This window comes from Hemitrygon akajei, chromosome 30, assembly GCF_048418815.1.
Source record: "Hemitrygon akajei chromosome 30, sHemAka1.3, whole genome shotgun sequence".
Lineage (NCBI taxonomy): Eukaryota > Metazoa > Chordata > Chondrichthyes > Myliobatiformes > Dasyatidae > Hemitrygon > Hemitrygon akajei.
This window is the reverse complement of record NC_133153.1, coordinates 1,350,273-1,638,630: the sequence shown is the minus strand read 5'-3', so window position 1 is coordinate 1,638,630 and position 288,358 is coordinate 1,350,273. Positions and strand designations below refer to the sequence as shown.

The 288,358-nt window shown below is 42.8% G+C and overlaps 1 protein-coding gene across 1 annotated transcript; it reads left to right on the top strand.

The window, feature by feature from the left end:
• Positions 1-77,496: 77,496 nt before the first annotated feature.
• On the top strand, positions 77,497-219,664 carry LOC140718740 (protogenin-like). Its single transcript, XM_073032840.1, has 20 exons — positions 77,497-77,617; positions 80,840-81,142; positions 144,705-144,849; positions 145,134-145,267; positions 150,317-150,454; positions 150,757-150,915; positions 152,365-152,527; positions 154,310-154,557; positions 155,650-155,814; positions 156,816-157,121; positions 164,306-164,494; positions 207,081-207,176; positions 209,441-209,627; positions 211,164-211,291; positions 211,929-212,099; positions 215,239-215,430; positions 215,973-216,096; positions 216,431-216,596; positions 218,270-218,380; positions 219,001-219,664. The coding sequence occupies exons 1-20, from the start codon at positions 77,551-77,553 to the stop codon at positions 219,403-219,405; spliced, it is 3,597 nt and encodes a 1,198-aa protein (XP_072888941.1). The 5' UTR covers positions 77,497-77,550; the 3' UTR covers positions 219,406-219,664.
• Positions 219,665-288,358: the final 68,694 nt, after the last annotated feature.

Here is a 288,358-nt window from a genome sequence, read left to right as displayed (position 1 = left end):
TATGGAGTCTTCCAAATAGTAGCCAGGATGTGGGGTACAAATTATAACAGGAGGTAGAAAAGACATGTAAAAAGAGCAGTGTTATGATAGTAACAGGGGAATGCAATATTCAGGTAGATTGGGAAAATCAGGTTGGTGCTGGATCTCAAGGGAAGGAATTTGTAGAAAGCCTATGAGATGTTTTTTTGAGCAGCTTGTGGTTGAGTCCATAAGGGGAAAGGCACTTCTGGACTGGGTGTAATGAACCAAATTTAATCCGGGAGTTTATGGTAAAAGAATGTTAGAAGGCAGTGATCATAAAATGATATATTCACCATGCAGTTAGAGAGGGAGAAGATAAAGTTAGATGTATCAGTGTAACAGTGGAGTGAAGGGAATTACAAAGACACAAGAGAGGGGCTGGCCAAAGTTGATTGAAAGAGGACATTAGTGGGGCTGCCTTAGAACAGCAATGGCTGGAGCTTCTGGGGGTAATTCGGAAGGTACATCCCAAAAATGAAGAAGTATTCTAACGAGAGGATGAGGTAACCGTGGCTGACAACGGAAGTCAAAGACAGCACAAAACCAAACGAGAGAGCAAATAACAGCAAAAATTAGTGGGAAGCTAAAGGATCAGGAAGCTTTTAAAAACCAAAAGAAGGCAATTAAAAAGCCATAAGGAGATAAAAGTTTAAATATGAAGGTAAGCTAGCCAATAATTTAAAAGAGGATGCTAAAAAAAAATTTTTCAAATATTTAAAGAGTAAAGTAGAGGCAAGAGTGGATATCAAACCACTGGAAAATCATGCTATAGAAGTAGAATTGAGAGATAAAGAAATGGCAGATGAACTTAATAAGTATTTTCCATCAGTTTCAATTGGGAAGACACTAGCAGTATGTCAGAAATTCGAGAGTGTCAGAGGGCAGAATTAAGCGTAGTTCCTATTACTAAGGATAGAGTGCTTGGGAAGCTGAGAGGTCTGAAGTCACCTGGACCAAATGGTCTACACCTCAGGGTTCTGAAAGAGGTAGCCGAAGAGACTGTGAAGACATTAGTAATGATCTTTCAAGAATCACTAGATTCCAGAAAGGTTTCGGAGAACTAGAAAATTGCAAATGTCACTCCGCTCTTTAAGAAGGGTGGGGAGAGAAACAGAATAAGGGAGTAAGTTAGCTTGACTTCAGTGGTTGGAAAGATGTTGGAGTCCGTTATTAAGGTTGACGTTTCGAGGTACTCGGAGGTACGTGATAAGAAAGGCCAAAGTCAGCATGGTTTCCTTAAGGGAAAGTTGCCTGACAAATCTGTAGGAATTCTTTGAGGAAATATTAGGAAAGATAAACAAAGGAGAGTCAGTGGATGTCGTTTACTTGGAATTTCAGAAAGCTTTCGACAAGGTGCCGCACATGAGACTGCTTAACAATTTAAGAGGCAATAGTATTACAGGAGAGATACTAGCATGGATAGCAGATGGCTGACTGGCAGGAGGCAATGAGTGGGAATAAAGTAGTCCTTTTCTGGTTGGCTGCTGGTGACTGGTGATGTCTTGCAGGGAACCACATCTTTCCACGTTATAGATCAATGATTTGCATAATGGAATTAATAGCTTTGTGGCCAAGTTTGTGGGTGATATGAAGATAGGTGGAGGGGCAAGTAGATGGCAGAAAGACTTAGATTTGGAGAATGGGTGAAGAAGTGGCAGATGGAATATAGTGTAGGGAAGTGTATGGTCATGCATTTTGGTAGAAGGAGTAAAGTTGTAGAGTGTTTTCCAAATGGGGAGAAAATTCAAAAACCGGGCGTGCAAGGAGACTTGGGAGTCCTTGAACAGGATTCCCTAAGGGTTAATTTGCAGGTTGAACAGCTGGTGAGGAAAGCAAATGCAATGTTAGCATTCATTTTGAGACAACTAGAATATAAGAGCAAAGATGTAATGCAGAGGCTTTATAAGATATTGGTCAGACCGCACGGAGTACTATGAGCAGTTCTGAGTCCCTTATCTAAGAAAGGATGTTCTGGCATTGGAGAGGGTCCAGAGGAATTTCACAAGAATGATTCCAGGAATGAAAGAGTTAACATATGATGAGCGTTTGATGGCTCTAGGCGTGTACTCTCTGGAGTTTAGCAGAATGAGGGGGAATGTCTTTGAAACGTATCGAATACTGAAAGGTCTGGATAGAGTGAATGTGGGGAGGTTGGTCCCTATAGTGGATGAGTCTAGGACCAGAGGGCACAGAATAGAGGGACATACATTTAGAACAGAAATGAGGAGGAATTTCTTTAGACAGAAGGTAGTGACTCTGTGGACTTCATTGCCACAGGTGGCTGTAGAGGCCAAGTCATTGAGTATATTTAAAGCGGAGCTTGATAGGTCTTGGTTAGTCAGAGCATCAACATTTATGGGGAAAAGCCAGGACCATGGGGTTGAGAAGGATAATAAATCAGCTTTGATGGAATGGTGGAACAAGGTCAATGAGCCGAATGGCCTGAAGGCAGTGAGGAAGGAGGTATAGGGGCAGATGTACACTTAGCACAGTTGGAGTTCTGAGTGTCCGAAGGGGGATTGGTGGGGAGAGATGAGCAGATGAGGGAGTAGACCCTGCAGGAAGTGGAAGGGGGAGTGGAGGGAAAGATGTGCCTGGCGGTGGGATCCTGTTTTAGATGGTGGAAATTGAAGACAATAATATATTGCATGCGGAGATTTATAGTGTGAGGACAAGGGGAACCCTATCTCTGTTATGTTGGTGGGGAGGGGGATGAGTTAAAGGCACACATGTGGAAAATGGAGGAGATGCAGCTGAGGGCTGGGGATATTTTCTGAAAAATAAGGACATAGAGCCATAGAGTCTTAGATCACTACAGCTCCAAAATAGGCCCTTTGACCCACCTAGTCCATGCAGAAATGCTGTTCTACCTAGTCCCATCAACCTGCACCCCAACCATAGCCCTCCATCCATACTCATTCCCCACTCTCACTATTCTCTCATGTTCCTTTAAACATTTCACCTTTTACCCTAACCCATAACCTCTTGTTCCAGTCTCACCCAACCTCAATGGAAAAAACCTGCTTGCATTTACCTTATCTATACCCCTAATCTCGGATATCCTGGACTGGAGTGGAAAGTCCCATCTTGAGAAAAGATAAAACAGAGTATTATCCTTACAAGTGACAGGGTGGGACAAGGTGTAGTCAAGTTAGCTGTGGGAGTCAATGAGTTTGTAAAAGATGGTGGTGGATAATCTGTCTCTGGAGATGGAGACAGAGAGATTGAGTAGATAGATAGATAGATAGATAGATAGATACTTTATTCATCCCCATGGGGAAATTCAACTTTTTTTCCAATGTCCCATACACTTGTTGTAGCAAATCTAATTACATACAATACTTAACTCAGTAAAAAATATGATATGCATCTAAATCACTATCTCAAAAAGCATTAATAATAGCTTTTAAAAAGTTCTTAAGTCCTGGCGGTAGAGAGTACCACAGATGGTCCGAGTGAAGTTGAGGTCAGAATGGAAGTTGGAGGCAAAGTTGAGGAAATTAATGAGCTCAGCATGGGTGCAGGAAGCAGACCAATGCAGTTGTCAATGTATCAGAGAGAGGGTTGGGGAGTGTTACCTGTGCCTGTGGCTACACGCTTTGATTTGGAGTTTGGAGAAAGTGCGAGGAGCCAAACAGAAATTTTTGAGGTTGAGTCTGCCAGACGGAGGAGGCTGGTGTTAGAAAGGAACTGGTGGGGTCTGTTGTCAAGAAAGAAGCAGAAAGATTTAAGGCCTCTAAATATAGTTTGTAGATTTCTTTAGAAACTTAAGAAAGCTAGATATTAATTTTATTAATTTCATGAGCCTCTCCATTAAATCAGCACTGTTTGCACTTTGATTAAATGGTGTGGCTTCTGAACCTAAAGCATTTAATCAGCGTGGGAGCCCTTTTCCTGATGGACAAGCAGACACAGTTGGGGTAATTGTCAGAATTTGAGCACTGGCTTGAGTGAGTGCATACTTCAAATTTGCATTTTATGTTACCTATTGTTTTTCACATCAATATGTTAAATGCCTTTACTCAGTTATTCTTGTGTTGTATTTGTGAAAAGCCCTAGAGATATTCATCTGCAGCTGGTCGAAAAAGGGATCTGTCACCAACAAACAGACTTTTATTAAGAATGAATAGACTTTTAGTTTAAGTCCAAAAATAGAAGTGGCCAGCAGGAGCCACTCAAAACCAGAAGAAGCCAAGTGAAGTGGCAATCTATAAATAAAAACAAAGGCACTTCTATACTCCGTGAAAACCAGGAATCTATTCAGACCAGTGTACAAAAAGCTTTACATATTACATAGTTAAGGCAGGAGCAGGTTATTATAAATGAACAATAAAATTACACGAAGCATTCGTTGGTTTAAAGGGCATCTGCGTTAAAGTTAAACAGCAATACCATCCCATGTTGACACCTCATCAATCAATGTATATATTTAGGCTGAAGATTAAATCCATTCCTGTTTATGTTGGAAAAAAGGGACAACTTTTCCAAAACCTGTTTCTTATTGGAGTTCCAGTTTGTATAGAAGGCTCAATTGTTAATTGACTCAAAATTAGCAGCCAGAATGTGGGATCTGTCTAATTGCATGAAAGATGATAAAGCAGTCCATTGCCTGCTTTGAATTGTTTAAAACATACAAGGAGCCATACATTATTCAAAAATTCTATTGGATCACCGTGAATGAGAAAGAATGCCATTAAGAAGTATTTAATTACTAAGTGTCCCCGTGACTAAAAGGGCAAATATATCACTTAGTGTGAGATTAAGTTCTACACACCAGCAGATCACAGTCCCTGCAGTCAGTAGGACAGTGACAACTATCATTGAATCTTTCAGAGTAGGAAAAGGAAAAACCTTACAGGATTGCAGTTAAATAAGAATCAGGAATAGATCATAGGGTCCTCGAGTCAATTTTGGCATTCAGAAAGATCACGGACAGCCCTCTGCTTCAACTTTGAATATGCTCAGGGTTAGAGAATCCTTTGCATAAAGACGTTTCTCCTATTCTCAGTTGTAAATGACTGATCTTTATTCCTGGTAATATACCCCGTTGGTTTTAGAGGCTTGCCGTTTCCTGTGGAATTACCTATGCTTTGGCTTTTATCCCCTCACACTAGTGCGCTTGCACAGAAACTGTTTAATGACAAATCCAGGTCACTAAACTTCTGAAGTATGTTAGGGAAAAAGTTTTTTTTAAAGGATTCATTAGTGAAATGCAATCTATGTACCTGCAAAGAAAACAAAGTCTATATTTTCAAAATTGGTGTTATGAATAAGTAACACAGGAGCTATTTTGTAATCCAGATCATTGACATTAATTACATTTTGATTTTTACCTCCATGCCAACTCCTGCTTCCCCACAGTAATTTAATTTACGGACTGAAACATTATATTTTTTAAAAGTACCTTACAACTAAGCTATGGCTTTGGAGTCAAATCCAATTGTGTCCTCTCCTCAAGCACCAACTTTCAAATCCTGTCTAGGTATCTATTCAAATATTTTCATTCAGCTAACAAATGGTAATTTCAGACAAGGCTTTTTTGAGCACGAGGGATATTCAGATAACCCCATTTTACAAAGAAAGATTTGCAATTAGCAGAAGTTATTGTGCAATAATACCAAATTAAAATAAGTGTATAACCTGATAGTCCAGGTTTCTGTAACCCAGGTGTTACACCATGTGTTGTAGTAAAGTCCCACCCCGTCACTTTCCTATTTGCAGACCCTCAGATGCAAAATCTGTTCATATTCAAGCCATTGAAACTCTCCTGTTCTTAGGCAGACTGAATCAGTGTGCCTGTGTTGACACACATCAATCAGCAGTGGAACAAGAAGAGATAATTACAATTACAGTAGATTCTGGTTAATCGGGCCACATCAGGACCAGTAGACTTTTTGGTCTAATTAAACGGCTGCCCCAACTAGCCGGTTTTGTGGAAATAGTTAAAAAAGAATAAGAAAGATAAACTACAGGTTAACTGAGTAACAAATTATGTATTTAAATGAAATACTGAACAAATTAGAACATTACAATACAGTACTCTCAAACGGTGCATTAGTTCCTAATAGTTATTGACAGAGAAATTCATCCAGTGTATGTGTTCTTTTGATTAACTGTAAATGAGCAAAATCAGTGCAGACACCCAGTACAGATAATGGACTGCCTTCAAATAATGCTTTCAATGATTGCATCCTACAAATCTTCATTGTAACATTCAAGATGATTGTTGAAACCTACAAATTCTTCATAGTTTCTAAATTGTTGAGGTAGTAAAATCATTTCATCTTCACTCTCTGCCATTACTGGCATACCAGCTTTGAATGGTTGAAATCATAGTGATCAAAACGGTTCTGAATTGTCACACAGCTTATTTATCTCCAAATATCAGTGACAAAAATCATGGCGTTTTGCACACACTGATGTTATTTAAAAGCTGTTTGCTCTAAGCACAGTGTAGTGTCTAATGCCCACACAAGTGCATGCGATTGTCACTAGTTAGAAACTGGGCCCAGCCTCCTGTCCCAATTAGGCAGCACAGTGTCCCAAATAAATGAAGTGAATCGCAGCTATTTCCTTGATTAGTTTTTGTTTTCTTGTTCCCAAATAAGTGGCTGCCCTGATTAATCAATGGCCCAATTAAATTGGTATTCACTGCATTGTCCAATTATGTCAAGGCATAATTCTCACTTCATTTTGTTCTTTCTTTGTATATGAGCAACTTTGGCCGGTACATCTATCTGTCTATTTGGTCTATCCCTAACTGCCCCACTGGTGTTGAATGGTTGGAAACTCTGAGCCAGCAGGTTTGCCAGAGGAGGCTGTTTGAGGCAGGGCTGCAGGATAAGTTGCACAGAAGGGGTAGGTGGGCCAAGCTGAATCAGGGATTGTAAAGGACTAAGAAAAATCAGTCACCAGTGCTGTGATTTTGGGATCTTTCTGTATGTAAATTGGTTTTTGAATTTCCCAGATTAAGGTAATGATTATTCAAATTACTGAAGGGGGATAAAACTGCAGATGGTAGAATCTGAAGCGAAAACAGGAAAGGCTGGAGAAAGTTGGCCACTCAAGCAGTAGAAGCCTTTTGGATCAATGATGCCCCTCCTCAGCACTGGAGGAGGATCACTGCAGAAACGTTAACTGGTTTCCCTTCCTACACTTGCTGACTTTGTCCAACACCTCTGTTTTTCATTCAATGTTTCTTATTGGCTGTGAAGGACAGAGACGACATAAGGAACAACATAAACGCAATTTGTTTCTCAAAGTTAGGAATGAGTATGCTGCTACATAAAGAAATGGGTGATAATTGTATTCCATTTGTCTCCCATTCAAGAGATGTCACCCTTGGTTCTATGGTGATACCATTCCTCAGATGGGAATCAGTGGCCTACGCGTTCAAATCCAGTACACGATTGAGGTTGTCCTTTCAGTACAGAACTCGGAGAGCCCTCTACAGAGTGAGATGCTAAACCAATACAGCTTCTACCTTCTTGGAATCTGTCATACTACAAATGAGAGAGCAGTGAGTTCTTCCCAGTTTTTGGGCTGGTAATTATTACCGGACCATCTTCACTGAAGTTTGATTAGTTGGTCATTTTCTCATTAAAGACCACACCGTATATAAAATGGCATTTGTGTTCCTTTTTTTTGTAAATATGATCACATTCCAAAGTCCTACAATGATGGTAAATTGCTATAGAGCACTCTCAGCCATGAAATGTAAATAACTTTTTTCTTTACTAACGTTCAATGAGCTTAAGAAATATCCACCAGTGTGACTACATGTTAATTCATCGGCAAATGAAAACATCCATTCAGAAAGGACACAAGAAGAACAATTATCTTCATGTTTTACCAAGCAGCCTAAATGCAAATTTTCAAGAAATCATAGTCAAACATTGTCTTTGTAATGTCCACAGTAGTTTTCATCTGACTGCTGGAGGAAAGGTTTCAGAGACAAATTATTATTTTTTATTATTGCGAAGTTCACTTCGGCTTGTTCTTCTGAAAAGCTTTTTAGTTTCCTCGTACAACTGAATCTGTTGGCATGGCATTTGTGTAAATAGTTTCAGGCATTTCAGATGGATGGAGCTGGCAGGCATCCAGCTATGTGAGTCATTAGCTTCATTAACATTTGTAACTGAAGTTTCCTCAGCAACAATGTGCATTTATGTAATGCAGTTAACTGTATGATGACGCCACTGTTGTTAGCAGAATCTCAGATAGTGACGAGGAGCCGTACAGGAGCAAGATAAATCAGCAGGTTGAGTGGTATCATGGCAACAAACTTGCATTCAACATCAGCAAAAGCAAGGAATTGATTTCAGGGAGGAGGAACCAAGAGAACACACACCAGTCTTCATTGAGGGTTCAATTTGGAGACAACATCTCAAGGATCTATCCTGAGCCCAACATATCGATGCAGTTACAAAGCTTCTTGCAGCTTTATTTCTTTAGGAGCTTGAGGAGACTGTCACATGTCACAAAAGGCTCCAGAGAGTTTTGGGAGATGTACCATAGGGAGCATTCTGACCGGTCTCCTCGCCATCTGGCATGGAAGTGGCAATGCACAGGATCAGAACTGACTGAAACAGTTTGTAGACCCAGCCAGTTCCATCACAGGCACCATCAAGGAAATCTTCCAAAGGCAGTGTCCCAAGATGTGGCATGCATCATTAAGAACCCTCACCATTTGGGTTATGTCTGTTACTATCATCAGGGAAGCAGTGAGGGAGCTTGAAGATCCACACTCAATGTTTCAAGCATGGTTTCTTCCTCTCTATTATTGTCAGATTTCTGAACGGTCTATGAGCCCGTGAACACTAGCTCATTATTCCTCTTTCACTGTATTTACTTAATTAGTTATTTTTATTGTAACTTAAAGGAATCATTTACATCTTTACAAAACAGTAATTTTATTTGTCACATGTATGTCAAAACTATGCAGTGAAATGCGGGGCTTTGCATCAATGACCAACACAATCCGAGGATTCTGCTAGAGCAGCCCACAAGTGTCACTGTATCCCATGTGGTCACAGGGAGAATATACAGACAGAGACAACAATCAAACCCTGATCAATGATTGCTGGCTCTGTGAAGCAGCTGTGCTGAGCTCTACCCTACTGTGCCACCCTGAAAACAACAGATTTCAAATTTCACTACATATGTCAGTGATACTAAACCAGATTCTGAGTCTGGACAAGATATGGACAGCAGTGTTCTGAATAACTATTGTTACTGATTTGAGGTGGGCCATAAAAGTCTTGGCAGACAGGTTTGGAATGGGTGCACAGACGTAACAAACACGTTGATGAAGAAAGAATTCAATTTAAATGGGCTGGGCGGAGAAGAGGCAGGCAGTGTTATGAAGATGGAAATGGTCACTATTTGTACTGGTGAAAATATGGGCTGAAACCTCATTTTCATACTGTCCAAGAAACAGACCAAGCAAGGTATGTGATAGTGGGAAGGATATGGAGTTTATACGTCCCTGATGTTAGAATTAATACACCTAATTTTCAGGCATATGAAACTGCAGCTTAGACAAGACTAGGTGTCAGAGAACACACAAGCAATGGAGGACTGAAGTTCTAGCAGGGTACCACAACATACATGGAGCGGCTGAGCCCTCAGCTCAGGTTACTGGGGGGTGGGGAGGTAATTGATGGGAATGCAGGGAGAATCAGATGGGTTAGGATAGGATTAATGCAATGGATAGTTGATAATCGAAGAGGAATCGGGTTAAGGGCCTGTTTCTGTCCTGTATCTCTCCCTGATTCCATGATAAAGATCTCTAATTAAGTTCTGGCAGGAACATGAGAAATAAGACCAAAAAAAGACACAGGTTAATCTCACTTTCAGACTTCTAAGTCACTATGGGAGAAATCTTAAAAGTGAGTAAGTGAGATAGATAATGAAGCTTTCAATAACCAGTGAGGTTAATTCGGCCTGAATATCTTGTTTTGTGTATAATCTTGTGCAAATTCTTAATATTACCATTGCAACCAAAACCTCAGCCCAAAATGTTTTCAGCTTATTCCTCTCCATGGATACTGCCTGACCTGTTGAGTTCCTCCAGCATTTTGTGTGTATTGCTCTGGATTTCCAGAATTTCTTATGCTAATAAAAAGTGTCTGATGTAAACAGCTGGCCAAGTGTGACTAAAACATGACTTGCACCTATTGGTGGACTACTAAAGTTTGCACTGTAAGGTTTAAAATGTGTTTAGTGTAGCTGCCATATTAGAATCTGAAATTGAGACAACGGGCAGCTCGTGAGTGAGATACATGCCAGAAGTAAGGTCCCGCGTCCTTAGCAGGAGTGGAGGAAAAGCATGTGGAAGAGCACCAGGGGAACTGCCGGGACCTCCACAGGAAGTCTTGAAGGTGGATCTCGTCATCTCCTCCAGGAGGGAAGATCACAGCTCAGTATTGCAAGGAATGTGACTACCTTATAGATGCAGGAAACTAAATATAAATGTGTCTGCCTTGTACTGACACACTTAATTACCATCTCTGAGCATCACATCCTTGAGATGTAGTTTGGAGTCTGCAGTGCCCCTCACACCAGACAGACCTCCAGGTTCAAGCACTCCACAGCAGAGCGGTGGATGAAAATACTCATTTCGCACTGGCTGCAAAGGAGGATGAACACCTGGTTGTCCAGCTGTGCCCTACCAGCACATTCGCATTCATTCTCCAGCCTCAAATCACGTGGTTGGTGGTGCGCAGTGGCATCATACACCAACAAGACTCATGCACATGCATCCTCCACTTGGCCATGTCCTCCCTGAGAAAGTCCTCTGGAGATGCACAGGCCAGATGATGACTGGAGACCCTAGTCACACACCGAAACACAGATCGAGAGCTGAGAGCCTTACTCAACAAACTCTCTCAGTGTACCCTCTGCTCCTCCCACATGGAAGAGATTTATAAACCTGAAGATGCTGGAAATCTAAAATGACACCAGAAATTGCTGGGAGTACTCGGGAGGTCAGGCCCCTGCTTTACTCTCTTTCACCCACCACAAGTTTCTTTTTGTCTGCTTCCCAGTTCTGACAAAGGGTCTTCAACCTGAAACGCCACCTCTGGAACCGCTTGACTCTGGAACATCTGGTCAGTAAAGACACCTACATGAGACTATTATTTATCGATTACAGCTCTGCTTGAATACAGTACTATTCTTCCAAGCAAGCTCATTGCCAAGTCCCGAGAGCTGGAAGTCGCCGCTTCCCTCTGTAACTGGATCCTCAACTTTCTGACCACAGTCAGTGAGGACAAGCAGCAACGCCCCTGCCACTATCATTCTAAACACTGGTGCTCTACAAGTTTTCAACCTCAGCCCCTTACTCTACTTCCTAGACACTCATGACTGTGTGGTCAGACTCAGCTCTAATTCCTTCTAAAATATGCAGATGATGTATATGTATATATATACCCCTGGTCGAAATTTCTGTTACTGTGAATAACTAAGCGAGTAAAAGATGACCTGAATTCCAAAAGGCATAAAGTTAAAGATGACACATTTCTTTAATATCTTAAGCAAGATTACTTTTTTATTTCCATCTTTTACAGTTTCAAAATAACAAAAAAGGAAAAGGGCCAGAAGCTAAAGTTTGGACACCCTGCATGGTCAGTACTTCGTAACACCCCCTTTGGCAAGTATCACAGTTTGTAAACACTTTCTGTAGCCAGCTAAGAGTCTTTCAATTCTTGTTTGGGGGATTTTCGCCCATTCTTCCTTTCCAAATACTTCTAGTTCTGTGAGATTCTTGGGCCGTCTTGCATGCACTGCTCTTTTGAGGTCTATCCACAGATTTTCAATGATGTTCACGTCGGGGGTCTGTGAGGGCCATGGCAAAACCTTCAGCTTGTGCCTCTTGAGGTAGTCCATTGTGGATTTTGAGGTGTGTTTAGGATCATTATCCTGTTGTAGAAGCCATCCTCTTTTCATCTTCAGCTTTTTTACAGATGGTGTGTTGTTTGCTTCCAGAATTTTCTGGTATTTATTTGAATTCATTCTTCCTTCTACCAGTGAAATGTTCCCTGTGCCACTGGCTGCAACACAAGCCCAAAGCATGATCGATCCACCCCTATGCTTAACAGTTGGAGAGGTGTTCTTTTCATGAAATTCTGCACCCTTTTTTCTCCAAACATACCTTTTCTCATTGCGGCCAAAAAGTTCTATTTTAACCTCATCAGTCCACAGGACTTGTTTCCAAAATGTATCAGGCTTGTTTAGATGTTCCTTTGCAAACTTCTGATGCTGAATTTTGTGGTGAAGACGCAGGAAAGATTTTCTTCTGTTGACTCTTCCATGAAGGTCATATTTGTGCAGGTGTCACTGTACAGTAGAACAGTGCACCACCAGAGTAGAACAGAGTCTGCTAAATCTTCCTGAAGGTCTTCTGCAGTCAAACGGGGGTTTGATTTGCCTTTCTAGCAATCCTACGAACAGTTCTCTCAGAAAGTTTTCTTGGTCTTCAAGACTTCAACTTGACCTCCACCATTCCTGTTAACTGCCATTTCTTAATTACATTAAAAACTGAGGAAATGGCTACCTGAAAATGCTTTGCTACCTTCTTATAGCCTTCTCCTGCTTTGTGGGCATCATTTATTTTAATTGTCAGAGTGCCAGGCAGCTGCTTCGAGGAGCCCATGGCTGCTGATTGTTGGGACAAGGTTTGAGGAGTCAGGGTATTTATAAAGCTTTGAAATTAACCTCGTTTACGATTGAATTCCAGTTCTTACTCAGAGTGAGATGTTTGTCTTCATTAAAATTCCTTTCCTCTAGTTTTATTTCTTTTTTTTGTAATTTTTTTAATTGAAGTTCATCATCAAACAAACATTTCCATAAGATGTATTTCAGATATTGTACATATATATCATATAATCATATATATCACAAATCTCCACAAAGTATTTATCTGAGGTATATACTTACAGAAAAGAGTGGAAAGAAAAAACAAGCAAAAGGAAAGAACTATGTACAAGTAGGGAGTGATCTTTTTTTTATAACCATATAACCATATAACAATCACAGCACGGAAACAGGCCATTCCGGCCCTCCTAGTCCGTGCCAAACTCTTAATCTCACCTAGTCCCACCTACCCGCACTCAGCCCATAACCCTCCACTCCTTTCCTGTCCATATACCTATCCAATTTTACCTTAAATGACACAACTGAACTGGCCTCTACTACTTCTACAGGAAGCTCATTCCACACAGCTATCACTCTCTGAGTAAAGAAATACCCCCTCGTGTTTCCCTTAAACTTTTGCCCCCTAACTCTCAAATCATGTCCTCTCGTTTGAATCTCCCCTACTCTCAATGGAAATAGTCTATTCACGTCAACTCTATCTATCCCTCTCAACATTTTAAATACCTCGATCAAATCCCCCCTCAACCTTCTATGCTCCAATGAATAGAGACCTAACTTGTTCAACCTTTCTCTGTAACTTAAGTGCTGAAACCCAGGTAACATCCTAGTAAATCGTCTCTGCACTCTCTCTAATTTATTGATATCTTTCCTATAATTCGGTGACCAGAACTGTACACAATATTCCAAATTTGGCCTTACCAATGCCTTGTACAATTTTAACATTACATCCCAACTTCTGTACTCAATGCTCTGATTTATAAAGGCCAGCGTTCCAAAAGCCTTCTTCACCACCCTATCTACATGAGACTCCACCTTTAGGGAACTATGCACTGTTATTCCTAGATCTCTCTGTTCCACTGCATTCCTCAATGCCCTACCATTTACCCTGTATGTTCTATTTGGATTATTCCTGCCAAAATGTAGAACCTCACACTTCTCAGCATTAAACTCCATCTGCCAAAGTTCAGCCCATTCTTCTAACCGGCATAAATCTCCCTGCAAGCTTTGAAAACCCACCTCATTATCCACAACACCTCCTACCTTAGTATAATCAGCATACTTACTAATCCAATTTACCACCCCATCATCCAGATCATTTATGTATATTACAAACAACATTGGGCCCAAAACAGATCCCTGAGGCACCCCGCTAGTCACCGGCCTCCATCCCAATAAACAATTATCCACCACTACTCTCTGGCATCTGCCATCTAGCCACTGTTGAATCCATTTTATTACTCCAGCATTAATACCTAATGACTGAACCTTCTTAACTAACCTTCCATGTGGAACTTTGTCAAAGGCCTTGCTGAAGTCCATATAGACTACATCCACTGCCTTACCCACGTCAACATTCCTCGTAACTACTTCAAAAAATTCAATAAGGTTTGTCAAACATGACCTTCCACGCACAAATCCATGCTGGCTACTCCTAATCAGATCCTGTCTATCCAGATAATTATAAATACTATCTCTAAGAATACCTTCCATTAATTTACCCACCACTGATGTCAAACTGACAGGTCTATAATTGCCAGGCTTACTTCTAGAACCCTTTTTAAACAATGGAACTACATGAGCAATACGCCAATCCTCCGGCACAATCCCCGTTTCTAATGACATCTGAAAGATCTCCGTCAGAGCTCCTGCTATCTCTACACAAACTTCCCTCAAGGTCCTGGGGAATATCTGGTCAGGACCCGGAGATTTATCCACTTTTAAATTTCTTAAAAGCGCCAGTACTTCCACCTCTTTAATTGTCATAGGTTCCATAACTTCCTTACCTGTTTCCCACACCTTACACCATTCAATATCCTTCTCCTTAGTGAATACCGAAGAGAAGAAATCGTTCAAAATCTCTCCCATCTCCCTCGGCTCCACACATAGCTGACCACCCTGATTCTCTAAGGGACCAATTTTATCCCTCACTATCCTCTTGCTTTTAATATAACTGTAGAAGCCTTTCGGATTTACTTCCACCTTATTTGCCAAACCAAACTCATAACTTCTTTTAGCTTTTCTAATCTCTTTCTTAAGTTTCCTTTTACATTCTTTATATTCCTCGAGCAATTCCTTTACTCCATGCTGCCTATATCTATTGTAGACATCCCTCTTTTTTACAACAGATTCATTGATTTGTGAGAATAAAATCAGGCCTATGAGGCATTATGTAGTTAAACCATTTTTCCCAGTATGAATCAAATTATTCCAGCTTATGATTAACAGATGCTGTTATCTTCTCTAGTTTTATTTCAATGTCTTCCTTCACCAGACGGTCCCAAAAGCCATTGGCATGGCACAGTAGTTTTGTGCTGTTGAAATCTATCCTATGGCCAATGTTTTGCTACCACCGATTTCTCAATATTGGGAAAGTTAAAATTCCCCTCTGTTATAACCCTATTGCCCTGAAATCTTTCTGTGATTTGCTTATATATTTATTCTACTAGTTCCTGCTAACTGGTGGGAAGCTATTGTATAACCCCAGCAAAATGATCTTTTATTCCATATAGCTTCAATGGATGACCATCCAGAATATTTCCTTAAGTATTGCTATTATGTTCTCCCTAATCAGTAGCGTGACTCTCCTTCCTCTTTTGCATTTCTCTCTGTCATGTCTGAAACATCTATTCCCTGGAACATTAAGCTGATAGTCCACCCCTACCCTACGCTCAATATCATTGTGATTGAAATATAATCTGACATGCAAATCATGCTCTAAGCTCATCTCAAAGATTTAAAGCACAGTACAGTAATTATCAAACAATGTATAAATTATCCAATCTTGAGATTTGTTTGCTTACAGGTAGCCACAAAACAGGAAACCCACAAGAACCCAATTAAAGGAAAAATAATTAAAATAGAAGACCAACACCCAATTCGCAAGAGAAAGAAAAAAAACCCTACAAATCCTGCAAATAATTGAGCCATTTGTGTTTTTTCCCTTTCCTTGCACATCGGGTGTTAGTCTTTTATTTTTATTATTTTTTCACCTAACTGACCTGTGAGGTTCCTTGCATTTGAACCTACCAGCCTTCTCATTCAAGTTCCCTAAACTGCCTCTGGCTGTGCTCAATCTATCCACTTACCTTGTTCTCACCACTGCACCTCCCAAGCCCTCTGCCAAATATTGGATAATGAAATGGTGACTCATTGCTTTTGTCTCCTTCACTTAGGCAAAGACACCATTGAACAGGAAAAGCCCAACTGGATGGGAAGGGAGCTTCTTGAGTGTAATGTTCCACCAGGGTGGAGGAAAGGATACTCCTTCTCGGCTGAGGTGTCAAAGAGGCTAAGCTAGCACTTGAGTAGAGGATTAGCAATTTGTCAAGAACAACACACACAAAATGCTGGAGAACCTCAGCAGGTCAGGAAGCATCCAGGGGGAATCGGTATTTTGGGGTGAGACACTGCACCAAGGAAGGGGGAAGAAACCAGAATAGGAGGGAAAGGAGTGCAAGCTGGCAGGAGATTGATAGATGAAAACAGGTAAGGGTAAGGTATGTGGGTGGGGGATAGAGGGATCTACATTTGCCACCACCCCAGGCAGTGCTTTCCAAGCACCCACCACGCTCTGTGTAAAAAAAACTTACTCCTCGCATCTCCTTTCAACTTATCCCCTCTGACCTCAAATGCATGCCCTCTGGTATTATGTCACCTTTCACCCTTAACCCATAACTTGTAGTCATAGTCTCACCCAACCTCAGTGGAAAAAACCTGCTTGCATTTACTCTATCTATACCCTCATTATTTTGTAAATCTCTATCAAATCTCCTCTTAATCCTCTACATTCCAGTGAATAAAGTTCTAACTTATTCAGTCTTTCCTTATGACTTGGGTCCCCCAGTCCTGGCAACATCCTTGTCAATTTACTCAGTATTAGTTCAATCTTCTTTACACCTTTCCTGTAGATAAGCGACTAAAACTGCACATAATACTCCAAATCAGGCCTCATCAATGTCCTATACAACTTCAACATAACAGTTCAACTCCTGTACTCAGTACCTTGATTTTTTTAAGGCCAATGTGCTAAAAGCTTTCTTTACAACCCAATCAACCTGTGACACCACTTTCAATGAATTATGGATCTGTATTCCCAGATCCCTTTGTTCCACCACACTCTTCAGTGCCCTGTTGTTCACTGCGTAAAACCTACCCTGGTCGGTCCTCCCAAAGTGCAATACCTCACAGCTGGCTGCATTAAACTCAATCTGCCATTTTCCAGCCCAGTTTTCCAGCTGATCCAGATCCCTCTGCAAGCTTTGATAGTCTTCCTCACTGTCCATTACCCCCAATCTTGGTGTCATCTGCATATTTGTTGAACGAGTTAACCATATTATCATCCAGATCGTTGCTATAAATGATCTACAACATTGGACCCAGCACCGATCCCTGCGGCACACCACTAGTCACAAGCCTCCATTTATAGAGGCAACCATCTACTACCACTCTCTGCCTTCTCCCACAAAGCCATTGTCTAATCCAATTTGGACCCCTTACAATTCACCTACCGACACAACCGATCGACAGATGATGCAATAGCCACAGCTCTACACACTGTCCTTACACATCTGGAGAAGAGGGATGCTTCACTAATTTTTGTCACCCGCCCTGTTTCATTCCCTAATATTGCACAGATCAAGTATCGTACACTCTCTCATTGGGACTTCTATGTACTGATTAAGGAAACTTTCTTGAACACATCTGGCAAACTCTGTCCGATCTAGTCCTTTTACAATGTGGGAGTCCCAGTCAATATAAAATCAACTACTCTCACAGCTTCCCTCCCGATGGCAGCATGGCCTGGGTGTTACATCTGGGGTATTATTTGAATGAGTATGTAGCAATGATACAGACACACTTTCAATAATTTTTAGTCATTTCACAAAGAACTCTGTGAGATCTTCTACAGTCAAGAAATTGAGAATGCAGTTCTCTGGGTTGAAATGTGGAGTGTATGATTATTGATGTAATTGTGAATGTATCTGTGGTGAGAATAGCAACTGACATGCTAACTGGATGACAGTCCTGATAGTACCCGATTCCTTTTCATGGCTAATGTGATTTAATCCAGAGATGATAGTTTATGCAATTTCTTACAACTGATTTTTGGATCAAGCAGTGCTGAAGTCAAGTGTGTTCAGTGATCCAATTTCAATGCAGTGACCCTAACATGAGATACACATCTCACAAATTCATAAGCTATTGCTTGAGCTGACTCTCCATACAATTCCTTGCAACTATCTGACCAGTGTTTTAGTGGGCGTTGTGGATTTTGAGTTCTCCTCTGTTCTGAAGGTTATGGGTTCAAGTCCCTCTTCAGTCTTCACTAATGTCCTAATGTGAGACCCTAAAGTGATCAAAAAAAAGTGCAGTTGTAAAAACTTGGGGAGTGTCCCAGCCAACATCATCCCTCTATCAACATCATAAGATATATAACTGGGTTGTTATCACACTGCCGTTTGTGATCATTTCTATGTGCAAAATTGTTTTCTACAACAGTGATGGTAGTACTTTGATGCCTGTAAAATGATTTAGAAAGACATGTAAATACAAACCTTTTTTCATATTCATTTTTTATTCTTCACGGCTAGAATAGCAACGTACTTATGTAACGTACTAAAATGTGGTATTATAGTATCTGTGTCAAGTGAGGGGATTTGCCATAATTTTAGAACAGGGAACAGTACAGCATGTTGTGCTGACCTTTTGACCTGCTCTAAGATCAATCTAAACTTTCCCTCCTTTTTTTTGTCGTCCATGTGCCTATCTGAGAGTTACTTAAATGTCCCTAATGTATCTGCCTCTATCATCACCCCTGGCAGGGCATTCCACACACCCACCACTCTTTGAGTCAAAAAAAACTTACTTCTGCTATCCCCCTGTACTTTCCTCAATCACCTTAAAATTATGCTTTTAGCTGTTAGTTTTAATGATAAGATTCTGAGGAGAACAGCTTGGAGGTAGAGGGAATGGGGGGGAAAAAAATCACATTGTAAATCTCAAGCCCTAGACGGTTCCTGTAGAAACAGCATCACCACTCTAACACAAAGCACCTCGTGAAAAATATTTCATCTTGTAATTAAGTGGAAACTAGATATATTTTACAGAGTAAAGTAATGTTGCAAAATACGTGCTCTTCAATCTCTTCAACTGTAATAACCCTAAAATGGCTAAATCTAGTAGTAGTGGACAAAGCATTTAAATTACTCCACTTAAATATTTCCTGGGGCTCTTCAACCAACTGCGGCTTCTGTCACTATATCTTCTGCAGATGTCCAAGCTACTCAATCATATGTTGACACTAAAATTACTTTTGATTCAAGCTCCTTGCATCCGTTTTAAGACATGCAGAACTGAAGGGATATATTAATTGAAAGCTATAATTAATGATGTAAAATAATCCCAGTATTTAATACAGGTCATTCTATACTTCGAATTTGTAACTTTAAGAAGTTAGATATTCTATTTAAAGTAAGATGTTTGTTTTCAATCCACCCAAAATCTTATTAAAATATTGTGTAGTATTTAACATCAATGTATTTTGAATCTTTGAATTTTTTCACTGAATATGTATTTTAAATGAAATGTTACTTGGGGAAAGTAGTTGTTTATATTCATATGTTAAAGTTTCTTTCACTGAATGCAGCCTTGCTGCAGTGGACAGCTGTTTCCACTGACTTTTTCTCCGATTTAATTCAATAGCAAACTACATTCTACTCCACTTAAGTGCAAACAATAAATGTACAATTCTGAAGTGGAGGAGCTACCAGAACTTATTCAAAATAGAATAACATTTATTCTTATTCAGCCACCTGCCTCTTGAAGGCACCAGGAAACAACACTACATATGGTCACTTAAGGGGACACATCAGCTTTAAAGCCTGAATGGGTTCTCTTTTAAATGCTGTGGGTTATTGTGCAGCTGCTGCATGTTTTTATTGTTAATTATCAAATGTTAATTAAAAATCCTGAACTTGTGCAGAGTGTTTTCTAAAGTTTCCACTTTAATTGTCCAGTCAACTTTGAAGCCGCTATGCATGGTTGATTAAGTGGTGTGGCAGGCAGTGTAATTATAACCTGCGTCTGTGGAAACAGTTGCAATGGAATTTTTCTGTGGGCAGGCGTGAGGGCTTACTGATGAGGGAATTAGTTCTGGTCACCAGGACACCAAGACACTACTTAACTTGTGGAGTAACAAATTAAGTTAAAGAGCTTGATTTTGACCTAACTATTCCGTTATCTATTATAATCTTCAGTGTCACCAGAATTTATGCCAAAATGTACATCAGATCCAGAAGAAAATTATACAAAGTAGCGAAGAATTAATGAATGCTTGATGCAGTAAGTTAACACACAGGCCTTTCACCTCTGTGACCTATGAGCATATCCAGCCTAGACTGAAATTACTAAACCTCTCCCCTCTCTGCTGGCTGTTTAGCTGCTACGAGAAGCAAATCTAACTCGGAAGAACAAAACAAATCTCTGCTGTAGGAATGAAAACAATTTGCAGCAACATACCGAAGGAGATTTTTTCGAATTTTTGAATGAGGCTAATTTGTTGAATTCGAGAAGAGGGAGCTGACCTGGGATTAATCATAATGCTATTAAGAGCCAAAGATGGAAAAATCTCCATTCATAAGTCCTGACCCTCCTTGAGCTCAACAGTTCATACACCATGCATATATATTCAGAACAATTCTGTCTGATTATTCCCCTTTGAAGCACTTTGGAATGCTTTTAATTTTTAAGGATGCAATAGAAATACACCCTCCTTCATGGTGCTGCATGAGAGATGTTGGATAACACAAATTTTAAGATACCAGTGATGTCAATCCTTGCAACATGGAATGTAATATTTTAATCAAAAGCCCATTAAAAGGTCATGCATTTAAAACAATATGTAACCCAGTCCGTAAATCACATTAGGAAACTTTATAGTCCACAAATGTTATCCAATTTTGTGAAAATTTAAATAAATGATCTTGGGATTCTAGTATTATTGAACATGCGTTTAAACGTTTCCTTTGGGGCATATATTGAATGTTCACAATGAGCCTGTCCACAAGGCTGTTTGAAAAGGCAATCTAAGAAGATATTTTGTATCCGTCGGCTCACTGTTCCATTGTAGCAATGTGCTACACACAGCGTTGAAATAACAACACGCTGTAAGTCATTTCGAGACTAGATTATTCAAACTTCGCAGCACTGGCATTTAAATCCCTAGCGGCCGCCCTCTCCGGGCAGAAATGACGTCAGAGGTACATTACCAAAGTCTCTTCCTGTGCTCTGGCTATTTGTGAGCCGGTTCGCCTGTGCAGAAAGTGGGTCGCCACATAACCCCCCCCCCCCAGAAACGGCAATACACCCCCCAATGTCCACAGTCTGGATCAGCCTCTGTTTGAGAGGTCTGCCTCTGCGCTGCGGTGCCTGAACCTCGACCGGCTGCGCCAAGTCCACATGGGCTGGTTTGAGTTGGTCCACCGTGAACACCTCCTCTTTCCCCCCAATGTCCAGAACGTACGTGGACCCGTTGTTGTTGATCACCTTGAACGGCCCCTCGTACAGCCGCTGTAGCGGTGCCCGGTGTCTGCCCCTTCGTACAAACACAAACTTACAGTTCTGCAGGTCTTTGGGTACATGGGTCGGGGTCGGTCCGTGCTGTGAAGTCAGTATGGGGGCCAGGTTGCCGAGCCTTTCGCATAGTCTGTCCAGGACTGCTGTGGGTTCTTCCTCTTGTCCCCTTGGGGCTGGTATGAACTCTCCTGGGACGGCCAGGGGTGCGCTGTACACCAACTCGGCTGACGAGGCGTGCAGATCCTTTTTGGGCACTGTGTGAATTACAAGCAGGACCCAGGGAAGCTCGTCCACCCAGTTAGGTCCTCTCAGGCGGGCCATGAGAGCCAACTTCAAGTGACGGTGGAAGCGTTCCACTAGTCCGTTCGATTGTGGGTGGTAGGCAGTTGTGTGGTGTAGCTGCGTTCCCAACAGGCTGGCCACAGCCGACCACAGGCTGGAGGTGAACTGGGCGCCTCTGTAGGAAGTAATGTGGGCCGGTACCCCGAAGCGTGCTACCCAGGTTGCAATCAGTGCTCGGGCGCAGGAATCGGCAGATGTGTCGGTGAGCGGGACCGCCTCTGGCCACCTCGTGAACCGGTCTACCATAGTTAGGAGGTACCGCGCTCCTCGGGACACTGGTAGGGGGTCCACGATATCCACATGAATGTGGTTGAACCTCCGGTGGGTGGGTTCGAACTGCTGCAGCAGGGCTTTAGTGTGCCGCTGCACCTTGGTTGTTTGGCACTGCGCGCACATTCTGGCCCATTCACTGACCTGCTTGTGAAGTCCGTGCCACGTGAACTTGCTGGAGACCAGCCGGACAGTTGTCCTGATAGATGGGTGCACCAAACCGTGTATGGAGTCGAAAACTCGCCACCTCCTGGCTGCCGGGACGATGGGGTGAGGTTGGCCGGTAGCCACGTCGCACAAGAGGATCCTCTCACCTGGGCCTACGAGAAAGTCTTGCAGCTGCAAACCCGAGACTGCGGTCCTGTAGCTGGGCATCTCGTCGTCTGACTGCTGCACCTCTGCCAGTGCTGCATAGTCCACCCCCAGGAACAGGGCCTGGACAGCTGGTCTGGAGATTGCGTCCGCCACGACGTTGTCCTTTCCCGAGACATGCTGGATGTCCGTCGTGTACTCGGAGATGTAGGACAGATGTCGCTGCTGGCGAGCCGACCAGGGATCAGATACAATCGTGAATGCGAAGGTCAACGGTTTGTGGTCCGTGAACGCGGTGAACGGCCTGCCTTCTAAGAAGTACCCGAAATGCCGGATTGCCAGATCCAGTGCCAACAGCTCCTGGTCGAAAGCACTGTACTTGAGTTCGGGTGGTCGTAGGTGCTTGCTGAAGAATGCCAGGGGTTGCCAGCGCCCCTCGATGAGCTGCTCCAGCACCCCAGCGACTGCTGTGTCGGATGCGTCCACCGTGAGGGCGGTCGGAACGTCCGTTCTGGGGTGCACCAGCATCACGGCATCTGCCAAGGCTTCCTTGGCTTTAACGAAAGCAGCCACAGCCTCCTCGTCACAAGTAATGTCCTTGCCTTTACCCGACATCAGGGTGTACAAAGGGCGCATGATACGGGCTGCTGAGGGGAGGAAACAGTGGTAGAAGTTCACCATACCAACAAACTCCTGTAGGCCTTTGACCGTGTTGGGCCGGGCAAAGTGGCGGATCGCGTCTACCTTGGCGGGCAGAGGTGTTGCCCTGTCTTTGGTAATCCTGTGGCCCAGGAAGTCGATGGTATCGAGACTGAACTGGCATTTGGCCAGGTTGATCATGAGGCCAAAACCACTCAAGCGGGAGTAGAGCTGGCGGAGGTGGGACGGATGCTCCTGACGACTACTGCTGGCTATAAGAATGTCATCCAAATAGATGAACGAAAAGTCCAGGTCGCATCCCACCACGTCCATTAGCCGCTGGAACATCTGTGCAGCATTCTTCAGGCCGAACGGCATTCAGAGGAACTCGAACAGGCCGAACAGGGTGATGAGTGCTGTTTTGGGGATGTCTTCAGGGTGCACCGGGATTTGATGGTATCCCCGGATGAGGTCTACTTTGGAAAATATTCTTGCCCCGTGCAGGTTTGCTGCAAAGTCCTGTATGTGTGGCATGGTGTAGCGGTCTGGAGTTGTAGCCTCGTTCAGTCTGCGGTAGTCGCCGCATGGTCTCCAACCCCCGGCTGCTTTGGGCACCATGTGCAGGGGGGAGGCCCATGAGCTGTCGGACCTCCGTACGATCCCCAATTCCTCCATCCTCTTGAACTCCTCCTTCGTCAGCCGGAGCTTTTCCGGGGGGAGATTTCGTGCATGGGTGTGGAGGGGTGGTCCCTGGGTCAGAATGTGGTGCTGTACCTTGTGTCTGGGCATGGCTGCCATGAACTGCGGTGCCAGAACCGATGGGAAATCCGTCAGGATTCTGGTGAATTCGTTGTCCGACAGTGTGATGGAGTCCAGGTGTGGGGCCGGCAACTTGGCTTCACCCAGGGAGAACGTCTGGGAAGCTCTGGCATGTACCAGACTTTTCCCTTGCAAGTCGACCAGCAGGCTGTGAGCTCGCAAGAAGTCCGCCCCCAGGAGTGGTTGGGCCACGGCGGCCAGTATGAAGTCCCACGTGAACCGGCTGGCGCCGAACTGCAGCTGCACTGTGCGGGTGCCGTAGGTCCGTATCGTGCTGCCGTTTGCAGCCCTCAGGGTGGGTCCTGGCTTCCTGTTGCGGGTGTCGTACCCTGTCGGGGGCAAGACGCTGATCTCCGCTCCGGTGTTGACCAAGAAGCGGCGTCCCGACTGTTTGTCCCAGACGTACAAGAGGCTGTCCTGGTGGCCAGCCGCCATAGTCATTAGCGGCAGCTGGCCCTGGCCCTGGTCTTTGCAGGGCGGGCAACAACGGCGGGCTTCTGTGCCCCACTGCTGGTGGTAGAAACACCGCTGTTCACTGGCCTCCTCACTCCTGCCTCTGTGTTGTGTGCGCCACCCTGCCAGGCCTGGTCTGGTCTGTTGTTGGACGCGTGGCCTGGTAATCTGACCGACAGACGCCACGCTCTCCCTCTTGGCTTTCCACAGCACGTCTGCCCAAGCCGCCACCTTCCAGGGGTCGCTGAAATCTGCGTTGGCCAGCAGCAGATGTATGTCCTCGGGCAGTTGCTCTAGGAATGCTTGCTTGAACATGAGACAGGGCTTGTGTCCGTCAGCCAGGGACAGCATCTCGTTCATTAATGCTGACGGCAGTCTGTCTCCCAAACCGTCCAGGTGAAGCAGGCGGGCACCTCACTCACGCCGTGAGAGGCCAAAGGTCCCAATGAGCAGCGCTTTGAATGCTTCATATTTGCCTTCTTCCAGGGGCGACTGTATGAAATCCGCAACCTGGGCGGCCGTCTCCTGGTCAAGGGCGCTCACCACGTGGTAGTAACGCGTGGAATCAGAGGATATCTGCTGAATCTGGAACTGGGCTTCTGTTTGGCTAAACCACATGCGTGGTCGCAGCGTCCAGAAAGTTGGCAGTTTTAGCGAAACTGCATGAACAGATGAAGAGTCGGTCATCTTTGGTCCAAATCCCATTTGGACCGTCGGGGTCACCAATGTAGCGATGTGCTACACACAGCGCTGAAATAACGACACGCAGTCGGTAAGTCGTTTCGAGACTAGTTTATTCAAACTTCGCGGTGCTGGCATTTAATCCCTAGCGCCCACCCTCTCCGGGCGGAAATGACGTCAGAGGTACATTACCAAAGTCTCTCCCTGCGCGCTGGCTATTTGTGAGCCGGTTCGCCTGTGCAGAAACTGGGTCGCCACACCATCAATATAACCCAACTGGATGATGTGCCCCTGCAGTTTATCTTCACCTCTTGCACAGTGGGCACATTGGTGGGAAGTAATATCAACAATGGGTATCTGTGAGCCTGCCCTTGATAGCTTGCTCAATTGGTCCAAAACTAGAATTCATTTTAGAGAAGAAGGTGATATAATGAGGTTTTCTGGCATTTAGGTCAGATGTCAACAGTGACAGAGCTACAATGGTGCTAGAGAGCTCATCTGTGGAAACAGCTTAATTTCTACCTTTAATGTCTCTTTTTTTTCCTTTTCAAGGTGGATGGGTTCTGTCAGTGCCCTTAGAACATAGAAATCTACAGCACATTACAGGCTCTTCGGCCCGTAATGTTGTGCTGCCCATGTAACCTACTCTAGAAACTGCCTAGAATTTCCCTAGCGCATAGCCCTCTATTTTCTAAACTCCACATACCTGTCGAAGAGTCTGGTAAAAGACCCTATTCTATCTGCCTTGACCTGCAGTTGCACACAAACTGTGGTTCTTTATGGTGATGGTTCTTGTTCCCAGGGCTCACTGACTGCCTGTTTTTTGACATCCTGAGTGTGTGGCCTGGAAGACGTGTGCCTTTCCGAGGCTTTGTGGCTCTGTGGACAAGCGATTCCTGGCAGGTGACTGAAGAGTTGTGGGAGGAAACGGAATATCAGGAATGGATCAGCACCTGGAGATCTCAGTACTCAGTGAATCACTTTCTCTCTCTCCCTCTCTCTCTCTCTTTCTCTCATTGATGGGGGAGATTTTGCTGTTGATTCTCAAGTCATAGAACTCGTAAAAATGTGATGCGGCAGACTTTAACACCGTAATCAGTGAGTTGTTCTGCTTCTGTTGTTCTCCCCTGTCTGGGAAAGAGAGTCTGTGGCATGTCGAATCATTGGGTGAACAATTCGCTTTTGTTGGACTGCTGATCCTGGTCTCTGTTTGGGGGCTTTGGTGGGTGGTGGGTCCTGATGTTTTCTGCTGAAGTAAGTGGGGGGGGGGGGGGGGTGATGCCTCGCTGCTGCTTGTGCGTGGGAGGAGGGAGGAGTAGGGGGGTCTTTCGGGTTCTAACGTTTATACTGTCATTCACTCTTTGGAGCAATCTTCTGTTTTCATGGATGTGTATGAAGAGCAAGAATTTCAGGTTCTACGTTCTCTGATAGTAAGTGAAACTACTGAATTATTTCTGAATGAAGTCAGCAACCTAACTGGTGTCAGAAGATGGTCACAATATGACAGTCCAAACTCATTTCACTAGTCATCGTAATATACTTCAAAATACAGTACCTGATCAGCACAAAAAAATTTAAAATGTGACGGTACTATTCAGATTAGTTTATCTGCATGATCTGTCCATTAGGGTGCAATGAAATTCCTTGTTCACTCGAAGCTCAGAGTATACAGTGTGCTCGGTAACAATACATACAGCAGTCAGCATAAAACAATAGAATAGTGCAAAGACTGCTGAGCAAAAAGAAATGCTAAAGTGACAATAATAGAACCGTTTGAGAACATGACAATTTCCAGGAAGGGGATGTGAAAGAGGTACTTGGTCCACAAGTCAGGCCAAAAAAAGAAATATGTAAGGAAAATAGCTCAGCATTCAACACAATCATTCCTACAGTCCTGATTGAAAAGCTACAGAACCTGGGGCTCTCTACCTTCCTCTGCAATTAGATCCTTGACTTCCTACTAGAAGACCACGATCTGTGTGGATTGGTAGTAACATCTCCATCTCGCTGACAATCAACAATTCTGCACCTCAGGGATGTGTACTTAGCCCACTGCTCTACCCTCTCAATACCCATGACTGTGTGGCTTGGCTCAGCTCAAAAGCCATCTATAAATTTGCTGATGATACAACCATAGTCGGCAGGATCTCAGATGGTGAGGAAGAGGGTGTACAGGAGCAAGATATACCAATTAGTTGAGTGGTGTTGCAACAACAACCTTGCACTCAATGTCAGTAAGGCCAAAAAGTTGATTGTGGACTTCAAAAAGGGTAAGATGAGGGAACACACACCAGTCCTTAATAGAGGGAGCAGAAGTGGAAAGACTGAGCAATTTCAAGTTCCTGGGTGTCAATACCTCTGAACACCTAACCTGGTCCCAGCATATTGATGGAGCTATAAAGAAGGCAAGGCAGTGGCTAGATTTCATCAGGAGTTTGAGGAGATTTGGAATGCCACCAAAAACACATGAAAATTTCTACAGATATACCATGGAGAGCATTTTGACTGGCTGCATCACCATCCGGGATGGGGGTGGGGGGGGTGGGGAGGGCTCCTGCACAGGATCGAAGCAAGCTGCAGCGAGTAGTAGTCAGTCAGCTCAGTCATGGGTTCTTGCCTCCATGGTGTCCAAGACATTTTCAAGGAGTGATGCCTCAGAAAGGTGGAGTCCATCATTAAGGACCCCCACCAGCCAAGACATGCTGATTTATCATTGTTACCATCAGGAAGCAGGAACGGAAGTTGAAAGCAACCACTCAGTGATTCAGAAAGTTTCTTCCCAGTCATCTGATTTCTAAATGGACATTGAACCCATGAACACTGCCTCACTACGTTTTTATTCCTGCTTTTGAACTACTTATTTAATTTAACAATTTGATATTCATATCTATATAGTAATTTGCAGTTTTTCCCTTATATTATCATGTATTGCATTGTACTGCTGCTGCAAAATCAACAAACTTCATGACATATGCCAGTGATATTAAACTTGATTCTGATTCTGAAATCAATATTTTTCACTAGCATTGAATACAGAATTCTATTGTGTTCAAGCAATTTGTATAATAATTTAAATATTCCTGTGATAATATCCTATTTTTGATCATTTTTAAAGAAAGATAGAAGAATAAAATAAATAAATAAATTACAGTATACATATATTGAATAGATTAAGACTTATGCAAAAAACAGAAATAATATATATATAAAAAGTGAGGTAGTATTCACGGGTTCAATGTCCATTTAGGAATCGGATGGCAGAGGGGAAGAAGCTGTTCCTGAATCACTGAGTGTGTGCCTTCAGGCCCCTGTATCTCCTACCTGATGGTAACAGTGAGAAAAGGGCATGCCCTGGGTGCTGGCGGTCCTTAATAATAGACGCTGCCTTTCTGAGACACCACTCCCTGAAGATGTCCTGAGTACTTTGTAGGCTAGTACCCAAGATGGAGCTGACTAAATTTGCAGCACTCTGCATCTCCACACCAGACAGTGATGCAGCCTGTCAGAATGCTCTCTATGGTATATCAATAGAAGTTTTTGAGTGTATTTGTTGACATACCAAATCCTCTAAACTCCTAATGAAGTATAGTCCCTGTTTTGCCTTTATGACTGCATTGATATGTTGGGACCAGGTTAGGTCCTCAGAGATCTTGACACCCAGGAACTTGAACCTGCTCAGTCTCTCCACTTTTGATCTCTCTATGAGGATTGGTGTGTGTTCCTTCATCTTACCCTTCCTGAAGTCCACAATCAGTTCTTTCGTCTTACAGACGTTGAGTGCAAAGTTGTTGCAGTGACACCACTCCACTAGTTGGCATATCTCGCTCCTGTATGCCTTCTTGTCTCCAGCTGAGATTCTACCAACAATGGCAAATTTATAGATGGTATTTGAGCTATGCCTAGCCACACAGTTATGGGTGTAGAGAGAGTAAAGCAGTGGGCTAAGCACACACCCCTGAGGTGCACCAGTGCTGATTGTCAGCGAGGAGGAGATATAATCACCATTCCACACAGACTGTGGTCTTCTGGTTAGGAAGTCAAGGATCCAATTGCAGAGGGAGGTACAGAGGCCCAGGTTCTGCAACTTTTCAATCAGGACTGTGGGAATGATGGTATTAAATGCTGAGAAATAGTCGATGAACATCCTGACATAGGTTTTGTATTGTCCAGGGGGTCTAAGGCCATGCGAGAAGCCTTTGCAATTGCATCTACCGTTGTCTTGTGGCGAAAGGCAAACTGCAATGGGTCCAGGTCCCTGCAGAGGCTGAGGTCCCAGTAATAAATACAGAAAGTCAGAGGATCAATTAGAATAATGATAGATAATTGATCAGATAAAAACCCATTTGTTCCAATCTGTAAGTTTAAGATTTGGAGCCTAGTTTAAAAATTAAAACCAATCCACTCAATAATGAAATTATGAACATAGAACACAGAAGAGTATAGCATGGGAACAGGCCATTCGGCCCTCAATGTTGTGCCAAGCCAGCTAAAAAGCAAATCAAAAACACCCAAACAATAATCCCTCCTTCCCACACGAACAGGAGAAAATCTACAGAAGCTGGAAATCCAAGCAACACACACAAAATTCTGGAGGAACTCAGGAGGCCAGGGAGCATCTATGGAAAAGAGTACAGTCAACATTTCGGGCCAAGACTCCTGCCTACACTATGTCCATATCCCTCCATCTTGTTTACATCCATGTGCCATCCAAATGTCTCTTACACACCTCCAATGTATTTGCCTCTATCACCACACCAGACAGTGCATTCCAGTCATCCACACTCTCTAAGAAAAGAACTTACTCCTTGAAACTACCTCCTCTCACCTTCAATATATGCCACCTGGTATTAGTCATTTCAACCCTGGGAAACAGATACTCTCTGTCCACTCTATCTATGCCTCTCATAATTTTGTAAACCTCTATTAGATCTCCACTCAGCCTCTGACGCTCCAGAGAAAACAACCCAAGTTTATCCAGCCTTTCCTGATTGCACACGCCTTCTAAACCAGACAGCATCCTGGAAAACCTCTTCTGCGCCCTCTCTAAAGCCTCAACATCCTTCCTGTAGTGAGGCGACCAGAACTGTGTGAAGCACTGCTTCAGCCAAAAGCAGTTAGGAGTTTGGAACTCTATCACAAATGACAACTGATGTTAAACAAGCTGCTTAGTTCAAACATAAAATACCTATATTTTTGTTAAACAATGTTCCCACAACCAATGGTCTCACTTTAAGGACTCTATCTTGTTATTTCATATTTATTGAATTTTATTTATATTTGCATTTGCACAGTTTATTGTTAATTAATCCTGTTTACAGTTATTGTTCTATAGATTTGCTAAATATGCTCACGTTATATGTGGTGAACTTTGAACTTTGAAGAAATTGGGGAAAAGATAAAGATCGATTTAGGCCAGGGAGTCCCAACCTGGGGTACACAGACCCTTTGGTTAATGGTAGTGGTCCATGGCATAAAAAAGGTTGGGGGCCTTGATTTAGGCGGTAGATGAAAAATAAACCCACAAGTGGAAGAGGAGCTTGGTGAGGCTAAATGTTCTGTTCGTAAGAGCATGATTAAAGTGGATAGATTACTCATGAGGACATATCATAAGCATTGGTTCCAAATCCCTCCATTGGGAAGCTTGATTTGCTACAGTGGATCTACATAGAGACAAAGAAGTACTGTATATGTACAATATATATACAATAATCAATGGCATTAAGATACTAATGGAAATAAAAACACCCTGCCTATGGTTGTCATTTAAAGTAAAATTGGATAGGTATATGGACAGGAAAGGAATGGAGGGTTATGGGCCGAGTGTGGGCCAGTGGGACTAGGTGAGTGTAAGCATCGGCATGGACTAGAAGGGCCGAGATGGCCTGTTTCCGTGCTGTAATTGTTATATGGTTATATGGTTCACTGTCTGATTTCATAAAAGAAATGTGGCTTCAAAATTGGACCACTAGTATGTTTTTTTTTGGATCTAGACACATTTCTAGTGTGCTGGGCTAGTGGCTAAGTTGGATAGCACCATAGCATAGGAAGTGTGAAGAGTAAGCAGTTAGTATTACCAATCCTTGTGCAATAATGCAGCTAAGTTGTTGTGATGATCTGGATAACACACTATGTTAACCACACCTGGGAAGTTTGCGCAGGAAGGGGACCCAATTCCCAACCCTTATGTTCCACCTATTGCTGTTTAGTGGCATACCTAGTGAATTGTGGGACAGGTGGAGATTGATTAAAATGTTGCCATGTTTGTGAACAGTGTGATGTCTGAGTGCTTAAAGAAGCTGAGATCCTAAACTTATGGAAGCCCTTTGTAGAAGAAACAGGAGCATGTATGGCAATCTTTTTCATGCTTTTGCATGCTACTGAAGACCTAGCTACAACAACAGAATGCAAAAAGTAGGAGGACTCTGGTCAACGTTCTGTCATCCTGGAATATACAGGGAGCATAGATCCAATTTGAGGAGCATTAGATACACCGGCTAAAGTTCACCAATGGACCATAATTTATCTCCATCCTGCCATACTTCCCAGTCTGCAGTAAACCAGCAGAAGGGAAGGGACAAATGATCTTTACCCAAGGGAATTTCTTAGGGTAGAGGGCAGTAGGCAACTTGGGCATGTAATTTTACAACTATAACAGGCCAAATATATGATTCAAGGTATGACAGACCATGCATGTGTTTTTTTTAGGTTCCACACAAGAACTCAAAATGGTTTCACATTTTTAATTCTCTAATGATAGAAAAATATCCACAATCATTTACAAATTTGCTGATGATATAACTATTGTTGGTAGAATCTAAGGTGGTGATGAGAGGGCGTATAGGAGTGAGATATGCCAACTAATGGAGTCCTTAATAGAGGGAGCAGAAGTGGAGAGAGTGAGCAGCTTCAAGTTCCTGGGTGTCAAGATCTCTGAGGATCTAACCTGGTCCCAACATATTGATGTAGTCATAAAGAAGGCAAGACAGCGGCTATATTTTATTAGGAGTTTGAAGAGATTTGGCATGTCAACAAATACACTCAAAAACTTCTATAATTGTACTGTGGAGAGCATTCTGACAGGCTGCACCACTGTCTGGTATGGGGGTGAGGGGGCTACTGCACAGGACCGAAAGAAGCTGCAGAAGGTTGTAAATCTAATCAGCTCCATCTTGGGCACTAGCCTAAAAAGTACCCAGGACATCTTTAGGGAGTGGTGTCTCAGAAGGCGGCGTCCATTATTAAGGACCTCCAGCAGCCAAGGCATGTCCTTTTCTCACTGTTACCATCAGGTAGGAGATACAGAAGCCTGAGCGCGCACACTCAGCGATTCAGGAACAGCTTCTTCCCCTCTTCCATTCAATTCCTAAATGGACATTGAAGCTTTGGACACTACCTCACTTTTTTTAATATACAGTATTTCTGTTTTTGCACATTTAAAAAGATCTATTCAATATACGTAATTGATCTACTTGTTTATTTTTTATGATGTCTTATTTTATTTTTTTTTCTCTCTCTGCTAGATTATTTATTGCATTGAACTGCTGCTGCTAAGTTAACAAATTTCATGTCACATGCCGGTGATAATAAACCTGATTCTGATTCTGATGTCAAACACGATATGGCTGGGGAGCATGCAAGATTTTTTTAAAATAGAGTACAAGTATAACCCCCAGAGGTCTCATGGCAACATCTAGAATCAATCATTGAGAGCAAGGAAACTACTGCTAATATAGGGGAAATAATGACATCTTGACCAAGGATCTGTCACGGTCCCGAATGAACAGTGGCTGACATCCAAGTTTCCACTCTCCAATTCCCCGGAGTCTGGTTAGCTGCCACTGTCCCTTTAAGACTCAGACTGCCAATTATTGCCTGCCACGTTCCATCATGGAAAGTGTATACTTAGTGGCCTGGTGCTGAGCACTCTGCTCAACTGTAGGAGTTCTGTTCCCACTGCTGCTGTTCGTGGTTTTGCCTTGTTTATTTTGAGTTTGAGTGTGTTCTAGACCTTACTCTGCACTTGGGTTCACCACCATCCGTAACTCTCTTGTTACAGCATGATTGAACCATCTTGAACCCAGCAGAGTACGGATGTCTGGAAACTACATTGGCCTACAAAGGAACAACTCTAGGCAGACATGACAATATGCTTCAGGAGATCCTCAGCACTCTCCAGAAACTTTCTGTGTCTGGTAGACAGGATCTGAGTTTGGCCAGAGTGGCTGCCTGTTCTGGGTATGTTCAAGCTGTGGACTCTGTCAATACTTGTGAGGGATCACTGCACCTACTGGCTTCTGTTGCTATGAGAGTAACCACAAAGTATGCTGAGGATTCCTAGTACAAAGCTCCTTGGCCTCAGTTACAGCCATCTATGTTTCTTTCAGAATGCAGTAAGGTAGCCTTTATCATCTCACTCCTTACTGGAAGAGCCCTTACCTGGGCCACTGCACTCTGGGAGAACGATTCAACTGTTTTGCCAATATAGATCTTTTTTCAGACTTTGAGGGTGTTCTATCACCCTACTGGAGGACATGAATCTGTGATAAAGTTCCTCAGCTTGCACCATGAAGTACTACATCCACAGAGCTGTGGCCTCATCTCCTGCTGGGGCTGGGTTCTTCTTTGTTGTAAAGAGGTATGGTGGACTAAGGCCTTGCATGGACTATAGGGGGCTAAATAAGATCACTGTTTAAAAAGCCAATAACTGCTTCCTCTCGTAAACATGATCTTTGAGATCTTCCAGGGAACTACAATATTTACCAAATTGAACTTCTGTAGTGCCTACAACTTAATCTGCATTTATGAGGGAGATGATTGGAAAAGGCATTTAACATACCTATGTGCTCCTATGAATATGGGTCATCCCTTTTTCATTGGCAAATGCTCCAGTGGTATTTCAAGCCATCAATGGTGTGTTCTGGGAGATGTTATACCAGTTCATCTTTGTCTATTTAGATGATATAGTCATTTTCTCTTTGGCCACTCAACAACACATGCACCACATTCAGCAGGTCCTGCAACAGCTTCTCAAGAATCAACCATCTGTCAAGCTTGAAGAATGAATTCCACGTATCCATGGTCTCCTCCCTTGGGTGTGTTATATCTAATGGCACCCTACAAATGGACCCTGATAAGACCCAGACCATGCAGAATTGGTCATAACCCACCTCTGTGAAACAATTCCAGCAGTTTCTAGGTTTTTCCAACCTCTACATGCGGTTCATCCACAAATTCAGTTCAGTGCCGGTGCCACTCATCAATCTTACCAAGAAATCTAGATCATTAGACCATAAGATATCGGAGCAGAATTAGGCTATTTGGACCATCGAGGATGCTTCGCTATTCAATCATGGCTGATCTTTTTTCTTTCCCCCTTCCTTAGCCCCAGTTCCCGGCCTTCTCCCTGTAACCTTTGATGCCATGTCCAATCAAGAGCCTATCGATCTCTGCCTTAAATACACCCAGTGACCTGGCCTCCACAGCTGCCTGTGGTGACAAATTCCACAAATTCACCACCCTCTGGCTGAAGAAATACCTCCATATATTTGTTTTAAATCTACCAGGCCCTTCTGTGGGCACTGGAAGCTGAGGCGGCTTTTGTAAAAGTTTAAAACAAAGGTTCACGACTGCACCTATACTAGTTCCACCAGCAATGGACCTGGCTTTCATAGTGGAGGCTGATGTGTGGGAAATGTGAGTAGAGAATATTTTGTCCCAATGACCTGTCTCAGACCACAAACTGCATCCCTGAGCCTTCTACTCAAGATGTCATACTCCCGCAAAAGCAACCCATGACATCAGGAATTGTTCGTCATTAAATTGGCACTGGAGAAATGGAGACAGTGGTTGGAGGGGTCCAAACATCCGATTGTGGTATGGACTGATCCTGAAAACCTAGCCTACACCCAGGATGCAATGAGGCTGAATTCTAGGAAGGCATGTTGGGCCCTATTCTTTAATGGGTTCAGCTTCCTTGTGCCTTTCTGCCCAGGATCAAAGAGCCAAAAGCCAGACATGGGGCATATCTGGGTAATGATCCCCCCCCCACCCCCGGGCGTATCTTTATTCCTGAACCTGCTTGTTCAGAGGTTCTCAATTGGGGACCTGCTTCAAACCTGCCTGGGTATCTGGGGTGCTCACACCCTAGAGCTTATCATGAGATATTACTGGTGGCCAGGCAGGATGAAAGATGTCCGTGAATATGTCTTAGCACAGAATAAATGAACCTCGAGCAGAGCCTCGGTCTGCTTCAGCCTCTCCCCATTCCTACTCACCCTTGATCCCACATTTCTATGGATTTTTTCTCTAGTCTTTCAGCATTTCGGTGATTAATACAGTAATCCTGGTGATTGTAGACTGATTCTCCAAGGCCTGCCATGTCGTACCCATCTCCAAACTACTACTGGCTTCAGAGACTGTCAAGCTCATGTTACAGCATGTCTTCAGAATTCACTCTTTCCCCAGGATATCGGCTCAAATCGTGGCCCCCTGTTTGCCTCTAGGTTTTTGAAGACTTTTTGGGAGCTCATCTGTTGCAGACCAATAGGCAAATGGAGAAGGTCAACCAGAACCTTGAGAATACTCAGATGTCTAGCCTTGGGGAACCATATCACCTGGGGTGACAACCTGATCTGGGAAGATCTTGCATACAACACATTTCAACATTTGTCTATTGGAATGCCAATTTGGGTAACATCTTCTGCTGTTCCCAGAACAAGAAATGAAGGTGGGGGCTCTGTCAGCTGACTAACTGGTGCAGAGATGTCACCAGAAATCGGTTAAAGCGACAGAGAATTCGCAGAAACAAGACCAGGCCAACTGCTGGAGAAGACAGGGATCAACACTTTTTATTCCCCAGTCAGTGGGTCTGGCTCTCGACCAGAAATTTCCCCATGCAGGTTGAATCCAGAAAATTGGTCCCTTGTTACATCAGTCAATTCAAAATCCTGCAACGTGTCAACCCAGATACTTATCTTTTCCAACTCCCAAGCACCATGCGGATTCTCCCCACATTCCCTTGAGTGCCAACTGCTTGGCTCCAGTTCCCAAACCTCCTCCACCTCCCAGAATTGTTGAGGGAATTTTAGGATTCTGGTGACTTTTGGGCATCCGCATTGTCCGAGGTAAAAAGCAGTACCTCGCAGATTGAGAGATGATATGGCCCAGAAGGAAGAAGCTGGATTCTTTCACGAGACATCCTGTACTCTACCTTGAAAGAGGATTTTCACCTGCACCATTCTGATCACCCTCGGCTGTCAGGAGCCAGCTGCAAGGGGTGGGGAGGGGGTGTTCTGTCCTGGTCCCAACTGAACAGTGGCAGGCATCCAAATTTCAGCACTCTGTTCCCTGGAGTCTGGTTAACTACTGCTGACCCTTTAAGACTCAGTCAGCCAATTATTGCCTGCCACATTCCTTCATGGAAAGTTTGTATTTAAAGGCCTCGTGCTGAGCACTCTGTGTGCAATTGTAGGAGTTCCATTTGTTCCACCTTGTTTATTTTGAGTCTGAGTGTATTTTTGACCTTATTCTGCACTTGGGTTGATTGCCATCAATGGCTCTCTTGTTACAGCACGGACTCTGGGTGTGGAAGAGAATGATTGAGGCAGAAAGCAACAGTATGTGGCCCTCTCTAAATATACTGTAAAGGCTTGGATAGTTGTCCAATTACCTCTGAGGAACCTGAGTGACATTGACACAACTCAGGAAATGAGGCCATTCACAACTGTATATGACATAATCTGGATGATGGTCAGGTAATAGTCATAGAGTTGTACATTATGGAACCAGGCTTTCAACCAACTTGTCCATATTGACCAAGTTACCTTCCTGAGTTTATCCCATTTTCCTGTTTTTGACCCATAAATATCAAAATCTTTCCTATTTGTGTACCTGTTCAAATGTATTTCAACACTGCAACTGCAATTGGCTGATAGCACAATGATTGTTGGCAGAATCTTGGATGGTGATGAAAGGCTTACGGGAGTGAGATAGATTGGCTTGTTGAGTGGTGTTGCAACAACTGTACACTTTGTAAGGAATTGACTGTGGACTTTAGGAAGGGGAAGTCAAGGGAACACACACCAGTCCTCATCAAGGGGTCAGCAGTGGAAAAGGTGACCAGTTTCAAGTTTCTGGGTGTCAACATCTCTGAAGTTCTATCCTAGGCCCAACATATTAATGCAATTATGAAGAAGGCATGTGAACAGTTACATTTCATCAGGAGTTTGAGGAGATTTAGTATGTCACCAGGACTCTAGCAAATTTCTACAGATGTACCATGGAGACCGTTCTAACACTTACATCCTTGTCAGGTATGGAGGGGCGCTGCACAGGATTGGAAAAGCTGCAGGGGGCTACAAACTTTGCCAGCTCCATCACGGGCATAAGCCTCTTCAGCATCAAGGACATTTTCAAGAGGCAATGCCTTTATCGTCAGAGAGGAGGTTCAGGAGCCTGAAGATACACACTCAATGTTTTGGGAAAAGCTTTTTCCTCTTTGCCATCAGATTCCTGAATGGATAATGAACCCATGAATAGTACCTCAGTAATTTTGTTCTCATTTTGCACTATTTATTTAACTTTTTGTGTAACATTTCTTGTTATGATTTATAGTATATTTTATGTATTGCAGTTGCAAAACAACAAATCATAGGTCAGTGATAATAAATCTGGATCTGGTTCTGAACTGTATCTGTCTCTACCACTTCCTCTGGTAACTCATCCCATGTATCTCTTCCCCACCTTCTCTCCCTGCCCCCGCCCCCGCCATACCCTTACCCATTGTGAGGAAAAAGTTGCCCTTTAGTTCCTTTTTAAATCTTTCCCCTTTCACCCTAAACCTATGCCTTCCAGTTTTATATACCCTGCTCTGAGAAACGGGCCATTCACTTTATCTATGTCCCACATGATTTTATAAACCTCTATAAATTCACCTCTTAGCACCTTCCACTCCTGGGAAAGAATTCCAGCCTTTCCAGTCTCTCCTGATAACTCAAGTTCTTGAGTTACTGCAACTTCTGTGGAGCCTTTTCTGCACAGTCCTGAGCTTAATCACATCCTTCCTATAGTACGGCAACACAAGATTCCAGCTGTGCTCTCACCAATATCTTGTACTGACGCTTGAACTCTTGTGTCACCAGGTTGATAGCTGTCAACTGACATTTGCATTACACAAGTGCCAAGCAATATCCATTTGTAACAAATGGAAGTCTAATAATTTTCACAGTCAATGCTTAATGCTATAAACATCCTGGAGTTGGGGAGACGTCATCGTTGACTAGAAGCTTACTTGGATGAAATACTATCTACCCTACTGTAAGAAAAGAGTTAACTGATTCCTCCTTGGTACATGCCAAAATAAAATGGGTATCAAAAGGAACATTTTCTTTGTGCAGTGGGAGCATTTTGGTCTTAGGCTTGGTCACGTCCAGTATTAGCGCTCAGAAGTTAGGGACAAGTACATCAAGAGAGTTATAGTATGTCGAGTCAAAAAGAGACAGAGAAAACAGGCTGTGTGTAAGATTGTTGGATTTGTGGCTCTCCTCTGACATTATAGGGATTGGCTTGTTCAGTGGATGATACAGTGCCTGTAAAAAGTATTCACTCCCCTCCCCTTGGAAGTGTTTATGTTTCATTGTTTTACAACATTGAAATACAGTGGATTTAATTTGTGTCAAAGTGAAAACAGATCTCTACAAAGTGATCTAATTACAAATATAAAACACAAAATAATTGATTGCATAAGTATTCACCCCCTTTAATATGACACACCAAATCATCACTGGTGCAACCAATTGGTTTGAGAGGTCACATAATTAGTTAAATGGAGATCACCTGTGTGCTGTCAAGGTGTTTTAATTGACTGTCGTAAAAATACTCCTGCATCTGGAAGGTCCAACTGCTGGTGAGTCAGCATCCTGACAAAAACTATACCATGAAGACAAAAGAACACTTAAAACATAGAATAGTACAGCACAGTACAGGCCCTTTGGCCCTTCAAGCAACTCTGTGAAAATAGACAGTAGGTGCAGGAGTAGGCCATTCAGCCCTTCTAGCCAGCACTGCCATTCACTGTGATCATGGCTGATCATACACAATCAGTACCCCATTCCTGCCCTCTCCCCATATCCCTTGACCCGCTATCTATAAGAGCTCTATCTAACTCTCTCTTAAATGCATCCAGAGACTTGGCCTCCACTGCCTTCTGGGGCAGAGCATTCTACATATCCACCACTCTCTGGGTGAAAAAGTTTTTCCACATCTCTGTTCTAAATGGCCTACCCCTTATTCTTAAACTGTGGCCTCTAGTTCTGGACTCACCCATCAGCGGGAACATGCTTCCTGCCTCCAGTGTGTCCAATCCCTTAATAAACTTATATGTTTCAATCAGATCCCCTCTCATCCTTCTAAATTCCAGTGTATACAAGCCCAGTTGCTCCAATCTTTCAACATATGACAGTCCTGCCATTCCAGGAATTAACCTTGTGAACCTACGCTGCACTCCCTCAATAGCAAGAATGTCCTTCCTCAAATTTGGAGACCAAAACTGCACACAATACTCCAGGTGGGGTCTCACCAGGGCCCTGTACAGCTGCAGAAGGACCTCTTTACTCCTATACTCAATTCCTCTTGTTATAAAAGCCAGCATGCCATTAGCTTTCTTCACTGCCTGCTGTACCTGCATGCTTGCTTACATTGACTGATGTACAAGAACACCTAGATCTCGTTGTACTTCCCCTTTTCCTAACTTGACTCCATTTAGATAGTAATCTGCCTTCCTGTTCTTGCCACCAAAGTGGATAACCTCACATTTATCCACATTAAACTGCATCTGCCATACATTTGCCCACTCACCCAACCTGTCCAAGTCACCCTGCATTCTCATAACATCCTCCTGACATTTCACACTGCCACCCAGCTTTGTGTCATCAGCAAATTCACTAATGTTACTTTTAATCCCTTCATCTAAATCATTAATGTATATCGTAAACAGCTGCGGTCCCAGCACTGAACCTTGCGGTACCTCACTGGTCACAGCCTGCCATTCCGAAAGGGACCCGTTAATCGCTACTCTTTGTTTCCTGTCAGCCAGCCAATTTTCAATCCACGTCAGTACTCTGCCCCCAATACCATGTGCCCTAATTTTGCCCACTAATCTCCTATGTGGGACTTTATCAAAAGCTTTTTGAAAGTCCAGGTACATTACATCCACTGGCTCTCCCTTGTCCATTTTCATAGATACATCCTCAAAAAACTCCAGAAGATTAGTCAAGCATGATTTTCCCTTCATAAATCCATGCTGACTCGGACTGATTCTTCTACTGCTATCCAAATGTGTCGTAATTTCCTCTTTTATAATTGACTCCAGCATCTTTCCCACCACTGACGTCAGGCTAACCGGTCTATAATTCCCTGTTTTCTCTCTCCCTCCTTTCTTGAAAAGTGGGACAACATTAGCCACCCTCCAATCAGCAGGAACTGTTCCTGAATCTATAGAACATTGGAAAATGATTACCAATGCATCCACGATTTCTAGAGCCACCTCTTTAAGTACCCTGGGATGCAGACCATCAGATCCCGGGGACTTATCAGCCTTCAGACTCAACAGTCTATCCAACACCGTTTCTTGCTTAATATAAATTTCCTTCAGTTCATCCTTTACCCTAGTTCCTTTGGCCACTATTACATCTGGGAGATTGTTTGTGTCTTCCCTAGTGAAGACAGATCCAAAGTACCTGTTCAACTCATCTGCCATTTCATTGTTCCCCAAAATAAATACACCCGTTTCTGTCTTCAATGGCCCAATTTTGGTCTTAACTATTTTTTTTGCTATTCACATACCTAAAGAAGCTTTTACTATCCTCCTTTATATTCTTGGCTAGTTTACCTTCGTACCTCATTTTTTCTTGCCGTATTGCCTTTTTTGTTATCTTCTGTTGCTCTTTAAAAGCTTCCCAGTCCTCCGATTTCCCGCTCATCTTTGCTATGTTATACTTCTCTTTTATTTTTATACTGCCCTTTACTTCCCTCATCAGCCACGGCCGCCCCTTACTCCCTTAGGATCTTTCTTCCTTTTTGGAATGAACCGATCCTGCACCTTCTGCATTATTCCCAGAAATACCTGCCATTTTTGTTCCACTGTCTTCCCTGCTGGGGTATTGTTCCATTGAACTTTGGCCAGCTCCTCACTCATAGTTCCCTTTGTTCAACTGTAATTCTGACACATCCGATTTTCCCTTCTCCTTCTCAAATTGTAGGTTAAAACATATCATATTATGGTCACTACCTCCTAATGGTTCCTTTATCTCCAGGTCCCTGATCAAATCCGGTTCATTGCACAACACTAAATCTAGAATTGCCTTCTCCCTGGTAAGCTCCAGTACAAGCTGTTCTAAGAATCCATCTTGGAGGCACTCCACAAACTCCCTTTCTTGGGGTCCAGTACCATTCTGATTCTCCCAGTCTACCTGCATGTTGAAATCCCCCATGACAATTACCTTTGCGACATGCCAATTTTAACTCTTCATTCAATTTACACCCTACATCCAGACTGCTGTTTGGGGGCCTGTAGATAACTCCCATTAGGGTCTTTCTACCCTTAGAATTTCTCAGTTCTATCCATACTAACTCTACATCCCCAGATTCTATGTCCCCCCTCACAAGGGACTGAATATCATTCCTCACCAACAGAGCCACCCCTCTGCCAGTCAGTCTGTCCTTTCGATAATATGTATATCTTTGAATATTCATTTCCCAGGCCCTGTCCGCTTGAAGCCATGTCTCAGTTATTCCCACAACATCGTACTTGCCAATTTCCAACTGAGCCTCAAGCTCATCTACTTTATTCCTTATATTTTGTGCATTCATATATAATACTTTTAATTCAGTACTCCCCTCTCCTTTCATATCAATTCCTATTTCACTTGGCCATACTGTATGATCTCTTCTTGAGCTTTCTACTCCATTGATTCTGTTGTCCTTTTTAACTTTTCTTATTTTCACTTTCTCTTTAACTCCATCCTTATATTTCCAGTTCATCCCCTCCCCCCCACTACTTAGTTTAAACACATCCGTGTTGCAGTGGCAAACCTGTCTGCCAGAATACTGGTCCTCCGCCTATTAAGGTGCAACCCGTCCCTTTTGTACAATTCATCCCTACCCCAAAACAGAACCCAGTGGTCCAAGAATGTAAATCCTTGCTTCCTGCACCAGTTCCTCAGCCACACATTCAGATCCATTATCTCCCTGTTCCTGCCCTCTCCAGCACGAGGAACTGGAAGCAAACCAGAGATAACCACCCTGGAAGTCCTGCTTTTCAGCCTTCTTCCGAGTTCTCTGAAGTCCCGCTGCAGAATGTCCTTCCTCTTCTTCCCGATGTCATTTGTGCCGACATGCACTACCACTTCCGGCTGTTCATCTTCACCCTTGAGGATTCCCTGCAATCGGTCCGTGATGTCCTGGATCCTAGCACCAGGGAGGCAACACACCATCCTTAAATCTCACCTGTTGCCACAGAAACCCCTTTCCGTACCTCTTACTATGGAGTCCCCTACTACCATGGCTCTTCCTGATGTCTGACTCCTCGGCTCTGCTTCTACACCAATTTTCGGCTCGCAGACCTGTCCACCTCTCAGACTGGCAGTATCTTCTGTCCTGACAGCTTCCAAGAAGGTGAACCTGTTTACGAGAGGTACATCCCCTGGGGTCTCCTGTACTTCAAGCATCCTTTCCTTCCTCATCGTTGCCCCCTTTCTCTCTTCCGGTATCCTCAGTGTAACGACCTCACTGTAGGTCCTGTCCAGAAAACCCTCGTTTTCGCGGATAAACCTGAGGTCATCCAGTTCTTTCTTCAGAGCTGCATCATGCTCCTTCAGAAGCTGAATCTGGACACACTTTCCACAGCTGTAGCAGCCAGGGGAACCATCAGTGTCCCTGACCTCCCACATCATGCACGTAGCACACTGAGTCAGCTTAACAGTCATGTCTTCACCCTCTGCAATTGTGCCTGGCGTAGTCTCCTCGCCGAAGACTCTCGAGCCAAAGACTAGCACTTTTCACACCAGGCACTTCCCTCAACCAGGCCACTTCCCGACAGGCCTGTTAAAATGTTATTGAAAAACACGACCAAGCCACTTCCCGACAGGCCTGTTAAAATGTTATTGAAAAACACAAGTCAGGAAATGGATACAAGAAAATTTCCAAGTCACTTAATATCCCTTGGAGAACAGTTAAGTCAATCATCAAGAAATGGAAGGAATATGGAACAGCTGTAAATCTGCCTAGAGCAGGCTGTCCTCAAAAACTGAGTGACTATGGGGTCAAGTGAGTTAAGCCACCGAGACCTATGACAACTCTGGAGGAGTTACAAGCTTCAGTGGCTGAGATGTGAGAGGCTGCGCGTACAACAACTGTTGCCCAGGTGCTTCACCAGTCACAGCTTTATGGGAGAGTGGCAAAGAGAAAGCCACTGTTGAAAAAAACTCTCATGAAATCTAGCCGAGAGTTAGCCAGAAGGCATATGGGAGACTCTGAAGTCAGCTGGAAGAAGGTTCTATGGTCTGATGAAACCAAAACTGAGCTTTTATTTTTCTTTCTGTATTGCAATTGTGTTCCTTCCAATAAAGTGTTTTCTTGTGGACTTGAATGCACATGCAGGGTCTCCCTTGTTTGTGAATGAATACATGAATATCCTCAGCTGAATAAAAAAATACATAACAAATTTTAAGATCATTTTTGTTACACCTCTTATAATTATATATACCCCTACGAAGTCACCACTCAGCCTCCCGCTTTCTATGGAAAACAAGACCAGCCTATCTGCTTTGAACAATGGCATTCTTCTTGCTCTTCCTGTCATTCAGTTCTTACTATATTACAGCCACTAATGGTGAGTTCTGCCCCATCTAAGCACTGATACTCTAAGCCATAGCAGATCCGCCTTTCCATGGCTTATTGTCAGTCACTTGGGGAGCAGTGGAACAGACAAAGGTATGTGGAAAACAGGCACGAAGGGTAAACACAAACATTATTCATTGTTGTTAGTTTGGCTTGTGACCTGAATGTTCACATATATACGAGGGGTGATTGATAAGTTCGTGGCCCAGGGTAGAAGGAGTCAATTTTGGAAAACCTAGCACATTTATTTTTCAACATAGTCCCCTCCTACATTTACACACTTAGTCCAGTGGTCGTGGAGCATATGGATCTTGCACCTCCAGAAAGTGTCCACAGCATGGGTGATTGATAAGTTTGTGGCTTAAGGTAGAAGGAGATGAGTTATACAGCTCTCGTTACATGTACGTGCAGTTCAACTCTTTGAGTGATTATGCAGAAAGTTTGAAGTTAATAACTCATCTCCTTCTACCTTAGGCCACAAACTTATCGATCACCCAGATGAGTTATTGACTTCAAACTCTCTGCATAACACTCAAAGAGTTGAACTGCATGTGCATGTAATGAGCTGTATAATTCATCTCCTTTCACCTTAGGCCACGAACTTATCAATCACCCTTGTACATATGTCAGGTTGATCAAACCTGATTTAGTCAGGTGTTGCATTAAAGAATTGGAGTCAAGTGAAAACTTGGATGATTGGCCATAGAACCAAAGTAAGATGGGAATAATGGTGTTGGGGGAATTTTACAGCTTTTGGTATTTAGTCATGGAATGGGGTGCTGGTGGCAAGTTGGCACTTACTGGTCTTTCCGTAATTCACCTTAAAAACAGTCAGAGAGCTTCCTTCTTCATCTTTTCTAAAGCATCAGGCTTAGGTACTCTGTTTTGTTTGGTCAGGAACTGTAAGGTTTTGAAAGAGATAAGGGAGGCACAGAGATATCTTTCAATGGTGTATGCTTTGCCAGCAATGTTGATGTGTACCCATGCAGTTACTGCTATAGACATTGCAGGTTTGCTATGTGTTCAAAATGTCTTAGCCTACCTTCTTCTAGATCATCTACAACACCCAGGAGGCTGAGGGAGAGAGAGATGTTAATATTTGGTGGAAACAGTGGGCTGTGTTGTATTTGGTTTGTGTTGTATTTGTGTTTGGTTGCTGCAATTGTACTCCTCCAGGCCAGAGGGAAATATTCTGTCACACACCTGGTATGCCTTCAGGATCAAGATAAGGATTTAGGAATCAGGAACTGAGAGTCTTGCAACAAAATAATCTCTGATGTGCTTGAGCAGGTACGGAAGAGCCTGTTTCTGTGCTGTATGACTTTACCCAAGCCATTGAGCATAGTTTTGGTCTTCACACTTGGAGAAGCGTGTACTTGGATTGGAGGGAGAGGAGAGAGATTCCATTGGATTGATTCTTAGAATAAAGTGACATGTGTATGCAGAAAGAGTGAGCAGGATTGGTCTATACTCAATGGAGGACGGAAGAATGAGCGGCAATCATATTGAGGCATATAAGATCCCGAAGAGGATTGACAGGGTGAATGCTCAGAAGAGGTTTTCTGCAGTGAAGAAATTGAACAACAGGCATTATTTCAGAATAGGAAGTATGATATCTCATGGAAATGAAGGGAAATTTCTCTTCTAAGAACTTTTTAAGTTTTTAGATATGCGGTCACAGCAGAGACAGACAGACATTTAACGTACAAAGGATTTGAGGGCTGTTGGATTGGAATATATAATTGTTATTTTCCTTGAGAAACAGTTTCTTCCCTCAGGCCTTTAGGCTTCTGAACTCCCTGCCGCATCGCGTTCAAAGTGTCACCGGTTAATCTATACTTTACCCTACAATATTTAATATATGCACTTCACTTTGTTTAGTTTTGCGTAATTCATCTGTAGATTTTAACCTTAGTTTCACAAATTATTGTGTGTTATGTGCACAACTATGCTTTACACCCTGGTTCGGAGAAATGTTGCCCCATTTGACAGTGTACATGTTTAAATTACAATAAGCTTGATTTAACATGAATTGACTAATGCTTGTTTGTATTTTTATATAGTTATGGATGTAATTGTTCAGTAGAGTTTCTAGTGGTTACAGTTACTCTGTACTTTTCCCCTGGAAATGTCTTAGTTTTGGTGGTATCATCACATTACTTGAATTGGTTAACTGTGGAAATTCAATGGAATAAGCAAACTGGTGTGAGGGTCTCGCCCGAAATGTCAACTGTTTATTCATTTGCGTAGGTGCTGCCTGACTTGCTGAGTTCCTCCAGCATTTTGTGTGTATTGCTTTGGATTTCCAGCATCTGCAGACTTTCTCATGTTTTTAAGAAGAGCAGATCACATTGGATTGGTCTCTTTGTCTTTTCTCTTTGTTCCTTTCCCTGCTACTAAGGTTTTTATGTTCCCTGCTATCTGTCCTTTCCTCATTTCTTCTTTGTTCTTGTAATGCTTAATAAATGATTGTAAGTAACAAGTTTCATGCCTCAGTCTTGATTTCCAAAAAACCTTGAATCAAAAACATCAGGATCCAACAGGGCTCTAGGCACAGGGTAGGAAGGTGATACAGCCAAGATTGGATCACCCATGCTTTTACTAAATGAAACATGCTTGAGGGTCTAACTGACCTCATTGTTCTTATTCCTTAAATTCCTGTGTCCTTGTGAGGTGTTTTGAAAAGTTTTGCTAGATAAGAGATTCTACATAAAGAAAAGTTGTTGATGTTGTTGTTATCCAGTGATTCATTCTGGAAAATATGTATCTTAATTCTGGGTGAAGACAACACCTGGTTCATCTATCATGTTCCCTGTCAAGGTTGTGAATACATATTATCTACGGTAAATGGAATTTGAGGGGCAAGGTGTCAGTGGTCAACCCACATGCTCCATATACAGTATATTTTCACCTATCAGTAATAATTGATCTTTTATGTCGTTCTGTAAGCTGATAGGCTATGAGCAGTGTGCTCTTAATTGCTGAACAAGGAATAATCAGCTTATAAACTGATGAAAATAAAAAAACTGGAAATGTGGATTACCCAAAACAAAAACAAAAGTCACATGGTAGATCAATCAGTATTTGTTGAGAAAAGAGAAAAAGAAGCAATGAAAGGCTACATATCTGAAGCATGCTTTATTTGTTACTTTGACCCATGCTAATTGATTTGCTATGCATTTCCAGCATGTATTCTTTATCTTTAGTCTTAAAGAAACGAAAGACTGGTTGAAGACACAACATGATGACAGTTAAATACTGTAAAACTAAGAAAAGTATCAAAGTTGTTTATCTCAGTGATGTTAGAGCAAATTAACAAGTTTAACAAAATGAAAACATTCATCTGGAAAAACCTAAGATGTTTTTCTCTCTCTACATATACATAATATCAGTCACATTGTTACAAAATCAATGTGGCTTTCCTTGATTTGATTGGTCTTTTTTAAACAGAAAACAACCTTATCAGTCTCCAAGCATTGTTGTAGCTTCAGCAAAGGTGTGTGAATAGTTTTATCTCTTGTAAGCACATTTGGGCTGTTACTATACTATCAGTAACAGTTGGTTCATTAATTGTATATCTATGTCACTGGTTTTGTGCAGTTTGTCTGGGTTGTGCTACAGAAACGTTGATTTGAACAGCAGAGAAACTGAGGATGATTTGTACTAGCCTAAGAGATTCCATTTACTTTTTGTTTGAGGACAAGCTTCTGCAGAAATTGGTGTGAAAACAATCAAGCTAATTTTATATTGCTGTAATTTGAGTCTGACTCAAAGAATAGACAGAGTCCCTAGAACTCTGAATGCATTCTTCTACAGGACATTTGATCCACTTCAGATACTTTGAGCTATTAAACAACAGTTTAGTCTTGCTTGCTTTCGGAGGCTTCGTTGGTAATCAACACAAACCTCAGCAAAGTCAGGAAATATCATTAGTGGGTTTCTCAACAATTTTGCTAGCTCCAAATCCACATAAAATGGCGAGGCTACTTTGCTTTGGAAGATGCAAGTCACCAATTTCACAACCATATTTTCATTCTGATAGTGAATCAAAATGTTGACATTTTCACTAAAAACTTGCTTTTAATTTTCCTTGGTAGGTTATTAGTATTTTTTCTAACAGAGTATAAAAGAGTATTAAAGTGAAGCAAGAGGCTGAGAGTGAAGCACTAAAGACATCTCAGAGAGAAGCCATGTTTTAATTGATCGGGGAAAAGAGGCTAGACTGTGCAGGCACGTGATGTAGCACACCAAAGGTTTTAAAAAAGACCGCCGTATACAGCGGCCATCGTCGAGTGGACTGAGTCAAAGTGGGACAGCTTTGGCTCAACAGGCTTCAGCGTGAACAGGCAGAGGCGAGGGTAGGTTCTGGTAAGTTTTGTTTTGTTCGTTTAGAATAAAGAGAAGAGGATGTTGGAATGCTCCTCTTGCAGGATGTGGGAAGTCAGGGACACCAGAGGTGTCCCAGAGATGTCTTTAGTGCTTCACTCTCAGCCTCTTGCTTCGCTTTAATACTCTTTTATACTCTGTATACCAGAGGGACACCAGAGGTGTCCCTGACAACAACACCTGCAAAAAATGTATCCAGCTGCAGCTCCTAACAAACCGAGTTAGGGAACTGGAGCAGGAGCGGGATGACCTCCGGATCATTCGTGAGAATGAGAAGCTTACAGATAGTAGTTTCAGGGAGGTAGTTACGCCAAAGGAGCAGGGCACAGTTAATTGGGTTACTGTCAGGTGAGGAAAGGGTGAAGGGCAGGCAGAGCAGGGTTCCCCTGTGGCCATTACCCTCAACAACAAGTATACCGATTTAGATACTGTTGGGGGGATGACTTACCTGGGACAAGCTGTGGCAGCTGGATCTCTGGAACTGAATCTTGTTCTGCAGTGCAGAAGTGGGGGAGGGGGGAAGAAGAGGAGAGCGGTAGTGTTAGGGGACTCGATAGTTAGAGGTACAGACAGGAGGTTCTGTGGTCGTGACAGAGACTCCCGGATGGTTTGTTGCCTCTCGGGTGCCAGGGTCGGGGATGTCTCTGATCGCGTGCACAGCATTCTGAAATGGGAGGGTGAACAGCCAGATGTCATAGTACACATCGGTACAAATGACGTAGGAAGAAAGAGTGAGGAGGTCCTGAAGAGTGAGTACAGAGAGCTTGGTAGGAAGTTAAAAAGCAGGACCTCAAGGGTGGTAATCTCAGGATTGCTACCTGTGCCACGTGCCAGTGAGGGTAAGAATAGGATGCTCTGGAGGATGGAGAACTGGTGTAGGGGGCAGGGTTTCAGATTTCAGGATCATTGGGACCTCTTCTGGGGCAGGTGGGACCTGTACAAGAGAGACGGGTTACACCTGAACTACAGGGGGACCAATATCCTTGCAGGGAGGTTTGTTAGTGTTATTGACGGTGGGGGGGTGGGGGGGTGTTTAAACTAGATTTGCAGGGGGATGGAAACCAGAGTGCCAGAGTAGATAGTAGAGAGGGGATGAAAATAAATTATGTTAAAGGTTCACGCTAAGTCACAAATAGAAAGGTTGTGTGTGGTGGTAATAATCTTCTGAGGTGTGTCTATTTCAATGTGAGGAGTATTGTGGGGAAGGCTGACAAGCTGAGAGCGTGGATTGACACATGGAATTATGACATTATAGCCATTAGTGAAACTTGGCTACAGGAGGGGCAGGACTGGCAGCTTAATGTTCAGGGGTTCCGATGTTTCAGACGTGATAGAGGCAGAGGGATGAAGGCTGGGGGAGGTGGCATTGCTAGTCAGGGAAAATGTTACAGCAGTGCTCAGGCAGGACAGATTAAAGGGCTTGTCTACTGAGGCCACATGGGTGGAGCTGAGAAACAGGAAAGGTATGACCACATTAATGGGGTTGTATTATAGACCACCCAATAGTCAGTGAGAATTGGAGGAGTAAATCTGCAGAGAGATAGCAGACAACTGCAGGAAACATAAAGTTGTGATAGTAGGGGATTTTAATTTTGCACATATTGATTGGGACTCCCATACTGTTAAAGGTCTAGATGGGTTAGAGTTTGTAAAATGTGTTCAGGAAAGTTTTCTAAATCAATATATAGAGATACTGACTAGAGAGGATGCAATATTAGATCTCCTATTAGGAAACGAATTAGGACAGGTGACAGCAGTGTGTGTATGGGAACACTTCGGTTCCAGTGATCATAACACCACTAGATTCAACTTGATCATGGATAAAGATAGATCTGGTCCTCGGGTTGAGGTTCTAAACTGGAAAAGGGCCAAATTTGAAGAAATGAGAAAGGATCTAAAAAGTGTGGATTGGGACAGGTTGTTCTCTGGCAAGGATGTCATTGGTAAGTGGGAGGCCTTCAAAGGAGAAATTTTGAGAGTGCAGTGTTTGTATGTTCCTGTCAGAATTAAAGGCAAAGTGAATAAGAATAAGGAACAACACACACAAAATGCTGGTGGAACACAGCAGGCCAGGCAGCATCTATAGGGAGAAGCGCTAGCGACGTTTCAGGCCGAGACCCTTCGTCAGGACTAACCAAAAGGAAAGATAGTCAATAAGGAACCTTGGTTCTCTAGGGATATTAGAACTTTGATAAAGAAGAAGAGAGAGATGTATGACATGTATAGGAAACAGGGAGCAAATAAGGTACTTGAGGAATATAAAAAGTGCAAAAAAATACTTAAGAAAGAAATCAGGAGGGCTAAAAGAAGACATGAGGTAGCTTTGGCAGCCAAGGTGAAGGATAATCCAAAGAGCTTCTACAGGTATATTAAGAGCAAAAGGATAGTAAGGGATAAAATTGGTCCTCTTGAAGATCAGGGTGGTCGGCTATGTATGGAACCAAAAGAAATGGGGGTGATCTTAAATGGGTTTTTTGCATCTGTATTTACTAAGAAAACTGGCTTGGAGTCAATGGAAATAAGGCAAACAAGTAGTGAGGTCATGGAACCTATACAGATTGAAGAGGAGGAGGTGCTTGCTATTTTGAGGTAAATCAGAGTAGATAAATCCCCAGGACCTGACAGGGTATTCTCTCGGACCTTGAAGGAGACTAGTGTTGAAATTGCAGGGGCCCTGGCAGATATATTTAAAATGTTGGTATCTACAGGTGAGGTGCCAGAAGACTGGAGGATAGCTTATGTTGTTCCGTTGTTTAAAAAAGGTTCTAAAAGTAATCCAGGAAATTATAGGCTGGTAAGTTTGACGTTAGTAGTAGGTAAATTATTGGAAGGAATACTAAGAGATAGGATCTACAAGTATTTAGATAGATAGGGACATTAGGGAGAGTCAACATGGCTTTGTGCATGGTAGGTCATGTTTAACAAATCTATTAGAGTTTTTCGAGAAGGTTACAAGGAAAGTGGATGAAGGGAAGGCAGTGGATGTTGTCTACATGGACTTCAGTAAGGCCTTTGACAAGGTCCCATATGGGAGGTTAGTTAGGAAGATTCAGTCACTAGGTATACATGGTGAAGTAGTAAATTGGATTAGACATTGGCTCAATGGGAGAAGTCAGAGTGGTAGTGGAGGATTGCTTCTCTGAGTGGAGGCCTGTGATTAGTGGTGTGCCACAGGGATCAGTGCTGGGTCCATTATTATTTGTCATCTATGTCAATGATCTGGATGATAATGTGGTAAATTGGATACAAAGATTGGAGGTGTCGTGGACAGTGAGGAAGGTTTTCAAAGCTTGCAGAGGGATTTGGACCAGCTGGAAAAATGGGCTGAAAAATGGCAAATGGAGTTTAACACAGACAAGTGTGAGGTATTACACCTTGGAAGGAAAATCCAAGGTAGAACATACAAGGTAAATGGCAGGGCACTGAGGAGTGCAGCAGAACAGAGGGATCTAGGAATACAGATACAAAATTCCTTAAAAGTGGCGTCACAGATAGATAGGGTAGTAAAGAGAGCTTTTGGTACCTTGGCCTTTATAAATCAAAGTATTGAGTATAAGAGTTGGAGTGTTATGGTGAGGTTGTATAAGGCATTGGTGAGGCCGAATTTGGAGTATTGTGTGTAGTTTTGGTCACCGAATTACAGGAAGGATATTAATAAGGTTGAAAGAGTGCAGAGAAGGTTTACAAGGATGTTGCCGGGACTTGAGAAACTGAGTTACAGAGAAAGGTCGAATAGGTTAGGACTTTATTTCCTGGACCATAGAAGAATGAGGGGACATTTGATAGAGGTATATAAAATTATGATGGGTATAGATAGAGTGAATGCAAGCAGGCTTTTTCCACTGAGGTTAGGGGAGAAAAAAACAGAGGACATAGGTTAAGGGTGAAGGGGGAAAAGTTTAAAGGGAACATTAAGGGGGGCTACTTCATACAGAGGGTGGTGGGAGTGTGGAATGAGCTGCCAGATGAAGTGGTAAATGTGGGCTCACTTTTAACATTTAAGAAAAACTTGGACAGGTACATGGATGAGAGGGGTATGGAGGGATATGATCCAGGTGCAGGTCAGTGGGACTAGGTAGAAAAATGGTTCTGCACAGCCAGGAAGGGCCAAAAGGCCTGTTTCTGTGCTGTAATGTTCTATGGTAAGTATTGTAAGAATTTTAGTTCAAATCTTTTCCTACAGTAGCTTTGTTGTTAGAGGCAATGTATTTTGAGTGAAATTCCCAAAGTGGAAATTCCTTCGTGATTAACACAAAATATTATACACAATAATAGTTACTTCATGAGAAAGCTTTCATCTATTACCCCAAGCCTGAAAACCCTATGGATGATTTTTCTAACAGTAGCCCCTGTGCAATGTTTAGGTGCAATATCCTAGCACCATCACTGCCAATCGCAGGATTCCTGTTTGTCCTGCAATTCAAGTCTTACAGCCTTAATACTGAATTAATCAATTTCAGATATTCAGCTTTCCTAACCTTGTATCTCACATCCTTTGAGCGGCCATTATTTTGAGTGTGCCAGTCTTTAGAGTGGCTTTGGCTCATCAGGCTTGGGTGAGGTAGATTGTCTTGTAAGTTACTCTCTCTCTGTTCTTATTTGCTCATTCCTCATCTATTAGTGCCTAGTATAGTGAGAATGGCTCCAGGGGCAGTGTTCTGTAGGGTGTGTGGGATGTGGGAAGTCTGGTTGCTGAGGCTCCTGAGAGAATATATTAAGGAACTGGAGCTGCAGCTCGATGACCTTCGACTCATACAGAAGAAAGAGGAGACGATAGACTGGAGCTACTAGTAGTCACTTCTAGGTTCCAGGAGACAGGTAACCAGGTGACTGTTAGGAGAAGGAGGGGAAGTGCACAGCCTGTGCAGAGTACACCTGTGGCCATTTCCCTCAATAATAAGTACATAACTTTAGATACAATTGAAGGGGATTACCGACTGGGAGGAGCCACAGTGACCAGGTCTCTGGCTCTGAGTCTGGTGCTGTGGCTCAGAAGAGCAGAGAGGTGAGGAGGACTGCAGTGTTGATAGGAGATTCCTTAGTCAGAGGAACAGAGGCGAGGTTCTGTGGGCGCGATGGAGATACCCAGATGGTATGTTGCCTTCCTGGTGAGGATGAGGGATATCTTGGATCGTGTCCATGGCATTCTTAAGGGCAAGGGTGAGCAGAAGTTGTCTTGCTATATATTGGCACCAGTGACATTGACAAGGTGGGGCAGTCCTGAAAAGAGAGATTTTAGGGAGCTAGGTAGAAAGCGGAGAAACAGGACCTCTAGGGTAGTAATCTCAGGATTGCTGCCTGTGCCATGTGCCAGTGAGGGTAAGAATGGTATGATTTGGCAGGTGAATGCCTGGCTGAGTAACGGGTGCAGGAGGCAGGGGTTCAAGTTTATGTATCATTGGGATCTCTTCTGGGGAAGGTATGACCTGTACAAAAGGGATGGGTTACACCTGAGCCTGACATGGTCCAATATCCCTGTGGGCAAATTGGATAGAGTTGTTCAGGTGGGTTTTAACTAATTTGGCAGGGGGATGGGAACCAGAGTGACAGTAGTAAAGACGAAGTAGTTGGTTTACAAACAGAGGAACAGAGGCGATGTGTAGTGAGACTCCTAGCAAGGAGAGGCTGATGATGGGTCAAAATTTCAATCAACAGGATGATTTGCAATGTAAAAGGCAGACAAAATTGAAAAAGGACTAAAGGTGTTATATTTACACTGTGCGCAGTATATGGAATAAGGTTGATAAACTTGTAGCAGTTATAGACTGGCATGTATGATGTTGCAGGTGTCAATAAATCATGGCTGATGGAAAATTTTAGCTGGGAGCTTAACGCCCAAGGATACACATCGTAGTACAAACAAGAGAAAATCTGCAGGTGCTGGAAATCCAAGCAACACACACAAAATGCGGGAGGAGCTCAGCAGGATAGGCAGCATCTATGGAAAAAAGTGCAGTTGACGTTTTGGGCCAAGGCCCTTCGGCAGGACTGAAACATCAACTGTACTATTTTCCATAGATGCTACCTGACCTGCTGCATTCCTCCAGCATTTTGTATGTGTTGTTGCACATCATATTGAAAGCATAGGCAGGAAGGTAGAGGGGTTGGCATGGCTCATTAGAAAGAGGTGATGTAGGGTCAGAAGGTGTTGAATCATTGTGGATAGAGCTAAGGAACTGCAAGGGTAAAAAAACCCTGATTGGAGTTATATACAGATCTCCAAACAGTAGTAAGGATGTGATCTACAAGTTACAATGAGAGATATACTTGTAAATTGGGAAAATCAGGTTGGTGGGGGATTCCAAGAAGGGTATCTTTTAGAATGCCTACGAGATGGCTTTATAGAGCAGCTCGTGGTTGAGCCCACTAGGGGATCAGCTATTCTAGACTGGATGCTGTGAAATGAACTAGAATTGATTAGAGAGCTGAAGGTAAAAGAGCCCTTAGGGAAAAATAATTATAATATGATTGAATTTGCCCTGAAAGTAGAGCAGGAGAAGCTAAAGTCAGTTGTCTTTTACTTCTAGTAAGATGGCAGCACGTATACACGCAACGGCCACTCAAGGGCCAAACAAAAGTGCTTTTTTCCTTGTTAACTGAGTTTTTATAGATAGTAAGACTATTCTTTACTCCATTAACTACCTGTACAGTAGATCCATCACATCAGTAAGCTGTTCATTGTTTGGATAACTGGACGAGGTATCGTAAGAGCCAGCTGACAGTTCAGAGAAGGCGAGTTGGCCTGTTGGGCCAGGGACGTCCAATTGAGCTATCGGGCCATTGGGCTGTCGAGTGTGAGGGTGTTGAGCCGGGCGGTTAGGCTGGGGAATTCAAGCTGGGCTGTTGGGCTGCAGGAGAAGTCGGATTGGGTTCAGAAGAGTTAACCTGGTGCAGACCATGCTGCTGCCTGCTACTCAGTCGTTGCCTTCAAGATGGCACAAAGACGGTGTGTAGTGAAACCATGAGTGATTGTCTTGGATGTTTCTTTTGCAATCGCAAAACCCTGTTGGACATTGATTGCTGCAGTCCTACTTCCCTTGTTTGGTGGTGCAACAGCTGAAGCTAGGACCAGGCCTCAGTGTTCGGGCTTGCATTGTAGCATGGCGTCCGGGCTCAGTTAGAGGTGACCTCTCCCGTCAGTCCTGTCCTCCAGAGGTAGATTGGTATAATTACAGGCTGGACTGCTGAGAACAATCAATTTGTGGGACTCTGGAACTCTAAAAATCTGTTTGTCAGCATGGTTTCCTCAAGGGCAAATCTTGCCTAACAATCTGTTGGAATTCTTTGAAGAAACAACAGGCAGAATAGACAGGAGAATCACTTGATGTCGTGTACTTGGATTTTCAGAAGGCCTTTGACAAGTTGCCACACATAAGGCTGCTTAACAAGCTATGAGCCCATGGTATTACAGGAAAGATTCTGGCATGGATAAAGCAGTGGCTGATTGGCAGGAGGCAAACAGCACAAATAAAGGGAGCTTTTTCTGGTTGGTTGCCGCTGACCAGTAGTGTTCCACAGGGGTCTATGTTAGGCCTGATTCTTTCTACATTATATGTCTATGATTTGGATGATGGAACTGATGGCTTTGTTGCAAAGTTTTCAGATACTACAAAGATAGGTGGGGGAGGGGCAAGTAGTTTTGAGGAAATAGGGAGGATACAGAAGGGCTTAGATTAGGAGAATGGGTAAATAAGTGACAGATGGAATATAGTCAGGAAGTGTACTGTCATGCACTTTGGTAGAAGAAATGAAAGGTTTGACTGTTTACTAAATGGAAAGAAAATACAAAAACCGGAGACACAAAGGGATTTGGGAGTCCTTGTGCAGGATTCCCTAAAGGTTAACATGCAGGTCGAGTCTGTGGTGAAGAAGGCAAATATGATGTTAGCAATCATTTCAAGAGGACTACAATATATAAAAGCAAGGATATAATGTTGAAGCTTTATAAAGCACTGGTGAGACCTCACTTGGAGTACTGTCAGCAGTTTTGGGCTCCATCTCTTAGAAAACAAATGGTAAAACTGGAGAGGGTTAAAAGGAGGTTCATAAAAATGATTCCAAAATTGAATGGCTTGTCATATGAAGAGTGTTTGATGGCTGTACTTGCTGGAATTTAGAAGAATGAGGGGTGAGCTAATTGAAACCTACCAAATGGTGAAAGTCCTTGATGGAGTGGATGTGGAGAGGGTATTTCCTGTGGTGGGAGAGTCCAAGACCAGAGGACAGAATAGAGTGGCATCCTTTTAGAATGAGAAGAGGAGGAATTCCTTTAGCCAGAGAGAGTGGTGAATCTGTGGAATTCATTGCAACAGGCAGCTGTGGAGGCCAGGTTTTTATGTATATTTAAGGCAAAGGTTGATAGATTCTTGATTGGTCAGGGCATGAAGGGATACAGTGGGGGGGGGGGGTGTGGAAGACAGGAGATTGGGGCTGAGAGGAAAAATTGGATCAGCCATAATGAAATGGCAGAGTACACTCCATGGGCCAAATGACCTAATTCTGCTCTTATATCTTATTGTCTTATTGCCAACCTTGGGTTTTTTTCTCTACTGGTATTTTCAGATTTCTTAGTACACCATTTCCAGACAAATGCTTGCTCTTCATGAGCCTTTATTCCTCCTTCAGTAGGCACCACCACCTCTTGCAGGGTTCAATCTCTCCTGGCCCTCTTCCAGGTTAGTTCTTCCTGTTTGTTCCCTCCACCTCTTTATTGACCTGAAAAGTAATCCCCATTTCTCCCTCCACAGATGCAGAGTGATCTGCTGGGATCTTCCAGCATATTTGTTTTTCATTTGCCTTCGGTAATAGAGAACTACCAATCCTTTTAAATCTAGAGGTTCCAGGTCCCTCGCTGGTGTAGGTTAACTGCTCAGCCAAAGTACCAATGTGAATCCTACAAATCAAAAGTAAAATAGGGTAAACGATAATCCACTATCTGACTACTTAGAAATCCGTGTGGTTCAATATCTGGTTAATAAGGTGATATTCTCTGTACTCATCAGGGCATTAGTACAACACTCTCTTTAAAATGATCAGTGGTCTGTTTCCTTGCTCCCTGTAACACTGGAAAATAATTATAATATCATGTAAAATCTAATAAAACAATATAAAGATGTTGTGGCGACCCACTTTCTGCGCAGGCAAACCGGCTCACAAATAGCCAGCGCGTGGGGTGAGACTTTGGTAATGCACCGCTGACGTCATTTCCGCCTGGAGAGGGCGGGCGCTAGGGATTAAATGCCAGCGCCGCGAAGTTTGAATAAACTAATCTTGAAATGACTTACCGACTGTGTGTCGTTATTTCAGCGCTGTGTGTAGCACATCGCTACAATGTGTTCCTTCAGCATTTGCTGAGGTCCTCCAGTGTTTTGTACATGTTGCTAAAGATGTGTTGCAGTATTAATGGGAATAACATCCAGAAAATCTGATAGTCTGGCATCACTAAAGTCCTAAGTGTGCTGGATATGAAAGTTTTGCTTCTAAATCTGAAATTAAAGCAGAACAGGAGACAAATTCTACATTATTCCAAATAAAGAAATGACAAAAAAGCTGCAAATTTTGGAAATCTGAAATAAAAACAAAAAATCTTTGAAAAACTCACCAATGGGCAGTATCTGTGGGAAGAGAAACAGTTAATGTTTTGGGAGCCAAAGAAATACAGTGCAGAACTTCATGACACTTCGTCAAATAATTTTTTAAATTGTTAAAATGAACTCACGTATTCATGGTAGTTGAAGATAAACAATGTGTCAGGTGGTAGACCATAATAAGGCCTTAAGATATAGAAGTAGAATTAGTTCTTCTCCGTGGATTGTCACCTTGTTGTGGTGGAGAAGCTTGTGTGGTCCTGAGATACCGAGAACGATGCCGTCTGGAGCTACGCTCCTGGTAGGGTCACCATGGTGATAAGGTCGAAGGTGAGGTCCGTGACAAAGAACAATCCAACCAAGACCTCAACGGTGGAACAGGCGGATGAAGTTACTTTGAACTCAATGGCTCAAGGGTGGATGAAGGCTGCAACAAATCCATCAGCTCCAATCATTGTGGTTTCAGTTAGTTGATTTGTGAAGTATCATGGACTTCTTGGAATGCAACATCAAGTACACGTTAAACAAATACATGCATAGGCATCTTCGCTGTGTGGGCCACTTGGACTCATAAGCCACTTGAGAGCCCATAAATAGATCAACAGAACAAAGACCATCATCCTCGACCTCGAGGGATAGCCACGACGATGAGAGTTAGTTCATTAAAGAATTTAATAACTAATTCCCTAAAACAGAAATTACTTGATCAAGTGAATCTTAAAATATTATTTTGCTATTCTGCAACAACAAAGTTAACTTATGTTTTAAAATGTCTTCACTTGTCATAGAATGAAACAGGAAGAAGGCGGCTATTTAGCCTATCATGCCAATGCCAGTTCTTCAGTGAAGCAATCCAATTGATTGCAGTTCTTATAAACCTTATAAATCTTAAATCTTATAAACATCTGAGATCTCCCGTGAACCTCCACCATTCTAAAGAAAACAACCCAGGTTTGTCCAGAATCTCATAATAGCACATGCCCTCTAAACCAGGTAGCATCCTGATAAACCTCTTCTGCATCCTCTCCTTCCTATAGTGAGGCATCCAGAACTTCATGCACTATTCCAGATGTGGCCTGACCAGAGTTTTATAAAGTTGCAATATAACCTCTTGACTTTTGAACTCAATGCCTCAACTAATAAAAGTAAGCATCCTATAAGCCTTCTTAACCACCCTATCGACTTGTGTAACCACATTCATGGAGCCATGAACTTGGTTCCCAAGATTTGTCTGCTCCACAAAAGTATCTGCTTGCATTTGCCCTACCTAGGTGCAACACCTCACAATTATCTGAGTTAACCTCCATCTGCTATTTCTCTGCCCATATCTGCATTTATATCACATTGTATTATTTACCAGTCTTCTACACTGTCCACAACTCCAACAATGTTGGTATTATCTGCAAACTTACTGACCCACCCATCTACAGTATATTTTCATCCAGGTCATTTATATACATCACAAACAGCAGAGGTCCCAGCACAGATCCCTGCAGAACTCCACTAATTACGGACCTCCAGCTTGAATAAGTCCCTTTGACCACTACTCTCTGTCTTCCATGTGCAAGCCAGTTCTGAATCCAAACAGCCAATTTGTCACAGACCTCATGCATCTTAATCTTCTGGATTAGCCTCCCATGAGGGACTTTGTTAAACACCTTACTAAAATCCATGCAGACAACATCTACTGCCCTACCCTCATCAATCTCTCTTGTCACCTTGTCAAAAAACTCAATCAACTTGGTAGGACATGAGCTTACCCCCTCAAAGCGATGGATTTCCAAATAATCATATATCCTATCCCTAAGAATTTTCTCCAGCAATTTCCCTGCAACTGACATGAGACCCAGCTGTCTGTAGTTCCAAGGATTTTTCCTTGTACCCTTCTTAAGTAGAGGTGCAATGTTAGTCACTTGCCACTCCTCCGGGACCTTACCTGTGCCTAGAGAGGACATGAAGATACTAGTTAATGACCCAGCACTCATCTCTTGCCCTCTTCAATAAACCCCATCAAACCCTGGGGACTTATCGCCTTAATACTCATTAGGTGGCCCAAAAATTCCTCCTCCTTGGCCACTAAACACCCTAACATATTTATAAACTCAGCACTGATCTCTTGGTCCTCCATGTCCTTTTCCTTGGTAAATACTGAAGCAAAATACTCATTAAGTACCTCACTCACATTCTCTGTTCCAAGCAAATGTTTCTCCCACTTTATCCTTGAGTGGTTCCACCCTCTCACTAGTTACCCCTTACTCTTGATGTGTCTATAGATTGCCTTGGGATTCACCTTAATCCTACTTGCTCAGGACTTTTCAGGGCAGCTCCTGGCTTTCCTCATTCCATTCTTTAGCTTCTTTACTGGCCTCTTTACATTCCTCACATGCTACTTTTGATCCTAACTTTTGAAACTTTCCATACCTTCCTTTTCTTCTTGACTAAATTCATCATTCATCACCTTGCTGGACATCCAAGTTTCTCTAATCTTTCCATCCTTGTCCTTCCTTCTAACAGGAACATAACTTTCCTGTACTCTTTAAACATCTTCCACATGTCTGATGTTGAAGATGCTTGAAAAAAAAATGTTCTCAATTAACTTCTTAGCTGCTGCCTAATAACCTCGTAATTTGCCCTACTATAATTTAAAGCTGTCCTGCGAGGACCATACCTATCCTTATCCATAGCTACTCTGAATGTGAAGGAATTGTGGTCACTATTCTGTAACTGTTCAGCCACTGAAACCTGGCCAGGCTCATTACCCAACACCAGATCCACTACAGCCCTCCCTCTCATTGGACTGTCCACATATAATTTAATAAATCTTCCTGGATACACTTAACAAATTCTGCCCTATCTAAACCCCCTTTCATGAAGAAGGTCCCAGTTTATATTAGGGAAGTTGAAATCTCCCATGACAACAACCATATTATTTTTACACATTTTCTTAATCTGTTTACACATCTGTTCCTCAATGGGGGGATGGGGTTGTAGTACAATTCCATCAGAGGTTTTGCACCCTTCCTATTCCTGCTTTCCACTCAAATGGGCTCAGTGTCTGAAAGCTCCATCATGTCTCCTCTGAGTGCAGCTATGATATTGTCCCTGATTAGTAGTGCAACTCCGCCCCCCCCCGTTACTTCCTTTTCTTTTTTGTCTCAAACTTCGAAAACCATCCATTCCTGACCTCTCTCAACCAAGTTTCATTAATGGCACAACATCATAACTCCATGTACTGATTCATGCTCTAAGTTCATCACCCTTACCCGTAATACTCAGAGCGTTAAAATATACACACTTCAATCTATTCAACCCACCATACCTGTTATTTTAAGAACAAAGAACAATACAGCACAGTACAGGCCATTAGGTGCATAATGTTGTGCTGACCCTTAAACCCTGCCCCGCCATATAACCCTCCACCTTAAATTCCTCCATATACCTGTCAAGCAGTCTCTTAAATTTCACTAGTGTATCTGCCTCCACCACTGACTCAGGCACTGCATTCCATGCACCAACCACTCTCTGAGTAAAAAACCTTCCTCTAATATCCCCCTTAAATTTTCCGCCCCTTACCTTAAAGCCACGTCCTCTTGTATTGAGCAGTGGTGCCCTGGGGAAGAGGCGCTGGCTGTCCACTCTATCTATTCCTCTTAGTATCTTGTACACCTCTATCATGTCTCCTCTCATCCTCCTTCTCTCCAGACAGTAAAGCCCTAGCTCCCTTAATCTCTGATCATAATGCATACTCTCAAAACCAGGCAGCATCCTGGTGAATCTCCTCTGTACCCTTTCCAGTGCTTCCACATCCTTCCTATAGTGAGGCGACTAGAACTGGACACAATACTCCAAGTATGGCCTAACCAGAGTTTTATAGAGCGGCGTCATTACCCCGTGACTCTTAAACTCTATCCCTCAACTTATGAAAGCTAACACTCCATAAGCTTTCTTAACTACCCAATCTACCTGTGAGGCAACTTTCAGGGATCTGTGGACATGTACCCCCAGATCCCTCTGCTCCTCCACACTCCCAAGCATCTTGCCATTTACTTTGTACTCTGCCTTGGAGTTTGTCCTTCCAAAGTGTACCACCTCACAGTTCTCTGGGTTGAACTCCATCTGCCACTTCTCAGCCCACTTCTGCATCCTATCAATGTCTCTCTGCAATCTTCAACAATCCTCTACACTATCCACAACACCACCAACCTTTGTGTTGTCTGCAAACTTGCCAACCCACCCTTCTACTCCCACATCCAGGTCATTAATAAAAATCACGAAAAGTAGAGGTCCCAGAACCGATCCTTGTGGGACACCACTAGCCACAACCCTCCAATCCGAATGTACTCCCTCCACCACGACCCTCTGCTTTCTGCAGGCAAGCTAATTCTGAATCAACTTGGCCAAACTTCCCTGGATCTCATGCCTTCTGACTTTCTTAATAAGCCTGTCGTGTGGTACCTTGTCAAATGCCTGACTAAAGTCCATGTAGATCACATCCACTGCACTACCCTCATCTATCTGCCTGGTCACCTCCTCAAAGAACTCTATCAGGCTTGTTAGACATGATCTGCCCTTCACAAAGCCATGCTGACTGTCCCTGATCAGACCAGGATTCTCTAAATGCCCATAGATGCTTTCACTAAGAATCTTTTCCAACAGCTTTCCCACCACAGACGTAAGGCTCACTGGTCTATAATTACCCAGACTATTCCTACTACCTTTTTTGAACAAGGGGACAACATTCGCCTCCCTCCAATCCTCCGGTACCATTCCCGTGGACAACAAGGACATAAAGATCCTTGCCAGAAGCTCAGCAATCTCTTCCCTCGCCTCATGGAGCAGCCTGGGGAATATTCCGTCAGGCCCCGGGGACTTATATGTCCTAATGTATTTTAACAATTCCAACACCTCTTCTCCCTTAATATCAACATGCTCCAGAACATCAACCTCACTCATATTGTACTCATACAGTAAATAGAAGTATAATACAAATTCATGGGCAGCCTGATAATGTAGTGGTTAACATAACATTATTACAGTGCCATCAGCTCTAGTTCAAATCCCACTGCTCTCTGTAGTGAGTCAACAAAGAACAAAGAATTTTGATTTTGCCTTTCAATACTTTCCCTGATATCTATGTTCCTGTCCAATCCTTCACTTACTGACCTGGTGTTCTGGTTCCTAGCCCCCTGCAAAACTAGTTTAAACCCTTCCAAGTAGCATCAGCAAAGCTTCCGGCCAGGATAGAAACATAGCAACATAGAAAATAGGTGCAGGAGTGGGCCATTCGGCCCTTCAAGCCTGCACCGCCATTCAGTATGATCATGGCTGATCATCCAACTCAGAACCCTGTACTTGCTTTCTCTCCATACTCCCTGATCCCTTTAGCCACAAGGGCCATATCTAACTTCCTCTTAAATATAGCCAATGAACCGGCCTCAACTGTTTCCTGTGGCAGAGAATTCCACAGATATTGGTTCCCCTCCAGTTCAGGTGTAACCCATCCTTCTTGTATGAGTAACCCTTTCCCTAGAAAAGGTTCCAATGATCCAAGAACTTAAAACTCAGCCACTCATTCATCCATGCTATCATCCCATTCCTACATGCAATTGCCCCTGGCACAGGGAGTAATCCGGAGATTACTACCTTGGAGGTCCTTCTCTTCAGCCTCTTTCCTAACCCTACATACTCACTGTGTAAGACCTCTTCCCCTTTCTAGCCCATGTCATTGATACCAATATGCATCATGATCTCTGCCTGTTCCCCCTCTCCATTGAGAATATCCAGCAGGAAATTATAGACCAGTGAGCCACATATCAAAGGTTGGGAAGCTATTGGAGAGGATACTTAGGAATAGGATTTTCTCTCATTTGGAAGAAGATGATCTAATTAGGGACAGTCAGCTTTGTATGGGGCAAGTCATGTCTTACCAATTTGATTGAGTTTTTTGCGGAGATACAGACAGGGTAAGACAGTGGATGTTGTTTACATGGAATTTAGTAAAGTGTTTGACTAGGTCCCTTATGGAAGAATAAGATGCATGGGATCCATTGTGAATTGTTAGCTTAGATTCATAATTGGCTTGCCCACAGAAGACAGAGGGTAGTGGTGGAAGGGTGTAATTCTGGCCAGAGGCCTGTGAGCAGTGGTGTTCTGCAGGGATCAGTGCTGGAACCTCAGTTATTTGTGACATATGTAAATTACTTGGATGAAAATATAGCTGGTTTGCTTAGTAATTTGCAGGTGATACAAAAATAATGGAGTTGGACGTACTCAAGAAGGATACAGCCATTATAGCTGGAGTGGAGTGCTCAAGGACATCTTCAATCTCTTGTTGCTGCAGTCAGAGGTTCTCACCTGTTTCAAAAGTGCATCAATCATCCTAGTGCCCAGGAAGAGCTGGGTGAGCTACCACAATGGTTATCCACTAGATGTACTCATATCTACTGTGATGAATTGCTTTGAGAGTTTTGTCATAAGACCATATGGCATAGGAGCTGAATTAGGCATTGTGTCTGCTCCATCATGGCTGATTTAGGTCAAGGTCAATGTTTCATTACTCCAAAATACTTTCAATAGAAAAAAATATATTAAATAGCGTCAATTTTGCAGGTTTTATCCAAAGGGATTTAAGTTAAACAACTGATAAGCCCCTAGCTCAAACATAGACACTGCTATTATAGTGAAATGGTATAGAAGAACCTTCTGAAGTGATTCACCTAGATAACCCAATTGGAAATATTCACCATGTTTTATTGATACCTGATACAAATTCTTCTATTTTATTCATGGCTAGAATTAACTCCTGCCTAAGCAAGGACCTGAACCTGTTGCAATTTGTCTATCGCCACAATAAGTCTACAGCAGATTCAATCTCACCGGCTCTCGACTTGGCCTTCGATCAACTAGACAACACCAATACCTACGTGAGGTTACTGTTCATTGATGACAGTTCAGTATTCAACAACACATTACCCACAGTACTAATCAACATGCTTCAAAAACTGGGCCTCTGTACTTGGATCTTTGACTTCCTCATTGGGAGATCAGAGTCAGCGCAGATCAGAAATAGCATCTCTTCCTCACTGACAACACCGATGCATCTCAAGGATGCATGCTTACCCTACTGTTCTGCTCTCTCTATACCCATGACTGTATGGCTAGGCACAGCTCAAATGCCATCTACAAATTTGCTAATGACACAACTGTTGTTGGCAGAATCTCAAATGGTGAAGAGGAGGTGTACAGGAGTGAGTGCTGGTTGAGTAGAGTTGTAACAACAACCTTACTCTCAACATCAGTAAGACAATTGATTGAGGATCTCAGGAAGGGGAAGTGAAGGAAACATACACCAGTCCTCATCCAGGGGTCAGCAGTGGAATGGAGAAACACCCTGGGTGTCAACTTCTCTGAAGATTGATCCCAAGCCCAACATTTGATGTAATTACATCAGTGGCTAAATTCCATTAGGAATTTAAGAAGATTTGGTATGTCACCAAAGACGCTAACAAATTACTATAGATGTACGATGGAGACCGTTCTAACTGGTTGCATCTTCATCTGGTATGGAGGGGCCATTGCACAGGTTCAGAGAAAGGTACAGTACAGAGAGTTGCAAACTCATCCATTTCTATTGCCAGCACGAGCCTCCTCAGCATTGAGGACATCTTCAGAAGGCGATGCCTCAACAAGGCAGCATCTATAATTAAGGACCCCCATAATCCAGGTCATGCTCTCTTTTTACTACTACCATCAGAGAGCAGCTCCAGGAACTGGAAGACACACACTCAACATTTTCCCTCTGCCATCATATGTCTGAATAGAAAATGAGCCAATCCTTTAACACTGCCTCACTATTTTTGCTCTCTTTTTGCACGACAGTACTTAATTTAATTTTTTATATACAGTATATTTCTAATTGTGATTTATAGTATTTTCTACATATTGCACTGTAGTGCCATTACAAAACAACAAATTTCATGACATACTGATATTAAACCTGATTCTAATTAATAGCAGGACCCTCAACAACATAATGTACAGAGGGATCTTGGGGTCCCAGTCCATAGCTCCCTAAAATGCAAGTAGATAAAGAGGTAAGGAAGGCATATGGCATGCTTGCCTTTATTGCTAGGGGCATAAAATACTACAGCAAGGAAGTTATGTTGCAGTTATATGAAACTTTGGTTAGGCAGCACTTCTGTGCTGCTCTTGTTACCCCATTACAGGAAGGATGTTAAGGCTTTGGAGAAGTTCAGAAAAGGATTAGAGGTATTAGCTATAAGGGAAGGGTGGACTTGGATTGGTTCCTCTGTAGTGGTGGAGGCTGCACGGAGACCTGATAGAAATGTACAGTATAAAATTGTGAGAGGTTAGGATAGGGTGGAAATCCAGAATCTTCTTCCCATAGTAGAAAGGTCAGATCCCAGAGGGCATAGATTTAAGGTGAGAGGGGGAAAGTTTAAAACAGAGATGTTCAAGGCAAGTTATTTTCCCAGAGTGTGCTGCCACAGATGGTGGAGGAAGCAGGTACTATGATGGTGTTGAAAAGGCTTTGAGATAAGCACATTAAAATGCAGAAATGGAGGAATACCAATCAGAATGAGAATCAGGTTTAATATTACTGGCATATGTTCTGAAATTTGTTGTTATGAGGCAATACATAATGATAAAAACAGTAAATTACAGATAATATACTAGTTAAATATAATTAAGTAGTGCAAAAAGAGACAAGAAAGTAGTGAGTTATTGTTCATGGATTCAATGTCCATTCAGAAATCTGATGTAATCTATTGCTGAATCATTGAATGTGTGTCTTCAGGCTCTTGTACTTCCTTCCTGATTAGAGAAGAGAGCACGCCCTAAGTGATTGGGGTCCTTAATGATGAATGTGGCCTTTTTAAGCCATCGCTTCCTGAAGATGTCCTAGATGCTGGGGAGGCTAGTGCCCAAGATGGAGCTGACTGAGTTTACAACTTTCTGCAGCTAATTTCGATTCTGTGCAGTGCCACCTCCCCATACTAGATAGTGATGCAGCCGGTTAGAATGCCCTCCATGGTACATATGTAGAAATTTGCGAGAGTCTTTGGTAACATCCCAAATCTCCTCAAACTCCTAATGGTATAGCTGTAATCATGCCTTCCTTGTAACAGCATTGATATGCTGAGCTCAGAATAGACCCTCAGAGATGTTAACAATCAGCAACTTAAAATTTATCACCCTTTCCACTTCTATTCCCTTTATGAGGACTGGTGCATGTACCCTTTCTGAAGTCCATCATCAGTTCTTCGGTCTTACTGATGTTGAATGCAAGGTTGTTGCTGTTTTACCACTCAACTAGCTGATCTATCTCACTCCTGTATTCCTTCTCATCACCATCTGAAATTCTGCCAGCAATAGGTGTGTCATCAGAAAACTTATAGATGGAAATTGAGCTGTTAGCCACACAGTCATAGTGTGGTAAACTACGTATACCTGTCTGGACACGCCCCTCTGCTGACTGCTCCTGTGGCTCCTCCCACAGACCCCTGTATAAAGGCGATTGGGGCACTGCTCCTCCCTCAGTCTTTGACATGGGTGTGCTCCCTTTTCGCTATTAATAAAAGCCTATTGTTAACTTCCAGTCTCCTAGAGTTATTGATGGTGCATCAATTTTATTAACAGCGATTTTAAAACATGGAGAGCATTTTACGACCCGACAGATTGGATCTCGACCCTCAATCTCCAGAAGCCGGCAACGCTTTTGAACTCTGGCTAGCATGCTTTGAATTGTACCTGGAGGAGATTTAAGTGACCAAGCCTACCACAATGCACAGAGTTCTCCTCTCCAGGGTCAGTCCACGGGTCTACTCTATAATCAGGGACCAACCAAGCTACCAGGGTGCGATGGACGCCCTCAAAAGACAGTACCTGCGGCCGGTGAACACCGTCTATGCAAGACATCACTTTGCGACACGGCAGCAGCGGGCTGGGGAGTCGAGCGCTGAGTTTGTCTGGGCCCTACAGACACTCGTGCGGGCCTGCGACTGCAGGGGACCGACGGCGGAACAGCATGCAGAGCTCCTGGTACAAGACACCTTCGTCACGGGGATCAGGTCAGTGTACGTGCACCAGTGGCTGCTGGAACACGCCGATCTTACCTTATGTTCGGCAATTGAGCTGGCCGACATGCTGGAAGCCGCTCTGCTCAATGTTGACGCTCTCCAGGCGCGCGATCTCCTACCGGCCTCGTGGACGCCGCAGACCCTGCAACCCGCCGGCGAGTCGACCATAGCTGCTGCCACTCGCGAGTCGGCAAAGTGTTACTTCTGTGGACTCGAGAAGCACCCTCGAAAATGCTGCCCGGCCCGAGAAGCTACCTGCTCCAGCTGCAGAAAGAAGGGCCACTTCGCCAAGGCCTGTAAGTCCAAACCGCGAGCGGGGTTGAGCAGCGCCACGTGTGAGGCATGGGGGTCGCCATCTTGCCTGCCTGCCGCGTGCGAGGCATGGGGCGGCCATCTTGGTCGGCGCCACCTTGCACCACCTCCGACCCACGGGTGCTTACCGGGCACCCCACCACGCCGGACCAAGACGGTGATTCAACTCTGGCCTCTGTGACCCTCAACCAAAGTGCTCCATACCAGCTCGCAAGGTCAATGATGGACATCCTGGTGGAGGGGTGCAGGACTAGCTGCCTGTTTGACATGGGCAGTACAGAGGGTTTTATTCACTTGGACACGGTGCAACACTGCGGACTTGTGACACGGCCGGTAAGCCAGAGGGTCGCCATGGCTTCTGGGTCGCATGCAACAGACATCCGGAGGGGTTGTGTAGCGACACTAGTGGTGCAGGGCACAGAATATCGGGACTTTGTCTTACCGGTCATGCCTCAACTGTGTGCCCCTGTGCTATTGGGGCTCGACTTCCACAGCCACTTGAAAAGTGTGACAATGGAGTATGACGGGCCCTTCCCACCAATCACTGTCAGAAATCCCCAGTTCTGTGGGAATTTGTCACATACCCGCTACTGACCACACTCACACACCGACCCGCACATCCCACCCAGCACCATGCCAACAGCCGTACTACGCACACCACTTGCGGCCTCTCCACCCTCAAGACCCCTCCCCCACCGCTGTTCGCCAACCTGACCCCCGACTTTAAACCTGTGGCAACTAAAAGCAGGAGGTACAGCGCGGGGGACAGGGCCTTCATTAAGTCGGAGGTGCAGCGGCTGCTCAGGGAGGGGATCATTGAGCCAAGCACAAGCCCTTGGAGGGCCCAGGTGGTCGTTGTTCGGACCGGGCAGAAAAATAGGATGGTCGTAGACTATAGCCAGACCATCAATAGGTTCACGCAGCTTGATGCGTACCCCCTACCCTGCATTGCGGATATGGTCAATCAGATAGCTCAGTATAAGGTGTACTCGACCATAGACCTGAAATCCGCTTACCATCAGCTCCCCATCTACCCAGCGGACCGCCCCTATACTGCCTTCGAGGCGGGCGGCAGGCTCTATCACTTCCTGCGCGTCCCCTTCGGTGTCACGAATGGTGTCTCTGTCTTCCAGAGGGAAATGGACCAGATGGTGGACCAGTGCCAACTGAAGGCCATGTACCCATATCTGGATAACATCACCATCTGTGGTCACAACACCAAGCTCCAACAATTTTTCCAAGCGGCCAAAGCTTTTAACCTTACCTATAACAGGGACAAGTGTATGTTCGGAACCACCCGACTTGCTATCCTTGGGTACGTCCTGGAGAACGGAGTCATTGGCCCTGATCCCGACCGTATGCGCCCCCTGTTGGAACTCCCTCTTCCCAACACCCTCAGAGCCCTCAAAAGGTGCCTGGGCTTCTTCTCCTATTACGCCCAATGGGTCCCTCACTATGCAGACAAAGCCCGCCCCCCAGTCAAGTCCACCACATTTCCCCTCTCAGCCGAGGCCTGCACGGCCTTCAGCAACATTAAAGGGGACATTGCCAAAGCAGCAATGCATGCGGTGGATGAGACCATTCCCTTCCAAGTAGAGAGTGACACCTCTGACTTTGTGCAGGCTGCTACCCTCAATCAGGCATTAAGGCCAGTAGCATTCTTCTCTCGTACCCTTCAAGGCCCTGAAATTTGGCACTCTGCGGTGGAGAAAGAAGCCCAGGCCATAGTGGAAGCTATTAGGCACTGGAGGCACTATCTTGCCGGCAAAAAGTTCACCTTGCTGACTGACCAGCACTCAGTTGCATTCATGTTTAGCAACCAACAGCGGGGCAAAATCAAAATGATAAAATTTTGAGGTGGAGAACCGAACTCTCCACCTACAACTATGACATCCTGTACCAGCCTGGAAGGCTCAATGAGCCCCCTGATGCCCTATCCCGGGGAACATGTGCCAGCGTGCAGCTCGACTGGCTATACACCCTCCATGCAGATCTTTGCCACCCGGGGGTCACCTGGCTTTTCCATTTCGTGAAAGCCTGGAACCTGCCTTACTTCCTTGAGAAAATCAGGACGATGACCAGGGTCTGCCAAGTCTGCGCTGAGTGCAAACCGCACCTCCATCGTCCTGAAAAGGCACAACTTATCATGGCCACCCGCCCCTTTGAGCGACTGAGTGTCGACTTTAAGGGTCCCCTTTCCTTCACTGACCGCAATGTGTACTTTCTTAACATAATCGACGAGAACTCGCGGTTCCCCTTTGCCATCCCCTGCCCCGATACCACTGCCACGTCCGTCATAAAGGCCCTGCGCCAGCTCTTCACTCTGTTCAGATATCCCTGCTATATCCACAGTGATAGAGGGTCCTCGTTTATGAGTGACAATCTGCGCCAATACCTGCTGGCTAAGGGTATTGCCACTAGTAGGACCACGAGCTATAATCCCCGGGGGAATGGACAGGTGGAGAGGGAGAATGCCACGGTGTGGAAGGCCACACTCTTAGCCCTTAGGTCAAAGGGACTGCCGGTCTCACGCTGGCAGGAGGTCCTCCCCGAGGCACTCCACTCTATCCGCTCCCTGTTATGCACGCCCACCAATGCCACCCCTCATGAGCGACCCTTTTCTTTTCTTTTCTTTTCCCAGGAAGTCGGCCACCGGGACCACCCTACTGGCTTGGCTGCTCCAGAAACATGCGAGGAGCAATAAATACTCCCCGATGGTCGAGAGGGTTCACCTCCTTCATGCGAACCCCCAGTATGCCTACGTGGTCTTACCTGATGGGCGGGAGGACACGGTCTCCATCTGCGACCTGGCGCCCGCAGGAGCACCAGACCCCTACCCTGAACACTCCACGGTGACTATGAACCCCGTACCCACTGATGTATATACCCACGAGACACCGCGCATGCCAAGCCCTACACAGACTCCTCACGACACTCCCATACCGGGCGCCACGCACAAGCGTGAGGGGTTACTGATGCTTAACGGGCTGGCACCTCAAGTCAGGCTGGAGCCAGCACAACCACTGTCAGCGGTGCAATCACCACTGGTGCTACGTAGATCGCAGCGACGGACTCGGCTGCCTGATAGACTTGACCTGTAAACATACTTGTCAGAAACGTCGCCCTGTGGGGACTCTCTTTTAAAACAAAGGAGGGGTGAATGTGGTAAACTTTGTATACCTGTCTGGACACGCCCCTCTGCTGACTGCTCCTGTGGCTCCTCCCACTGACCCCTGTATAAAGGTGATTGAGGCACTGCTCCTTCCTCAGTCTTTGACATGGTCGTGCTCCCTTTTCGCTGTTAATAAAAGCTTATCGTTCACTTCCAGTCTCCTAGAGTTATTGATGGTGCATCACATAGGTATAGAAAGAATAGACCAGTGGACAAAACACGCCTCCTGGAGGTGCGCCAGTGTTGATCATCAGCAAGATGGGCATGTTATTTCCGATCTGCACAGACTATGGTCTTCTGGTGAAAATGTCAAGGATCCAGTTGCAGAGGGAGGTACAGGGGCCCAGGTTTTGGAGCTTTTTGTGTTAAATGCTGAGCTGTAGTTAATAAACAGCAGCTGAACGCAAGTATTAGTATTGTCCAGGTGATCCAAGGCTGTGTGAAGAGCCAATGAGATCGCCTCTGCTGTAGACCTATTATGGCAATAGGCAAATTAAGTGAGACCAGGTCCTTACTTAGGCAAGAGTTGATTCTAGCCATAACCACCCTCTCAAAGCATTTCACTGCCATAGATGCGAATGTTACTGAATGAGTCGTTAAGCAGCTTACCCTGCTCTTCTTGGGCACTGGTATGATCATTGCCCTTTTGAAGCAGGTTGGAAATTTTGATTGTAGCAACGAGAGATTGAAAATGTCTTTGAACAACCCCGCCAGTTGGCTGGCACAGGCTTTCAGATCCCTACCAGGTACATCATCAGGGCCTGTCGTCTTGTGAGAGTTCACCCTCTTGAAAGACATTCTGATGTCAGCCTCTAAGACAGAGATCAGAGGGTCACTGGATGCTGCAGGGATCCTCATAGCTGTAGTTTTATTCTCCCTTTCAAAGTGTGCAAAAAGGCGTGAGCTCACCTGGGATGACATAGCACAGTTATTCATGATGTCAGAGTTCGCTTTATAGAAAGCAATGGCCTGCAAACCCTGTCAGAGTTGTCATGTATCAGATTCTCACTCAAACCTCAAACAGAGTTGTGCTTTTGCTCTTGAGCTATCCCTCTGAAAGTCGTAAGAGGATGCTGTCCAAGTTGCATGCCATCTTGGACAATGTCTCCCACCCACTCAATAATGTACTGGTTAGGCACAGGGGTACGTTCAGCCAGAGAATCATTCCACCAAGATGCAACACTGAGCGTCATAGGAAGTCATTCCTGCCTGTGGCCATCAGACTTTACAACTCCTCCCTCAGAGTGTCAGACACCCTGAGCCAATAGGCTGGTCCTGGACTTATTTCCACTTGATATAATTTACTTATTATCATTTAATTATTTATGGTTTTATATTGCTATATTTCTACACTATTCTTGGTTGGTGCGACTGTAATGAAACCCAATTTCCTTCGGGATCAATAAAGTATGTCTATCTGTCTGTCTTGTATAGTTCTCAATCGTCAGACTTGAATGCCACAGATCTAGCCCTCAGCAAACTACAAATCTCCTGGTTCATGCACAGTTTTTGAGTATGTACGGTATACTCTTGTAGGCATACACTCATCCACATAGGCTTTAATGAAGTCAGTGACAACTGTGGCGTATTCATTCAGACTTGAAGATGAATCCCTGAATACTGTTGAGTCCTGTTAATTTGGCAAAATGCCCAGCCCGGATATTGTGGCCAAATGGACTTGCTATGCTGTTCTCTTCTATACTATATGAGGGTGTAGCGGGTACTAGAGAAGTGCCATAATTGTGTCCATCTTCAGGAAATGAGGCAAGTCCAACTGTGATAACTACACAGGGATTCCCTATGGTTTATCTGCCAGAATTAAAGTTATTGCCAGAGTTCTTTTCAGCAACCTCCTCCCAGTAGCTGAAAAGCTGCTCCCTATATTTTGGAGTTGTTGAGTAGTGAAGTTCAGATCCTTATAAAAATTTTCTGTAAATTTGCATTAGTTTTCATTTTTCCCCTCCTGTTGCCTTTGTATCTTTTGCCAGTTTTTTCCATCTATATCCCCATTTAAACATTATACTTATACATATTGCTTTCTGATGCAATAAATCTTGTAGTTTCATGACATTTTTTCACGTGGTAAGAAATATATATGTTCTATCTCCTTACTTGGTAATTCTTTTCCACTCCAAAGTTCTACAACTGTCATTTTTCATACCGGATTGAAGGTGTGGCCAGCATCAACTACTTATTATAGAGACTGTATGTATTATTATCTGACTACATGAACTCAATAAGTAAGCATCTCACCAATTATCTAGCAATACTCAACATTTAAATCCATTCTAAAAGTTACTAGCTTCTACTTCAGCATTAAAATTGCAACACGACACTTCAATCCAATTCATTTATTCTTTCTTTTTGATCAATGAAGTAACCAGGCTGCTGTACTTTTGCTCCTGGACAGCCTGGGTTTCTACCTATTGAACAGTAATAGGATGGAGCCTTCTATGTTTACTAAATCCTGGGCAAAACCAACCTGGTTCCTTTTGGGTGCAGACCCACACTACAAAATTGTTTGCAATTTGGCACAAATTGTCATCCTCAGGAAAAATCACAAGAATAACTATTGTAGAAAGTGTAAAAATTTACAGGTCTGAAGTAAGGAGTTCTTTCTGGGGTTAAGTCATACCACTGAGCTAAAGAATACTTCACTCGGGAAGATCTGGTCCTGTCACTGGATAGCTCAAAAGAGAACCACTTATTAGCACTGATAATCTTAATGATTGCAAATGTTCACAAATACATGAATTGAGCAATTGAATTCATGTTTTTTATTTGGTACTTTAATTTATTTTAGTATGCTATATTTGTGATCATTTGGCTGACTTTGTTCCTTTGCCACGAACTCTTCATCCTTTGTTTCCATTTCCCCACTAGTTTTGTATCTCTTCTCCTATGTTCAGATTCCCACACAGACAAATATCCAGTAAACAAAACAATAAAGATTAATTTGTCACATGTACACCGTAAAATGCGCCATCTGCGTTAACCGTGCTGGGCGGCCCGCAACTCATTAACCCTGACTGTACTCCCTGGTCTGTGGGAGGAAACCAGAGCACCTGGAGCAAACCCATGTGGTCACAGGGAGAACATACAAACTCCTTCCAGGCAGGAGCAAGAATGGAACCGCAACCAGTGATGACTGGCACTGCAATATTCAAAGGGATAATGGAAGCAATAGTGCATGGATGGCAATAAGAAAGAATTGAAGAATATTAGTGGGACTGCAATGGAGAGACCATTAACAAACAGAAGCATCACAATTTTGCCCAATCTTCTGCTAAACTGAGTTTTTGAAATGTTGTATTCTTTTTTAGTTGTCATCAGATGGAAGTCAGTGACAACATGGTCTGACTATATCCCCCACTGTTGGCAGAACAGACCCAGACCTAGATCAGCACATTGTAGAAATCCAATGTGTGTCTATTCTGAATTGGTTAAAAATGACGCAGAGTAGTCCTAGGGACCAGACAAAACCAGCAACTTTTAGAGCACCAACTAGAAATTAAATGTTCAATTAAAAGATGCAACTGGTCTGAACCCTGCAATGCATAATTGCTTGCAGAAAGTGGCAATGGATGCGATGTTCTAGATATCTCAATACAACTTTCAGATGAGATGTTAAACAAGCCCATCTGACAGCACAAAAGATTCAATGGCACTATCTTGGAAAGGGGAGGTCTTAACTATTTCCTGGGCCAAAGTGAATCCTTCAATCAAAATATCAAAACCATGTCACGTCACTGTTTGTTCAAAGTAAAATTTGTTATCAGAGTACATATATGCCACCACATACATCCCTGAGATTCCTTTTCCTGCGGGCACACTCAGCAAAGCTATAGAAATAGTAACTGTAAATAGGATCAATGAAAGAGCAAGGACATAGAAGAAAACAAACTGTTGAAATGCAACTATAAATAAATAGCAATAAATAACAAGGGCATGAAATAATGAGTTCTTAAAGTGAGATCACTGGTTGTGGGAACATCTCAATAGATGAGTGTAGTCATCCTCTTTTGTTCAAAAGCCTGATGGTTGAGGGGTAGTAACTGTTCTTGAACCTGGCGGTGTGAGTCCTGAGGCTCTTGTACCTTCTACCTGATGGCAGCAGTGGGAAAAGAGTATGGCCTGGGTGGTGAGGATCTTTGATGATGGATGTGCTCAAAGGTTGGGAGGGCTTTATGTGTTATATATTGGGCCAAATCCATTACTTTTGTAGGATTTTCCATTCAAATGCTCCTGTGTTGCCCTTAAGGCATTTATTTAGCTTTATTACATTTTCGCTTTAGTAATTTGTTTGTAACTATTTTCTAGTTAAAGTTAAGGTTGATAACTACATTGCAGTTGTTGAAGGTAAATTCATTATCTGTGATGTTTCGTGGCATGTGATGACATCACACCCGGTTTCGCCGCGTCTTGTGGGTAAATACCGGTTTGGAGAAAGGGGAAGGCAGTGTGCAGGATCAGCGCGAGAAAAGTTCAATTTCTACGCACTAAGAAACATCATAGAAGCAACGCCGTAAGTTCATATGACAGTCGATATGCTGAAGTAAGAATGTTAATGTTGATTCTGTTAAAAGAAATGACGGTTGATAAGGTTTATTTTCTTGTGCTATTGAAAGCGTTGCTGGAAAGTTTTGTTGAAGTGTATTTAAAGCTGTTGATGGCGTAGGTAGATTCTGACTGTATGTTGTACTTTAATGAGACTTTAATGTAATATAGTTTGTTGTAATTTTACTTTTACAAGTACTTATGATGCAAATGTGATGCCAAGAAGGAAACAGATACTGTATATATTTTGTATTGTTTTATCAAGTTTTCACCATATGTTAATGTGGAAGAGTGAACAGTAAACGGTTAATCTTACTGCGACTCTGTCTTCATTGGCTACAGTTTAACTTGGTGTTTAGTTCAGAGTTTCTACACCCTGCACGAGAATACTACACTCTGCAATTAGTTCTTTGGTTACAATGCCGACATTGACTGAGAGGTTGTTGTTATGACACCTCTTAACAAATTTTCAATCTCCCTCCTGTATGCTGATTCATCACCACCTTTGATATGGCGCACGTTGTGCTGACTTCTGTGACTGCATTTCAGACATAAGGGAATGTTGGTAGCATTCAAGAGGCCAGGCGACATCCATGGAAGATGGAATAACAATCAACATCTCAAGTGTAAATTTTGATGAAGGGTCTTTCACTTCGAACATTAAAACTATTTCTCCCCCACAGATGCTGCCTGACTAGTGAGCATTTTTCTGTTTTTCTTTCAGATGTCTAGCACCTGCAGTTGTTTAAGAAATACTTTGTTGGATGAAGCGAGTGTCAGGTGGGCCAAAAGGCATTTCCTCAGCTCTGTAACTAGTCTGGAGCACTGCAGGGCTCATTGCTGGACTCTGGCGACAACTGATTTGCCCATGACCACGAGAGACTGTAGTTATGGACACCGCTCAGCACATCACGGAACCTTGCCTGCCTTCCACGGTCTCTACTCTTGGTAAAGCAGCCAGTATAGTTAAAGACCTCAAACAATCTCTCCTCTTCCATCGGGCAGAAGCTGTGAACAGCTGAAAGTATCTACCACCAGGCTCAAGGGCATCTTCTACCCCCGTTATATGACTATTGAACAGTCCTGTAGTACAACATGGACCCTTGACTTCACCATCTATTTTGTTATGGCCTTCAACCACAGGTCTACTTGCCCTGCACTTTTCCTGCAATTATCACATTTTATAATGCCCTGATACTGTTTCACCACATTATCTCAATGCACTGGTGTAATGTATGGATGGAAGGCAAGTTTTTCACTGCATGTGGCAATAATGAGCCACTTTATAGCTGAAGCTGCCCCGTTTGGAAGCTCCCTCACCTGGAGCTCCCGCTCAACTCTCGGCCGGAAAGTAGAGCGCGCGCCGCTGCCGCTGCCGCTGCCGCGGAGTCCTGTGCTTCGGCTGGCCGGAGCACTGCTGCGCATGTGCGTGCTCCGCCAGAAACGAGTCCGCGCTGAGTGAGGGCAGAGGCATCTGGAGCTGCCGCAGATCAGAGACCAGAGTTTGTGTAGGGGCGGGTGGGGGAGCCTAGTATGAGTGAAGAAAGAGGATTAAATGGCGATTTTTAAACGGAGGACTTGTGCTGGGACAGTGCTGATAGTTTTGCTGCTCCATTTTTCAGGTGAGTGGGTATTTTCCCTTTTTTGTGGCTAACAAAAAGTAAGTGTTGGATAAAGAGCTTTGATGTCCGCAGTGTCATACCTGGCCCTAACCTCTCCAGCCATTGTGGCGGGGCTCAACTACTCCAAGGAAAACTCCAGATGTAGATCGTGGGGGTCGAAACCCGGTAAGGTGGGGGAGTTGCTTGTCGGTGCAAAAATGTGTTGGCGGTGTACTCAGAGAAGGGGGGGGGGGGGTTACTCATCTCTGCAGACACTTAATGGCCGGCAGTGTCCGCACAGACGAGCTTTTGTGTTGTCCGCCGCATTCATGCACACCTTAAGTTACATTGCTGCAAAAGTTGAGTCGAGTTGCTTGTTACAGTGTTTGTTACAAACGCATTGGCGCCGCGTCTGATCCACGTGTATTTATTTATTTCGCTTTTCCTTCTCCCATTCACTTAGTGAGATAAGAGCAAATGCCCCTCCCCACCCCCTCCGACACAGCGTGGGGTCTCTGGCCACGCCGACTCCTCTTCATCGGGTTGATTATTTTTCCACCATGGAGCAATACAGCATCTTGTTTTGGATATTTGCTCCCCTGAAATTATATGGTGAATTGATCCCAACTGCAGGAGTTAATGAGGTGTCTTATTGATGTGGAGCACACGCTTGGTATTAGTAAACATTGTTGAGGGTCGCTTTAAATACAAGCCAAACGTTAATGAGATAAATGTATTCCAAAGCGAAAAGTTATCTTTTTAGTTTTAAAAATGTTTGAGGTTCTTGGCAAACTTTCTTTTGAAGACGCGAGAAATTGTCTTGGGGAAAGAAGCGAGGTGTTTTTTTCCCTTTTCAACTGCTCTGTGTGATCTCCTGTCGCGTTATATTGTCTTTAACGGAAGGATTCATTTGCATCCAAGAACCTGAACTGATTAATTCAAGTCCGGGAGGGAGTATTGGAGAGAATTGATCAGTTGATGTGAGCTCTTCTCGATCACGTATGTTCAAATTCACTCGAGACCTCTAACCGATTTCCAACTGCTGTCACCTTAATGCTGACAAATACACGACAAATTAAAAATACATTATATATCAAAACATTTTTACCCCTCCTGAGGTCACTACCCCCCCCCCCTCCCCGACGTGTACATTGATCTCTGCGAAGTTAGGCTGACTGCAGCATAACTGCTAGATTTGCAAAACTGCGTTGTTAAAATAAACAACAAACAACAGAATTTTTTGAAAAACCGCTGTACTGAACTCTTTGGAGGAGCGTGTTTAATGGAAATAAATGGCAGGGCTTGATCGCATGCACGTAACCCAGTCAGTCAGCACCCTTGAGTTGATGGTCGGCTGAAGAACTGTTTGAAAGCCTTTCGAGTTGCATCGTCAGGCCGAAGTGGCGCTTCTGTAGATGACTGTCCTTGGATGTTTGTGCTTGAAGAGTTGTGCCCAAAGTAGAGGTACTCAGTTCTTTACACGTGGTTAGTCGAGATGAGCTTAAAAAGAGTGGGAAGCTTTTAAAAAAAATCAGGCGACGAGAGCTTATTGATACACACGGGCAGCCCGTTGCTAATGATTTCTCGTAAAATCAGACTTTTACGACTTCGCCTGTTCAAACTCCTTTTTGACAAGCTTGTAAAATTAGCAAACATCTTGTGCGAAGTCCTGCCTGTATGGCAACCGGTGGCGACTTCAGATTAGACCAAGTCTCTTCCACGGACCTGGTGTTTAGAATCAAAATAATAACACGATTTTACAAGTGTTGTCCTTTTTAAATTCTGATTTTAATTGAGTTTTCTACCCCCCCCCCATAAAAGCTCAATAAAAGGTTACCGCCATTGTGGAGCGCCCTGCAGTGATTTTCCATCGGTGCAGTGGCGGTGTGATTTTGTTTGTACTTTGCATTGCCCTTTTGTCGTCTGTGGAAGTTGTGGCTGTAGCGATTCGGCACTTGGTACCTTCAGCTTCCTAGTTTAAGGCGCTCCTGGTTGCTTGCAATACTGATTTCCCCATCACCCATTTGAAGATTTGTTATAAATGAGTGATCCTGGATCTTGGAAGAATTGAGGCTTCGCTTGGTTCGTACCTGTGTGTGCTGTGACACCAAAATAACTGAAAATGCTGGAAATACTGCGCAGGTTGGGCTGTATCTGTGGGAGGAGAAACAGCTAAAGTTTCATTTCAAAGAGCCTTCAGAGCCTTCCTCAGTACTGGGAAGTTCCTCGGGTTGCTGGGAGCGTGGGGGAGGGGATAGCTCAGATATTAAGTGGAGACTTTGTTAGTATAACAAAATTAAACACATTATTTGGTCTATTAAATTAATCACAGCAACAGAATTTTACAGCTCATGGTAGTGAGAAGGTGTAAGGGAAGAGAAGAATAAAAACTCCAAAGTATGTATCACTTGTTTAGTAATTGTAAAATAGGCAGATTTGGGGTTAGTGAATTATTGACATCATCACCAGATCGCCCCATACCAGATGGTAGCGTAGCACATGGTAACACAACACTTTACAGCACCAGCTACCTGGGTTCAATTCCTGCCATTGCCTGTAAGGAGTTTCAACATTTTCCTGGGTTTTCTCCAGCTTTCTCCCACAGTCCAAAGACGTATCGGCTGGTAGATTAGTTGCTCATTGTAAATTGTCCTGTGATTAGGCTTGGATTAAATCGGGGATTGCTGGGTGGCATGGCTAAAAGGGCCTGTTCCCCACTGCGTCTCAATAAGTAAATTTGTAGTCAGTAGCATTATTCAGCAAGAGATGAACAGACATGGGATTTCATTATTGCTCTGATGGAGATGGAATTGAGATAAAAGTGAGATGCTGGAGCTAATTAGGAGCTGATGGATTTTAATCTATTTAACTAGGACAAAGTTTCCAAACTGGAGGATCTAGGATGAGGAGAAATAGGAGAAATGTTGGATTTAGGGTGACAGTTGGATTCCAGATTCTTCATATTATTCATTTAAGGTGAAATTCCCAATATTTAGCAGCAATGGTTCCATTTAATATCAGAGAATGTATACAGTATACAACCTGAAATTCTTACTCTTTACAGACATCCATGAAACAGGAGAAAAATGTACAGAGTTTATCAAAACACTGTCAAACATTTTTGCCATGTTTCATTTTTCATTAGTGCACATGATCAGTGTGTTGCTGTAGGGAGGTTTTTTCTCTTGCCAAACACAATAAATATTAATACTTTTTTTGTTTTTGTGTTTTATTTCCCCCCAGGTATTTGGTGCTTCACTGAGCTTTTTTTCATGAGGGAACCACATGATGTTATTGCTCTGAGGAAAGACCCTGTGGTTCTTGATTGCCAGGCTCATGGAGAGCTTCCAATTACCATTGTGTGGCTAAAAAATGGGCAGAGGTTGGTGGATAGTGAGCGGACGTACATTTTATCAAATGGATCACTTTACATCACTGAGGTTGAACATCGTAGAGGAGAACGATCAGATGAAGGCTACTATGAATGTTTAGCCCAAAATAAATATGGAGCCATTCTGAGTCAGAAATCCCACCTCTCCGTGGCCAGTAAGTACATTCCTTGGATTTTGCTAATAAAAAACATCCTAATTGAGTTATTGTATACATTTGTCTCTCACACAGGCACATTTATAAACAATAAAACTGAGTAGAATGGAGTTGAGAGTGGTATATCAGATTGTTACTGGAATTGCATCTTCAATGGAACATGGATTAGAAAGATAATGTCACTTGTCAAACGTGTCATTCTATTTGAATTGAATGGAAATTGTTTAACCTTTGAAATATAAGGGGATTGTGATTTATTTGCTTTCACATTGAAGAAGTGGAGGTGATTTCCTCTGGTTAGCACTGGTTTATAAGGTGTGCAAACAAATTTGGAATTGGTGAAGTGATTTTTTTTTGTTTGTTTGCTTTACCCAACTAACAAAGTAAAGTATGTTAAATCTTTAAGTCCTGTTTCTTTTTAAATAGCATCTTTTACTGAGGGTAGTGTTAAAGTTTGCCTCTCGTTTCTCAAAGTTTGGAGCCTTTTATATGACACTCTAGTAGTCTTGTTTTAATCTATAAGATGTATGTTTTTTACTGGCATTAATATTCAGAGTGTGGTATATCTGGGCAAATTCAATGTACAAAGCCGGTAATTGCTTAAATACGAGAGGGGAAATGGAAATGTGGCCATGTAGATTTCTAAAGTTGTGGAACTGTCGTATTCAGATTAATGTCATAGTCATTTTGAACTTTATTCTGGAACACATTTACTAGAATGAGATAAGATGAGGATTTTAAAATGTTTGAACAAGTAGAATTCATCTCTGGTCCTTGTAACCCTGTTGAGTAATTTCTAGTTGATATGAATAACATGAATTTAATTGGCAATGATAACCATGTCACATGATTTTAAAGTACTTTTATAATTGTCCACTAAAGTTTAAGAAGTCTCTTCAATTTAAATGATCAATGATGTCATAGAGCAGGAAAGTTATGGATCTGATTGTTCTCACTGAATTTATCTCGGGCAGATTAAGGTATTTAGAAATTCTAGTGAGGGGGTAAAATTGGGATGGTTTTAATGAGTTTAATATCCTAGGTTTGTTCAGCTTTTACATGAAGATTGTCAGCTGTAGTTATTCACAGCTGTAAAACTTTTAACACAGCATCAACTTTGCCAAGTATTGAGGGCCAAGTTTGGCTGCTGTGTTTTTTATATGATATTGCTGTGATAACTCTTGTTATTCAGACTCAGATTGAAAAAAATCTGTTTAAAACAGTTCCTATCCTATTGTACTTTGCTTTCGGTTAACAAGGTAAAAAAAATCAATAAGGTGAGCACTAAGGTACACGTATAATAGTAAAATCTGTATTTCCAGCCTCCTGTGATAAGGATATGACCTTAATTATTAAATTGAGATTGCAGTCATGCAGAAACCATTTATGGCAAGCTGTGAAATCGCAAGTTTTTAATCTGGGAGGGAGAAAATGCATTCCAAGCAAAGTTGGCAGTGGGGTATATGAATAGCTTCTTAAAGCGTTGCAGGAAAGGTTATCCTTTATCACAGATGTATAATGTCTGGTAAAGCATTTAAAACTTTTAATTAGTTCACCCAAGAAGTGTTAGAACTGAACACACAGGAAGGTGTCACTTTTTCCAAAGTTTGAAGCTGTTATTTGCACCGTGGTTGAGAAATTGATTATTCATGTGCAAATTAAGAATTCTTTGGGTTAAAAGGTTATAGGCTATGCAGGATGAGGTTTAGCCCTGTGATAAAGAGCAGATGACCCTTATTCATTGTCCGTAGCTTTCATGTTGTTCCTCCACAAAGTTTGTGATTGCCAGGAATTGTTCTTAAGGAATGCAGCGAATGGTATGGCTTGCCTTTAGTGTTACTGTGGAGTCTTATCATATAAGGACATCACAGCAGGTCTTTAGGGACAGTTTCTAGCTCCAAAGCCCTTAAGGCTCTGCTTTCTGTTGTTCACCCATGCGTAGAAGAATTTAACTAATTTTTGCTTTCTAGATTTCCCTTGAAGGAATTTTGAGTACAGTATTTAGGAAACTATAAGAGATATGAAGAGACAATTGTTTACTTAATCGATTTTCTTCTTGTAGCTAGGAGACAATAGAAAGTTATTTTTCACTGCTGTTCTGTTCTTAGTGAGGCACCCAGCTGGGGAAAATGTCAACTGAACAATCGAGTTCCCAAATGGCTTGCTTCAGGTCTGAATAAGATTACAAGTGAACAGTCCTTTGCTATTGATAAGGAATATGTTTGCAGGGAAGGAGTGTTGTAAATAATCCTTGCTCTGATTTTTAGAGAATATTAGATTTTTTTTATAAATGACAGAAAATTAAAATAGCCAGTTCCAAACTTGCAGTGCAGATCATAAATGCCACCTTGTTCTTTTGCTGAAGGAGTTTATTGTTGTTCCCTTAACACTGCAAGTTTTGGAAAGATATATTATGAAGGTTTGATTTGTAAAAAGGACAGTCTTATTATTTTCTAAAACAATTATATTTAAGTATGTTTAAATTGACTTCTGTAGAGAGTATCTTTTTCATTAACCAAAGTTGATGGTGTCGAGTTCATTAGTTTACTGTTGCAGCTTTGTACACTCTAGTTTTGCTTTTCACTGGTAATGAAAACATTTTGTATGTTGCATGAACATTTTTGCAGACTGTGAGTATTGACATGTTATACTTCTAACTCTATACATGAAAGTGCACATGCAAAATCTTCTTTCCATTACCCGTGAATATTGAACTGGCTCATGTTAAACTCGAATTATAGCGCTTATCGTGCCTTGAAAAGTATTCAGCCCCCACTGCTTTGTTCACATAAATGAGGGTTACAACCAGGTAAAAGTGTCTCTAAAAGACTAAGTGTCTCTATTAAATTTTCAATTTAACAGAGAATTTTTATTTGTGAATCACATGCTCCTTTTTCTCATAGTGAAGTCCCCCCCCAAAAAAAAAATTTTGTAAAAGTATGAAAAACTAAAAATTCGAAAGCAAGTATCAGCAGTTCAAAAGTATTCATCCTCCTTTGCTCAGTGCTTAGCTGAACCACCTCTCACAGCCATTACAGCCAGTAGTCTTTTTGGATAAGTCTCTGTTAGCTTTGCACAACATGATGGAGTAAGATTTTCCCATTCCTTGCACAATTGCTCATGCTGTGCTGGGTTAGTTGGGGAGCATGGGGGAGAGCAATCTTGAGTTCTTACCAGAGATTGGGTTAAGGTCAAGACGCAGAGCCATTGAAGCACATCAATTTTCTCATTTGGAGCCACTCTGTGGTTGCTGTGGCAGTGTGCTTTGGGTCCTTGTCCTGTTGAAAGATGAACTTACTCCCCCGTTTCAGGTTTCTGGCAGAGACTAGTAGGTTTTTATCCAAGATCTCTGTATTCATCTTTCCATCAATCCTGACCAGTGTTTCAGTCCCTGAAAAAAAACATCCCCATGGCAGGAAGCTACCTCCACCACACTTTCTAGTAGGGATAGTGTTACCTGGCTGATGTGTAGCATTAGATTTATAACATATGTATCACTTGTTGAGGCCAAAAAGTTCCACTTTAGTCTCATCTGATCACAAGACCTTCTTCCAGATCTTTACAATATCTTCGAAGTGACACTTTGTAAAGACTTTACAAGCAGGAATATGCTTTTTTTTTTAGCCAGGGCTTCTTCTTTGCCACTCTTCCATAAATACCCTTTTTGTGCAAGGCCTTAGAGATTGTGGAGCCATGAACTTGTCTCCAATTGCAGTCACTGAGTTCTGCAGCTCACTCAAAAGTAACTGTTGGTGCCACTGTAGGCTCTCTCACAAGTGCCATTCTTCTCTGGTAACTAAGTTTCGAGGGGCAGCCTAACCTAGGCAGTGTGGCTGTGCTTTCATATTTTTACCACTTTTTCACCTGAGTGTCTTTGAGGTGTTCTTGTACCCTTCCCCAGATTTGTGCTTCCCTATTATTGTTTCAAAGAACAATACAACACAGTACAGGCCATTTGGCCCACAATGTTGTGCCGACCCTTAAACCCTGCCTCCCATATAACCCTCCACCATAAATTCCTTCATATACCTGTTTACTTGAGTCTTGAATGCTTTTGGCTTCATTTTGGTTTGGTCTGTTGAAAATCTGCCATACTGCTGGATCTTGGAGAGAGGAGGTATTTATTTTTACGGATTCATTGAAAATAGGTGATACTTCAATTTTCTACATCAACAAATTGGGTGAGTTGGTAAGGTAATATTCAATATTGCGCCTGAGGAAAGTTAGCAAAAGAGATGAATTCTTTTCCAGTCTCTCAATTTTGGTTTTTAATTTTTAGTAAGTTGATAGGTTTTGGAATTTTTATTTTGATTTGACATGAGGGACAACGTTTTGTAGAGTAGTTCAAACATCCTACTTCAATATATTTCAATTTTAGAAAATGTGACAGTAAATATGAATATAGTAGTGGGGGCTGAATGCTTTTCTAAGGCACTGTAGTTGCCACTCACTGCAATGTGGTCTTCACTGAATTCTTCAGCATGTACTTATACATATTATTGATAGTAGTTGGTTTGGTTTGGGAAATGCTTAATGTTCAACTTAATGGTGATCAACCTGTCTGTGTTTTACAGGCAGCTTTGCCTCTTCTGTCTAAAACCATTGAAATTTACAAGTACTTGAGAAATGCAGAGAGGGCAAAGTGTCTAATGTGTGTATCTTCCAGCTGTATTCCCACTGTTGCATGTGGCTCGATGTCCTGCCAAAAGTCGGTGTGTGACTAAGTGTCTAAATTGCCCTTCTTTAATTGTGAGGCAGCTTACTGAAGACTGCCGGTGGTTATGCTGCTGCAATTGTTTTGCACTCTAATACTCCAGCGGTCTAGAGAAAAGAATTTGTTCTGGCCCCTTTGTCTCTCTGATCATAATAAAAGCAATAGTTTGACTTTTGGTTGTGTTTGTGCAGGGGTTCTAAGAACTTGATAATTTAACAACTTGATCTATTGATTTTAAAGAGATACTTGGGAAATTTTATGGGAAGAATTGAGATAAAATGATTTAAATTATTTAGGAAATGCAGAGTTTGAAGAAAATCAGATTGAAATAAACTCAATGTAAAATGTAAATTTATGCACATGTAGGTTTTTCTGGCATGAATTTGGGTTCAAAAAGAAACAATTTCTATCTAAGTGGCTCAATCTCTTAATTATGTAATGAGGGAAAATGGATGCTTGGAGGAGAGACTAGATGCCTGGTGTCTAGTATACAAGGTAGACTTCAACAAGATTATCTACCCTCCTTGTTATCAGTATACTTGCTGCTATATACTGATAAGCTTTGTGCTAGTGTTTGGGGTACAGATCTTTGTGGGTTTCATTCAAAACCAGTGTTCACTCATTTGAAGAGTTTGGAAACAATCCAGTTTGGCAATGGGTTTGATCTTTAAGGTCTCCTGCTATTGAAGTGGCAAGAGTTGTAGGAGAATTATGTGAAATGAAATCCAAATTTGTTAGGTTTGAAATATAACACAACACACACTAGGTCTGTTTACATTGTGTTGTGTTTCAAAGGTTGTGTGAAATATACTTCTGCAAGTGGAACTCAGTCATTTGGAAATGGATGCAAAGCACAAAATTGTTCCAATTATGGGGAGTTTTATGGATAGAGGAAATTGTATAATGTGATGTAGTTCCAAGTATAGTTTTATCACAAGTGGAGGCCAAAGTAACCAGGATGTGACATCTAGACCACTCCTCTTGTGGTTACTTACCTTAATGGACACCTCATTTACAAAATACAACAGTGGATTGTATTTCTGACTGCATATTAAAGGTTAACTTTTAATGTTCCAATAAAGCATTGGCATTCGAAGACTGTGAAGGTTATCTAGTGTGGTCCACTATTGAAGTCAATCGACAGAGTTACTGAAGGACTGTTGAGATAGCAAGAAAATCTGACAAATGAGTGTTGGTTGGAAGAAATTACCAAATAGAGGTTGCATTTTCAAAAGCGTGCAGTTGCTGATATCTGGAGCAACACAAAAGAAGGCACTGGAGGAAGTTGGTGAGTCAGGCAGCATTTACAGAGGGAAATGGATAGCTGATATTTCAGGTTGAGACACTTCATCTGGACATCAGTAAACTTTGAGTTGCTCCAGTGTCCTTTGATTTGTCTTTTTTCATTGTTTTGCAATTTGATTTATTAAAGAAGTTGTACTTGTAAACTGCTGGGAGCAGTTGAGTTGAATGTTCTTGTTTATTTTGCTATAGTTAGTGCTGTCTTCCATTTGATCCTAATGAAGGTGCTGTGCTGTGAAATAGGACAGCAAAGTGACACTGATTTCGAATAGCTGAGTATTTTTTTAATCTTGCATTGGTTTAAAACTAGAAGCATAAGGTGCTGATTGATTTTCTTTTTGGACTGTTCTATTTACAGTGAGGCAACCATCGTCACTGTTTATGCAGTGCATTTTAATTTAAAACAGCTGTAATCTTGTACTGCAAACTGAATTAGTAACTGCCATATAGATTGAATTATTAGATTAAATGTGAAGATGAGTCAGAAGCACTTGCTTGTTGTAATAACAAATCTAATTTCCTCTTGGATGGTATGGTGCCTGTTGGGATTTAAAACTTTTGCCTCTTTTGTGGTGATTCACAGCAAAGCATGGTTACCAACCGCATTTCCCTTCTTGATTTTCATTTTTAAAAAAAAGATAAAGATTAGTTTTATTTGTCACATGCGCATAGCAGTGAAACGCGTTGTTCGTTTCAAATCAAATCAGATGCGGACAGCCTGCAAGTATTGCCGTGTTTCCGGTACCAACATAGCATACCCACGGTTCATTATCCCAATCGTATACCTTTGGAATGTGAGAGGAAACAATAGCATCCGGAGGGAGAAATCACACACTTCCATGGAGAAAACATGCAAACTGCTTACAGACGGCGGCAGGATTGAACCTCAGTTAGCGATCACTGGGGTTGTCAAGAGATTGCGCTAACCGCCATGTTACCATGCTGCTCTGAACAACTGGGCAGTGCTGCTGTTCCGGTTTCAGCACCATTTTCAAAGAACAGCCTTTACATTAAATAGACAGCAAAGATAGGCCCATCAGCTCAACCAGCGTACATTCTGCATTTGAACCTTTTTCTACCCTCATCTGCATAATCTCGGCAGTTTTACAATTCTCCACATCAACTAGGGATCGGATTGGAATGCTAGATATACTCAGTACACTATGTTCAATGATCTTGCATTACCTTTCTAATGAAAGGTAATAAAATGTTCCTCTTTACTGATGTAGCTCTTTCTGTTCAGAAGCTAGATTCCCAGCTTGGGCAGCTGTCTTCCTTTTGAGCAGTTCTAATCCAGGGCTGCGATCACTTCATTTTAGTCTCTGGAACCACCTGATAGTGGAGACCTTCACTGAACTCAGTTTAAACCCAAGAGATAAAAACCAAGGGAATATCTGCAATACAATCATACCTCTACCCCTGCCCCAGTCGTCAAATGTAGATAAATTAATTTGTTCAGCCACCATCTGTTATGGATTCGAAATAAAATGTTTCTTGGAGAACATGCCTCTGTTTCTGGATTAGTGGCCAGAGAAAGATAAAATGCAGAGAGTGTTTCAGATGGATAATAAACTACATTGATGTTAACTCTGCTAAATGAGAGATTCTCCATTTATTCATCTGGCCTTCTTTGCAATGCCTTGGGTTTTTAATAATCATTTGTGTGCTATTTCAAATACAATTAATTTTAAAAAAATCTGCACTTGCTTGGGATGAAAGCAAAGTCTGTTTGTGACCTTTTGTGTTAGTTTTGCCTACCTTTTTGGTAGGGTACAGAAATGTTTTTACAGTTGAGGAAAACATATTTTGAAGGGGGTTTACTGTTAATTATTCAACATGTTATCATTTACAAATGGCTTTTTGTTAATTTGCAAGATGTTTTAAGAGCTGGAGTGTCAGTGTTATCCACTCTTGGAAACTAATTTTAGCTAAATAATTATGGATGGTTTTAATCCTTTTAGTGAGACAGTGTTCAAAGACTGGTCGAAGTGATGTGTAATGTACTTGAAAGATGGATTATTCTGGTTTAATTGTATTAGATGTAACAGTATAATGCGGCATTAGTTAAAGAAATGGAGACGAGTATTGCCAGAGCTGTGGAATGATACCAAAAGTCTCATTCTGTTTGAAACCCTTCCATGAATTGTTGAATTCTGTCCCCGTTTACTCCACTGGTTTGGAAAATGAACTGTTGATTTGAATTAGAATTCTTATATTAGCTGACCCTTGCTCCTTAAAATACTGTCAACTGCACTCAATAATGTGGAACAGGAACAAGAAAAGTTCGTATCTCCTGCACCTTTCTTCCCCCAGTGAAATTTTGGGTGATAATTGTGAATCATAGAGGCACACAGAATAGAAAGTGGCTCTTTGTCTGTGTAGGTATGGATCTAAACTGTTACTTTATATGCCTCACCTAAAGGAGAGCTGTTTGTGAAAGGTACCTCAGCCTATCCCAGCTCAGTTCAGCAGCACAGAATATTGAAAGCTTGTTTGAAGAGTTGGTTTTACTTTGAAATCCGGCCTCTTTTTAAGAAAAACAGGGAAACAGCGTATGGGAAACCACCTCTCACTTATCTTTATAATTTATTTTATCAAAATAAACTTGTAATAAAAATTATTTATAATTATAATCTATACAATGCCTTTTCATTTTTACATCATAGACAATGCATTAAGTAGCATTCGATTAAATTTCTTTAAATGGCCGCTTGGGTTTGTACACCACTGTAATAATTGAGAGGCTTTGTCACCCTGTCCATAGTGGAAGAACCTTATACTGCAGTCCTTCCTTAATAAGCCCATGTGGTGGCTGCACCAACGCTTCAGTGTGTCCCTCAGTCCCTGCAGCTTGAGAAGTGCCAGTCGGCAGCATTCCTCTACGGTCATCTCGATTATGCTGACAGACCAACAATATTCGGCCAGACCAAAAGGCATCTTTCACTGAGCTGATGATCTTCCATCAGCACTTGATGTTTGTCTGTGTGTGTGTTCGACTCTGGGAACAGCCCATAGATCAGAGAGTCCACTGGTATGCAGCTGCTTGGGATGAACTGTGAAACAAGTCCTTGCATTTTTCTCCACACCCTCTTTGCAAACATAATCTGCAAAGAGGTGAGCGCTTGTCTCCCTGCTACAGTACAGACCTGGTGAGAGTGATGCTTCGGGTACGTGGGAAAGTTTGACTGGGAGAGTCCCTCTCACTGGCTGCCAGGCAAGGTCTAGATGTTTGTTGGTAGGTCTGGCAAAGAGGCACTCTGCCTGATAGTCTGGACAGTCTGCTCATGGAACCACCCCACTGTGTCCATTGAGTCCTTCTGCACGATGTTCTGTGACCGCTTCCTGATGGACTTGTGGTCAAAGGTATTTGTCCAGAAGAACTTCTCCATGAAGGATGGGTGATGTGGTAACATCCAGCTAACTGGAATGTTGTGTAACAACAGGGCTAGACCCATCGTTTGCAACTCTGGGTACAGATAGAACCTGGCACAGTGCCGTTTCCAAGACTAAGATAATGAAAGTTTCCTGACTAGTGGCTAAAAATGGTCAGTGAACTGAATCTCAGCACTGAACCCATATACTCTGGTGCACCTCCGAGTGTAACTGTCCAATTTCGGCTTGAGTGTGGCACCTAGGCCTCAATTTATGATTGAGGCCTAGGTGAATAGAATAGGAAATGGAAATTTTAAACTGATTTGGTAAATATGTCTAGTTAGATTGTTTTACCTGATCTGACCTGAGGGTGTTGTTACTGTAGGTAATCAGCTTGTTTTCAGAAAGGTTGAAAAAGAAATCATTATCACCAGTTGTGACAAAATTCATTGAGTGTTTAATTGGTTTTGGACCAGTGAGTATACTATCAACCTTGTAAGTTTTTGACAGCAAAAACAAAAATCATGATATTGATAACATGTCAATTCTCCTGTTTTCATTCAGTGCATAGATTCTAGCTAGGTTCTACTGGCAATGTTTGTTTGTCTGTTTGTGGGGGGGGGGGGGGGATTTTTTTTCATTTATTTCCAGCTGGGTAATTATCTCTTATTTAGTTTTATCTGCTCACCAAAGAGCTTCATAAGACTAGAACAGTCAGATGACAGGATACCTAGCTTGAATTTTTCATAGCCTTGGGCTATCAGGTTACTTTGAATTCTGAGCACTCATAGGGTCATTGACACTTAATCAGTGTAACCTTTTGCCCTCCCCAGGAAAAATGGCTTCCGTTTAGAATGCTGACACTTTTGCAAAAGTATGAGACATGTGAAGTTGAAGTTGGGTGTAAAAGCAAAGCATGGCACAGTGGTGTACTTCCTAACCAGCATCACGATCACTCTTGAGAGCTGCATAACATTGACTTAACACACATAATTTGAGTTACTGTACTCATTTTTAAATTGTTTTTTTCTTTGAAAACTCTCTCATCTTTGTTGGCTTAATAAGTGTAACATAGCCTGTAGGCTAAAACTTGTGTTATCGCTGCTTCGCCTCTATAGCAGTCATTGAGTTTATCCACACAATGACAGGCATTCATCAATTTATGTATAAAGCTTATGTATGTCATTCAGCCATGGGCAAAAACTGGAACCGTCAAGCTTTGTTAAATCATTCATCAGACCATCGAACTATGCTGTGGTAATATTCTCCCTGCATTTTGAAATCTGGATACAAATGAATTCAATGAAAAAGCATTAAGCTGTAACTCTGTCATTCACTGTAGACATGCAAACTATTAAAATGAAACCACTGATTTAAAGACAAAAACTGGTCTGACGTAAACATGGATGGTACAGCATTAATGAATGTTGTATAGCACCCTTTTCTGCTTTGTGCTGGAGTCCAATCTCAACCCATTACTTAAAGTAATGTCAACACACACAAAATGCTGGTGGAACACAGCAGGCCAGGCAGCATCTATAGGGAGAAGCGCTGTCGTTCCTGATGTGTTGTCTATAGCTAGTGCAGTCTTTGTATAAAATCTAAATTACTGTTACATTAACAATTAATATCAATTAGGCAGAAATAGGAATTGCATGGTGTGAATATTTTGAACAAGTACTTGACTCCAGAATGTTAAAAGTCTGTCTCTATTACCTTCCTTGTCACTGCTGAGGACAGACTCACTGGCACTGTACTTCAAAGGGTACATTAGTAGATGGCCTTTTTGAATAAATTTCTAAGCTAGGCAGCTGTGACATGTCCAAATCTACAGGACTTTATGCCAAGGTATACCTTTGTCCCTGTACAGCAGTCAACTTTCCATCTACCTTGACATGAATAGAATCAATGAACAGACACATGGAGACAGTGTGATTCTCTGGTTTACAGAGCAGAGTTCTAGAGGATACGTTGCATGTGCTGTATTTCATCTCTGTGATTTTGTATAACAAAGAATCATCTTTAAAAATGCACTAATTCTAGATAGGATGGTTTAGAGAATTTGTGGAAGGAGAAATACCAATTTCAGATCTGAGGCTCGTCATCAGAAAAGTTTTTTTTCCTTCCACGGGTACTGTCTGACCGGCATTTTGTGTTTTTTGTCACAAACAAGAGAAAAATCTGTAGATGCCGGAAATCCAAGTAGCACACAAAATGCTGGAGGAACTCAGAAGGCCAGGCAGCATCTATGGGGGGAGAAAGCAGCTGACATTTCGGTAGGACTGAATGTCTCAGCCCTAAGGCACTCGGCCCGAAACGTTGACTGTACTTTTTCCATAGATGCTGCCTGGTCTGTTGAGTTCCTCTAGCATTTTGTGTGTGTTGTTTTGTGTTTTAGTTTCAGATTTCCAGCCTCTGCAGTCTTGTTTGGTTTTGCTGTGGAGATCTGTTTTGTATGTAGCAGAAACCGTTGAAGGTACTGGTTATATGATAGTAAATTATCCTGAGAATAAATGTGTTTGACAGCTGGGAGAAGAGAGTTTTGTTTTGCTAAGATGTTTTTCTGGAAGCTGTTAAAGCTGACTGTGGCCTAAGATTTTATCACAACTTTACAGAAATGAAATTAAATAATGTAATAATTATTCTTCATAGCCAATTACTTCTACAATTTGATATAAATGAGGTGATAAGTTGTAGGACAGTAAAAGTGGGAAAATATGCACTGCTCAGCGTTAAATTAACAATTAGTTAATTTTAGCATCCTTTTGATAAAATGTGTGTCCCTGATGTGATTTCTACCAAGTTCTGGAAACCTTTTCTTCTGAACAAAAGAGCTGAGGGAAAGTCAGTGCCTTGTCTCTGTGGCAGAGCATTGACATTTTAAAATGATAGGATGGTCAACACAATAACTTGAAAATTTAGAAGCTGCCACAAAGCCTTTGTGGGGCTACCCCAGTGACCCTAGATTCTGGGGCCAGGCTATTCATTGGAGAATTGGCTTTGTTATCTTTTGGCAGTGGTCAGTGAACTCTAGCAGGCTTTAGCTGGCCACCTTAGCAACAAATGATCAGCTGCATCTTTCTTTGATTAAATTAGTTTATTCTATTAGCACAGTCATGAATTGGAGCACTTTATATGGGATCTGTTTTTGAGAAACATCCATGTTGAATAAAAATAGCTTGATTGAATGGTTTCTTTTCCTAGGAGTTGAAATTTTAAACTGTAATTAATTCTTTGCTAATCAGAAAGACCCATCGTTAAAGGGGCAAAAAAATGTCTTTCCTTGGGGTAGTTTATGTTTGCTCAGAGCGATTGTCGCTGTGTTGACGGTTCAGGTTAGATGGGATTTACTAAGTCACTAACCAGCCAAAAGACATCCTGCCTGCTTGTCATGTAGTATGTGTACTCTGTCTGCTTGGCACTCTCTATTTCCCTTGATCACAGCGTGTCGTAGGTTTATGGCAATTTGCATATGAAGTGATAAAATGATCCTTTTGAATCTGCTCTGATTTGTGGAGGAGCAGGCAGCATTCCACTGCAAAATGAACTCTGGTGGAGTCAGAAAAAGGCAGTAGCCTTAGCTTTTGCAGTGCTTGTGCTGAACTTTAGATTGTGGTGTTCATTAGGGAAGCAGGGTGCCAGGAGTCAGCTTTCTGGTCTTTGTCCACTGCGGAATTTTATCAGAGCCGTTCAAAAGTGTGAACCAAAGTACCGAACTGCTCGACTGCTCCTGGGGCAAGCTACTTTGTCGATTTGGGTGAATAGAATAAAAATGCTTAGGGATTTTAGGGATGATTAGGGGATCATTTGCAAAGAAAAGTAAGTTTTTCTGAATATTCTAACTTTGAAATAGCCTAACATTGGCATTATAACTAAAATTGATAAATAACATTTGAAAGCTAATGCTTTCTTCATGTGGGTTTAACACTGAATTTGTTTAAAATTGGATCATCATTATTTTTGTATTACTTTTACTAAATTGTAATTTTGGAAAATGAAAGGTCATCCAAAACACTACCTGTCTCACACTAAATCTTCTTGCCATCTACATTGGCTCATGGTTGAGCAGCATTTAAATTCTAAATTATCATTTCTATTTTAATCTCTTAAGTGCACGAAGAATCTGGGGAGTTGGTGAGGATAAAAATTTGGATTAATACACAGCTGGGTGATGGAAGGATCGGTTTCCTTTCGGTAACCCTGACTCCTCATTTCTCTCCAACATAAAACACAAACCAAAATGCTGCAAGTACTCAGCAAGTCAGGCAGCTTCTGTATAGAAGATTTAATGGTTCAGGTCAATGGCCCTTCATCAGACATTGAGGAAAGGACACAAACTGCTGTCAGTTTCTCTTTGCAAAGACACTGATTGTTTGAGAGCATTTTCTGGTTTTAGTTTTTTAAAGTTCAGATTTCCAGTATTTGCACCTTTTCTGATTTTCATTTGTTCTTCCCTATCTGCTCTTGGCAGAAAATCTGCTGAAGTATCTCCAGTAAGATCTGTGCTTCAGCAGGGAAGCACCCTAGTTCTGAACGTGCTGGTGGCGGTGTCATCAGCTGGAGCACTGGAGTTCGTTCCCTTGACCATGTCCCCTTTCTACCTGACCTTTCTCAGGAGGAAAAACTCCTTCTTAAGCACTGGAGTTCGTTCCCTTGACCATGTCCCCTTTCTACCTGACCTTTCTCAGGAGGAAAAACTCCTTAAGCACTGGAGTTCGTTCCCTTGACCATGTCCCCTTTCTACCTGACTTTTCTCAGGAGGAAAAACTCCTTCAAGTATGTCATTGTGTCTTGAGGCTTGCAATCAAGTTTTCATTGAAATTTGCAGTGCTTTTATTCAGTAAAGGTGCTATATAAATGTAAATTCTTGTATGGAGAAGGTACTCCTTGCATTTTGCAGAAATGTTTGTTTGTGACCTTTTTAAAAACCCCTTCAATAGCATTATTATCAAGTGTGCCACTGTATTTGGTTTACTTCAGGGTGGTACTAAGTGGCTCAAGATGAAACCCTTGGATTTTGCTTGCTTTGTTGATCTCAGCTGAGGACTTTACAAATGGCCTCAATCTTCCCAGTTATCTGGATATCAGAGTCTGAGGCAGCAACTTCTACACATCCTGTTCCTATTTAGTGATCTGCAGTAATTTAAAAAAAAACACAAAAACAATTGGTAGAAACCAGTGTTCATCCCTGGCAATGTTGTGTTGAACACTCGATGTAGAAAGATATATTTGTTGAAATCTGCTTCTGAAATGCAGTTCCATTGACTTAAGTGGAATGGATTTTTGGAAACTGATTACTGTGCATTTATGCCTTTTTATATTGTGAATTGAGGGCAGAATGCAGTGGCTTTCATCACAAAGTTGCTCACAGATACTCGCTTCATAAAAGAAGACATGACTACATTGGCAAATCACTGGAGGGCCACCCCTGCACAAAACATCATAGCTAGCTTGAGTTGCCACTTTTAGTGGTGAAGAAATATTATGACCAATGCCTGAGTTTCCATAAAAGCAGAATCATAGGTGGTGTAGTGGTTAGCAAAGCACTTTACAATAACACTGGAAGGGCCTACTCGGCATCGTATCTCAATAAATAAATAAAAGAAAGCAATCAATGAAATAGTCATAAAAATAGCCATCAAGGAAACAGTAAGTTTGATGTCCTTAATTATGATGTACATGATCACAGAATAAATAAAAATCTCTCAATTTTTTTTAAAAAAGCTAACCCACTCAATATAATTCAAGTGGGAAAAAAAATTATAATTTAATTTGAGTAAACCTTGTTAGGAAATCTTGTAAGTAAATCTTTCATTGGCAGCGAAATGATCTGTGATTAAAACCAAGTTATATTGTTCTTTCATGTAGATAGATGTGGGCTGTTTTTCCTCAGCAACTTGTGTTGAATGGTCACAAATGTGGTTTTGTATAAGCACTGAGAAAGCTGATGTTTTGCTTGGTGCCCAATCTAATGTTGATGTGTATTGATTTTCACAGATGGCAGATAAGCAACTAGCTTTTTCTTCCCCCTTTTTGTTAAGCCTGAATAAACGCCAATGGCACTATGTGCTACTTATTCACGGGTTAGAAATGGACAGTTGTCAATGATTAATTTCTCATTTAAGTGCTTTTTAATCTAAAGAGAAACTTTTAAAATTGAATAACACTTGCTGGGTAATTTTGAATGGAGTGGTTTTGAGCATGTGCAATTTATAAGACTTTGGAAAATATAAGTATTCACTGTCAGAGTAAATTGCTTATTTTGAGGATCCCATTTCCTGCCACTTGCTTATCCAATTGTTTTCCATTTTCCAGGGGGCCTGACATCACTGCTGAGAGCACTGGTTTTGGATTTAAGGAACAATCCATCAGCAGTGTCATTTGTCAGCTATGAAGTGCTATGACAGCAGATAGTCTCCTTCTCTCTGATGTAGGTTTCACTCAAGCAAAACTTATGAGCTGCTGAAGAAAGAGAAGCTGGGTTTTCCATCTAGTGGACTTAATGAGCATTAAAAGGCAGATCTAACCAGTTAACCTCCTGCGTTTCATTGAGTGAACATGACAGGCAACTCTGGATGAAATGTGATCTATGAGATGTTCTTTTGCTCCAACTTTGTATAAGCAATTACTTTATTTAAGACCATAAGATATAGGAGCAGAATTGGGCCTTTTGGCCAGTCGAGTCTGCTCCGCCATTTCATTATGGTTGATCCAACTTTGCTCTCTGCTCCAATCTCCTGCCCCCCCCCCGCACCCAATATCCCTTCATGTCCTGACCAATCAAGAACATATATATCAACCTCTGCCTAAATATACACAAAGGCTTTTCCTCCACAGCTGCCTGTAGGAAAGAATTCCACAGAATCACCGTTATCTGCCTATAGCAATTCCTCATCTGTTCTAAAAGGGCACCCCTCTATTCTGAGGCCACGTTCTCTGGTCTTGGACTCTCCCAGCATAGGAAACATCCTCTCCACATCCACTCTATCAAGGCCTTTCACCATTTAATAGGTTTCAATGAAGTCACTCCTCATTCTTCTAAGCCCCGGCAAGTACAGGCCCAGAGCTCTTCAAAGATAAGGGGTCCAAACCTACTCTCAACACTCCAAGTGAGGCCTTACCAGTGCTTTAGAAAGTCTCAGCATTACATCCTTGCTCTAATATTCTTGTCCTCTTGAAATGAATGTCAACATTGCATTTGCCGTCCTTAGCAATGACTCAACCTGCAAATTAACCTTTAGTGAATCCTGCACAAGGAATCCCAAGTCAGTTTGCATCTCAGTTTTGTTTGTATTTTCTCTACATTTGGAAAATAGTCTACGCTTTTATTCCTTCTACCAAAGTGCGTGACCATACACTTCCTGACACTGTATCCCACCAGCCCTACTTCGCCCATTCTCCTAATCAAAGTGCTTCTGTAGTCTCTACTTTGCCAAAACTACCTGCCCCTCATATTCTGTGTGCAAACTTTGCAACAAAACCATCAATTCTATCATCCAAATCATTGACATATAACGTAAGAAGTATTAGTCCCAACACAGACCCCTGTGGAACACCACTAGTCACTGGCAGCCAACCAGAAGGGTCTCCCTTTATTCCCACTCTTTGCCTCCTGCCAATCACCCACTGCTTTATTCATGCTTGAATCTTTCTTGTAATAAAAGACCTTCTGAAAATCCAAGTACACATCATCAAGGGATTCTCCTTTATCTATCCTGTTTGTTATTTCTTCAAAGAATTCCAACAGATTTATTTGTCAGGCAAGATTCTTCCTCGAGGAAACTATGCTGACTATGGCCTATTTTATCATGTGCCTCCAAGTACCCTGAGACCTCTTCCTTTATAATCGACTCCAACGTTGGACTAACTGGCCTATAGTTTCCTTTCTTCTGCTCCTTCCCTGCTTGGAGTGACATTTGCAATTTCCCAGTCTTCTGGAACTATTCCAGAATCTAGTGATTCTTGAAAGATCATTACTAATGCCTTCACAATCTCTTCAGCCACCTCTTTCAGAACTCTGGGGTATACACCATCTGGCCCAGGTGACTTATCTACCTTCAGACCCTTCGGTTTGTAATGGTAACTTCACACACTTCATTATCCCTGACATCTGGAATTTCCACCATGCTGCTAGTGTCTTCCACAGTGGAGACTGATGCAAAATACTTATTCAGATTGTCTACCATTTCCTTGCCCCACCCCATGGCTAACTCTTCACTAATCTCCAGCATGGTGTTCCAGTGATCTGATATCCACTCTCATCTCTTTTACACTTAATGTATTTGAAGAGACTGCTGGTGTTCTCTTTTCATATTATTGGCCAGCTTGCGTTCGTGTTCCACCTTTACCTTAATGACTTCTGTTGATATATTTGTTAAAAAGCTTCCTAATCCTCCAACTTCCCACTAGCTTTTGCTCCAATATACACCCTCTCTTTGGCTTTGACTTCTCTTGTTAGCCATGGATGTGTCCTTGGATTCCTTTAGAATACTTCTTCCTCTGGGATGTATATCCTTCCGAATTGCTTCCAGAAATTACAGCCATTGCTGCTCTGCCATCATCCCTGCCACTGTACTTCTCCAATCAATTCTGGCCAACGCCTCTCTCATGCCTCTGTAAATCCCTTTACTCCACTGCAAAACTAATACATTAGACTTTAGCTTCTCCTTCTCCAATTTCAGGGTGAATTTGATCATATTATCACTTCTTCCAGAAGGTTCTTTTACCTTAAGCATTCTAATTAATTCTGGTTCATTGCACAGCATCCAATCCAGAATCGCTGATCTCCTGGTGGGCTCAAGCACAAGCTGCTCTAAAAAGCCATCTCGAGGGCATTCTGGAAAATCCCGTTCATGATATCCCGCACCATCCTGATTTTCCCAATATACCTGCGTATTGAAATCCTCGACTACTGTAACACTGCCTTTTGGCATGCATTTTCTATCTCCCATTGTAATTTGTAGACTACATCTTTACTACTATTTGGGGGTCTGCATACAACACCCATCAGTGTATTCTTGCCCTTGCAGTTCCTTAGCTCTATCCACAATGATTCAACACCTTCCAACCCTATGTCATCTCTTTCTAATGATCTGATATTTTTTCTCTAACAGAGCAATGCCACCCCTTCTGCCTGTCCTTTCAATACAAATGTATCCTTGTACATTAAGCTCCCATTAATTTTCTTTCAGCCATGATTCAGTGATGCCTACATCATACCTGCCAATCTGCAATTGTGCTGCAAATTTATCTACCTTGTACTGCACACATTCAAATATAACACCTTCAGTCCTGTATTCACCTTTTTTGATTTTGTCTGCCTTTTATGTTGTAACTCATCCTGTTGACTGCAATTTTTCCCTATCAACAGCCTCTCCTCACTACACATTGCCTGTGTTTGTAAACCAGCTACCTCATCTTCAGCACTATTTTCCACCTTTCCTATGATTTTTCTTGCATTGAAGTATAGGCAGCTCAGGTCGTGTTGCACCATGCTCATCCTTTTGATTCCTAACTTTGTCTGGGGTCTTGCCAAAATCTGCCTGCACAATCTCTCCACCAGTTGTTCTGGTACTCTGGTTCCCATTTGGCTCACTTTAAAGTGTTCATCAATAATTGCTGCAGCTGATTAACAAAATTGCTTAAAACATTCAAGGGTCTTGTTACGGGGCAACTGTTGAGGGGAGGACATTAGGCTATCTTTTGGTTTAAGTTTGGTGGAATTCTGTGGCAAAACAAAATATAGCAATTTAGCATCGAGTAGGCCAGTGACCCCACAACCCGATTACCCCCACCCTAATCACGAGACAATTTGCAATGACCAATTAACCTACTCGGTTCTTTGGACTGTGGGAGGAAACTGGAGGACTCGGGTGGGGGGACCCCACGCATATTCCATGGGGAGCATGTACAGAGACTCCTTACAGAATGGCGCTGGAATTGAACTCGGAATTCTGGAATGTTCCGAGCTGTAATAGCATTGTGCTAACTGCTACACTACAGTGGGACCCAAGTTTACTTCCTTATTTTCTTGGGGTGTGGTTCTTTATTGGCCCTGGGGCAACGCCCAAAACTTCACCGCTGTGTAGTTCCAATTACCATGGCAGATACTGCATAAGATTGGGCTGGAATAAATGCAGGCTCGTTTTTCCATCTCCAGAATCCTTGCCCGGCTATTTATTAGGTAATAGCACAAGCAGGAGATTAAATGTTAATTTCTCTTCAATTTACTTTGCAGTTAGTTGGTTTTATGAGTAACTATGGCTAGTGAAAGTGAGGGGGAGGAAGAACTGAAGCCTTAATATGTTTTAATGTCGGCTAGCACTTGGAGTTGATTTTTAAAAATTGTTTACATGCAGTTTTTCAGTTACAAATGAAATTCCAACACATTTTCGAACCTTCTGCTAATTGTAGCATGTTGCCAAATGTTATTGCTTTTGATGGAGGATTGAATGAATGTTGCATTTTGTATATGAATGATGCAAACCTCCAGTTCATTGATTAAAGCATTTTGCCATTAGTTAGCACAGTATATCTTAGTACCTTAATTCAAGAGTCTTACTTTCATCCTTTGTGATTATGCGAATCAACTTGGTCTGTTTGAACAAGTTGAATCTCAAATAAAAATTCTGTACTATTGAATCAGAAATTATGGAATTGTTCAGCATGTCACTCAGCATCTTCTGAGAGTAAAAACATATAACTTTCATCAGAACTGGAAAAGGGATAAAACAGGCAAGTTTTATGTTGCAGTGTTGGGGAGGGGTAGAGAAGAGCTGTACAGGAAAGAGGACACAATTGTCCAGGTGCCATCCCTGAGTGCAAAGTACTTTATTGATCATAATGTTCATCTTGAAGACCAAGTTGTCATGTTTTTGGATGCAGTAAAGAGATTTTCCTTTTGGCTAATCCCATTTTATGTCCTTTCAGGATATGTTAAACACCTAACAGCCAATGAAGTTCCCTTAAACTATAATCAGTGTCATATTGTAGAAAACACATCAGCCTGTTTCACTCAGCAAGCTCCCAGGAAAAAAAGCTGTGCAGTAATTACCAGCTTTGCTGTCTTTGTGATGTTGATTGAGAAACACGAGGGAATAATTCCCCTTCTTCAAAGTAAAGGCACAGGATCTGTTCCATTTTCGGTGTAAGACCTCCTCTGAAAGGCAACATTCCTAACACTGCAGTAAGTCTGATAATCTGGCATGCTTGGGCTGGATTGGCACATTTTCCAAGCTATCGGATGGACCCCATCTTGTTCTTAAATCACCTTTAGATGCGACACACTTTTTTCTTTTTAAATCTTTTTATTGATTTTCAAATAAACATAAGAAAAACATCAAATACGGAGAGCTTGAGAGTACATAATAAGTAAGGCTAGAATACAAATACAAACAATTAATAATCCAAATATAATAACCTCCCAAACTTGTAGTATGTTACAAAAAATGAAAAAAGAAACCCCCCAAAAAAAGAAAAGCTAACCTAACCGACATGGGCTGTTGTATCATATCAAGTATACACAGTAGTGTCAATAATTCCGCACCTCTATCCAAATAACTAAAGATGATAAGAAAAAAGGTTCAGGAAAGGTCACTTTAACTCGTATGAAAATGTTGAATAAATGGTCTCCAGGTTTCTTCAAATTTGACTGAAGAGTCAAAAATGACACTTATAATTGTTTCTAAACTCAAACAAAAAATAGTTTGGGAAAACCATTGAAATGTAGTTGGGGGATTAATTTCTTTCCAGTTCAGTAGAACAGATCTTCTAGCCATTAGTGTAACAAATGCAATTATCCGCCGAGCTGAGTGGGATAAGCAACTGTTATCCACCATTGGTAAGCCAAAAATTGCAGTAATAGGATGAGGTTGCAAGTTAATACTCAAAACTGTTGAAATGATACCAAAAATATCTTTCCAGTATTTTTGCAAGCAAGGGCAAGACCAAAACATGTGAGTCAAAGAGGCTACTTCAGAATGGCATCTGTCACAGATTAGATTAACATGAGAATAAAATCGAGCAAGTTTGTCCTTGGACATATGAGCCCTATGTACCGCCTTGAATTGTATTAGGGCATGTTTGGCACAAATAGGAGTTAACTAACTGTAAGATTTTCTCCCATTGCTCGACACGACACACTTCTATGTAGAGTTTTCTAGTGTGTTGTGTAAGATTAAAGAGAACAGAAGAGCTGGGGCTTGAGTGAGTAAAACGGGAGTTGTGAGCCCCGTGCTGAAACATTAGAATGGTAGATTATTAGATTTTTACTCTGCTGCCTTCATACCATACTGATGTTCAATCTACATTTTGTGGAGTTTGACCCCAAAGCCTCCTGTTACAGGTAGGTGACTGTTCCCAGTGGAACATAACCAGCATTATTTACAAATCAGTTTACAAATTGTTTGGATTTGGAAGACTAGAAATCACTTGCCTTGCTATTTATTAATCAGAATTTTGTAAGGATCTCCAAGTAACTTTGAAAGTACACCTGAAGGAGTGAATTTGAAGGGCTGGGGAAGTAGGAATAATTGGGTAACTCCTCTAAATGATGTCTTGTTTCTGATTTTGTTTGGTTTCTGATTTAAAGCATGCTTTTTATATAAGAATGAACTATTTGTATTAGATTTTTGCTATAATCCATCCTCTCCTATTCAGAAATATAATACAACGCATTAATTGCAAATATAAAGGTGCTTTTCCCTTCCTCTTGTTTCTGAAGGCTCCATCTCCATGCTGATGTGCAATTTCATGGGTGCCAAATACACTCTCTGCTCTGGCCAGTGTCAACAGGCTATTTGAATTCAGCCGATGTAATGACTCAGGCAGATGTTGTCTTGCTCAGTGCCTATGCTTTTCTGATGTTTGCTGAACAACAAAGGAAGTTTGAGTTGCCAATTCCAAGCACTAAAAGCAGAATCAGAATCACTTTATTGCCAGTTGTATGTGAAACTTACCAGAATTGATTGTGGTTCAGTACCAGGCATAAAACACAGGACAATACCATAACAAACAACACAATAGCAACCGACAATTTACAAGAGAATAGTGCAAACGGCCATGAGCAATCAACAATTAGCAGAACAGTCACATGTAGAAATGTCGATAATCAAACTTAAATGTGAACATATGAACAGACTCAATAATTATCAACAGAAAAGGAGAGCAGGAAGGACCATTTGATGGATGCTGTGCAGGCATAGTTACAGTAGGACTTGCAGCGTCTCCTTGCTGGCTGTGTGGTGAATGGGTGCTGCTAACGTGGGGTGGAGTCAGCAGTAATTTTTTAAGCTCCCCTTTGCTCCAGTGATGAACAGGTCTTCTAATGTTGGTAGCTGACAACCAGTGGCCCTCTCCTCTGAGTGGACCTCACTGCAGCCTGGACTTCGAATGGGAAAAGGTGGTCTGAGTAAAAATTCACCAGGATTGACCCTGAGATGCTAAATTTCCTAAGCTGGCGTATACAATCTCTGCAGGGCTTTCCTAGTGATGACTGTAAAGAGCTTGTCCCACCTCACTGTATTGGTGATGGTAGTCGCTGGGAACTTAAATGATTCGATCACTGGCAGCCTAACCATTAATTTCCAAGGAGGCTGTCAGCAGAGGTTAATCCTCATTTCCACTGCCTTGATAGCATTAAGCTCCAAGATGCTGCGAGCACACCATGCTGCAAGACAGACTACCTCTCTTTACTAGCAGGTCACGTCATTATTAGAGATGAGAGCAGCTACAGTTGTGTCATCCGTGAACTTCAGGATTTGAATAGATCTGCCATTTGTATAAACTGAGGATGGTTGTAGTGTTTTTGTTGGGTGTACCCTGTTTCTGCAGCATCTGGGGTTGGAAAAATTGATGGTCTATTATGAAAGAGACCTGCTAAGGAAATATAGTTTTAAATATGGATGAGATTCTCCATAAAATGTTCCCTTCTCTCACATTACTTATTATCGGTGGCGTGTTTATATGCAATTGCTCAAGTAATGTAGTTCTCTATTAGCTGACCCACCTGGCCACTGCGTGAGCAGAGACACAACCATGGAAGTATTGCAACTGGTTTCTTTACCAGCAGATGTCACTGGTTAGTGATCAGGAGCAGGGAATCCACTGGTTTACCACTCTTGTCTACCTTTCTACCTTTTTGTCAGACTCATTAGGCTGTAACTGGGAGATAGGTAGGCGGCTGGTCCTGCTGTCTGTTTGATCAAGCAGAAGGCCCTCCTCGTATTCCATCACATTCCACTAAAGACTGTCAAGCAATGATTTTTTTTCATGTTTTCTTTAATACGTTTTTAAAAAACTCAGAATCAATAATAGAATATGTGAATTTTCCAGTTTCAGGTAACCCAACCCCCAGTGTTCTCTCACACATACACATCTGTCCATGTAGTTTTTTTTCCCCTCGTTTGTTGAACTTCCCCATTTCCTCTCCACATCTGGTCCTTCTCACAACTGGGTATACCCATCCTACTCGTACCGCTGTCTACTTCCCGCTTCTGGGTCTCCTGGAGGACTGACTCACACTTTTTGCCTCCACAAATGCTGCTTAACCTGCTGAGTTCTTCAAATGTCCTGTTTTGTTTCAGATTCTAGCATCTGCAGACTCCAAGAGAAATATTTAGTAAAAACTTGCGTATTACATTTTGAACCTGAGTATAATGGATGTGTATGCGATGTTTACTGCACCTATGCATGGTTTGTATGTGGAGGGATTCCCCACCCCAATTTACTCTGAATAGAATTTGCTCACTTTATGCTTTTGAAGATGTTCAAATGGGATTGGGATGAACTGTGGCATGGAGGCTGAGGGGAATTGCATTGCTGGGGGAGTCAGGGCAGTCTGAGACTGGTTGCCAGTGAAGAAGAATGGAGGTGGAAAGCCCGGTTAATTTGGGCAATGGGTTGCAGACAAAGGAGTAGGGAATAGGGTCTTTGCTAAGCTGATGGGCACTGAGGTGAATGGATTGAAGCACATGGAGAGACTAGGAGAGGTCCTGCCTCCCTTTCCTTCCCTTGCCCTCTCACGTACCAGAGTCCAGTGAGGGCACGTACACCTCCCAGTGTTTGACCATAGCGTTCAGGGAAGTCTGAAACTGATGTCTAAACAATGCACTCCAAGCTCCAATTCCTTCGCAATGGATCTCACGCTGAGACAGTCTACTGGAAATCGCCCTTGCCCACTGGTCATGCTCCTGGAGTAGTTGGGCCTATCAGAAGGATTAAAATCTGCCAGTGAGATCTTTCCCTACATCTTGAAGAGGGTAATGGATTAGATAAGCGACTTTTATTTTTTACATTTTGAAGAGCTGCTTGCAGATGTTACTCTTGTGCAGTTTGCAAATGATGCACGTGCAAGAGAATTTTATGCAAACAACAACAGTGTTGTGTTGAACGGCTTTTGAATGTCGGGGTGATTCTGTCCACAGGAAAGACCCGGGAAGTAATTTTTGCATTTGTACTATTACACAGCAAGTCCAATCTGATTTAAAATGTTTTAAAGTTGTGTGCAGCCTTCCCAAAACAGTTGTGCTATACAAAATTAATTACTGCAACAAACTTCACATTTATCACTGGGATGAGAGATCTTTCTAATCCTCAACATGCAGAGAATCTCGCCGGTTGTGCATTGTGGCGTTAACTTGGACAAAAATGTGTTGATGGCTAAGCATATTCTTATATTTATAAAAATACCGGCAGTCTTAATTATCCATTTTGAAATCTGTATGTTTGCCATCAAATGATTAAGCATGTTCGAGTCATAGCTAAACGAAAACAAATTTCTCAATGGATTTGGTTTCATTGTAGTATTGTGGGGATTCTGATGAAACCTTTATTAACATTGAATTATAGTTACAAACCCTTGTCACATGAGCAGCTCCAGCAATAGCTTAAAGGCCCTGCTAAACAGACCAGACTGAATAAAAGCATGTGCTTGTTCTTGAATGAGTGAACAGCAGCCACACAAGTAGACCTGCTTTGATGCAGCTTAATGTGGCTGATTGGGTGTCACCCTGGCTGCTTCCTGCTTTCACAGGGAAGCAAAGAGCCAAAGGAATTCTTGATTAGTGTGTTAGTTTTATTGGCATCCTAAGTGGCAAGATATGAATGTTTATTTGATGGGCAATAGTGAAGGAAAACAGTCAGAGAAGGTATCTAAACCTTTATGGTTGTCATTTGTATCAAACTGTAGAAAGATTTGTTTCTTGCTATGTGTGGGAATATTACATGTCAAACTTTCTTTGGCATTTGTAAACATCTTTTCCTTGTACAGCAACAGTGTAATCAGCTTGCAGTTTATACAATTTTGATGGCCATATCTAAATTTTCTTTAATGTAGGGGAAAAATGTCGGGAAAAGTTTTAGTTCTTTTATGATTAACCAGCAAGGATGAAAAGTGTTCCTTGTAGTTGTGTGCTACTTGGCCTTTTTGGGTTCAGTACCGAGTATTTTTCTTCAGGCAATACCTTTTGAGAGCTACTGAAGCAAAAACTTTCAAGAAATAGGCACGATGGCCAACCACCATTGAAAAAAGAATAATGAGATTGCATGTGACATATCTGAGGAAACCTTTGTTCGGTGCTGACCTGGTAACTGACCTCTTGTTTACTCTGTTGCTTTGCTTAGTATTACAGCTTCTCCGGTTACAGAACAATTCAGCAAATTAGCAGTAGAGTTTCAATGGTGGAAAAATAACTGTTTTCTGTGTGAAAGTCTTAAAACCTGCCTCTTGCCGTTTTCAAAGCATGCAACCAATCAAAAAATTATGTTCAGCTAAACGTAACCAATTTGGATAGTTTTGGCAAGACAACTTTTGACGATGCTTTTCTGTGGAGAAAAGGAAGGGAAACTTGTGATATGGACAGTGTGCTTAAGAATCCCAGTGGAGCTGGGGCCCTGCTTGTGACTGATTGGCAGATATTTGGAAGCAAGGAAGCCTGCAAAACAACTCTGCCTTTGGTTTACTAAGCATCGCTTTGGCTAGGATTTGTAGAGGGCAGAGGTGATAGGGCAGGAACACCGGAAGGGGCAGATGGTTAAACCCTCTTTCATTGCAGATGGAATTTGCTAAATGATTACCTCTGAAAGGTTTCTGTAAAATATTTCTCAAAACCATGTTCACTTTGACCTTCTGACTAATAGCTTAAAATTAAACAAAATGCAAAACCAAGTAGGTACTTTAAATTTTACTTATTTGAAATAAACCTAATCTTGGAGAGTTTTCCACCTTTCAGCCACTCCTTTATCTGGTGGAAAATGCTAGTTGCTGGAAGATTTTGAAGAAAATAGAATATGAAAACAGCTGAGTTGGTGGTTAACCATGGAGAGAAAACATTTATTTTTCAAAGGTGATCCCAGGACTTTAATTAGATTTCAAAATGTTTAAAACAAGTGTTTGATAATATAGCACACAAACATATCTAGCTCTTGCTCTGATATGTGTGGTTGTTTGGACTCCTATCTTTCATTAGTGTGAATCTTCATCCTGTCTTGTATCTGTGAAGTTGTTCTGTAATAACATCCTTCTGTTACCCTCAGGGTCTGTGCTGATTTGATACCTGCCTGGTGAGAATCTTTAGTTGTGCAGTAGCAAGGAATTTTCTTTGAAGTTGATTAAGGGTCTCTACCCGGTGCTTTACACAGAGGGATGGACTGTGGGGGGGGGGGGGGGTTTGGATAGTCTTCTGTATATACTCTCCACAGTTAAAATTTCAGGGTGCTGAGAGAAATGTAGGGCTTCAAAGATCACTGACAATTGGATGACGGATGACATTCAGAAAATCCAAAATGGCAGAAAAGTGACTTAATGCTTGACTGGCAGAGAACAGGCCATATGTCATCAATACAGCAGATACAGTGCCAGTCCAATTAGAGAGCATCTGTGAACTGGAACCAGAGCTTTCACCACAAAGTCACATCTTTATGTTTATCTTGCAATAGAAGTAGCATTTCTTTTTGGCTTTTGTTTAAGTAATGATATAGTAAACACAAATATGCTTTAATCATGTCATTGGACCTCCCAAACTCCAGCAAAGCTTTGCATAATACAGCATGGGAAGGAACAAAAGTGAGTAGGGATCCTCGTAGCTTGCAGTAGCATTGATTTGAAGTCGCCTTAGTTCAGTAGATATTGGTTCAAGTATGAGGAATATTATGTTTTATTCTGACACTTCGTTAAAGAGATTATCCCACAAGTACTTTAAACTGTAGAGTTGGTGAGTCTTTAATCTTCAGTGCCACGATTATGATTGCACCTCCATTCGGAGCTCAAACTTGTATCTTAACAAAGACTTGTTCAGGGTTGGCATTGAGCTGAGAGCTGTGCTTACTGGCAGTCCTTTATCACACTGGAGAATGTGATGCCTTTCTGTGAAACCATTGCATTCCTGAGTGAAAATGCTCCTAAACATAGGTGGGACAGGACTGTTCAGAATTCTGATTCAGTGAGACTAAAGGTATTGTGATAGTTTCCAAATCAGACAGTGACAGTACTGCCCCTTAATTTTCCAGGTGGTAAGGTTAGATGCCAGTGAAGCCTGGATGAACTGCTGTGCTCTAATTTTTTTCATTCCCATGGATCCCACAAAGATGCCCTACAAGTTGATAGGGTGTTCAAGAAGTTGTAGTTAGTTGGGCAATTGAGTTCAAGAGCCGTGAGATACTGTTGCAGCTCCATAAAACTGCACTTGGAATATTGTGTTCAGTTCTGGTCATCAAGCTTTAGTGAGGGTGCAGAGGAGATTTACCAATATGCTGCCAGGATTAGGGGGTGTGTCTTATGGGAAAAGGTTGAGTGAGCTGCTGCTTTTCGCTTTGGAGTGAAGGAGGATGGGAGGTGACGTAACAGGTGTATAAGATGGTAAGAGCCCTAAGGAAGTCCTACATTGAGTTCAACGTTGACTGGCAACTCCTGCAATTCTGCTGGTAACAAACTGTATTGGTCTCTGCCGTTCATCAGATGCGTGGAGAGGAGGAGCTTGCCCATGGGCAACAGCTGCTCTCCCTCTTGTACGACCTAGGCTTGCATATCGAGACAATTAGGACACAATATCCATGGTCAACTCTTGACGGAGGCCCTCGCTCACCAGTCAAGATGATAAGAGGCATAGCTTAATTGGGCAGCTAGAGACATTTTCCCAGGACAAAAATGGTTAATATGAGGGGTTATTATTTTAAACTGGTGGTAAAAATAGGGGGAATGTGTTGTACACAGAAGCTGGTGAGTGCTTGAAAAGCCCTGCTAGAGATGGTGGTAGAACTAGCTGCCTTTTTCCAGGCTGGAAGAGGCTAATATGAGAGGGGGTACTTTTAGGTTGACGACTGAAAGATAGTAGAAGGCAAATATCAGCGATTAATTTTTTTTTTAACATAGTGGTGTGTGCATGGAGCGTGCTGCTAAGGATGGTGATGGAGACAGATGCATTTAAGAGACTCTTAGACAGGCACATGATGTTCAGTGGGTTCAATAGGTACATTTAATGTCAGAAATGTATACAATATACATTCTGAAATTTTTTCTTTGCAAACATCCATGAAGACAGGAATGCCCCTCAAAGGATGAATTACAGTTAAACGCTGGAACCGGAAATCTCCCCCCCCCACCCCACCCCACACCCACGCACAAGCAGCAGCAAGACAGCGACCCCCCCCCACCCCACACCCACGCACAAGCAGCAGCAAGACAGCGACCCCCCCCACCCCACACCCACGCACAAGCAGCAGCAAGACAGCGACCCCCCCCACCCCACACCCACACACAAGCAGCAGCAAGACAGCGACCCCCCCCCACCCCACACCCACACACAAGCAGCAGCAAGACAGCGACCCCCCCCCACCCCACACCCACGCACAAGCAGCAGCAAGACAGCGACCCCCCCTTCCCCCAGTTTAAAAAAAAGCACTGGTGCTGCCCACCGACCACTCAAACGTGCAGCAAAGCATCATTAAAGACACAGACTTGCAGTACCCCAAAGACTACTCGTTCACCCGGTAATTCAACAATACCATAGGCGCTCTCGCTCCCTAATAAGTGAAAAGAGGTGTCCCCGTTTCAAGTGAGAGAGGAGACTTAGCAAAAACAACTCGCTGATTTATGGTGCTGGAAGTCTGTGGTGTCACTCTTTCTGAGCCTTGCACCCAGTGAATGGCTCAGGTCTCTGGACACACAACCGGCTGCTCCCGATGTTCCGTGTCCTCCCGCAGCTCCTCAGTCAGGGGCACTGGCCTTGAATCAGCCCATTTTTGGAGCCAGGAAAATCCGGCACCCTGTAGGTGCGCTGGTCTTCCGGGCCGCGTCCTTGGGATATTGAAAAGCGGCTGGTCGTGAGGCCCTGAGAGCAGGTCCCATTTCCACAAAGAACCAATGCCAGAGTGTAACTCCAGGCCAGGGTCTTCAAAAAGAACTTTGAAAAGGGAAAAAAAAAGTGATATCAAAGATAGAAATGGAGCTGTTTCCGAAGAAGCAAACAAAGGAGGTGACGTTTAGCGCCATCTTGACTCTGCTCTGCTCATCCTCAGGGTGTGAGGTGTTAGAAGGATTGTAGAGTGGTTAAAAGGTCGGCGTAACCCCATGGCCAGAGGTCCTGTACGCTAGTTGTACCCTAGCATGTTATTAGTGGGTGACTTCACAATGGTATTGTCATGAAAATTCAAGCAGATGTTAAGATTTCCTAGTTTTGGAGAATGTCAAAGTCGTCTTTGCCCTGAATGTTATTTTCCACTTTCCACTCCACGACTGAATGTTGTCTTATTGTATGTAGCCATGATGTATATCATTATCTGCAGAATAGGGAATAGAATTGAATGTGGTGCAATTATCTCACCTCTGATCTGTTGGAGGAAGGTTATTGATAAAATTGGCCCTAGAACATTTTGTTCAGGAACTCTTGCACTGATACAGGCAGGGGCAAGATGATTGACATGTTTCATTGTGCAATGTATAAAGAGCCAGCTGAGATTTTTAAAACTTTTACTCACCCAGCTCATTTGCTTGGTGATTTCAGTATCACCGAGACTCCTTGATACCACACAGTTAAATGTTTCTTCGCTGATTCTCACATCTGCTCTGGAATTTCAGCCTTGAAATACTGAAGAAAAGTGTTTGCAGCATGTACCTATGCTTTGTGTTGTGGAGTATAGTTTCCATTGTGACAGAATTTTAATTGAATTTCAGAGTAACATCAGCTATTAAGAGACAAAACCATATTCTCTTGGGAGAAAGAAGTGCTGATTTATATTAGAGGTTATAATTTTGGTTAGCAGGTAGGAATACAGGTGTCCCCCACTTTACGAATGTTCACTTTATGTCACTTCGCTTTTACAAAAGACCTACATTAGTAACCTGTTTTCGCATTACAAAGAGGATTTTCGCTTTTATGAAAAATTTTTCCCGTATAAATTAATGGTTCTTCGCTTTACACCATTTCGGCTTAAGAAAGGTTTCATAGGAACGATCTACATTTGTAAAGGGGAGGGGGGAGATACCTGTAATCAGTTAACACACACACACACAATGCTGGAGGAACTCAGCAGGCCAGGCAGCACCTATGAAAAAGAGTAAACAGTTGACGTTTTGAGCCGAGTCCGTTCGGCATCAGTTGTTTGTAGTTTGATAGCCTACAGATTTATGTACAAAGTGCATGTCCTGCACATTTTGAGTTCTCGGGGGAAGAGAGAGGCCAGACTGCGCAGGTCCGCCAGCTGAGCGTGAACAGTTTAAAAAGAAGGCAGCCATATCCAGCGGGCAGCAGAGTGAAAGGGCTTTGGCTCAATGGGCTTTGGCAGTAACGGGAAGAGGTGAGGCAGTTGTTGATTGCAAAAGGAGTTGGTATGTGTGTGAGGCCAGTTTTCTGTGGTCGGTGTCAGATGTGGGAGGTCCTGGAGTCTCCCGGCGTCCCGGACGGCCACATCTGCACCCGGTGCATCGAGATGCAACTCCTGAGGGACTGTGTTAGGGAACTGGAGCTGCAGCTCGATGACCTTCGTCTGGTCAGGGAGAGTGAGGAGGTGATGGAGAGGAGTTACAGACAGGTGGTCACTCCAGGGCCAGAGGGGACAGAGAAATGGGTCACAGTCAGGAGAGGGAAGGGGAAGAGTCAGGTACTAGAGAGTACCCATGTGGCTGTACCCCTTGACAATAAGTACTGTTGTGGGGGACAGCCTACCTGGGGGAAGCGACAGTGGCCGTGTGGCTCAGAAGGGTAGAGAAAGGAAGAGGAAAGCAGTAGTGATAAGGGGACATTATAGTCAGGGGTTCTGACAGGTGATTCTGTGGACACAGGAAAGAAACTCGGATGGTAGTTTGCCTCCCAGGTGCCAGGGTCCGGGATGTTTCTGATCGTGTCTAAGATATCCTGCGGTGGGAGGGAGAACAGCCAGAGGTCGTGGTACATATTGGTACGAGTGACATAGGTAGGAAAAGGGAAGAGGTCCTGAAAGAAGACTATAGGGAGTTAGGAAGGAAGTTGAAAAGCAGGACCTCAAAGGTAGTAATTTCGGGATTACTGCCTGTGCCACGCGACAGTGCGAATAGGAATAGAATGAGCTGGAGGATAAATGTGTGGCTGAGGTTTTGGAGCAGGGGGCAGGGATTCAGATTTCTGGATCATTGGAACCCCTTTTGGGGCGGCTGTGACCTGTACAAAAAGGACGGGTTGCACTTGAATCCCAGGGGGTCCAATATTCTGGCAGGCAGGTTTGATAGAGCTGTTGGGGAGGGTTTAAACTAGTTTGGCAGGGGGTTGGGAATCAGAATGTAAGTGCAGGGATTAAGGTAGAAGGACAAGGGCATGATGCTAAGAGTTCTGAGTTGATGAGGAAGGACAAGCAGGGGACAGAACATAATTGTAGCCAGTTAAAGGGGTTGAATTGTGTCTATTTCAATGCTAGAAGTATTAGGAACAAGGAGGATGAACTTAGAGCATGGAGTAGTACGTGGAACTACCATGTTGTGGCCATTACTGAAACTTGGTTGGAGGAAGGGCAGGATTGGATGATGCAGGTCCCGGGGTTCAGGTGTTTAAAAAGGATTAGGATGGGAGGTAGAAAAGGTGGGGAGTGCATTGCTGGTCAGGGATAGAATCACGGCTATAGAAAGGGAGGACGCTGCAGAAGGAGTGTCCACAGAGTCAGTCTGGGTGGAAGTCAGAAATAGGAAGGGATCAATCACTGTGCTGGAAGTAGTCTATAGGCCCCCAAATAGCCCTCAGGACACTGAGGAGCAGATAAGCAGGCAGATTTTAGAATGGTGCACAAAATACAGGGTAGTAGTTGTGGGTGATTTCAACTTCCCTCATATTGACTGGCACCTCCTGAGTGCAAGGGGGATAGATGGGGCTGAATTTGTCAGGTGTGTTCAAGAAGGATTCCTGACACAGTATGTGGACCGGCCAACGAGAGGTGAGGCTATACTGAACCTAGTTCTGGGTAATGAACCTGGTCAGGTGACAGACCTCTTGGTGGGGGAGCATTTTGGTGAGAGTGACCACAACTCCCTTAGCTTCAGCATAGTTATGGAAAGGGATAAAATCAGACGAAATGGTAAAGTGCTTAACTGGGGAAGGGCTAACTTTGAAGGGATGAGGCAGGAACTGGCGAGAGTAAATTGGAAACAGATGTTCAAAGGGGAAAGCATAGAAGTAATGTGGGAGAAGTTTAGGGACCACTTGACCTGGGTTCAGGATAGGTTTGTCCCACTGAGGCAAGGAAAAAAATGGTAGGAAAAGGGAACCATGGCTGACGAAACATGTGAGGCAACTCGTCAAGAGGAAAACGGAAGCATATGTTAGATACAAGAAGCAGGAAGTAGGAGGGGCTTATGAGAAATATAGGGTAGCCAGGAAGGAGCTAAAGAAAGGACTTAGGAGGGCTCAAAGGGGGCATGAGAAGGCCTTGGCATGTAGGATTAAGGAGAACCCCAAGGTGTTCTATGCGTATGTGAAGAATAGGAGGATGACGAGAACGAAGGTGGGACTGCTAAAGGATAAAGAGGGCAACATGTGCCTGGAAGCGGAGGAGGTTGGGGAGGTCCTAAATGAATACTTCGCTTCAGTATTCACAAGTAAAAAGGATCTTGATCAGGATGAGGTCGAAGTAGAGTGGGCCTATGTGCTGGACATTGTGGAGATTAGGAAAGAAGTAGTGCTGGATCTTCTTATAAACATTAAGATTGATAAATCCCCAGGGCCGGATATGATACACCCCAGGTTGTTGTGGGAATTGAGAGTAGAGATCACAGGAGCATTAGCTATGATCTTTGAATCCTGTTTGGCTGCAGGGGAAGTGCCGGATGACTGGAGAATAGCAAATGTAGTTCCCTTGTTTAAAAAAGGTAATGGGGAGAAACCTGAGAACTGTAGACCGGTGAGTCTTACGTCAGTGGTATGCAAACAACTGGAAAGGATTCTTAAGGATAGGATCTATGAGCATTTGGAGAAGTACAGTCTACTCATGGATAGTCAACATGGCTTTGTGAAGGGAAGATCGTGCCTCACGAGCCTGATTGAGTTTTTTGAAGAGGTGACAAAAGAGATTGATGAGGGTAGGGCAGTGGATGAGGTCTACATGGACTTTAGCAAAGCATTTGACAAGGTCTCTCATGAGAGACTCATCCAGAAAGTCATGAGGCATGGGATAAGTGGAACCTTGGCTGTTTGGATAAAAGATTGGCTTAAAGGAAGAAAGCAGAGGGTAGTTGTGGAAGGAAAGTATTCTGCCTGGAGGTCAGTGACTAGTGGAGTGCCACAGGGATCTGTGCTGGGACCCCTGCTATTTGTGATTTTTATAAATGATCTGGATGTAGAGGTGGAAGGATGGGTGAGTAAGTTTGCGGATGACACGAAGATTGGAGGAGTTGTGGATGGAGCTGTAGGTTGTCGAAGGTTACAAGAGGATATAGACAGGCTGTAGAGTTGGGCAGAAAAATGGCAGATGGAGTTCAATCCGGACAAGTGTGAGGTGATGCATTTTGGAAGGACAAACCAGAAGACTGAGTACAGGATTAATGGTCAGTTACTTAAGAACGTAGATGAACAAAGGGACCTTGGTTCAAATCCATACATCCCTCAAGGTCGCTGCACAGGTTGATAGGGTAGTGAAGGAGGCCTATGGGATGCTAGGCTTCATTAACAGGGGGATTGAGTTCAAGAGTAGAGAGGTCATGTTGCAACTCTACGAATCTCTGGTGAGACCGCACTTAGAGTATTGTGTTCAATTCTGGTCACCTCATTATAGGAAAGATGTGGAAGCTATGGAGAGGGTGCAGAGGAGATTTAGCAGGATATTGCCTGGTTTGGAAAACAAGTCTTATGAGGCAAGGTTAGCAGAGCTGGGACTTTTGTCTTTGGAGCATAGAAGAATGAGAGGGGACTTGATAGAGGTCTACAAGATTATGAGAGGCATAGATAGGGTGGATAGTCAGTACCTGTTTCCCAGGGCACCAATAGCAAACACCAGAGGGCATATGTACAAAATTAAGGGAGCGAAGTTTAGGGGAGACATCAGGGGTAAGTTTTTTTTTACACAGAGGGTTGTGAGTGCCTGGAATGACTTGCCAGGGAGGCTAAAACATTAGGGGTATTTAAGAGCCTCTTGGACAGGCACATGGATGAAAGAAAAATGGAGGGTTCTGGGGTAGTGTGGGTTTAGTATGTTTTTAAGAATTATATGGGTCAGCACAACATGGAGGGCTGAAGGGCCTGTACTGTGCTGTAGTGTTCTATGGTTCAGTCTCATCATTGGTCTCTCTGAAAAATGATGAAAGACTGTTGAAAACATTAGAATTATTTAAACCCATGTGGGGAGATTAACCCAGCTGACTCTTCCACATACCACCCATTCTTTTCTAGCTGAATGGAATTTGATTTGATGTACCAGCATCACCTTTAGTACATTAAACAGCAGGAACTTTAGCACAAAAGTTCAAAGTAAATATATGGCACTATATACCATCCTGTGATATCATTTTCTGTGGTTATTCACAGTATATGCAAAGAGGCACAATAAAATCAATGGAAAACTGCACACAAGATGGATAAACAACAAATGTGCAAAAGACTGTAAACACAAAAGGAAAAAATAAAAATAATAAATAAGCAATAAATATTGAGAACATGAGTGAAGAGTCCTTGAAAGTGAGTCTATAGGTTGTGGGAACATAGGGAGTGTAGGGGGCTATCTCCTCTGGTTCAGGAGCCTGATGGTCAAGAGGTAATAACTGTTCCTGAAGCTGGTGGTGTGGGAACTCGAGGTTCCTGTACCTTCTTCCTGATGGCAGCAGCAAGAGAGGAGCATGGCCTGGATGGTGGGGTTCCCTGATGTTGGATGCAGCTTTCTAGCAACAGATCTCTGTGCAGATGTGTTCAGTGGTGGAGTGGGCTTCACCCGTGATGGACTGGGCCTTATTGACTCCTTTTTCTAGGCATTTTCCATTCAAGGGCATTGGTGCTTCCGTACCAGGCCGAGATGCAACCAGTCCGTATGTTCTCCACAGTAGATCTATAGAACTTTATGATGATGTGCAAAATCCTTGCAAACATCAAAGAAAGAGAAGGAGCTGTCATCATTTTTGTAAAGCTGATCAGCTACTTAAGAAAAAAACTCCTATAAGTATTTCACGGATGTGCCTTTCCTTGATAATGGAGTGTGACCTGTATTGATCTACTAAACAATTCTTTGTTTTGTAGAATTGGTTTGCCTTTGAGTTTGTATGCTTTGTGGCCAAGACCTATCTTGAGACTAGAAAATACTGTTGATACTCACAACTTTCTGGATCATCACCAGGAGAGAGATGCTGGTTTTTCTCCTTTTTAAACTGGATTTTGGTGCTCCATATGCTCTGATTGGCTAAATAAGTACAAAATAGACCCTGAACAAAGAGCACCTTTCTTTGAGAACCCCGTCAAAACTAATCAAAAAGCTCCTTGACTTTGGCCTCAATACATCCTTGTGCAGTTGGATTTCCTCACTTGCAGACCTGAGTCAGTTCAGATTGGCAAAAAGACCACCTCCATGATCTCCATCAGGAAGGGTACATCACAGATCTGTGTGCTCAGACCCTGCTTTACTCGCTTTACACTTATGACTGTGTGACTAAGCACAGCTCCAGTCCCATATTAAAGTTTGCTGACAACACCACTGTTGTAGGCCGAATCTTAGGTGGTGGTGAATCAGCATATAAGCGGGAGATGGAAAACCCAGCTGAGTGGTGCCATAAAACCAACCTCTTACTCAGTATCAGCAACACCAAAGAGGTGATTATTGTCTTGAGAAGGAAACCAGAGGTCCGTGAGCCAGTCCTCATCAGAGGTGGAGAGCATCAACAATTTTAAATTCCTCAGTGTTACTATTTCGGAGGACCTGTCCTGGACTCAGCACATACTGAAAGTGCAATTACAAAGAAAGCATGGCAGCACCTCTGCTTCAGCATGACATCTAAAACTTTGACAAGCTTTTGTAGATGTGTGGTGGAGAGTACATAGACCTGCTGCATCACGGCCTGGTATAGAAAACCCAATGTTTTTGGATGGAAAATCCTATAAGTAGTTGTGAATATGGGCCAGCCCATCGTGGGTAAAGCCCCCTCTGCCATTGAGCACATCTGCACAAAATGATTTTGCTGGAAAGCAGCATCCATCATCAGGGACCCCCACCATCCAGGACATGCTCTTGCTGCTGTCATCAGGGAGAAGCTACAGGAGCCCAAGGTCTTGGCACCACCTCATTCAGGAGCAGTTACTACCCCTCAACCATCAGGCTCTTGAACCAAAGGGGATAAATTCACTCAACTTCACTTCTCCCATCATTGAAATGTTCTCACAACCGATGGACACACTTCCAAACACTCTTCACCTCATGTTCTTCATAATTATTTCTCTTTGTATTTCCAGTGTGTTGTCTTTGCACACTGGTGAAACACCCAGGTAGGTACAGTCTTTCATAGATTCTATTATGATTATTGTTTTATAGGTTTATTGAGTATGCCTGCAAGAAAATGAATCTCAGGATTGTGTATGGTGACATGTATGTACTTTGATAAAACATTTGCTTTGAATTTTGAACTTTGTACTTTGAACTGCTGCCTCGACCAAGTAAAATTGCAATTGTTACCAAGCATCAGAAAAGACTTTGATGGGAGATGTGGGGACCATGCTGTTTCACTTATATGTGCCTGTGTATCACTTTCACTTCCCAATGATCAACTGATAATGACACATGTTGCATCATACAGCAATGAACATAAGGCAGCATACTTTGGTACAAGTTACAGCAGTGTATGGTCTATGTGAACTGTCTGTAAGCCAATCGGTTCACAAGTCTGAGATATTGGCAGAATAGAGGTCTCAGGTGACAGAAGATGGCTGCAACTCCACAGCAGCATGGAAATCCATCCCACTGATCTCTCAGACTCTCCGAATGTATGAGATGTAGATAAGACAGGTGTTTGTAACTGGGGAGGGCCTGTATAGGTAAAGCAAATATGGTTTGATTGAATTAAGCTGTTACCTTGCTTGGTTGACTGAAGTGCGTGCTTGAGATAGTCAGCATCCCGGAAACCATTGAGTTCAGGAAAGGGAACAGTGACATGGAGCAAAATCAGCATTACAAATGAGGTGGTGTTGTCTTGACATACAGAACTGGGTAGGTCCATAGGGCCTAACCAGGTGCAGCCCAGGATGTTCTGGGGAATAAGAGGAGGAGGTTGCTGGGCATCTGGCAGAGATTTGTTTTATTGGATGGAAATGAGGTAGGTTTATAGATGACTGGAAGTGACTATCTTTCAGCCAGGGAATTGCAGGCCAGTGAGCTTTCCATCAGTGGAAGGGAAGTGGAATCTGAGAGGCTGGATTATTTGCATTTGGAAAGACAAGGTCTGCTTAAGGAAAGTTAGCATGGCTTTATGCAAGGGGTATCATATTTCAAGAATCTGATCATTTCTTAAAAAGGTGTTGAGAATTAAAGGCTTGGCAGTAGACATTATCTATATGGACCAGCAAGACTTTTGGTGAAGTCCCATATTGTTGGCGGGTCTAGAAGGTTGGAACATATTCAGGGTGAGCTAGTCGATTGGATGCAGAATTGGTTGAGTGGTTGTGAAGGGTTTTGCCTGATTGGAGGCCTGTGGCCAGATCTGCGTAACAGGGAATGGTGCTGGGTCCCCTGTTTGTCATTTATAGTAATGATTTGGATGAGAATGTCAGTTGCTGAATTAGTAAGATTGCAGGTGACATCAAAATTGGTGGACAGTGGCGATTACACCATGATCTAGATCAACGTGAGTAAGTGGGCAAGGGAACAGCTGATGGGATTTAACTCGGATAAGTATGGAAATCATGTAGTTTGGGAAGTTGAACCTGGTCAGGGTCCTGGGGAGTGTTGTTCAATAGAAAGGCCTTGCATACAAGAATGCACCTTCTTAAAAATGAGTACCTCCTTCAAGAAAGACTTCATGTTTGCCTTCATCAGCTAAGGCACTGAGTTTGAGTTGAGATGTTGTGTACAGTTGTACAAGACATTGAATAGATGGCACTCGTGCTACCGTGGGCAGTTCTAGACACCACACTATAGGCAGGCTGTGATTAAGCTGTGCTATTGTGGACACTTCTAGATACCATGCCTAAAGGGAGGATGTAATTGTTGGAGTGGCTGCAGAAAGGATTTTCAAGGATGTTTCCTGGATTGCAAAGCCGTAGTTAAATTGGATCAGCTTTTTTCCCTGGAGTGGAGATGGCTGAGGAATGACTGATAAAGATATATCACACTATGACAGGGGTAATTAGTCTTTATGGTAGAAATACCTGAAGCTACAAGGCATAGGTTTAAAGTGAGAGGAAAGAAGTTTAAAGAACATTTGTGGGTAAATTTTTCCAGAGTAGATGATATCAAGAATGAGCTGCCAAAGCTGGTGGTGGAAGCAGGAACAATTTAGTAGGCATCTGAACAAATGAATGATTTGTGTAGGGGTATGGAGCTAATGTGGGTAGATGGGGTTAGTGGATGTAGGCCCGGTGGGTTTGAGAGCCTGTTGCAATCTGTTCAGCTCTGACTCTATGAAGTATTATTACTCCGTAAGGCGCGGGAGCAGAATTGGGCCATTTGGCCCATTGGGTCTGCTCTGCCATTCCATCATGTGTGATTCTTCCCCCTCCTATGTCCCACTCCCTGGCCTCCCTATAACCTTTGATGCTGTGTCCAATCATGAACCTATCAAGCTCTGCCTTAAATATACCCAATGACCTGACCCCCACAGCTGCCTGTGGTAATAAATTCCACAAATTCACCACCCTCTGGCTGACGAAATTTCTCCACATCTCTGTTTTAAATGGACACCTCCCCCCCCCACCCCCCCCTCCCCCCATCCTGAGGCAGTAGACATTATCTATATGGACCAACAAGACTTTTGGTGAAGTCCCATATTGTTGGCTGGTCTAGAAGGTTGGAACATATTCAGGGTGAGCTAGTTGATTGGATGCAGAATTGGTTGAGTGGTTGTGAAGGGTTTTGCCTCATTGGAGGCCCCCCACCCTCTTGTCCTAGACTCCTTCACCATGGGAAATATCCTTTCCACATCAGCTCTGTATAGGCTTTTCAACATTCAAAATGTTTCAATAAGATCCCCCTTCATCCTTCTAAATTCCAGTGAGTGCAGACCCAGAGCTATGAAACATTCCTTGTATGATAATCCTTTCACTCCTGAAATCATCCTTGTGAATTTCCTCTGAACCCTCTCCAATGCCAGCATATCTTTTAGATAAGGAGCCCAAAACTGTTCACAGTACTCAAGGTGAGTCTTCACATGTGTCTATAAAGCTTTAGCGTTGCATTCCTGCTCTTACATTCTAGATCTCTTGAAATGAATGCTATCATTGCATTTTCCTTCCTCACCACTGACTACCTGTGAGTTAACGTTTGGGTTGTTCTGCACAAAGACTCCCAAGTCCCCTTGCATCTCAGATAAGCATCTGCTTATTCTGGTGGTGGATTTTGAGGACTTTGCAGGGACACTATTGGTGAAATCTATCCAGCACTTTGAGGTGCCTGTTGTAAGTCGTTCAATTTTTGGGAGAGCTCAGAAGAATGAGAATCATTGTTTCCCTTGTAGGCCATAAGTTTGTGCTGGCTTTGAGGTCTAGATCTTCAACCATTCTTTTCCTTGGATGATGGCACATTGAAGGCCCTGGAGAATTTCATCTGCTTGCTGGGAAGTAGCTTCTGAGATGTGGGATGTGGTTTGTGATTTCTGTAGAGACCAATATTGAATGGATATTGAGTGTAAGGCCTGTCCTCTTATGGGCTTAAGTGAGTGAGTTGTTTAAGTCTGAGAGTTTAACCACGGAATGCATGTACACAAAAACACCTACAAGCTGCAGCTGAGAATGGCCTGACCTCGGCTGTGGAGTGGGGCAATTGCACGCATAACATTTTCCCATTAGTTCTTATAAAGGAGTTCCATTCCAGTGTGAACTTTGTGGGTTGTGAGGTATAGACAGATAGATACTTCATTGATCCCAAAGGAAATTATATTGTCACCATTGCACAGATATAAATATTAGATGAGAAGTAGAAAGAATAAAACAATAAGTTGTCATAGACAGTCTAACAGGAGGGAGTCATCACTTTTCCGGCTACAGGTTGACTCATAGAGCCTAATGGCTCTCTGATGGTGGAAGAGTGTTAGTGTTAGTAACTTGGACTGGCAGTGTTCGCCTCTTGGGTTACATCACAGCTGTGTACCATTATTAAGCGAGGGAAGAGGGAAAACAATTACAGGCCTGCCTCCCAGGTTTGAAAGGATACTGCACAGTGGTGAATTCTTTGGTTTGGTGAGATTGGTAGTTATTGGTCTTGCTCTGTACAGTTCTGTGCAGAATTGTTTTTGCTGCACTTGTAAGAATGGTGTACTTGTCAGTACTTGCCACTATTATACCAAACATTGGAGTACATGTGTGCATTTAAATGCAGGATTTGTGAGGTTGCTATCCCTGGTCCCCTGCCTCTTGGGGAACTGTAAAACAGTCTTGTGCAGTAGAATCAAAAATCATGGAAACCCGTCATTCAATACAACTGGTCTTTGCTAAACAAGACACTATCTAAGGTAGCCTTACTTGCTCATGACTGTCCTATATCCCTCTAAACCTTTACTATCTCTATTTCTATTCAGAGGCCTTTCAAATGTTGTTAATGTACCCACCACTGTCTAGCAGCTGATATATGTACACCCAGGGTGCCTAAGACTTTTGCACAGTACTGTTTTATCGGATGTGTACATTAGGGTTGATAAATGTCCTGCCTGAAACCTTCTCACTGCTACTCATGAGATTAAAGGAGTTGGTTGAAATTCTACTACTTTTGACAAACGTCCTAGTCTGATGGAGGACTATACCTACAGGAATGATGATTTTGTAAGTGAACGGTTTAACTCGGGCTTCAACAGGAGCAGCAATTAGGCTATCTTTTGATTAGATTAAATATTTGCAGGACTCTGCCCTAAAATATTACATAATCTATATTTTAGCCCTGTGACTTCATCAGTCTGTACTTTCAACCTCTGATGTGAAACGGGCACTTTTGCTGCTCAGTTTTACTTCTGGTAGCAGTGCTGGTAGCATTTACCAAGTCTGGCCTGTAATTTTTAAGGTGCTTGGAAGTAGGTACACAGGAGATGTCAGCAGTAAGTTATTTTTACTCAGAGTGATGAGTTCGTGGAATGGGCTGCTGGTGACGTTTGTGGAGGCAGATACGATAGGGTCTCTTAAAAGACTCCTGGACAGGTACGTGGAGCTCAGAAAAATAGAGGGCTATGGGTAATCCTAGGTAATTTCTAAAGTAAGTATGTGTTCAGCACAGCATTGTAGGCTGAAGGGCCTGTATTGTGCTGTAGGTTTTCTGTTTTCTATGAAATTGTGGGAAGGGTGAGATGTGGGAAAATAAGATGTGTCAGACATACCTTACAGGAATGAAACTGATAACTGACCAGAGTATGGTTGGAAGATTGACACAAATCCTAAAGTCAAGCATGCAGTAGGTCTGGTATTAGACTGTTTTGTGGTGTTGACATTAACCAATTTCATTGTATTTCTTTTCTTAGACTAAGTATAGAGAAGGGACTAAAATCTAAAAATTCTAGATAGGATGAAATTATGTAGTTCATTTAAAAATGCAGTAAATCTTTCAATTCCTCTTCTGGAGCCAAGCTCCAGTACAAATGTGAATTAGAGATTTCAATAAACAAAAATGAAATAGGAAATGGGGAAGTGGAAAGGAAATTTATAAAAATATTAAATGGAAGAAAAAGCAGGGAGGAAATAAAGATTTTTTTCAAAATGGCAATTTAAATCAAAGTAAACATTCAAATATAGAACTATCAAAGCTGAGTTTGCTGATGGATTTCTGTAAAGGTTTCAGAAGGTATGTGTAATGTAAAGGCTTTTGCTATTCCTGCTTCCTTCAATTTTGGGATCCTTGTGTAATTGTCCTGTGGCAGGAAGTTCCTGCATTCCTAATTCCTAAGTGCTGCTTGGTCAGGACAGCTACAAAATGTTCTCAGATGCAGAAGGCTTTTCTTTTAATTGAGCTGCCACAGCTGAACAATCAGACCAGATAAAACAAAATTAGCTTACCTTTTCATGCATGTGAAACTCAGAAGCTCTTTAATCCTCCTCTTGTCTGGCTTATTTTTTCCCATTTGCTTCCTTCTATTTCACACGTGATGAACAGTTAGTTACCTTTGCACGGCTACAAAACGCGCCATTGAATGCTTTACATTTTTAGCACAGATTCCATATGTCTCAACTGAGCATAGAATAGAGAATATTTCTGATCAATTGAGCAGATAGTTTCTCCAAACTTTGTGCTTTTTCAATTGTTTTTTTTAATGCCTCTGAGCTGACTGCTTGCTAATCCGACTGGTGCCACTGGATAGCAGGAAACCACAGTAGAAAATTTCAAAGATATTGGTCCTGTTTGAGGATAAAAGATAAAGCTTCTAAAGATGGGCTGATCTGATGAACAATGAAAGAGTCACCAATCCGTGGGTAGCTCTTTGTGTTGCTGCCTCTCGTGATGAAGGGTATACATTTACTTGCTAATATCCATGGTAAAAGCCATTAATCTGCCATCTTGTTTTCCAAGAGCATTAGACTGCCTGTAGCAACAAGCCTGTATATGCAGTCATTTGAGAGAGAATTTGCTTGTCGCATTTGAACAGATGCAGGCTACCCTCTGCCCTCTATGTAAACTCTGTGATGTAATACTAAATGATACTTCTAAAAGGGGCTCCCTTTCTTCTATCCAACCAATTTGATGCTAAATTATTGACAACTTCCTAACAACAAAGTCTTGGTATCTATCAAGATAATCATTGTGGAAGTGGCATGCCACGGTAAAACTATAGAGTTTAATTATACTGTTTATACCTTCATGATCATCATGTGGGAATAAAAAGTAGGATCTGGAAAATATCCAACTCTAATAAATGCATATTCAAAATTGGGTGTTGTGGATAGAAAAGTAGTAGGCAGCTATTATGTGCTTTCAGTAGAAGGAAGATTGGAGCTGTATATGTAATGTTGAGGAGAATTCTACATGGATTGAGTCTTGAGTGAACTACAGCAGTGTCTGGTACAAGTCAGGAAGTTACAGTTAAATATCAGTCGTTAGGCTTGCTCACTTAGAACACAGAAATTATGCAATTTAAAGAAGTTAAGGAAAAAACACAAGAAGTTAGTAGCAATTTTGCTTTGAATTTGAACTGTCTTAACACTATTGTTCCCTTCCCTTGAGAACAAAGCAAAGTGTCCTTTTACATTCCAGCATTTTTGCTTTCGAACATTTGGTGTTTCCTATTTAAGGAGAATCTAGTTCGGAGAAGTAAATAGTGTTAATGTTAGAAATACAAAACATGACAACGCTAAATGCACAGGATTTATTGTTTTACAAAGTAGGTTTTCCGGCCATCATGAGAAATTTAAAACTGGATAGAAATATTTGCTTGCATGAGTGTACGCATTTTAGGGAAAATGCATTTTTTTTATCTTCAAGAAATCAAGACAACAGGTTTGCTTTATCAATTTTTAAATTGAAATGTATTTTTTCAAATCAGCCTTTTATAATAACGTAACGTTCCTGTTGCTGCTTCTGAGAGCAGGATGGTTTCATTTAAGAAATTGTCAGCTTCAATTATACAAATATCAAAAGCAACTATGTTACTACACCTTTTGAGTTTCACTTCCTTTTGTGAATGGTTTTCTGGAAATTTATGTCAATATTTGTAAAAGCGAAAGTGAAATTGAATCCCCTCTGTAGCGGTAATTTTGTCCCCTCTTCTGTGTAGGACAGAGAGAATCCTGAAAGAACTAACTAGCGCAGTAATGGATTTTGACAGCTGTAGGAAGTAACGACTGTGTTTTAACTGTTTTGATTTGTAAACCACAAAGTGGATTACTTTGTTGATTGAAGGGTTATGTCTTGGAAATGAAATCCATTATAGAGGTTTAACTAGAGGTTTGGGTCAGTGAAAATTCTGGCACCATTCCAAGCTGTCACTTGAACAATTGTGGTTTTGCCAATATGTTCAACTTCGGTTTTCTGGCTACTGGTTATTTAAATAATATTCTACCATGGACCCTGAATTAGCTGGAGCCAGGACAGTGCATAACTACAGCAAGAAATGTTTCAGGAATTGATGGTTGGTAATCAATTGTATAATTGCCACGATAGCAGTAGAATACTTAATCAATCAACTTGATTTGTATTAGGATGTTATGGTATTTGCCTTGTCTAAGGTCCCTGCCTAATAGGGATAGTGAACACGTACAGTACTGTGAATAGCTATGGTGCCTAAGACTTTTGCACAGTACTGTATTTGTCAACGTGGAGCAGAAAGCGAGTTTGTAAATCTGGCGGGAGCAAAGGATGTTGGAAATGGCAAGGGTGGAGCACAACAGGAGGGGTGTGGGACAGGTGGCAGAGAAGGTGTGCCGGGAGCAGAGAGTGGCGTGGGTACAGACACACCCTGCCCTGAAACTCCAAGCCAGGTCACTTGAATCCAAACAATTAGTTTATTGATCATTATAGAATGTCTCTCTGGTGCTTTCCACTTCCTCCCCTCTCTCTTCACCTTTTCCCAACCGTGATTTCCCCCTCCCTGTCCCTGTTCCACTCCCAGTACACAATGGAGACACAAATCAGAATCAGCTTTATCATCACTCGCATGTTCATGCCCTCAGACTCCAAGCAACTCCATGAAAAGGCAATTGAAAAGCACAAGCAGGAGTTGGATACAAGAACATTTCCAAGTCACTGAATATCCCTCGGAGTACAGTCAATCATCGAGAGATGGAAAGAATATGGCACAGCTGTAAATCTGCCTTGAGCAGGTTGTCCTCCAAATCTGAGTGACCGTGCAAGAAGGGGACTAGTGAGGGAGGCCACCAAGAGACCTGTGACAGCTCTGGAGAGTTGCAAGCTTCGATGGCTGAGATGGGAGAGACAACAACTGTTGCCCGGGTGCTTCACCAGGTGCAGCTTTAGGGGAGTTGTAAAGGGAAAGCCACAGTTGAAAAAAGCTCTCTTGAAATCTTGGCTAGAATTTGCCAGAAGGCCTGTGGGAGACTGTGAAGTTAGCTGGAAGAATGTTCCATGGTCTGATGAAAGCAAAATTGAGCTTTTTGGCCATCAGACACTGCACACCATCAAAAACACACCATCCTTACCATGAAGCATGGTGGTGGCTGCATCAGGCCCTGCTTCACTGCAGCAGGCCCTGGAAGGCTTGTAGAGGGTAAAATAAATGCAGCAAAATACAGGGAAATCCTGGAGGAAAACCTGATGCAGTCTACAAGAGAATTGCAGTCTGGGAGAAGATTTGCTTTCCAGCATAAAGCCAAAGACAAAATGGCTTAAAAACAAAGTTAAGTTCCTGGAGTGGCCAATTCAGATTCCAGACCTCAGTCTAATTGACAATTTGTGGCTGGACATAAAAAGTGCTGTTCACTCTATCCCCATGCAATCTAACTAAGTTTGAGCAGTTTTGTAAAGAAGAATATTAGAAAATTGTAGTGTCCAGATGTGCAAGACTGATAGAGACCCGTCCACACAGACTCGAGGCTGTAATTGCTGCCAAAGGTGCATCTACTAAATACTGACTTGAAGGGGATGAATACTTAAGCAATCAATTATTTTGTGTTTTATATTTGTAATTAACTGTGATCACTTTGTAGAGATATGTTTTCACTTTGACACAAAAGAGTCTGTTTCTGTTGATAAGTGTCAAAAAAGCCAAATTAAATCCACTATGATTCAAAGTTGTAAAACAATAAAACACGAAAACTTCCAATGGTGGTGGTGGTGGGAGGGAAGGCGGGGGGGGGGGGGTGGTGGTGGTGTGTGTGTGTGTGTGTGTGTGTGTGTGTGTGTGTAAAAGACTTTTGCTTAGTGCTGTAAGTTCGTGTTATCCAGGCATATAGTTTGTCTTAAAAATCCACTGTGTTGTGTGTATATTTTTTATTCTGTAATGTACTATAGTGCGTAAGGTATGGAAAATTTTGAGGTAGTATAGCAAGAGAAATCAGAAGGTGTCTTTAAAGTAATGTGAGAATACGTTGCAGGGAAACATGGAGTATGGGATCAATAAGGATCCCTCTGAAAGGTTTTTCCCCATGTCACAAGGAAATATAAGCTTCCATTTTCATTCAGTGGTGTCAGTTAAGTCACTTGTTGCATAATAAACTTGCTTTGATTTGCCTGTTTCTGGTGGTAATTGAACCACCCACTTAGACAAATTCTACATCGATCCTATTGGTTATTCTGCCCAGTATGCCCGTCAATTCCCTTTGATTCTGCTACTTTCTACTCACTAGGTGTAAGTTACAGTTGCTAATTAACTACCAGTCCTTGGAGTTCAGAAAGATTCTCATTGGCCAACAATCCTTGTCCAACGATCCAAAAATACATTAGTTTTATGAATGGTGATAATGCATCGATTGCCACATTAACTTATAAACATTCTACTTCAAAACTGGTCCAATTGTGAGGTGTTTTCCTTTGTTTTGGCTAGAAATGTAAAGACAAATAGTTTATCAGATTCTTAAACAAAATATTTCCTATGACGGAAGATGTTTCTTTTTCACTCTTGTCTTGTAGGAATGGTACTTGCCTCAGTTATATTTGAACTGAAAAAGCATCCAAGAATCACTCACCTGCAAAAGATGCCTTTCAGCCTCATGATTAGGAACACCTTTCTGTCCCCCCAGTTTGGTTAATTAAGAGGAATTTATAAAGTTCATCAATTCTAGCCAATGTGACAATTAGCAACAGGTCAATATTTTCCTGATTACCTGTTACATCCTCCTCATTGACCCCAGACTTTTCCCTATCAAATAGTTTTAAAATAGATCAATTAAATGCTTGCAGCCTTTAAAATAAAGTTTTTCTCACTCAACACACACAAAATTTTGGAGGAACTCAGCAGCCCAGGCAGCGTCTGTTGAAGAGTATAGTCAACGTTTTGGGCTGAGACTGCAGAAAGAAAGCTGAGGAATAGATTTTAAAGATGGGGGAGGGGAGAGAGAAACGCAAGGTGATAGGTAAAACCTTAAGGGGAATGGATGATGTGAAGAACTGGGAAGTTGATTAGTGAAAGAGATACAGGAGAAGGGGGAGACCGATAGAAGAGGACAGAAGGCCATGGAAGAAAGAAAAGGGGGATTGATGGACAAGGAGATAAGGTGAGAGAGGGTAAAGAGGATGGGGAATGGTGAAGGACGGTATTTTACTGGAAGTTTGAGAAATCGATGTTCATGCCATCAGGTTGGAGGCTACCCAGACGGAATACAAGATTTTGATCCTCCAACCTAAGTGTGGCCTCATCACAACAGTGGAGGAGGTGATAGATGGATAGACGCATTGGAATGAGAAGTGGAATTAAAATGGGTGGTCACTGGGAGATCCTGCCTTTCTGGTGGATGGAGCTAGATGCTCGGTGAAGCGGTCTCCCAATCTACGCCGGGTCTTACCGATATACAGGAAGCCACACTGGGAGCACTATGTAACTCCAACAGACTTGCAGCTAAAGTGTCGCTTCACCTGGAAGGACTGTTTGGGGCCCTGAATGGTTAAAATTCAGTTAGTTTTTGGTCATTTTTTAAGAGAATGCCTGCGTGGGGGAGTGTCCTTGCATCAACAATTCAAATTTAATGTTTTCAAGGGGAAAAAAATGCACAAACCTGCACATTTTTGATGGGTGGAACCTGTTGACGCTCGAGGTTTTCTGCTGAGTGCCTAATTATAGCTTAGTGTATGTATGCAGGAACACATCTGGCGTGGGTGGGCTTGAATGATTTGGTGAAGCGTTTTAAGACTGGATCTGGGTCTGAATGAAGGGTCTCGACCTGAGATGTTGGCGGTCCATTTCCCTCTATTGGTCCTACCTGACCTGTTAAGTTCCTCCATTCCTTTGGCTGTTAATCCAGATTCCAGCATCTGCAATCTCGTGTGTCCACAAACTTGCTTTCTGAAGGATAGCACACGATGTTTAGTGGGTCAAAATGTAAAACATTCCACAGAAAGGATTATATTTTGATATGGAAATAGGAATTGGACTTTATCAGCCAGCAGAAAGGTTTTATTATAACAAAGTGCATTTGTAAGGGAGGATGTGCTGTTGAGCAAGAAAACATATTTCTGTGAACTAGAAATCTGCACAAACTTTTTCCCGTACATTACTCCTATAAAATCTTAATGAGTCTACTAATCATTTAGCACAATGTTTATTCTTTCATTTTCCGTTCCATTTCCCCTTCTAACCCGAGAGAACTGTACTTGGCAAGCGTTTCAGTCAGGAGTGAAAAGGGGAATGCAGAACTTTCTTTGGATGGTTTTAAAATTCAGTTTATGCAGGCTGACAGGGAAGTACTTTCAAGGTTTTTTTTTTGCCTTTTTAACAAACAAGAGCCCAAAAGTCTTCCATAAGTCATGTAACCTGTATTTAAGTTTGTGGTGTTTGTCCTGTTTGGATAGCTTTGGAGACACTTATTCTTATCAACATCCTGCTTCAAACTACTTAGCTCTGTAAGCATTTAACTGTGCATAGCATCCATCAAACCGTGTGTACTAGTGGTAAATAGATACAACAATGCAGTATGAACACAGTAACTTTTGAAGTCTGCTGTTTTGTCTGTACTTCAACAGATTGAAAATTTTCATTGCTTTTATACTGGACATCGGGCTTAGTGGTAAAAGCTACATTTTCTTGAGGGCAGAACAGAGAATTGGAACTGTACATCCTTTATACCAGGGGTTCCCAACCTATTTCATGCCATGGAGTGTTACCATTAACCAAGGGGGTCCATGGACCCTCGCATTGGGAACCCCTGCTTTATACAACAACTGGAAATTGAAATGGTGGTGTGGACCAGCAGCCCAAGTGTCCAACACTGAAGTTTGTGACCTCGTGGCCCAGCACGTCCCACATTCCCATCGAGCTGCTCCTGTTCCATGGCGAGTGCAGCAGGACGTTCTCAGAGGGGCATCAAGTATCAAACCCCGCAATGTACAGAGTTCTTTTTGCAAGCCTGCAGCATAGCCCTATAAATGGCGAAATTAGCACTTAGTACGCAGATCCAAAGGAATTGCAGAAGCAATGGACCAGATCAAAATTCTGCTTTCCTGCCACATCTAATAGTGGATGGTGAAGGACAATTTAAAGACTGACAGTAGGGGAAGTAAGCTCCAAGAACATGCCCATCCTCAGTGATTTTGAGGTGCAGAGATGAGGCAGAAGATTTGTAACCACGTTCAGTTAATTTTTGACCATGAGCATCAAGAAGCGGTCAGAGTATTAGATACAACAAAAGGGTGAAATTGAGAGTGAAATCCAGAAACCTGATGGGCATCAAGAGGGAAGCTGTACAATAACTGGAATGATAAACATTTTCCTTCGTGCAGTGTTAGGCTGTTGGAGGTTATTTGCTCCTCCTTTGCATAACTTCAGGAGGTCGTCGAGGAGCCATCCTAAACTGAAATTACTTTAGCTACTTTGACAACCTTCCAACATAGCGTCAATAGAGGAACATTTGCTGATGATTGCACACTGTTTGAAATTCCTCTGAAAACGAAGCAGTCCAAGGCTTCATGCATCAAGACTTGACTCAATGTCCAGGCATGAACTGGTAAGTGATAGATAGCATGAACGCCAAATGTGTTAGGGAAAGACAATCCAACAAGAGTTCAACCACTTAACTTTGACTTTCGCTGGCATTATCAATGCCAGTGCTGGGTCCCTTGCTATTAACATTTCCAATAGCATTCTTGATCCAAAACTCAACTGGATCAGTCACAATAGTAGTGCGACTATGACAGAAAGTCAGGGATTGGCTGTCTATAATAGATGATTTGCTTCCTGGCTTTCCTTCTTCTACAAGGCCCAAGTCCAGAGAATGCTGGAATTCTTGCCACTTGCCTGGTGAAACACCTTCAATAACGTGAAGGAGATTAACACCCACCCTGATCAGTTGTAGTCTGATTGCTTGGCATTTTGTCCACCATCCTATAATTAAACATTCTGTCCATCTTCAGCACACCTTAGTCACTTGTGTCACTCCATTTATTTGTTAAAACTGTTGTGATGGAACCTTCCAAGGACAAAGGAAACACTTGTGTGGGACGGCAAGGAACAAGCTTGTCCCTTGTAATATGCCCAGTGGAGCACTGACTTCATAATTCCATCAAATTTAGTCTCAATGTGACATGTGACTAAAAGATGCTTCAATTGTGTGTTATTTAAAGATATAGTCCTCACTACCTTAAGCTTCTAGATTACCTTGAAATTCAGTGTGATTTCATTTACTTATACCATCTGTAACCTTTGATAGCTTTTTATTCTCTCATTTTGTATTGTAATATCAAAATGAAGGGAAAAATAGCTTGGACTCAATTTCTCAAAAAAAACTTTATTTTCTTGCTCTCACAAGATTTTGCTTCCCACGTTTATTGTTTAGAACACGTCATGATTGGGGGAAAATAAAATCACTTGTATGTCCTGACGAAGGGTCTCGGCCCGAAACGCCGACAGTGCTTCTCCTTATAGATGCTGCCTGGCCTGCTGTGTTCCTCCAGCATTTTGTGTGTGTTGTCACACATACGTATATATAATTGTGCATTGTTAAGTTATCTGTGTGTTTTTGGACTTCTGTAGAGTTTTTTTTAATGTTGATCATTCTGTTGCCTTTTGCATGTTTGAGCACGTATTGATGTGAGTGAACAGGAGAGAAGTACTATCTGCATTTGATTTTTTGGAATAGGGAACCTTGTGGTAGATCTGTTCCTTACACATCCTGTATTTACCAATAGCAAGAACCTTGTATTTTTGCTTTACAATAATTGGAATCTGATGTAATTTGCTTAAGGTGCATTAGTAAGTTTTGAAAATGTAATTAAATAATACACCTGTTTTGGAGTAACAGAAGAATTAATGTAATCATTTGTGGGAGCATCTTTTTAAAGTAAGGTCCTTCTGTAGGACCTTGATTGTCACTAGAGTGGACTAATCTTTTTGTACAAGGTCTTAATGAGTTCTTGTGTGGATGTGCATGAGCACGTGCTTGACTACAGAAGAGGAACAGATTCAGTGTGAAGGGCTTCTTACTGAGTTAGTTGCACCTATTTATAAACATCAAATAAAAAGGTCAAACTCAAAAAGGTTAAAAAGTTGAATAAGCTTTGACTGTAGAGCCTACTGAAGAGCGCTTGATGGCACCTTTATTTAAGAACCTGAGTTGCATGATTTTTTTTCTCTGAATGTATCTTGCATATCAGCGCAGAGAACATGGAAAAAAACCTTCTCCCCAGTTGACGATGGGTAGTGTAAGTTGCTTTGTATCAATCATGGTTAAACATGTTTCTTGTATTGAATACCCATACCTTGGAGAACTGGGCTCTCCTGTGAATTGGCAAGGTATTCGGGTTGTAATTAACAGACAATGGTAGCGTGTGTTGTTCAGAATAGGGGAGCAGATGTAAGGTATCAGAAATCAAATTCTGGTTTATGATTTCCTCTGTATATTGTGATGGTAATCACACAGTAATCTACTTTGCCACGATCAGAGCTTTTCAGAAATAATTCAATAGTCATTCTATTTTACTCTCCCATTATAAAGCTTTATTGTATTGGTTTCAGTTCTTCCTCTTTCTTTCTAAACTGATTGTCGACCTGAGGATTAGCCTTACATTAAGCTAATTCTCAGGTCCACAATCAGTAATTTGAGGAGCAATTTGCAACTTGCAGCATTTGTAATGTTACTCTGTTAGTTTGAGGTACATTACTTTCATGTATGTTCCTATCAGAGCAAGAATGTTTCCCTGTGCTGTCTAATTACAGTATCTTGTGTAGTATAAACTGTATCTTATGAAATTAATGTCTAAAATAAAAGGGGAAAAAAACTGGAGATGATCATCTGTGGAGAGGAGAAATAACAGCCAATGTATTAGATGAAAACCTTGCTTCGCATATTTTCAGCTTGAAGGATCAGTCAAATTTGTGGAATTTGAAGCCTTCACACAGTAAAGGATGCCTTGAATTAGACCATATGACTTAAGAACATAATTAGGAATACAAAGGAATACAAATACAAATTCTTTATTGTCACCAAATTATTGATACTAGAGCGTACAATAATCACAGTGATATTTGTTTCTGCGCTTCGTGCTCCCTGAAGTACAAATCGAAGTAAATATAATAAAAAATTAAATTATAAATCATAATTAGAAAATAGAAAACGGAAAGTACGGTAGTGCAAGTCAGGTCTGGATATTTGGAAGGTACGGCCCAGATCTGGGTCAGGATCTGTTCAGCAGTCTTATCACAGTTGGAAAGAAGCTGTTCCCAAATCTGGCCGTACGTATCTTCATGCTCCTGAACCTTCTCCCGGAGGGAAGAGGGACAAAAAGTGTGTTGGCTGGGTGGGACTTATCCTTGATTATCCTGGCAGCACTGCTCTGACAGAGTGTGGTGTAAAGTGAGCCCAAGGATGGAAGATTGGTTTGTGTGATGTGCTGAGCTAGGTTCACGATCTTCTGCAGCTTCTTCCGGTCTTGGACAGGACAACATCCATACCAGGTTGAGATGCACCCTAGAAGAATTAGGCCACTCAGTCCATTGAGTCTGCACTGCCATTCCGTCTTGGCTGATTCATTTTCCTTTTTGATGCCATTCTCCTGCCTTCTGACCCTAACCTTTAATGGATCTACTGAGAAATTTGTTTAAATTCAGTATGTCATCTAAAACTTTGACAAACTTCTACAGATCTATGTTGGAGACTATATTGACTGGTTGCATCATGGCCGGATATGGAAATATCAAATCCCTTGAATGGAAAATCCTACAAAAAGTAGTGGATACAGTCTAGTCTATCAAGGGTAAAACCTTCCCCACCATTGAGCATATCTGCATGGAGCGTTGTCCCAGGAAAGCAGCATACATCATCTGGGACCCACCACCACCCAATAGATGTTCTCCTCTTGCTCTTGGCATCAGGAGGGAGGTACAGGAGCTTCAGGATTCACACCACCAGATTCAGGAACAGTTATTACCCCTCAACTATCAGGCTCTTGAACCAGAGGGGATAACTTCATTCAACTTCACTTTCCCCATCATTGAAATGTTCACACAACCTATGGACTCACTTTCAAGGTCTCTTCATCTCATGTTCTCGATGTTTATTATTCTTATTTTATATTTGCAGTTTGTTGTCTTTTGCACACTGTTCATCTTGTTGGGGATAGTCTTTCATTAATTCTATTTTGTTTCATGTATTTACTGTGAATGCCTGCAAGAAAATGAATCTCAGGGTTGTATACGGTGACATGTATGTATTTTGATATTAAGTTTATTTACTAATCAAGAGCCTGTCAGCCTCTGCTTTGAATATACCCAATGACATGGCCTCCACATCCATATGTGGCAAAGAATTTCAAAGATTCACCACACACCCTGGCTAAAGAAATTCCTCCTTGTAACTCTTCTAAAGAGATGTCCTTCTATTGAGATTGTGCTCTCTATCCAGGCATTTCATATTCTGCAGGTTTCAATGAAATAACCCCCCCCCCCCCCCCCCATTCTTCTAAACTTCAGTTTGATGGGCCACAGCCATCAAACACTCCTTGTACATTAACCTTTTCATCCCCAGGGTCAATTGCGTGATCCTCCTCTGGGGCTCCCCAGCACATCCTTCCTTGGATACGGTGCCCAGAACTGCTCATAATACTGTAGATGTGATCTGACCAACAGCTTAAAGCCTCAGCATTACACCCTTCCTTTTATATTCTAGTCCTCTCAAAATAAGTGCTAACTATTCATTTCCTTACTACTGACTCAACTTGCAAGTTAACCTTTAGGGAATCCTGTACTTGGCCTCGGAAATCCATTTGCATCTCTGAATTCTGAAGTCGCTCCACGTTTACTCATTTATTTCTTCCACCAAAGTGCATGACCATGCACTTGCCTACACTATTCCATCTGCCACTTCTTTGCCCATTCTCCTAATCTACTCAAGCCCTTCTGCAAACTCTCTGCTTCCTCAACATTACTAGCCCCTTTGTTTATCTTTGTATCATCTGCAAACTTGGTCACGAAGGCGTGAATTCTACATCCAGATCATTAACATATCTGGCCTGCAAACTTCCTTGAACTAAACAATTTAATCAGCTTCTCTTTTGAAACAAACCAGATTAAATAACCCGTTATCTTGTACTATACTCCTGAAGAATAGTAAAACAGGTATTGTGAGGTGCATTCTACTTCCCACAGATACAGCATCTGTATATTACAGAACTTGTTTACAAAGCTGCTATATAGGCGGTATTTGTTTTAACTTCAAGCTGATTACTGCTTTTCATTTACATTTTTTTAAAACTAAAGATGAACTTGCATTTACAACCAGAAACTATGCAAAGTATATTAGTTGGAAGTTTGCAGCTGCTGTGCTTTTAAAAGTGAGCTTAGCAAAGAAGAGGCCTCTTGGCCCAGGAAGCAAATATCCATCACAATTTGAATCTCTGTTAATGAAATGGATGTTCTAAATTTGCACCTGACTTAAATCCTGTTAGTGTTGTAAACTGTGAAGAGAATGCTGATAGATTACAGCAAAATGCAGGCTAGGCTGATGAAATTTAATATAAAGAAATGTAACATGCCAGATATTGTCGTAAAGAATGAGGAGAGACAATAAAGAAGAAAGGAAGCTTCTTAACAAGGTGCAAGAGCAGAGGTACCTGAAGAATAGGTGCACAAATTGTTGAAAATGGCATGGTAGAACCTTTATAAAACATTGGAGTTTTGTTTTCACTTTTAGGTGCCACTTCTAGAAGGCTAAGGAGGCATTAGAGATGGTCTGTGAAAGTACCACAGGGTGATGAATCTGAAATTCATTGCCACAGACAGCTGTGGAGACCAAGTCATTGGGTATATATAAAGCAGAGGCTGGTAGGTTCTTGATTAGTCAGGGCATCAAAAGTTATGGGAAGAAGGCAGGAGAATGTATTTAAGAGGGAAAATATATCAACCATGATCGAATGGTGGAGCAGACTTTAATTCTTGTTTCTTTGTCTTATGGTGTACATCCTTATGGACTACTAAATTTACGGAGCTTTAATACTTGGAGCCCTCCATCATGTGGTGGTGCCACAGGGAGATTAGTTAAACACAACTTGTGTGTTTAGTACAGCAAGTTGTCATCCACTGGAAGGACTATCACTGCTAAACTCTCATGCACAAAAAATATGTACAAAAGAATCAGTTTGATTTTGCTCAAAATCTCCAGTTATCGCCATTCCTGTGGTAGTGTTGTTTATTGGGAAAACACTGCCCAATCAATCCCATCCTCATCAATCCACCCCATTCTTTAATTTGATAAAACCTCATGAATTTTCTGTACAACAGGATTACATGGATGAGTGATCTATTGTCAGAAACCTGCCCCTTTTTTCCTTTGACTTAAAGTTTCTGTCGGCGAATAGTGCATTTAAAAAAAATTTCTCAGCAAGCCATTCCATCTGCTTTACTGCATATTTTGAGGACTTTGTTTAAATCAGAAGTGCAAATATATTTGATTCATGGCAGTTTAAATGGCAAAAAAAGTTCATTTATAGTTGTAAGCATCATCCTGATTTCCCATTCTAAACTTTTGAGGCATTTGTTAGGCAACTATTTAGCGTGGTAAAGTTAAAGCATTTTGGCAAGTTGGTTTTGGAATGAAATGGCTCCACAAGACAGTTTTTAAACTGGTTATAAGAACGTAACAGCCTGATCTGGGTTAAGGCATTTGACATTAGAACTGAAGTCAACATTCAAAGTAAATTTATTATCTACGTATGATTTTTACTATATACTACTTTGAGATTCATTTTCTTGCAGGCATTTACAGTAAAAGTATAATACAAATTGATGGGCAGCGTGATAATGTAGTGGTTAGCATAACATTATTACAGTGCCATCAGCCCTAGTTCAAATCCCACTGCTCTCTGTAGTGAGTCTGGTACATTTTCTCTGGTGCTCATGCTTCCTCCCACATTCCAAAGACATGCGGGATCGTAGGTTAAATGGTCACATGGGTGCCTGTTGCCATGTTGTATCTCTAACAAATTTTTTAAAAAGTTAATAGAATTTATGAAAAACTACATAACTAAAGACTGACGAATAACCAATGTGCAAAAGAAAACAAACTGCTAAGAAAATAATGCTGAGAACATGAGTTGTAGAGAACAGTAGGTTGTAGAATCAGTTGAGAATAGTGATGGAAGTTTTTCCATGAGCTTGATGGTTTTAGGGTAATAACTGTTCCTGAACCTATTGGTGTGGGGCCTAAAGGTTTCAGTATCTCCTGCCAATGGTAATCGTGACAAGAGGGCATGACCTGGATGGTAGGTGTTTTTGATCGTGCTTTCTTGTGTCATCGCTCTAGGAAGATGTACTGCTGGGGAGGGCTTCACCTGTGATGGACTGGGCTGCATCTTTCACTTTGAATTTAATGTGAATATTCTAAATTTTATTACCAGTTTTAAATACTCTTAAGCAATATCAATGATTGGTAACATCAGCCATGCATTCATGAAGAAGTTCAATAGAAAATTGATTTTATCTTGTCTCTAAGAATTTTTGTTTGCTTTCATTGCATCTAAGGAATGATAATTGAGGGGTAAGATTTAAGATAACTGCCAAAACCACATGAGGAATAAAAGCATGTGATGTCTGTTTAAAATTTTGAATATTCTGTGTTATCTGATTGGATAGTAGAAGCAAATTGAATAATTACATTCAAAACTTTTAGTTGGGGGGGAAAATTAGGAGGGCTAGGAGTGAGGGTGATATGATTGGGCAGTGTATTGCCAATGGCCAGGCACATGGCTTTGTCACTCTGATCTCCATAGGAGTGTGTCTGGTTCCCATAAATTAGATCTAAATTATTTGTCCTAAATAGCATTTTAAAGCCATGTTTTGATGATCTTACTGTGTGGTGGAAAGAATTCCCCAGCTGTAAGTGTAGTTAAGCTGTAAGCTGTAATAATGTAGTTAATGCACAGGCTCAGTCTAGTTCAGAACTTTGATTCCATTGAAATCAACGAACTAGGTTTGGAAGAGGACTTTTCTGCATGCACATTACCACGTCGTACTCTTCTTCCACCCCGCCCCCACCCGTGATGTAACCTTCCTACCAGAAAGCTGGTAGTCCCCCAATCTTTGCTGCACCGTCTCCATCTGTTTCAGAACACTGTGTACATTTCACAGAGATCTGATTATCAACAAAGCCAAAAGATATGATCCAAATCACTCACTGTTTGCTTTGTGTTTTTTTTAAATCATGCATAGGACTTTTTAAAAAAAATTGCTCTTTTGCAGAAAGATAATTGATAGGTTTCAGTTGTTTTCCTTGAGATTTTAGTGTTTTCTTTAGCTTTATTCTCATTCAGTTGAAAATTGACACAGTACATCCAGAAGTAAGAGTCCTTGTATTGGGTTCTCAGCTCTACACTTTGTTGTCTTTTGTTGCCTTGTTTAGTAGACTATTCAATTTCTTCACCGCAGTGAAGACTATAGAAGCTAACTTAGTGATACAGTACATTAAATTAGCTTGAGTTTAAACATTGTATCATTATATTGAAACTTGCTGCCTTGAAGATTTTTAAAGCTCAATTTTTCTCATTGTTGTATCCAAAAGGGAAATTACAGGGCAAAAAAAAACTTTGTGTTCATGAGAGATGTTTAGTACTGTCTCTTGATCCACTGCAATTGAATTCCAATGTGTATCACTCTTACCTAATCTCCATGGGATGTATGGTGAACTTTTCCAGATGTTAGAAGGTACACTGGCCTATGCTGAACCTAACAATTCAGGAAATATCTTCACCTGCCCTGTTATAGTTTGCATCCATTTTGCAAAATTAATATGTGCCAACCAGTAATGCATTCATGGTTGATGCTTGTTTCTTGCACTGTGGTTTTCTAGTTTAAATGGTAACTGGCTAGGTCACGTTAGCTGTCGCACACACACTGCCTCCTGCCAAATTCCAGTGTGTTTCTCCTTCTGAATGAGGAAATTATTTGGAGAAACCAAGAAAAAAATATGGGAGGGAGGGCTTAGGTAGGGGAATGAAGGATAAGGGAGCCTGTCTAACATTGGTAACAAGGTAACATCTACTTTCAGATTTATCTTTCAGCAAGATGCATTCTTTTTGGCAAAGTCTTCCTTTCCTAAATATAGATGGGAACCTTCCATTCTGCACAGTTTGAGATGGTGTTGCCGAATTATTCATAGCTTGTTGAAGGCCCGGTCTTACTAGTTCCATTGCCTGTTCTATTCACCTTGTGTAGCTTTGTGTAGTTTCTGTTGGCTGTAGACAGACAAGTTCCTCATACGTAGATTTTGAAGTCTGTAGCTGTCCCAGCCTGAGAATGGAACCTCCAGGCGTGCAGAAGGTGTTTTAGTGGTGATCGCTTAACCAAGCTGTTTAATTTTCAAAAATATTATGGTGCAGGGTGGTTTTAGTTTACATGATTTTTCTTTCAGATTATTTTCATTTTACATTATTTTCTGTTATTGCAGTGTCTCCTTTTGCTTATGAACAGAGTTGTAATCTATCTCTGACCTTTTGAAATGCCAGCTCATAGTCAATTATACCTCTATGATGGCATTCTTTACTGAAATCCTACTTAGGGTCTCAGCTGAAACACTGTCAAAACATTACACCAAAATATATTTTACAATTTTCTGTTCTAAGTTTTCCTGATTTACTAAAATTTCTTTGCATTTGGTTCTGATAAAGACTTGATAAATTTTTGTCAGACTGCAGGAAAATTTCTTTCTTGCATTTGATGGTCCATTTAATAGATTATTGCTAAATTGAGGACAAAGAACTGTATCATATAATTTGTATGCACATTACAAATGCCTTGTGCCTCATACACAGCACCCTGGCCAAATTGAAGCATTTTCTTTCCTAAATGCAAAATAATTATAGCTAGAGCTGCTCAAATTACCTACTGCAATAATGACTATTACTAATATCTGTTAATGTCCCAATGCCATATATTAATGTCCTAATTTGGAATGTTTGTTGTAAAAGTGGAAAGAAGTACTCCATTCCTCACTGAAATCCTTGTATTGATTTCTGCGCTGTACATCTGTTTGTGCGTAAACCCTGTAATGGATAGAGCTATCTTAGCACGGACCTTTCACAGTGCTGCTACATATGGACAATGTTAACTGATTGTAAATCTGATTAGTATTGGCTAGTTCTTGGCTTTTATCTCACAGGAAGCTAATTGTGCTATATAAGGGAATCTGACAAGAGACTTGTTGTTTAAGCAATAGTGCTTCAATGGCATTGTGCTAAGACAAAAGCAGATTGCATTTTACATTCACAGTAAAATCGGGTGCATTAGCAACCCTGAAAGTGTGAAAACCCTTTAAATTTCCAACATAAATTATCTGTTAAAATATATATTTTTAAAAATTGAGCCTTAGTTTTCAACTTTGGTTCTGGCAAGTTACCTTTGAATAGGTTAGTGTGTTTCTGACACATTTATTTTGCACTGGTCTTCTTGTATTCAATAAACACAAAGTGGTTCCTGGGATTATTTAGTAGATGTGGGAATGATGTTTTGGTCAATGCTGTTTCATCTGTGTATCAATAACCAGTATTCCATACTTGGCATAAAAGTTTTTCAAAAGGTGTTCACCCTCCTGTACCTCAGCCAAAGAGTTTTTACGGATGTTTCTGCATCAGCATTTATTCTGTCACTATGGATCCAGGAAGATCACTGCATAGAAGCTGTGAATATGAATCCTGGCCTAACTTTTTCCTGTTTTAACACAGAAGTATTGAGTTCAATTATATTCTCTAATAATTGCCCCCCTCAAGTTTACCATGTACTGAGGACCTTTGAGTTTTTATTGGTGTGGGTCCTTGCAGGATGAACTCTCTTGTGCCGTTGAGAAAAATGCCACATGCAAGCTGCTCTGACTGTATTTGTGTTAAAATTGTGAATTTTTTGGAGTGCTGATTGAGGAGGGATTGGTATTTTCTTTCTCTGGTAAATTGTGTGCACCTTTTCACCCAGACCGATGATTGATCTCTGACATTTATTGCACCCCCTACGGGCTGGTTGATTATTAACTGGTCACAATCTGCATTTTTTACCCATTGATTAGATTTTGGTTTTCTTTAATCCTTAGAAGTTTGTATTAATCTATAAGCGTGCCTTTCTTCTTTATACTGGGCCTTAAAATTAATTCCTCTGCACATATTGATGAGTTACAAATTTTCCAGAGGTGTGAAATTTTTATGAGCCCTAATGTTCTCATTGTTAGCAACGCTTGTATTGGCTGCATAGTAAAGTCCAATGATCATTTATCCTCGGGGAAGTTTTGTCATTTGTAACTCTGCAATCCTGAAAGAGTCTGGAGTTCCTTTCAGGTCTTGGAGTGTGAGAAATGACTCTCCTCATCAGGATCCTTTCACTTGCTGCTGGCGAAAACATCTGTCAGATGGTAACTGCTTGTATTGGGAAAGCCAGTTTCACATGAGTGCAGTCCATCATGTCAACCAAATTAGTAACCTACTGCACGATTTATTTACATTTCACAGCAAGCTTATCTCAAAGTTCAAAGTAAACTTATTATCAAAATACATATGTGTCACCTTATACAATTCTGAGATTTGTTTTCTTGCAAGTGTACACTGTAGATCCAAGAAACACAATAGGATCAAGATCGCACTCAATAGGGCAGACAAGTAACCAATGTATAAACCACAACAAACTGCAAGTAACAAAGGAAAATAAATAAGCAATAAATATCAAGAACATGAGATGGCAGTTCCTTGCATAGGTTGTGGGAACGGTTCAGTAATGGGGTGAGGGAAGTTATCCCCACTGATTCAAGAGCCTGATGGTTGAAGGATAATAACTGTTCCTGAACCTGGTGGTGTGAGTCCTGAGGTTCCAGTACCACCTTCCTGATGGCAGCAGCGAGAAGCCAGCATGACCTGGGTGGTGGGGGTCCCTGATGATGGATGCTACCTTCCTGCGACAATGCTCCACGTAGATGTGCTCAGTGATGGGGAGGGCTTTACCCGTGATAGTCTGGGCTGAATCCAATACCTTTTGTAGGACTTTCTGTTCAAGGACGTTGGTGTTCCCATACCAGTCAATGTACTCCCCACCACTCATCCATTGAAGTTTGTCAGTTTTTGATGTTATGCCTAATCTTCACAAACGTCTAAGGAAGTAGAGGCACTGCCATGTTTTCACTTGCGTGCTGGGGTCAGGTCAGATCCACCGAAATGCTAACCTGTTGGTGGACTGGCTCACGGACCCCCCAGTTTCCTCCTCCTGAAGTCAATAATCGTCTCCTTGCTCTTGCTGACATTGAGTAGGAGCTTGCTGTTATGGCACCACTCGGACAGGTTTTCAGTTTCCCTCCTATATGTTGATTCATCTCTGCGTTTGATTGGCCTATGATAGTGGTTTTGTCTGTCAACTGAAATATGGCATTGGAGCTGTGCTTAGCCGCACAGTCATGGGTGTAAAGCGAGTAGAGCAGGAGGGTGAGCACAACCGGGATGATGGAGATTGTAGAGGAGATGTTGTTGCCAATCCAAACTGACTGGGCTCTTCAATTGAGGATCCAATTGCATAAGGAGGTATTGAGGCCAAGGTCTGGAGGCTTGCTGATTAGCTTTGAGGGGATGATGGTATTGAATACTGAGCTGCAGTCAATGAAGAGAATCCTGATGTATGCATCTTCGCTGCCGAGATATTGCAGGTTAGAGTGAAGACCCAAAGAAATGGCATCTGCTATGGACCTGTTGTGATGGTAGGCAAACTGGAGTGGATCCAAGTGGCTTCTGTAGCAGGTGTTAGTGTTTCATCACCAATGTCTCAAAGCACCTCCTCGGTGTTGCTGGATAATGGTCATTGAGGCAAATTGCCACGTTCTTGGGCACTGGTATAATTGAATCCTGCTTGAAGCAAATGGGTACCTCAGACTACCAAAGTGAATGGTTAAAGATGTAGGTGAACACACCAGCCAGCTGACCAGCAGCTCAGGTCTTTGGTACTCTGCCAGGTACCCCATCTGGGCCAGTTGCTTTCCGGGCTTCACCATCTCAAAGGATACTTTCACGTCGGCCTCAGGGTTATCGAGCTCTGTGGGAGTTCATGAAGTTTCCTTCGTGCTGTGACGGTCACAGTGAGCATTGTGAGCATCTGGGAGCAGAGCCTTGTAACTTGGTTTCAATCTGTAAGAGATGATGGCATTCAAGCCCTGCCACAGCTGTGAGCATCTCAGATGAACATACCTTACATCCATTTAGTTATAGTGGTGGATTATGTTACAGTAACTTCTCATCCAATATTTGGAGACATTCTTCTCTCAAGGGTTATTTCTAGTTGAGTCCTAATAACTAAGCAAAATTTCTAAACAACACACATAAAATGCTGAACAAAATCTACTCCTCAGCCCTTTTTCTCCAATCCTGCCAAAGGGTTTCAGCCCGAAACGTTGACTGTACCTTTTTCCATAGATGCTGCCTGGCCTGCTGAGTTCCCTCAGCATTTCATGTGTGTTGCTCAGGTTTACAGCATCTGCAGATCTTCTCTTGTTTATAAATCTAGTTTTGTTCCTTTCACTTCAGGTATGTCTCCATTTGAGGTCCAGCCAGTTCACACAGTGGTAAGGGAAGGGGAAGTAGCACGATTTATCTGCAAGATACATGCAAATCCTCCACCAATCATCACCTGGGAATTCAACCGGACAGCACTGCCCCTAGCTACCGACAGGTATTATATACAAGTGGGACACTTGTAAAAACAAAAATCTGCCTAGTTAGAATACTATTTTATTCTGTAAAATTGCAGTAATCTCATTACCTTATGATGTTGAGCTAACTAATTTTCTGGATGATTGAATGTTACTTGTATTAATGCTCCAATGGTTTTATTTCATTGATTTTTGTTTTTGAATTTGTTGTGATGCCCTGAAGGTTGCAATGTATCACGATGTTGTGTAAATCTGCAAATTCAGTCAGTTTTTTATTAGAAGACAAAATTCTTTTTCTCCTCAGGATAACTGCTCTACCGACAGGAATCCTTCAGATCTATGGTGTTGAGAGACAACATGCTGGACTGTATCGTTGCGTTGCCACCAACATTGCAAACAGGCGCAGGAGTGCAGAAGCCAGTTTAACTGTTGTTACAGGTAAGCAGTCTGTCTTCCTTGACAGTTTCCAGTGATTGGTTCAGTTTGGCTCCCATTAAACTTTAGAGCTGAAAATGCATCCAATCCGAAAGTCTGCCCATGCATTCTCTGCCAGGAATTGATTCGACAGATAGGTCCAAAGTCACAGAACACTGCAGCAGAGAAACAGGTCCTTCAGACCATTTAGTTCATGCTAAGCTATTGATCTGTCTTGCCCCATTGGCCTGCACCTGGACCAAAGCCCTCTGTACCCCTCCCATTCATCTACCAATCCAAATTTCTCAAGTGTTGATATCAAACCTGTATCTCCCACTTGTGCTGGCAGCTCATTCCACACACTCACCACCCCTCATGTCCCTTTTTAACATTTCATCTTTTGCCCTTAACCCATTATCTCTAGTTGTAGTCTCACCCAACCTCAGTGGAAAAAGCCTGCTTGCATTTACCCTATCTGTATCCCTCATAATTTTGTATACGTTTATCAAATCTCCTCTCAGCTGCTACGTTCTAGGGAATACAGTCTGAACCTATTCAACCTTTCCCTATAACTCATGTCCTCTAGTCCTGGCAACATCCTTGTAATTTTCTCTGCACTTTTTCAATCCTATTTGCATCTTTCTTGTAGGTAGGTAGGTATCCAAAGCAGTCTGCCTGTTGTTGAGGGGGAACGGCCATAGGGGTACTCTGCACTGGCTGCCTATCACCTTTCCCCCTTGTTGCCGGGTCCTGTACTTTGGGTATAACTATCTCCCTCTATCAACCTCTCAGCCTACTGAATAATCCAGAGTTCATTCATTTCCAGCTGCAGCTCAACACAGATTGTTAGAAGCTGCAGCTGGATACACTTCTTCCAGGTGTAGTCGTCTCCCTGCCTTCCCACATCCCATAAGAGGGGCATTCCACTTTCCTGCCTGGCATCCCCACTGCTCTAAATGTGCAAAAAAAATATAATGGGGGGGGGGGGGGAATCTGCCTACACCCCTCCTTGCTAAAATCTCGATCAGCCAAAGCCTCTACTTCTCACTCTAACGCTGGTCCACTCACACAATGGCCACTCCGGTTCAACATTCTTTTTGTTCGACCTTGTTATGCATGATCCAATGTCCCCTCAGGAACTGTGGTGTGAAAAATATGCCAACTGCCCCAGCTCACTTAAAATCTGTCTGTCTTCCTCTCCCTAAACCAGTGTCTCCTCAGGAGCTATGGTGTGCAAAACTGGCACCAAAACTGTGCCAACCACTAGTTTAACCACAAAAGTGTGCATGTAAGGTAGTTGGGCTTATCAGCATTTCTTTAACTTCCTGGTGCAAACGAAATTTAAGTTATTTTGATTAGGGCAGCATGGTAGCATAATAACCATATAACCATAGGAACAGGCCATCTCAGCCCTTCTAGTCCATGCGGAGCGCTTACTCTCACCTAGTCCCACTGACCCGCACTCAGCCCATAACCCTCCATTCCTTTCCTGTCCATATACATATCCAATTTTACTTTAAATGACAATACTGAACCTGCCTCTACCACTTCTACTGGAAGCTCCTTCCACACAGCTACCACTCTCTGAGTAAAGAAATTCCCCCTCATGTTACCCTTAAACTTTTGCCCCCTAACTCTCAACTTATGTCCTCTTATTTGAATCTCCCCTACTCTCAATGGAAAAAGCCTATCCACGTCAACTCTGTCTATCCCCCTCATAATTTTAAATACCTCTATCAAGTCCCCCCCAACCTTCTATGCTCCAAAGAATAAAGACCTAACTTGTTCAATCTTTCCCTGTAACTTAGGTGCTGAAACCCAGGTAACATTCTAGTAAATCTTCTCAGTACTCTCTCTATTTTGTTGACATCGTTCCTATAATTCGGTGACCAGAACTGTACACAATAAATGTGTACGCAATAACTGTACACAATAAATAATTAATGGTTAGCATTAAGCTGTTACTGGACTGGGACCCAGGACCCAGTGCGCTGTTACCCTGCCGGCAACCGGGGCCTGGGTTTGGCTTCAACTGCTGGCTGTAAAGAGTTTGCATGTTCTCCCCTTTACTGTGTGGGTTTCCTCTGGGTGCCCCTGTTACCTCTCACTTTCCAAAGAAGTATCAGTTAATGGGTCACATTGGTGTAATTGTGTGTTGGAGCATCTTTGGGCAGGAAGATGCCAGTGACCTAAAATACCGGTGTCATGTACTTTATAAAAACACTCCTAGGTGAGCATGACACCACAAAATCATTCAAAGTCTTCCTTAACCAGAGTCCTGGATAAGCCACGAGATCCACAACTGGCCCAAGACCAGAGTAGTGGTGTTCAGTTCTGGTGACTAAGAATCTGAGATGGCTCCGGAAAGCCATTTTGCATGTGAGGTGATAACTCCAGACCAAACTTGAATCACTGAAGGTTGTGGCAGGGCTCGAGTGTCACCACTTCCTACGAAGTGAAGCTAAACAGAGTGGGTGACAACAAGGCTTTGTTCCCAGGCGAGCTCAATGTCTTTTATGCTCACTTTGACTGCTGAAACACGGAGGCACTTTCACAAACTCCCCAATGACCTTTCAGGCTGATGTGAGGGCATCCTTCAGGAGGAAAACATCCAGCCCGGCTGAGCACTAAAGACCTGTTCTGATCAACCGGCCAGAGCGTTCACTGATCTCTTTAACCTCTCACTTCTGCAGTCCGAAGTACCCACCTGCTTCAAGCACACTTCAATTATACTGGTGGTAAGCTGCCTCAGTGGCTATCGTCCAGCTGCAATTGCGTCCACTGTGATGAAGTCTTTTGGCAGGTTGGCGCTGAAGCATGTCAACTCCAACTTGGATCTGCTCCAATTTGCCTACCATCACAACAGGTCCAGAGCAGGTGCCGTTTCATTGGCTCTTTACTCAACCCTGGAGCATCTGGACTGTAAAGATGCATACATCAGAATGCTCTTCATTGGTTACAGCTCAGCAGTCCATACTATCATGCCCCCCCCCCCCAAAATAATCAATAAGCTTCAAGTTCTTGTCCCCAATACCTCCTTGTGCAACTGGATCCTCTATTTCCTCTTGCAGATTCCAGTCAGTTCGGATTGGCAACGTCATCTGCACAATCTCCATCAGCTCAGAAGCTTACGACCCATTAGCATTTGGGGCAGCAATGAAGGCCCTCCATCTCTTTTCAGAGCTTCCTTCATCAGGCCGCTGGCTTCCTCTCGGTTTTCACCATCATCAATCGTGCAAGTCCTGGGTGGTGACTTGGGAACGCTGTTGCACTCAGATATAGAAGGATTCTTCATTGTTATTTCCGTTTTGGTTTACAAATCAGTTAGCCCTGAGCTGAACCCCCAAAGCTGCAAGATCGGTGGGCCACTCTCATTGGCCTCCACCCTTTGACCTGTGTGTGGTGTGGGTGACCTTACCAAGAGCCGGAGCATAGAGCTGTTACTCCAGTCAACATAGCTCTCTGGGTCATTGAGACACACAAGCCTCCAAACCACGACAAGGTTATGGTCCTCTGGGAGGATCGCTCAGGCGCACCACGAGGCTGTGCACTTAGCCCCTGGCGCATTTAGTTGAACAATGTCTACTCCCTTTATACTTAAACTGTGAGGCTAAACACAGCTTCAGTGATGGCACAGCTGCCATTGGCTGAATCAAAGGTGGTGAAAAATCAGCATAGGAGGGAGACTGAAAATATAGCTGAACTGTGTCACAACAATAACCTCACACAAGATCAGGAAGACCAAGGAGCTGAGTATTGACGTCAGGAGAAGGAAACTGGAGGTCTGGTGGAGGGGTCAGCAGCTTTAAATATCTCGGAGGACCTGTCTTGGGTCCACCACTTAAGTGCCAATGCAAAAAAAGCACGGCAATGCAACTACTTTCTTCGCTATTTGCTCGGCGTGACGTCTAAAACTTTGACAAATTGCTATAGATGTGTGGTGGAGAGTATATTGACTGGATGCATCACACAGCCTGGTATGGAAACACCAATGCCCTTGAACCGAAATGCCTACATAAAGTAGTGGATATAGCCAAGTCCATCATGGGTATAGTCCTCCACTCCATTGGGCGCATCTACATGGAGAGCGTCCATCCAGGCCATGGTCTCTTGCTGATGCCATCAGGAAGAAGGTACAGGAGCCCTCAGGACATAAGCCACCAGGTTCAGGAATAGTTATTACCCCTCAATCAGAGGGGATAACTTCATTCACCTGAACACTGAACTGTTCCCACAACCTATGGACTCCCTTTAAGGACTCTTCATCTCATGTCCTCAGTATTTATTGCCTATTATTTATTGTCTTTTTTCATTTCATCTTGCATAGTTTGTTGTAATTTTCGGACTGTTGTTTGTCCATCCTCAAAAATACAACTGCAATTGCTGTGGATCAAACAATACGTACACAACGCTGGAAGAACTCAGCAGGTCAGGCAGCATCCGTGAGAAAAGAGTAGCCAATGTTTCAGGCTGAGACCCTTCATCAGGAAAGGGTTTCTGTTTCCTGAATGAATGTTTGCATGAAAATGATATCAAGCTTGTATATGGTGACATTATTTGTACTTTGAAAATGAAGTTAACTTTGAACTATTATGCCAAAGTAGGCGGGATTTAATGATGAGGATGGAGTTGGCCCCCTTCTCGGGTTTGCAAGAGAATAACGGAGAGATTCTTCGCGGGGGTGTTCCTTACACCGCAGAAGTTGTAGGTTTTTCATAGCTAGAATCAGTTTGGCAACAGAGTGCACTAATTATTCTCAATCAAGTCAGTACTTGAAATGTGATGTTAACTGTTGCTAACTGCACATAGATACGTTTTTTGAACAGAATGGGGTTTCTTGGGTTGTCATTACATTAGCTTCATTTCAATATAATGTTTTTTCATTTTGCTGGGGATCTTCATGGAATTTACCACTTTCATGTAATATTGATGCTCCTATTTTTCTCTAACTGGAAGAATTACACTAATTTATTATGTTTGTTTGATGTTTCTGGCTGTTTACTTTTTTAAAGGATTCCCTATTGGAAGTCATTGCTATTTATTAATGATTTTTAAATGGTTTCTTACTGACAGCATGGGAACCAAAGACATTGCAAAAGCCAGTGATAATCGCAGGTCCCCAAAATATCACTGTGCCTGTGCATCAGACTGCTATGCTGGAGTGTGTTGCCATTGGTTCCCCTAAACCTCTTGTTTCCTGGAGTCGTTTAGGTGAGTTCCCATTTCCTCTCTTCCTCTATCAATACTTAGACAGTACACAGCAATGGTTAAACTAGTTTTAAATACTGTGACTTTTGGGAAAAGTCATGTAACTGCAAACCAGTATGTAGAACACAGTGATACTAAATGCTCAGCAAAGTACTTCTATTTGAAATGTGTTATTTTTCCTGCTTTTTTTTAATACTGATAAACCTAAATGTAGTTATTAATTATTGCATAACTGTTTCTGGAGTTTGCTTCTAAGTTCTAATTTTGATGGGTTGTTGATTTTAAAAACTTCTCTTCCCAAACAGATCACAGATCTATTGATGTTTTCAATACACGTGTTCTGGGGAATGGGAATCTGATGATATCTGATGTGAAGGTTCAACATGCTGGAATATACGTGTGTCGAGCCACCACACCAGGCACACGCAATTACACTGTTGCAAAAGCTATGCTTACAGTGTTGGGTAAGATAACACATATTTTAAGCTAAGATTTACACAAGTTCGTACATTTTGAAGGTATTTATAGTGTTCTCTGACGTTGGTAAGCTTATTTTTTTTTTTAAGTTTTACGATACAGTGTGGAGTAGGCCCATCCAGCCACATCACCTCAGCCACCCCACAACTCTGATTAACCCTAATGGGACAAGTTTGCAATGATGAATCAACCCACCCAGTACATCTTTGGACTGTGGAAGTAAGCTAGAACACCTGGGGGAAACCCACACAGTCCACAGGAAGCACATCCTTGGGGAACGGCGCCGGAATTGAACTCGGAACTCCCCAAGCTGTAGTAGCGTCACGCTAACTGCTACACTACTGTTGCGCCCAATTTATTAAAGTAAATAAAAAGCTTAGCACTTGGCCTTCTCTCAGAAATGTCTGTTTACACGTGATGAATTAGTTTGTCATGCAGTCACCATCTTATGGATAAATGCACTAAAATAACTCAGAACTTCATTAAAAATGACAAATTAATCTTGTGTTGGGATGATTGTTTGAGGGAGAAATATTGCCCTGGCAGAGCTTCCCTGTTCATTTCGGGTAGTGTTATGGGTTTACATCTGCTCCTTACGTGATGCATTAATGCTTTGGCCTAGATTATGGACTCAGATTCAGAAAGGATGACGGGGATGGTATTTTCTTTACTGTTATTTACAAAAGGGGCAAAGCTTTTAAAAGGTAATGAAATAGAACTGTGATTCTTGAAAGAATGTAGATGAACACAGTGGAGATTGTCTAAGTGACTAGTGAACAGTGGGATGATAACTTATCAGAAGCTACTGAATTACTTCTGGTTTTAGTGAAAAGGTTTTAGTGGATAATGGTGGGGGGGGGGAGAGAGAAAGGAGACTAAATCTGCATTAAAAAAAAACCTCTATCCTGTGTATTCACATTTTTGTACTTAGTTGAACTTTTAGCTGCTCACAGGTTCCATTTTGTTTTTGGGCCATTGATGTTTGATTTGGGTGTAAAATGGGAGTGATTAAGACACTTTAAACTTGTTTTGATTGTATTCTTTAGTTAAATAGAACAAAATGGCTGCTGATACTGAAAGATGAAACATTTCTCTATTTTGGGCACAAGATGATGGCATTAACATTCTGGAGTTGTTTAGCATACTAGGATGAACAGTAATAACCAGGTTACAGTATGTTTGTCCACAAGGGCAATTCTTGCTATTCAGAAGTCCTGTCCCATTTAGGAAATTTACTTCCTTGCATTGGTATTTTCACACATGTCAGTCCATTACTGAGTTTGTTATACTTCAAAGATTTATTCCACATTGATTCTCTCTCTCCCCCCCCCCCCCCCCCCCATTGTGTAGCTTTGATCGATAGAGTTAGATGTGTGGCACTTGTTCAGAACAAAATGAGGATGTGGTCCTAGAGATGTTTTCCATGTTGCTTTCAGCACCGCCGTCTTTTGTTGAGTGGCCTGAGAGTCTCACCCGTCCTCGTGCTGGTACGGCCAGGTTCATGTGTCAGGCTGAAGGTATTCCTACACCGAAGATTAGTTGGCTGAAGAATGGGCAAAGGATTCACTCCAATGGACGTATCAAAGTCCAGTATAGTAGGTAATGTTGACTTTTCAGTTTTACTTTGAAAACCTTGATTCCTGTCTGCTGGTAAAATTAAGAGAGAAATTATTGTTAAGTGCACTTTAATTCTGATATTTGCCCATGGTGTGACTGCTTTTGCAACAGTTTTGTTGTTTAAACTACGTGGTGAGCACCAGTTCAACTAGACAGTCAACTTTGCCTATTAGAATACTCCTGGGATGTAAAATTAAAACCCCTGACTCAAACTTGAGTGGTGGTAATATTTGCCAGACCCATATGACCACCACTATAAATATAATTGTCTGAGCCATGTTTTTTGGCTGTCTACATCATCATCCTATGGATAAAGCATGGGGTTGTTCCAATCAGCCCAAGCACAAAAGAGACACCAAGCCCAGACTGAATCTGATATACATAGATGGACCCGCATGGACTCTGCGTGGTAGTGATGTTGATACTCTTTTAAAAGAAATACAATGCAATGTTGTTATCTTCAGCTGGAATTTTTCAGGTTGGTTTGCAGTAATCATGTTCCACCTGAACAGCGCAATTTTTTTCAATAGACCCACAAATGAATAATTCAAAACCTTGTCTTTAGCCTTGTGAAAACTGCAAAGAAAACTAAATATAGTTGTGCTCACGGTATGGAATTCCAGCAAGTCATGAATATTTTACTTGGTAAACATCCTGTATGTTATTTTGTGGAGAGCCACAGCCATCGGAGGGAACTCAATGTCTGCTGATGGGGTGTAGTTGGCCGTATCTTTTGAGGTAGAATGAAAGGGTCGTCTGCACTTGCTCCTTTTGTGCTTTGAAAGTGTGATGACATTTAATGGTGGAAGCTTCAAAACCTGACTAGCATCATTGTGGGACTGGGGAAAGGGAGGCATGTGCTGAGCATTGCATACCAGTCCCTCACTTGGATCTTTATTTCCAGTTTAGAAAATGCAAGTTGATTGAAATGTGAAGTTCTCTTTTTAAAAGATTTTAATTGTCTGGAAAAAAGAAAGTTTGCACTGCCTGGCCATCACAGATACAAAATTGACACAGAATTAATAAGTTTTGAAGGTTCAGCTCATATTGACAGATTCTTGTGGCACTGACAAACCATAACCGAGTTTATGAGATCTTCCCGAGTGTGGATTTTAGAAGTTCTCTAGAAAGGTAGCAAATCTCAGAGTAATAACCAAAGAAATCTTCCTGGGTCTTGAGTTTTTAGTCCTAATTATGGTATCAAACTGCCACATTAAAGAGCTGTTTTATGGCTTTGTTAATCAGGCTTGCTGATGCAAACCTGACTCTGGTACAAAGCACATAATCAACGACAGTCTGTAGAACTTCAGATGGAGCCACTTATCTGCAGTGTACAGATAAACCATTCAGTAACCTGATCTAACACATTTTGTAACCTGTAGATCATTGTCACAAACTCACAAGTTACAGTATTATCGTTCTGGGCAGGAAAGCTGTCGCACTATGAGGCATCACAGTTGACTTGGTGAATTCCTGCGCTAAAAGACAGAAGTTTGAAAGGCCTCGATTTACAGCTGTTGCCTGAACTAAATTCAATCAGATTAGCAGTGAAATTGTTTGTGAATGAATGAAGTTCTCGTGGTTAGAAACCTTTTCTTTGGAACAGTAAATTAATCACATTCTTACCACTTGTGCACGTTTTGTAGATATTAATATCCAAAGTTCACAAAAATAAATTGTTGGAGACAGAACTTGTTTAGATTATGCACCAGCTTTCTTATCATGATAACTTTATTAATAAGACAACTTATTTTTATTTTTAAGCAAATTGGTGATAAACCAGATCATTCCTGAAGATGATGCCATTTACCAGTGTGTGGCTGAAAACGAACAAGGATCTGTTCTTTCAGTAGCCCGACTGATTGTTGTAATGTCTGAAGACAGACCGAGTGCACCTCGAAATATCCAGGCTGAAACTGTGTCAAGCTCAGGGATTCTTCTGTCTTGGCAAAGGCCCATGTATAATTCTGATAAAGTAATTGCATATTCTGTTCATTACATGAAAGCTGAAGGTGAGACTTTAATTTGAAGTTGACACTCAGATTTGTTTTCCTCCTTTAACCAGTAGAGTATAATGTTTTTAAATAATTATAAAATGTCGTGTGTTAAAATTTAATGCTGCAAACTGACGAGGTGCATCCTAACTAGAGTTTAAGAGGAAGCATTTGTTTGTACATAAATTGAAGTAGCTTGTTTTAAAGTTAATCCACAGTCATCAATTTTTTGGGTTGTTTGTGGTTGGACATGCCCTGTTCCTGATGTCTAATTGGAATGTGAGAGGATGACCATCTGTTGTTAATATTCTGTTGCTGAGCAAAGGTCACAAGAAGAGAATAGCAGTCTTTTCTGCACAAACAATGTGGTCTGTTGAGATGATTAAAATCGGGTGGAAGGTTTACCTTCTCAAGGGAAAGGTGTTTATTATGAGTTCATAGAACAGAGTATAGAAATGCAGAAGGTATAATTAAAGTGTATGGTGAAGTGTGTTCAGGCTGCACCATCAGTCTTGTGAAGGCATTAGAGTGTGGGCGACAGAGGGAAGCTTGCAGTCGAATGGTTGCTTTGTGTTCCATTATAGTTATTTCGTTAAGCCCCAGCATGAGTTCTGTTGGAGCATTCAGCGGGGTAACAAGACTCTTTAATTTTCCTTCAAGGATTTTGTTCTCTAGGTCAGAAATCAGGACTTTTCAAATTCATTATTAGCCAGTAATTACTACTTGTGTATAGGGCTCCTGGGTTTCACAAATTAAGTGGCTTTCAAGCTTATTCATGAATGTGGGAAAATGTAATTGGGAATAATTTTGCTTTTGGCTGTATTAAAATGCACTGCCTTGCTTTAAGAGCAGAGTAATGATGGAGTTGATTATGGGAAGATCAGCCTCTAATAAACATTGCATTATCATTGTGACAATGGGGAAAGTGTTATTTGCAGCAAAATTAGATCAAAGACTGAAAAATCTAACTAATTTTCAGATTATTTAGGCAGATCTGCATATTATTTTTCTTTCTTGTGCATCCCACTGAAGAAATTGTGGCACAATAGGTTGCCAAGATTAATTATTCCTGGCTCTCAAATTGACAGGGTTTTTTTGTTCTTTCTACAGGTTTAAATAATGAGGAATATCAAGTGGTTATTGGGAATGATACAACTCGTTATATTATTGATGATTTAGAGCCAGCCAGCAACTACACATTTTATATTGTTGCATACATGCCTATGGGAGCCAGTCGAATGTCGGAGCACGTGACCCAGCACACTTTGGAAGATGGTATATAAAGTTATTCCAAGATCCTGCTGTTAGATGCTGGCTTCTGTGCCAAACTTTATTTGAGACATAGTATATTTAACACGCATTCCAGAGTCATCCATTCCTGAAATGTGGATGACTCAAGTAAAGAATTGTTTTTAACTAATTCGTACTTTTATTATAATTGCAGTTTAATTTATCCATTCATAACTGAGATAACAGAATTGTAAAGATACTATTTTACAGTTATTCACTGTTGTTAAATGCATTTACTTTCCCCTCTTCAAATCACACTTTCACCAGGGATAATTAAAATAGTATATTTGAAATCAGCAGTTATGGCATGCATCAGTTGTCTAGTCATGACATAATGAGTAAATAACATTATTCTGAATCGCAATTTGTTCCTTCTGTTACTCTCACTGGCTTTTAAAAATTATCTCATCAGTTACATTCAACATGATGATACCTGAGTGACTTCTGTGTACAATATGAAAACAAAGTTCAAAGTAAATATACCACCCTGCGATTCATTTGTTTTTGTGGACATTCAGAGTAACTACAAAGAAACAACAGAATCAGTGAAAAACTGCACACAACAAAATGGACAAGCAAACAATGTGCAAAAGGCAACCAAATGCAAATACAAAAAAACCCAAAATAATAAATAAATAAGCAATAAATGTTGAGAGAAAAATCCTAGAGATAAAAAGTTAATTTTAAATGCTATGTTAAATTATCTTTATTCAGTGCACTGTGGTAAAGATGAATCCTGCTGCATGTTATAGAGCAGAATAATAAAGTATAACTGTTTCATTCTACATTTAAAGTTCAGTTCCAGTACCATGTGAAAATGGATTATAGTATGTCTGTGCTACTGGAGTTCGTAATTAGTGATTATCTGAGATGTGTCAATCGGTGATTGTAATTGAAGTAATTGTTTTCTCTTGCCTCTTAAGTTACTGAAAAATGTAGTCATCTGTTTAAAATATAATGTACTTTCTCAATTCTTCTTTATTCAGTCCCCCTGAGGGTGCCAGAGATCAGTTTGACGAGCCTTAGCCCAACCAACATCCTGATCTCATGGCTCCCTATTCCAGCAAAATTCAGGAGAGGTCGTATCATTGCATATCGCATTTACTATCGAAAAAGCACGGAGCGTGCTGTCCACTTGGTGGAGCTTCCAGGAACTAAATTGGAACACCTGCTAGAAGATGTAGAATCTGACAGTAGTTACCTTGTTCGGATCTCTGCAGCGACCAGAGTGGGGTGGGGAGAATCTTCAGTCTGGACATCCCACAGAACCCCAAAAGCTACCAGTGTCAAAGGTAATCCATTATCTTGGAGAAAGTGAAGTAAAATGTCAAACGTCCTAACTGATAAACATTTTATTAACAAACATTTGTAATCCAGAGGAATAGATGCTGATCAGGTGAAACTGGAATTATAACATTCAGGTCTATGAGGATTACACATTGCAGGAATCTGTAATCCTGTGTATCACAGCTGTGCAAATTTAGAATGGTCTTTCCTGTTCAGATCTGATTGTGAAAAAGATATTTGGACTAGAACTTCAAATTGGGTACAAATCAGGTGTGGACCGTTGCACCGATAGGTTTGTGTACAACAAATATAACTGCTCAGCAATGGAAAAAACATTAACTAATTCTGTATTTCTCAAACTTTTTGATTCTTTGTCTTCATTATGAATGTGACTTCAAGTACTGGCAACTTTCCTATCTTCTACTGTGAGATTTATGCATGATGGCTATCTTAAGCCCTAGTGTGTCGACTTTCAATAAATTAAATTGAATAATATGAAACTCTCTCTCTTCAGCTGAGATAATAGTTTGCTATTGTTGAAGCTGAACAATTTAGAAAACACATTTGCCATGGAGTGAACGCGGTCATTTCTTTTAAGTTCTAAATGCCATCCCCCAGGGCAGGAGCTGATCCAGAAGTTTAAGATGCATGAGCTCCACAGCAAAATGGGTTCAGAATTGGCTTGCTCGTTGAGACAGAGGACAGTGGGTGTGATGTTATTGTGGTTGAAGTTCCATGACCAGAGATCTGCCAAGATCCATATTAGGGTCTCTGTTTGTGATGTCATTATATGGCCTGAATGAAAATAATAGATTGGTGAGTTAGTAAGTTTGCAGCTGACACAATAATTGGTGGAGTTGTGGACAGTGTAGAAGCTGTCAGAGTATATCACAGTATTTAGATAAGAATGTGGATGGAGAAATGGCAGATGGAGTTAATCCTGACAAGTGTAAAGTGCTATGTTTTGGGAGCAGTAGTGTAAAGGGGTGACGTATACTGTTCATAGCAGGATCCTTAACATCGTTGATATACAGAGGGATCTTGGGGTCCAAGTCCATAGTTCAATGAAACTGGCCACACAAGTAGATAAAAGTTGTCAAAGAAGGTATATGGCATGCTTGCCTTCATTGGCCAGGGCATATAATTAGGAAATAGTGTTGCAGCTACATAGGCTACACTTGGAGTATTGTGTGTTGTTTGGGCTGTCCCATTCTGTGATGTGGAAGCTTTGGAAAGGGTGCAGGAGAGGGTTAATGGGGTTAACCTGGATTAGAAATTATGAGCTGCAAGGAGAGGTTGGACAAATTTGGGTTTTCTCTGGAGTTTCAGAGGTTAAGAGGCAACCTGATAGAAATTTATAAGATTCAGAGGCATGGATATGATAGATGGTCAGAAGCACAAGTTGTTGGAGGAACTCAGCAGGTCAGGCAGCTTCAACAGAGGTAAATGAGCAATGAACCTTGGGCCAAGACCCTTCATCAGGACTGGAAAGGAAGAGGGCAAAGGCCAGAATAAAAAGGTAGGGATGGAGCACAAGCTGGTAGGAAATGGGTGAGTCTAGGTGAAGGTAATGAAAGGGAATGAGGTAAGTAGCTAGGAGGTGATAGGTGGAAGAGGCAAGAGGCTGAAGAAAGAGAGGATTGTAAGCCATGGACTGAGAGAAGGTAGTGGGGAACCAGAAGGAAATGATTGAGAGAGAAGGGAAAATAAGTGACAGGGTGAGAAGAGATGCAGTGAAGGTAATTGTGAGAGTTGGTGGGTGTTTGATAACCTGTCTGTGAATATGGAGACAAATCAAGAAAGGAGGAAGAGGTGTCAGAAATTGAACAAATGAGTTTGCTAGGAGGATGAAAGTTGATGGCAAGGTTGATGAAATTGACGAGCTCAGCATGGGTGCAGGAAACAGCAGCAATGCAGCCGTCAGTGTAGTGGAGGGTTAGGGTTAGAGAGCGTAACCAGTGTAGGCTTGGACTGTTCCACATAGCCAGTTAAAAGGAGGTAAAACTGGAACCGATGGCAACACTGTTGGTTTGGAGAAAGTGAGAGGAGCCAAAAGAGAGCTAGTTAAGGGTGAAAACAAGTTTTGCTAGACAGAGGAGGGTGGTGCTGAAGGGGAACTTGTTAGGTCTTTTGTCAAGAAAGACCTGGAGAGTCTTAAGGAGTTGAGATGAATATGCAAATTCAGTGGGTCAGGAACAAGGGTTCAAAGGTCCAATTTAATGTCAGAGAAATGTATACGTACGTCCTGAAATGCCTTTTCTTTGCAACCGCCCACGAAAACGGAGGAGTGCCCCAAAGAATGAATGACAGTTAAATGTTAGAACCCCAAAGTCCACCCACCAAGCTCCCCTCCAGCGCATAAGCAGCAGCAAGCAACAATCCCCCTCCCCCCACCAGCAAAAAAAAGTATTGGCACCCACCACCGAGCACTCAAGCATACAGCAAAGCAACGGCAAAGGCACAGACTTGCAGTTACCCCAAAGACTTTACGTTTCGCCCGGTTTACAACATTCCACAGGCTCTCTCTCCCTCCCTAATAAGGGAGAATGAGGTGTCTGTTTTCCCAGCGGGTAGGGAGACATAACAAACAACTCGCTGATTTATGATGTTAGAAGTCCGTTACATTGCTTTTTTTGAGTTCTGTACACAACGCAGATATTCTGATTCCCTCAATGACACACGGGTCTCCTACCATGACACCGACCTTTGATCGGGGATCCCAGGCTTCCAAACCCGAGCCAGGCTCTTAGGCCGAGCTCTTGGCGTGCTGAACAACAGCCAGTTGTGAAACCATGGGAGTGGGTCCCATTCCCACAAAGAACCAAAGTCAGCATGTAACTCCGGGCCAGGGTCTTCAAAAGAACCTTGAAAAGGAAAAATAAAGATATTAAAGATGGAAATAGAGCTGCTTCCGAAGGTGCAAGCAAAGGAGTCGCCATTTAGCACCATTGTTACTCCGCTCCACCTCCAGAAGCAGAAACAACGAGCCTACTGGGGCAGTTGGATGGTCAGAATCATTTTCTCAGGAAAGAAATGTCAAGGAGTAGATGTACAAGGCAAATTGTTCTTTTGAGTAACAAGTGTCTGTCAGGATGGAGGTGGAGACATACAATAGTGATACATTAGATGGCACATGAACATAGCTCGAGCAGGAAGAGGAGAATTAATTTAATTAATTCACTATGTTTGGTGCAGACATTGTGGGCTGAAGAGCCTGTTCCTGTGCTGTACTGTTCTATTTTATTGGTAGGGTTAAGGGGGAATACATTATTTCACACTCAGTTCCATAAAGTATGCCATTTATAGAAAAAACATAAAGGTATAAATTCACTGGGTTCTGGAACCATGTTTGACCTTAATCCAGAAAGTAGGCAAAGTCAGGGTTTTTATCCCCACTTGACAACTCCAGCGACCTGTCTTCTAATATTGGCCACGTGGAGAGTCTGATACCTACGGAGGGGAGTGAGTTTTTTTAGCGTGTCGCACCAGGCAGTCAGCCATTCTTGTCTGGCGCGTGGTGTCCGGATTGGATTCCTTTCTGATATGCACGTTCCTGACTCGACCCTCTGTTTTTACAAGGCCGAGTGGCTAGCTCGGTGCTCAACCCTCAACCCAGCGCGGATGGAGAGCGTGTTCGGGGTGGGGGTTCCGACTTGGATTCAAACTCGGGACGGGAGCCTTCGCTCCGGAGTCCGGCGCTGATGCCGGTCGGGAGTGAGTAATAAACCCATGGCTAACCCGTGAACCCCAAATGGAAATGCAATTTTAGTCTCATCTCCATTTTAGTCTATTGTCTGTGTTTACTCATCTGTTTTCCAATCCCATTTGTAATTTTGATTCTACATATAATCAACTTTTAGGATAAATCTTGAATCTTTTTGGTCAGCTTTGTGGAAAGTTTCATAACCTGCCATACTCAAGAATCCTACTAATGCCTGAAGACATTCTCTAAAGGCTGAGCCACTGCTGGCAACATGATTTTTGAGGGGTACTCATCAGAAAATTGCAGGTTCCATTCACAGCATGTTCTATTGGCATTTGTGCCTTCTGGGCTAGCATGGGGAAAGAAAGGCCAGATTTCCCCAATTCTGGTTAATGGATTTGATGCAGATGCATTGCATACATTAAGAATTTTGACCTTGGCTAGAGTACCCTCAAGTACTTTAGGAGTGATTGCCACCTCACTATAGTTCAGATAAAGGGTCTCAACCCAAAATGCTGGCCTGTGGCGACCCACTTTCTGCGCAGGCGAACCGGCTCACAAATAGCCAGAATTTGGTAATGCACCTCTGACGTCATTTCCGCCCGGAGAGGGTGGGAACTAGGGATTAAATGCCAGCACCGCGAAGTTTGAATAAACTAGTCTCGAAACGACTTACAGACTGTGTGTCGTTATTTCAGCGCTGTGTGTAGCACATCGCTACAGGCCATTCATTTCCCTCCACAGGTGCTGCCTGACCTGTGGCATCTTTTTATATTATTCCAGATTATAGTATTTGTAGTTTCTTATGTCCCCAGTGACTCCCATTTGACTCCCCAATTCCCTCCTTTTCTTCCTCATCTGATCATTGTATTTGGGAAGAGAAGAGTAGAAACCAAAATTAGATTCTTATTACCAAATGTGGAGTTTGGGTTCCTCCTGAGAGATGTTGTTTTGCCTTCTGTAAGAACCTGGTAGAACACCATGTTTTGGGTTGAATGCCCTCTGAAGGAGCCCAAATGCCACTCCATTTAATTTGATTGTAAGTACATGGCTGTTTCTGGCGGTACACTAAATTATTACAGAATAATCCTGGATCTTTCTGTCTGTTTTGTTTTCCTCAGTGTAAATTCAATTAATCCAATTCTTAATTAATTTGATGTCTTTGGAAGATGCATATTAGTGAAGGAAAAATCTTATTGTGTTCCAAACCAAAACTCTTACCCTTCCCCTCAAAGTATAAGATACTTATTTTTCCTTTGTTAAATTAAGGAATGATCTCCTGATGCTTGTTTTGTAGTAAATTCTGATATTGTGCTTCATTCATCACTGCTCATTGCATCCCCCACAGCAGAGTGGGGACCATGCTAGGATCATAATTCTCTCCACAATCCATCAATGCCATTCTGTGATCACTGCACAAAGGAATTTCGGTTCTGTTGACTTAACTTATCTCTATGCAAATGTGTGCTGTGGAACTGTGAAGAAATCCTGCTACGACTTACTGAGAAATAAGAGCACTTTGAACTACATACATGAAACAGATACAATGTGTGCTGGGCCCTTCGGTCTGGGGGCATGGAGAGGAAGGGGGTTGCAGGTGGTTTGAGCTCTGACTCAGAACCTAGTTTATTTTTGATTTTTAATGACTAATTTTTTTGATAAAATGTAAAATGAATAATTGTATGCAGATGCATCCAGAAGTACTTCCATTGTGTTGAATATGTTTAAAGAGGAATCGGTCCTAAAAGGACATCTGGGGCACATTTCTCCTTTTCCTTTAAACCTAAGTCACAAGGTCATTCTCTGTTAAAATGGCCAGCGGTTCACACTCAAAGTGTGTCCAACCTTGGAGCATTGAAGTTGTTGGTACATAACTGACAACATGAACAGTTATTAGCACTTCAAATTTATTTCCCTGTAAGCAACTTAGATTAGGAATTATGAGTGCCTTTTTAATTGGAAAGGTGAGCCCTAAATATTAATTTCTTCCTGTAAAGCATTTGAGAATGATTGCGCAGAGTCCTTCAGGGGACTGTGGTAGAAAAGGGTTGTCTGTCAGTGGTGGACATAACTCGGCAACACTTCTTTTAAATGGTACAAGTAATGCAACTGTAGGATTCAGCATTTCAGCATAGAACATGTTCGCAGTTGGGTTGTGAAGTGCATGAGGAAGGAAGTAACTTGATTTGTCGCTAGTATTAGGGCTGCTAAGCGGAGTTATTTTAGCGCAGTGCCTGTTGTAACCAAGATGGCAAATGTTGCTGTTACGATTTTGTGGTGGAAAATGTAGAATCTCCAGTCCAAGACAACGCATCTGGTGATCTGCCTGTTGTTCATGAGAGACTGTCAGAATAATCTTGTTAAGATGTTGCTTCTGTTACCCTAGTGACCTTTGTCCTTATGCCAGTAACGTCAGGATTGCCCCCAAATCAATGGATCATCAGGGTTTGCAAAAGCTTGCTATCCCTCATTCTAAAGATGAGCTTGTGTTTCATGGGAAGCGTGATGACGGGAGGGAGAATATCTTGCTGTTTACTTTTGATTTTGGTAAATCGTAGCCATCCTAGGATAATTCAGTTTGGCCTCAAACAAAGAGGTGGTGTGTTTATGTTTGCTGATACAGCCAAATAAACAGTCAAAGCACCAGTATTTCACTCTGGTGCCTGCTATCTGAACCCATCAATCTTGGGGCTGTCAGGCAAGGAGCAGGACACGTCCCTGTGGGGCTCCAGCCCTGTTGTTTTCATCAGATTAGGGGAGGCAGCAGCAGGGTGGATGGCATTCCTTCCCTTAAAAGAAGAAAAGCGAGACTTGGGAAAAGTACATCCTGAGTTCTGCTTACACTTGTGTTTTTCCTCTTGCCTTTGTATAGCCTCCTGTCTGTCAACCCTGGCTTTTACATTATCACTCTTTCATCTCCTTTTCGAGCTTCTTCGCAGTGCAGAAACCACAACGTGTCCAGAAACTGAAGCAGAAAGCAATGATTTTAAAATAAATACATATTATAGATGGAAGTAGACAATTAAAAGATTTCCTGAAGCTTCAGATTTAGAACACAAGCTTGGCTCTTTGGAGTTTATAATGTACCATTTTAAGTTAATTGAAGAAATAATTTCATTTTAAAATCCAATTTTTACTGCAACTAAAATTTTAATATCAGTGAAGAAAACAAAAAATCGATATCAGATTTCCTTTATTATTGAATCCTGCGAAAAGTGTGCACTAAAACCCAGTTAAACTTATTTTTTATCCATGTCAGTAAACCTTTCTTGACAAAGTAATGATGCTCTGGTTTATCTGTAACATTCTAAAACAAAAGGAAATTGTGATGCATCATGAAACTTGAATTATTGAGATTTTTCTGTATCACATGGGTTGTTGAGAAGGAGAGGAGGGACTCTGGCATTGGTACTAAGTACCAATTAATGCATGAAGGGTAAAGGGATCCATAAAAACTTAAATGTTTATAATTTCCCATTTCTATAGTCCCCTTGGCCCCAGAGCTGCGTTTAGAGCCATTGAATTGCACAACGATTGTGGTAAGATGGAAACAAGCAGAGGAAAACGATGTGCAAATCCAGGGATACAGACTCTGCTACAGGGAGGAGAGCCAGCAGGAAACTGGTCCAATTGAACTCAGCATGCGGGATTCCCAGTATACCATCAGCGGGCTAGGTATGTAATGTTCAAATATTTCACTTGGGCTTGATGATAATTTGTGGAGTCTCTGTAAAAGTTTTAGGTTGGTGCTTTTGATTCCAAGTTTTCCCTTTTTGCTGTTAAGAGAAAGATTAAACCTGACTTTAAGGAATCAGTGTTTAAGGTTTTGCTTTACATACACTAGAGGTTCTCAATGCTTCATCTCTACAGCCTGTTACTCTGTTTATAGTATCTTTTCCTTCATTGTATACTTGTACTAGGCTTCATTTGTGCGGGAAATCCCCAAGGGTGGGGGGGAAGGGTGAAATTTAATTTTCCCCGTGGATCAGCTGCATGGTAAAGTTTATTAACACCAAACAAGTTGCCCGACACAGTACTCAAAATGTCCGAGAGGAAAAAAAATCTTGGTATTTTTGTTCTGGGAAACCTATCCAATGTTTATAGGAGGAAAATTTAATCTTTTAAGTTAATTGAAGAAGTTTACAAAAATTTTTATTGAAATGCCTCGCTTCCTACAAGTGAGCTGGAACTGAATGTAAATGTCATGTTTATATTCTGAAAGTACAAACATACTTTGAATGATTCACTTGCATAATATTGTACGGCTGGTGTACAATTATAAAAGCTAAAAGTTTCAATTTTTGCATACTTTTCAGAATAAGTAGTTTTGAATTTGCCTGGAACTTCTAATTCCTTTCCGTTAGATTGATTAAGAGTAACAGGATTTGAGTTGGGACATTGTGTCCATTCTTTTATGCGGTACAAGAATTTGCCACCTCGATAACAGGCATAGAGTTTACTTGCATTTAATAAAAATATCACAGTTGGGAATTTCTACTTTCCTCTGTGCCTTCATTCACCTTATTAAACATTGAAATTACAATGGGAAGTAAATCATTCTTTTTGAATTTAGCACCTCAAAAATATAGCTTATAAAAGAGACTCCTATATTTATTTAGAGAAGGAGGGTTTTTGATCTGTCGCCCAGCGACCCCCAAATTTACCCTTGTCTAATCATGGAACAATTTACAATGACCAATTAGCTTATTAGCCTGTACATCTTCGGACTGTGGGAGGAAACCAGGTCAGCCGGCAAAAACCCAGGCATTCCACGGGGAGGACATAGAAACTCCTTACAGAGGATGCCGGGATTGTTGTACTAGTTTTATGTTGGTCCTTTTGAAAAGAGTTTTCTTTCCATTGTGAATTACTGACACAACTTGCCTGTCAATGCAGTCCCTTAACCAGTAGTTTTACATTTTTGCCTCCAGACTACATGAAGTTATCTGAAATCTACTTTATGCGAGGCCCTATAACTCCCAACTTTCTATCAATTGTGCAACTAAAATGTGGTTCTGCACAAGAAGGGGCGGCACCAATTGGAGTGTACTAACCAATACTTTTATGTTATTGTAAATTATACTATTTCCAAAAAATGTTCAAGGATTTGGAAATGGAAAATATGCAAAAAAAATTAGGACTTAATATTTGGTGTATCAGGTAGATCTGCTTAACTGCTTTTACTCACAATTTACTTGGTAATGGGAGCTAGGATTAACTGAGTTCAGAAGCTTTTGCAGTTTGATAACTTCAGGAACTTTTGTTTCAGTGATAACATCTGATGTTTTTCAGTACGTTTCAATCTACGATGAATATTATTAGAGCTGCTTTTATTATGACTTTTTATCCTACATAGTAAGGACTTGTAAATGTTTTCCTTTAGCAAAAAGATAATGCCCAGATGTTACTATATTTGAAAGCCTTGGTGTAAGTCATTGCAGAATTATTAAGACTGACCTCGGTCACTGTTTGGCTGTGGTCCCTGACAGTTGCCTGGTGATGAGCTCAGATTCACGTATCACGTATCCCCGTCAACGGCCCCAATCCCCATGTGATGTGAGAACAACAACACATTCTTAACTACTAACTGGACAACTGACCATCTGTGGCCATTCCAGCCAGAGCAGGTGGCTGGCAGCTGACCATTTAACCAGGCGAGATACTGTCCAGGGTAATGAAAGGAGAATGTGGGACGAAACCTGCCTATTGATTAGCTTCTCTTTCTATTCAAGCATCCTTTGTTTTTTTTTCCCTGTTGATGTCGGTTTTGTAACAAGAGCAAAACAGCTACGTGTTTCATTTCACATTACAAGCTGTAATGAATGTAGACCTTATTTCATGTGCCACACTTTCACCTCATTTATGGTTAATGATCACATTGTTTCAAATCAAAATGAATTAAAGCAAAAAAACTTGTCAAAAAATGACTGCTAAATTCAAACTGTATTCCCTTAGGTGTTAACTTTGGAATTTGTCAAACTTCAAAATATGGAAGATAAAGGCTTTGCAATCTAAGTGGACTGGTTTCATGCTGGTGCTCTTGTGCATGTTATTACGCTGAAGCATAATTATGAAAACAAAAATTGGATAAGAATGTAAAAGCAGTGCAGGCGTATAATGATAGATTTCTTTTTACTTCCTTGCCTCCTTTTCTCATAACCACGGGTCAAAGTTGATGTTCATTTGGATTCTGCATTTGTTATTCAGACTGGTCACTGGAACTTGGTGCACCAGTACATTTTTAGTTAACTGGTTAAATCGTCTTTTGAATTTATTTGGACACCTTATTCTTATTGTTACTTAGATTGTGGTGCTTACTTTTATAAATTATGTTGAATGTTTTATTGAAATGCAGTATTCATTGTGGGAAAAATATAAGCTAGTTTGTTGTCTCGGTCTTTTCACAAAATTGCAATTTAGCTTAAATGGGAATAGTTTGCTTAAGGCACTTGCTCCAGTCACAGCCTTTTGACCTCCTGAACCCCAGGATTTTATCTCTTCTTGGTGGATGGTGATAAGTTCTCTCTCTGTTCTGACAGGCTATGCCCATTTATAAATTGAGCTGTTTTCAGCTCTGACCTATTTAATGTATAATTTTTAATCAGTCAGGTCATTTACAATAATAGCATTCATTGTAGCAAGTATAATTGCAGCCCTTTAGCAAAAAGGGTCCATCACAGATGTGCTATAGACTCAATGTCCAGCAGAGTGGACTACAGCCAGATTTGGATGTGAGGTTGTATTTGTATTCAATGGGACTTACAAAAATGTTGAAATAGTAACTGCTGTGGAATCGTATTGAAAATTGATATAAGGAAAATAAAATCAACGTGTTTTTGGGCAAGATTTGCACCTTTGAGGAAATTAGGTCTATTATTAAGAAGTGATTTTCGATGGTCTTGTTTCAACGCACTTGACCTGGTGACATTTACTGAAGAGCAAAGATGTTAGATGATGAAAGCCATGCTAACTAAAAACATTAATATGCTGCTACTTTGCTGCCAAGTTTTATATTATCAAAGTGGAAACCTCGCCCACAAATATCAAAATCCGATTTGTAATGTGCAGAAATGACCAGTCTACTGAAAGCGGAGAATATTTCAGTAGTTCAGACCCCATCTTTGGAGAGAAACACAAGCAGCTTTTTAGGTTCATGACTTTTCGATACCTGAAGCATTCTGTTTTTCTCTCACCATAGAAGCTGCCTGAACAGCAGAGCATTACTGGTATTTTCTGTTTTTGTTTCAGATGTGTTAACATCTGCTGTATTTTGCTTTCAGGAAATTAATCTTTTGTTGGTGTGACCTGTATAGATAAGTATAATGGGCCCAAGTTGAACTGGTTGACGGGTGGATGCAGATTGTTCCGTTAAACTAGCAGAATTCAGTTTTAGAGTTAATGTACCCATCATCTGGATTGTAGTTGAACTTCTTTAAGTGTATTGTTCGTTGTTAAGCAAGTAAAATATAAAGGTTTTTTTTGGAAAAAGTCATTATTCCACTACTCTTTATGATTCCTTCTGTACAAATTAACAGAGTTCATAAATTATAAGAGGTTATGCTTCAAAGTTCTATTTCAATAACAGTGTAAAGCACTTTCAAGATATACTGAAGTCATGAAAGATGCCATTACCCCAAACATTGTGTGGTCAAGTCGTATCAGCTGTACTTGGAGAAACTGATGCGAGGGTAGGCATCACTGCGCATTGTGGGGATTTGTAGAATCACAGCTCCTTTCTTTGAAAATGAAGCTACTAATTTATTATAAATCCAAGGGTGCAGGTGGTTAATAAAGGAAGATCTTCAAACTAATACTCCAAGACTTTATCACTTTTGTACTGAGTTCAAACAGGATTTACATTTGTAGGTCAATGACACTGGGTACTGACCACACGCGTGTGCGCTTGGTCACTGAGAGTGAAGATGACCCGTGATTGATCTCCTGTACTTGTTTGTCATACGTACATCGAAACAATGAAGCATGGGGTGAAATGCATCACTTACGTCAACAACCAACCCCATCTTAGGGTGTGCAGAGAGCATCCTGCAAGTGTTGCCAACCTAGCATGCCCATGATTTACTAACCCTAACCTGTACATCTCTGAAATGTGAGGGACTGAAGAGTGACATGAGCAGAGCCATAGTCAGGGGGAGAACATACAAACTCTTTACAGACAGGAGCAGGAATATTTAACGCGCCGCCTAAATTCGGGTTGTAAAGCTCCACCTTAGTATTTCCAACGCCAACTAGTGGAGTGGTGTCGCTGCAGCAACCTGGAACTCAATGTCAGTAAGACGAAAGAGCTGGTTGTGGACTTCAGGAAGGGTAAGACGAAGGAACACATACCAATCCTCATGAATCTGCTCACTCTCTCTACTTCTGATCGCTCTATGTTCTTGGGTGTCAAGATCTTTGAGGATCTAACCTGGTCCCAACATATCGATGCAGTTATAAAGAAGGCAAGGCAGCAACTATACAGTCGGCCCTCCTTATCCGCGAGTTCCGCATGCGCGAATTCAACCAACCGCGGATCGAGAAAACCTGGAAGTGCTCTACCAGCACTTGTTGTTCGAGCATGTACAGACTTTTTTTCTTGTCATTATTCCCTAAACAATGTAGTATAACAACTATTTTGCATAGCTTTTACATTGTATTCGGTATTGTAAGTAATCTAGAGATGATTTAAAGTATATGGGAGGATGTGTGTAGGTTATCGTGGATCGGGATCGAAAAAAAATCGGAAGTTCTCTTACTAAACAAGTCGGAACAGGTACATCCGGTATTATTTAGCGTCAGTTATTCAAAAGTTTGTCTTAGTATATAGTATATATTTTACCTTTCTGTGCATATAAAACACTTAAGAATGCATGTTTCAGCGCTGGGCTCGGGAACGGAAGTTTGCGATTTCGATCCAGTGACAGATCACCCCCGATTGCACGCTCCATCCGTGCCTAGTTGATGTGGAGGATCAAAAACCCAAAACCCAACAATTAAACCACTGCGTTGCTTAGTAATAATTGTAGCTTTCATTGGGGCAGGGCCTTTCTCACTTTAGCCTTTAAAATTGTTCCGATCATTGACCAACTATAGCCTAATGTTTTTCCAATGACCGATGGCGTTTCACCTCTTTCCGATCGCTTTATTATTTCCACTTTATTTTCAATCGTGATCATGATTATTTTTGTGAACAGAAACACTGCGGATTCAGAGCTCTACCGCTGGGTCCTAATGTCCACCACACTTAGACAGGTTGAATAAGGTCTGGAGTTACGCTGGGTCCTAAGGTCCACCACACTGAGACAGGTTGAATAAGGTCTGGAGTTACGCTGGGTCCTAATGTCCACCGCATTGAGACAGATTGAATAAGGTCTGGAGTTACGCTGGGTCCTAATGTCCACCGCATTGAGACAGGTTGAATAAGGTCTGGAGTTACGCTGGGTCCTAAGGTCCACCACACTGAGACAGGTTGAATAAGGTCTGGAGTTACGCTGGGTCCTAAGGTCCACCACACTGAGACAGGTTGAATAAGGTCTGGAGTTACGCTGGGTCCTAAGGTCCACCGCACTGAGACAGGTTGAATAAGGTCTGGAGTTACGCTGGGTCCTAAGGTCCACCGCACTGAGACAGGTTGAATAAGGTCTGGAGTTACGCTGGGTCCTAAGGTCCACCGCACTGAGACAGGTTGAATAAGGTCTGGAGTTACGCTGGGTCCTAAGGTCCACCACACTGAGACAGGTTGAATAAGGTCTGGAGTTACGCTGGGTCCTAAGGTCCACCACACTGAGACAGGTTGAATAAGGTCTGGAGTTACGCTGGGTCCTAAGGTCCACCGCATTGAGACAGATTGAATAAGGGACTTGAGCATCCGCGAATTTTGGTATCCGCGAGGGGTCCCGGAACCAATCCCTTGCGGATAAGAAGGGCCGACTGTACTTTACTAGGGGTTTGAAGAGATTTGGTATGTCAACAAATGCACTCAAAAACTTCTATTGATGTACTGTGGAGAGCCTTCTGACAGGCTGCATCTCAGTCTGGTATGGAAGGTGGGGGTACTACTGCACAGGACCGAAAGAAGCTGCAGTGGTTTGTAGATTTAGTCGTCTCCACCTTGGGTACTAGCCTACAAAGTACCCAGGCCATCTTCAGGGAGCGGTGTGTCAGAAAGGCAGCATCCATTATTAAGAACCTCAAGCGCCCAGGGCATGTCCTTTTCTCACTGTTACCTTCAGGTGGGCAGTACAGAAGCCCGAACGCGCATCCTCAGGGATTCAGGAACAGCTTCTTCCCCTCTGCCATCCGATTCCGAAATGAACATTGAACCCTTGAACACTCCCTCACTTTTCTAATATGCATTATTTCTGGGGGGTGGTATTTCTGCATGAGTTTTAATCTATTCAATATACGTATAATGTAATTGATTTATTAAACTTTCTTCTAGATTATGTTTTGCATTGAATTGCTGCTGCTAAGTTAACAAACTTTATGACATGTTGGAGATAATAAACCCGATTCTGATACATTGGGATCGATTACTTGGTTTGCTGTGTAGTGACCTCTGCTGGAAGAAGCATGCATGTGTTTTCCTTATTTGAAGATAGAATTTGGTGTTGGCTCTCAAACCCCCGGATTGAATAGGAAAACCATACTCAAACGAATAACATCACTTAACATTGAAACAGTTCTGGCCGTCCAGATGTGAGCTACTGCTAATGTGGACAGGATGGCCAAAGCAGAAAACAGCACTGAGAACTATGCTTTAACAGTTACCAGTTCAAGGCACTAAATTTTGGTTCGTATTTAGTTAGCTGGTGTAGAGTTAGTTTGTGCTCTTGTTTTCAGTGGGATGAAACAGGAGCTGAGTTCGAGTCGGGGTAAAGCTAATTTTTGTTTTAGTATTTTCTGCCTATGCAATGAAAGGCTATTTTAACGATGGTCTCCCACAGTGCAATAAAATTATACAGGCCAAAGTGGGCCTGAAAGACAACACAAATTGGACTAAGGACGATGATGCAGATTAGTAGGAAATGGAGAGTTTTACTAGCTGTTTGTGTTTAAGTAGTTGCTGTGTGTTAACAAGGTGTGAAAGCATAAATAAATTTTAAAACGCCTGTATAGAAGTGTGCCATCCTACAATGAGACACAAACACTCTGGTAGGTTTTGAAAAGCTAAGATTGAAAGATCTGTTGAGTATGTGGGTTCCATAGTGTGTTGTGGATATTTATTAGAGTGTGAGCTACACAATGCGTTCCACATTTTTTAAACTAATCGAACAAAAAGCTGCCAGTAAATATTTGTGTTCTTTTGGGTAGTTAGAGAAATGGTTGCACTATTGAAGTTACTGAAGTAATTAATCATTATTTTAGATATTAATCTTGAGCTGAAATAATTCATTGCTTCAGCAGTTTTCATTAATACCATGTTTATTGTATCTGTAAAAGTATTTGGGTTATTGTTAACATACTAATTCTCTGTGAAAGAGTATGCGTTGCACTATATATCTTAACATATTTCATCTGGATATTGGAGCAATAATTTCCTAAACCTAAATAAAGATAAAACTGAAATGCTTTTGGCTGGTCCCAAAGACAAAAGCATTTGTCTTTTCTTGATATACTTACGAATTTGGCTTCCCTTGTAAAATCAGAAGTAACAAGCCTGGGTGTGATCCTTGATTCATATTTGAATTTTAAATCCCACATAAAGAAAATGACCACAGCAGAATTTCTACACTTAATAAATTACAAAAGTACGTCTGTTTCTGTCACATAACGACACTGGAAAAATTAATTCATATTGAATATACTAGTTTACTGTAATGCTCTTTTTCCTGGCCTTTCAAAGTAATCTATTGACAAACTTCCAAACTTATTCAGATGTAGCTACAAGAGTTTGAACTAAAATCGTGATGAGGGAGCATATCACACCCGTCCTAGCTACTCTGTATTGACTTCCTTTATCTTTTAGAATTCTTTTTAGTATTCTCTTACTTGTTTTTAAAGCTCTCAATGGTCTGGGATTGGAACAGATCAGAGAATCAAATTTGCTTTATAATCCTGCTTGAGCTCTCGGGTCCTTTTCCGCTAGTGTCTTAAATTTAAACAATCTCCTTTAAAAGATAATTGGCAGGTCAGCTTTTTTGAACTACACTCCTAATCTGTGGAATTCAATATCTAAAACTATAAGGGATGCGGACCCAGTTGACACTTTTAAATGCCAGTTCAAAACCTAATTATTTAATATTGTTCCTAACTAACATCTTCTGTCTATTACTTTATCCAGTTGTAAAGCACTTTGAAGTAGATTATTTGTATGAAGAGTGCTCTATAAATAAGATAATATTTTAATATACACGAACTAGGCACGATGCTTAATCAGCAATGAGTGTGTGCTCAGTCATTGTTCTCACATTTCTTTCTGACGGATAGTCATGGCTGCTTTCTGTCCTCTCTCCTGGAGCAATCTTATTCTCCCACAAATTTTCCCTTTTACCTGTTCTTCACATTCTCACCAGATTTTCTCAGATTCTGCCATTCACTTCAGACCAGGGACAGTTACAGCAGCCACTTAACTTAGCAACCTGTATGTGGTTAGGGTTTGGCAGAGAGCTAGAGGATCAGGGTAAAGCCCATGCAGTCACACACAAGCAGCAGAGTCATTGAAGCCAAGTCGCTGGAGTTGCGAAGAAGTGGTTCTAAGAGGTGTAACTGTTTGTGTTTTGGATAAAAATAATATTGAGTTTCTGCACTTCTCAAAGTTTTAAACACAGGAACCTGCAGATGCTGGAAATTTAGAGCAACACACACAAAATGCTAGAGGAACTCAGCTGATCAGGCAGCATCTATAGGAAACGAATAAACAGTTAATGCCCTTCTTCAGGACTGGAAGGGAAGGGGGAAGACACCGGAATAAAAAGGTGGAGGAGGGGAAGGAGGTGAGCTGGAAGGTGACAGGTGAAGCCAGGTGTGTTGGAATGCTAAAGAGCATTAGAAGAAGGAATCTGATAGGAGAGGAGAGCAGACTACAGGAGAAGGAAGAGGAGGAGGGGGAAACGGGCGATGGTGGTAGGCAGGTGAGGAGGGGATAAGAGGCCAGAGTGGGGAATAAAAGAGAGAAGGGGGAGGGGGAAATTACCAGAAGGGGAAACTTATGTTCATGCCATTAGGTTGATTCCACCCAGACAGAATGTAAGGCATTTCTCCTCCATCCCGAGAGTGGCCTCATCATGGCATGGACTAGAGGAGGCCATGAACTAACCTGACAGAAGGGGAATGGGATTCAGAATTAAAATGGTTAGAAATTAGAAATTTCTAGTTAGAAATCCCACTTTTGGCATTATGGAGCAGAGGCACTCAACCAGGCGGTCCCCCAGTTTATGTTGGGCCTCATCAATGTAGAGGAGGCCGATTTGGGAGGACCAGATATGATAGGCGACTCCAACAGATTCGCAGGTGGAGTGTTGCCTCACCTGGAGGGCTGTTTCAGGTCCTGAATGGAGTTGAGGGAGGAGGTGAATGGGCAGGTGTAGCACTTTGGCTGTTTGCAGGGATAAATGCCGGGAGAGAGATGAGTGAGGCATTGAGGAACAAGAGATTCCTGCAGAAAGCAGAGAGTCAGTGGGGTTCGTAAAGATGTTTGGTAGATCTCATTGAAAATGGCAGAAGTTGCAGAGAATGATGTGTTGGCTGTGGAGGCTCGTGGGTGGTAGGTGAGGACAAGGGGAGTTAATCCTTGTTAAGCCGGCGGGAAGATAAGGCGATGCAGATGTCTGGGAGATGGAGGAGATGTGGCTGAGGGTAGCATCAAACAAGATCTTCGCTGCTTTTGGGTGTGGGAGGGGGGAGAACTGCCTTAAGTGTAGAGTGACATGGATCAAAGTTCTCTACTCTTTCGAACGAAGAATCAATGCATAGAAATGTAACCTCGGAGGGAGGGGGCAGGGGACATGAGCATGAATAACTGATTGAAGTAAAGTACATAGAGTTGTAAACTCAGCTGCAGCATCTGAACAGATGTACCTACCATGGCTAGCTGCCTCACTGGGGGAGTGGAGGGCAACTGCAGAGGATCAAAGTAAAGTACAGAAAGTTGTAAAAATCAGTCCGCTCCATCATGGGCACTAGCCTCTGTAGTATCTAGTACATCTTCAAGGAGCGGAGCCTCAGAAAGGCAGCGTCCACCATGAAGGACCCCTACCACCCAAGTCATGCCAACATCAGGAAGGAGGTACAGAATCACACTAAGTGATTCAGGAACAGCTTCTTCCCCTCTGTCATCCAATTTCTAAATGGGCATTGAATCCATGAACACTACCTTCTGTTTTTGCATTACTTATTAACTATTTGGTATGTGTGTGTATGTGTATATATATTTACTGTAATACAATTTTTCTATTTTATTATGTACTGCTGCTGCAGAGTTAACAAATTTCATGGCATATGCCGGTGATATTAAACCTGATTCTGATCATGTTTAACTGTTTTTGCAGTAGCAGTAGGACGCTTGTTTATGGGATTAACTGAACAATAGATGTCCAAGTTCACATTGCCTTGTTTACCGTATTAGGGCTTTGGTTTTTCTTTAATTGTTAAAAAGGCATATAGCATTCTTTTTATAGACAGAGTGCTTGCTATTTTAGAGTTAAAGAGAAAGCCATTAAAGAATCTTAGGGGAGCACTAAATTTTCATGGAATGACAACTCTTAAATGCAATCTGTTATCATAGGACCGTGAACTAAAAGGTTAAGGCTAAAGAGGAACAAATACAGGTTCAGTGATTTAAAGAAAGCTTTATCAGCAATGTTATATTTAAAATACTAGATATATAGATTATTGTTCTGTTAGTGATATCCTTTAAGATTCACCATTCAACCTCCAAGTAAGTGTCAGTCTTAGCAGAGTCAAGACTGCCTAAGTGTCAGTCTTAGTAGAGAGAAAGCACTTTCCATCAAAAGATTGTGTGTCCATTTGTCCAACTCCTAGTCCTGAAACTTGAGTTCACAGTCTAGGTTGCCATTGCAGTGTTGTGTCTGTTGGATGTAGACCCTTGAGGCATACAGGTTACACGGAGAAGAGGAATTTTCCCTATTCTCCAGATCAATATTTATTTCTCCTTTGGGCCAAGACCTTTCATCATGACGCATGAATCCTGACAGCCCAAAACGTCGACTGTTCACTCTTTTCCACAGATGCTGCCTGGCCTGCTGAGTTCCTCCAGCATCAGTTTTTTTTTCCTCCTTTTTTTTTGATGGGGGGGGGGTTTGGGAAATAACTCATTATTTTTATTTGTGGAATTCTGTTGTGAGCAAAATAACTGTAAATTACAAAATGAGTAATGCTACAAAAGTTCTACCTCGTAAGGCGTAAGGTAATTTTGGAGAGCCCCAAGTTTTGATTGCCATCAACAGAGTTTGTGTGGCAAAACGATAACAACTATACTTAAAAAAAAAGTACTGCTGGACCTGTAATCATTATCATTTGCAGAAGCAAATAACTGCAGCAGCAAAGCTCTTTTCTTCAAAAATCCAAAGAATGAGTTAAAGAAGAAGATCTATAAATGAACGCTCTTCAATACAAGGCTTTATCATAGTGGAGCAGGATCAAAAAAGGGCAATTTTTATCTGATTAATTATCAGTAAAATGTTCAATTCTGTTTGAATAAATGAAAGATAAGACCTGCAGATGAGCAAGTAATGAGATAAGTAAATATTAGAATGGCTTGTAAACATGGTTAATAGCTTGCCATATTTATCTTTTGTAAATCATTAGTTCACTGCACTTTTCTTTGGAGTGGTTTAAATGCCAATTGGCTAATGTATGTTAGAGCCCTTCAAGTGCTCGTGTTATTCTAAACCTTCAGTAATTGCCTGCATGTTCTGCATATTACTTTATGAATGAAAGTGAATAGTTAACCTCTGTGTAGAAATGCCGACATTATCAGAAAATTGCATCATAGTTTTGGCTAAGCTTTTTGTAGTGTTCAGGCACAGCTTTGCAAATCCCTTTAAGAATCTAGTGATGAGTGCTGTTTATAATGTATCAGTGCTAGGTAATCAGAAGAAATAAGTAGTTTCCAAGACAGAGTCAGATAATGAAAATGGTCATCTTCATTTTGGAGATTCATCTTTTCTGTTCTGTTCTTGCTTTATAAAGACAAAACACTGCAGGAAGAAAGCCCTGTTGCTGTGGATGTTTTGGGTAGAATTTCACCCTCTGTTATTGATGCTGAATGCATGATATAGTTGCAGCTGCTCTTTGAGTTTGCCCTCCGCAAATTATTTTCAATTGGATCCAAATTTCAGAAACAAAGTGCAGTTTGCAGCTGCTGTGCCTTTAGCATTGTGTAAGGAGCATGATTCTCCGTTTGATTGGAAATTCAGAAAGTTTGGTTGTTCCTTTATCTGGAACCTGTAAATATGTGCACTCAGATCTCAGGGCTAGCTACTGTTGAGTTTTTCAAATTAATTGTCTGTATAGAACTCGTCAAAAGCATTGAGAATGAAATTTTAAATAAAATTATTTCAATTGTACATAATGAAAGGTCAGGTAAATAAGAATCTTGAACTTCGTGGAATCAAATTGCAAAGGTAGATGCATCTTTTTGTTGATTATTTTCAGAAGAGAAGGACATCCTCAGCTTCAGAAAGCTGAAAAGCTGTATGAGTTTTTTTTTTCAAATGTATGAAGTTGTACAGCACAGAAACGGTCCACAATGTTCATGCTTCCTGTTGTATTGATTAACACAAATCCCATTTACCCATTCTACAGATGTAGGCTTCTACAAACGTTTATATATGTTAGTGATCGAAGAGCTGATCGAGTGTGAGAGGATCATCCTCTACTGCCTCTTCAGAAAGCACAACTCAGACTCCATGCACCCTCTATCTGAAAAATCTCTTCAGGGCCCCTTAAATTTGCCCTCTCTTGGGGGAGGGGGTGTATTTTTACCCTCTACCTATGACAATCTGTCTCATTATTTTGTATGCCATTTTATCATGTCTCTGATCAACCTTCCGTGCTCCAGGAAAACAAACAGTCTTTCCCATGCCTGAATATAACCAGTTGGCAATCTAGGCATCATCATAGCAAATCTTTTCTGCACACTCTCCTGAATTATCAAATCCATCCTCTTAATTTAAATGCATTTATAAAAGGGACATTAAAGCAACTTTATTCTTATAAATTTAGTAATAATTTGAAATTATATATTTTTATCCCCCTTAAAATGTCACCAATATTGCTACCAGAGAAATTTAGACTGATTGTAGCATGACTTTAATACACTCAAACAGCCTGTGGGATGTCAGAGCATACAACATTTAATGGCAATCATCAAGTTAAATGGAGCATGTCTTAAAAAAGATGAAAATCTTAATCGGTACCAAGGGGAGATGTTTGTCCTTGCCTTTTGTAAAATATTTAACCAGCCATGCTGCTCCCTCTGCTACTGAAAGGGGGTGTTCTGTTGTGACTGCAATCAATGTCACCAGAGAGACACTGAAGCTGGTGATGTAAAAGCATTATTTATCGATACAAACAGGAATTCTTCTGAACATCCTCCAGGTAGAGTCTCACAAACTTAAAAGTACATCATTTTGATACTCTTAAGATAAATAAGTGATCCAGTGCAATTTCAATAGTTACAATGACATTGTTTACTTCAGTGCTTTAGGTTGACAGTGCTTCCTTTGAATTGCATATCGACAGTGGGAGACACCTCTAAATGTTCAAATACCTTTGCTGGAACAAACTTGCTGATGTAATGTCAGTCTGGTCTGAAAACTTACTTTAATTCAAGTCACAATAGGGCAAATAACTTAAATCTAGAGTTGCCTGAATTGATGCAGGCCAATTAACACAACCCCATTGTCTTAGCGTTTGGCTAATGCATAGGCAAACATCTCATGTCACCATTTTACAAAACGCATCTCAGTTTGTGGGCCAGCCTGTGCTTTTAACAGCAATTTACAATAAGAACTGAATATTGGTTCTTGTTTGAATGAAATCTGTTATATCCATATTGTAGCGGCTTAGAGACTAAGCATGGGGTAGGAATTGATCCTGTATGACATGTCTTCCATTCCAATAACAAGTCGCCATAGTCAAAGAATGTATTCAATCCTTTATTAAGAAACTAGGAAAACAAACAATCTTGAAACAATTTAAAAACAAAAGAAACTGAAACTAGCGATATAACAAAATAAACAGTAATAGCACATTAAACGTGCTTGAGCTTTCTTCAACATAATTAAGCTGACTTAAGGTTGTTACCCTGGCTCGTTCCCTAGGTCTAACTGAACTTCAAAGACAAACACATGAATACTTAATTAAACTCAGCTTTTATCATGCCCTCACCTACATGACCAACTGCTGTAATAAACAGCAGCACAGAGGACAATACAGACAGCTAGAGATACATGGCTTCTACATCCCAGCCCCTTAATTATTAAACTATTAGAATTGCAACTACATGGAGTAAATGAGGTTCTCGAGGAATATAAAGAATGTAAAAAGAATCTTAAGAAATAAATTAGAAAAGCTAAAAAAATATATGAGGTTGCTTTGGCAAGAAAGGTGAAAATAAATCCAAAGGGTTTCTACAGTTATATTAATAGCAAAAGGATAGTGAGGGATAAAATTGGTCCCTTAGAGAATCAGAGTGGACAGCTTTGTGTGGAGCCAAAAGAGATGGGGGAGATTTTGAACAATTTCTTTTCTTCGGTGTTCACTAAAGAGAAGGATATTGAATTGTGTAAGGTAAGGGAAACAAGTAGGGAAATTATGGAAACTATGATGATTAAAGAGGATGAAGTACTGGTGCTTTTAAGGAATATAAAAGTGGATAAATCTCCAGGTCCTGACAGGATATTCCCTAGGACCTTGAGGGAAGTTAGTGTAGAAATAGCAGGGGCTCTGACAGAAATATTAGAAATGGGGATGGTGCTGGAGGATTGGCGTATTGCTCATGTGGTTCCATTGTTTAAAAATGGTTCTAAGAGTAAACCTGGCAATTATAGGCCTGCCAGTTTGACGTCAGTGGTGGATAAATTAATGGAAAGTATTCTTAGAGATGGCATATATAATTATCTGGATAGACAGAGTCTGATTAGGATCAGTCAACATGGATTTGTGCGTGGAAGGTCATGTTTGACAAATCTTATTGAATTTTTTGAAGAGATTACGAGGAAAGTGGACGAGGGTAAAACAGTGGATGTTGACTATATGGACTTCAGTAAGGCCTTTGACAAGGTTCTGCACGGAAGGTTAGTTAGGAAGGTTCAATTGTTAGGTATTAATATTGAAGTAGTAAAATGGATTCAACAGTGGCTGGATGGGAGATGCCAGAGAGTAGTGGTGGATAACTGTTTATCAGGTTGGAGGCCAGTGACTAGTGGTGTGTCTCGGGGATCTGTACTGGTCCAATGTTGTTTGTCATATACATTAATGATCTGGATGATGGGGTGGTAAATTGGATTAGTAAGTATGCAGATGATACCAAGATAGGTGGCGTTGTGGATAATGAAGTAGGTTTTCAAAGCTTGCAGAGAGACTTAGGCTAGTTAGAAGAGTGGGCTGAACGATGGCAGATGGAGTTTAATGCTGATAAGTGTGAGGTGCTACATTTTGGTAGGAATAATCCAAATAGGACATACATGGTAAATGGTAGGGCATTGAAGAATGCAGTAGAACAGAGTGATCTAGGAATTATGGTGCGTAGTTTCCTGAAGGTGGAATCTCATGTGGATAGGGTGGTGAAGAAAGCTTTTGATATGCTGGCCTTTATAAATCAGAGCATTGAGTATAGGAGTTGGGATGTAATGTTAAAATTGTACAAGGCCTTGGTGAGGCCAAATTTGGAGTATTGTGTATAGTTCTGGTCACCAAATTATAGGAAAGTTGTCACAAAATAGAGTACAGAGGAGATTTACTAGAATGTTACCTGGGTTTCAGCACCTAAGTTACAGAGAAAGGTTGAACAAGTTAGATCTTTATTCTTTGGAGTGTAGAAGGTCGAGGGGGGACTTGATAGAGGTATTTAAAATTATAAGGGGGATAGATAGAGTTGACATGGATAGGCTTTTTCCATTGAGAGTAGGGGAGATTCAAACAAGAGGACATGAGTTGAGAGTTAGGGGGCAAAAATTTAGTGGTAACACGAGGGGGAATTTCTTTACTCAGAATGGTAGCTGTGTGGAAGGAGCTTCCAGTAGAAGTGGTAGAGGCAGGTTCAGTATTGTCATTTTAAGTAAAATTGGATAGGTATATGGACAGGAAAGGAATGGAGTGTGGGTCAGTGGGACTAGGTGAGAGTAAGCGTTCAGCACGGATGAGAAGGGCCGAGTTGGCCTATTTGCGTGCTGTAATTGTTATATGGTTATATGAACAAGAAAACAGGACACCTGAAATCTTAACTTTCATACAAATGTCCTCTTTCTTCTTCCAGACAATTCATGTAGCAGTCATCTAGGCCAGAGGTAGAACTGAGAATCTTCCTTACTGACCTGCTCAATCTCTCCCATGTTCCTCCATGATGTGAGCCAGCGGGGGGTTAAAAATCCTCAATGCTTTTTTCTGAAAAAGGTGTCTTTGATCTGTAGATGATTCCTCTTCTTAGTAGCTTCTCTCAACTCATGCTCAGCTTCCACAAAGTTTGTTGCATTATCAGAGCGCAGTTCATGAACCTGTCCTTGTTTGCTATAAAGCGTTAAAGTGCATTAACAAAGGAATCTGTGTCTAAAGAGGATGCTACTTTAATGTGAACAGCTCGTATAACTAGACAAGTAAATACAACCCCAAATGTGTTCACTGTACTCCTATGCTCTTCACCTCAAAAGGTCCAAAGTAGTCCACTCCTACAAGATGTTCATCTGGAGAGACACTGTCTAGAGGTAAATCTGCCATGTACTGGCATCTTGGAGCTATGTGCATTTGTCGACAAACAACACACTTGTATAGGTTTCTTGTAGCTATACTGGCACTGGGAAAGTAGTAATTTTGACACGACCTAGATAACGTGGTTATGGCCACCATGTCCTACTACTTGATGTACTGTATGTGGCTCCGAATGAGGGTTGAGATATGAAGATCGTTTGCCAGTGTAACAGGATGTTTAGACTCTTCAGATATGGCCGCCCTACTAAGCCATCTACAAGCTCTTGGGACACATCTTCAAGTACTGGATTGAGCTTGAAAATGTGACTGTTCCTTTTCACACTTTTACCCCCCTTTGTAAACTTGAGAATTCATCTGGAAATCTTTTACTTTGACAAAAACCAACAATCTCCAATTCAGCCTCTCTGACCTCCTCCATTGAGAGACAACCTTGGCCAATCTGATCTTTGGCCTTCATCTCTTTTCCCAAAGAATACCCTTGTTCTTCATCCAAGTCAGACTTGAGAGTAAACAATATTCAGTTGTGTCCACTTCAGACTAAGAAATAAGAGCAGATTCTTAAATCTAAAAATCCAGGCCACTGTCTTCCTCAAACAGGTCGAAGACAACAATTTGATGGGCTATACATCCACCTTCTCGGCAATCAACATGTCACTCATTGTAAGTCAAATTTATTTATATAGCACATTTTAAAAACACTCCCCTTGACTTTTAGATCATCAAGCAGAAGTTCTCCAGAACAATTGGGGTTCATAGCCTTTTGCTTTCAGGCTGAAGAAGATACTGAGGTTCTGACATCCAAGTCCTTTTCTTCAGAAAAGCTTTCACTTTAACGCTCAGAAGGCTATATCTGCTGGGTTGCTCAATGTATTTACTACATACTTCCATTGAGATGCCTATGAGACAAGAATTTCTGAAATGAAGGTTCAGAACCTTGAAGTTTCATTCTTGATGTACTTCAGCACAGAAGTGCTATCAGTCCAAAAATCTGAGTCCTGAAGCTGCAAATGCCACTCTTTCCTCCACAATGTGTCCATACATAGCAGCGAGGGATGGAACCTGACTTTAATGGAGCTACCTCAGATTTCCCCATTATAAAAGCACTGTGCATCTGAGAACACACATTGTGCAACAAAAGGCGGGTCACTGCTCCATAGCTATCTTTGCTTGCTTCTGTAAAGTGGTGTAACTGTGCAGCAGTGGTTTCAAACATCTAAAAACCATGACATCTTCCAACTGGCAGTTCTTCCAGCCACCGTGTCCATTTGTGAAAGTATCGGACTGAATTCACCACTACACACACAGTACTGTCTCCACTGAAGGTATATGGTAATCCAAATCCTTCATGTCTTTTGCTCTTTGCTCTTCAGGTATTACATACCTGATGTCTCTATTGCTTATCCACTTTGAGAGTCGAAAGCTGCCTGCAGCAGAAATGGATACAAGGTCATGATAGAGAGAGACACCGTTCTTCCCCAGAGGACACTGCTACAAAGCAGTCTTCAGCATAGAAGCAATGCAAAATCTTATCCACCGTCTCATGGTTGAACTGTTCTTCATTGGCTTTTGAGCATTTCCTAAGAGTGAAATCGGCACAGCTTGGTGATGAAGTTGAACTATTCTAAAGTGCACCATATCTTGGCTAAGGTCATCATCAGGCCACCAGAGAAACCTCAGCCTCTGTTCTAATGGGTGCTGAGGAGTTATCAGATGCACAGGACCCTCTGCTAACAATAGAGCTCGCTCCGCACACATTTGATGCACTGTGTGCATCATCCTGTAAATCCTCAGCTTTATACATAGTTAAAGCATGCCTGGACTTTGAGAAATATTTTCACTTGTTTTGGCAACATGACCTTCATCATCACTTTTTTTCAGCCATTGTTCAGCCTCTGCTGTTACTGTATTAGAATCTCAATATTTGCAAAGCCTTCAATTTGTTTATCTTGATCTAAGATAGGAATTAAAGTCAACAACATGTTTATATTGCTTAGCAACAGCTTCATGGAGACTATTCCAGCCTTTAAAATTGCACTTGTAACCTTTTCATTTTAGTGTATTGATGATGTTATACCTTTAATCTTGCTCACAATATTCTTGTATTCCCTTAGAGAGGTTTCCATTCTACTCGATAAAGCTTTCTTAATAGGTTTAGTTTGTCTTTTAGTCACAATTATTATTCTATGGATTATTTAGCATGTGTGCCAGAACATGACTCTTAGGGTTGTCCATGGTGACATATATGTACTTGGATAATAAAAAGTTTGAAACTCAAAGTAAATTTATGCTGCATCGGATCCAGAGTAACAATAATTTTTTTCTCTGTACACAAATCACATACTGAAGAATGACAATAAACATTCTTGAATCTTAAGGACCCCAACATATCTGTATTAATAAAAAAAACACATCACATCCTGAACCATCTTCGTGCTCATTGCCAAATTCAACTTACCTTGTATAGTTTTGAAAAAAACACAACATGCTTCCCCCCCTCCCCCCCACACTTCTCCATGGTTCATATTTTGCCCTCCAGAACTGTTTAATGGCCAGTAGCCTGGTCAGTGTTTTAGATTTTTAAAAGAAACAACAACAACTTATTTATTTGGTAGACTTGGAAATTCACAAAGTAGCCTCAGTAGCTGCCCCGATAACTTTAGTGGCTACACTTAAGAAGAATTCTATTTTATGTGAAATGCCTTCCAGTGAATGTTAAAGGCACTAAAGATTTATTTCCCTCGTGTGTAATTAATAACTTTCGGAACCACAGCATGTAACCATAAAATCTGGACATGAATGTAACATCTCAATATCTACTTAAATTAACTTCATTTTAAACTTTGGGTTATTGACACAGATGCCCAAAACTAGCTTCTTTTAACTAATCTCATCTTGTTTGGGACTACGCTACCAATAATGATACTTTTTGGATTGCCTTTGTTTTTTTTTGTGAGGAAATTCCTTGTTTGCAGTTTGAAGTCTTCACACTATATCATGATTAGTGTTTGCTACAGAAATCTTGTGTTGAGACCATTACCCAAGTTCAAAAATTTGAGATGAAATTGTCATAAAATCTTCCATTTATTTCTCTAGGATTTCTTTTAAAATTGTAAATGTGAGATAAATGTATCCACCCCAATTAGAACTAAAGGGAATAATTTAACTCGTGGTCAAATTTGAAGGCATGACCTGTTTCTTCATGGATTTTAATTTTCTGCAAAATCCTACTAAATGTTGCTTTCAAAATGAAGTTTTGATATATGTCATATAATTGTCTTGACTACTGGATTACAGAGTAAATCATAAAATTTGCTAATGATGCCAGACTTGGAGGAGTGGTAAGCAATGAATAGTGTGAATCAATGTTCTGAATGAGCAAACAGTGGCAGATGTAGAGAGGTGTGAGGTGATGCATTTTGGGGGAGAGCTTATAGGCAGAGATTTTAATATCATGTCACTGAAGTATACATGACCATAGAGCCTGGAGATTTGGACTGAGTTCTTTCAAGGTGGAAAAGTATTCAGGTGTTTTCAAAATTCATGAGAGCTTGAGAGAGCATGAGAAGTTTGGAGTACAAAAGTAGAATAAGTATTCTCTAATTTTTTAAAGCTTTGGTTGTGCCAGCCAAAGCTGGAATTTTGTATCCAATGCTGATCACCTCATTTTAAGAGGAAGTGGAAGTCCTTAAAATGGCCTATAGGACATTTACTAGAAAGTTTTTTTTTTGGTGATGAAGCATTGTAACTGTGATTAGCTCGTTTGTCTTGGAGCAGTTGAAATAAAGAGATTTGAAAGGGGTAAGCAAAATTTGGACAGGTTTAGGTAAGGTCGACAAAGGGAAGTTTATCTCATAAGGAGGTGCCTGATTCTGTGCTGTATTACTGACTCTTAATTCTGTGGACACAGATTTAAGGCAAAAAATATTTATATGAGGTAGGATGGGAATGTGGGGAAGAAAGTTTTTATGTAATGAGTGATAATGCCCTAGAACATGCCCTAGAATTGGGGTGGTGTAAGTGGAGATAGTTTAATAATTTGAAATCAAAATTGGCAAACACTTCTGAAATAATAAACGTCCAGAGATGGTGATAGAACAGGACAATGGATCTGACAGGCAAACACGAGGAAATCTGCAGATGCTGGAAATTCAAACAACACGCACAAAATGCTGGTGGAACACAGCAGGCCAGGCAGCATCTATAGGAAGAAGCACTGTCGACGTTTTGGACCGAGACCCTTCGTCAGGACTAACTGAAAGGAGAGATACTAAAAGATTTGAAAGTAGTGGGGGAGGGGGAAATGCGAAATGATAGGAGAAGACCGGAGGGGGCGAGATGAAACTAAGAGCTGGAAAGGTGATTGGCGAAAGTGATACAGAGCTGGAGAAGGGAAAGGATCATGGGATGGGAGGCCTCGGGGAAAAAGAAAGGGGGGGGAGCACCAGAGGGAGATGGAGAACAGTCAGTGATGGGCAGAGAGAGAGGAAAAAAAAACAAATGCTCTTATTTACCCCTTGTTCATGACCCCACTAAGGAGCACCAGGCCGTTGTCTCCCATACCATCACCAACCTTATCAGCTCTGGGGATTTCCCATCCACTGCCACCAACCTCATAGTTCCCACACCCCGCACTTCCCATTTCTACCTCCTACCCAAGATCCACAAACCTGCCTGTCAAGGTAGACCTATTGTCTCAGCTTGCTCCTGCCCCACCGAACTCATTTCTGCATACCTTGACACTGTCTTATCCCCCCCTTGTTCAATCTCTTCCCACCTATGTTCGTGACTCTTCTCACGCTTTGAATTTTTTTCAATGATTTTAAGTTCCCTGGCCCCCACCGCCTTATTTTCACCATGGACGTCCAGTCCCTATATACCTCCATCCCCCACCTGGAAGGTCTCAAAGCTCTTCATTTCTTTTTGGATTCCAGACCTAACCAGTTCCCCTCTACCACCACTCTCCTCCGTCTAGCGGAATTAGTTCTTACTCTTAATAATTTCTCCTTTGGCTCCTCCCACTTCCTCCAAACCAAGGGTGTAGCCATGGGCACCCGCATGGGTCCCAGTGATGCCTGCCTTTTTGTTGGCTTTGTGGAACAGTCCATGTTCCAAGTCTATACGGGTATCCATCCCCCTCTTTTCCTTTGCTACATCGACGACTGCATTGGCGCTGCCTCCTGCACGCATGCTGAGCTTGTTGACTTCATTAACTTTGCCTCCAACTTTCACCCTGCCCTCAAATTTACCTGATCCATTTCCGACACCTCCCTCCCCTTTCTCGATTTTTCTGTCTCCATCTCTGGAGATGGCCTATCTACTGATATCTACGATAAGCTTACAGACTCTCACAGCTACCTGAACTATTCCTCTTCCCACCCTGTCTCTTGCAAAAATGCTATCCCCTTCTCACAATTCCTCCGTCTCCGCCGCATCTGCTCTCAGGATGAGGCTTTTCATTCCAGGATGAAGGAGATGTCTTCCTTTTTTAAACAAAGGGGCTTCCCTTCTTCCACCATCAACTCTGCTCTCAAACGGATCTCTCCCATTTCCCGCACATCTGCCACCCCACTCGGGATAGGGTTCCCCTTGTCCTCACCTACCACCCCACCAGCCTCCAGGTCCAACGTATAATTCTCCGTAACTTCTGCCACCTCCAACGGGATCCCACTACCAAGCACATCTTTCCTTCCCCCCCCCCCCCCCCTCTGCTTTCCGCAGGGATCGCTCCCTACGCGACTCCCTTGTCCACTCGTCCCCCCATCCCTTCCCACCGATCTCCCTCCTGGCACTTACCCTTGTAAGCGGAACAAGTGCTACACCTGCCCTTACACTTCCTCCCTCACCACCTTTCAGGGCCCCAGACAGTCCTTCCAGGTGAGGTGACACTTCACCTGTGAGTCGGCTGGTGTGGTATACTGCGTCCGGTGCTCCCGGTGTGGCCTTTTATATATTGGTGAGACCCGATGCAGACTGGGAGACCGTTTCGCTGAACACCTACGCTCTGTCTGCCAGAGAAAGCAGGATCTCCCAGTGGCCACACATTTTAATTTCACGTCCCATTCCCATTCTGATATGTCTATCCATGGCCTCCTCTACTGTCAAGATGAATCCACACTCAGGTTGGAGGAACAACACCTTCTATACCGACTGGGTAGCCTCCAACCTGATGGCATGAACATCGACTTCTCTAACTTCCATTAATGCCCCTCCTCCCCTTCTTACCCCATCTCTGACATATTTAGTTGTTTGTTTTTTCTCTCTCTCTCTGCCCATCACTCTGCCTGTTCTCCATCTCCCTCTGGTGCTCCCCCCCTCCCCCTTTCTTTCTCCCGAGGCCTCCCGTCCCATGATCCTTTCCCTTCTTCAGCTCTGTATCACTTTCGCCAATCACCTTTCCAGCTCTTAGCTTCATCCCACCCCCTCCCCCCCCACTACTTTCAAATCTCTTACTATCTTTCCTTTCAGTTAGTCCTGATGAAGGGTCTCAGCCCGAAACGTCGACAGTGCTTCTCCTTATAGATGCTGCCTGGCCTGCTGTGTTCAACCAGCATTCTGTGTGGGATCTGACAGGATTGCTTTCTAGTGAGAGGTAGGGAGTTGGTGGCCTCCTGATTATGATTAGCCAGTAACTTGCTGTATTGATTGGCTATATAGACACGAGATTCTGCTGGTGCTAGAAATCATGAGCAACGTACACAAAAGGATTTCAGCAGATCAGGCAGCACCTGTGGAGGGAAATGAACAGGCCATGCCCTGGGCCAGGACCCTTCATCCGGGCTGACACCAGGACAAGAATGTGGGGGTGCGGGGGGGGCGGTCAGTAATGAGTGCAGCAAGCTCACAGGTGATAGGTGAGACCATGTGTGGGGGAGGGTGGACGATGTAAGAAGCTCGGAAGTGATAGGTGGAAGAGGTAAAGAGCTGAAGAAGGAATATAAAAGGGGAGGATAGTGGACCATGGAACAAGAGGGAGGTCATGTGGGTGGTGGAGCAGAAGAGAAGGTGTGAGAAGATGACTAAAATGGGGTGGAAAAAGAGAGGAGAGGATGGAGATAAAGAGAGGAGAATGATTACTGAAAGCTGGAGAAGTTGGTGTTCATGCCATCAGGTTGAAGGTACCCAAACTGAATATGAGCAGATGTTCCTCCAACTTGAGTGTGGCCTCATTGTGGCAGTAGAGGAGGCCTTATAGTGCGTCAGTATAGGTATGGGAAGTGGAATTGAAATGGATGAACACTGGGAGATACTGGCTGTGCGCAAGGTGCTTGACATTGGTTAATCAACTGAAATTCAGAATGCAAATCTTTTGGGTTTAATTTTTTAAGATTCCTTGCCTTTGTTCTATATTTTAAAAGTTTAATTCAACAACTTGATTAATTTTGTAGAACATATTGTGGAGAACTGATTATTCTTTCAGAGTAACTTGTTTCCCCCCCCCCCCCCATCACTTGGTTTCATTATAAGGAATGTTTCAGCTACAGCCAGTAATCAGTCCATGTTTCCTCTCTTCCATCAAAATCCTATGTACAAGTGAAATGGAAAATGTCAAATAGTAGAGGGTGTAGCTATAAGGTGGGTTGGAGGAAGTTTAAAGGTATTTTCAAGTTTTAATTTTACACAAAGTGGTGAGTGCCCAGACTATTTTGCTAGAAGAAAGTAGGTGAAGCAGATGCACTAACAATGTTTAAGAGGCATTGGGCAGAGACTGTGTGAAAGCAAATGAGATTAATTCAAATTGCCATCAGTGTATGCTGAGGGATCTGTTAAAGAATATGTATAAATGAATGAAAGGTATTTCCCACCACAGTGCTCTGCCAAGCTACTCCTTTAAATCTATGTTCTTGTAGAGCGGAATCTCAATGAATGATAGACAATAGACCTTGTAAGCCTTGGAAATATGAACCACGCTTGGGTTGCTGGAACAGTTGGAGAATGTTACCACCCAGTCACCACTGCAGATGGGAGAGAGAAACACAAGGTGATAGTTGAAACCTGGAGGGGGAGGGATGAAGTAAAGAGCTGGGAAGTTAGAAAGGAGATGAGAAATGGGGAGGGGCTGGGGGGCATTACCAGAAGTTTGAGAAATCGATGTTCATGCCATCACGTTGGAGCCTACCCAGGTGGAATATAAGGTGTTTTTCCTCCAACTGAAGTGCAGCCTCCTCACGACAGTGGAGGAGGCTGTGGATGGACATATCAGAATGGGAAGTGAAATTAAAATGGGTGGCCATTGGGAGATCCCACTTGTTCTGGTGGACGGAGCATAGATGCTCGGCGAAGCAGTCTCCCAACTTACGTCAGGTCTCACAGATTTATACAGGAGGCCACACCGGGAGCACAAAGTGAAATCAATTACCCCAACAAACTCACAGGTGAAGTGTCACGTCACCTGGAAGAGCCGTTTAGAGCCCTGAATGGTAGTGAGGGAGGAGGTGCGGGAGCAGGTCTAGCACTTGTTCCGCTTTCAAGGATAAGTGCCAGGAGGGAGGTCGGTGGAGAGGGACGAATGGACAAGAGTAGTGTAGTGGGTGATCCCTGCAGAAAGCCAAAAGTGGGGAGGAGGGGAAGATGTGCTTTATGGTGAGATCCCATTTGGGGGTGCGGAAGTTTTGGAGAATTATGTGCTGGACACCTTGTATTCCATTTGGGTAACCTCCAACCTGATGGCATGAACATCCATTTTTCAAACTTCTGGTAATGTCGCCCCTCCCTTTCCCTCTCTCACCGATCAACTTCCCATCTCTTTACTTCATCCCTCCTCCTCCAGGTTTCACCCCTATCACCTGGTAGTTCTCTCACCTTTTAAATCTACTCTGCAGCCGTTTTTCTCCAATCCTGCTGAAGGGTTTCGGTCTGAAATATCGACTGTACTTTTTTCCATAGATGCTGCCTAGCCAGCTGAGTTCCTTCAGCATTTTGTGTGTGTGGCTCGGATTTCCAGCATCTGCAGATTTTCTCTTGTTTGTGACTTACTTGAACAGATCTTTCAGCAACCAAAGTTGGAGACAATTCTCAGGTTCAACAATTATCACGACAATTTTTCTCATGTTGTAGTTAACCTAATACCACGGTGAGAGCTGATATCTTTATTGAATCATGTCATTTAAAGGCAATATCGCAGAAGCAAAAGTTTGTAAGAATGTACAGTGTGTTTGAAGTCTGTCCACTTGTACCATTTCAAAGGTCACTTCTTGGTAAGCAGAACACATCATGAAAAGTTGATGGTTGAAACATGCTTGACAGATTCTGAAAACCAAAAATAAAAATTCTAACTGTTAAATCATGATCACGGAATTATTGAGTCTCAGTTACACAGAAGGGAGAGCATCCTTTGAAGAGCTGTTACAATTAATGAAGTTGTATTGTTGAGTCTGAATACTTGTGTCCTATAGTCCGTGTTCTTTGTATCAGATCAAAGTTGTTGTCTTAATTTATAAATGTAAGTTTTCATTCTATTACAAGGTCACAATGGTAGTTAACCCATGAAAAACTAATAGACCATGTTTATTCTAGAAGAATGTGTATTTTTAGGCCTGATGGCATGTTCTGCGTAAAGCACTTTCATTTAGAATGGTTTATGTTGCATTCTGAAGCTGATCAACCCTTTCCATACATTAAGTAACATTACTTATTTCCTTGTGAATTATTACATCATTCTTCGACCACCCTTAATGATTTTTAATGTTACAGTCTTGATTATCTTTTCTCTCCAGTAAAGAACCATTCTCAGTAGATAGGGAACCATTTCTTTCGGGAGATGGGGGTGGGGTGGGGGAGTGTTTGACCCGAAGGCCTTCTAAAGGGCAGAACAAAGGCTTGAGATAGGCAGGATTACACAAATAAATCATAAACATCAGGTTACCATGAAGAAGTAAAAGGATTTACAATAGAAGCTCCAATTAAGGTTTACACTATGATTGCAAATATCAGTTTGTTGATCCAGGATAAATGATGTAGCCAGGAGTTTGGTTTGCAGTTGAGACTTGCAGCATTAAGGAGTTTGCACATCGGGCACATCTGTTTCTTTTATCTTAAATGCAAATACAGTTTGTGTCAAAGCAATCATTACATATTGAGTGTAGGCAGTACTTAATGTGGACTGAATGTGAGTTTAAAATATAACCAGCTAGGAGTTTAAAGTTTTCGGCACCCTCGCAATATTAACACTGCTGCAAGACATGAGAAATGTTTGCTTCTTGATGTAAGTGATGTAAGGATTTGCTTTGCTTTGTGGTGGTCAGCTCCTAAATGGTTTCTCAAATGCAACAATATCAGTAATCTGGTTGTTATGAGTAGGAAAACTAACCTTTTCGAAGGTTTCTGTAACATCATACTGCCTGCTTTTGACTTTGTGTCACCACTCCCTTTACAGTCCCCCAGATCTCAGTCTCCCAATTGCTGGAAAAGCAGGGCAGATTCTAAGTGTGTCAAAGGGCATGGCCCAGATGTCACTATCTAGCATGGTTGGATTCTTTCCTGCATAATTGCTGCAGCTTTATTGTATTCTGAGAATGAGCTTGGGGCACTAATTCACTCCAACAGGCTAGCCACTACTGCTGCTGGATAATATACGGTGAGCTCACTTGAAATGGCACCACATAGAAGGCATTAACTTTTTGCTTTCAATCAAAACTTTATCCTGGATTACGGACTCTAATTTTGCATAGCTAACTAGGATAAGCCCCATCTTGTATGAAGTACTCAAACCTAAAGACAGTGGCAGTAAATTGTCTGTGTAGACACTGTTTTTGTCTTGTCTAGCCAGCTCTTATCTGTTGCTTGGTCCCAGAGGGGACCTTTTTAGAATTGAGAGGTCTGGTTTTTCAGAAAGTTTGCCTTTGTCTTTATCACCACTAAATGAAGGTTAGGACAAATGGAATGACCCTTCAGGAAAAAAAACATTTTCTCCATGGTTTTGACCCCGGATTCATCCCCCCTCCCCTCCTCGTGCCCTCACCGATGACCTGCCAGCTCAGTTCTTTTGAAGAACTTTTGAGATTTGCAAATATTTTTAGCAGGAGAGGGATTCGCCTTCCTTTTGAAGCAAAGCTATTTACAGCTTGTCAATGAAAATAAATGGTTAGCAAACATTGCCGGGAATGATGCATTTGGCAAGTAGCCAGCGTTACTGACATATTGGTGCAACTTTTAAATGACGAATTGTTCTTAGTTGTCCCCTACATGTTCCTGGGCAATGTCCAAAGTGAAATGTTGACTATACTGGCTTTTATATCACCACTTGGGACTCCCATTCACACCATTACAGTTTGTGAATGATTGGAGCGTTAAGGCGGAAGATTTGCTAATTAAAAAGAATAATCTTTAAATATCTGAATGAGATTGTGCTCATGGTGTTAAATTCTGATATCCTGTGGTTATTTGGCTTCAGTGTCTCTGGGCTAGGAACAAGAGAGGTCAGAACTCTGTTTTTGAGTATGTGTGGGTATTTTAGTTTCACTACTATGATGGAAATGCCAGCCATTCTCCAGTCCCTTGTCACATTTGGCAGAGGGTAGAGAAGCGTGAGGTCACAGAGTCAGACCTGCTCTCTGTCCAGCTTTAAAATATCCAAACTATCAAGCACAAGTCAGGGAGTGATGATCCATATTCGGTATTTACATGTGCTGTGTGTGATTGATGACTTACAATCCTTGCATCAGATGGGAACTGCTGAGTTTCAGGATCACAAGAAATCAGGCATAAACACGATATTAGAGTAAACACACGAGGACCATTAGTTGTGAAAACACAATTGCACACTCACATTCAACACTGCTGCTGTGCTTCACTTCGATATGTTTCACCTCCCTAAGTCCCATGGGTCTTGTTGACTTCAGTGGGTGCCAGTCATTCTCCAGTCCCCCACCAAATTAACTGTTCTTTATTTCTGAGATAGAGGATAGAGATGTGTGAGGTCACATAGGTCAGATCTGTTCTCTGTCCAGCAATAAAATATCTGAAGAATCAAACAAGTCAAGGAGTGATTATCAGCAAAGGAAACTGACCAGTAGGTTACTGAATTCCCTTCTACTCCCAATGTATTCCCTCACCCAACCCAAAAAAGCTCCCCTTATCTAGACCAAGGTGTGCTCTGAATTCTGAAATTATGCAAGCTTCTGCTCTGACTCACATCAGGAACTTGTAAGTTAAAGGATGCATTTATGCAGTCCTTCCTCCATTCCTTTCAGGAACTTTCACAGCTTCTGGAATGTGTGACTGTGGTTGTAATGGAGAAAATGTAGTGCATAGTGCATCTCTGAACTCTTTAGTCTATATTGCCAGGGATAGCTGTCACTGGTATATTTTACACAATGGGTAAGATGAATTTCCTCCAAACAAGTCTTTGCACTTACAATCTGCCATAACAATACTATGACCTATTTGCTATTACTATTTACAATATATATACACTATATGCAAAACTATTTACTCAGAGTGGTAGCTGTGTGGAATGAGCTTCCAGTAGAAGTCGTAGGGGCAGGTTCGATTTTGTCATTTAAAGTAAAATTGGATAGATATATGGACAGGAAAGGAATGGAGGGTTATGGGCTGAGTGCGGGCCAGTGGGACTAGGTGAGAGTAAGCGTTCGGCACGGGCTAGAAGGGCCGAGATGGCCTGTTTCCGTGCTGTAATTGTTATATGGTTATACGGACCTCTTTGATCACTAAAATGGACTGTGTGGACTGGCTTTTTTGGTTTAATTGTGTTCATTCTTGTGTGATTTACTGTGTATTTAATCTGTTTTTGTGAATGCTGTAAATCTGATGTAAGTTTTTCATTGCACCTGCCTGTACATGTACTTGTGCACATGACAATAAATTTGACAATATTGTTCAGTGTGTGTTACCATGGGGCACTGCTAAGATAATTAAAGGTCAATAATGAAATGTGTCTTATTGAATAAGACCTTTTAAAATCTATATGCTAAGGACTTTTTTTAAAAAACTAAAAGTAAATCCTAAGATTAATTTTTTTCTTTGTTTCTTCTTTGATTGTGTTTGTTCCAACGAGGCCTTCCACTGTTGCCCCTCTGAAAGGAACTCCTTCCCGAATTGTTTCTTCCCACCCTCAGAATGGGCTGAATTTTCATCTTTGTGATGAAGCTCTCAACTGCATTTTCTCTGGTTCCTGCTCTTGTCCGCTGGTTAGAACATAGTTTCTGGTCCTCACCTTCAACCCATCAGTCTTCTCGTCAATGTCTTAACATTTCCACCAGCTCCAGTGTGTCCCCATCACCGAACTCTGAAGTCGAGCAGAAGGGGTGGTTTATGTGTTGAATTTAGATGGAAAGTGGAGGAGAGGGGAATGCTGAAGTAGGAGCCAGTGGCTGATGAGTTATATGGGGCGGGGAGTGGATTATGGGCAGATGGGGGAGAGGAAGAGTTTTGAGACACATTAAGTGGAAATAAATGAGCAAAATATTGGTTTTAGATGGACCTGGGGTGGGGGGGGGGAAGGAAGAGGTGATAGGTGGAACGTAGTAGGAGAATGATTGACAGACAGTACTAGATGGGGAAGAATAATTAGTCTGGATATTGTTCACTTTTTACCAGGCCTCTTTCCCACCTACCACTTAGGGATTGGAGGAGGGGAGGGGAGAGGAATGGTAAAAGTGAACAAAGTGGCAGAGAACCTAGTAGGACAATAGACAATAGGTGCAGAAGTAGACCATTCGGCCCTCTGAGCCTGCACCGCCATTTTGAGATCATGGCTGATCATCTACTATCAATACCTGGTTCCTGCCTTGTCCCCATATCCCTTGATTCCCCTATCCATAAGATACCTATCTAGCTCCTTCTTGAAAGCATCCAGAGAATTGGCCTCCACTACCTTCCGAGGCAGTGCATTCCAGACCCCCACAACTCTCTGGGAGAAGAAGTTTTTCCTTAACTCTGTCCTAAATGACCTACCCCTTATTCTCAAACCATGCCCTCTGGTACTGGACTCTCCCAGCATCTGGAACATATTTCCTGCCTCTATCTTGTCCAATCCCTTAATAATCTTATATGTTTCAATCAGATCCCCTCTCAATCTCCTTAATTCCAGCGTTTACAAGCCCAAAGCCACAAGGAGTGGGGAAGGAAGATGGGGTATGGATTACCTGACATTAGAAAACTTGATGTTCCCACAATTGGGTTTTTGGTTACCTGAGTGGAATAAGATGCTCTTCTGCTCTAAATCTGGCCTCACTATGGCATTGGAGAAAGCAGAGGATGGATAAGTTGGTGTGGGAATGGGAAGTGACTGGAATGGCATGTAACTGCATGCTCAGGGACAGAGTTCAATGTGCACTTGTTCTCACTATTGTAGTCCCACACTGGAAGCAGTTGAATGGGCTGGAGGGGTTGCATGTGAACCTCTTGACTCATCTGGAAGGAATGTTCTGGTCTCTGGAAGTTGGTGAGGGGAGAGCTGTAGGAACTTTCAATGATTGCACAGAGAAGTGTCAGGAGTGGGAAGAGAGAATCACTCCCGGCCCTCACAGATCCACTGGAAGGTACGGGTGGAGTGCGGGAAGGGAATCTGATGATGCGATTCCGTTGTAGCTAGTGGATATCTTTCCTTGCAACATGCACCCTTCAGCAGTCCTGCAGCGGGAAGTAAACTAAAGCAACATCTATCTGAGCACATTGCAGCCTTCTGGAATGAGCACCAAATTTTCCACCTTTCCTGTAAAATGCCCTCTCATTGTTTCCCTTTTGCTCTTTCTATAATGTGCCTCCTTAACTGTCAGTGCTCCTGCTACTTATCACTTGGTCTGTCTTAACGTAACTCCATGTGTCCTTTGTGTTGCATCTCACTCCTCACTGGAGCTCTGTTTTGAAAACTAGCGCCTCTCTGTTTTCCCAGTTCCAAAATGTTGACTAGTTTCTCTTTCTGCCTGACTTGTGAAATTCTTCCAGCAGTTCTGTTTCTGTTTCAGATTTCAGAATCTGCCATTTTATTTAGTTTCCAATTTGGTGATTTTTGCCCATTGATTGTTATCACCTTAAGGAGTAAATTTGGCATATTACTGTGCAATGTTCAGGGTTGATACATTGGTTTAGAAAAATAAATCTGATTCTCCACACTGCCTAGAATCACACTCTATCCCTTCCTTGAATTTGAATTAATTTAAATCTTACATCCATCCTACAACGTAAAGGAATAAAAATCTTTGCGTTATGTCTCAGTCGCAATGTACAGACATGTGAATTTAAGAGTCTAGTGACTTGTAGAAAGAAGCTGTCCCGTAGCCCGTTGGTGCTGCGGTACTGTTTGCCAGACAGAAGCAGCTGAAACAGTTTGGGGTGACTGGTGTCCCTGATGATCTTCCAGGCCTTCTTTACGCACTTGCTGCTATAAATATCCTCACTGGAGGAAAGTTCACATTGGCAGATGCACTAGGCTGTCCAAATCGCTCTCTGCAGTGCCCAGCGATCAAGGTTGATGCAGTTCCCATACTAGGTGGTGATACAGCCAGTCAGTATGCTTTCAATGGTGCAGCTGTAGAACATCTTGAGGAGATGGAAGGGATGCTGTTGTGCTTTTTTTGCCACACAGCCGGTGTGTACAGTTCAGGTGAGATCATCGGAGATGTGTGGTACTGAGGAACTTGAAACTATTCACCCTCACAGCTGCAGACCCATTGATGTTGATCAGGGTGAGCGTGTCTCCATTCCTCCTGTAATCCACGTACATTCCTTTTTTTTTGGACATTGAGGGAGAGGTTGTTATCCTGGCATCTCTGTGTCAGTGTCAACCCTCTCCTCTGTAGGCTTTCTGGTCCTCATTAGAAATAAGGCCGATTAATGTCACGTTATCTGCGAATTTGATCAGCAGATTGGAGCTGTATGTGGCAGTACAGTCGTGGGTGTAAAAGGTAGTAGAGAAGGGGACTCAGAACACAACCCTGGGGAGCACCTGTGTTGGGGGTCAGAGGGGCAGAGGTGCGGGAGCCCATCCTTATCACCCATCGGCGATCTGATAGGAAGTCCAGGATCCAGCTGCACATTTCCTTCCTCCGTTCAACAATGTCCTGCTATAATCTTGATATTCATTCCTGTCTGGGTGTTCTTTACATATTGGTGTATTTGTTTCAACAGTTTATTCAGGACTAAATGTACCATTTTGAAAGAAATACTAAACTTCTTTTGAAAAAACCATCATTTGGGAATGGATAGATGACCACAAGGGCTGATGAAACTTGGTAGATCAAAATATAAAAATGATTTTTAAAATATTTTTTACAGAATTGGGAGATGCTAGGTTAAATTTGCATCTTTTAAGTTGGATTGCAAATAGAAGTAGAGAAGACGGGATTTTTTTGGGTTTGGATTTAAATAGAATGAAAAGGAAAGCCAAATAAAGAATATTATTTGAATCGAGTTGGGTATCTCAATATGAGAAGAACCATGGTGCCAAGGGAATGGTGCGGTTTGGAAAGGAAACTGGTGAAAAATTATTTCTTATGATTAGAAGAAAAGTGTAAATTTAAGATTGATATTGAATTAATAAATCTAAAAATATTGATAGAAAGACTTGATAAAACATTTGAATGCAATACCTGTTGAAACATTTCCATGTTTGAGCAGGGACTGGGTAAATTGAAGATGATAGTCACAACTGCACAGAAAGTTGTAGTAATTCATTCTAGTGTGGAGTTGGCAGGCCACTGGGTCAAAACTGTTTCACATATTATATTTCAAAATCTATTAATATTTCTACTCTAATTTACATTAATTTGGGTTTTAGAGTTTTGGGAATACCACCGCAGTGGGTTTGTTACTATGATCCATTGTCTGAATTTATACAAGTTGCTTTTAAATGTTAGTGGTCCCCAAGGCTTCTCTTACAAAATGTACCATCAATTAAATTTTGCCCTGCTACACTGATGTTTTAGATTGTATCTGGGTGATTTGTTTCATGTGTAAGATTGTGCCTTACGAACTGTGACGTGCGTTAAAATATTAAAGACTCTTCAAAAACCCTTAGAGACATTGTCCTATTAGTTTGAGAGATTCAGCATGTCCAACAATGTCTCAGGAGTGGAGAGGGCAAGCATATCCATTCTGCATTTCTAGAACCTTTTATTTCATTACAAGATCACCCTGCACAGTCCCTAAGAATCCACATAACAAATTCTTTATTTTAAAGAAAGAAAACCAAGTATTTTCCCCCAAATGGTTTGTCCATTTAACCAAGTTAAAAGAAATATTGCATAATTAACAATTTGTGATTCAGTAGGTAGAAGTAATGGGCTAAAACCCTCAGATGGTAATTTGATTAAATGGTGCTTTCATTACACACCTAATTGGGATATCTATTGCACATGCTTTTGCTGTACAGTCTGAGCATGTAGATATGCTGGTGATTTGTCTTGCTCTGAGTAAGGAATTGTAGTTTTTGCACTAACAGTGGCAAAGTTCTGTAGTTTTACATTGGGGCTTACTATGTTGTTAACCGGATGCTGGATCTTGCAGAGATTTGATCTGACAGGCCAATTGCCTTATTGATTAATGTCTGAAAATAGATTATGTTTTTACTAACATAACAAAGGCAGTTGTTCAATCTTTTTAACTTGTACTTCTGTGTGCCCAATAAAAAAATAACTTATAAGCAACTATAGCTCATTCATGTTAAGTAATGGTGATTACTTTATGGCATTTACTCCTTCCTTTTTAGAATGGCATTGCCAACTTTTTGGAGTGTAGATGTATTTTTGGATGTATGGTCTAGGAACATAAATTGTGATGAGGTGCAATTTGCTACCACTCTGTCCTGAGTGAGTTGACTCCAATTCAATTACCCTTTGTACCTTGGGGCAAAACTGAGGAGAAAATTAATAGCTCCAGAGCTCCAAGCAATTGCCAGTACCAGCACACTACCATCAATGTTCATTTGGTGTTCTGGCTGTTAAGAGGGGAATATTTATTGCTTGGCTGAAGAGTCAGATTGATGGCCAATCCATATCTCTGTCTTCGGTATAGCTGTCCCTCAGGAATTGAAGGGTAGGGGCAGATTATAATTTGAGTATAAAACTGAAAATGTTGAAAATGCTTAGCAGGTTGAGCAGCATTTATGGAGAGAGAAAGAGTTAATGTTTTAGGTCCAAAAATTTTTGAGTACTTCAGCAGAATTGTAAGTTCACAGAATTGTGCAGTGGACTCATTCTAGTTATAAACCACTGCACTTAAAAAAAAATTATTCATAAAAGTTATACTAAGGAAATAGAAAACAGTGTAATGCTTTCTTTACATGTTTGTGCATTCAAAATGTTGGCATGTTCTAAATTCTATGTATAAAGCACTAATGCTAGTTATCTGAAGGTTGTTTCACAGGGCACAGCCCCTCAGTAGAGCTGAGGCAAGACCTTATGTTATATTTCTTCCCCAGCTAATGATCTTCCATCAGCAGTTGGTCTTTGTCTTGGTATGTGTCCCTGGGGAACAGCCCACAGACCAGAATGGCCTACAATACAGCTGTTTGGGATAGGCCTCAACAAGGGCACTTGCATCCTTTCCTAGACCACTTTGTAAATTTACAGCTCAACAAAGAGGTGGATGATTATCTTGTTGAGGGCAAGGAATGAGACTCTACATCGGAAGGATCTGATGGAGAAGCCTCTCACTCTGCCAGCCAGGCAGTTCTGGTGCTCATGAGGAGGCCTTGTCTGCCAAATGGTGAGAAACCCATCCCACAAGATCCATTTTACCACAAGACCTGAAGGATATTTTGTGCTGACCATGAATGAAACACAAAAATTTTGCAAGCAGGTCCAAGGGGGGAGAAAAAAAAACACATTTTGGCCTTCACCGCAAAGGAGTTGCAATTGTACAGGGTGTTGGTGAGGCCCCACCTGGAATATTATACATGGTTTTGATCCCCTTTCCTAAATGGATAGAGTAACATTAAAGGCATTATAAAGGAGATTCACCAAGGGAATTCCTGGGTTCAGAGGATTACTTTATTAAGAGAGAGTAAATAGTTTGGGTCTGTATTCAGGGGGTTCAGAAGAATGACAGCTGACCTTATTCAAACATATAATTTCCTAAAGGAGTTTGACAGAGTCGATGGTGAGATGATTTTCATCAACAGGAGTCTTGAGCAATGAGGCATAGCTACTGGATAGGGGTTGGTCATTTAATTCTGAAGAATGTAGAAATTTCTTCTCAGAGGTAGGTGAATCTCTGGAACTCTCTGCCCTGGCAGGTGGTGAAAGCTGGATCATTGGAAGTGTTTAAAGTGGAGGTGGTTAAGTATTTGATAGAGGGAGGAATGTAGGGATATTGGGAACTGGTACAGGGGAAGGGCTGATGCCAGTAGAGATCAGCTACCATAACATTAAATTCTGGAACAGGCTTGAGAGACTTACAGCCAAGTGAATATGGTTAAAGATGTTCTTCTGCAGAATATTTTCTGTAGGGGACAAGCATTGTGTCAAAGTCCAACTACTGCACTAACCCATCCGCATTTGTCCGTTGCTTGTTATTCCTGCTGCTTGAAATGACTACCTCGTAACTTTGAGCCCCTGTCTTACTGTGGCTGCACTTTTCTTGTTAGCATGTGGCGTTTGTATCTGAACTAACTTTGTTCTAATAATTGCCATTTGAATCCCTCTGTGTTCACACTTCAAAGGCTCAGACAAAAATTAAAACTGTCCTGGAATATAACTTCCAATAAGGCTGTTATCACCTCTCAAATTTATTTCATTTCAAAGTCTGTCCTCCTCAAACTGAAAGAGTGAAACTGTTTATCGTTAAGATGATCTGTGACATGAAAAGTAAATGTCACATTTCACCTTCATTTAGAGCTTTTCTAACCTGCCTTTCATGCTGAAACACAATACAAATTCCACTGGTTACTTCTTTTTTTTAAAAAAAACACTATACTGGAGCAGTTGAGATTGTGTCAAGTAATGTTCATTCCATTGAGCATTTAAATAAAACAAATTACCTCCAGCAAGAAAGAGATGACAATGGTCAGTTCAGTGATGGTGGAGACACTAATATGGCAATATTTAATTCTGTGGTTCTCTAGTCAACGTTATTGTTTTAATATGCAGATTTTTTCCCACTTTTAGATGGTACACAATAAATAATGATCTGCAGTGGATCTCCTGATAAGTGGTAGCTCTCGACTTTTATGGGGATTATTTAAACGCATTACAAGTGTTCTGCAGCTAAGCCTCCTGCAGGTTATCTGGTTACCGAGAAACCATTAAAACTGCAGAAGATGTGCTTTTGTTTTAGATGATCCATTAGCAGCAGCAGCAGCAGAAAAGTGCTGTGAAATAGGAGCTCCAGCACCCTGGGTGGAAATCACTTGCTTTATCTGATTTTGATTTTATTTTTGAATTTTTTTTTCGGTTTTACGTTCTTTTGTTACTGTATCTGGGGGATGTTAAAGTAAGAAATCTGGTACTTCTGTTGAAGTGTAGAATGAAAATTGCTTAACGTTGGTTTGGCAATTTTTAAAATCTCAGTAAATTGAATGTACTGTTGTTTTCTTCAATGGTGCACTATCAATCACTTCACAAACCATTAACCCTTTTATTTACCTTAAAGTTAAGTACAAGTACTTTGCATTATAGGATCTATAATTTGTCAGTACAATTATTTAATCTTTTCACTAAAGGGAGTCTGGAGGCACGAACCTTAAGATTTTACTACATTTGCCCTCTAAGGCATTTTGTGTAAAGTAAGAGTTTTGTCCTACTGAAAAAGTTAGCAGCTCGCTAGTTTTTCTCTCCTTGCACAGTGGAATTGTTTATTTGATAATTCATACCTCGTTCAAAAATTGTAACTGAAATCCTTAATGGGGCGGGCAAGTTATAAGGTCAAATAGCTTCAGAAATTAGTTTAGAATTGATTACAAGTTAAACCAGCTTTTCATTCTGATAACCACAAGTTCTTCATTCGATCACTGATAAGTGTATGATAGAATTCAAAACTAAAGTTTCTGCACTGGGATGGGCTGAGCCAAACAGACTGTACTACTATTGGCTTATCTTGAATGAGAATGGAGTGGTGGTGTGGGGACAGCTGGTGGGGGGGTGGTCGGAATGGCTGCCTGAATTATCCTTGGTGCCTGTGGCTGGGGAACAGAAAGCTCCTGGTTACTCGCTAGTGACCTCTGCTGGAAAATGTTCATACATGGGTATTCTCATGGAAAAAGTTCCCTATTTGCTTATTCTTGTTAAAATCCGTTACTGGTTTAATCTTTTTTTGTAATACAGATAAATCCTAAGAATGGCCTGTAACCTGTAAGCAATACTTGCCAACTATAATGTGAACAAAAGTTTAAGCCTGTAACAGATTATAAATCAGTCACACAAATAATACAAATACCCTCTCTTCACCATCACCACCACCTCCTCCAACCAAAGCATAAATTTATCCCATTCTCTTCTGAAGTGCAGGATTGTCAAAGTGGCTTTTTACCAACCATGCTTGGTAAATGAGATTGACTTGTTTGTGGTTTTTCCATTTTGAATTTCTTAAAAAAATGGATATTGTGTTGGCTTAAATTCATACAGATTTCATTCATAGAGTGTGAAGGCATTTAAAATCCAAGTAATGTTGCTTTTCAGTTTTGGATAAGAAAATCTTAAACTTTATAATGCTATGGAGTGAATTATTTGCATTTACAAAGAGACCTCCTGCATTAGATTGTATTGTGTAAACTATTGCTTTGAGCAATATCTCACTGAGGAAGGGCAATTCTATGTTGACATTAGACCTTCAGTTGTCTCCATTTAATGGAATGATGACCGACTCAGGGTAACCACTCAGCAGGCCAGCAGACATTTTAAGCTATTTGACAGTATGATAAATGGTTAGTGTGGTCATCCTCTGGTATTCAACAGGTCAGTAGGGGTCCTATGTAAATGAGTTGTTTTGTTAAACCGGTCACTGCAGGCTTTTACTCTGTGGTTTATTTTGGAAGTATGGTACTGAAAGTTATACATGGAGGCTAAGCAGAGTTTGTTAATTTGATGTTGGTTACTCTGAATAGCATTTGGCTTTGTTACTTGCAGAAGTATCTGACCAAATACTTCTAGAGGTAAATGGATTCCACCAACCCCCAAAATGCTGCCTCTGCTTGCTACAATAAATAGTCTCTGTGACGGTGCTGGAGTGGACATGTCATGTTGAATAGACAGGCTTCAGTGTGGCTGATGATTTACAGGCAGTCTTTGTGCATTCAAAATGCAGTATCCAATTCTGTGTCCACTTTATCTTTTAAAAACAAGGTTGAATAATTTGACTGGGAGCACAAATTGGATGTACAGAGAGCTTGCCACTCCGTATGGCAGGGAGGGAAGATAGCAGGCCTTGTTTTGAGGAGGTCATGCAAATAATGGTGGGATTGGTGAGGATGTTGACAGTGAAGTTGTGGGGAGTGGGACTGTGGTCATGATTAGGATGTTCCTAGTTGAAAGCACTATCTGGGGAAGAACGGACATAAAGTGCCCGTAGAGGCCTGGGTCCTTTGATTAGTGCTGAAGGAGGCTTTAGTCTTCAGGTTAAAACTGCAACAATATATTGGAGGGTCTTGTGCAACTATGTTGTGGCATGACTTGCACGATGTCTATACCATCATCCAGTCATTCCTCGTGCAGTGTGCACAGAGGCAACACTTTCCAACTTGGGAACCATTTCGCACCTGGAAAGATTGGATAACCGTAGCTGGTGGTAACAAAGCCTAAATGGTAACTATATAGTAACAAAGGCCTCAGTTTCCAGTTTTTATATGAAATTGGCAAGTTGAATTATATTAATGCAAAAAAACACGTTCAGTGTTGGGATGATCAGGGAATGGGATTAGTCATAATGATGCCGAATCAGTTGTTCTTGTAGTTAGATGACTAAATTTAACCAGTAAACATAGAGAAAGCAGACAAGATGTTAAGAGAGCTAACCAGCTAGGTGGATTTTTATAATCTTGTATAAAGAGCTGACCCATCATTATAGAACAGAATTCCATTTATTGTACTAAAATTCAAGAAGAAAAGGCCAAAAATAACTGAAATGTGGTTGGTCACATGACTAACTGAGGTGACACGACATATACCGTAGATTCCGGATTATAAGCCGCTACTTTTTCCCCACATTTTGAACAGCTTTGAACTCTGCGGCCTATAATCCAGAGCGGCTAATACATGGTTTTTTTTCATGCCGCCTCGTAAACATTTTGCCTCGTAACAGTAGACCAATAAAATTGATGAGTAGTTCACAGAGGTCCAATGAAATTGTACGATAAATCAAGCGCACTTTCCCAATTAAATTATTGTAAATCAGTCATTTGTACTCACCCTCATCAACATGGAAAATACTCGAAGAAAAGCAAGACCCGAGCGCGTCAGACCCGATTAGACCCGATCGCAATGCGCAAGCGTCAGACCCGATTAGACCCGAGCGCATTGCGCAAGCGCGTCAGACCCGATTAGACCCGATCGCATTGCGCAAGCGTCAGACCCGATTAGACCCGATCGCATTGCGCAAGCGTGTCAGACCCGATTAGACCCGATCGCAATGCGCAAGCGTCAGACCCGATTAGACCCGATCGCATTGCGCAAGCGTGTCAGACCCGATTAGACCCGATCGCAATGCGCAAGCGTCAGACCCGATTAGACCCGATCGCATTGCGCAAGCGTGTCAGACCCGATTAGACCCGATCGCATTGCGCAAGCGTCAGACCCGATTAGACCCGATCGCATTGCGCAAGCGTGTCAGACCCGATTAGACCCGATCGCAATGCGCAAGCGTCAGACCCGATTAGACCCGATCGCATTGCGCAAGCGTCAGACCCGATTAGACCCGATCGCATTGCGCAAGCGTGTCAGACCCGATTAGACCCGATCGCAATGCGCAAGCGTCAGACCCGATTAGACCCGATCGCATTGCGCAAGCGTGTCAGACACGATTAGACCCGATCGCATTGCGCAAGCGCGTCAGACCCGATTAGACCCGATCGCAATGCGCAAGCGTCAGACCCGATTAGACCCGATCGCATTGCGCAAGCGCGTCAGACCCGATTAGACCCGATCGCATTGCGCAAGCGTCAGACCCGATTAGACCCGAGCGAAAACGCTGCTTTTAAGTTAAAGTCGATCAATAACTTTTCCTGGTAGGCTGCAGTATATATATTTTTACCAGTCGCTAGGAGATATTGGAATGTTGTTCGTGCTGTTCAGTAAAAAAGTATATGCAACGTAATTTGTGTTACCGATACGTATGTATATTTAAAAGTAGCGGTGCGGCCTAAAATCCGGTGCGGCCTTTACAATTAAAAAATTGATTTTATTTCTAAAATTAGAGCCTGCGGCTTTTAATCAGGTGCGCTCTGTAGTCCGGAATCTACGGTAGTTGACTAGATCACAAGTTTTACTTTGGGTTGCAAAGGAAGATGAATATGTAGAAGATTCCACGTGGTTGGTGTGTTGGAAAATACAGATTGGGGCTGGGCTAACATCGGGTCTGATTGAACTTTTCAATGGCAGTTAGTCCTAACTTGGGATGTCTGATTCCTTGGAATGATGCCAAGAAGTACAGGGCTTTGATAGTATTGAGCCAGTTTAAATAGAAGGTTTATTTGAAAAGTAAATCTGCATCTGATGCACCAGCTCCCTCAACAGGGAAGCTGCTAGAATCCTTCAGACAGCTCCAACTCCTTTCAAAGAAATGACCTGTGTGATTTCACCAGGTGTTGTTGGTGGTTACATATTTAACCAAGTTTTAATAATTGGTGCTTTCTTTTAGAAAGGTTAGAAGGCATTGGTTTTAAAATTGTTCTTGATAAATTATATTGGGATTTTTTTGTGTCAGCTTAAAATATTTAAGGAATCGTGGTACTCTTGATGACTGTGAATTAGATCCATTCTGCTATTGGAAAATGTTGGGAAAGGCAAAAGTTGAATGGAAAATGTCCACTGTAACTATAACAGAATTAGTACACAGCTTCTAAAGCTGACTTGATCAGCAAAATTGCATACTGAATTACGATTCGGTACCAAAAGCACAACCAGTTAGATTTGCAATAAAGTCTCAGACAAAGGGGGGAATAACTGGCTGCAGACGTTTGGGGGACGTTTCTGAATGTTATTGAATTTGGGATTTTATTTGCAATTTTGCTTGTGTTCAGGGCCCCCCTGTGTGCAGGGGAGATTTGTTCAAAATTATTACCAATTCCATCTAATTTTTCGAGGAAGACATTTGTTAGTAAATGCCTCACATTTGCCTTGGTTTAGCGTATATTTGAGTAAAGAAGTTTGCAATTTAAATGGTGGACCATTTTTCATCTGTGAACGTGTGGAAACAGTTTTCAATATCACAAATATCATCGCTGTTTGGATATTCAGTGTTTTTGTTATTATTTCCTCCGATTTAGACCCTGGAAGGAAGTACCACATGCGCTTACTGGCATACAATTACATGGGTGAAGGTTATCAGGCAGATCAGACTGTGAGCACCCCCGGATGTGTGTGTAAGTGTTCACTTCTTACTGAGCGCTGGAGCAAACCAGTAACTTCTCCATCTGAGACTTCATAATTCAAATAAATCTTCCAAAAATACTGCCTCCATTCCTAAATCTTTGGCCAATATAACAAACATTAAATAGTAATAGATGATATGGCTATTCTTATAAACTAAGGCATCCTATCAACGACAACTAAAGCATCAGAAATTTCACACTCATGGGTTCCCATAAATGATCAGAGGTTGACCGGGACTGAGATTATAGTTTCTTACAGGTTTTATAAATGATTTTTTCACTGTCAGGATTATGCACAGCAGATAAAGGCAAACGAGTACGGTAAAAGGCCGATAATCTGGTATCGGATCGCTTAGCACCTGCCTCACCCATCAGAGGTGTGATTCTAGAGGGTGGTGAGGAGAGGGATCTGGATTTTTGCTGCTGGAGTTTAGGTCAGGAGCAGAGGTAGGTTTGCAACTAGAGTTCACAGGAGAATGTATTGTGTTACTGCGGAAAATTGCTTATAGAAAAAATGAGGTAGAAAAGGTGGTTTTATGTTTAATAGGAGTAACATGCATTAGTCCAGAGAATTACTAGTCTAACATCAAAGTTCCTGGAAATTTGGATTATTGAAATTTTATTAACATAGTATACATGATAAGGGAAATTAGAGTAATGAACAGTTTTCCAAGAAGTGAAGCTTATCACAAAATTCCAAATGAATGCTGTGGATGTTAAGGAATGCACATTAGTAAAGTACTCAACTTATGGGTGCATTCAGAAGATTAAGAGATGTGGAATCATGGAGACTTGATTCCAAATGGCCATGGCCATAGAGTGGTGTTATTTTTGACTGGAGTTCTGTGACTTGTGGTGTTTCCCAGGGACCTATGCCGGGAACTCCATTCGTGAACAGTGACTTGGGTGAAAGTGTAAGTAGACTGATTAATTAGTAAGTTTGCAGACAACACAAAAATTGCTGGAGTTGTGGATAGTTGAGAAGATTCTAAAAAAATTACAGCAGAATATTGACCAGTTGGAAGCTTGGGCAGAGAAATGGCAGATGGAATTTAATCCAGAGAATTGTGAGGCGTTGTACTTTGGGGACAAATATTCAGATGAAATGTACAATAAATAGCAGGACTGCTAAATGTATCAATGTAGAGAGGATTCTTAGTGCCGTCAAGGTGGGAAGACAAGTAGTTGGGCTGGTAAAGATGGTGTATGGTGTACTTTATTTTGCAGTTTGGGCATTGAGTATGAGAGTTGGAAGGTCATGCTGCAGCTGTATAAAACTTCATTTAGGCCATATTTGGAGTTAAGTGTATAGTTCTGGTCAGCACACTGCAAGAGTGATAAGAGATTCACCAGGATGGATTAGAGAGCAATAGGTATAACAACAGTTCAGGCACACTAGATTATTCTCTCCATTAGAGGCTTTGGGAAGACCATATGTAAGGTCGTGAGAGGCATAGATAAAGTAGATGGTCTTTCTCCACGTACCACCCCCCCCCCCACCCCCCACCCCCAGATTGGGTGTGTCAATTACTATAAGACAGAGATTTAGGTGAGAGAAGGAAAGTTTAAAAGAGTTTTACAAGACAGTGATAGATGTGTGGAATGTGCAGATGTGATGGAAATGTTTGAGGCATTATGACGGACATGAGCAGGTAGATGTATCTTGCGCAGGTATGTGGGTTCATTTTAGGCTGGTACCGCAGTTGGGTACAGGCACGGTGGACCAAAGAGCTGAGAGTTTGATTTGCATAGAATGCTCAGACTGTACATTAGGATATTTGGTAAATTGGATCGAACAGCTGTCAGTTAGCTGATGGAATATTAGAATTGTCTCAAATTGTTCCTGCCTTTTTGATACCCCAACACAGTATCTAAATAAGTTGCTTCTACTGCAGACTTTGGGTATATATCCTTAGAGTTCAACAAGCCTAGTTTTACAAGCGTAAAACGGGAATAATTAACATGCTGACAAAAATGTACATGATCAATCTTCAGAAGCTTTGAAGATCAGTTTTGTTCAGTTTAGTTTGGTTGTTTTGCACGCTTTTAAAAGCATCTTCTCCCCTAACTACTGAATTTGCATGCAGCTGGTAACCATCCTAAATCCTTCCTTTTACCATTGTGATTAAAATCCTAGGCAAAGTATATCTTTGTGATACCTACCTCCAAATAAAAATTCAAACATGATTTTTAATTTCACAACATTGTTCTTTAAAACTTAATAATGATGGATAATGTGTGTTCTTATTGACCAGCTGTTCGGGATCGCATGGTGCCTCCTCCACCCCCTCCTCACCACTTGTACGCAAAAGCCAATAGTTCATCTTCTATCTCATTACGGTGGGGGAAGCCAGCCTTTACTGCAGCACCAGTGATCAACTATACCGTCCGCTGTAACCCTGTGGGGCTGCAGAATGCATCTCTTGTCATGTATCTTCAAACGTAAGTTGACTTCTCTGTCTCTAAAGTGTTTATCAATTTGTAGGACTTGGTTAGAAGTTGCAAGATTGCTTCTGTTGCCTGTCAGTTCTTTTGTATGGTGAAAAAGATGCACTTTTTGCATCGTAATTCTTGCACAGTTTTCAGTGACCTTCAGATTTAAACTATCTCTGTACTTGAAGTGAAACCTTTTCACAAACCCACTTAATATTTACATTGGCACATCAAAGTACAATGCAGCTTGGATTTCTTTCCAGTTAATTCTGGTCTTTGCTAATATGTCCATTTGTTCTACCTTGTGAGCACTTACGTCCGCCGTGGTCAGACCAATACATCGTCGTGAGTCTTTCCAAGCTAATCTCAAGGTAAATAAGGACGTCAGATAGCAAAAATCCTGGTATCTGCTGTTGTCTGGAAACATGAAACAAATTTCTCATTCAAAAGAGCTGTGATCAGATACTCGTTTACACTTTGAAATTTAGGCAGTGGAGGCTGCAGCCAGGCTGGAGTTTTTAATGAAACAGGTTTCATAGACCAGCACTATGAATTTGGACATAAGATTTTCATGATGATGTGGCACTAATCTGTGTTTAGTTTAACAATTCCAAACTATTGTGCAATATTGCAGCTCAGTCTCCTTTTCCCTCACTGACTGAAGTGGCTTGGGTTGGTGTCATATCATATTGGTAATCCTGTGGTAGAGCTGATTGTTGCCTAAAGATAGTAATCTGGATTGAATGTTATCTCCATTTGTTTATAGAACATAGAACAGTATGGTAGAACAGGCCCATCAACCTGCAGTGTCTGTGATGACATGTTGCCAATTCAAACTCTTGTCTGCACGTGGTCCATATCCCACTGTTTGCTTGCAAGTTCATGTCCTTTCCTAAATGCCTCTTAAATGTTGCCAATATATCTGTTCCCATCACTTCTGTTGGCAGCGCATTCCTGGCACTTTGTGTAAAACCTTTTAAATTTTGAACAAGATCAGTAGTTAAAGGGTAGTTACCACAGGCCAGAGTAAATTTCAGCCTGCATTGATCATCGTCATACTGCAGGATGCTTGAAAATAAACTTAACCAGCAAATATTTTGAAAATATTAAATGTTTATATCAGGAGCTAATGTTTTCAATGCAGTCATGATTGGGTTATTTTTGCTTTTTCCAGGGGTATCGCTCTTGAGAAAATTTCTTCCAGAGCTGAATACAAACTTTTGTCATTAGTTATCGTAATCTGTAATTATCAGATTGGTGCTTTTGTTTTTACTTGGGCAAAGTAGTTGGATGGCTCCCTGGTCCAAGAACAGACCCAGAGTGCACCGGTCCAAACTATTTAATATTTACCTAACATGCAACTAGAAAGGAGCAAGCAGCATGCAGTGCATATTGCTCAGCTATGAAATCAGTCCTCAATAAATTTTGCTTCTAATAATTCCTGTTATTTTCGGTGGGACTAGGTGAGAGTAAGCGTTCGGCATGGACTAGAAGGGCCGAGATGGCCTGTTTCTGTGCTGTAATTGTTATATGGTTATTTTACAGGTCTGAAACGCACATGCTCGTGAATGGTCTACAACCCTTCACCAAGTATGAGTTTGCAGTGCGTCTTCATGCTGACCAGCTCTCCAGCCCCTGGAGCCCCGTGGTTTATCAGTTGACATTACCTGAAGGTAAGGTCTATGTCAGACTATTCACATCCCAGAGCCTGTGTTTTTTTAAGAAAAACAACTGGCACTTATTTAAGAAATAAATGTTTACCTGAATTTAAGCCATTTTTTTCTTGTTCTTGGCATAATCCATAACTGAAGAGATTCCATTAAGTAGTATGATTTTATGGTAGTATTTTATAATGTTCACATTTGAAGTATCTTGTAAACAAAGGGTCATTCTTAAGGGAATTGGGTTCTACCTGAAGGACATGGTTAATTGCAGGGTAAACTGGGATAGAAATATAATGCATTAAACTAAATTGGACAGTAAAGCTTGATAAGACAAAGGGGATGGTGATGACTTTAAGAAGACTAAGCCTGCACTGCTCCCTGTTATTATTGATGGTGAGGATGGGGATTTCAGTCCTATATCTGTATGTAAAACTCTTCAAAAGTGCTAAATCTTGTGCAGGCCTAATTGCTCTTGAGATAACATCATGAAGGACTCTGGAGACGTCCTGCTGCTCAATCCACTGAGTTCCTCCAGAAGATTCCAATATCTGCGGTCTCTCCTGTCTCAGAAGTGTTAATTTCTCTCTAGAATTGTTGGCCAGTCACTGTACCTATTGCTTGTAACTTCTGTTAATTTCTTTTGCAGCTCCAACCAAGCCACCGTCAGGAGTCAAAGCCACTTTGATAGAAGAAGGAACTGCTCTGGTTTCTTGGAAGCCCCCAGAAGACACTCAAATGGCTGTCACTCGTTACACCATCCTGTATGCTTCCAGGAAGGCCTGGGTCGCGGGCAACTGGCAAGTGCTGCACAGGGAAGGTGAGCTGTGCTCAGCACGCGTGACGTCTGTGTATCTTTTCAGGTTTAAATCTGGGAGTTGCAACCTCCTTGACTGTACTTTAATAACCAGAAAAATAGTGAAATTGAGATTATGTAAAAATAACAGCTAAAATGGATTCAGGACAAAAGACCTTTGTGAATCCAGCTTCCTACAATATTTTGTGAAGTAATATCCATGTGAACACTGGACGATTACACTGGTGGCCTGATGAGTATAGATGAACTAGGTTCATTCCTACATTAAACTGATGATTATGAATGAACTAGATCCACTCATGCATTGAACTCATGCACTCACACTGTTATTCAGTTGGGTGGATGCTTTATTTTGTTCTTTGCTTTTGGAATTTCAGTCCTATATCTGTATGTAAGGAAGGGGAGAAATTCATGACACCATTCCAAAATGTTCCTTTTATTACCTTGAATTATTGGAAGTATTTGCTCTGGATGGAGAGCTTAGATGATTGTTTGAGAAAGAGTACAGCAAGTAGAATACATATCAAACATTTACACCTTGGGATCATTGCAAGAGAATTTAACCCTTCGTGCACTACAAGCCTTGAGCATATTTTCTTGTGTTAGACCATATGAACCCCCCCCCCCCCCCCCCCACCATTTCATCATGGCTGATGCACTCAGCCTCAATCTCCTGCCTTCTCCCCATATCCCTTCATCGAGGTGTCAACCTCTGTCTGCCATGAGTATACATGAAGACTTGGCCTCCAAAGTTGCCTGTGGCAACAAAATCCACAGCTTCGCCACTCTCTGCCTAAAGGAATTCCTTCTCATCTCCACTCTAAAAGGATGCCCCTCTATTCTGAGGTTCTGTCCTCTGGTCTTGGACACTCCCACCATAGGAAATATTCTCTCCGCATCCACTCCATCGAGGCCTTTCACCATTTGATAGGTTTCAATGGGGTCACCCTCATTCTTCTAAATTCCAGTGAATACAGCCCCAGAGCCATCAAACACTCTTCATTTGACAAGCCTTATAATTGAAGTTGTGTTTATCATAATACAACTTAATTGATTTTTACAATGCCTGATTTGGAAAGGTCACAAGCTAGGTTTGCTTGCACCTCAAGCAGTAAAGCAAAGGTAACTGTGGATGAAACAGTTATTTGAATGCTGGCTTTACTTGTTTGGTAACTTATTTAGGTGCTGAGAGTTGTATTCAGCTTAGTCCCAATTGAAACTAGAAATATTTATTTTTGTTGTCAATGTTGTTGAATATTAATAGATCAGAATAATAGATCTATATTGTTATCAGAACTGTGTGCATGTGTCAGATATATCTAATAAGTAGACCTTGACTGTCAAGTATATTTCAATAATCTTGGCATATGCTGACACTGTTTTTACAAATGTTGCTTATGAGATGGTGGTAGGGATTTGTTGTTTAGTTGTTAAGTTGAGTCCGACTCTTTGTGACCTCATCAACCATAGGCCCCACAGGGTTTTCATGGCAAGATACGGAAGTAGATTGCCAAGCCTTTCTTCCATGTAGACACTGCTGCTGCCCAGAATGGGTTTGAACTTGGGACCATCTGCCTTGGTGCCACTACACCACTAGCTGGCCCATGGTAGGGGATACAGATCGCAAACTGATGACAATACATTCACTGAGCAGCTGGGCTGAGAGCCAGGACTGGACAATCGATGTTGAAGGAATGATGGCAAACTTCCAAATTGGTGTGCTGTGTCTCAGGAATACTCCCATGTAACTGTTGACCTTTGCTGGCAGAGACTGTGAAATTAGGAGGTTCTGTTAGAGAAGATCTAGCAAGTGGCTGCGTTGCAGATTGTAGATGGTAAGCACTGTAATTGTATTGTTCTAGTGATGAAGGAAATGTTTATATGGGGGTGTGCATAAAACATTGGCTCCTTTACCATGGAAGGCTTCGTCATGTGAGGAGAGGTCAAGACCTGTTTTCAATTGAGTTTAGAATGATGATAGTCATATAATCATCATTTCACAGATGTACACAAAGGTCTTACAGCGTTTGATGTTTCCCTTGGCAGGGTTGCCCAGAGCCTCCAGAATTAGGTCCATTGTCTCAAAATTAGAGGTCAACCCTTTTGAATAAAGATGGTAAGACTAGAGGGCAGTGATCTTTGGAATTCTCTGCCTAAGAGATTAGTGAGTGTTCAAGTGAGATTTTTTTTCTCACTGATATAAAGGGAATTGAGGGCTATGGGGTAAATGCGGTGTTACGGTAAAAGGTTAGTCGTATTTTATCGAGTGGCGGAGCAGGTGACAGAGGTTGAATGGCTTGCTTCTGCTTCACAAGCAAGTGATCTTTCCTGCAATCTGAATGGAAACTCTCAGATTCATCATACATTTCCCTGTTCCATGAATCCATGTTCTCTCTCATCGATCCTTTTCATAATTTTTAAATATCTTGTTGCCACTTCCTAATCAATTCTAGCATTTTCCTTTCAGTGGTCAGGAGACTGGTTTGTAATTGTTTGCCCTTTTCACTGGGAACCTTTATGCAATAAAGGAGGTGCAACTACTGGATGAACATCTGTATAGTTAGGGTGCCAAAGGTTATGGAGAGAAGGCGGAGGGAATGGGGTTGAGAAGGAAATTAAATCAGCCATAATAAATAGTGGAGCTTACTTGATGGGCCAAATGGCCTAATTCTTGTCTTCTATCTTGTGGTCTATTGGTCTTAAACATTTCTGGCTTCTTTGTAGGTTATGAAAATGGTTTTAGGATGGAATGCATCTGGTCCAATTAGATTTTCTGGTGAGTGGTCAAGTTAATGGCAGCTGCATTGTTGAGTATCAAGGGGAGGTGAAGGATCTCCCTTGTTGAAGGTGTTTGTTGCCTTGTGTGAATATTGCTTGTCTGGGTTTTGCTACTTGTAGGCACAAAATGTATGGAACCAGCTGGGCCAGGCCTGGTCTAGCAGCAAGTCTCTGGTTTACCAATCTTTACCCCTGGACTGTTACTCATTTTTTACATATACAACCCATTTCTTTACACCAGAGTGCTAACACTGTACAAGGTGCATGTTGATCTGCCAGATAAATGAATTCCTATGATCTAATGAGTCATTGTGCTTTTAGAGATCTTTAGCCTTTGATTCACTGTTGTTATCGTTCTTTTTAGGAACAATTACTATGGCTTTGCTGGAGAACCTTGTTCCTGGAAATGTCTACCTCATTCAAATATCTGCGTCAAATGAAGTAGGAGAGGGACCATTTTCAAATGTTGTAGAACTGGTGGTTCCTGCTACAGAGACAGTGTATTTCAGTCAAGGGGCAAAGTGGTCTGACTCCGTCAACGGCGCAGATGCCAAAGGTAAGGTGCCGAGTGTAAAATTAAAGTGTACTCTAAACCTTTCCTACCAGATCCATTACAGATAAATTAACTGGACATAGTTGTCAGTGAAATGCTGATCATGAGAGCTACAACAAAAGGTAAAGTTGGCAAATTAAACCATGGCTAAAATTACAATAATATTCCACTTCAAATGGACAATTATGCCTAATATTATGTCACCGTGCAATAGTTTCAGCTATTGCTTTTGAAGTTCCACATAATACAGGCCGTCTGACTCTGGGGAATGGAGATAGTGAACATACCAGAATTGTCTAAATGGAAATTATTATTTGAATAGCATTTATTCACAAAGATTTCCCATTTTGTATATGAAAATAGTATTTGAACTCTTCTAATGTTATTGTCTGTATCTGTAATGTGGGCGTGGTGAATTAGGAACATAAGAAATGTACCACACTGTAATGAGTTCAATTGTGGAAACTTTCATTAAGGTGACAGCAGAAGCTGAAGTGATTTTAATGCTTTTGTTGTGTTCTAATATCACTTCCTTTATACCATAGCCAGCTCAGATGTGTTTTACCACCTGGACCAAAAGTCAATGACTGGGATCATCGTTGGAGTCTGCATTGCCCTGACTTGTATTATCATCTGCATCCTTATCCTCCTTTATAGAAGCAAAGCAAGGTATTGTGTGGGCAGAATACAGAGCACTAATGATGGGCAAAGGTTTATATTAAAACCTGTTTTAAATATTTTGAATCTAATCGTTGGGAGTGTGAGATGTTCTACTAATCAAAGTATTGAATGTGCTGCAAATCCTTACCTGCACCCCACCCCACAAACAGATTATTGCTTCTAAGAATAGTTCTTACTGAAGTGTCATATTTTGTGAAACACATTTACTAGCATTGCCTAATTTGCAGTGGCATCAGTGAATTAACAGTGGGGTTTTACAGCACCAGCACTACCAGTATTGTTGCCAAGGTTTCCTTTAAATGGTGAACTTTTGTTTATCCAGGAAATCTAATGGAGTCAAGGCTGATCAACCAGGAAGTGTTCAGTTGGCACATGTGACGAGGCCACTTGTCAGTGGAAACCAACTGGCCAAGAGCAAGGATGAACATTGGGAAAACATGGAAACCTTAATGCCAATGATGGCTGAGAATGTCTACTTGGATACCAAGGTAACTTTGTTTTTGTTGTAATTATTACCTTATTATTCATATTTTACCTGCTTTCATTTTCTTAAAAAAAGGCTTATGCCTGGTAACAGTGCAGTTATTTAGCACAGTAACAGTGCCTTCAGCACCCAGGGCATGCCCTTTTCTCACTGTTACCATCAGGTAGGAGGTATTACATGGAACTGCTGCTGCTAAGTTAACAAATTTCACGTCACTTGCCAGTGATAATAAACTTGATTCTGATTCAAGTCCACTGACCCTATGCTGACCATCAAGAACCTATCCATTCTGTCCCCATTGGTCCACAGCCTTCTACATTTCTACATTCCACAGCTTAAGGTGTTCATCAGATGCTCAAGAATTGAGAGACTATCTGCCTCCCCCAGCTTCTCTGGCAGTGTGATCCAATTTGCCACAACCTCTGGGTGGAAAAGTTCTTCCTCAGGACCCTCAAAATATTTAACTCACCTTAAACCTCTGCCAAGGTGTAAAATTTACTGCTTACCTTGTCTTTGCCTTTCATGGTATTGTGTACCCCTCCCTTTCTTTGCTCCAAGGAAAACTACCCAGTCCGTTCAGTCTCTCCTCATAACTGAAACATTCCAGATAGGCGACATCCCAGAGCAGGGGTTCCCAACTGGGGTCCATGGACCCCACGCTTAATGGTATTGGCCTATGGCATCAAAGTGGTTGGAAACCCCTGTCCTAGAAAATCTTCACACCCTCTCCAGTGCAGTCCATGTCCTTAATGTTGTGTGGTGAGAAGGAATGCACACAGTGTTTCAGCTGTGGCCTGGCTAGGACCTCCCTGCTCTTCTGTTTTGTGCTCTGGCTAATGCAGGCAAGAGTCCCATCTGACTTTCACCACTCCTGACTACCTGCGCTGATGCCTTAGGGATCCTTGCCCTTGTACACAAAGTGTACAACATTGCGTAGGGCTGTACCATTCATTGTAAATGTCCTACCCCTATCTGACAACCCATCCCCAAATGCATCACCTCACACTGTGAACGTTTTAATAATTTGCATTGTTATATTGTCTGCACATTCTGAGGACATCCAAAAGGGTTTTCAACCATGTAGTGTATTAGCTAACTCTAATTCTTCCACTTCACTACCTGGTGCTTCAGCTTACGCTAACCAGGGACTACCCTGCTTGTAATGTTCCCTGAAGCGAGCCAGCTACACTGGAACACACCAATGACTTGCAGATGCACTGAGCATCGAAAGGGAGAGAATAAAACCCATTAGAAATAGAGAGCAGGGAAAAGAATTTTGAAAAGCAATCTGAAATTTTAACCTATAAATTTCTTGAGTTGAAGAAAACACAAAGACAATCTGGGGCAACACACACAATGGTGGAGCAACTCCCCAGGACAGACAGCAACTAAGGAGTCACCATTTAGAGTCAGGTGATCTGGGAGTAATTTTATAAAATCGGTTATATTTAAGAAGGGGAGAAGTAATGTAAAGAAATGCTTTAATCTTGATAGGGGAATACTGTTAATACAAATTTCAGAGCTCCAATAGTAAAAATCTAGAGGTCCTTTGGCTTGAGCGAGCTGAAAGGAGGTAAAATTGAAACCAGCAATGCAAAGTGCAACTGCAGCAGCTTCTGCACAGCAGTTTTGAGTAGAGAGTAACCCTTGTGAATCCACTGCTCTTGTATCCAACAGGGTGGATCTGATTTGATTATTAGCAGCTCTGGTCACAGAAAAGAAAAGACCAAAAAGTGCTTATTTTTTGGAACAAAGAAGAGATCAACAAGCACATCCAAGGAGAATCAGGTATGATTTGGAACTTGAATGTTAAAGTGGTTATGGCCATTGAAAGGACTGTAAAGGTTTGCTGATGGGGTGAGATTAGGTCAGATAGGAGTAGGATTAAACACCAACTCTACTGGTTGAGCTGGCCTGTCTGTGTGATATAAACTGTGACAACTTCTCATCGGCTAATGTTGTATAGAGTTTCTATAATTAGAGCTATTGCTGCCAGAAGTTGGATTGGAATTTGTTGGGCTTGGGTTTACTAATCAATTAGGATCAGTTTTATGTTCAATAACCTTTAGTGAGGGCCATCTGCTTGACCTGATTAACTCAACATGTTAATAAATTGTGCACTTGTAGTTTTAAACAGCTGGTCACAGTCCCTCATCAAATGATGGCACTAACTGATTTAATTATTCCCCATCAGCAACCACTTGTATTTTTTTATTGGAACCACAGTTGCCAAAGTTCACTCACTGTCTCCTACTGCCCCTTTTTAAATGATTTTGGATAAAGTTCAACAATATGGTCCTGGATTTCCAATGGCTTGTGGTGGAGTAGATTCATACAGTGTTCACTCAGACCAAAGCAATTGTCTAGACCTGTGTGCCTTTACTAAACTACCATTCTTTTGCTTGCAGCCAGTCAGAAGAAATGGGTTTGGTGTGACTGGGCTGACCTGTGAAGAACTGAGTGGCCCGGTGCTGATTCCCCCCACAACCTTGCCATCTGTGTTTACTGCCATGGGAGATACAGAATATTCACACAATAGTGATGGAAGCCATGAAACTGGAGATTCGGGCAGATATTCCCATGACTCCAGAGAGGAGATGGAAATGTCGCACCTTTCTTTGACACCTGTCTTCCTGGGGTCATCTGTCCAGGCAGAAACTGCCAGCATTCCGGCCTTGTCTACCTCAGAGGAAGACCAATCCCTGTTGGTCGTTTCTCATTCCACCGCCAATGACCTGCTGGCACTGCCTCGACCAAGCCAAATGACGTCAAAACCAACCAGTGAAAACACCAACAACCAATTTCCAATCTAAGTAACCTGATCCAGTTTCAGCATAATTTATCTGTACGATGGACAAGTGTGCAGGAAGCCAAAGAACACTTTGGAGAGAAAGTCACTCCAGGTTCTTACACAACTTTGCTTTATGAATGTTCCATTTGTTTTTTTTTATTTTACCCACCATGAATGTCTGTATGTCAAAAAATGTGAAAAGGACCATTACCATTTCTTTTGATTTTATTTTGAAAGGTATATCATGGAGCAGAAATAATATTTCAGGCTTTCTGCTGAAAATCTACCTCAATCTTACCTAATAATGAACTCCAGTATTTAACAGGTATTTGACTCCATTGCCTAATAGTTGATATTTCCTTACACAAATGTGTTGTTTTGATAAAAGAAATGTTTGTTGGTGTTGTTCTGCTGTGATGTGGGGGTTGTGAGGGCTTTACCATGAGAGTGTTTGACTAAAGATCTGTTTACATGGGCAGGTGAGATTCTAAAATGGGGCCACGCACAACACCTTTAAGCTGAAGTTGCCTTATTTATTTTCCAATTTAAAGCAGAAAGTCAGGACGGATTTTTGAAGGTTTTGATTTGTAATCTCAATCCATGAAATATTAAGATTACTTTCCACAACTGCTGTATTTGTACTGCACACTGACATTAAGCACTGGGGGAGAAGAAGTAGAGCTGGTCTGATCAGAGGAAAGCAGGAACACTTTAGATTCTGTAGGAGTTCAGTGCTTCATTCTTCTCACCTATAAACATATCCAAACTATGCACTGCTAGCAGTGTCAATGTATTCCCAGTGAATTTGAACCTGAACCGCTCTGGGTGTATCTGCTTCATGGAATATCTGTTGGGAGGCACCACAGACTAATTGAAGCAGGCCAGGGTTAACTGAAATGATTACCTAGATGTTTCCTGTTCTAGAAACTGGAAAATACAATGCAGATGCAGAAATTAGGGAAAACGTGTCTCATGCATTGACCCCTATCACAGCCCTGTGCCGTCCTAGTTGAGTTCTGATTTCATGCATTCTAACAGATGCTGTCTGCTCCTTTTCAACCCGAGTATAACATCCAGTGGGATGATTCCACTTTATTCATACTAACTTTTGTGTTTTTGAAGGGGAATTTTGTAGCATTTATTAGTAAGTTTTGTTAGCTTTAAGTGTGATATCTAGAAAGTCAAGTAAAATGTTACCTAAATATTCCAAGGGAATTTCTACTGACACTTTAGTGATCTGTTTCAATGAGCATGTGGACTCCTAGTCCAATGTGTTTTGCAACTTTGTTGCCAAGCCAGTACTGCCAAATGTCTAACAGAAAGTCTCAACCAGAAATGTTCAGCTATCATAGTAGATTAAATACATTAAGTACAAGAGTTCCTCTTTAATCATTGCCGTCTTTTCAATAAATAAGCAATACTCTTTTAAACTTGACTTGACACAAAGGAAGACACAAGCAATCTCCCAGATGTATGGATGGGCCAAGGACATAGGGTAACAGAGGAAATGAAACAGATTGACATTAGGAAGGAAATGGTGATGAGAAGACTGATGGGACTGAAGGCTGACAAATCCCCAGATCCAGATGGTCTGCACCCTAGGGTACTAAAGGAGGTGGCTCTGGAAATTGTGGATGCATTGGTAATCATTTTCCAATGTTCCTTAGATTCAGGATCAGTTCCTGAGGATTGGAGAATGGCTAATGTTATCCCACTTTTTAAGAAAGGAGGAAGGGAGAAAACAATCGTCCTGTCAGCCTGACATCGGTGGTGGGGAAGATGCTAGAGTCCATTATTAAGGATGAAATAGTGGCATATCTAGATAGCAGTGATAGGATTGGGCCGAGCCAGCATGGATTTACCAAGGGTAAATCATGCTTGATTAATCTGTTGGAGTTTTTCGAGGATGTAACCAGGAAGTTAGACGGGGGAGATCCAGTGGATGTAGTGTACCTCGATTTTCAGAAGGCATTTGATAAGGTCCCACATAGAAGATTGGTGGGTAAAATCAAAGCTCAGGACATCGGGGGGAAGGCATTGACATGGATAGAAAACTAGTTGGCAGATAGAAAGCAAAGGGTAGCGGTGAATGGGTGTTTCTCGGAATGGCAGGTGGTGACTAGTGGGGTGCCACAGGGCTCGGTATTGGGACCACAGCTGTTTACCATTTACGTTAACGATTTGGATGAAGGCATAGAAAATAACATCAGCAAATTTGCTGATGATACTAAGCTGGGTGGCAGTGTGACATGTGATGAGGATGTTAGGAGAATTCAGGGTGACTTGGATAGGCTGGGTGAGTGGGCAGATACTTGGCAGATGGCATTTAATGTGAATAAGTGTGAGGTTATCCACTTTGGGAGTAAGAACAGGAAGGCAGATTATTATCTGAACGGTATAGAGTTGGGTAAGGGAGTAATACAAAGAGATCTCGGAGTCCTTGTTCATCAGTCACTGAAGGTGAATGAGCAAGTGCAGCAGGCAGTGAAGAAGGCTAATGGAATGTTGGCCTTTATTACAAAGGGAATTGAGTACAAGAGCAAGGAAATCCTCTTGCATTTGTACAGAGCCCTGGTGAGACCACACCTGGAGTATTGTGTACAGTTTTGGTCTCCAGGGTTAAGGAAGGACATCCTGGCTGTAGAGGAAGTGCAGCGTAGATTCACGAGGTTAATTCCTGGGATGTCTGGACTGTCTTACGTAGAGAGGTTAGAGAGACTGGGCTTGTACACGCTGGAATTAAGGAGATTGAGAGGGGGTCTGATTGAAACATATAAGATTATTAAGCGATTGGACAAGATAGAGGCAGGAAATATGTTCCAGATGCTGGGAGAGTCCAGTACCAGAGGGCATGGTTTGAGAATAAGGGGTAGGTCATTTAGGACAGAGTTAAGGAAAAACTTCTTCTCCCAGAGAGTTGTGGGGGTCTGGAATGCACTGCCTCGGAAGGTAGTGGAGGCCAATTTTCTGGATGCTTTCAAGAAGGAGCTAGATAGGTATCTTATGGATAAGGGGAATCAAGGGATATGGGGACAAGGCAGGAACCGGGTATTGATAAGGAATTGATCAGCCATGATCTCAAAATGGTGGTGCAGGCTCGAAGGGCCGAATGGTCTACTTCTGCACCTATTGTCTATTGTCTATCTATTCCCCCTCAGAACTCATCAAATTCCTTTTAACCTTCTGATCCTCCTGACAAATGCACTCACTCCATTTAACAAACTGCCAAATGAAAAATTATAGCAATATTATTGTTGGAATGAATTGATCTAATTGATTTGTGAGTCCTAAAATATAAGAGTACAGAAGAGTTCTAAAAATATTTGATTAAATTATTAAAGGAATTCATCTTCTAAATAATAGGAATGTAATTATTTTACCAAATTGAAAAGGATACCAAGCTACTTTTAAAATAAAAGAACTTGTGCATAGCTATTCAATAACTGCATTTCTGCCATAGTTTCTACAAGTGATCTTTCTTATGCCAACTTCAGCTTATTGGTATTGAATCACGATACTCATTAAGAGTTACAATCCAAAGAGCACCGTTCGGTGCCTCATGTGTATTTATTTTTGGAATTGCTTGTATTAAACAGAGCTTTACGATACCAAAAATGTTTAGAAGCTGCTACTCTCATGTGCTATAGCCTTGCATCTCCTGTTTGATACTACCTCTTTTTAAAAACCTATTTTAGTGTTATTCCTTATCTAACCTCAGGGATCAAGTATTTGTTACATTTGAACTGCCACACGTATGTGTGTGTGTGGTGTACTGACAGGGTATCTTGTTTGAATTATTGCTTTTAAAATCGTTACTGTGTAGCTTTTAAGAGTTAGAACAGATCACTAGAATTGTGTGCCAGTAAATGTTCATGCCAATGTGATGCCGATATAGCAAAACTACTTTAAAATAAGCTTACCAAAGAAAATGTACATAATTTTTTTCTCTAGGATTTTTTGGGCCATTTAACTGTTAAATCTTTTAATTTTATGGTAGTTTCTAATCATTCATAAGACTTGTATGTGTTTTGAATTGAAATTGATTTTCTAATACAATATTACACTAGGATAATTGGAAACCTAATTTAGGGAATGAGCAATATTGATGTGATAATGCCCAAATGCTATTAAATCCCATCCCTTATTGGAAACAAATCAAATTATAATAAATAGATATCCAATGATTTATTGTCTAAAATTACTTAAAAGCTAATTCTTTGTCCTGTACAAAGGCATAAGTCTTTAATGTTTGAATAATGTTCTAATATCGGCTCAATGAAAGATCCTTAGTACTAACTACTGAGTACGACTTCTGGTTAGCTGCACTCTGCTCTTTATAGTGTAGATCAGATTTATAGCCAGTTTAGCACTTGTCTTTCAGATTAGTGTCATCCATTGTACTGATGCTAAAGACGGTATACAAAGGTAAACTGTATCCAAAGAGTTGATGTTGATAGGGCACTGTGTCTATGCAGTATCTGAATCCCAGTCGTAAGAACTGTGTCACTTTTCATTAAAGCTGAAATGAAGAGAGTTCTCTTGTATAAGATATAATTTTATAAATGTACATTCATCTCCAATGGCAATAATTGTTTAATATCATTAATTACGAGAGGATTCTTCAGCTGTAGAGCTGTAGATCTTCACCGAAGTCGTTACTCATTATTTGCCATATTTAGAGGTCTGGTGAACCTGACCTGAATTCTAATGTTTTGAAATATTCCATTTTTCTACACAAAGTAAAATATTCCAATATTCCCTTCTAGAATTCACTTGACTTGCTATCATGTGATTGGCTGAGCCTTTCTCTAAAGATAACAGCGTATTTTTGTGTCTCAGTCAGACCGTTTGCATTACCTTCTTAACAATAAAAGACTGCAAAAGAAAAGGCCATTGTAATAGCTTTAAATAATATAATCAATGTTGAGCAATAAATGTTCTATCTCTTGCTTTGACAAATTTAAGGGAGCAGAGGAGAGCAGAAAAAGATATTTTTAAAAAGACAATAAATTCAGTATTAATTATTTGATTTCAAATACAGCTAGATCAGCCGTCCGAGAAAACCAAAGATTTATTTTTGTTCACCTTTGTGTATCAAAAGTAGTTTAGTTCTTCATTCCTGAATTGTCTTTAAAATAATGTTGTTTGATTGCTTGCTTTTTTTATTTTGATGCAGCAACAAATGTTCATGGCTAACATTCCAAATCAAAACTGGCATCTTTTCATTATATACAGCAGCTATTTTGAAATACTGTACACGAAAATGATTACCCACCATAGAATAATTATTGTAGACATTTGTTTAGAATGCTGTTTATGATCCTGCATCTTCATTCCCACAGAATTAAGGTACAAGTTGTACAGTACAACTGTAATAACACTTGAGTAACTGTTACTCACCTTGGCTGTGCATTTTTCTTGTCTGAATTGTCTGGTGTTCAGTTTGAGCTGTTGAACAGTTTGAAAATGTATGTTGTTCATGGGATCAATTTTCTGCCCATTTGTTCTACCTTATGATGTGGATCCATCATTAATTATTTAAGATTTCTTGACAATTGCAAACCTAAGGTCCTGGAGACCAACCCATCCTCTCATCACTGTCCAGCTTTGTGCCCTAGTTGGCAAAGATTCAGTCCTCAGACAGGATATGAATAAGGTGAACAATAGAAAATATGTTTGATATCATTGGCATTTCCTAGGACCCTGGATTGGGAAACATTGAAACAATGTGTTAGAATGTGTGACATCTTCTGTACAGTATTTCAATGAGAGCTGCTGTTACAAACCACCAGCATTTTATTCAAACTCTTCAAACCTACTTCAGGTGTAATGCAGGCTGATTACTGGTGTTATATGACCTTATTAATGGTACAATATTTATTATCAATGAAGGTTCTCACTTGTGGTTGCTGGGGAAACATGTCATTGATCCCTGGCATATCAAGTTTTAGTAAGAGCATTAATTGAAGCAACTGCCTTTTAAATGTATTAGGGGGACCTGATAACATCATTGCAGTTGGAGATGTAAGCACAGTTTTAGGAGGCATTCTGCCTTTTCAGAAAGTAAAAGCAGAGTCTGGAAAATATGCTGGTTAGCTGATGAGATTTTGCTGGATTTTTTAAGATTGGAGATGTTAATTGAAATATACTTAGAAACTACTGCCTCCTTTTTTAAGTTAAGTATTTGTTGATGCACATTAATCTGGAATTGTGTGTTAAACTGTCTGAAATTGTATTTTTGTTTTGATTATGTATTAAACTTGTGCGACTGGTGTAACAGGTACTTGTGTGACATTTACTACACGTACCTGTGCGGGTGCTGGTGTATGTCATGTGACCACTTGTTACAACAGTTGGGAAAGGTGGGAGAAAAGTAATTGTTACTGCTTTTTTGATTAGTGTGTTTTACTCCTTTGTGATGAGAACAAGTAATGTGTTAGTTTTTTTTATTTTAGAGCATATTGTTAAGATGTGAACTAAAGGGACGAAGTGGAGGGTGCAGTCTGATTGTACCTCAGGTGTTCTGAACCTTCTGTCTTCAATTGCCAATTATCTTGTAAAGGCAGTGTTTGTGATCCTGGTTCTGGAGGGTGAACCTGCATTATATCAAATTTTATGTCTCAGGGGATCAGCTTCACTTGATATCCAGTGCTACAGGAGAGTAAACGCTTGCCTTGATTTCTGAATGTACCTCATTTATGTCTTTAACTACTTTTACTGAGAAACTGTGTGTTGCTATTTTATACGGGCATTACAGTGAATGCTGCCTAGAATTCAGGTGCCTGATCTGTAATTTTGCTAACTCATGCCAAAAAATATAACTAGTCTAAAAGCCAAAATGTTTTAAAACTGTTGTAAAATAGTCTGCATTTTGAATGATTGCACAGTTTAAATAAAGTTTTCCATAAAATTATATTATTGTCACACATTTAATGGGTCTGGAGAATTTATAATAATTTTTCAATTATATTTGATTTCTTTCATTAACACGAGAAAATCTACAGATGCTGGAAATCCATAGCAACACACACAAAATGCTGGAGGAACTCAGCTGGCCAGGCAGCACCCATGGGAAAGAGTGAACCTTCATCGGGACTGAAAAGGAGGGGGAGGAAGAAGTACAAGGTGATGGGTGAAACTGGGAGAGGGGAAGAGGTGAAGTAAGGATCTGGGAAGTTGATTGATGAAAGAGATAAAGGGCTGGAACAGGGGGATCTGATGGGACAGGACAGAAGACCATGGAAGAGAGGGAAGAGGGACAAGCACCAAAGGGAGGTGATGGGCTGGTAAGAAGGTATGGTGAAAGAGGGGAAACAGGGATGGAGAATGGTGAGGGGGGGGGGACAATTACCAGAATTTTGAGAAATCAATGTTCATGCCATCAAATTGGAGATTACCCAGATGGAATATAAGGTATTGCTCTTTCAACCCAAGTGTGGCCTCATTGTGGTAATAGAGGAGGCCAAGGACTGACATGTTGGAATAGGAAGTAGAATTGAAATGGGTGGTCACCAGGAGATCTCAATTTTTCTGGTGAACCGAGTGAAGGTACTTGATGAAGTGGTCTACCAATCGACTTTGGGTCTCACCGATATACAGGAGCCCACACCAGAAGCACCAGATACAGTAGATGACCCCATGGACTCGCAAGTGAAGTGTCCCCTCACCTGGAAAGATTGTATGAGGCTCTGAATGGTAGTGAGGGAGGAGGTGTAGGGGCAGTGTGTATTTGTTCAGCGCGTAAGGATAAGTGCCAGGAGGGACAAGTGGACAAGGGAGTTGTGTAGGGAGCGATCCTTGCAGTAAGTGGGGGAAAGGGATCGAGGGATTCCTTTAGAGATGGCGGAAGTTGGAAAATTATGTGCTGTGCTTGGAGGCTAGTGGGGTGATAGGTGAGGACAAGGTGGCGGGAGGATGGGATGAGGGCTGATGTGTGTGAAATGGAAGAGATGTGGGTAAGGGTTGAACGCTTTCTCTGGTGGTTATGCTATACTCGCACAACCTCTTGTGAACAATTGCAGTTTTAAATAACATAGGCAACTGATTTGGTTGTTTGAATGATTATTGCAGGCAGAGGCCACTTGGATGTTGTCTCAGTATAATTAACAAACTAAAAATCCTTAACAATTATCACAAACCACAGAAAATAAATGGTTTGTGTTCACAACACTATTACTCATTTAGCTTTGCTTTCTGACAGATCTGAATGAGGGCAGGGTGAGAAATCAGGTTGACAGACACCAGGAAGCTCAGACTTGCCCTCAGTCATAGAAAAATATAAAAGTACAGCACAGAAATGCCCTTTGGCCCATCTAGTCAGTGCTGAGCTATTTAAACTGTCTGCTTCAATTGACTTGCACCAGGACCATAGTCCTCCATACCCCTACCATCCAAGCACCTATCCAAACTGCAATTAAACATTGAAATCGAGCTCACATAGAACCACAGAACATTACAGCACAGAAACAGGCCTTTTGGCTCTTCTTGGCTGTGTCGAACCATTTTTCTGCCTAGTCCCACTGACCTGCACCTGGATCATATCCCTCCATACACCTCTCATCAATGTACCTGTGTATAGCTCATCCCACACTCCCACCACTCTCTGTGTGAAGAAGCCCCCCCCAATGTTCCCTTTAAACTTTTCCCCCTTCACCCTTAACCCATGACCTCTGGTTTTTTTCTCCCCTAACCACAGTGGAAAAAGCCTGCTTGCATTCACTCTATCTATACCCATCATAATTTTATATACCTCTATCAAATCTCCCCTCATTCTTCTATGCTCCAGGGAATAAAGTCCTAATCTATTCAACCTTTCTCTGTAACTCAGTTTCTCAAGTCCTGGCAACATCCTTGTAAACCTTCTCTGCACTCTTTCAACCTTATTAATATCCTTCCTGTAATTTGGTGACCAAAACTGCACACAACACTCTAGATTCGTCCTCACCAATGCCTTATACAACCTCACCATAACATTCCAATGCTTATACTCAATACTTTGATTTATAAAGGCCAATGTACCAGAAGCTCTCTTTACTACCCTATCTACCTATGATGCCACTTTTAGGGAATTTTGTATCTGTATTCCCAGATCCCTCTGTTCTACTGCACTCCTCAGTGCCCTACCATTTACCTTGTACGTTCTACTTTGGTTTGTCCTTCCAAATTGCAATATCTCACACTTGTCTGTATTAAACTCAATCTGCCATTTTTCAGCCCATTTTTCCAGCTGGTCCAGATCCCTCTGCAAGCTTTGAAAACCTTCTTCACTGTCCACTACTTCTCCAATCTTTGTATCATCAGCAAATTTGCTGATCCAATTTACCACATTATCATCCAGATCATTGATATAGATGACAAATAACAATGGACCCGGCACTGATCCCTGTGGCACTCCACTAGTCACAAGCCTCCACTCAGAGAAGCAATCCTCCATTACCACTCTCTGACTTCTCCCATTGAGCCAATGTCTAATCCAATTTACTACCTCACCATGTATACCTAGCGACTGAATCTTCCTAACTAACCTCCCATATGGGACCTTGTCAAAGGCCTTACTGAAGTCCATGTAGACAACATCCACTGCCTTCCCTTCATCCACTTTCCTGGTAACCTCCTCGAAAAACTCTAATAGATTTGTTAAACATGACCTACCACGCACAAAGCCATGTTGTCTCTCCCTAATTAGTCCTTGTCTATCCATGCACCCCTTGTGTTGGCAGCTTGTTCCACACTCTCATAATTCTCTGAAGAAGTTTCCTCTCATTTTTCTTTGAAGTTTTCACCTTTCACCCTTAACCCATGAACTCTACTTGTCTCACCCAACTTCAGTGGAAAATGCTTGCTTGCATTTACCCTATCTCTACCCCTCATAACCTTGCATACCTCTATCAAATCTCCTCTCAATCTTCTACATTCTAAGTCCTAACCTATTCAGCCTTTCCAGAGAACTTGCATCCCACAGACCCAGTAACATTGTTGCAAATTTTCTCTGTACCCTTCCAACCGTATTTACATCTTAACTGTAGGTAGGTGACCAAAACTGTGCACAATGCTCCAGATTGGGCTTCATCAATGTCTTGTACAACTTCAACATATCATCCCAATCTCCTGTACTCAATACTTTGACTTATGAAGGCCAATGTGCCAAAAGCTTTCTTTATGACCCTATCTACCATTCACTGTGTAAGACTTACTGAGGTCGGTCCTCCCAAACTGCAACAGCTCGCATTTGTCTGCATTAAATTCCATCGGCCAGTTTTCAGCCCATTTTTCCAGCTGGTCCAGATCCTGCCCCGAGCCATGATGGTTTTCCCTGCTGTCTTGTCTATTACTCCCCAGTCTTGGTGTCATCTGCAGATCTGTGGATCCAGTTAACCACATCATCATCCAGATTGTTGATGTAGATGACAAACAACAATGGATCTGGCACTGATCCCTGTGGCACTCCACTAGTCGCAGGCCTTCAGTCAGAGAAGCAACCATCTACTACCGCTCTTTGGCTTCTCCCAGAAAGCCAATGTCTAATCCAATTTACTACCATATCTTGAATGCAGAGCGACTGAACCTTCTTGACCAATCTCTCATGTGGGACCTTGTCAAATACCTGGCTAAGTCCATGTAGACAACATCCACTGCCTTGCCTTCATCTACTTCCTGGTAACTAACTTACCTCAAAAAAAAGACTGATTAGGCATGTCCAAGGTTACACATTATATCGGAGGGATGGAAAGGTGGGGGGGGGGGGGCGGGGTGATACAGCTCTACTGGTAAAGAATGGCATCAAATCAGTAGAAAGATGTGATACAGGATCAGAAAATGTTGAATCCTTGTGGGCTGAGTTAAGAAAGTACAAGGGTAAAAGGACGTTGATGGCAGTTGTATACTGGCCTCCCAACAGTGGACCACAGGTTACAAAAGGAAAAAGAAAAGGCTTGTCAAAAGGGCAAAGGGTAGTCATGCAGGTCGATTAGGAAAATCAGGTTGGTAATGGATCTCAAGAGAGTGAGTTTGTTGAATGCGTAAGAGATAGCTTTTTAGAGCAGTTTGTTGTTGAGCTTACTAGAGATCAGCTATACTGGTGTTATTCAATGAACTGGAGGCGATTAGGGAGCTCAAGGTAAAGGAACACTTAGGAACCAGTAATCACAATATGATTGTGTTCAACTTGAAATTTAATAGGGAGAAACTAAGGTCTGATGTAGCAGTATTTCAGTGGAGTGAGGGAAATTACAGTGATATGAGAGAGGAGTTGACCAAAATAAACTGGAAGGAGCTGCTGGCAGGGATGTCAGCAGAACAGCAATGCCATGCATTTCTGGAAAAAATGAGGAAAATGCAGGATACGTGTATTACAAAACTGAAGAAATACCTACTCAAATGGTAAAATAGTACAACTGTGGCTGACAAGGGAAGTGAAAGCTACTGTAAAAACAAAAGAAAGGGCATACAACAAAGCAAAAATTTAGCAGAAAGATAGAGGATTGGGAAGTTTTTAAAAACCTACAGACAGCAACTAAAAAACTTATTGGAAGGGGAAAGATGAAACAGGAAAGCAAGTTAGCAAATAATATCAAAGTGGATAGTCAAAGATTTTCAAGTACGTTAAAAATAAAAGAGAAATGAGAGTGGATATAGGACCACTAGAAAATGTGGCAGGAGAAATAATAATAGGGGTCAAGGAGATGGTTGATAAACTAACTGAGTATCCTGCAAGTCTTCGCTGTAGTAGATACTAGCAGAATGCCTGATGTTGTAGTGTGTGAAGGAAGAGAAGTGGATGCAGTTACTATTACAATAGAGGTGTTCAAAAAGCTGAAAGACCTACAGGTACATAAGTGACCTGGACCAGATGAACTGCACCCTAGGGTTCTGAAAGAGGTAGTGCTGGAGATTGTGGTGGCATTAGAAATAATCTTTCAAAAATCATTGGACTCTGGCATGCTGCCAGACTACTGGAAATTTGCAAACGTCACTCCACTCTTTGAGAAAGGAGGAAGGCAGCAGAAAGGAAATTATAGACCAGTTAGTCTGACTTCAGTGGTTGGGAAAATGTTAGAGTCAATTGTTAAGGATGAGGTGACAGAGTACTTGGAGACACAGGACAAGACAGGACAAAGTCAACGTGGTTTCCTTCAGGGAAAATCCTGCCTGACAAACCTGTTTGAATTTTTTGAGGAGATTACAAGTAGGATAGATAAAGGGGATGCAGTGGATATTGTATATTTGGACCTTCAGAAGGCCTTTGACAAAGTGCCACACATGAGGCTGCTTACCAAGTTGAGAGTCCATAGTATTACAGGAAAGTTACTAACATGGTTAGAGCATTGGCTGATTGGTAGGAGGCAGTGAGTGGGAATAAAAGGATCCTTTTCTGGTTGGCTACCAGTGACTAGGTGTGTACCGCGGGGATCGGTGTTGGGACCACTTCTTTTAATACAGTATATAAATGATTTATACGATGGAATAGATGGCTTTGTTGCCAAGTTTGCAGATGATATGAAGATTAGTGGAGGGGCAGGTAGTGTTGCGAAAAACAGGTAGGATGCAGAAAGACTTAGACAGATTAGGAGAATGGGCAAGAGAGAGGCAAATGAAATACAATGTTGGAAAATGCATGATCGTGTACTTTAATAGTAGAAGTAAGTGCATGGGCTATTTTCTAAATGGGAGTCCTTGTGCAGAACACCCTGAAAGTTGCAGGTTGAGTCAGTGGTGAGGAAAGCAAATGCCATTCATTTCAAGAGGTCTAGAATACAAGAGCAAGGATGTGATGCTGTGGCTTTATAAGGCACTGGTGAGGCCTCACCTTGAGTATTGTGAACAGTTTCAGGCCCCTCATCTTAGAAAAGATGTGCTGGCATTGGAGAGAGTCCAAAGGAGGTTCCCAATGATGATCCCAGGAATGAAGGGGTTATCATACGAGGAACGTTTGATGGCTCTGGGTCTGTACTCAGTGGAATTCAAAAGGATGAGGGGGGAGCTTATTGAAACCTTTCAAATGTTGAAAGGCCTAGACAGAGTAGATGTGGAAAGGATGCTTGCCACGGTGGGAGAGTCTAGGACAAGAGGGCACAGCCTCAGGATAGAGGAGCGTCCATTCAAAACAGAGATGTGAAGAAATTTCTTTAGCCAAAGGTCAGTGAATTTGTGGAATTTGTTGCCACAATACAGCTGTGGAGGCCAGGTCGTTGGGTGTATTTAAGGCCGAGATTGATAGGTTCTTGATTGGACATGACATCAAAGGTTACAGGGAGAAGGCCAGGAACTGGGGTTAAAGAGGAGATTTTAAAAAAAGGATCAGCCATGATTGAATGGTGGAGCAGACTCGATGGGCCAGATGGCCTAATTCTGCTCCTATGTCTTATGGGCTTAACACACATGAAGCCATACTGACTATCCTTAATCAGTCCATGTCTATCCAAATGCTCATTTATTCAGACCTTTAGAATAATTTCCAATAACTTTCCCACTACTGATAGCAGGCTTACTGGCCTATAATTTCCTGGTTTATTGTTAGAGCCTTTCTTAAACAGTGGAACAACATTTGCTATACTCCAATCCTCTGGTACCTCACCCTGTTGCCAAGGATGATTTAAATATCTCTGCTAGGGCCATGGCAATTTCTGTACTTGCCTCCCACACGGTCTAAGGGAGCACCTTGTCAGGCCCTATCCACCCTAATTTGCCTCAGGACACTGCCTCCTCTGTAATCTCCACAGGGTCCATGAAGTTGATGCTGCTTTGCTTCACTTCTATAGACTCTGTGTCCATCTTCTGAGTAAATACAGATGCAAAAATTTAAGATCTCTCCCCTCTTTTGGCTCCACACATGGATTACCATTCTGTTCTTCCAGAGGACCAACTGTAGAATCCCTTATGATTCTCCTTCACCTCGTCTGCTGAGACAATGTTATGCTTTCTTTTCAATTCAAGTTTAACTGTCATTTAACCATATCAATACAGCCAAACAAGACAGTGTTACTACGGGGTCAAGGTGCGAAGACACGTTACCAACAGTAAGCACACACAAGATCACAATCACATAATACGAGACCCGAGGCCCAACTCCACCCACCCCCGCAATGCCGCAGCTTGACACATACAAGTCAACAAGCCCTTATAGAATACCAGTAAAAATACAACGATGAGTAGCCCTCCTGATTTCTTTATTACGTGTTCTCTTGCCTATACTTGCATATACCTTTTTATGTTAACCAGGGCCTCAATGTCTCCTGAAAACCGAGGTCCCCTACATCTGGTATCATTACCTTTTATTCTGACAGGCACGTACAAGTTTTGTATTCTCAAAATTTCACTTGTGAAGGCCTCCCAGTGACCAAGTATACCTTTGCCAGTGTCACACCTGTTATCAGGTGTGGGTAAGTGAACCCAACAAGGGCCGCTAGTTTTTAAAAAAACAGATGGTATGCCTGTAATGTTGAATCAGGTTGTGGGTCTGGCAAGTGATACAGAAAGCACTCTCTGCAATTAGATATATTCATCATTTACTTACAAACAGTAAAAATTCGACCAAACATTCATGTTCCCCAAGTTACAGACACTACAAAGCCGAATACTCAACTTCTGACAAACATACTTGGTTAAAAGTGCGCCCAGAGGATACTGTCCCAATGGTCATGTCTTAAACTAAGGTAGAAGAGAGAGCAAAGCCTCTTCCATGTGCTAATTTGTACACTGAGGATATTTGAAACTAGACATCAGGCAGTTAACCAATGAGAAAGGCAGCTGCAGCTTCTAAACTAACCAATCACAACAGAAGTGACTTTCGACAATCAGAATAAGGCATGCCCCACAGGACACTTCTGCCCTTGAAAGTTGCAAATGTGGTGATCCAACTCTTAGACTAGTATGACTCTCACGAACTTCCAACTAAGTTGTACATAAAACACAAGAATACAATACCCAGGACCGTAAACCCAATAGGCACCTCCCAGTATACTATAGCTGTCCATCAGCCTCCCAATGCCCCAAATGGCCACCAGCCCCACCCTGGTGTGTAATAGCCAATGAGCTGGTTCCCTACTTAATCCTATACACAGACTCAGATGTGATCAGCCAGCTGAGAGATGTTCCTCAACCAATCAGGAGTGTAGGTGCAGCATTCTTAGCCAATAACAGTACAAGTGCCACTTTCCTTTGTGAGCAGGAAATCCAAGGCATCAGTCTGGCTGAGAAAGGCTATCATTCAGAACACCCTTCCCTTGTAACAGCTCTGTTACTGACCCACCTGGGCAAGGTGCTCACTGGGGTGGCATACATACAGCACCACAGATCAGCCACACCACCCTGTGGGAACAATGGGCAGGCCTAAGAACTGCAAATCTAGTAAGTGCCATTCAGCTGCCAGCATGCCCAGTCTCACAACACCACTCGGCATAGACAGAGCCGCAACATATGACCAACACTCTGTCAGGTGGGGAAATCACTTCATGGGTCAGGACGTTCCAATTGTATAAATGATACGTAGGGAAGTACCCACTCACTCCACCAGGGCTATTGAGGCTCACGTCTCTTAAAGCTGTTAACCATACTCTGGTCAGGGTTTGGCTGAAAGACTACTCCCTCCCGGCTCCCCTAAAACAGAATACCAAAACCCGAGAGGCCAAATAGTTCTCCCCACCCCCCACAGTCTTTTCCTCGTCAAAGGGATCAATATCAGTGGCATCCCTTCTGTGATGCTGTAAGGAGTCTTCATACAAATTCAGCAACCTAAAACATTGGTTGACAAGTGCAGATTCAAATACCATTCTCGGGGATGTATCACAGGATCTCCCACCACAAGTTGGCAACCACCACTTCTCCATTCTGTAATGCAGGGAGATACACTGGCTCTGCTTACTCACAGGGTATTTAGAAAACTCAAAAGCAGCAGAACTGCCCCCCAAATCCCTCTGAAATGTGGGCATCTAATATCCAGAATAAAATTGCCCAAATTTCTACCAATATCAACTCAAATTTCATATGGCCACTATGAAAAATGAGTCATCCCTAAAACCAATTGCAAAACCCTGGGGAAACGAGTAACAAAGTAACATACGAAGACAAAAATAAACACAAAACAGATTTAGAAAACAAGAATTAAAGTAACTGATTGAACAAAAACAAGAAACAAAGTAAGTTTAAACACAAAGCCCAGGCTGTAATCCTCTTCTTTGTTTAAGACATGTCCATTGGGAAGGTATACTCTACACTCACTTTTTACTAAGTATCTTTGTTGAATATTCAACTTTCTGGTGTCTGTGACTTGGAGAACATGAATGTTTGGTCAAATTTCTACTGTTCGTAAATAAATAATTAATATACCTATTTGCAGACAGTACTTTCTGTATCACTTGCCTGTCCACGAACCTGTGAACACTACAAAGCCACAACAGCATGTTAGTGCAAGGGGTTTTATTCAGTGGCAAGTGAAAAAAGAGCAAAAGCTGCCCAAAAGTTGTGAAGAAAAAAAGTATTTACAAATAGACAAATTAAAATAAATGTGTATGAACAAAAATTTACAAATATACACCGACTTTTTCCATGACACACTTTGTCTTTAAATTTCCAATATAACTATTCGCCAATTTCAAATCAAACCTCCACACCTCTAGCAAAGCCAGACAGGGTTTCAACCTACCTCCGCCTGACCTAGAAAGACCAAGAAATCCTCTGTTGGTCTGGGGGGTGGGGGTAATCACACGACCAGGGCATAGTAATTACTTCAGATGCAGAAATGGAATATTCTAAACAGGGATTCTAAATTCCTACAGTTTTGTTCCACAAAAAAAGCCTTAGTTAAACGCATAGATCAGTGTCCACATGCTCAGATGAATATAAAAGAATAACGCCTCCCCACCGGTGCTGCTGCCTGTGTAGGGTGTAGTGTGCCTGCTCCCACTAACTCGGGCATTATTTTAGGACACCTCAAACTTCCCTCGGGTCTTTTGGGGCCATTCTTGCAGACTACAAACCAATGTGATGGTGTGAGTGAAAATAAATGAAACTGTTGGGAGTGCCTGTGTCTAGAATCCTCATTTTGATGAGTTGTAAGCACGTTAACTGAATGGATAGTTCTGATTAGCCCAGCTAGCGATTGTTTTACTGTTGGGGCATGTAAATAGTGAACTCGCAAGAACTGCAGAATGGGAGGGCAAAGTGTGTGAATTACTGGGGAGCGAGTAATTCCCCAGACCAGGTACAATACGAGGAGGAGCGACTAACCAGGCAAAGGGACAAGGATGTTGCCTGGATTGGAGAGCGTACCTTATGAGAAAAGGTGGAGTGAACTTGGCCTTTTCTCCTTGGAGCAATGGAGGATGAGAGGTGTATAAGAGGATGAGAGGCATTGATCATGCGGATAGCCAGAGGCTTTTTCCCAGGGCTGAGATGGCTAACCCGAGGGGGTGTAGTTTTAAGATGCTTGGAGATAGCTACCGAGGAGATGTCAGGAGTAAGGTTTTCACACGGAGAGTGGTGGGTATGTGGAATGCACCATCAGTGATGGTGGTGAAGGCAGATACAATAGGGTCTTTTAAGAGCTTCTTAGGTTGGTACATAGGGATTAGTAAAATAGAGGGCTACATGGCCAGCACATCATTGTGGGCTGAAGGGTCTGTAACGTGCTGTAGATTTCTATGTTATCAGGAGAACTAGTATTGCCAACCTGATCTGTCACATCAGCCCCACCTCCGCCTGACTGCACAAGGTGGGAGATATGGTTTGCCATGACTTTGTTCTATCCTGCCATGAGATGGATGTTGAAATGGAACGGTTGTAGAGCCAGGTACCACCTCATGATGCATGCATTGTGGTCTTTCAAGGAGCGGAGCTGGGTGAGGGCTTTGTGGTCGGTCCCCGGAACTAATTCTCTGCCTAGTAAGTTCTCCAAGGCCAATTTTATGCCAAGAGCTTCCTCCTCAACATTGGAATACCTTGTCTCCCATGGTAGCAGCTTCTGACTAGGGTGCGATACCAGTTGTTCTTCTCCCTCTTTCTCCTGGGCCAGGACTGCTCCAATGCCCATTGCTGAGGTATTGACAGATGGTGAATGGTTTTGGCGAAATCTGGGCTCATGAAGACCGACCGGGAACATAAAGCCTCCTTCAGAGTCACAAAGGCTTCCTCACATTCTTTAGTTCACCAGACCAGATTCGTTGCAGACATTAGCATCAGTTCCCTTAGTGGGACTACCAAGGTGGCAAAGTGTAGGATAAAACTGCGATACCACCCGATTAGTCCAAGGAAGGACCAGACCTGTTTCTTTGTGCACCCCAAAGACTATTTCTGATGGCCTTGACCTTGTGGCCAGTGGCTGAACTAGTCCTCACCCTAGCAGGTAGCCCAGGTACTGTGTCTCAGCGCAGATCCACTGGAACTTCTGGATTACAGTGCCAAGCCAGCGGCTGCAATCTTCTTCAGGACCTCTTCAGGTGTTTGAGGTGGCCCTCCCAGCTGGTGCTGGAGGTGACCACGTAGGCTGCACAATGCTTCTCGCATCCCCTCAGCTGGTGGAAGGTCTCTGGGGCTCCATGCAGCCCAAATGGCGTGACAGTGAATGAAAGAAGCCAAGGGGAGAGCTGAATGCGGTTACTCACGAAAGTCCTTTGCCAGTGGGATCTGCCAATAACCCTTGTGGAGGCCAAGGGTTATTATAAACTTGGCATTGCCCAACCTTTCCAGCAACTTTCAACCCACAGCATAAAGTAAGCACTGAACTTGGAGACGGCAAGTCAATGCAAACTGTCAGGGACCCATCAGGCTTTGGCACACTCAACATCAGGCTGCTCCATCGCTCCCAGGTCCAACATGGTGCAGATCTCAGCCTTGAGTCGTTCCACCAACCTCTCAACCTCAGTAAGGTCGTTGCTGGGCAGGGGTGTTGTCTTCAAACGACTGGTGTGCACTGCCATTGCTGTTTAGCCCACACGTTACAGGAAGAGAGGGGCTACGGCTGGATCACTTGGCTCAGCCCCTCCCTCCTGTTGCTGAAGGGTCAGATGGCTCAAGTCGGGCCTTCAGAAGCACTCCAAGCCTGCAGGCCTTCAGTCATCTGTCCCCCAATTTCCTGCACCCTTTGGACCATCAAGGAAAGCGTTTCCCTTCCATGCCCTCAGCAGGTTGACGTGATGTGCCTGAGCAGCTTTTCCTCTCCCCAGATGAGACTTCATAGGAGACTGGACCTTGCTTCCTCAAGACTTCAACAGGCCCCTGCCACTCGGCCAAGAGTTTGTTGGTGGAGGTGGGAAGTTGCAGAAGGACCTTCTAACCAGGGGTAAATCCATGTTGCCCTGCCTTACGGTCATACCAACTCTTCTGGTTCTGCTGCGTCCTCTGCAGATTGCCCCGAGCCTCTTCTCCTTCGGCCTCCAGACAATCCCTCATTTGTAAAACATACGAGACAATACCCTCACCTGCGCTGCCTTGGGTCTTGTCCTCCCACTGGTGGCAGAGGAAATTGAGGGGTCCCTGGACATCCTGCCAAACAGAAGCTCAAACTGGGAGAAACCTCCTGATATGTGAAAAGGGGAAGGGTGGTCACTTCTCCCAGTCTCTTCCTGTGTCACACAAACTTCCTCAGCACGTTCTTGAGGGCTTGGTTAAACCTTTCAACAAGGCCGTGAGTTTGGGTATGGTAGGGTGTGGTGTGGATACCTGGAATACCCAGCTGATGATGTAATTGAGGCATGAGGCATGAGGTGAAATTGGTGCCTTGGTCAGTTTGTTCATTAACTGAAGGAATTGTTTTGATTAGCCAAGCTAGCGACTGTTTTACGGTTGGAGTGCTGCAGAACAGCACAGCAAAGGGTGTGAACTACTGGGGAAACTAGACCAGGGACAGAACGAGGAGGAGTGACTAACCGGTCAAAGAGGCAAGGTTAGCCCGAGAATTAGCATTGTCAACCTGTTCTGTCACATCCAGAAAACAGCTTGTCCAATATACACTTGCCAGATGCTGTCTGATAACATCAAAATCAACCTTTCTCTAATTTAGAATTTTAACCCTGACACCCGGGAAGCAACATAACATCCAGGAATCTTGTTCTTGCTCACAGAAACTTCTTTCTGTTCCCCAAACTAATGAATCCCCTATCACCACAGCTCGCCTCTTCTCCCCCATTCTGTTCTGAGTTTCAGAGCCAGAAACACGATCACTGTGACTCTACTCAACACCCCCCCCCCACAGTTTCCAAACCTGTTGTTGAGGGGGGTGGACACACGGGTACTCTGCACTGGCTGTTTAACTCATTTCCCTTTTCTGACTGTCACCCAGTTTCCCGTTTTCTGCACCTTGGATGTAACAACCTTTCTATGGTCCTATCTATCACCCCCTCAGCCTCCCGAATGATCCAGAGTTCATCCAGTTCCAGCTCCAACTCCTTAATGCGGATTGTTGGAAGCTGTTGCTGGATGCACTTCTGGTAGTTGTGTTTGTCAGGGACACTGGAGGTCTCCCTGCCTTCCCACGTCCCATAAGAGGAACACTCCACTATCCTGCCTGGCATCTCTTCTGTCCTAATTGAGCGGATATAAAGAACAATAAATCTACCTACAGCTTCTTGCTTTCTCTGACTGAAGCCTCAAAATCCCCACTTTAACTATGGCCACTCCTCTTGCCCCTGCCTTATTTTAATTTTTCTTGCCAATTAATCCCGATTGCTGATTGACCGCTGCTGAAGGACACTGAACTGCAATGAACTCAATGTACTCGTGCACATTGTACCTTATGTACTCAATTGGCAAACCTGAGTGAGATACATCTTCTCATGCTTCGGATCTCTGATTCCCCACTGCAGCTGATGACATAAATGAATCTCCTCTCTGAAAGGGGTTATGTTGGGAGGTGGAACAAAATACAGGCCCTTCAGAACCACGATGTTTGACTGACTCTTTAACCTGCTCAAAGATCAATCTAACCCTTCTCTCCTGTGGCCTCCATTTTTCTTTCATCCTTGTGCCTATTTAAGTCTCTTAAATGTTCCTAATGCGGTATATCTGCCTCTATCACCACCACTGGTAGCGTATTCCATGTACTGTTCCTACCACTCTCTGTGCAAAAAACCTACGTGTGAAATCCTGCCTAAACACCTTAAAATTATGCCTCCTTGTATTAGTCATTTCCACCCTAGAAAAATGTGTCTGTCCACTCTATGTATACCTCTTATCATCTTGTGCACCTCCACCAACTCACTTCTCCATCCCTTTCACTCCGAAGTGAAAAGCCTTATCTCACTCAACCTTTCAGCTGCAGTGGCTGAAGAAATCAGTGAATCAATGCTCCAGTACTACAGCCCATAATCCAAGAGCAAAATTTAAGAAGATGCTCGAGGTTAGATCCTGACAGTTTTTAAACCGTGGTTTATATGCATATGAACAAAAGTCACAAGACGTTATTAGATATGGCTTGCTTCTGTCCCTGGGAAATTCCTGTCCTGGATATCTCTGTGACTCACATGAAAGAAACTGTGTACTTGTTGAATGACCCGGTCTGTGATGCGATCCAAACAGATACTGAAAGGAGCATCAATTCTGTTTCATTGTGGACCTGGATCTTTGCAGAAAATATAAAGAAAAGAAATAATCTATGCCCATCACTAATTCTTATCATCACATCTACACAAAAAGCTTTCTTGTAGTGCCTGTTTCTATAGCCTAAACACTTACTCATTCCCAAATGCCGACCCAATCTCTCTGGCAAATTACTTACATTTATTTTTAATCCTCTGCCTCAGGCCACACTATTCTTGTCAGCTGTGAAGACTGAAACCTTATCTGAGTAACCTGAGAAATGACTCGATGCATCTCCCCATCCCGTTGTACCGGTGATTACAACCATTTAGTACGTATGTCAGCTCTGATCACTTTATTCTTTTACATGCAAAACACAGTTGATTAAATTATTAGCTGAAATTTGAAACAAGATCATTTTGGAATTGTACAATACATGGGTTAGACTGTGTTGTGTTCATTTCTGAGGGATAGTACAGAGCACACCAGGACACCCTATTGACAATCCTGCTGTTACAGTACGTGAGCTCCTCCCATGTGGGGGTGGCTAACAGAATGGCAGAGGAATAACACTACATCTCCCCCTTTTGAAAAACTTCCTGTCTATGGAACTGCATTGAAGTGACAGCCACTGGAATTGAGCAATTCAGTTCGCTTTACCCCTAGCACATAACTTATGCTCCTTACATAAATATAAAAAAGAACATTATAACTTTCTCCTTGTTTTTAATTCTCTCTCTCTCTCTCTCTCTCTCTCTCTCTCTCTCTCTCTCTCTCTCTCTCTCTCGCTCTCTCTCTCTCTCTCTCTCTCATTGGTTTTGTCCTTATTTTTCTAAGGCCAGTCTCATTCTGTGAAATGTTTCCAACATTAGAATGCTTTTTTAAAAAGCACTATATTTAATGAGGTTAGGGTAGACTGAACAATTTGACAAAGTGAGAGGATTATTCTACCTCTTTAGTTGGATATCTCTGTGGTGGGATAGATACACAAGCTGATCTGGTATAGGTTACTGGAGGTGTCGGAGTGGATCGACAGCGACCCTTCCCATAAGGATCAGGCTACTCCATTTCTTTCTCTACCTTTTGTAGACTTTGAAGGCACCCGAGCACTGCCTGCTCCGCCTGACTTCAGCTGGTAATGTTCTGATCATAAACGATCGCGGTGCATGCTGACGCCTTTGGTGAGTTGATCTGAAACCCGAACACTCCTGAGCAGCGATAACGATTTTGCTCTGTGTTTGAGATCATGTGTGCTCTGTTTTTTCACACTGTGTTGTTGTGGTGAACTACATATACCTGTCTGGACTGCTCCTGTGGCTCCTCCCACAGACCCCTGTATAAAGGCGATTGAGGCCTGAACCCGGCTTCATTCTCCAGGATGTAGTGTTGTTCATTCTTCCAGTCAATAAAATTGATGCACCATCAATAACTCACTCTGAGACGTAAGAAGCGAGATATCGGCTTTTATTGACTGGAAGAATGAACAACAGTACATCCTAGAGAATATGGAGAATGAGGCCGGGCTCAGGCTTCAATCGCCAGGATGTAGTGTTGTTCAGTTGTCTCAAAATTTCTCACTTCAGTAAGTGAGGTTGGAGAAGGGAAGGAAGAATGGGCTGGCTTGTTCTCAGCTGCTTGACAGTTCTCCTGGACTGTAACCATTGGCAAGAGGTAAGAGCGATAAGTTAGCAGTGCTTGGTAGGGTCTTTGCCTTCAGCAGGAACTCATTAAAGTTTGCACTGCTCCTTTCACTTCTCCATTTGCCAGTGGGAACTGTGGACTGCTCGTCTGGTGTTTGAACTTCATTCCCCAGCAAAGCTTTGAATTCTGAGCGGCTGAATTGTGGACCATTGTCTGACACAAGTGTCTCTCGTATTCCACGGCAAGTGAATACAGCTTTCAGGTGCTTTATAATGGCTGCTTAGGATGCAGAGGTCAGCTCGGACGCCTCAACATTTCATGAGTATTAATCCACAGTGAGAAGAGATTTGTGTTGTTTCCAGCTATAAAATATCTGTATTTGGCATGAAAAGTGGGAATTCTGAGGAACAGGGAGGTTTGACATGATCTGTGTGCAGTTTTCTGAATGCTTTACCAAATCTCCCAGCTGTGCACTCAGACCAGCCCCCCACACCACACCCCCCTGGTTTGCCTTGCTGAAAGTGACATTTTTCAATGCCTTGATATTGTTGGTGGATTTGAATGATGATTTTGGTATGCATAGAAGCAGGAATGATGAGTCCGGAGCCTTTTCATCAGAAATGGTGACGGTATCTCTTTGAAGCCACGAGGTCTGAGTTGGTGAGATCCTTTTGGAACAGTTGGCCATCCATGCTCACAGTATTGCATGACCTTACTACAGATTTGGTCCTTCTTCAACTCAGCACAAATTTCATCCAGTTTAGTGTGATGCAGGAAAGCTTTTGCATTTCTGAGCTAAGTAGACATTGGTATTGTCCATGAGGGTGGAGTCAGCTTCCGTACTCTCACTTTTGCATGGCATCCTTGACGGAGTGTCTGGTGTTGTGAAAGATTTGGTGGAGGCAAGTTCAATGTCATAACAGTATTGCATAAGCCGGTTCTTAAGGATGTCATAGCTGGGGTGGTAGTGCAGATAAGCTCTTACTACCTATAAAGTGCTCCAAATGGCATGTGACTCAAACAGCCTCTGACAACCAAGTCCAACTCTTGGCCTTCACGTGTGGCTTAGCTACTAGGCCTGGTGGAACTGTTTCTACTGACAGGAGAAGGGGAAAAGGTGGACCACTGGCGCCTCAAAACCAGTTGCTTCGGGCAGGTGGGGCTCGTCAGCCTTGGACGACAGCCCGCGGAGGAGAAGGAAGACTCTGATTTTAAACCTCTGCTGCCTTGCAGCCATATCCACCCATGGGAAAGGCTTCGGGAGTAAACCCTGAGGAAGAAATCCAGAGCCAGGTTCCCTAAAGCAGTTTGATGTTGTCTACAACTTCACTCTGGCAACCTCTGCAACGACACTAGTGCCAAGCTGTATCGACACTTGTCCTTCCCTTGAATACATCAGTGTCATGGAGATGGGGATCCCACTGCATGGGCAACAGCCGGTTCTTCAAATCTTCCTGCCCAGGCTTGTGCCCTGAAGAGGACACAGCCTACCAGAGGCCCAAACCCATGATCCTCTGGGCTCGATGGCTGCCTACACAACCCTCATTCTGAATCTTTGCAGATGTGGAGGTAAGTCATCCAAGTGTTTTGAGCTGAGGGGGCTGACAAGTGGCTTGTGTCTGGTTCAAGTAGGGATTTAGTGCCTATCAAGTAGCAGCTGATGTGTTCACAAGCTCACACGAGAGCCAGAGTCTCTTTTTCAATTAAGCATAATGATGTTCAATAGGAGTCAGTGCTCAATGCAAATGCCACTGGTTTCCATACACCACTCCACCCTCAGCCAAAGGAAGAGGCATCTGCTGAGATCTTGGTGGCTTTGTTTGGATCAAAGAACTCCAATGTTGGCAGAGAGATTAGCTCTCCTTTAAGTAATGAAAATGATTTCTCCTGTGGTGTATCCCAGGTCCAAACATTTCTCGGAGAGAGGAGGTCATGTCGTGGCTTTGTTTGCTCTGCCAAATCTTGAACTTTCCCAGCTGGTTCAGCGTGCCAAGGAAAATGCGGATTTCTGATGCTTTTATAGGTTTTTCCATGTTCCAAACTCCTGACAGTTTGTCTGAATCCGGTTGCTATCCCTCTGAAGACAGTTGATGGCCTAAGAACTTTACCTCCAACTTCACAGATTTGCACTTCTCTCTGTTCATGGTGATATCAGCCTGTCTCAGTCTCTCCAAGGCGGCTTCCACTCTTTTTCATGTTCCTCACTTCAGCCTCCAAAGATGAGTATATCATCCATTGGTAGACTACTCCTTCCAATCCCTCCAAAAATGTTGGTTCATCCTCATTTCAAAGAGTTCAGGGTCTGATGAGATGCCAGAAGGGACACTCTTGAAGTTATAGTATTCATATGGTGTGATAAATTCTGTGAGCTTCAGTGACTCAGGAGCTCCACGGATCTGCCAGAGCCCTGAGTTTACATCTAGTTTAGTGAAGAACTTTCTTCCACCTAGCATACCCAAATAAACTTGTCCCTCCTGAGTTATTCAGTTTTGTTAGATCAGCACAGATCTTCACTATGGCATCTGGATTGGGAACAGAAACAGTGCCTGCACCAAGGCAGTAGGTCCATTCACTCTAGTTATGATGTCAAGCACCTCCATTCTCTCAAGTTCGGCTTTGACTTTGTTCATCAATGGGACGGGTAGATTCTTTGCTGTGGTCATCACTCCTGGCCTCAGTTGGATAAGGTGCTCTTCTCTCAGTACTCCCAGGCCTGTGAACAACTCCGGGTACTTCTTCTGCCGCTGAACACTGTGAAACGACTCCAATCTTGCAATGAGCTTCAGCTTCTTGATGTCATGTCATCCCAGTAGTGGTGAGAAGAGATTCTGAACAGCAGAGACATCCTCTTTTAACTGTTTCTCACCTTTACAGATGGAAATAGTAAACATTCCTCTCACACTGAGCCCATGAGCACTTTCTTTGTTGGGTTTGACATATGCCTATTTTCTTCACCATTTTTGTGAACAGGCATTTGGGGATGGCTGTGATATCTGCCCCGTGTCCATTTTAAACATCTCTGCCTCATTTTGCAGTGGAACCGTAGTACACCAGCCTTATCTATTTGAATCTAGGGCCCCAAGAAAGATCTCTCTTTGTCTGAATCACAGTCACCTTTGACCTCCTGAAGAACTGTTTCTGAGTGACACTGGCTTTTATCGTGGCCAACTCTATTGTACTGGTGGCATTTCACTTCTTTTGCTGGGCAGAGCTCTTTGACATGGGATGGAGACTGGCTGTATCTCCTGCAGTTGGACATTTTACCTGCTCTTTGTCTTGCTTGCCTGTTTTGTTTGAGCTGAGCTCTACTGTCCCCTCTTTCTGTCGTTTTTCTGACTGCATCTTGTTTGTACAATTCTTTTTGCTCAGCATCATTTTCATGCCCGAGTTCTGCCTGTTGCTGACGATCATTCTCTCTCTGCCTGTCAAAGGCTCTGGAGCAGGGATCCAATCGCAGACCCAGTACTGTGCACACAGTGATATTAACTGAGTAACAAATCCCGAGGTGCAAACAAAGTCAGTGTCAAAGTTCAGGCAGAGATCAAAACATCCAGAGAAATCCAAAAACCAGAGTCAGGAAACAGGCAGAGTCAAAAACTAGAACAATCAAGATAACCAGGCAGGGTCTATACTCAGGACAGAGTCTAGATATGAATGCTGGAAAGGCTCAGGAAAATTCACTGGCACAATCTGGCAACAAACAGGTGAAAACACAGGACTGAAATACACTGAGTATTAAACAGAGAGGCAGATGATAGGTGGAGCATAATGAGACACTGTGGCAGCAACACAGGTAATAATGAGAAACAGGTGAGAGGCTCAGATGGAGTACTCAGTGATACAGGGGCCGGAGCAGGGGCAGGAAAACAAACAATAGCACATGGCAATACAAAACCACAGACTGACGGCTAGGGGGAAAACACACAAAAAGACAGAGTTCAACTGGAGGTACTGACGCTGCCTGACCATAGTAGTAGCTTTCTCTATTGTGAAATTTACCTGCAACTGAAGTCTCTCTGAGAATTTAGTGTCCAGTAGCCCAACAACAATCCTGTCTCTAATGAGCTGATCTCTCAGATTTCCATATGCACAGTAGTATGAGAGGGCATACAACACTCTGATGAAGTCATTTACACTTTCATCGGGCTCCTGTTTTCTGAAGCTGAACTTCACCATCTCCTGTATCACATTTCACTTTCCTGTGAAATATTCTTTGAATTTGTCCTGCACTGTTTTATACTCCTTTTTCTGAGCATCTGTCAGACCCAACCCAGCCATGATGTCATCTGCTCTCTCACTCATGCAGTATGCATTCTGCATTCTTGATGCCCTTACAGTGTGCTTACTTAATGCCCTTCTGAAGCCTGATTGTTTGCGATCCTAAATCTCTCCAAGTCCCCTGCTTTAGAAAAATCAAATGTCTTGGATGGGGGGGGGGGGGGGGGCCTTATAAGGTAAGCAGATGTATTTGCTCCATTTTCCTGTTTGTTTGTTAATTAATTAATTAATTTGGACTACAAAAGTCTTCTTTTCTCTCCCTGAGAGTTTGACTGACTTCTCAGCTGTATCTGTGTCCCTGTGCATTTCCCTAGGCTAGTGACCAAAAGATTATTACAATGTATCCACTTTTGGGTGTAGCTTGAAGGTGTTGTCTAGTAACCCTGGCCAGTTCTCTGGTGCATACAGTTAGCAAATTACTTTGTGTAAAAATACTTGCCCCTCAAATCCCCTTTAAAACTCCTTTGTTCAATCTATGGTCTTGTGTTTTTGATACCACTACTATGGGCAAAAGACTCCAACTATCTATCTATTTACCTATACCTTATATACTTCTGTCAGGTCACCCCTTAGCCTCCCTTGCTCCAGGAAAACAAATCTAGACCATTCAATGTGTCCCCGTAACTGAGGTCTTTCAATCCAAGCAACGTCCTGGTGAATCTCCTCTGCATACTTTCACGCACATCACATCCTTCCTGTAGAGTAGAGACCAGAACAGCACATAATATTCCAAATGTGGCCTAACCGGTGCCAGAGGATCTCAATGGGTCGAGCAGGATCTGTGGGAAGAAAGAAACTGTCGACGTTTTGGGCTGAAACTCTGCATCGAGGCTGAGAGCAGAGAGCAGAGCAAATGGCTAACACAGAGGAGAAGAATGGTGAGAACTGACTCCAAGGTGCTTGGTGGACTGAGGACGGGTATAAGATGGCACTGAGGAAAGGGGAGTGGGGATGGAGTAGGGAGACAATGACAGGGAGCTAGATGGAGGCAGGCGGAGACAGAGAGAGCGGGGAAAAAGAGAAAACAGAAAGATTGTGGTTGGGAGAGCTGAGTTTGAAGGTAGAAGATGGCTGCTGGAAACTTGCAGCATAATATCCCAAATCATACATTCTATGCCTGACCCATAAAGGGATGGGGCAAGAGCTAACAAGTTTGAGGAGATCTGGAATGCCACCAAAGACTCTTACAAACTCCATAGCCGCAGAGCGGAGAGTATTCTGACTGGTTGCACCACAGCCTGGTTTGAAGCTAGTGCACAGGAACGAAAGAGGCTGTAGAGACTTGTATTCACAGCCAGCTTCATCACCAGCACAACCCTTTCCATCATCAAGGACATCTTCAAGAGGAAATGCCTAAGAAGACATCTATCACTCAATGATTCAGGACTAGCTTTGTCCCCTCTGGCATCAGATTTCTGAATGGTCTATGAATCCATGAACACTGCCTCATTATTCCTTCTTTTTTGCATTCTTTAATTATTTTGTAATTAATAGTAATTGTATGTTTTTGCACTGTAGTTCTGCTGCATAACAACAAATTTCACCCCATATAAAACAGTGCTAATAATCCTAATTCTGATTCTAATCCAGGTGAGGCGGTGATTGGCAGATGGAGGAGGGGAGAGTGGAAAATGTGTCAGAAGTTGGGAGGTGATAAATGGAGGCAGCAAAGAGCTGAAGCTAGAGGGAGAGTTACCAAAAGAATTTATCTTAGAGAATCAACCTGAGGCAAGTTCCCAGCATCAGACTCCTTGACCTGTGATCTACTCAGGTAGTTAGTTAACATGTCTGATACATGACTGACCTGGCAGGAAGAACATATATCATTAATAACAGAAAACTGAATGCTATTAGTCCATTTTTTAGCATTCTTGTACACATCAACATGCTAATTGACTGAACATTCAGGTTAGTCCTTTTTTTTTTGATCAAAATTTATACAACTCCTGCAGAATGTTCAGAATAAATCCAGTAAATTCTTTGTCAGCTTGTGATAGAAGTATTTGCAAAAATAAACAATTTTTAAAAAGGAGAAACCAGTTCAACAGGGTTAAATGAGGGTGAGTAAAAGTCAATGGAAACTAAGCAGATAATTCATGCTTTGACAGGTCAACCATGCAGACGACTGCTCGTTGTGCAGTGCAGAGCCATCCAAACAAAACAGGAATGAGGGCTGAAGAAGTGCCCCATCACGTTGGATCATCACTTAAATGCACGCATTCTTAGAGAGGCTGAAAGTGGACATTACTACAACATATATTAGCCAAGTTCTGGAAACTCTCAGCATCTGGAAAGTAAGCCATTTCCTGGGGGACCAAGATTTCAGCTACATTGTGCTGTGGTGATAAATCCGGTTGGTCAGTCGACCTTTAACCGGTTGTTCCTATTTGTGTGTTTCTAATAGTTCACCTTTACTTTCCAAGTGTGCACTTTGTGAGATGGCTGGAAGAGCATCACAATAATTTCCTGATTAGCTAATAATGAATTTTCATAACAACATCCTGCCATGGAATCCAGTATGGAAATGCATGAATGGATACACATATAAAGTTATAAACAACTTATTCAGCTTCTTCTCATGCAGCTTTTATTCAATTTAACTGAGTTGTCAATTGTTTCAGAGGTACATTTAATGTCAGAGAGATGTATATAAAATACATCCTGAAATTCTTTCTCTTCACCAACATCCACGAAAACAGAAGAGTGCCCCAAAGAATGAATGACAGTTAAATGATAGACCCTTCCAGCTCCCCCCTCCCACACATAAACAGCAGCAATGTCCCCTCCCCCACCAGCAAAAAACCAGGCACTCAGGCATGCAGCAAAGCATCAGTAAAGACACAGACTTGCAGAACCCCAAAGACTACTCGTTCACCCGGTATTCAACATACCACAGGCTCTCTCTCTCCCTAATAAGAAAAGAGGTGCCCTGTTTGTGCTGTTTCCTTTTAAAACAAAATGATTCACAGAAACACCTAAAACACTTGAATACTAGTTTATGATTTCTGAGACTGTTCAACTATTGGAGAATGCTGGACATCTCTTCATACATGAAGAAGCTTTGTAGACTTCTGTTCACTCAGCACACTGTGCAGCGGCTGAACGTCAGCCTGGCATTGAGCAGTCACCGTCTTGGAAGAGCTGTGATGTTCCTCATTCAACAGCTCACCACTGAAACATCACTAGCATCCATTTCTACCTTGCCATCTCACTTGAAGCACCTCTATCTCCTTACTACCAAGTTGTCAGTGGAACATGTCCAATAACTTACTCCCACTGAATGCTGGGAAGACCAAGGCCACTATCTTTGGCCTCTGACACACGTTCCATTCTCTCGGCACTGACTCAATCTTTCTCCATGGTTTTACTGAGCCATTGAACCAAGTTCAATCCTGGCCTCAGCTATTATGAGCGTAGAGCTTGCACATTCTGCATGGGTTTCTTCCCGATGCTTCCGTTAATTGCCGGATTAATTTAGCCTGGGTGGTTGATGGCTGGTGCAGACTCAGTGGGCTGATGGCCAGCATTCATTCTGTACAGCTTTATGACGGTATGTGTGTTTGAAAACTATCTGTACCCTGTCAAGACATTAACTTACTTACTTTAGCTTTTGCGAGGCTTTTGGCTTTTGCTACCTTTAGACATATACCTTTGATCTTTCTAATTCTATCCTCTGTAAAATTAAGGTCTTCTGTAATTCTGTTACCAAAACCAAATTTGGGTAACAGAATATCCTGCTCTAGCTGGACTTAGAACCCTAGATGGTCTTGGTTAAGAAACCTCATCCAAAGATGATCTCTTTAATTCTTGACCTCCCAGTCTACCTTGTCATGGCCCTTGCTCCCTGCTGTCCACCTCCATTGTACCTTCTCTGTGACCACAGCTCCATGTTCCGCATTCTGTTTTCTTTTTACTATCTCGATCTGTGGCGTGGTCTGTCAGGATGGCATGCAGAACAAAAGCTTTTCATTATATCTACACTAATCTCATTTTCCTGCCTCAGACCCCTATCCCTCTACGTCTTTCTGACCCAAGCACCTATCCAAAAGCCTTTAAAATGTAATTGTATCTGTCTCCACTGTTTCCTTAGGCAGTTAGTTCCAGAAATTACCTTTGTATGGAAAAAATTACTCCTCGAATTTTCTTTGAGTTTAACCCCTCTCACGTTAAACCTAGATTCCACTGCACTGGGACAAAGATCTGGCTGTCTACCCAATACTGCCCTATATAATTTTATAAACATCTATAAGGTCACCCCTTTGTACTCTACATAAACCCAGTCCATCTCCTTTTAAGGACAGTCCTCCATTCCAGGTAACATCCTGCTGAATTTCTTCTTCATTGTCTCCTTACTACCACATTCTTCGTTAGTGAGGTGACCAGAACTGTACACAATATTTCAGTACAATCTAACCAATGCTTTGTACAACTGCAGAATGACATCCCAATTCTTATCAAGCGGCACACACAAAATGCTGGTGGAACGCAGCAGGCCAGGCAGCATCTATAGGGAGAAGCGCTGTCGACGTTTCGGGCCGAGACCCTTCGTCAGGACTAACTGAAAGGAGAGATACTAAGAGATTTGAAAGTAGGAGGGGGAGGGGGAAATCCAAAATGATAGGAGAAGACAGGAGGGGGAGGGGTGAAGCTAAGAGCTGGAAAGGTGATTGGTAAAAGTGATACAGAGCTGGAGAAGGGGACGGGAGGCCTAGGGAGAAAGAAAGGGGGAGGGGAGCACCAGAGGGAGATGAAGAACAGGCAAAGAGTGATTGTGAGAGAGGCAGAGAGAGAAAAAAAAGGAGGCGGGAATAAATAAATAAATAAGGGATGGCGTAAGAAGGGGTGGAGGGGCATTAATAGAAGTTAGAGAAATCAATGTTCATGCCATCGGGTTGGAGGCTACCCAGACGGAATATAAGGTGTTGTTCCTCCAACCTGAGTGTGGCTTCACCTTGACAGTAGAGGAGGCCATGGATAGACATATCAGAATGGGAATGGGACGTGGAATTAAAATGTGTGGCCACTGGGAGATCCTGCTTTCTCTGGCGGACAGAGCGTAGGTGTTCAGCGAAACAGTCTCCCAGTCTGTGTCGGGTCTCATCAATATATAAAAGGCCACACCGGGAGCACCGGACGCAGCATACCACACCAGCCGACTCACAGGTGAAGTGTCGCCTCACCTGGAAGGACTGTCTGGGGCCCTGAATGGTGGTGAGGGAGGAAGTGTAAGGGCAGGTGTAGCACTTGTTCCGCTTACAAGGATAAGTGCCAGGAGGGAGATCGGTGGGAAGGGATGGGGGGGACGAGTGGACAAGGGAGTCGCGTAGGGAGCGATCCCTGCGAAAAGCAGAAAGGTGGGGGGAGGGAAAGATGTGCATGGTAGTGGGATCCCGTTGGAGGTGGCAGAAGTTATGGAGAATTATATGTTGGACCCGTAGGCTGGTGGGGTGGTAGGTGAGGACAAGGGGAATCCTATCCCGAGTGGGGTGGCAGGCGGATGGGGTGAGGGCAGATGTGCGTGAAATGTGAGATGTGTTTGAGAGCAGAGTTGATGGCTCCCAATTCTTACACTCAATGCCTCAGCTGAAGATATGAACTTATATTAATATGTATAGCAATATATTAATTGATATATTCCGATAGGAGGCATATAGAATGACAGAAGTTGGGACTAGCTGGGTTGAACATGGGCTGGTGGGGCCAAAGGGCCTGTATCTGTCCGGTATTGTTCAATGGCTCTATATACAAAGGAACAAACAAAGTGCAAAATGTTTTACACTCTTAGCACATACGATCAATGGTTTCAGTTGTGTTAATACTTTCTTTTATATCTTTGCACCATTGCCACTCATCTGATCCCTAGGGTGGCAGTCAAGATCATGCAACAGGGTCGAGAATGTAAAGGAATAAGAGGGAGCAGAGGGGAAGGAGCTAACAGGTGATTGGTGGGTCCAGGAGAGGAGAGGCAGGAGCTAACAGGTGATTGGTGGGTCCAGGAGAGGAGAGACAGGAGCTAACGGATGATAGGTGGGTCCAGGGGAGGAGAGACAGGAGCTAACAGGTGATTGGTGGGTCCAGGGGAGGAGAGACAGGAGCTAACGGATGATAGGTGGGTTCAGTGAGGATAGACAGGAGCTAACAGATGATAGGTGGGTCCAGGGGAGGAGAGACAGGAGCTAACGGATGATAGGTGGGTCCAGGGGAGGAGAGACAGGAGCTAACAGATGATAGGTGGGTCCAGGGGAGGAGAGACAGGAGCTAACGGATGATAGGTGGGTCCAGGGGAGGAGAGACAGGAGCTAACAGGTGATTGGTGGGTCCAGGGGAGGAGAGACAGGAGCTAACGGATGATAGGTGGGTTCAGTGAGGATAGACAGGAGCTAACAGATGATAGGTGGGTCCAGGGGAGGAGAGACAGGAGCTAACGGATGATAGGTGGGTCCAGGGGAGGAGAGACAGGAGCTAACAGATGATAGGTGGGTCCAGGGGAGGAGAGACAGGAGCTAACGGATGATAGGTGGGTTCAGTGAGGAGAGACAGGAGCTAACGGATGATAGGTGGGTTCAGTGAGGATAGACAGGAGCTAACGGATGATAGGTGGGTTCAGTGAGGATAGACAGGAGCTAACGGATGATAGGTGGGTTCAGTGAGGATAGACAGGAGCTAACAGATGATAGGTGGGTCCAGGGGAGGAGAGACAGGAGCTAACAGATGAAAGGTGGGTTCAGTGAGGATAGACAGGAGCTAACGGATGATAGGTGGGTTCAGTGAGGAGAGACAGGAGCTAACGGATGATAGGTGGGTCCAGGGGAGGAGAGACAGGAGCTAACGGATGATAGGTGGGTCCAGGGGAGGAGAGACAGGAGCTAACGGATGATAGGTGGGTCCAGGGGAGGAGAGACAGGAGCTAACGGATGATAGGTGTGTCCAATGAGGAGAGACAGAAGCTAACAGATGATAGGTGGGTTCAGTGAGGATAGACAGGAGCTAACGGATGATAGGTGGGTTCAGTGAGGAGAGGCAGGAGCTAACAGATGATTGGTGGGTCCAGTGAGGAGAGGCAGGAGCTAACAGATGATAGGTGGGTTCAGTGAGGATAGACAGGAGCTAACGGATGATAGGTGGGTTCAGTGAGGATAGACAGGAGCTAACAGATGATAGGTGGGTCCAGGGGAGGAGAGACAGGAGCTAACGGATGATAGGTGGGTTCAGTGAGGATAGACAGGAGCTAACGGATGATAGGTGGGTTCAGTGAGGAGAGACAGGAGCTAACAGATGATAGGTGGGTCCAGGGGAGGAGAGACAGGAGCTAACGGATGATAGGTGGGTTTAGTGAGGAGAGACAGGAGCTAACGGATGATAGGTGGGTCCAGGGGAGGAGAGACAGAAGCTAACGGATGATAGGTGGGTTCAGTGAGGAGAGACAGAAGCTAACAGATGATAGGTTGGGTCCAGGGGAGGAGAGGCAGGAGCTAACAGATGATTGGTGGGTCCAGTGAGGAGAGGCAGGAGCTAACAGATGATAGGTGGGTTCAGTGAGGATAGACAGGAGCTAACGGATGATAGGTGGGTTCAGTGAGGATAGACAGGAGCTAACAGATGATAGGTGGGTCCAGGGGAGGAGAGACAGGAGCTAACGGATGATAGGTGGGTTCAGTGAGGATAGACAGGAGCTAACGGATGATAGGTGGGTTCAGTGAGGAGAGACAGGAGCTAACAGATGATAGGTGGGTCCAGGGGAGGAGAGACAGGAGATAACGGATGATAGGTGGGTTCAGTGAGGATAGACTGGAGCTAACGGATGATAGGTGGGTTCAGTGAGGAGAGACAGGAGCTAACGGATGATAGGTGGGTCCAGGGGAGGAGAGACAGAAGCTAACGGATGATAGGTGGGTTCAGTGAGGAGAGACAGAAGCTAACAGATGATAGGTTGGGTCCAGGGGAGGAGAGGCAGGAGCTAACAGATGATTGGTGGGTTCAGGGGAGGAGAGGCAGGAGCTAACAGATGATTGGTGGGTCCAGGAGAGGAGAGGCAGGAGCTAACAGATGATAGGTGTGTCCAATGAGGAGAGACAGAAGCTAACAGATGATAGGTTGGGTCCAGGGGAGGAGAGGCAGGAGCTAACAGATGATTGGTGGGTCCAGTGAGGAGAGGCAGGAGCTAACAGATGATAGGTGGGTCCAGTGAGGATAGACAGGAGCTAACAGATGATAGGTGGGTTCAGTGAGGATAGACAGGAGCTAACAGATGATAGGTGGGTCCAGGAGAGGAGAGGCAGGAGCTAACAGATGATAGGTGGGTCCAGTGAGGATAGACAGGAGCTAACGGATGATAGGTGGGTTCAGTGAGGATAGACAGGAGCTAACGGATGATAGGTGGGTTCAGTGAGGATAGACAGGAGCTAACGGATGATAGGTGGGTTCAGTGAGGATAGACAGGAGCTAACGGATGATAGGTGGGTTCAATGAGGATAGACAGGAGCTAACGGATGATAGGTGGGTTCAGTGAGGATAGACAGGAGCTAACGGATGATAGGTGGGTTCAGTGAGGAGAGACAGAAGCTAACAGATGATAGGTTGGGTCCAGGGGAGGAGAAGCAGGAGCTAACAGGTGATAGGTGGGTCCAGGGGAGGAGAGGCAGGAGCTAACAGATGATTGGTGGGTTCAGGGGAGGAGAGGCAGGGGCTAACAGGTGATAGGTGGGTCCAGGAGAGGAGAGGCAGGAGCTAACAGATGATAGGTGGGTCCAGGGGAGGAGAGGCAGGAGCTAACAGATGATTGGTGGGTCCAGGGGAGGAGAGGCAGGAGCTAACAGATGATAGGTGGGTCCAGGAGAGGAGAGGCAGGAGCTAACAGATGATTGGTGGGTCCAGGGGAGGAGAGGCAGGAGCTAACAGGTGATAGGTGGGTCCAGGAGAGGAGAGGCAGGGGCTAACAGGTGATAGGTGGGTTCAGGAGAGGAGAGGCAGGAGCTAACAGATGATTGGTGGGTCCAGGGGAGGAGAGGCAGGAGCTAACAGATGATTGGTGGGTCCAGTGAGGAGAGGCAGGAGCTAACAGATGATAGGTGGGTTCAGTGAGGATAGACAGGAGCTAACGGATGATAGGTGGGTTCAGTGAGGAGAGGCAGGAGCTAACAGATGATTGGTGGGTCCAGTGAGGAGAGGCAGGAGCTAACAGATGATAGGTGGGTTCAGTGAGGATAGACAGGAGCTAACGGATGATAGGTGGGTTCAGTGAGGATAGACAGGAGCTAACAGATGATAGGTGGGTCCAGGGGAGGAGAGACAGGAGCTAACGGATGATAGGTGGGTTCAGTGAGGATAGACAGGAGCTAACGGATGATAGGTGGGTTCAGTGAGGAGAGACAGGAGCTAACAGATGATAGGTGGGTCCAGGGGAGGAGAGACAGGAGCTAATGGATGATAGGTGGGTTCAGTGAGGATAGACAGGAGCTAACGGATGATAGGTGGGTTTAGTGAGGAGAGACAGGAGCTAACGGATGATAGGTGGGTCCAGGGGAGGAGAGACAGAAGCTAACGGATGATAGGTGGGTTCAGTGAGGAGAGACAGAAGCTAACAGATGATAGGTTGGGTCCAGGGGAGGAGAGGCAGGAGCTAACAGATGATTGGTGGGTCCAGTGAGGAGAGGCAGGAGCTAACAGATGATAGGTGGATTCAGTGAGGATAGACAGGAGCTAACGGATGATAGGTGGGTTCAGTGAGGATAGACAGGAGCTAACAGATGATAGGTGGGTCCAGGGGAGGAGAGACAGGAGCTAACGGATGATAGGTGGGTTCAGTGAGGATAGACAGGAGCTAACGGATGATAGGTGGGTTCAGTGAGGAGAGACAGGAGCTAACAGATGATAGGTGGGTCCAGGGGAGGAGAGACAGGAGCTAACGGATGATAGGTGGGTTCAGTGAGGATAGACAGGAGCTAACGGATGATAGGTGGGTTCAGTGAGGAGAGACAGGAGCTAACGGATGATAGGTGGGTCCAGGGGAGGAGAGACAGAAGCTAACGGATGATAGGTGGGTTCAGTGAGGAGAGACAGAAGCTAACAGATGATAGGTTGGGTCCAGGGGAGGAGAGGCAGGAGCTAACAGATGATTGGTGGGTTCAGGGGAGGAGAGGCAGGAGCTAACAGATGATTGGTGGGTCCAGGAGAGGAGAGGCAGGAGCTAACAGATGATAGGTGTGTCCAATGAGGAGAGACAGAAGCTAACAGATGATAGGTTGGGTCCAGGGGAGGAGAGGCAGGAGCTAACAGATGATTGGTGGGTCCAGTGAGGAGAGGCAGGAGCTAACAGATGATAGGTGGGTCCAGTGAGGATAGACAGGAGCTAACAGATGATAGGTGGGTTCAGTGAGGATAGACAGGAGCTAACAGATGATAGGTGGGTCCAGGAGAGGAGAGGCAGGAGCTAACAGATGATAGGTGGGTCCAGTGAGGATAGACAGGAGCTAACGGATGATAGGTGGGTTCAGTGAGGATAGACAGGAGCTAACGGATGATAGGTGGGTTCAATGAGGATAGACAGGAGCTAACGGATGATAGGTGGGTTCAATGAGGATAGACAGGAGCTAACGGATGATAGGTGGGTTCAGTGAGGATAGACAGAAGCTAACGGATGATAGGTGGGTTCAGTGAGGAGAGACAGAAGCTAACAGATGATAGGTTGGGTCCAGGGGAGGAGAAGCAGGAGCTAACAGGTGATAGGTGGGTCCAGGGGAGGAGAGGCAGGAGCTAACAGATGATTGGTGGGTTCAGGGGAGGAGAGGCAGGGGCTAACAGGTGATAGGTGGGTCCAGGAGAGGAGAGGCAGGAGCTAACAGATGATAGGTGGGTCCAGGGGATGAGAGGCAGGAGCTAACAGATGATTGGTGGGTCCAGGGGAGGAGAGGCAGGAGCTAACAGATGATAGGTGGGTCCAGGAGAGGAGAGGCAGGAGCTAACAGATGATTGGTGGGTTCAGGGGAGGAGAGGCAGGAGCTAACAGATGATTGGTGGGTCCAGGAGAGGAGAGGCAGGAGCTAACAGATGATAGGTGTGTCCAATGAGGAGAGACAGAAGCTAACAGATGATAGGTTGGGTCCAGGGGAGGAGAGGCAGGAGCTAACAGATGATTGGTGGGTCCAGTGAGGAGAGGCAGGAGCTAACAGATGATAGGTGGGTCCAGTGAGGATAGACAGGAGCTAACAGATGATAGGTGGGTTCAGTGAGGATAGACAGGAGCTAACAGATGATAGGTGGGTCCAGGAGAGGAGAGGCAGGAGCTAACAGATGATAGGTGGGTCCAGTGAGGATAGACAGGAGCTAACGGATGATAGGTGGGTTCAGTGAGGATAGACAGGAGCTAACGGATGATAGGTGGGTTCAGTGAGGATAGACAGGAGCTAACGGATGATAGGTGGGTTCAATGAGGATAGACAGGAGCTAACGGATGATAGGTGGGTTCAGTGAGGATAGACAGAAGCTAACGGATGATAGGTGGGTTCAGTGAGGAGAGACAGAAGCTAACAGATGATAGGTTGGGTCCAGGGGAGGAGAAGCAGGAGCTAACAGGTGATAGGTGGGTCCAGGGGAGGAGAGGCAGGAGCTAACAGATGATTGGTGGGTTCAGGGGAGGAGAGGCAGGGGCTAACAGGTGATAGGTGGGTCCAGGAGAGGAGAGGCAGGAGCTAACAGATGATAGGTGGGTCCAGGGGAGGAGAGGCAGGAGCTAACAGATGATTGGTGGGTCCAGGGGAGGAGAGGCAGGAGCTAACAGATGATAGGTGGGTCCAGGAGAGGAGAGGCAGGAGCTAACAGATGATTGGTGGGTCCAGGGGAGGAGAGGCAGGAGCTAACAGGTGATAGGTGGGTCCAGGGGAGGAGAGGCAGGAGCTAACAGATGATTGGTGGGTCCAGGGGAGGAGAGGCAGGAGCTAACAGATGATTGGTGGGTCCAGTGAGGAGAGGCAGGAGCTAACAGATGATAGGTGGGTCCAGTGAGGATAGACAGGAGCTAACAGATGATAGGTGGGTTCAGTGAGGATAGACAGGAGCTAACAGATGATAGGTGGGTCCAGGAGAGGAGAGGCAGGAGCTAACAGATGATAGGTGGGTCCAGTGAGGATAGACAGGAGCTAACGGATGATAGGTGGGTTCAGTGAGGATAGACAGGAGCTAACGGATGATAGGTGGGTTCAATGAGGATAGACAGGAGCTAACGGATGATAGGTGGGTTCAATGAGGATAGACAGGAGCTAACGGATGATAGGTGGGTTCAGTGAGGATAGACAGAAGCTAACGGATGATAGGTGGGTTCAGTGTGGAGAGACAGAAGCTAACAGATGATAGGTTGGGTCCAGGGGAGGAGAAGCAGGAGCTAACAGGTGATAGGTGGGTCCAGGGGAGGAGAGGCAGGAGCTAACAGATGATTGGTGGGTTCAGGGGAGGAGAGGCAGGAGCTAACAGATGATAGGTGGGTCCAGGGGATGAGAGGCAGGAGCTAACAGATGATTGGTGGGTCCAGGGGAGGAGAGGCAGGAGCTAACAGATGATAGGTGGGTTCAGGAGAGGAGAGGCAGGAGCTAACAGATGATTGGTGGGTCCAGGGGAGGAGAGGCAGGAGCTAACAGGTGATAGGTGGGTCCAGGAGAGGAGAAGCAGGAGCTAACAGATGATAGGTGGGTCCAGGGGAGGTAGAGATAATGGACAGATGGAATCAGGAGGAGCTGATTGTGCAAACGACAGAGTGCTGCAGATGAGGGAATGTGATATGAAAGGAAGGCCAGGAGTGTGCAAGAAGGTGGGGTTTGGTGAGCAAGAGGAACAGGATGGATGAGGAGGAGAGAGAACAGAAGGAGGATGAGCTACTTGGAGAATTCAGCATTCATGCCACTGAACTGTAGACCAGCCAGGCAGAATATGAGGAACTGCTCATCTAGATTGTGTTTGGCCTCATGTCGGCAGTGGGGAGCTGAGGAGATACGGGTTGGCATGGAATTACAACCAGGAACTCAAGATAGCCATTCTGGGCAGGGTGTAGATGCTCGGCAAAGCAGAAGGCCTGTCTGTGCCTGGTCTCACTGATGTACAGGAGATCACATTGAAAGCACCAAGTACAAGATAAGGTCAGAAGAGCATCTGAAGTCTCTTGTGTCTTAATCTTAACCTTCTTAGACATTTGCTGGCACAGAGAAAGGTCTGGCATTGAGCAGAGCCATACTGTTAAGAAATTTACATTACTTTTATCATTGGTTAATTTATAAGTAGCCTTATAAAAGGCTGTTAACCATGCATCAGACCATATAGGCTCTGTGTTCTTTTTGTAAAACCCAAACAGGTGGACTCATATTTAATGTATACAAATGTTATTATGTTGTGTATCTGTCTCCATATGTAATCAAGTCAAGTCAAGTCACTTTTTATTGTCATTTCAACCATAACTGCTGGTACAGTACACAGTAAAAATGAGATGTTTTTTCAGGACCATGGTGTTACATGATACAGTACAAAAAATAGACTGAGCTACGTAAAAAACAACACAGAAAAAACTACACCAGTCTACAGACCTATCCAGGACTACATAAAGTGCACAAAATGGTGCAGGCATTACAATAAATAATAAACAGGACAATAGGGCAGTAAGGTGTCAGTCCAGGCTCTGGGTATTGAGGAGTCTGATGGCCTGGGGGAAGAAACCGTTACATGGTCTGGTCGTGAGAGCCTGAATGCCTCGGTGCCGTTTCCCAGACGGCAAGATCAAAATCAGAATCAGAATCAGGTTTATTATCACCGGCATGTGACGTGAAATCTGTTAACTTAGCAGCAGCAGTTCAATGCAATACATAATCTAGCAGAGAGAGAAAAAAATAATAAATAAAATAAAACATAATAAATAAACAAGTAAGTCAATTACATATACAGTATTAAATAGATTTTTTTAAATGTGCCAAAACAGAAATACTGTATATTTAAAAAATTGAGGTAGTGTCCAAAGATTCAATGTCCATTTCGGAATCGGATGGCAGAGGGGAAGAAGCTGTTCCTGAATCGCTGAGTGAGTACCTTCAGGCTTCTGTATCTCCTACCTGATGGTAACAGTGAGAAAAGGGCATGCCCTGGGTGCTGGGGGTGGATGCTGCCTTTCTGAGACACCGCTCCCTTGGTACTTTGTAGGCTAATACCCAAGATGGAGCTGACTACATTTGAAACCTCCTGCAGCTTCTTTCGGTCCTGTGCAGTAGCCCCTCCACACCAGACAGTGATGCAGCCGTCAGAATGCTCTCCACGGTACAGCTATAGAGGTTTTTGAGTGTATTTGTTGATGTGCCAAATCTCTTCAAGCTCCTAATAAAGTATAGCCACTGTCTTGCCTTCTTTATGGGACCATGTTAGATGCTCAGAGATCTTGACATGAGGAACTTGAAGCTGCTCACTCTCTGCACTCTGATCCCTCTGTGAGGATTGGAATGTGTTTCTTCGTCTTACCCTTCCTGAAGTCCACAACCAGCTCTTTCATCTTAATGACGTTGAATGCCAGGTTGTTGCTGCAATACCACTCCACGAGTCGGCATATCTCACTCCTGTACGCCCTCTCGTCACCACCTGAGATTCTACCAACAATGGTTGTATCATCAGCAAATTTGTAGATGTTATTTGAGCTATGCCTAGCCACACAGTCATGTGTATACCGAGTAGAGCGGTGGGCTAAGCACACACCCCTGAGGTGCACCAGTGTTGATCATCAGCAAGGAGGATATGTTATCACCAATCCGCACAGACTGTGATCTTCTGGATAGAAAGTTGAGGATCCAATTGCAGAGGGAGGTACAGAGGCCCAGGTTCTGCAACTTCTCAATTAGGATTGTGGGAATGATGGTATTAAATGTTCAGCTATAGTCGATGAACAGCATCCTGACCGAGGTGTTTGTGTTGTCCAGGTGGTCTAAAGCCGTGCGGAGAGCCATTGAGATTGTGTCTGCCGTTGACCTATCGTGACGAGAGGCAAATTGCAATGGGTCCAGGTCCTTTCTGAGTCAGGACTTCAATCCAGTCATGACCAACCTCTCAAAGTCATGGTCCGAATCGGTTCCCCTTTAAATTTAGTTAGGTTGCGATCCGGACCATTGACGCCTTGTTCCCTTTTAATTCAGTTTCACGCGTCCCTTGAGTTTGGCAATCAAGGTAATCTACCCTCGACCCGAACCGGCAGCTTATAAGCCCCTGGCTTTAGCTGATCGGGGTGAGAGTGTTAAAGAAGCCTTCGCAAGTCGCCGCTGCTACGACAAGCCAGAGTGATCCAGCCCGCATCGGAGTACCGACAATTCACCTTCCGTCACCAGAGTGACCCAGCCCGCATCGGAGTACCAGCAATTCACCTTCCGTCACCAGAGTGACCCAGCCCGCATCGGAGTACCAGCGATTCACCTTCCGTCACCAGAGTGATCCAGCCCGCATCGGAGTACCAGCAATTCACCTTCCGTCACCAGAGTGATCCAGCCCGCATCGGAGTACCAGCAATTCACCTTCCGTTGCCCGAGTGGGTCCGGGCAAGGTCAATCCACCAGGGGTGAGTGGGAGGCGGAGTCGTGACTCGACGTTTATGCCACTTGTCCGTGTCTACCCCTCGAAGAGTCCTGGCTTGGTGCCTGAATTGAAGGTGGAGTCCTGACTCGATGTTCCTACCCGGTACCTCTGTTGGGGAGGTCCGGCTGGACTGCCACTGCCCGGCGGGGTTCTGCCCCTACCTACCCGTTGCTCCCCAAGGTCCGCGGCTGTCCATGTTCCCACTGTCTAAGTCATGGCCGCGGCGATCCCAGTTCCCTGTTTCCAAGTCCCAGGTCCGTGGCGATCCAAGTCCCTAGTCCCCTAGTCCGAGGTTCGTGTTTCTCTTTGTCCTTGATTTCCGATCTTCTGTGTAGCGAGTAACAAACGCTAATTTATTGTACCTAAGAAAGACGTGTTTGTGTCCTGCGTGTGGGTCCTCTCCCAGCACCCTTGTCCCCACCTCGTCACACTCAAAGCATTTCATCACTGTCAGTGTGAGTGTTACCAGGTGATAGTCATTAAGGCAGCTCACACTATTCTTCTTAGGCTTGGGTGAGGGAGAATGTCTTGTAAGTTACTCTCTCTCTGTTCTTATTTGCTCATTCCTCATCTATTAGTGCCTAGTATAGTGAGAATGGCTCCGGGGCAGTGTTCTGTAGGGTGTGTGGGATGTGGGAAGTCTGGGAAATCTCCAGTCTCCCAGATAAACACATCTGCACCTGGTGTACCGAGCTACAGGTCCTGAGAGAATGTATTAAGGAACTAGAGCTACAGCTCGATGTCCTTCGACTCGTATAGGAGGTGATAGACAGGAGCTACAGGGAGGTAGTCACCCCTAAGTTGCAGGAGAAGGTAACTGGGTGACTGTCAGGAGAAGGAGGGGAAGTGCACAGCCTGTGCAGAGTACACCTGTGGCCATTTCCCTCAATAATAAGTATATAACTTCAGATACTATTGAGGAGAATGACCTTCCACAGTGACCAGGTCTCTGGCTCTGAGTCTGGTGTTGTGGCTCAGAAGAGCAGAGAGCTGAGGAGGACTGCAGTATTGATAGGAGATTCCTTAGTCAGAGGAACAGGGGCGAGGTTCTCAGGGTGCAACAGGGACACCTGGATGGTATTGTGGTGCCAGGATCAGGGATGTCTCAGATTTTGTCCATGGCATTCTCAAGGGTTAGGGTAAGCAGAGAGAAGTCTTGGTACATATTGGCACCAATGACATGGGTAGACAAGGTGAGAAGGTCCTGAAGCGAGATTTTAGGGAGCTAGGTAGAAAGCAGAGAAACAGGACACCCAGGGTAGTAATCTCTGGATTGCTGCCTGTGTCAGGTGCCAGTGAGGGTAAGAATAGGATGATTTGGCAGGTGGATGCCTGGCTGAGGGCAGGGGTTTAGATTAATGGATCATTGGGATCTCTTCTGGGGAAGTTATAACCTTTACAAAACAGATAGGTTACACCTGGACCTGAGAGGGGTCTAATATCCATGTGGGTAGGTTGGCTAGAGTTGCTTGGCTGAGCTTAAACTGATTTGGCAGGGGGCTGGAACCAGAGTGATTAGGCTGAGGATGAAGTAGTTGGTTTACAAACAAAGGCAGTGTGTAGTGAGATTCCTCGCAAAGAGCAGCTGATGATTGGGCAAAATTACAGTCAACAGGATGAGTTGCAACATGAAAAGTGGACAAAATCAAAAAGGGTGAATACAGGACTAAAGGTGTTATATTTGAATGCATGCAGAATTCAGAATTAGGTCCATGAACTTGCAGCACAGTTACAAATCGGCAAGTATGATGTAGGCATCACTGAATTATGGCTGAAAGAAGATTATAGCTTGGAGCTTAATGTCCAAGGATGCACACTGCTTCGAAAGAACAGGCAGGAAGGCAGAGGGGTTGGGGTGGCTCCGTTGGGAAACAATGGAATTAAATCATTAGAAAGATTAGTTCTGGATAGAGCTAAGGAGATGTGTACAGACTCCCAAACGGTAGTAAGGGTGTGGTCTACAAATGACAGCGGAAGATAAAAAATGCATGTGAAAAGGGCAATGTTAGAATAGTCGTGGGTGATTTTGATATGCAGGTACATTGGAAAAATCAGGTTGGTACAGGATTCCAAGAGGGGAATTTCTAGAATGCCTACAAGATGGCTTTTTAGAGAAGCTTGTGGTTGAGCCCACTAGGGGATCAGCTATTCTGGACTGGGTGTTGTGCAATGAACCAGAATTGATGAGAGTTTAAGGCAGTGGTCCCCAACCACCGGGCCGCGGACCAGTACCGGGCCAAAACATGTGCTACCGGGCCGCGAGGAAACGATATAATTTGACAATATGAAACGATCTGAGTCAGCTGCACCTTTCCTCATTCCCTGTCATGCTGACAGTTGAACTTGGATGCACACACGGTCATTACATATGTGTGGTCATTACCCACGGAAGGTCATCAGTCACCTAAACGCAGTGATAACCTGGTGCCAGGGATCACTGGTCGGCCTCGGGTAACCGGCTGGCGGGAAGTGCCGTTGCTACTGGCCTGGTGTGTGGACAGATGGGTGCCGCCTCTAAACCTGTTTAGCACACCGAATGTTCGTGGGGAACCCAGTGCTAAAATATTTGCAGACAACCTAATTCAGGCTCAGGGTTTTGTAAGTAGCAGAACAGCTACCTCACTGCGATCTACTGAAAGTCATCCCTCCAGCCAAACTTTTGTCGGCCGATAGATCCTACCTACCTACAAGGGGGGTGGGCGCACGCCCTGTCGTGCTCCTCGCTCAGTTGGTCGCTCTGTCTGGACTGCGACCGCTGCAGCCCCGACACGGGGACCTCCGGCCCTGACTTTGTTCTGTCACCCCACCCACGACTGGCCTCACCTGGCCAAGGCGTCTGGCGGGTGGGAGGCTGGAGTTCGGGTCCGGAGGCAATGAAGCCCTCAAAACTGCTTTGGCACCTTAAGTCCAAGCACCCTGCACTTAAAGACAAACCCATTGAGTTTTTTGAGCGGAAAAAACGTGAATAAGTGGGACAGAAGCAAGTGCTGAGAGCCACGAAAACTAAATTGCAAAATAAACAGGACATAAGAAAATCCCTTTGAGTATTGCTGTATTCTGGTCGTGATTAACACCACCTCCCCGTCGACCGGCCTACAAGAATATTGTCAATATTCAACTGGTCCACAGTGCAAAAAAGGTTGGTGACCCCTGGTTTAAGGTAAAAGAACCCTTGGGGAAAGATAGATAGATAGATAGATACTTTATTCATCCCCATGGGGAAATTCAACATTTTTTCCAATGTCCCATACACTTATTGTAGCAAAACTAATTACATACAATACTTAACTCAGTAAAAATATGATATGCATCTAAAATCACCCTCTCAAAAAGCATTAATAATAGCTTTTAAAAAGTTCTTAAGTAGTTTACTTAAATACATTGAGTCCTAACCCCGGCACTTTAACATATCTTACTCCTGGCAGTTGAATTGTAAAGCCGAATGGCATTGGGGAGTATTGACCTCTTCATCCTGTCTGAGGAGCATTGCATCGATAGCAACCTGTCGCTGAAACTGCTTCTCTGTCTCTGGATGGTGCTATGTAGAGGATGTTCAGGGTTTTCCATAATTGACCGTAGCCTACTCAGCATCCTTCGCTCTGCTACCGATGTTATACTCTCCAGTACTTTGCCCACGACAGAGCCCGCCTTCCTTACCAGCTTATTAAGATGTGAGGCGTCCCTCTTCTTAATGCTGCCTCCCCAACACGCCACCACAAAGAAGAGGGCGCTCTCCACAACTGACCTATAGAACATCTTCAGCATCTCACTACAAACATTGAATGACGCCAACTTCTAAGGAAGTACAGTTGACTCTGTGCCTTCCTGCACAAGGCATCTGTGTTGGCAGTCCAGTCTAGCTTCTCGTCTAACTGTACTCCCAGATACTTGTAGGTCTTAACCTGCTCCACACATTCTCCATTAATGATCATTAAGTGACCATAATGTGATTGAATTCACCCTGACATTTGAGAAGGAGAAGCTAAAGTCAGTTGTATCAGTATTACAATAGAATACAGAGGCATGAGAGAGGAGTTGGCCAGAATGCATGGGAAAAGAACACTGGCAGGGATGATGGCAAAGCAGAAATAGGTGGAATTTCTGGAAACAAATTGGTAGGCACACAATGTATACATCCAAAAGAGGAAGAAGTAATCTAAAGGCAAGATGACACAACTGTGGCTAACAAGGAAAGTCAGAGCCAAAATAAAAGTGTGGAAGACATTTGCAGAATGGAGGAAGTTCCATGTGTCAGGGGTCATGAAGTTGAGTCTATGGCGAGGAAGGCAAATGCAATATTAGCATTCATTTCAAGAAGACTGGAATATAAAAGCAAGGATGTAATGTTGAGACTTTATAAAGTGCTGGTGAGGCCTCACTTTGGAGTATTGTGAGCAGGATTGGGGGCCCTATCTTAGAAAGGATGTGCTGAGGGAATATGCAGAGAGGCCATGAGATTCACCCACTCTGCAGCCCAGGGGAGAGGATTCAAAGAAGCTTCACAAAAATGATTCCAGAAAGAAATGGCTTGTCATATGAAGACCGTTTGATGGTTCTGGGCCTGTACGCACTGGAATTCAGTAGAATGAGGGATAACCTCATTGAAACCTATCAAATGGTGAAAGGCATTGATAGAGTGAATGAGGAGAGGATATTTCCCAAGACCTAAGGACACAGCCTCAGAATGGAGGAGCATCTTTTTAGAATGGAGATGGGGAGGTATTTCTTTAGCCAGAGGATGGTGAATCTGGAATCTGGAGGCCAAATCTTTATGTATATTTAAGGCAGAGGTTGATAGATTATTAATTGGTCAAGGCATGACAGGATATGGAGGTAAGGCAAGAAACTGGGGCTGAGAGGAAAAATGGACCAGCCATGATGAAATTTTGGAGCAGACTTGATAAACAAATGGCCTAATGCTGCTCTATATCTTATGTTTTAATGGAAACACATAATAAAATCTGGAATCTGCTGAATGAAAATTGTTCAAGGACTACGCCTACTCTTGTATCTAACGGATCAGCTGAGAATATTACATCTGAAGCATGGGATTCAATTCATCTAATTTCTTCACTTTCTGAGAAAACAAGACCTTTGAAGTAACTTTACAGTATAAAAGATCTGTAAACAGTAAAAGTTTTATGGTAAAAGTCAAGGCATGCCTCCTTCAACAAAAGCTCTGAATCAGATTAGAACATTTAGGTCAGTAGTAATTTAAGCAAACAGATTTGGCCTTACTTAGACAACTAATCATTGTTGAAAGATTTGTGCAAAACATTTTTCAAAGATTTGGACATTTCTGAATTTTTGACTGAAACTTAAAAATAAGAGAGAGTTTTATATAGGTAGAACCTGTAAGCTATCAGAATCACTATCAGATTTTCAGGCCCTCTTGCTGCTAGGCAGTTTTGTAGCGATGTACTACATACAGAGCGAGAGACAACGACACGCAGTCGATAAGTCGTTTCGAGACTAGTTTATTCAAACTTCGCGGTGCTGGCATTTAATCCCTAGCGCCTGCCCTCTCCGGGTGGAAATGACGTCAGAGGTGCATTACCAAAGTCTCCCCCCGCGCGCTGGCTATTTGTCAGCCGGTTCGCCTGCACTGAAAGTGGGTCGCCACATAACTCCCCCCCCCCCAGAACCGGCGATACCCCCCCCAATGTCCACAGTCTGGATCAGCCTCTGTTTGGGAGGTCTGCCTCTGCGCCGCGGTGCCTGAACCTCGACCGGCTGCGCCACGTCCACATGGGCTGGTTTGAGTCGGTCCACCGTGAAAACCTCTTCTTTCCCCCCAATGTCCAGAACGTACGTGGACCCGTTGTTGTTGATCACCTTGAACGGCCCCTCGTACGGCCGCTGTAGCGGTGCCCGGTGTCCACCCCTTTGTACAAACACAAACTTACAGTTCCGCAGGTCTTTGGGTACATGGGTCAGGGTCTGTCCGTGCTGTGAAGTTGGTACGGGGGCCAAGTTGCTGAACCTTTCGCGTAGTCTGTCCAGGACTGCTGCGGGTTCTTCCTCTTGCCCCCTTGGGGCTGGTATGAACTCTCCCGGGACGGCCAGGGGCGTGCCGTACACCAACTCGGCCGACGAGGCGAGCAGATCCTCTTTGGGCGCTGTGCGAATTCCAAGCAGGACCCAGGGAAACTCGTCCACCCAGTTAGGTCCTCTCAGGCGGGCCATGAGAGCCGACTTCAAGTGACAGAGGAAGCGTTCCACCAGTCCGTTCGACTGTGGGTGGTAGGCAGTAGTGTGGTGTAGCTGCATTCCCAACAGGCTGGAGGTGAACTGGGCGCCTCTGTCGGAGGTAATGTGGGCCGGTACCCCAAAGCGTGCTACCCAAGTTGCAATCAGTGCTCGGGCACAGGAATCGGCAGATGTGTCGGTGAGCAGGACCGCCTCTGGCCACCTCATGAACCGGTCTACCATAGTTAGGAGGTACCGCGCTCCTCGGGACACTGGTAGGGGGCCCATGATATCCTGTAGCTGGGCATCTCGTTGTCTGCCTGCTGCGCCTCTGCCAGTGCTGCATAGTCCACCCCCAGGGACAGGGCCTGGACAGCTGGTCTGGAGAGAGCGTCCGCCACGTTGTTGTCCTTTCCCGAGACATGCTGGATGTCCGTCGTGTACTCGGAGATGTAGGACAGATGTCGCTGCTAGCGAGCCGACCAGGGATCGGACACCTTCGTGAACGTGAAGGTCAACGGTCTGTGGTCCGTGAACACGGTGAACGGCCTGCCTTCTAAGAAGTACCTGAAATGCTGGATTGCCAGATACAGCGCCAACAGCTCCCAGTCGAAAGCACTGTACTTGAGTTCGATTGGTCGTAGGTGCTTGCTGAAGAACGCCAGGGGTTGCCAGCGCCCCTCGATGAGCTGCTCCAGCACCCCACCGACTGCTGTGTCGGATGCATCCACCGTGAGGGCAGTCGGAACGTCCGTTCTGGGGTGCACCAGCATCGCGGTATCTGCCAAGGCTTCCTTGGCTTTAACTAAAGCGGCCGCGGCCTCCTCATCCTAAGTAATGTCCTTGCCTTTACCCGACATCAGGGTATACAAAGGGCGCATGATACGGGCTGCTGAGGGGAGGAAACGGTTGTAGAAGTTCACCATACCAACGAACTCCTGTAGGCCTTTGACCGTATTGGGCCGGGCAAAGTGGTGGATCACGTCTACCTTGGTGGGCAGAGGTGTTGCCCCATCTTTGGTCATCCTGTGGCCCAGGAAGTCGATGGTATTGAGTCCGAACTGGCATTTCGCCAGGTTGATCGTGAGGCCGAAATCACTCAGGCGGGAGTAGAGCTGGCGGAGGTGGGACAGATGCTCCTGGCGACTATTGCTGGCTACTGCGTCCAAATAGATGAACGCAAAGTCCAGGTCGCATCCCACCGCATCCATTAGCCGCTGGAACGTCTGTGTGGCATTCTTCAGGCCGAACGGCATTCGGAGGAACTCGAACAGGCCGAACGGGGTGATGAGTGCTGTTTTGGGGATGTCTTCAGGGTGCACCGGGATTTGATGGCATCCCCGGACAAGGTCTACTTTGGAAAAGATTCTTGCCCCGTGCAGGTTTGCTACAAAGTCCAGTATGTGCGGCACGGGGTAGCGGTCTGGAGTTGTAGCCTCGTTCAGTCTGCGGTAGTCGCCGCATGGTCTCCAACCCCCGGCTGCTTTGGGCACCATGTGCAGGGGGGAGGCCCATGGGCTGTCGGACCTCCGTACGATCCCCAATTCCTCCATCCTCTTGAACTCCTCCTTCACCAGGCGGAGCTTTTCCGGGGGGAGATTTCGTGCTTGGGCGTGGAGGGGTGGTCCCTGGGTCGGAATGTGGTGCTGAACCCCGTGTCTGGGCATGGCTGCCGTGAACTGCGGTGCCAGAATCGATGGAAAGTCCGCCAGGATTCTGGTGAATTCGTTGTCCGACAGCATGATGGAGTCCAGGTGTGGGGCCGGCAACTTGGCTTCACCCAGGGAGAACGTCTGGAAAATCTCGGCATGTACCAGTCTTTTCCCTTGCAAGTCGACCAGCAGGCTGTGAGCTCGCAAGAAATCCACCCCCAGGAGTGGTTGGGCCACCACGGCCAGTGTGAAGTCCCACATGAACCGGCTGGCGCCGAACTGCAGCTGCACTGTGCGGGTGCCGTAGGTCCATATCGTGCTGCCGTTTGCAGCCCTCAGGGTGGGTCCTGGCTTCCTGTTGCGGGTGTCGTACCCCGTCAGGGGCAAGACACTGAATTCCGCTCCGGTGTCGACCAAGAAGCGGCGTCCCGACTGTTTGTCCCAGACGTACAAGAGGCTGTCCTGGTGGCCAGCCACCATAGTCATTAGCGGCAGCTGGCCCTGGCCCTGGCCCTTGCTGGGCGGGCGACAATGGTGGGCTTTTGTGCCCCACCGCTGGTGGTAGAAACACCACTGTTCACTGTCCTCCTCACTCCTGCCTCTGTGTTGTGTGCGCCCCCCTGCCGGGCCTGGTCTGGTCTGCTGTTGGGCGCGTGGCCTGGTAATCTGACCGACGGACGCCACGCTCTCCCTCTTGGCTTTCCACAGCACGTCTGCCTGGGCCACCACCTTCCGGGGGTCGCTGAAATCTGCGTCGGCCAGCAGCAGATGTATGTCCTCGGGCAGTTGCTCTAGGAACGCTTGCTCGAACATGAGGCAGGGCTTGTGTCCGTCAGGCAGGGCTTGTGTCCGTCAGCCAGGGCCAGCATCTTGTTCATCAATGCTGACGGCAGTCTGTCTCCCAAACCGTCCAGGTGAAGCAGGCGGGCACCTCGCTCACGCTGTGAGAGGCCAAAGGTCCCAATGAGCAGCGCTTTGAATGCTTCATATTTGCCTTCTTCCGGGGGCGACTGTATGAAATCCGCAACCTGGGCGGCCGTCTCCTGGTCAAGGGCGCTCACCACGTGGTAGTAACGCGTGAAATCAGAGGATATCTGCCGAATCTGGAACTGGGCCTCTGCTTGGCTAAACCACACGCGTAGTCGCAGTGTCCAGAAAGTTGGCAGTTTTAGCGAAACTGCGTGAACAGATGAAGAGTCGGTCATCTTTGGTCCAAATCCCGTTTGGACCGTCGGGGTCACCAATGTAGCGATGTGCTACATACAGAGTGAGAGACAACAACACGCAGTCAATAAGTCATTTCGAGACCAGTTTATTCAAACTTCGCGGTGCTGGCATTTAATCCCTAGCGCCCGCCCTCTCTGGGCAGAAATGATGTCAGAGGTGAATTACCAAAGTCTCTCTCCGCGCACTGGCTATTTGTGAGCTGGTTCACCTGCACAGAAAGTGGGTCGCCACACTTTGTTATATTTCCTCATGGACTCTTTGAACAGGGAGTATGCAGTCAGTAACCCACTCTGCAGCCCAGTGTGGTTTGGTGTGGAGCCAGAGTTGAGAACTGTTTGGTCAGCACTCTGTGTTTCCCTGGATGGTGTCACATTACACACTCACACACAAACATGCTCACACACTCACACACAAACATTCACACACTCACACACAAACATTCACACACACACACACAAACTCACATTCACGCACACACTCACTCACACAAACATTCACACACACACTCGCACAAGCACACACTCACACAAACACACAAACATTCACACACTCACACACACACACACAAACATTCACACACTCTCAAACATTTACACGCACACACACACACATACACACTCACTTTCATACACTCACACACACTCTCTCACACACACTTTCACACACTCACACACACACACACTCACTCACACACTTGCACAAACACACACTCACACACACACAAACATTCACACACTCTCAAACATTTACACGCACACACACACATACACGCTCACACACACACACACTTTCACACACTCACACACACTTTCACACACTCACACACACTCTCTCGCACACACACACACACACACACACACACACACACACCAACAAAACGAGAACTGTGACTTAGAGATTTTAAGTCACCAACAGGAGTTTTTGAAAGTTTTGCCCTAAACTCACATTAGAAGTTAATTCCTACAATTTACAAGGAGTATTTTGATTGCAAACAGCTGCAGTTTTGACCCTGCTGGTCAGGGTGACCTGTGTGCTCAGACAGTCGGAGGCTGCTTGTTGTGCGATGATAGTGTGGGACTAGACAGACAATAGAGGGGGAAATCTCTCCCATTGATTGCAGGCTGGGGGAAGGGTGAGGGCAACGTACTGCCACAGTTATTTCCTCACTCCAGCCAACCACCCAAGTAGGAGAATACGTTCATTGTGTCAGGGACAGCCAATTGAAGTTTTAGCCTCAATGCCACTGGCCATTTTTGTTCTTTGCAATTTGTAAAACACGTGCTGACTTACTCCACCACTAAGCGTCAGGATGCTGCATTGTAATTTTTGCAATTGTGCAGCGTGGAGATCTGAGGAGGGCAAACGCTATGCAAATGACAGGAATCTGTGTGGCAGAAACACCCTTCTGGGGCAGGTACTTCCCTGTGCCACAGCTGGGGGCATGCAGACAGACAGGGCAACCGAGGAACAGTTCAACAGAGCGGGAAGAATCAAGAACAAAGACTGTCACATTAAAACCAAACTTCATTGGTAAAAGCATTTTCAATGTGACTAATAATCCTGCCATTTTAAGAAATGATTCAGAACTCAGCCTGGTATCACAACCACACAAATAACGTTTAATTGTGAACTTCAAAACAGTGGGAAACCTCACATGGGTGAAACACAAGAACAGGTTTATTTGGAAACTGATATTTGCTGTATGCTGCCTCTCCAGATAAGCAGGGATGCCAATGCATTTATAAGCTATCATTGCACCACCAGCCTTCTTAAATCTTTCCAACCCTGGGCTCAGCCTTAAGCCCCAGTGATGAAGGTGATGTGGCTGACCTGGGAACCACACAACGGGTGACCTACGCTGGAGCAGTTCTGAGTTCAGCTGTAGGTTTGGTTTCTGTGTTAAATATAATTCCTCTTCAATAGCCTTTCACTTCATCTCAATTATGACCTCTGTGAAAGATCAGAGGAGACAATCAGGCTGTTAATCTCTTAAAAGCAATGCTTCCTTTCTGTATATCAATAGCATTGATGATGTTGCTTTGAATATCCCTGTTATCAGTTCACTAGGACTCAGTCTGATATCAGCTTACTAACCCTGATAACTAGCATTGAACCCATGATCTCTGCAATGCCTAATGGGTTCCCTGTTTTACAAAGTTCTTATCCATCTAGAGAATAGTTAAATATTCAACCCGCTAGACGATTCACACTTCAATAAGTTACTGTTTGATGCTTCATTCCACACAAAAGATATAGCTCTATAGCATTTCAAAGCTGCTTATCACAATCAAAAGTTTTTCAGTGCAATAGAAATGAAAGTCTTTTTTGACCTTTAAATTAATGATTAATTGGTAATTGGCTTAGCATTGTTACAGGTACCGAGATACAGTGAAGAATGTTATTTTGCATACCATCCATACAACTCATTCTAAGCATAAGAGGGCACGTGTTATCACGAGAGTGTCATGGTCCGGATCGGTTCCCCTTTAAATTTAGTTAGGTTGCATTATGATCCGGACCATTGACTCTTTATTTCCTTCTAATTCCGTTCATGTGTCCCTTGAGTTTGGCAATCAAGGTAATTTACCCTCGACCCAAACCGGCAGTTTATAAGCTTTAGCCGTTCGGGGTGAGAGTGTTAAAGAAGCCTTCGCAAGTCGCCGTCGCTACGACAAGCCAGAGTGATCCAGCACACATTGGAGTACCAGCAATTCACCTTCCATCACCAGAGTGACCCAGCCCGCATCGGAGTACCAGCAATTCACCTTCCGTCGCCACAGTGACCCAGCCCGCATCGGAGTACCGACAATTCACCTTCCGTCACCAGAGTGATCCAGCCCGCATCGGAGTACCAGCAATTCACCTTCCGTCACCAGAGTGACCCAGCCCGCATCGGAGTACCAGCAATTCACCTTCCATCGCCAGAGTAACCCAGCCCGCATCGGAGTACCAGCAATTCACCTTCCGTCACCAGAGTGACCCAGCCCGCATCGGAGTACCAGCAATTCACCTTCCGTCACCAGAGTGACCCAGCCCGCATCGGAGTACCAGCAATTCACCTTCCTTCACCAGAGTGACCCAGCCCGCATCGGAGTACCAGCAATTCACCTTTCGTCACCAGAGTGATCCAGCCCACATCGGAGTACCAGCGATTCACCTTCCATCACCAGAGTGACCCAGCCCGCATCGGAGTACCAGCAATTCACCTTCCGTCACCAGAGTGACCCAGCCCGCATCGGAGTACCAGCAATTCACCTTCCATCGCCACAGTGGGTCCGGGCAAGGTCAATCTGCCAGGGGTGAGTGGAAGGCGGAGTTCCGGCTCGACGTTCATGCCCATTGTCCTTGTCTGTCCCTCGAAGAAGAGTCCTGGCTCGGTGCCTGATCTGAAGGAGGAGTCCTGGCTCAATGTTCATGCCCTGTGTTTTGGTGTCCATGTTTCTGGCTGCGGTGAATCAAGGTCCCAGTCTCCTAGTCCAGGGTCTGCGACGATCCAGGTTCCACGTTCCCGGCTGTGGTGATCCATGGATCCCAGTCCCCAGGGTCCCATCATGGCCGCGACGATCCAAGTCATGGCCGCGGCTGTCCCAGTTCCCTGTTTCCAAGTGCCAGGTCCATGGCGATCCAAGTCCCTAGTCCCCTAGTCCGAGTTCGTGTTCCTCTTTGTCCTCCTTGATTTCCTGATTTTCTGTGTAGCGAGTAATAAACGCTATTTTATTGAACCTAAGAAAGACATGTTAGTGTCCTGCGTGTGGGTCCTCTCCCTCACCCTTGTCCCCACCTCATGACAGAGAGGCAGGATAAGTTTCAAGTTCCTGGGTGTCAATAACTCTGAGGACTTAACCTGGACACAACCTATTGATGCGGCTATAAAGAAGATAAGACTGTGGCTATATTTCATGAGGAGTTTGAGGAGATTTGGTTTGACAAGTAAAACACTCGCAAACTTCTACAAATGTACCGTGGAGAGCATTCTGACTGGCTGCATCAGTGTCTGGTCTTGGGCTACTGCACAAGATTGAAATACATTGCAGAAACTTGTAAAATTAGTCAGCTCTATCATGGATACCAGCCTCCGTAGTGTCCAAGACACCTTCAAGGAGCAGTGCCTTTGGAAGGCGGCGTCCATATTAACAATCCCCACCACCCAGACATGCCCTCTTCACACTGTTACCGTCGGGAGAGAGGTCCAGAAGCCTGAAGACACACACTCACCGATTCAGGAACAGCTTCTCCCCCTCTGGCATCCGATTCCTAAATGGACATTGAACCCACGAACACTCTCTCACTATGTTTTTACTTCTGTTATTTTGCACTACTTATAATTATTTAATAGAGATATATATTCCTAATGTAACTCAGCTTTTTTCTCTATATTTATTTATTGTGTATTACATTGCACTGTTGTTGTTAAGTTAACAAACTTCACATATGCTTTGAGAGGCTGGTCAAGGACTACATCTGCAGCATGTTACCACCCACACTGGACCCTCTACAATTCGCCTAACGACATAAACTGTCAACAGATGACATAATAACCACAGCTCTACATACCGTCCTTACACATCTGGAGAAGAGGGATGCTTATGTCAGAATGCTGTTCTTGGACTACAGTTCAGCGTTCAACACCATAATTCCCTCCAGGCTCTACAAGAAGCTCAGAGACCTCGGTCTTCACCCTGCCTTGTGTAGCTGGATCCTGGACTTCCTGTCAGATTGCCAGCAGGTGGTAAGAGTGGGCTCCCTCACCTCTGCCCCTCTGCCCCTCAACACAGGTGCCCCCCAGGGCTCTGTCCTAAGCCCCCTCCTTTACTCCCTGTATACCCATGACTGTGTTGCCACCCATAGCTCTAATCTGCTAATTAAATTTGCCAACGACCCTACATTAATTGGCCTAATCTCAAATAATAATGAGGCAGCCTACAGAGAAGAAGGCATCACCCTGACACAGTGGTGTCAAGCGAACAACCTCTCCCTCAATGTCGCAAAAACAAAGGAGCTGGTTGTGGATTACAGGAGGAATGGAGACACGTTAACCTCTATTGACATCAATGGATCTGGGGTTGCGAAGGTGAACAGCTTCAAGTTCCTCAGCATCCACATCACTGAGGACCTCACGTGAACTGTACACAACGGCTGTGTGATGAAGAAAGCACAACAGTGCCTCTTTCACCTCAGATGGTTGAGGAAGTTTGGTATAGGCCCCCAAATTCTAAGAGCTTTCTACAGGGGCACAATTGAGAGCATCCTGACTGGATGCATTACTGCCTGGTATGGGAACTGTACCTCCCTTAATCGCAGGACTCTGCAGAGAGTGGTGCAGACAGCCCAGAGCATCTGTAGACATGAACTTCCCACTGTTCAGGATATTTACAGAGACAGGTGCATAAAAAGGGCCCAAAGGATCATTGGGGACCCGAGTCACCCCAACCACAAACTGCTCCAGCTGCTACCATCTGGGAAACAGTACAACAGCATAAAAGCCAGGAACAACAGGCTCCAGGACAGCTTCTTCCACCAGGCCATCAGACTGATTAATTCATTCAGACACAACTGTATTGGCTGTCCTATTGTACATAATATTTATTACAAATTACTATGAATTGCACAGTGCACATTCAGATGGAGATGTAACGTAAAGATTTTTACTCCTCATGTATGTGAAGGATGTAGGAAATAAAGTCAATTCAATTTTCATTTCGAGGGAATACAAAGAGCAAATCAATAACAGAATGCAGAGTACAGTGTTACCGTTACAGCTACTGAAGAAAGAAATTGCAGTGTAGTTAGACAAATAAGGTGCAGGGGCCACCACAAGGAAGATTGAGAGAGCAAGATTTCATCTTGATCCAGTAAGAAATCTGTTCAAGTCTTATAACTGTGTGATAGAAGCTGTCCTTGAACCAGGTAGTGTGATAGAAGCTGTCCTTGAACCAGGTAGTGTGATAGAAACCAATGATAAACAGTGTATTCCCACCATCTATGAAGGATCACTCTCCACTTACTGTGCTGCTGTAGGGGTGGTCAGAGTTGAACCTGAATCAGGTTTAATGTCACCGACATATGTCTGGAGATGGATTGTTTTGCTGCACCAGCACATTGCGATACATAATAATAAAGTTATAAATTACAATAAGAAACAGATATGAAATAAGTAGTGCTAAAAGGAGGGGCGACTGAGGTAGTATTCATGGGTTCATTGTCCATTCCAAAATCTGATGGGCATGGCTCCCCTGCCCTGATAGTGGCAATGAGAAGAGGGCATGTAGTGGGTGATGCCACCTTTCTGTGGCGTTGCCTTTTGAAGGTGTTCTCGATGCTGGGGAGGCTAATGGCCAGGCTGGAGATGGCTAATTTTACAACTTTCTGCAGTCAGCTTGCTGTGAGCAGATGTTGTGGGGTGCATTGTCACTTAACGTTGAGGAGCTTTCTGAGGTAGACTGTGCAGAATGGTTCAGTTTCTTGGCATGCTATTGGTATGCTGTCCATGTTTCGCTGGCGTAAAGCAGAGTGGGAAGAGCTTTGGCCCTATACACCTTCAGCTTCATCTGTAGACTCATGCCTCATCTGATCTAGCTGGTGATATAGAGCCTGCCGAAGGGTACATTTGCTTTGGTGACCCTGGCATTTACTTCATCATCAATGACGATGTTCTGGGACAGTGTGCTGACAAGATTCTGGGTTGAGTGTGACTGTTGATGGTGATGTTTGCTTCAATGTACGATTTCCCTGATGCATTGCTTCAGTCTACCTGGTGTTGATGCAAAGCCCAAAGTTGGTACTCACATCAGAAAACTTGTCATACAGCGCTGCATATCTTCATTTGAACCAACGTTGAGAGCACAGTCATCAGCATTGCTGATGTTGATTGCCGTAGCCTTAGTTTTGCTTGGAGCCTCCTGGGACGTAACGGTTTCCCGTCAGTGCTGAATCTGATGCCGATACCTACATCGCTGTCACTGAAGGCATTGGTCAACATGGCGGTAAACACCAGACTGAATAGCGTTGGTGTCCAGACGCGACCCTGCTTGACCCCACTTGAGCAGGGAAGGGCTCGGATTTCTCACCACTGTCCCGAGCTCCAGTTTTCATGCCATCGTGGAATCGCTACACCATGGTGATGTATTTCCCTGGGCGCGGTACCTCACCGTCAACTTCTCTGCTAACGGTGTTGAAGGTCTTAGTCAGATCGATATCGTAGGAGAACAGGTCGGCGTTTTGATGCTGGCGTTTCTCTTGCAGAAAACACCATGTTGATAGTCGCACGCTCTTTCTGGAATCCACACAGGCTCTCTGGTAGGAGTCTCCTGTCACGGTGTGATGTGAGAAGAAGCCTGGTGGAGATCTTGCTTGCGATAGACCGCAAGGATATTCTCCAATAGTTGCTGCAGGACCGTCGTTTGCCTTTTGCTATACAGGTAGATGATGGGTGCATATTTAAATTCCTGGGAAACCATCTCTTGCTGACACATGAGTTGGAAGAGCTGAAAGACAAATGAAAAGCAGAAAGGTAAATGGTAAATTTGACAGCGCTTCTCCCTATCGATGCTGCCTGGCCTGCTGTGTTCTACCAGCATTTTGTGTGTGTTGTTGTTTGAATTTCCAGCATCTGCAGATTTCCTTGTGTTTGGGAGACAGTTTCCATCAAGGGCCTTCTGAGATAGTAACAGAGGGCACAAAGCATCTGAAAAAGCAGTAGAAAGTAGTGCTCTGCCACAAATTAATAGACAGATGCTTCAACACCATCCCTCAGCTAGTGGCCATTTAAGGCCAATCAAACCATGTAGGAGAAGAAGCCATTTTCCCAAAGGAGTGGGAACATTCATTGGCGTGGATTCTGCACTGATAAGTTATCATAACACCCAAAGAAAGCTCCTCCACTGACATTTGTATTTCTAGATACTGTATCTCCAGGATAATCAGAGAAAATTGTTCTACCAATGAATATTTGAAGAATTTATAAGCTATTATTGCTGTAACTCACACAGACAATATGAAGTTTTGATCTGAAGTTTGTGAATGCTTAATGGTGTGTGATGTCGCAATTACTGCTCAACACATTACCCCCCTTCAATGACTTTCATTGGTAGCTGTTGTAATTGCCTCAGCGACACCATGAGAAGTGGGAGCAGGGGGCAGACTTTTGATTTGGTTCCCTCATTCTGCAGGATCATGACTAATCTGACATCCCTCTTCCACTTTTCCTCCTTCTCCCATAACCTTACTGATTAGAAATCTATCTATCTTAGTTTTTAATCGATGCCCCAGTGCTCTCTGTGTCATGGAGTTCCGAAGATTCTCGACACCCTTCCTCATCTCAATGTATGTCCCTCCCCAAACTCTGAGATCATACCCACTCTTCCCCCACACGAGGTACTAGTTAACGTCTTAGCATTAATCCTATCTAGCCTCTTAAGAACCTCATATGTTTGATAAGATGGTCTCACATTGTAAACTCTCACCCGTCTAACCTTTCCTCAGGACAACCTGTTTATACCATGGATCATCCCAGTGAGCCTTTATTAAACCATCTTTAATCAAATACTTTTTCTTAAATGTGCCTTGTACAGCTGAAAATTACAAAAGTTCAAAAAAATTTCAAGTAACTTTATTATTAAAATACAGATGCAGCGCTATATACTACAAAATGCTGTGTTGTTGTTTGAATTTCCAGCATCTGCAGATTTCCTCGTGTTTGCACTATATACTACCCTGAGGTTCTTTCTTTTTGCAGCATTCACAGTTATTTCTTCAGCGGTTTGATCAGGGCATGTCCGCACAAGTGCGCGAACGTCAGCCAGTGAGAACAGCGAGAAAGTTTAAAAGGAGATGGTTATTTCTTCAGCGGTTTGATCAGGGCACAACTGCACAAGCACACAAACATCAGCCAGTGAGAACAGCGAGAAGAGTTTAAAAGGAGACAGCTTTATAGAGTGGGCGGCTGTGGAGCAGGCGTCAGAGTAGAGGGAGACAGAATAGGAAGGCTTTGGCTCAACAGGGCTTCGGTATTAACAGGTTGAGGTGAGGGAGGTTGCCTGTGGAGAATACAGACAGGAAGTATGTGTGTGAGGCCGGTGTTCTGTGCTCGGTGTCAGATGTGGGATGTCCTGGAGACTCCCAGCCTCCTGGTCGGCCACAACTGCACCAGGTGCGTCGAGCTGCAGCTCCTGAGGGACCGGGTTAAGGAATTGGAGATGCAGTTCAATGACCTCAATGCTCAGGGAAAGTGAGGAGGTGATAGATAAGAGCCATAGGCAAATAGTCACACTGGGGCCTGGGGAGACAGATAGGTGGGTAATAGTCAGGAGAGGGAAGGGCAAGAGTCAGAGGCTAGACAGTACCCCTGTGGCTGTACCCCTTAACAATAAGTACTCCCATTTGAGTACTGTTGGGAGGGGATGGCCTACCTGGGGGAAGCAACTGTGGCACAGAGTCTGGCCCTGTGGCTCAGAAGGGTAGGGAAAGGAAGAGGATGGCAGCAATGATAGGGGACTCTACAGTTAGGGGTTCAGACAGGTGATTCTGTGGACACAGGAAAGAAACGTGGATGGTAGTTTGCCTCCCAGGTGCCAGGGTCCGGGATGTTTCTGATTGCTTCCACGATATCCTGAAGTGGGAGGGAGAACAGCCAGAGGTCGTGGTACATATTGGTACCAATGACATTGGTAGGAAAAGGGAGGAGGTCCTGAAAAAAGAGTACAGGGAGTTAGGAAAGAAGTTGAAAAGCAGGACCTCAAGGGTAGTAATCTCGGGATTACTGCCTGTGCCACGTGACAGTGAGTATAGGAATAGAATGAGGTGGAGGATAAGTGCGTGGCTGAGGGATTGGAGTGGGGGGCAGGGATTCAGATTTCTGGATCATTGGGACCTCTTTTGGGGTAGGAGTGACCTGTACAAAAAGGACGGGTTGCACTTGAATCCCAGGGGGACCAATATCCTGGCAGGGAGGTTTGCTAAGGCTGTTGGAGAGAGTTTAAACCAGAATTGCTCGGGGGTGGGAACAAAACTGAAGAGACTGGGGAAGAGGCAGCTGGCTCACAAAAAGAGAAATTTTGGAGACAGTGCAAGAGGGAGGATAGGCAGGTGATAGAGAAGGGATAAGCTCAGACTGATGGCTTGAGATGTGACTATTTTAATGCAAGGAGTATTATGAACAAAGTGAATGAGTTAGAATGTGGATCAGTACTTGGAGCTATGATGTTGTGGGCATTACAGAGACTTGGATGGCTCAGGGGCAGGAATGGTTACTTAGAGTGCCAGACTTTAGATGTTTCAGAAAGGACAGGGAGAGAGGCAAAAGAGGTGGGGGTGTGGCATTGTTGATCAGAGATAGTGTCACAGCTGCAGAAAAGGAGGAAGACATAGAGACTGTGGGTGGAAGTTAGGAACAGGAAGGGGTCAATATCTCTACTGGGTGTTTTTTATAGTAACAGGGATATCAAAGAGCAGATAGGGAGACAGATTCTGGAAAGGCGTAATAATAACAGGGTTGTCATGGTGGGAGATTTTAATTTCCCAAATATCTATTGGCATCTCCCTAGAGTGAGGTGTTAAGATGGAGTGGAGTTTGCAAGGTGTGTTCAGGAAGGTTTCCTGACACAATATGTTGATAAGCTGAGGCTGTACTTGATCTGGTATTGGGAAATGAACCTGGTCAGGTGTCAGATCTCTCAGTAGGAGAACATTTTGGAGATAGTGATCACAATTCTATCTCCTTTACCATAGCATTGGAGAGGGATAGGAACAGACAAGTTAGGAAAGCGTTTAATTGGAGTAAGGGCAAATATGAGATTATCAGGAAGGAACTTGGAAGCATAAATTGGAAACAGATGTTCTCAGGGAAATGAATGGAAGAAATGTGGCAAATGTTCAGAGGATATTTGCATGGCGTTCTGCATAGGTATGTTCCAATGAGAGAGGGAAAGGATGGTAGGGTACAGGAACCATGGCGTACAAAAGCTGCTGTAAATATATTCATGAAGAAAAGAAGAGCTCACAAAAGGTTCAAAAATCTAAGTAATGATAGCGATCTAGAAGATTATAAGACTAGCAGGAATGAGCAGAAGAATGAAATTAGGAGAGCCAGAAGAGGCCATGAGAAGGCCTTGGCGGACAGGATTAAGGAAAACCCCAAGGCGTTCTACAAGTATGTGAAGAGCAAGAGGATAAGACGTAAGAGAATAGGACCAATCAAGTGTGACAGTGGACAAGTGTTTATGGAACCGGAGGAGATAGCAGAGGTACTTAATGAGTACTTTGCTTCAGTATTCACTACAGAAATGGATCTTGACGATTGTAGGGATGACTTACAGTGGACTGAAAAGCTTGAGCATGTAGATATTAAGGAAGTGGGTGTGCTGGAGCTTTTGGAAAGCACCAAGTTGGATAACTCTTGGGACTGGACGAGATGTACCCCAGGCTACTGTGGGTGGCAAGGGAGGAGATTGCTGAGCCGCTGGCAATAATTTTTGCATCATCAATGGGGATGGGTGAGGTTCCAGAGGATTGGAGAGTTGAGGATGTTGTTGCCTTATTCAAGAAAGGAAGTAGAGATAGCCCAGGAAATTATAGACCAGTGAGTCTTACTTCAGTGGTTGGTAAGTTGATGGAGAATATCCTGAGGATTTATGAACATTTGGAGAGGCATAATATGATTAGGAACAGCAACATGGCTTTGTCAAAGACAGGTCTTGCCTTATGAGCCTGTTAGAACTTTTTGAGGATGTGACTAAACACGTTGAGGAAGGTAGAGCAGTAGATGCAGTATATATGGATTTCAGCAAGGCATTTAATATGCTACCCTATGCAAGGCTTCTTGAGAAAGTAAGGAGGCATGGGATCCAAGGAGACATTGCTTTGTGGATCCAGAACTGACTTGCCCACAGAAGGCAAAGGGTGGTTGTAGATGGGTCATATTCTGTGTTGAGGTTGGTGACCAGTGGAGTGCCTCAGGGATCTGTTCTGGGACCCTTACTCTTCGTGATTTTTATAAATGACCTGGATGAAGAAGTGGAGGGATGTGTTAGTAAGTTTGCTGATGACACAAAGGTTGGAGGTGTTGTGGATAGTGTGGAGGGCTGTCAGAGGTTACAGCGGGAAATTGATAGGATGCAAAACTGGGCTGAGAAGTGGCAGATGGAGTTCAACACAGATAAGTACGAGGTGCAAACATGAGGAAATCTGCAGATGCTGGAAATTCAAACACACACAAAATGCTGGTGGAACACAGCAGGCCAGGCAGCAAGTATGAGGTGGTTCATTTTGGTAGGTCAAATATGATGGCAGAATATAGCATTAATGGTAGGACTCTTGGCACTGTGGAGGATCAGAGAGATCTTGGGGTTCGAGTCCATAAGACACTCCAAGCTGCTGCACAGGTTGACTCTGTGGTTAAGAAAGCATATGGTGTATTGGCCTTCATCAATCATGGGACTGAGTTTAGGAGCCAAGAGATAATGTTGCAGCTCTTTGGGACCCTGGTCAGACCCCACTTGGAATACTGTGCTCAGTTCTGGTCGCCTCACTACAGGAAGGATGTGGAAAAGGTGCAGAGGAGATTTACTAGGATGTTGCCTGGATTGGGAAGCATGCCTGATCAGAATAGATTGAGTGAACTCAGCCTTTTTTCCTTGGAGCGACGGAGGATGAGAGGTGACCTGATAGAGGTGTATATGATGATGAAAGGCATTGATCGTGTGGATAGTCAGAAGCTTTTTTCCAGGGCTGAAATGGCTAGGACGAGACTGCACAGTTTTAAGGTGCTTGAAAGTAGGTACAGAGGAGATGTCAGGGGTAAGTTTTTTATGCAGAGAGTGGTGAGTGTGTGGAATGGACTGCTGGTGACAGTGATGGAGGTGAATATGATAGGGTCTTTAAAGAGACTCCTGGACAGGTACATGGAGCTCAGAAAAGTAGAGGGCTATGGGTAACCCTAGGAAATTTCTAAGGTAAGAAACTACCTTAGAAATTACTTAGGAAATTTCTAAGGTAAGGTTTAAAAAGTGTTCTAAGAGTAAACCTAGCAATTATAGGCCTGTCAGTTTGAAGTTAATGGTGGGTAAATTAATGGAAAGTATTCTTAGAGATGGTATATATAATTATCTGGATAGACAGGGTCTGATGAGGAATAGTCAACATGGATTTGTGTGTGGAAGGTCATGATTGACAAATCTTATTGAATTTTTTGAAGAGGTTACAAGGAAAGTTGACGAGGGTAAAGCAGTGGATGTTGTCTAAGTGGACTTCAGTAAGGCCTTTGACAAGGATCCGCATGGAAGGTTAGTTAGGAAGGTTCAATCATTAGGTATTAATATTGAAGTAGTAAAATGGATTCAACAGTGGCTGGATGGGAGATGCCAGAGAGTAGTGGTGGATAACTGTTTGTCAGGTTGGAGGCCGGTGACTAGTGGTGTGCCTCAGGGATCTGTACTGGGACCAATGTTGTTTGTCATATACATTAATGATCTGGATGATGGGGTGGTAAATTGGATTAGTAAGTATGCAGATGATACTATGGTAGGTGGCATTGTGGATAATGAAGTAGGTTTTCAAAGTTTGCAGAGAGATTTAGGCCAGTTAGAAGAGTGGGCTGAACGATGGCAGATGGAGTTTAATGCTGATAAGTGTGAGGTGTTACATTTTGGTAGGAATAATCCAAATAGGACATACATGGTAAATGGTAGGGCATTTGAAGAATGCAGTAGAACAGAGTGATCTAGGAATAATGCTGCATAGTTCCCTGAAGGTGGTATCTCATGTGGATAGGGTGGTGAAGAAAGCTTTTGGTATGCTGGCCTTTATAAATCAGAGCATTGAGTATAGGCGTTGGGATGTAATGTTAAAATTGTACAAGGCATTGGTAAGGCCGAATTGGTGTACAGTTCTGGTCACCGAATTATAGGAAAGATGTCAACAAAATAGAGAGAGTACAGAGAAGATTTACTAGAATGTTACTTGGGTTTCAGCACCTAAGTTACAGGGAAAGATTGAACAAGTTAGGTCTTTATTCTTTGGAGTATAGAAGGTTGAGGGGGGACTTGATAGAGGTATTTAAAATAATGAGGGGGATAGATAGAGTTGACGTGGATAGGCTTTTTCCATTGAGAGTAGGGGAGATTCAAACAAGAGGACATGAGTTGAGAGTTAGGGGGCAAAAGTTCAAGGGTAACACGAGGGGGAATTTCTTTACTCAGAGAGTGGTAGCTGTGTGGAAGGAGCTTCCAGTAGAAGTGGTAGAGGCAGATTTGGTATTATCATTTAAAGTAAAATTGGATAGGTATATGGACAGGAAAGGAATGGAGGGTTATGGGCTGAGTGCGGGTCAGTGGGACTAGGTGAGAGTAAGCGTTCAGCACGGACTGGAAGGGCTGAGATGGCCTGTTTCCGTGCTGTAATTGTTATATGGTTATATGGTAAGGACATGTTCGGCACAGCTTTGTGGGCCGAAGGGCCTGTATTGTGCTATAGGTTTTCTATGTTTCTAAAATACAAAGAAACACAATAAAATCTATGAAAAAGCACCATGAACGCCAACGGTAACATAGCAGTTAATGTCACACATTTACAGCTCGGTGCTTCAGAGTTCAGAGTTCAATTCCTCTGTAAGAAAGTTTGTACGTTCTTCCCACAAGCACATGGGTTTCCTCCGAGTGCTCCAGTTTCCTCCCATAGCCCAAAGATGTACAGGTTAGTAGAATCAATTGCTGATTGTAAGTTGTCCTATGATTTGGCGAAGGTTAAATTTGATGCTGTTGGTCAGCATGGTTCATTGTGCTGTTCTGCGCTGTATCTCAAAATAAAATAAATCAAAGCTGCACACGGCAAAGATAGACAAACAACCGCTGTGCAAGAGACAACCAATTTTGCAAATACAAATAATAATAATAATAAATGAGTAATAAATATTGCAAACATAAACTGTAGAGTCCTTGAATATGAGGCCATAGATTTTGGAAACAGTTCAGTTTTGTGGTGTGGGAAATTATCCACTGTGGTTCAGGAGCCTGATAGTTGAGAGGTATTAATGGTTCCTGATTCTGGTGTTGTGGGACCTAAGGCTCCTGTGCCTGTAAAACAAAGAAATAGATGGGATCCCAAAAAGACCACACTTAACAAAGACTGACAAACATCCAATGTGCAAGAGAGGACAAATAGTGCAAATAATTTCCAAAAGTAAACAACTAATACACAAAACATAAGACCATAAGACAGGGGTCCCCAACCTTTTTTGCACTGCGGACTGGTTTAGTATTGACAATATTCTTTGGACCGGCCGACGGGGGTGAGGGGGTGTTAATCACGACCGGAATATAGGTGATAAGACAACTAAAAGTCACTTACAAGTGACTAATGCATTCAATTTTGTTTCTAAAAGGGTTTATCTGACAAATTTAATATTAAACACAGCACGTATTTTCCTCGCATGAATATAGTGATAAGTCACTTATAAGTCAATAGCATCATAACATTTTAAGTAATGTTTGGATATTAAATACACAGCACATATTTTCCTCGTATGAATATATTAAATCATTACAACACACCAATATCACTGGATCAGTGGGAGTCCTGGGCTTGTTTCCCTGCAACAAGACAGTCCCATCGAGGGGAGATGGGAGACAGTGATAATCAAAGGAGGTTCCTTATGTCCAGTCTATTCCGCAATTTGGTTTTTGTTGCATTCATTGCAGAAAACCCCACTTCGCAGAGATATGATGTTGGAAATGGAAGCAACGTTTTCAGTGCTTTCGTGGCTATCTCAGGATATTCAGCCTTGACTTTGATCCAGAATGCCGGCAGAGATGTTATGTCAAACATACTTTTCGGCCCACTGTCATTTGCAAGCTCGAGGAGTTGATCTTCTTCCTGTGCTGACATGGATGATTCACCAGGGACATCCACAAATGGGTCACGGACCCATCCCTTTGCACGTCTTGTGCCATTTGCGGTTGAGAAGTAACGCGCGAATTCTGTTGACAGCGAAAATAGGTGATTGCGCACCAGCTGTGAGAAGGACGGTGCAGCCTCAGTCTCTCCCAAAATCCCAGCTAATGTTGGGAACATGTCAAATATGCCCCTGTCCACTCGCTGTCCCCACAGTTCCAGTTTGGCTTTGAAAGCAGACACTTTATCTGCCAACTTGAAGACAGTTGTCATTCTGCCCTGAAGTGACAAATTGACTTCATTGAGCAGGTTGAAGATGTCACACAGATAAGCGAGTTTTGCTATCCATTCCTCGTCACATGGTGACTCGTTAAGCCATTCCAACAGCTGTGCTTCGATGTCCTCCACTATGTCATCGATTCTCCTTGAAACTGTGGTAGTTGAAAGAGAAACCTGTGCCATCTTGTTAGCTGCAGCTTCTCCCAACAGTTCACGACACATGTCCTTGGCAGCCGGCAGAATCAACTCTTCACCAACAGTGAAAGGCTTCTTAGCCTTAGCAACACGGCCAGCCACTAAGTACGATGCTCTCAGAGCAGCAGCATTTGCGGAGGTGGTGGCTCTCAGCACTTGCTTCTGTCCCGTTTGTTCACGTTTTTTTCCGCTCAGAAAACTCAACGGGTTTGTCTTTAAGTGCAGGGTGCTTGGACTCAAGGTGCCGAAGCAGTTTTGAGGGCTTCGTTGCCACATTGAACAGCTTGTCTCCACATATCACACACGGGGGAGGCTTGGAGCGTGCCAGTCACCAGTCGCAATAAAGCCATATTTTATGTACGACTCGTCGTATTTTCTGTTGAAGGAAACTTTATTTTGCTTTGCAGTCTTGGCCTCAGCTGTCTCTGCGTTATCATCATCGTTAGGCCTTTTATTACCCCTACCACCTCTTCCAAAGAAACTCTCAAGCGACATTTGTTTTTTACTCATTGAGTAGTGGTAGGTTAATGACTGACTGATGAC

Coding starts and splice junctions, on each gene's coding strand:
- LOC140718740 (XM_073032840.1), top strand. CDS start 77,551: ATGGCGATTTTTAAACGGAGGACTTGTGCTGGGACAGTGCTGATAGTT. Junction 154,558..155,649: donor TCATTACATGAAAGCTGAAG/GTGAGACTTTAA, acceptor TTCTTTCTACAG/GTTTAAATAATGAGGAATAT. Junction 211,292..211,928: donor TCAGTTGACATTACCTGAAG/GTAAGGTCTATG, acceptor TTTCTTTTGCAG/CTCCAACCAAGCCACCGTCA.